The sequence below is a fragment of the Mesoplodon mirus genome (assembly GCF_964341445.2).
Source record: "Mesoplodon mirus genome assembly, chromosome: 19".
NCBI classification, from domain to species: Eukaryota; Metazoa; Chordata; class Mammalia; order Artiodactyla; family Ziphiidae; genus Mesoplodon; species Mesoplodon mirus.
The window spans coordinates 60,054,648-60,302,652 of NC_138995.1; the positions used below are offsets into that span (position 1 = coordinate 60,054,648).

At 41.7% G+C, this 248,005-nt stretch overlaps 4 protein-coding genes and 3 pseudogenes across 27 annotated transcripts in view; 6 read left to right on the forward strand and 1 right to left on the reverse strand.

Moving 5' to 3' along the window:
- Positions 1-28,650: 28,650 nt before the first annotated feature.
- On the forward strand, positions 28,651-170,782 carry LOC309795446 (zinc finger protein 350-like). Of its 11 annotated transcripts, XM_082607810.1 has the most exons (16): positions 28,651-28,942; positions 29,407-29,519; positions 31,265-31,465; positions 92,328-92,454; positions 92,728-92,823; positions 93,133-94,820; positions 104,886-105,067; positions 105,400-105,609; positions 108,385-108,511; positions 108,792-108,887; positions 135,729-135,821; positions 160,519-160,707; positions 162,144-162,270; positions 164,085-164,177; positions 167,112-169,086; positions 170,565-170,782. In XM_082607810.1, exons 8-12 carry the CDS (start codon positions 105,595-105,597, stop codon positions 160,602-160,604), a joined length of 417 nt encoding a protein of 138 aa, XP_082463936.1. In that variant the 5' UTR covers positions 28,651-28,942; positions 29,407-29,519; positions 31,265-31,465; positions 92,328-92,454; positions 92,728-92,823; positions 93,133-94,820; positions 104,886-105,067; positions 105,400-105,594; the 3' UTR covers positions 160,605-160,707; positions 162,144-162,270; positions 164,085-164,177; positions 167,112-169,086; positions 170,565-170,782. The 11 variants fall into 11 exon arrangements, 10 of the variants coding, with proteins under 10 accessions (XP_082463936.1, XP_082463929.1, XP_082463932.1 ...); XM_082607803.1 differs by lacking the exons at positions 135,729-135,821; positions 160,519-160,707; positions 162,144-162,270; ... (1 more) ...; positions 167,112-169,086; positions 170,565-170,782 and adding an exon at positions 112,846-119,362; XM_082607806.1 differs by lacking the exons at positions 92,328-92,454; positions 92,728-92,823; positions 93,133-94,820; ... (8 more) ...; positions 167,112-169,086; positions 170,565-170,782 and adding exons at positions 34,059-34,185; positions 34,467-34,559; positions 41,939-45,977; ... (2 more) ...; positions 51,883-51,978; positions 52,281-52,703.
- Positions 58,253-74,889, forward strand: LOC309795449 (uncharacterized protein). 2 transcript variants are annotated; one of them, XM_082607814.1, is made up of 6 exons: positions 58,253-58,459; positions 59,170-59,230; positions 59,677-59,864; positions 64,870-64,996; positions 66,710-66,805; positions 71,159-74,889. In XM_082607814.1, the coding sequence occupies exons 3-6, from the start codon at positions 59,850-59,852 to the stop codon at positions 72,877-72,879; spliced, it is 1,959 nt and encodes a 652-aa protein (XP_082463940.1). In that variant the 5' UTR covers positions 58,253-58,459; positions 59,170-59,230; positions 59,677-59,849; the 3' UTR covers positions 72,880-74,889. The 2 variants fall into 2 exon arrangements, with proteins under 2 accessions (XP_082463940.1, XP_082463941.1); XM_082607815.1 differs by lacking the exon at positions 59,170-59,230.
- A 1,490-nt stretch (positions 170,783-172,272) lies between the features above and the next one.
- On the forward strand, positions 172,273-184,142 carry LOC309795633 (zinc finger protein 350-like). Of its 5 annotated transcripts, none has more exons than XM_082608168.1 (6): positions 172,273-172,337; positions 172,426-172,545; positions 177,305-177,493; positions 178,015-178,141; positions 178,418-178,510; positions 180,942-183,522. In XM_082608168.1, exons 3-6 carry the CDS (start codon positions 177,479-177,481, stop codon positions 182,288-182,290), a joined length of 1,584 nt encoding a protein of 527 aa, XP_082464294.1. In that variant the 5' UTR covers positions 172,273-172,337; positions 172,426-172,545; positions 177,305-177,478; the 3' UTR covers positions 182,291-183,522. The 5 variants fall into 5 exon arrangements, 4 of the variants coding, with proteins under 4 accessions (XP_082464294.1, XP_082464295.1, XP_082464296.1 ...); XM_082608169.1 differs by having other exon boundaries at positions 172,279-172,317; XR_014292293.1 differs by adding an exon at positions 183,543-184,142 and having other exon boundaries at positions 172,283-172,545; positions 180,942-182,758.
- Positions 184,143-188,144: 4,002 nt separating this feature from the next.
- LOC309795635 (zinc finger protein 350-like) lies at positions 188,145-211,523 on the forward strand. 6 transcript variants are annotated; one of them, XM_082608174.1, is made up of 6 exons: positions 188,145-189,359; positions 190,825-190,890; positions 193,689-193,875; positions 202,027-202,153; positions 202,891-202,986; positions 206,930-211,523. In XM_082608174.1, exons 3-6 carry the CDS (start codon positions 193,861-193,863, stop codon positions 208,270-208,272), a joined length of 1,581 nt encoding a protein of 526 aa, XP_082464300.1. In that variant the 5' UTR covers positions 188,145-189,359; positions 190,825-190,890; positions 193,689-193,860; the 3' UTR covers positions 208,273-211,523. The 6 variants fall into 6 exon arrangements, with proteins under 6 accessions (XP_082464300.1, XP_082464304.1, XP_082464305.1 ...); XM_082608178.1 differs by having other exon boundaries at positions 206,933-211,523; XM_082608179.1 differs by having other exon boundaries at positions 202,046-202,153.
- LOC309795636 (translation machinery-associated protein 16-like) lies at positions 199,270-201,684 on the reverse strand (annotated as a pseudogene). Its single transcript has 2 exons — positions 200,482-201,684; positions 199,270-200,271 (listed from the first exon to the last, which is right to left on the reverse strand). The product of its transcript is annotated as a translation machinery-associated protein 16-like (transcript).
- An 18,168-nt stretch (positions 211,524-229,691) lies between the features above and the next one.
- On the forward strand, positions 229,692-231,577 carry LOC309794819 (vomeronasal type-1 receptor 4-like; annotated as a pseudogene). Its single transcript has 2 exons — positions 229,692-229,758; positions 230,889-231,577. The product of its transcript is annotated as a vomeronasal type-1 receptor 4-like (transcript).
- Positions 231,578-246,663: 15,086 nt separating this feature from the next.
- Positions 246,664-248,005, forward strand: part of LOC309794820 (vomeronasal type-1 receptor 4-like) — a 9,094-nt pseudogene continuing 7,752 nt past the window's right edge. The window contains exons 1-2 of the transcript in view: positions 246,664-246,671; positions 247,539-248,005. The exon at positions 247,539-248,005 is cut by the window's right edge and continues 44 nt beyond it. The product of the transcript in view is annotated as a vomeronasal type-1 receptor 4-like (transcript). The remainder of the gene's footprint in view (positions 246,672-247,538) is intronic.

Below are 248,005 nucleotides of genomic sequence, written 5' to 3' on the forward strand. Positions count from 1 at the left end.
ATACTCCTTTGTAGTGGGTTGAATGGTGCCCCCCCCCAAAGATATGTTCACATCTTAACCCCATGAACATGTGAATGTGATCTGATTTGGTAAAAGGGTCTTTGCAAATGTAATTATACAGATCTCAAGATGAGAACATCCAGGATTATCCAGGTAGGCCCTAAAATCTAATGAGTGTCCTTATACCAGACACACTGAGAAGAAACAGGGAAGATGAGACCATGTGAAGACAGAGGCAGGCATCAGTTATGCTGCCACAAGCCAAGGAATGCCTGGAGAATCTGGCAGAAAAGGAGAAGGAAGTGAATGGACATTTGCAGGTATGCTGGAGATCCCTAAGATGACGCCCAGATTCAGTGATTCCTTAGGACTCCCAAGATTTAGCACATAACTGATTCATTACCATGAAAGTATACAAGGCAAAATCAGCAAAGGGAAAAGGTGTGGCAAAGTCTGGGGGAAAACAAGGCACAAGCTTCCAAGAGTCCTGTCTCCATGAAGTCACAGAGGATATGCTCACTTCCCCAGCAACAAGTTGTGATAACTCATGTGAAATGTGTTAGCTTATTAGAGACTCGGTGCTCATGGCTTTTATGGGGGGGCTATTCCTAGTACATACCAAAATTCCAGAATCCCAGAGGAAGACAGGTGTTCAAGACAAACCATACTGTTTGAAAGAAGAGTCTTGGCACAGTGAGCCACTCCTGCTAGGGAAGAGTGGGAACCCTCCCAAAATCTAAGTTCCCAGATGCCAGGGATGGCATCTTATCAGCAGGCCTTTCCAAGGAGAACAGTCTCAGGTCAGCTATGTCAACTCTTTGCACAGCAAGGAACCAAGAGTGTCTGCTACAATATATTAATACATTAGAAAAGTCACATGACCGCCAAAATCAATGCTGAGAAAAATATTTCATAAAAATCCAACATCTATTTCAAATTTGAGCCCTGGGTGGGTTAGGAATTCATTATTGCCTTAGCATGAAAAAACAAAACACGACCTATAGTTTTTAAAAAAAATACATACAGGGCTTCCCTGGTGGCGCAGTGGTTGAGAGTCCACCTGCCGATGCAGGGGACGTGGGTTCATGCCCGGTCCAGGAGGATCCCACATGCCGCGGAGCGGCTAGGCCTGTGAGCCATGGCCGCTGAGCCTGCGCGTCTGGAGCCTGTGCTCCGCAACGGGAGAGGCCACAACAGTGAGAGGCCTGCGTACCGCAAAAAAAAAAAAACCCATACGATATACTACCATCTTCATCTGTTTCTAAAACACAAAACAAGAGTATGTGTTGTTTGTAGATACATACACATCTAGTAAAAGTATGAAAATATGCATAATATATAACAAGATAGCAGTTATCCATGGGAAGAGAAGGGGGGAAATAGAAGATGATGTGACTTAAGTTGTATCTGTATATCTTTCAAAAAGAAAAAGAACTGGAGCTTCCCTGGTGGCACAGTGGTTGAGAGTCCACCTGCCGATGCAGGGGACACGGGTTCGTGCCCCAGTCCAGGAAGATCCCACATGCCACGGAGCGGCTGGGCCCGTGAGCCATGGCCGCTGAGCCTGTGCTTCCGGAGCCTGTGCTCTGCATCAGGAGAGGCCACAACAGTGAGAGGCCCGTGTACCACAAAAAAAAAAAAAAAAAAAAAAAAAAAAAAGAAAAAGAACCATAATAAAAAAACAAAACTGAATAAATCCCACATATGTCCAGCTGAAAGCCAGAGATAAAAGCACTCACTAAGAGGACGGGTAGGTTTCTGTGTGTGTGTGTGCGTGTGTGTTTGCACACTTGTGCACGTGCTAGTGCAACAATACCATTATTTTTCACCACTGTTCTGGAAACACTCCCAATGCAGTCTGATAAAAGAATCAAGTAAGAATTACTAACATTAAAAAAAAAGAATTACGGGCTTCCCTGGTGGCGCAGTGGTTGAGGGTCCGCCTGCCGATGCAGGGGACATGGCTTCGTGCCCTAGTCCGGGAAGATCTCACATGCCGTGGAGTGGCTGGGCCCGTGAGCCATGGCCACTGGGCCTGCACGTCCAGAGCCTGTGCTCCGCAATGGGAGAGGCCATGGAGGTCAATTTTAATGAACACCAAAAATAAGAGTATTAAGTTAACTGACCAGTTATACAATCTATATGTAAATATTGACAGCATCGTTGAGTGACATTAGCAAAAATGGTGGAGTAGAGACCTCCAAGGGATTCCTCAGGAGCACTAAAAAAACTGACAAAAACTGTCAGAATCAACCTTACTGGAACTCTGGAAGATAGTCACTGGTTTACAGAAACAAAGTGAACACCTGACCAGGAGAAAGGCCACTGAAACAGGAGACTTTTTATGGCATTCTAAATTAGCCTTGCCCCCACAGCCATTGTGGCAGAGCGGCAGCCTGTATTCCTGGTGTGGATGGATACCTGGACCTGTAGGGAGTAAAGTAAATCTTGTCCCCAAGGAATTGTTTTGACCTATTTGTGGGTTCCCTAAAGGACTGACACAAGAGGCCTGCATACAATAGACACACGGAGAAGAACACGAGCTTTCACCTCTGTCTGGTACTTAGGCTCAGCAGAAGCAGGAAAAGAAGCCTAAGGCACTGTTATAAATGGCCTGGCTAAGTTTGAAGGAGTGCCCCAAACAGAGCCAATATGCAAAGAACTTAAAATCACTTTCTTTTCTTTTTTAAACTCAAAGAGTTCTACAGTGAGACACATAAAGTTCAAACTATCAAAAGCCAAAGACAGAGAATCTTCAAAGCAGCAAGAACCAACTGTCATATGTAATGGATATGAAATAAGATGAACAGCTGATTTCTATCAGAAACCACAGAGATCAGAAGGCAGTGGCTTCCTGGGACTTCCCTGGTGGTAAAGTGGTTAAGAATCCACTTGTCAATGCAGGGGACACAGGTTTGAGCCCTGATCCGGGAAGATCCCACATACCGTGGAGCAACTAAGTGCATGCACCACAACTACTGAGCCTGCCCTCCAGAGCCCACGTGCCACAACTACTGAGCCTGCATGCCACAACTACTGAAGCCCGCACACCTAGAGCCTGTGCTCCACAACAAGAGAAGCCACTGCAATGAGAAGCCCACACACTGCAACGAAGAGTAGCCCCCTCTCACCCCAACTAGAGAAAGCCAAAAATAAATAAATAAATTTATAAAAAGAAAAGAAAGAAAAGAAAAAGGCAGTGCCTTCTTAAATCAAACTGCCAAAAGAAAAACGTAGGAGGTAAAACTATTAAACTCTTAGATGAAAACCTAGGCATAAATCGACCTGACCTCAAATTTGACAACAGAGCGTTAGATATGACACCAAAAAATACAAAGAACAAAACAAAATAAGACTTTGTCGAAAACATTTTTTAAATTTATTTTATTTATTTATTTTTGGCTGCATTGAGTCTCCATTGCTGCATGTGGGCTTTCTCTAGTTGTGGCGAGCGGGGGCTACTCTTTGTTGTGGTGAACTGGCTTCTCATTGCGGTGGCTTCTCTTGTTGGGGAGCACGGGCTCTAGGTGCACGGGCTTCAGTGGTTGTGGCTCGCGGCCTCAGAGCGCAGGCTCAGTAGTTGTGGCGCACGGGCTGAGTTGCTCCGCGGCATGTGGGATCTTCCCAGACCAGGGCTGGAACCCGTGTCCCCTGCATTGGCAGGCGGATTCTTAACCACTGCACCACCAGGGAAGCCTTCATCAAAATTTAAAAGTAGTCTGTATAAGACGCTACCAAGAGAGTCAAAAGGAAACCCACAGAATGGGAGAAAATATTTGCAAATAATATAACTGATTAAGGGTCTAGTGAGTAGAATATATAAAGAACAATTACAGTTCAATAACAGAAAGACAATGTAAACAGTGAACAAAAAGACTTGAATAGACATTTCTCCAAAGAACGTATAAAGATGGCACATAAAAAGATGTTCCTCGGGCTTCCCTGGTGGCGCAATGGTTGGGAATCCGCCTGCCAATGCAGGGGATGCGGGTTCGTGCCCCAGTTCGGGAAGATCCCACATGCCGCGGAGTGGCTGGGCCCGTGAGCCAGGGCCGCTGAGCCTGCGCGTCTGGAGCCTGTGCTCCGCAGAGGGAGAGGGCACAACGGTGAGAGGCCCGCGCAAAAAAAAAAAAAAAAGTTCCTTGTCATTTGTCATTAGGGAAACAAATCAGAATCACAATGAGATACCACTTTACCACTTCATACCCATCAGCATGGCCATAAAAATAAATAAATAAAATAATAAGTGTTAGCAAGGATGTGGAGAATTAGAATCCTCATACATTGCTGGAGGCAATGTAAAATGGTGCAGCCTCTGTGGAGTACGGTTTGGCGGTTACCCAAAAAGTTAAATACAGAATTACTACATGACTTAGCAATTCTGCTCTTAGGTATATGCCCAGTAGAACTGAAAGCAGGTATTAAAACTTGTACTCAAATTTCGGAGCTGCTCTACTCATGATAGCCAAAAGGTGGAAACAACCCAAATTCTATCAACAGATGAATGAATAAACAAAATCCATAAAGTGAAATATTAGCCATAAAGAGGAATAAAGTACTCATAGATGCTACAACATGAACCTTGAAAACAGTATGCTATCTGAAAGAAGTCAGAAATAACAGGCAACATATTATATGATTCCATTAATATGAAATGTCCAGAATAGGCAAATCCATAGAGACAGAAAGGCATTTAGTGTTTGCCAGGGACTGGCGGGGGAGACAGGAATGGGAAGTGAGTACTTAATGGATCCATAGTTTCCATCTGGAATGATAAAACACTTCTACAACTAGATAGTGGTGATGTTTGTACAATGTTGTGACTGTACTTAATGTCACTGAATTATACACTTTAAAATGGTTAAAATGATAAATCTTATGTTAAGTGTGTTTTACCACAAAAAGAAATTGATAGAATTATATAAAAGAAAATTGATGTCTGTTACATGGCAGAACATTTTAGTGGAATATTTTAACACTGTATACTGAAAATTTCAAAATAGTTATCACTGGTAACCAAAAATTTTACTTCTAGAAATTTCTGCAAAGGAAATAATGGCATAAGCATGCAAAGATACATATTCTTATAAATGTGTGTATATATATACATAAATGTATACATAATATATTTATATTTATGTATGTATACATAAATGTATACATATACATAAAGTATTATATAGATGCAGTGATAGAGGATTAACTGATTAGTATAAACTTTCAATGGAATACTGTGCAGCTATTTTAAAACATTCTATATGTAGTGAAAAAAATATGTAACTCAAAGTTATATGTAGCATAAATGTTTTTCTGCCATAATACAAAATGTGTAAAACATATGTCTGAAGAAAAATGCACAACCTAAAAGTTGAGACTTATGTGTTATTCAAGGGCCTTACGGGGACTGCAGCCTGGGAAGCAACCTCTCAGTAGCTGAGGAACTGCTGAGGTAAGGTAAGAAGGACCCAGGACATATACCTAAGTTTTTGCTGAAAAAGAAATATGTAGTTGAATGTGAAAAGATAACTGCTAATCACAAAAAAACCATATCTCAAGTTAATGATTTTAGTGGTTTTCTATGTATGGGAAGATGCAAGAGTCTGGGCTCGTTGAAATTATTCCTTAGATATGCATCTTAACAATCTAGGGCCAGTATCCTGTTTTTCCCCATCCTGAATTCTCCTCTGGGGGCACCATGGTTGGGGTGGGGGCGTGCTGATGCAGTGGCTGATGGCGGGCAACATTCCTTGTTTACTGGAATGGCAGGTGACATTTTTGTGTGCATATATTTATACAGACATACCAAAAAATACCGATACCAAAAAGTTAAGGTGCTTATATCTAGATATTATTATATAGGTCATTTTATTTTCTTAATTATCTTTTCACAAGTATGTAAAATATGTGTAATAGAATATAAAATTATTGTTGCCTAATTATTACTGTAAGTTTATGGTCTTTTAAGTTTTCATTACAAAAAAATGAGTAAATGACATGAGTGATAAATTTTACAAAGTATGAAAGTACAAACAGAAAAATAGCAGCTGTTTATTTCTACCATGTATGTGCCACTAACCATCACAATTTTATATATTTTAATTCCCTTAATTCTCAGCAAACTTGAGAGAGGGACTAAACTTTTATTTGCACAAATGAAGAACAAGACTCAGGTTCAGTAACTAAGTAAGTGTTCTGGACCCAATTCCAAACTGTGGTGGAGGGAAGGGGGTCCCGCCCCATACCACGAAGCAATTCTCCTGACACCAGCTGGGTATCCTACTTCAGTTCAGTTCTGACACTGTCTGCCCAGAGACAGCATCAGATCCCACAGGTTAAGGGTTCAGTCCCACAAGACTGCCCTCCCACCTCCCGGCCACCCACCCACCATCACATAAGATGCCATTCCCAAGTCCAGATTATTACCTGTACTTCTGACCAACTGGCTGTAAATCACAGGTTCCCATGATCTTCTCCTCAGGTTCAATTAATTTGCTAGAGTGGCTCAAGAACTCAAATATTTTACATACTAGATTACCGGTTTATTATAAAAGAATGTAACTCAGGAACAACCTGATGGAAGAGATGCAGTGGGGAAGGCATGAGGAAAGGGTGTGGAGCTTCCATGCCCTCTCCAGGAGAGCCACTCTCCCAGTAGCCCCACGAGTTCACTAACCGGAAGCTCTCTGAATCCCTTCCTTTTAGGTTTTTACAAAGGCTTCATTATATAGGCATGATTGAGTAACTGGCTGGCCATTGGTGGTTGATTCAATCTCCAGCCCTTTCTCCTCCCAAGAGGTCAGGGAGTGAGACAAAGTTCCAACCCTCTAATCACATGGTTGGCAGTACAGACAACTAGCCCCATCCTTAGATGCATTCCAAAAGTCACTTCATTAACGTAACAAGAGACACCTTAATCACTTTGAAAAGTCCAAAGGTTTTAGGAGCTCTGTGCCAGAAACGGGACAAAGACCAAATATTTCTTATTGAAAATCACACTATCACAGTTATTCACCCAAGTCATCAGTAAGAGCAAGAATCCAGATTTTTAAAAGCCAGATTCATTTCATTCGCAAATCCATACATTTGTCACTGGGACAATATTATTTGGAAATGCTCAGATCATTCACTTGGAAAATATAAAGGAATTAAGCTATTGGTAGAACTGTAGTTGATAGAAATGCTTAAGTATTTAGGGGAAAGTATACTGATGTCTGCAGTTTACTTTGAAATGCACCAAATTAAAAAAAAAAAAAAGAAACAGGGATTTCCCTGGTGGTTCAGTGGGTAAGACTCCGAGCTTCCACTGCAGGGAGCGCGGGTTCCATGCCTGGTCGGGGAACTAAGATCCCGCCTGCCGCCCGGCGCGGCCAGAAAAATAAATAAATAAAAATAATCCAAAAAAAAGAAAGAAAACAAGATGAATTAATGAATGGAGGGGTGGATAGATAACTGACAGAGCAAATATAGTAAAATGTTAATGGTACAATCTAAGTGGTGGGCATAGTACATGTGCACTGTAAAATTCATTCAACTTTGCTATGTTTGGAATTTTTCATAATAAGATGTTGAGTTCTTAATTTCATAATGAACTGTTGAGTTGGAAAAAGCTATTAGTAATCATAAAATTTCAGTGTAGTAACCAAAAAAAGTAATAATATTTTTAAAAATTATTTTACTATGTTAAAGAAATTGAAAGGAGATAAAAATTAGAAGGAAAAAAAAAAGACCCTAGTTTCAATTGCAACAAAGGCAAAAAAACAGGAGGGAGATGTGGGTCAGGGAAACAAACCCTCGGGTAAATACCAAATCCTAATGTAATCCTAAGTAATAACTAAGAGAATTTGTATAATGGAAATGTTTAGAATATGAAATTAACTTTTTTAAAAGAGGCAAATTACATCTGTGTTTCCATAGTTTATCTGAATTATGAAAATTAAGAGAAAAAAAGACAAAAATTGAAATATACTAACATTTGAATAAGAGTAGGGAAACAGAATTTGAGGGACCAGAAGGGTTATTTTACTGGTGTCAAAAAGAATCTGAAAAGAAATATCCAAGTAAACTCTCAGTAAGGAGGAAAGAAACCTCATCTTAAATAGGAAGTTTACCACGTTAGATTTGCTTAATGCTTGATCTCTCTAAATTTCGTATCTGTGGGGACGAAAGGAGAAGGTGATGTAGGACCCTAAGGAGACTTCTAAAGCTGTCCTTGGAGAGGAAAGTGGGCTTCAAGGACTGAAGGGAATTGTAGCGTTCATCTGGTCTATCTCACCCCTGGCTACTCCGTCACTGAGCGCCAAATGAATTCAAACACCACTTACACTGACAAATACCAACCCCCCTCCCGTTCCCAATTACTGAGCCCTACTAACAAAGTGAACTGCAAAGACCCCAAACTCTGACCTCAGGACTCTGAGTCTTTGATTTCGATGGACCTTTAATGCACGACCACGAGAGCTCCCCCATGCCCGACAGCAAAGGCATCCCAACTTCAGACCCAGGGTGCCAGACCACCAGCTCTCCCCGCGGACTCTGCGGCTCCTACCTACACGGACGCCCACAGATCCTCTCTCACCCCTTAACCTATCCCACGGAGAGAGTCACACACTGACCTGATTTCCTCTTGATCCCACTCCGATCTCCTAGCGGCTACACTTGTGAATCCTTTCATTTCAAGTTCTCTAAAGCCAGCTTCGGCACCGGACTACGGCGGCCGATGAGGGACTGAAACTTTTCTACGCAGCACGGACAATTAGACTTCCGGCTTCTCCTTGGAGGGTAATGTGTCCGCGCCCTCTGCGCCTCGCCTCCCTGGGGGCAGCCATCTTTGAGTATTTATCATGCAGAACAGAGATGGCTGTTTCTGCGCCACGAACCCGGAAGGCTCGAGACCAGTAAAAGGCCCCTGAACTGTTCCCTCACCTGATACTTCATCCCCTGTGCGGCGAGGCTGGAAGAGTTGCGAACAACACTGCACAAGCTGCATAGAGTTTCAGAGGCTCAAGCTTATACAAGGCAAACATGGCGCGGGCGCCGTCCACTTCAGCGGTCAAGAAAGAAACGGCCCAATGAGCGCGGCCATGTCAGAGGAATTTCAGGTGTCCGTACAGCGGAGAACACGCCTCCTCTCCCCCCAAAGTGAACAGGGGGATGGCCCGCCAAACTTGGGTAATAGAAGGGCCCATGACCAGTCCCTGCATCTCAGCTTGTGAGGTTAGACTTAGCAGGTGAGTGCGGGTCAAAGTGTGAATTCATTGTCGAGGTTGTCTTTTGTTTCAGGCCAGTTCGGAAAACACCAAGCGTTGAAATTTGAAATTGTGGTCTATGAAATAAGTGGATACAAAAGCTACTGTGATTCTGTCAGAGCATCAGCAATGCAGTGCCAGTATTTTTTGAAGAAATTGTTGTTGAACACAAGTTCGTGTGCTAAGCAAACCAAAATGTTGGACTTTGGAGCAGAGAGAGGTTTATTGCAGGGCCAAGGACGGAGAATGCGTGGCTCGTGCTCAAAAAACCCGAGCTCCCTGATGGTTTTGGGGGAAGGGTTTTTAAAGGCAAAATTTGGGGTGATTGGTGGTGAGATAACAGGGCGGTGTCCAGGAATCTTTTGCTCTTCTTGGTCAGGCTTGGAACTGTCATGGCACTGGTGGGTGTGTCATTTAGCATGTTAAGGTATTACAGTGAGTGTATAATGAGGCTGAAGGTCTATGGGAAGTCAAATCTTGGGCCTAGCAAGTTCTAACCAGTTTATATCGTATCCCCAATGGCGGTGTCATTCTTTCAATGGCTGTGCCCTACCCACTTCCCTCCTGTTTCACTAAGGCAGAGACAAATCAACTATTCCTTGCAAACTTTTAAGACATATAAGTCGGTCAACGGTAACTTTACAGCTATGTCCCCAAAAGCTATTAAAACTATCCTATCAGGAAAGAATTGCTATAATTTTTTTTTAAGTTGAAAGAAATAAAATCTGAGAACCAGCCCTTCACAAATTGGCCTGCTTCCAATTAAAAGTGAAGTTTAGTGTCTTTTCATGTTAATTGGCTATCAGAATCACCTCTTCTATGGATATTTGCCTATTGATTTTTACTCTGTTGTCATTTTCTTATTGATTTGTTGACCTAAAGACACACAACATAAGAGTTGTGAGTTCTAAGGTTCTTGCTGAGGATCATAGCCCGGGAGGCAGCCACTCAGTTAGTATAAGCATATAGGTTAGGGGGTCCTTGGGGACAGAGAACCAGGAATGGCTTTCTTGACATGAGAGGACCCGTTTTGGCCTAAGCCATTTTGTCATCTAAGCCTAGCCATAATTCTTGCCCTTGAACAGGTCTCAGTAATCAATGATCTTAAGGGAACAAAGGAATGCAGGAACAGAGAAAAGGCAGTAGTGCAGGGATAAAGCAGAGTCCTAGTTCCTCCTCAAGGGATATACATAATAATGTATCTTTGAGTTGCACAGGAACTAAGGCCCTCACTTAGGTAGAGGAGAGAATGATGATCTTGACTCTCCTGACTTCAGTCAACTAAAGTTTGGACACTGTCAACTTTTGCCCCAGTTTTATGCTGAATTCTCCTCTGCTCAAGCCCCTTCTTGAATATGCATGTACCCTTAGCTTAAAACTTCCCCAGTTTTGCTGTTCCTGGGAGACACTGCTTTGGAAAAGATCCCTGGTGTTCTTCTTACTTACTGCAAGTAATAAATCCTTCCTTCTCCTCATCTTTGGCTTGGTTGTGCCTGTTGGCTCGACAGTCACCAAGAGGTGAACCCAGTTTTGTGGTGACATTAGCTCTGAGGAAATCGCTCTGAAGAGGTAGGGGAGAAGCCCTTTTATATATGATTTTTGGCTAGGAACTACATGCAGTCAGGCATACATCTTGGTAAAAGATTTACTGCTAATCATAAAGAAAAAAATGTCTCACGTTAATCTTTTTAGGGCTTATCTCTGTATGGGAAGATGTGAGAATCCAGTGTCATTAAAATTCTTCCTGAGATATTCATCTAACTACCTATGGGGCTTGCCTATTCATGTACATTCTAAGCCCAGAGTGCCTCATTCTGTTTTCTATTTAAATTCCTCTCAGAGTGCACTATTGATCAGCAACTGCAGTGGATTACAACTTAACCCTTGTCAAACTGGATGTTGAGACTCTTTGTCTTAGTGATCCTAATTTTTCTGCATCCCCAGATTCATAAGAGCTCTTTCTACGGTCTAGGTTTTCGTCTTTTTCAGTTAAGTGTTGCGATATATGCTTCCAGTCTGCAGCTTGTTCTTACTGTTGTTGATGTCTGTGTTTTATTTTAATGTAAACTGTTATGCTTGAAAAGGAAACCAAATCTTGTAAAGTTAAAATCAAGCTCGTTGTAACTTGAGTTTAATCCCCATTTCAGAAAAGAATTTGAGACTTTGCAGTTACATTCTAGAAAGGGATTAATAAAAACATATCTAAAGTTTGGCTTATGCTCTTTCAAAAGGAAGTACACTTGTGCAGTATGGGAGAAGTAGGAGACCATTTTATTTGACCATAGGAACAAAACACATTATCCAATCGAGCAATACCAGGACTCAAGCTAATATTTAATTTTATCTTCTGATACCGAGGACTTTCTCTCAAACTGTTTAGAACTCAAAGGGGGTATAAAACCTGTGAACAGTCATCATCTTCAAACCCTAAATATGTGGCTGGTTTAGAAGAAAGAAAATTATAAAGATGATGACTTCTACTGTATTTCATCCAATCTAAGATAACTTCTGTTGTATGATACACTACTATTTTATGTGCCAAGTTCTCCATTTAAATATGTCAAGCCCATGTATACACTAATGTGTATAAAATTGACGACTGGGCTTCCCTGGTGGCGCAGTGGTTGAGAGTCCACCTGCCGATTCAGGGGACGCGGGTTCGTGCCCCGGTCCGGGAAGATCCCACATGCCGCAGAGCGGCTGGGCCCGTGAGCCATGGCCGCTGAGCCTGTGCATCCGGAGCCTGTGCTCCGCAACGGGAGAGGCCACAACAGTGAGAGGCCCGTGTACCGCAAAAAAAAAAAAAAAAAAAAAAATGTTGACTAATAAGAACCTGCAGTATAAAAAAACAAACAACAAGAAAGAAAAACAACTAATACTAAGCTTTCTTTGGGTTATTTGTATGGAAATATGTTAATATAAATGTTTCAAACATTACATGAAATTTCTAAAAATCTTATATGTTCTGGTATAATGTTATAAGTCATAATTCTAGTTATTACTTTAAAATGTATATCTCAGAAATAACTAAATTTCCTTGTCAATTGCATTATTATGAACTTTCATCAAATCTTTAACCATGGTCATTTTTAAGTCTTTTGTCATTTACAGACAGTTCTGGGTGTACTCTGATGCTTTTGCAAAAATGTTCCTATAAAGGGGTTTCATCTTCAAGGAATTCATGGAAAAGACTCTGACAAGTACAGGTTTCTGGTAACTGACTATACTGCTGAACTGAATGAATAAGCATTTTCAGAACTCTAATGGAAAACTGATGAATTCATAAAAGTGCTAACAAAAGATCAAGATGAAGAAAAAATTAATTTCATGGGACTGAGTGAACTGATGAGGATGATTATAATTTTTGTGACTTTCTGTTTGAATAAAAATTTTTAAAAAATCCCACAAGGACTCAGAGGCAAAAAATATACAAATCAATTTTCACTGCAAAGTAAAGGAGCTGTTACAGTGGAGGATTCCTGGACTGAATGTCAATATTATGACATAGTGTGAGTGTGCTTCGTGTTTGGTAATTGCAGTCATTGTTGCTTTTGTTGTGGTCATCCATTTGCAATGCTTGGTGTCAGTTTATTTATCTCTTGTAAAAATAAAATACAGTGTGTGTGTGAGTTGTGGAGAAAAAAAAAGATTCAGTTTGGGTTTTTCAAAATATCTTCTATGTTTCTACTTAACTTTTTAAATTTATGGATTACAGTTGTAACTCTTTTAATGTCCTTGTCTATTAATGCTAACATTTGTGTCAACTCTGATAGATTTTTCTTCTCAGTTTAGATCATAGTTTCCTGTTTTTTGTAGGCTTGGTAATCTTTGATTGGATTCTAGAAATTTTGAATTTTATTTTGTGGGTTCTGGGTATGCAGTATGTAATTTGTGGAGGTATACTGGCAAAAGAATCAGTGAAACCATCAAAACTTAAATATCATTTACATGCAGAATTTAGTAACATTTGCGTTCATCAAGAATATGTGTAATTTGCACATGATGGTGATAAGAAGGAAAAATTAGCATATTTTTTCAGCTTAGTTGCCATCAAACATAGTGAACTCTAAAGTGTACAAAACTGTGGATCATTACACTGTCAAAAATATGGTTTGGAGTTAAAGTTTTTCATAGGAGTATCTTCTGATGGTTCAACTGCAATGACAAAAATATTCTGCAGAAGTTACTCAGATTGTATGAATTTATATATTATATGTATATTTATTTTTCAGATAAACATGTTGACATCACACTGTAAAAAAAAAATAGCCAGTGGCCAATGATTTAATCAGTCATGCCTATGTAACAAAGCCTCCAAATGAATGGGATTTGGAGAGCTTCTGGGTTGGTGATCATGTGGAGGTTCAGGAAGTGTCACATTTTAGGCAGAGCATGGAAGCTCTGCCCCCTTTCCCCATACTTTGTCCTATGCCTCTCTTGTATCTAGCTGTTCCTGAGTTATACCCTTTTATAATAGACCAATAATCCAGTAAGTGAAATGTTTCTGTGGGTTCTGTGAGCCTCTCTAGCAAATTATTGAATCTGTGGAGGGAGTCATCGAAACCTCCAATTTGTAACCTGTTGGTGAGGAGCACAGGACTTGCTATCCTCTGAAGTGGAGAGGAGGACAGCCATATAAGACTGAGCCCTTAACCTATGGAATCTGATGCTATCTCTGGGTAGATAGGTCAGAATTGATTTGAATTGTAGGACAGCTGGGGTCTAACAATTTCTTAGTGGCATAGGGAAACCCCCTCCCGCTCTGCAACACATCAGAATTGGTAACCAGAAAAATAGCAGGTGAGACTTTTGTCCACAAATGGCCTTGTATCATTTAGGATCTGGTGTTTCAGAATTGTCCCTCCAGGTTACATATTTTCTATTTCTATATATTTCTATAAATATGTTCCTATATATATACTATAAAATTTAAGATGTGTAAAATATTAATACAAAAATTCCTTAAAGAAACCTAAATAAAATAATGTAATTGTAAAAAAAAAAATCAATGTTGTGGCCTCAGCCCCATTCACACTTTGATGTAGTTTATAATGGAAAAAGCAGCAGTAAAATTAAAAATGTTAACTTCCAAAATAAATAAATAAATAAATATGTCAAGCCTTCAACTGTATGCTGTATTTTAACTTCAGAGTTATTAATACGTGGGGAAAATTTTCCATCTTAGAATCGATGAAAAAAGTTTCACTCAAGAGAGACTCAAAAATTTCCAGGCCCACTTATTAATACCAGCATACAGTGGGGCGTGGTAGAGGTGGTGAGATATTCAGGTTTAAGATTTTTTTACTTTTTATTTTTGGCTGAGTTGAGTCTTTGTTGCTGCATGCAGGCTTTCTCTCGTTGGGGCGTGCGGGGGCTACTCTTCGTTGAGGTGCGCAGGCTTCTCATTACAGTGGCTTCTCTTGTTGCGGAGCATGGTCTCTAGGCGCGCAGGCTTCAGTAGTTGTGGCACATGGGCTCAGTAGTTGTGGCTTGTGGGCTCTAGAGCGCAGGCTCAGTAGTTGTGGCGCACGGGCTTAGTTGCTCCGCGGCATGTGGGATCTTCCCGGGCCAGAGCTCGAACCCATGTCCCTTGCATTGGCAGACGGATTCTTAACCACTATGCCACCAGGGAAGCCCTTAAGATTTTTTTACTAAAATAATGAACCATGTAGTTCAGTTACAATTTATGTAGAATTGTAATGATACAAAGACTCAATGCAGATATTCTATGGTAAAGTTTTATGACATTTAAGCACGTGGACTAGGGAGTCACAACTGTTAGGCTAACACACGCAATTCCCAAATACAAACAATCATTTTATAATAAAAATAGGTACAAAACACTTACATATTCTCACATGGTTCTGATACAACTTTTGCTTTGTTTTCTGACTGCTGTATTTATTTACATATTTAATACTTTCTATAGTGCTGTTTATTATGTCACAGTTACAGAAAATTAATTCCCTCATAAAATGATACCCATGAAAGCATGATTCCAAGATTCTTTAAAGTATAGACTTTTCCCCTGAATGTCAATTCTCTGATACCAATGTAGCTGAATTTCATACCAACAACATCCCCACGATTAAAACATACGCAGAAGTTCCTATTTATTCTCTCTGGGCTACATTCAATTGACATTCATCGGGAAAGGTATTTCCTCCTGTCTGGCATTCTATGCAGTACCGCTCTCTGATAAGTAATAAGTTGTGATTCTGAAAAGAAAACAGGTCCACACCTGCTGCAGTCTTAAGGTTTCACTCCTATGTAAACTCTGGAGTGTAAGGAGCTATTTCCTTTCAATGACAACTTTTGGATATCTACTTTCTTCACAATTTCTCTCTATGAGTTTTCTGATGTAAAATGAGGCTGAACTTGTGGGAGAAAGTTTTCCAACACTCACTGCATCCATAAGGTTTCTCACCTGTGTGAGTTCTTTGATGTATAATAAGATGTGACCTCTGGGCAAAAGATTTCTGACATTCACTGCATTCATGGGGTTTTTCTCCTGTATGTGTTTTCTGATGTAAAACAAGGCTAAACTTGATAGGGAAAGTTTTCCCACATTCACTGCATCCATAGGGTTTCTCTCCTGTATGGATTCTCTTATGAATGATGAGGCTAAACTTGTGACAGAAAGCTTTCCCACATTCATGGCATTCATAAGGTTTCTCTCCCGAGTGAATTCTCTGATGAATAAGGAGATATGACTTCCGGCTGAAAGCTTTGTGGCATTCACTGCACTCATAAGGTTTCTCTCCGGTGTGAGACCTCTGATGAATAGTGAGATGTGACTTTTGGGTGAAAGCTTTCTGACACTGACTGCATTCATAGGGTTTCTCACCTGTATGAGTTCTTTGGTGTAGGATGAGACTAAATTTGATGGAGAATGTTTTTCCACATTCACTGCATCCGTAGGGCTTCTCTCCTGTGTGAGTTCTCAAGTGAGTATTGAGGAGTGACTTTACACTAAAGCCTTTTCCACAGTCACTGCAATTATATGGTTTCTCTCCTGTGTGAGTTCTCTGATGTCTAATGAGCTCAGATCTCTGGATGAAGGCTTTCCCACATTCACTGCATCCATAAGGTTTTTCCCCTGTATGTGTTTTTTGATGTAAAATGAGGCTAAACTTAAGGGGAAATGTTTTCCCACACTCACTGCAACCATAGGGTTTCTCTCCTGTGTGAGATCTCTGATGAATAATGAGCTGTGACTTATTGCTGAAGCTTTTCTGACATTCTTCACATCTGTAGGGTTTCTCTTCTGTGTGAGTTCTTTGATGTAAAGTGAGTTGTGACTTATCGCTGAAGCCTTTCTGACATACGTGACACTCAAACCGTTTCCCTCTTGCGTGAGTTCTCTGATGTTTATTAAGGCATGACTTATCAGTAAAGGCTTTCCCGCGTTTGTTGTACTCATAGTGTTTCTCTCCTGTATGGGTTCTCTGGTGTAGAATGAGATGGGACTTCCGCCTGAAGGCTTTCTGACATCTACTGCATCCAAAGGATTTCTCTCCTGTGTGTGTTCTCTGATGCTTAATGAGGTCCGACTTCTGAGAAAAGGCTTTCCCACAGTCACTGCAGTTATAGTGTTTCTCTGCTGCTTGAGTTTTCCAATATTTAATAAGCTGTGACTTATGGCTGAAAACTTTCATATGTTCATTATATTCATTGTATTTTTGTCCAGTATGAATTTTCTCATGCTTAGTGTAAAGAAATAATTTGTCATATTGATTAAATCCAACTTCATTTCTTGCATAGCTCTTATTCTGAGTAATACACTCTAGATTAGGTTTCAAATGTTTCCCAAGCATGTCAAGTGTATGAGATCTTTGTGCTAAGGAGATATCAAGGTTTAAGCTCAGAGAAAATATTTTTCCAAATGCATCATCTTTGTGGTAACTCTCCATAGTTTCTAGGTTGCCATGGTTTCCTTTGGGCCCGTCTCTATGATTATCAACTTGCCAGGTGTCTTCTAGAAACAGAGCAATGAATCCATAATGACCATGTAATAGAAGGAGTAGAATCTCAGCAAAGGCCAAAGAGAGAAGAGGAAAGGAGACTGTGGGTATATACCCAAAGTCTGTGACATTTATAAGCAAAAGGTGATAAAGAAAATGAAAAAGAAAAAAGAAAAGAAGGAATAAACTGCAAGAGGCATGAGAGATACACAGAATGGGAAGAAGGGAGAATTTATGAATGCTTGAGTATATAAGAAGAGAGCTATAACCATGGATTAGGGAGGTAGAGACAGGAGAAGGCAGGTAAACTGAGGATAACAGGGAGAAAGATTATTTAGGAGAGCAAGTTCCAAGATGGACTAGAGAGGGATCTGATCAGAATATCTAAAACAAGGAAATGTGCTTTTTAAAACCAGGCAAAAGAAAACTAATATGGAGAGATTAGAAAGTGGAGTCATGGCGCTTTCACTGCCGAGGGCCCGGGTTCGATCCCTGGTCAGGGAACTAAGATCCCGTAAGCTGCGCAGTGCAGCCGAAAAAAAAAGTGGAGTCAATGTTAATGTATATGGGAGCTCACGTCAGCTGTTCTGAGTCACATTCAGAGCTTAAAATTTTCAGGATTTCTCCAGACATTTCAGAGGTACCTCCCTCTTTCTGGCCAACTAGGATTTTAACTTCCTTTTATCCCACAGGGCTGTTTTTTTACTCACCTGGATGAATCTGACTCTGGCTTTCCTCCTCTGTTATCCATGGTGTTTCTTGTTCCAACTGGTAGAATGCATCTGCTTTGGTAACTTGATACCCTACTCAAGGGGAATTACAGAGGACCCATGGACCCAAATACAAGCCCTCTGTAAACTGGGAAAGGTTACATTTAAGGGGCTTAACAAATTGCATCTTTGCCAAGTAAAGGACTTTTGCTTTGAAAGTGAGAGAAAAATACTGTTAGAGGCCACAAGGTACTGAAATCTATGATGTATGAAACTCCAGTCTAAAAAAGTAAGGCAGTTGTAAGCCTCCACCCCTTTCATCCCTGAAAAAGAAAAGGCAATCCGTTGCCTACATTACCCAGGGAACTCTCTCCTTACCCACTGATACTAAGTTGATATAATTTTCCAACATCACATCTTGATACAGGTTCTTCTGAACATGGTCCAGTAGCTGCCACTCCTCCCAGGTGAAAACCACAGCCACATCCTTGAATGACAGTGAGCCCTGTAATAGAACATTCCTATTCATCCTAAAGGGGTCATCACTGGTTCACACTAGGAAGATAAGTAGGAATTTCTTATTACTTTTCCCATGGTAAGCTATTTGACTGCTTTCTATGTAACTAGTTTTTCATTATACTTTGTAGGAAAACCAATTTTTTACTTAAAATATCCTATCTTTGTGCTTCCATCCAATCATTCACTGACTCACATGTTCATCCATTCACAAAAAAAGGAGTAGAATAGAGAACATGCTTAAGTCCTTTAATCTAGAAACCACAAAACCTGTGTGTATACACCTATATGTCAGACAGTATATCAGGCATTCCTTTGTAAATAAGACTCACTTCTACCCTGAAGGAACACACTAGCTTGCAAAGAGAGAAATGTAAGTGCACAAAAGAACAATAGATTTATACATGTCAAATAAGTATATATAAATATATACCATGTGGGCATCAATGGGGAGGAGAAAAATTATAAAGGGTGAACTTCACAGAGGTGAATCTGGAACTAATTCTTATGAGATCAAGTCTATGTTTTATGGCAACTTGCAGAGGGAAGAGGTGGCATGGCATTCCAGAAAGAAGGAACACGAATGATAGCACAATGAACCCATGGGCATTCAAAACACTGAAAATACATTTCCTCCTAAGTTGTGAAATTCAGTGACTGAATTTAGAGCAGGTGGTGCACTCAAAACATTTTACACTTATTATTATTTGTTAGTTATATGCTGATAATGGAGAGACTTCCAGGTGGTGCACTCAAAACAGTTTTCACTTATTATTATTTGTTAGTTATATGCTGATAATGGAGAGACTTCCAAATAAGTGGTTAAGTGTATATATGTTAAAAGAAAGTATATAAACTGTAACCTTAATTATCACAATATGTATATTTAGGTACTGTGTAGTAAAGCAGACCTGGGTTGCCCAAGCCCTGTACATTCCAAAGAAAGGCCTGTCCTTGATTTGCTCCTGGGAGATAACTTTGAACCCCTGAAATATCCAGCCTGATGAATGTTTTTATATTCCTGAGGTCTCGGGCTACACTATATCAGTGCTCTTTGTTTTTTTTGTTTTGATATATAGTTGATTTACAGTGCTGTGTCAGTTTCAGGTGTACAGCAAAGTAATTCAGTTAAAAATATATATGTATGTGTGTACATATATACACATATATATTCTTTTTTAGATTCTTTTCCATTATAGGTTATTACAAGTTATTGAATATAGTTCTCTGTGGTATACAGTAGGTCCTTGTTGGTTATCTATTTTCTATATAGTAGTGTGTATATTTTAACCCTAAACTCCTAATTTATCCCTGCCCCCCCTTTTTCCCCTTTGGTAACCCTAAATTTCTTTTCTATGTCTGTGAGTCTTTCTGTTTTGTAAGTAAGTTCACTTGTATCGTATTTTAAAAATTCCAAACCTGGAAGCTCCTGCCTCTGTGTATCTTTTGCCTTTGCTGATTTTAATCTGCATCTTTTCACTTTAATAATCCATAACTGTGAGTATAACTGCTTTCTTGAGTCCAGTGAGTTCTTCTAGAGAATCATTGAGCTTGAGGGTGAGCCAGGGACCTCAACTCAAACTCATATGAATTCACATTTACATATGTAACTAGTGACATGGGAAGTCAGAATAATACACATAAACGTTTTTGGATTATTTATCTTGGTGGTAGAGAAAAAGGACTGATGGAGGACATAAGGGTTTAGCTCTATAAACTTCTAGACTATTTGAAACTTTGACACTGAGAATATTTTAAGCTTCACTAATATTGGATATTTTTAAAAGAAAGAGGTTAAGTATTAACTATGAACTGAGAGTTACACTACATTTTTGGGTGTGAAGAGATCATGATGGGAATATTCTAAGACTTTGCTAGTAAAGGTAACTTGGAACTGTTTGTTAATTAATATAGACAGGGATTTCTTTTTTGTTTGTTTGTTTGTTTGTTTTTGCGGTACGCGGGCCTCTCACTGTTGTGGCCTCTCCCATTGCGGAGCACAGGCTCTGGACACGCGGGCCCAGCGGCCATGGCTCACGGGCCTAGCCGCTCTGTGGCATGTGGGATCTTCCTGGACAGGGGCACGAACCTGCGTCCCCTGCATCGGCAGGTGGACTCTCAACCACTGTGCCACCAGGGAAGCCCTAGACTGGGATTTCTTAACCTTGGCACTATTGACATTAGGGGTTGGATAACCCTCTGCTATAGAGACTTTTTTTTTTTTTTTTTTTTTTTGTGGAGGCTTTGTGCATTGTAGGATGTTTAGCAGTGTCCCTGGCCTCTATCTACTAGATCCCATTAATATCCCTCCCCAGTCATGACAATCAAAAATGTCTCCAGACATTCTCAAATGTGCCCTGGGGGGACAAAATCATCCCCAGATGGGAACCACTGATTTAAATTAAAAAACTGAATTTTGAGGACTGTTAGTGGAAGACCATTTGATAGTCGCAGAATCCATCCATTCTTCTTGATAATCTAGGTTTCACCCTGGGCCACCAGGAGGCCATGGATTTGGGCTACACTGTTTTGAAACCCTGAAGCACCCTGATCACTCTGATTTTGGCTTTGGCAGGACACCACTGGCTTATCTGAGGACTGCTGAGAATTAACCAAATGAAACTTACCACTTTATCAGTGGCTTGCACTGAAGACACTGAGCACTATATGATCAAAATAATGACCCATCAAAGAAATTTCTTCCTACTTAAGGGACATGAACTATTTCACTTTCCTAGAAGAGATTTCTCCTTAAGGCAAAACAAATCACCAACAATTTTTTCATTATGGCCATGTGGTAAATTATATTTCCCAAAGAAGGCCACAATAGTTTATCTCCCATTCCAAAAAACCTTCTGCAAACCTTCTGCCACTCCCATCAAGAGGGGGAGCCTATTCCCTTCCCCTTGAATCTAGCTGGTCTTAGTGACTTGCTCTTAACCAATAGACTGTAACAGAATGACAATGCTAACTTCCAAGGGTAAGGCAGAAGAGGCAGTGTAGCTTCAGTCTGTTTCTCGCAGGATACAGCATCATACTGTGAGAAGTCCAAGCCACATGGAGAGACCATGCATAAGTGCTCTGGTCAAAAGCCTCAGCTAAGCCTAGCTTTTGAGTCATGTGATCCTGGAAAACAGACATGGGAATGAAGAAGCCTCCAGATGATTCCAGTCTCCAACTTTTTGAGTCTTCCCAGCTAAAGTTCCAGACATCATGGTGTGTAAGACAAGCTGTACAGTAAAGGATTAGCACAGAAAGTCTGGATTGTCCATATCCTGCACATGCCAAAGAAAGGTCTGGCTCTTGCCAGTTTATGGGAAGTAACCTCTGAGCCCTTGAAATATCTTTGTTTACACGGGAGCATTGGGCCACACCAAATAGTCTATTGCTATCAATGTGATTTATGGTGGAGGCCTTGGGCCACACTGTAGCAACTTAACTTCTGAAAGGGCTGGACACTAAGGTCAGACATTCATGTGGTCAGCCTTGCCTATGTAACCAACCTCATATAAAAAGCCTAGACACTAATTAGCAATACCCAATATGTGTTGTTACAAATCATTGCTGGGAAAATAAAACATTGTCCAAATGACTCCATCTGAGAGGGAACAACTGGAAGCTTCTGCCTGGTGTCTCCTGGACCTGGTCTTGTGCACCTTCCTCTGTTGCTGATTTTAATCTGTATCCTTTTGTTGTAATAATCCATAACTGTGAGTATAACTGCATTGCTGAGTACTGTTGAGTTCTTCTAGTAAATCACTGAACCTGAGGATGGTCTTTGTAACCCAGAAACATAAAGCCATCACCATAGGGTCCTGTCTCACTTTCTGACCCACTGAATCCATGAGGATGATCAAAATAAACGTTTACCACTAGTCTTTGGGGTGGCTTGTTAGGCAGCAATAGATAACTGGAACAGAAGATATTAGAGACAAGTTTGTGCTCAATTTTACTAAATATTTAGAGCCTCACAGGCTATAATCTATGTTCTAACTTTAAACACTTTGTATAAACATATGACTTACATATTCTCATTGCGTCCTTACTGTGAAGTTGATCTTTTGTCTCAGTACTTTTTCCTGAATTCTGACATTTATCTTTTCATGCTGATCTGGTATAGTGTAGTCTTCGTAAATATTGAATAAACATATATTTTAAATATATGTATTTAACCTCCTAAAATCCACTGGAAAGCCAAATGGAAAATAAATATACAAAAAAAAAAAAACCTCACCTGGGACTTGGACATTTTCTGGAGCCTTTAGGAACAGCCAGCAACTCTAATATCTGCTCTATTGTTGATTCTGGCCTCTTCCCTGAAGCTCCAGTACAGAGTCTCTGGTGAAGGATGTAATGTTGATTTTGGTACCTTCAGTTCCTTCCTTCATTGGAACTACTTCATCCCAGGAAGCCAAGACCTGGGGGATTACAGAAATTCACTGCTGCAATAAACTATAACTGGGAGCATAATATTTCTCTGAGTTTGTGAGTCCTTATTTGTATGTGTGTGTGTATTTTAGATATACACACACATATAAAAATCTAAAATTTATGTTTTCTTCAGGTGGTAGGTTAACGTGATAAAGAAAAAAGTAACATATTATTTGATGGTTTATTTTACAACAAACATTAACTATTTTATAATAAAGAAACACCACCAACAAAGCTATCTTCATTAAATTATGTAATTGTGCTAAAACTATTCAAAACTAGATCTACATTTAGAGAAGGACCATTATATAAAGAATTTTTTTAAAAAAAGAAAAATTTTAAAGCCTAAAATCCAGAGAAATGGTATATATATACTGGAATACTGCTTGCTAAAACGTGTCTTGGGTACTTACTGTGTGCTAGGTACTCTAAGTATATGAATAGTTAGTACTGATTTTTTTCTTTAAACAAATGGGAAAAGAATAACAGGTTGAGAAATGCCCAAGTTCACACAGTAAGTGGCAGAATATGGAGAAAAACCTAGGTCTGCCGAAATCCAAAGTCCCTATTCTTTTCTCTGAGTTAAACTTAACTGTAGCTGACTGCTTACCTGGAAAACCTATAAGAATCAATTTAAACACATTAGTAATAATAAGAGTTCAGTAAGGAAATGAAAAAGAACAATTTTTTAATCATTTACTTTTTTTTTTTTTTTTTTTTTTTTCTTTTTGCGGTATGCGGGCCTCTCACTGTTGTGGCCTCTCCCGTTGCGGAGCACAGGCTCCGGATGCGCAGGCCCAGCGGCCATGGCTCACGGGCCCAGCCGCTCCGCGGCATATGGGATCCTCCCAGACCGGGGCACGAACCCGCATCCCCTGCATCGGCAGGCGGACTCTCAACCACTGCGCCACCAGGGAGGCCCTAATCATTTACTTTTATACCTATAAAATAAAAATAAAAGTTCAAGGAAGCGACTTGCCTGGTGGTCCAGCGGTTGACTCCACGCTCCCAATGCAGGGGGACCGGGTTCAATCCCTGGTCAGGGAACTAGATCCTGCATGCTGCAACTAAGAGCTTGCATGCCGCAACTTAAAAAGATCCCGCACGCCGCAGCTAAGACCTGGCACAGCCAAATAAATAAATAAATATTTTTTAAAAAAAGTTAAAGGGAAAGAGAAGCTATTTGCAACGGCAGCAAACATAGATAAGATCTAGGAATAAACTTAACGAGCACTGTCCAGACCTATATGAATATCTTAAAGTCATGTCTATCCAAATTATTGCAAAGATTTAATATCACTTCAGTCAACATTGCAACGAGATCCACATTATAGACTACTGTGCAGCTATCAATAAGACTTTGTACCAAAAGTCAGTAATCTGGAACAATTTTATCGTATAAGGCTAACTTTCTTTTTTGAAGGTTAAGTTTCTTTAAAAAGGCAAGTTATAAGCCATTTATGCATTGTTATCACATCTTTGTAATAAAATGAGTCACAGAAAAGTTTGGAAAAGGAAACATATCAAAATGTTAACAACGTGTATTTCTGGCTATCAAGATTTTGGATGTGGGAATGTCCTCTCATGCATCAGAAGGTCCAAAAAGGGAGGATCCCAGAGAAATACGCGGTAAATTTGAAAACTAGAGGGCCAGATACCACATGTTTCGTAAAAGCATTTTACCTTAGATTTTATTTAGATCTTGGTCATTACAAAGCACTGTGGAGACAGTGAGAGGATGAGGTGATTTAGAGCAGCGGTCCCCAACCTTTTTGGCACGAGGGACCGGTTTCCTGGTAGACAATTTTTCCACGGAAGGGGGGTGTGGTTCAGGCGGTAATGCGAGCGATGGGGAGCAGCCGATGAAGCTTCGCTCGCTTGCCCGCCTCTCATCTCCTGCTGTGAGGCCCCGGGGGTTGGAGACCCCTGATTTAGAGGACAGAGGATGTTGGAAAGCAGGTTCTGAAGAAGGCACTAATGTAGTCTATGAGAAGTCAATGGGCTTTAAAACCCCAAAAGCCCTGTAAAATGCAGAGACTGCTCAAGCTTCAACTCCCATAAATCTCTCAGGTAACAATGCCTAACGACATCATACCCAAAATATGGGCCACATGGCTACTTCATAGTTCATGACTTCTAACAGATTATCATTAGCCTATCCAGACCCAAACACCCAGATCCCCATGACTCTCAGTGACCACTGGAGACCCTCAAAGACAAGAAACAAAGCTGCCCCAAGCACTAACCTCCCCACAAGGCCACCCCATTCACTGGCCTTGGGGTGATTTGGGGAAGGATACCCCAATCACCGACCCCCTCCCCTAAGTACATCGCAAACACTCACTAAGCCAAGGACATCAAACACGTTGAACTGCCAACCAAGTATGTCACAATCACTGACCTCCCCTCATGGACACTCCCATTAGTGAACCTTCCCAAAGACGTCCCAATCACTGACTTATGTACCAAACATTCCCTAGTCACTGACCCTCCTGGGATGCTCCAATCGCTGACATCCCTCTAAGGCTGTCCTAAGAACTGATCTTCCCCCAGAAGACCTTTTCAGGCTCTGACACACTCAAAGACACCCCAATTCCTGACTTCCTTCAAGGAATACCCGATCACTGACCTGTCATTCACCCCCAATCAACCTTCCCCCGAAAGATGCCCCAATCACAGACTTGTCCCCTAAGTGCATCCCAATCACTAGCCCACACCCTAAATCATGCCGAACACTGATTTGCCTCCAAGACCGCCCAGTCACTGACCTCTCCTATAAATGATAACCCCAAGCCATCCCAATCTTTCTGCATGCTACTCCAATACTCTGACCATCCCCAGGGCTGCCCCATTTCCGACCATCCTGCTCCCTCAGTAACGGAATGCATCCCCTGCCCTACAAGGTCTTGCTCCCCGCACAGACTCCCCGTATCCCTCCCCTACCTCCACAAAGCTCAACCTGATTCTGCTCCCAGAACGCGAAACTGAGACCCCTTAATAGATCCTTCGCGCGCCAGCTGGGTGGGTACAAATAGGCACAGTCCATTACTTTCTTCAGATTCACAAACCCGGCTGTTCCACCTCGCAGGTCAAGTTTATCCTCTGTAGCACCCGAATCTGCAGGCTGCCAACCATCACCCCGGGGCGTCCTTCCACCGACCAAGAGTCCGTTTAGCTTTCGCGTCTTTTAGACAAAGACACTATGACAGAGTATGGCGGCGCCCTGTTAGCTGATTTATGTGGGTCCCGCCATCTTGGAAAACCAGCCGTACAACCACTTTTCCTGCCCCACAAAACTTGCCTGCGTTATGTCCATCGCTAGCGTCGCAAAGGGTAATACGCATGCTCTAGCCCATCTCCACCGGATTCAGGTCTCTTCCCGGTAAGGCGCCCCAAGCCCAAAGATGTCTGCCTCCGCTTTGCAACTGGTACCTTACGAAGCTACATAACATCAGAGCGGGCGCAGCCATGCTGAAAAAGGTGCTCAAATCCGTAAGGGAAAAGGAGTCTTCCTTTAGGGAGTTGGGAGCAGGTGGAGCGACTTCCAGGAATGCTTCTGAAGAAGGGTTTAGGGTCTGGAGAAGCCAAGGTGGTAGAGGAAGGTAGCATGCCTCACTGTGGGCACAGAGTAAACAAATTTAGTTGAAGGAAAAGATCTTCTTCAGCCAAAATTGGTGGTGGAAGTTTGGTGACACCTCCAGGGTGAAAGGTGAGAGGGCTGTAGAGAGGGTGGAGCTAATAGTGAGGGAGGGGTTATGTTTCTGACTGAGGTGGAAGGTGGTGAAATTTCTGGTGGAAGACCAGAAATTATTGGTAGAAATTTCTGTGCAGGCTTTCTGTCAATTCAGATGTTTTCATATACTTTTTCTCATGAAGAAATTATTAGAATTGGAATTGTTGAGTCAAAGAGAAGGAAAATTTTTAATTGGATAGATTTTTCCAGATTGTTGTCCAAACATGTTTTGTTAGTGAATACACTTTACTGGCTGCTATCCAGCTTCTTCCAAGAACTCCAACTGAAAAGTAAAGTAATAGTTTTTATTAAGTGTATACACATTTGGGACATGTTCACGCATAATAATGGCATTATCTTGCTTAATATTCTGAAAGCCATTGATGGTGGACATAAATATTACCCTCATTTTATATATGGGGGAAAAGGGCTAATTCTATCAGAGTGCCTATTTTCTAACCACCTCATCAACTTTTTAATTTTGCCCAACCTAAGGGCGACTAAAAATATTATTTTTACTTCTTATTTTATTAATTGTTTATTTACTGGTATTATTTTTTCTGTTTTAGGTTGGTTATCTTTTTCTTAATCATATTGTGGATATTTATAACTATCAATTCAACTTCCATTCTCCCCATGTCTAAGCAACCACTAATTTACTATCTGTCTCTATAGATTTACCTATTCTGGACATAAGTTCAGTCATATCATATGTAGTCTTTGTAACTGGCTTCTTTCACTTAGCATAATGCTTTCAAGGTTCATCCATGTTGTAGCATGTGTCAGTACTTCATTCCTTTTTATATCTGAATAGTATTCTGTTGTATGGATGTAGCACATTTTATTTTTCCCTTCATCAGTTGATGGATATTTGAGTTGTTTCCACTTTTGGCTATTATAAATGATGCTGCTGTAAACATTCGTGTACAAGTTCTTGTGTGGACATATGCTTTTACTTCTCTTGGATATAAACCTGGAGTGAAGTTGCTGGATCATATGGTAAATATGTTTACTGTTTGGGGAACTGTAAGACTGTTTTCCAAAGGAGCTACACAAAAGGAATACCAACTAAAGGAAAACTGTTTCTTCTGCCCTAGGGTACTTCTCACAACAAACGTTTGGTGGAGTCCAGCCTACCAACTTCATTTTAAATGAGGTTTCTGTTTATTAATTTTCACATGATGATAATGGAGTTTTCATTTGGGGGTACTGTCTGTGGTATCCTGAAGGATGCTTCAAACACCTCTCCCTACAAACAGAAACAGCCCTCTTCACACAAGCATTTCCTTTTTCCCATTCTTCCAATAGAGTTATATCTTAATTATGATTGGATCAGATTTAGTGTTTACATTATGATGACTATGTAAATACTACATATAGTTCAGCCACTAGTATACTATGATTACGTTCCCTTACTTGTACAACTTTTTATTCTCCCTGGAGTTGTCTCATTTACTCCTTACAGAATTTCTGGCCTTTTGGTTCTCAGAAAGCTCCGCACTTGTTATTGGCTCCACCGCTGGCAGAAGGGAAGCGGGGTGTCACGTGTGAAAAACCCCACCCCCGGATTCCCTCTTCCCATTGGCTCATGACTACTCTCCTCCCCTTTACTGGGCGGTAACCATGTTCCACCCCCAAATGTATGCTAGGTTTCTGCCAGTTGCTGGGTTTTTTTTACTTTCTTTGACGGCGTTATGCTGTCCCCATTACCGCGAGTGCTTCTCCAGACTCTTTTCTGTCCTCAGTCATCCTCTCACCGTCCACACTGAGCCAGAAGCGTCCTCGGGGTATTTGCCTTTCGTCTTATACGTTTTCTCCTTTTCCTTTGGCTGTTTGTTGGTTTTTGTACGTACACCTAACTTCTAAGATGGCTGGGCCCACTGTGTCGTTTCCCAATCTTCGTGCAAAGTGGATTACTTTTCCCCCCAGCCCGCTGAGGCGGACGTATCCTACCCCGTTTCCCTTGTGTGAGCTCGAGTTTCTGAAAATCCGTGCAGTTTGCGGCGCAGGGTTTAAGTGGGGGTACTTTGGATGGCTTTTATCCGTTCCGTGCCTTCCCTGACTACTTGGGCCAAAACTGCCACTTCGCATTCTGTACGGCGACTCCTGAAAGGTGGCGGCCCCGGGATCCGTGGCGAGATGGGCGCAGACATTATCTCCGTGCCTGCTCCGCACAAATGCTGCAAGGCCCTCGTCGGCCGCCGTAGTCCGGCGCGGAGGCTGGGCGAAGGCGCCGCAGTAAAAGAATTCACGGAAGTGCGGATTCTAGGAGGTCGCGGTGGGATCAGGAGAAAATCGGGACCGTGTGTGGATCTCTGCGTGGAATAGGATGAGGGAAACGAGGTGTCTGGGGGCGTCCGGGTGGGGTGGAGCCGTGGGGTCCGTAGAGGGAGAGGAAGCAAGTGGGAGTCGGTGACTGGGGTATTTATGATTGGGGTGACGGAGGCAGTCCTGAAGGATTCTGGTGTTAGTGATTATAGGCCAGTCGAAATCTAGGATTGAAAGTCCGTAATCAGAGTTTTGTGTCTGTCTGCAGTGCTCTGTGATTGAGGACTGCTGTAGGGAATGATTTTTGTCAATGAAAGCGGTGTCTGGTTTGGAGTCGGGATTTAGTAGCGGGCTCAATGACAGGGGCGGGGGTCTCATGGTCAGCGAACCTGGGTATCTAGTCCAGGTTTCGGGATTATTCCGAGTGTATGTGACCAGTGGTTGCGGTGGGTGGTCCAGGTGTGTCAGTCGTTGAGAGGTTTGTGAGAGCTGAAGCTGGTCGGTGGGTGGTTGTTTTCAAACGTGACTTTCTCCTTCAGTTCCTCAAGTCCAAGGCCTCGTTTGCCAATCGCCTTTGGCTTTCCACATCTTCTCTCGACCCCGTAGAAATGAAAGCGTTGTTGGAGATCGAGGATTAAGCACACCTGAAGTGGTAAGGTTTCTACTAAAGATGAGGATTTTGCCCTTCCTGCAAGTTTACTGTGTGTGTGCATACACACACTTGTAAATATTTCTATTCAGAGTTGTTCTAGCACAAGTAAAATAACATCTCTATTACCCCAATTCTGTTCTCCAACGATAACGTTTGTTAAATTTTCCGTATAGTTCCTTTTAGTCTTCATTGTTCTATGCTTGATTTTCACAATTCCAATAAACTGCCGAAATTTTACTATAATTTGCCTCATCATTTAATTTTCTATCATAAACATTACTAATAAATATATCATAAAATTTTTTTCTGTAAGAATTGTTTTTTAAAAATTTCTAACAGACAAACCTGTGCCATTAATGACTGGAATCACTCAATATGTGCATTCATTTAGATAGAATTTATCTTTTTTTTTTTTTTTTTTTTTTTTGCGGTACGCGGGTCTCTAACTGTTGTGGCCTCTCCCGTTGCGGAGCACAGGCTCCGGACGCGCAGGCTCAGCGGTCATGGCTCACGGGCCTAGTCGTTCCGCAGCATGTGGGATCTTCCCAGACCGGGGCACGAACCAGTGTCCCCTGCATCAGCAGGCAGACTCTCAACCACTGCGCCACCAGGGAAGCCCTAGATAGAATTTAAATGCTTAAATACTCATTTATCACTTCTGAGAACAGGTTATGATTCTGCATTTACATAAGGGTGTGGTTCCCTGTCCCTTATCTCCACCATGATTTTGAATTTTTTTGCCATTGTGAGTGGTGTCTTTCTACTTTCGATCTTTTTATTCACTTTTAATTTACTATTACACAGAAGAGTAATTACGTTGAAAAGATTTGTTTCTGCTCACCCTACTGATCTCATTATTACAAGCTTTCCCATCTCCCATGATTTTATTATGAAAAATTTCAAACATATAGCAAGGTTTAAAGAACTATACATTTGAATTCCTGCATGCCTGCCATGTGGATTTTATCATCATGATTTTATTGAGTTTCCTTTATCGTATATGTATCCGTATATCACTCCTCTAATCATCATCAATCCACCTTTTTACATTTTTGAGGGTATGTTTTATTGTAAGTTGCAGATATTTATACATTTTCCCGTAAATATTTTAGTAAGCATATAATTAGAGTTCTACTCATAGCTTTTTTCTAATAACAGCTTTTTTTATTCATACACCGTACAATTCATCCACTTACAGCATACAATTCAGTGGTTTTTATTGTAATCACATTCCTTGAACTCATTTTATATAATGCATGTTTTTATACTTTTACTAAATGTGTATATAGCCACAAATAGTAATCTTGTTCTATGTGCTTTAATTTTTTCTCTTGGTTTTCCTTTGTTTGTTTCTTTCATATAATGACGATTAGTGAAGATGGTTCAATGACTTTGAACAGGTCCATGAGCACACATGGTTTCCAAGGAATAGCTGTCCAGGTCCTCACCTTTTATATGTTCTCCTTCCAAAAACTGGTCTGTGATAATTCCCCTGCCGCGGGGGCATCGTGTTGTGCTGGTTCTCCTTTCCCATCTCCCCTTTCACAGTCACCCCATTTCCACTTCACAGAAGGAAGAAATAGTACCCACACATTCACAATCTTCTATTTTATTGCTCCAGGGTGTATTAGCCTCTGGGACCCCAAATAAAGGAACAGATGGCTTTGAAATCAGGTGGGTGACAGTGGCAGTGACAACATCTGGGCCCAGAGGAAATTTACACTCTAAGTGAATTTATTTTTCAGCTCACAGGTCGTGGCTCCTGGAGCAAGATACATCACGTGACGTGAGAAGGTTTCACGACCTGGATATCATCATTTGTGGGGACATCACTGCCTGGAGACTAAGATTTCTAACCAGAAGTTTAGGGCAGTTCAAGAAGAGGCTCAGGAGACATCCTAGCTTTGGCCATTTCCCAATAACAGATGAAAATGATCAAGGACCAGGTGATTTTTGGTTTGTCTTATTCTTTCCTTCATTCTGTAATTGATTTCTGGGGGGGACTTTAAAATGCAATTGAATTCAATAGAAATAACAAATTGGAAAACTAGAATTTGTGCAGAAATAAATTTAGATTTAAATTCAACATCAAGGCAAAGTAGCATCAGGAATATATTGTTTGTGGGACCTACACTAAATGACTGATGTTGGAATATCTTCTGTGATTGGAGTATCCAGTGGGTTACATGCACTGTCGACTCATGTCTAATATCTCTGACAGTCGTCACAGCCAGAGACTCCTGATGATGATGGGATAGGCATTGACTCTGAGGAGAAAACTGACCAGTTCCTCAGAGGATGTCACTGTATATTTCATGGCACTCAGGTCTCGAGACTTTTTAAATGGTTCATCCTAGAGGTGATATGGCAGACAGTGTCCTTAACTACAACCTTCTCATAAATGAAAAGCTGGTTCTTCAGAGACCCCTTTGGAAATAGACCAAGAAAACTCAGCGGGCACAGTGCTTCATGGGACCATAGCAAGTTGACCCGTGGACCCAACCTTGTAACAGTCAGGGTTAGCTTGGGAGTAAAACCTAGACGACATAAGAAAATGGAAGGGTTGCATGACTTTCCAAGGTCCCCTACGAACAGGTGACCGAACAGGTGTTTGAGTATAGATTTGGCGGGAGGGAGTTGAAAGTATCTGTGTCTGGTAAAGTTGTTGCGATCTCAGAGGGTTTGCTTTAGAACGTCCCGCTATTAAACATAGAAAACAAACTTAGGGTTACCAAAGGGGAAAGGGGCAAGGGGAGATGAATTAGGAATTTGGGATTAACAGATACACACTACTATATATAAAATAGATGAACAATAAGGACCCACTCTGTAGCACAGGGAACTATATTCAATATCTTATAATAACCTATAACGGAAAAGAATCTGCAAAAGAATAGACATATTCAATATGTGTATGTATAACTGAATCACTTTGCTGTACATCTGAGACATTGTAAATCAATGATACTTAAGTTAAAAAGAAAAAAACTTCCAGCTCTTGAAGGTGGTCCACTTCCCTTCCCTGTGTTCAAAGCCACATCCTACCGCCTCATCTTTCATTACCTTTAGAGAATTTCATAATACAAATACGCTTGAATACATTTGTAAAGCTCCAGTGCTGACAAAGTACATCTAGTGAAAAAGTAAGAGTCCTCTTCATATGCTTCTTTCCTAATCCCCCAGTGTCGCTTAACAAATGTGCAGGAGTGTGTACTTCCAGTCACTGAGCTGTGTGTACATCTGTGTCTATATGGATGTTTGCGGGTGGATCTAACTCAGCTCTTAGGTCTTTGGGTAGTGCCTTTCCATTACTGTATTTACTCTTTCATAAACTGAATTGGGGAATGTGAGACCTCACTTTATCCTCTATATTTATTATTCTCTCTTTTATATTCTCCATCATTTTGTCCTTGTGCTGCATGTTGAGTAATTTCTTCAGATCTGCCTTCCTGTTTATTATCTCTTGAATGTATCTGATATGCTGTGAACCTGACTGGAAATGTAAATATAAATAATGTACCTATGTATATATGTACTTGTGTGTTTTTTGAAGGATGCTATTTATTTTCTTACTTTGAATAATGTTCTTTACTAGTCTTTCATTCTTTTAATATGTTTTAGAAAGGTGTTTTTATTTTTCCTAACATATAAAACATACTTAATACGTTGTATCTTTTTTTTTTTTTTTTTTGGCGGTACACGGGGCCTCTCACTGTTGCGGCCTCTCCCGTTGCGGAGCACAGGCTCCGGACGCGCAGGCTCAGCGGCCATGGCTCACGGGCCCAGCCACTCCGCGGCATGTGGGATCTTCCCGGACGGGGGCACGAACCCGTGTCCCCTGCATCGGCAGGCGGACTCTCAACCACTGCGCCACCAGGGAAGCCCCCCGTTGTATCTTTTAATTGTATCTTTTAATCTGGAGTTTCTTCATGGTTGATTCTGATAATGGTTATGAAGATTCCTGGTGAATGTACGAATATGTTTTGTTTGTCCTGATGTCATTAGAATATACTTAATACCTGGCAAATGTGTACTCGCTACAAAAAAAAAAAAATATATATATATATATATATATATATATATACAGCAAATGTTAAAAATATATATTGTATGTTTCTAGTTTAGCAAGAGGATTAATGACTACTTATTACAGAAACTTCTGATTTGCTGAATGATGGTTGACTGTACAATTACAGAATATTTTGTAATACATAAGTTAGAACATGGATAGATTTTGCTTCTATGACAATGTAGTTTTAAAAAATCAGGGCATTCCCTGGTGGTCCAGTGGTTAGGACTTGGCACTTTCACTGCCAGGGTTGAATCCCTGGGTTCAATCCCTGATCAGGGAACTAAGATCCCCAAGCCTCGCAGCACAGCCAAATTTTTTTAAAAATTAAAAAATAAAATAAAAATCAAAGCACCTCCATATATAGATGTAGCCTAAATGGTGAAAAAGAGCAGAACAACTTCCTTCACTTGCCTTCCATTTCAGTAACGAGAGAAACACTCATATTAAACAGGACCGTGTTGTTACAGGGATCGCTGACACTGGAGGATGTGGCCGTGGACTTCACGTGGGAGGAGTGGCAGCTCCTGGCCCCTGCTCAGAAGGACCTGTACCGGGACGTGATGCTGGAGAACTATAGCAACCTGCTGTCCATTGGTGAGAACAGCTCCCCTTGGTCCCTCAGGGAGTCCCCAGTCAGTGGCCTCTCTTTCTTCAGCTTCTGAAAGTTTTGCAGTGTCCATGTTGCCCTGAAGTAGTAGATGAGTCTCAGTTCCTCCTCTGGTCCCAGACTAGAGTATAACGTGCCCTCTCCTGAGAGACGAGCCTTTCCTTTGCTGAGCCACAAATTGCATAGTTCGTAAAATGTAACATTCTTCCATGTTGGCAGACCACAGCCCAATTCAAGAGTCTGTCTCTCTGTCGTTTCCCATGAACAGGGTATCAAGCCAGCAAGCCAGATGCTCTCTCCAGATTGGAACGAGGAGAACCGTGGCCAGTAGAAAATGAAATCCACAGTCGAATCTGTCCAGGTGAGTAAGAGAACCAGCACTGGGCGGCCAAGGGAGTCATATTCTAATCATTCAGAGATGTCACAGCTGTGTGTGTCTAAGGACATGGAAGCATAGCCTCCACCGAAGAGCTCTTTTTGTTTTAGCAGTGTCGAGGAACGTATCTCTTCTTGGATTTGATCCTTATTTATTTCACCTGGGTCTTGATTTTTTTTTTTCCTCTAAGTTTCTTCTTAGAATTCTCAAATCTTCCCATCATTCTTCCCCCAGCACTATATCACTACCTGTTCCTTCTACTTGTCTTGCTATGAAATTCAACCTTCCACACCTCTCTCTAAAGAGAGGTGTTTTGATTTCAGCGCTGTCTTCTGGCAACTGCACCTTCTTGCCCCTTTGGATAATAAATGATTTCCATTCCTAACGTTCACACCATCTTTGATTGGAGGTTAGGATTTCAACGTATAAATTGTGGGGGGAACATAAACGTTCAGTCTCTAGTACCTTCTGTTTCTTTCTTCATATATCCTGGCTGTGCTGGAAAAACCTCAATCCTCCTCTTGTGTTTCTTCTTTCTTCTGACACCAGCAATTCTCTGTGACACCAGCTAAGTGTCCTACAGTTTAACTCAATTCTGACACACTCTGCCTGGAGAAAGCATGAGATCCCACAGGTTAAGGGCTCCATCACACAAGACCACCCCGACCTACACTTCAGATGCCAAACACAAGTCCAGGTTGTTACCTGTGCTTCTGGCCAACTGGCTGTAGCCCGGAGCTTCCCAAGACTCCCTCCTCCTCAGATTCAATTCATTTGCTAGAGTGGCACACAGAACTCAGAGAAACATTTTACTTACTAGATCACCAGTTTGTTATGAAAGGATTTAAGTCAGGAACAGCCAGGTGGAAGAGATGCACAGGGTATGGGGAAGGAACGTGGAGCTTCCATGCCCTCTCTGGGTGTGATGCTCTCCCAACACCTCCTTGTGTTCAGCCACCTGTAGGCTCTCTGAACCCTGTAATTTTTAAAGGAGGCCTTATCGCCCTGGGCATGACTGATCATTAACTTCATTTCCAGCCCTTCCAGCAAATGCAGCCATGTGTGAGGGGGCTAAGTTGTGCTCTTGGCAGCTAGGAATTTAGCTTAGGCCCCCTCATCTTACATCCTTTAGGAAAAGGAATGTCTCTGGTAAGATGCCTTTAAGCAGCTATATGAGTGATGTGAGTAGGTCCCTTGGGTGAATTGCATTCCATGAAGACAAAATAGCAAGGTCAGAAGCCTGAGGCAGGAGCAGGTTTTAGGAATCTGGAGGAAGCCTGTATGAGTACAGTGGAGTGAACGACAGGGACAGTGGATGGAGAAAATATGGAGATGATGGCAGTAAGGCAGTAGGTGGAGTTTGGAGTAGACAGGTCATGTAGGACCTTTCAGGGCCACTTCAAGGACTTGATTTTTTTGTGTGTTTTTTTAAGATTTTTTTGATGTGGATCATTTTTAAAGTCTTTATTGAATTTGTTACAATATCGCTCCTGTTTTATGTTTTGGTTTTTTGGCCACGAGGCATGTGTGATGTTAGCTCACCGACCAGGGATTGAACCCACACGCCCTGCATTGGAAGGCGAAGTCTTAAAGCACTGGACTGCCAGGGAAGTCCATGATTTTTTTTTTAATTAATTAATTTTTTTGGCTGCACCGCACAGCTTGCAAGATCTCAGTTCCCCAACCAGGGATTGAACCTGGGCCACAGCAGTGAGAGCCCCGAATCCTAACCAGCAGGCCACCAGGGAACTCCCAAGGACTTGCTGTTTTAAAAACAATCAGATGAGAAAACAGTAGGGCATAATATAATTTATATTTAAAATGATCATTTTGTGGGACTTCCCTGGTGGTCCAGTGGTTAAGACTCCATAGTTCCACTGCAGGGGGTGCAGGTTTGATCCTTGGTCGGGGAACTAAGATCCCACATGTGGCGTGGTGCGGCCAAAAAAAAAAAAAAAAAAATGATCACTTCGATATGGGAAAAGAATCTGAAAGAGAATATATATATATATATATATATATATAACTGAATCACTTTGCTGTACACCTGAAACTAACACAACATTGTAAATCAACTATACCCCCAATATAAAATAAAAAATTTTTTAAATAAAATAAAATGATCACTTTGGCTACTTTGTAGAAGGGAAGTTGAAGCCTGAAATCCAGTCAGTGGAGCCCATTGCTGTAGTATAAGACAGAATGCTTATAGAGGGGGTGAGGGTCATTGAGCTTGGAAATATATTTATAAAGGAGAGAAGGCATTTCCTATTGAAGTAGATAATGGGTTGAAAGAAAAATACAACTGAAGGATGACGCTAAGTTTCTTGGCATGAGTCTGGGAAAGAGTGGAGTCGCCATTTCTGAGATGAAGAAGGTGTATGGAGAAGGAGATGTGAGTTGAGAAATCAGGAGTTTTGTTTTGGACACTGTAATTTAGACGTGTTTATTCACATCACCTTGGATGCAAATGCTCTGTTGCATTTGGATCTACCCGAGGAATTCAGGGAGAGTTTAGGACTAGAGTTAGAAATGTGGATGATAATTCAAAAAGAGACATGTACCAAAATGTTCATAGCAGCCCTATTTACAATAGCCCGGAGATGGAAACAACCTAAGTGTCCATCATCGGATGAATGGATAAAGAAGATGTGGCACATATATACAATGGAATATTACTCAGCCATAAAAAGAAATGAAATTGAGCTATTTGTAATGAGGTGGATAGACCTAGAGTCTGTCATACAGAGTGAAGTAAGTCAGAAAGAGAAAGACAAATACTGTATGCTAACACATATCTATGGAATTTAAGAAAAAAAAATGTCATGAAGAACATAGGGGTAAGACAGGAATAAAGACACAGACCTACTAGAGAATGGACTTGAGGATATGGGGAGGGGGAAGGGTAAGCTGTGACAAAGTGAAAGAGCGGCATGGACATATATACACTACCAAACGTAAGGTAGATAGCTAGTGGGAAGCAGCCGCATAGCACAGGGAGATCAGCTCGGTGCCTTGTGACCGCCTGGAGGGGTGGGATAGGGAGGGTGGGAGGGAGACGCAAAAGGGAGGGGATATGGAAACATATGTATATGTATAACTGATTAAATTTGTTATAAGGCAAAAAATTAAAAAAAAAAAAACCCCAAAAAAAAAAAAAAAGAAATGTGGATGGATTGAGATCTCCTATGGGATGCGTACAGATTAAGAAGAGACTTGGATTAAAAAAAAAAATTGTGGGCGCTATACTCAATGTTTTGTAATAACCTATAAGGGAAAATAATCTGAAAAAGAATATGTATATATAGGGCTTCCCTGGTGGCGCAGTGATTGAGAGTCCGCCTGCCAATGCAGGGAACATGGGTTCGTGCCCGGGTCCAGGAAGATCCCACATGCCGCGGAGTGGCTGGGCCCGTGAGCCATGGCCGCTGAGCCTGCGCGTCCAGAGCCTGTGCTCCGCAACGGGAGAGGCCACAGCAGTGAGAGGCCTGCGTACCGCAAAAAAAAAAAAAAAAGTATATATATAAAAATAAGGAGGATTCATATAGATAAATATATTTATATAAGTAAATTTATATAAATATAACTAAATATATTTACAGAAATGAACTTATATAAATTATAAATATACTTATAGAAATTATATAAATATGTAAATAAATATATAGAAATAAGTTATAGAAATATATTTATAGAAGTAAATTTCTATAAATATATAAATAAATATAGAAATCCTATACTAAGGATTTATTTATATAAAACTGAACCCCTTTGCTGTACACCTGAAACTAGCACAATGTTGGAAATCAACTATACTTCATTACAAAAATAATAAAAAATTAAAATTGAAAAATAAAAAGATAGTAGAATTGAAAAAAATTGCTATATGTATACAAATATCAAATCATTATGTTGTACACCTGAAACTAATATAATGTCGTATGTCAATTATACCTTGATTTGAAAAAAAAGAAAGGAAGAAAGATTCCTCTGAGTAGAGATTACGTACAAGCAAGGTAGAATTTTTAAAAAAAAGAAGAGCCTTGGACCACTAGCAGTCAGGAAGATGAGGATTTGTGAAATGCATGGTTTCCTAATACATGTACTAGGACCTCTTATTTTCAGAGTGTGTATTTTTGGTAGATTTGGGGTGGACCGCCTGGACTAGTCTATACGTAATGTTGTAAGCAGGCCCTCTTGAGCCTACTTGGTGAACCACAGCCTTAATGTGTGCTAGAGGAGATTAGTGAGAAATAAAGCAGTACATTCTAGGAGTAAGATTTTAGTAACAAACAGAGGATAAATCTGCAGGTAATATGTGGAAGTTCCTCTTTTGAATGCAGCATCTTTGCTATAGTTCAGGGCTATGTGAACTAAATTGTCTAAATGAACAGTAAAGATGGGGACTACTTTAGAAATGTAGGGGAAACAGAGCTTACAATGACATAGAATGATAGCGTGATATATAGGAGGAATATCTGGGACTTGAGTAAAGATGAGGAAGGGCAAGTAATGACGGTGTGAAGTTGGAAATGTGCAAGGCCTTGAGGAAACTTTCAAAAGATTGGCCTGAAGCCACTTGAAGGCCAGTTTTAGAAGGTATTGGTAGAGGAATGAGTAGAGTGTGGACATGGATAAATGGAGTAAAAGTTGGTCATGTAACTTGTATTTCCAGGCTGTTCTGGACTTTGTTAGTATAGTTGACCCTTGAACAGTACGAGTTTGAACTGCATGGGTCCACTTATATGCGGATTTTTTTCAGTGACTACATACTGCAGTATTACACCATCCAAGGTTGGTTGAATCCTCAGATGCACAACCTTGGATACAGGGGGCCGACTATAAAGTTATACTTGGATTTTTGACCACATGGAGGGTCTGTACCCTTATCCCCTGCCTTGTTCAACCGTCACCTGTAATTGGGGTATAGTGGTGGCATTGTGACTTTGATCTGTATTATCCTTGGATATGTAGTCTATCTTTTGAACTGGGTAGCAGCAGTGTGAGCTATAGTTAAGTACATCCAGTAGTTCTAAGACAAATGGCAGGCAAAACTGTCAAGAGTCTTGGTCCAGGATCAGCAGTGTGATCCTTTAGGACCCCTTAAATGGTAGAAACCAAGATGGGTATGCAGACTTTTGAAAGAAAATTCTATTAGTGGCAGGATGTCGGTTTAGGGATCACTACAGTGAAATGGGAACAATTTAAATGTTCCATATATACAAGTACAAAGGGTGAATGAAAAAGGTGCCAGTTCCCTAGTATGATATTGTAATATAAGATATATATGTACTTGGTCTTTGTCCCTGGTTTCTGGCATAGAACTCCTAAAAGTCTTGTAGTTTCCTGAGTATAGGATCACTTATTTCCTTTATTAGTATTGGTATAGTCAATGTTTGGTGCTCCTCCATGCGCTTTTTAAAACCCAAAGTCTTAATGTTTTAATAATTGTAAACTTGGTCACATGCCTTCATCTATTGATACTTTCGGTCTACACATTTTTCCATCCTGTCCTGTATCCTTATATATATAATATTTATATACAAATGATTCCCACATTGTTATCTCCTTTCCCACATGGTTAAGACTTTTCTCAGGATCTTCATAGCCAATTGAATTCTTCATGTCTGTTTTGGATATCCAAAACCCACCTGGAGGTTGGTATGCTTTGAAATGCACACTTGATTTCCCCACATTGTGAACCTCAGTAATAGTCCCCATCTCATTAAAAACCACTACTCACCTATCCAGTGGCCTAGGTCACATAATTAGGAATAATACTTGATTCCTTGCATTTAAGGATTTATGTATGTGTAAATGTGTCCCACAGCATTTGGAAAAAAATATCCCTCTGTCTTCTGTGGTCCAGTGCTCATAATAACTTGATTTTATTTTACTATCAGCATAATTTATAAGGTTACAATTACAAAGCAGCCAAATCTCTATTTGCTCATTTTGAATGCTCTAACCTCATTTATGCCCTGTTTTTACCTCTTATTTTCTTTGTTTACATTATTGTATTTTACCCTTGTCCAAGTGATAACAAACATATATTGGAGTTTCTTTTTTTTTTTTTTAGTTGAAGTATAGTTGATTTACACTGTTGTGTTCATTTCTGCTGTACAGCAACGTGATTCAGTTATACATATATATATATACACACATTCTTTTTCATATTCTTTTCCATTATGGTTTATAACAGGATATTGAATATACTTCCCTGTGTTATACAATAGGACCTTGTTGTTTATCCATCCTATATATAATAGTTTGCATCTGCTAATCCCAAACTCCCAATCCATCCCTCCGCCACCTGCCTCCCTTTTGGCAACCACAGGTCTGTTCTCTATGTCTGTGAGTCTGTTTCTGTTTCATAGATAAGTTCATTTGTGTCATATTTTAGATTCCACATATAAGTGATATCATATGGTATTTGTCTTTCTCTTTCTGACTTACTTCACTTAGTATGATGATCTCTGGGTCCATCCATGTTGCTGCAAATGGCATTATTTCATTCTTTTTTATGGCTGAGTAGTATTCCATTGTATACATGTACCACATCTTGTTTATTCATTCATCTGTCAATGGACATTTAGGTTGTTTCCATGTCTTGGCTATTCTGAACAGTGCTGCTATGAACACGGGGTGCATATACCTTTTTGAATTATAGTTTTGTCTGGATATATGCCTGGGAGTGGGATTGCTGGATCATATGGCAACTCTATTTTAAGGAACCTGCATACTGTTTTCCAGGGTGGCTGCACCAATTTACGTTCCCACCAACGGTGTAGGAGGGTTCCCTTTTCTACTTGGAGTTTCTTTAGATATATTTTTTTAATGCTTTTCTATTTTTTTTAAATTAACTTATTTTATTTATTTATTTTTGGCTGCACTGCATCTTTGTTGCTTCACACGGGCTTTCTCTAGTTGTGATGAGCAGGGGCTACTCTTCGTTGGGGTGTGCGGGCTTCTCCTTGCAGTGACTTCTCTTGTTGCGGAGCATGGGCTCTAGAGTGCAGGCTCAGTAGTTGTGGCACATAGGCTCAGTAGTTGTGGCCCACGGGCTCTAGAGCACAGGCTCAGTAGTTGTGGCTTGCAGGCTCTAGCATGCAGGATCAGTAGTTGTGGCACACGGGCTTAGTTGCTTCACAGCATGTGGGATCTTCCTGGACCAGTGCTCGAACCTGTGTCCCCTGCATTGGCAGGCGGATTCTTAACCACTGCTCCACCAGGGAAGCCCTGGAGTTTCTTTAAACTGAAGTCATAGTGTTGTCCATAAAGATCCAGCCTACACAAAGGCGTTTGTTAAGTAGTTTCACTCTGTACCAAGCTATGGGAAGATTCATTCTTCTCTTCTTTCCTAGAAATGAGGAAAGATGACTGTCTTCTGCAGGAGGACTTGCAAAATCAAAGATGTCCAAAAAGAATGGAACGACGTCACGAACGTAATGCACTTGGAAACATTGTTCATCAGAGCAAAAGTAACTTTCCTTTAAGGCAAAATCATGATATGTTGGACTTTCATGGGAAAACACTGAAATCAAATTTAAGTTTAGTTAACCAGAACAGAAGCTATGAAGTAAAGAACCCTCTTGGAGATGGGGAATCCTTCCTCCATGCAAAGCATGAGCAATTTCATAGTGAAATGAAATTTACTGAATGTGGAAGTTCTATGAGCACCAATTCACAGTTCATTAAGCATCTAGGAACTCAGAAGATAAATAAACCCCACTTATGTACTGAATGTGGGAAAGATTTCATCAAGAAGTCCCGCCTCATTGATCATCAGAGAGTGCACACAGGAGAAAAACCTCATGGATGCAGTATATGTGGGAAAGCCTTCTCCAGAAAGTCCAGGCTCACTGAACACCAAAAAACCCATATAGGAGAGAAACGGTATACATGCACTGAATGTGACAAAGCCTTCCCCAAGAAATCACGGCTGCTTATTCATCAGAAAACTCATACAGGAGAAAAACCCTACGTATGCGAGGAATGTGGAAAAGGCTTCATCAAGAAGTCTCGGCTCATTAATCATCAGAGAGTTCATACAGGAGAGAAACCTCATGGGTGCAGTCTATGCGACAAAGCATTCTCCAGGAAGTCCCGGCTCATCGAACATCAGAGAACTCATACGGGAGAAAAACCATATGAATGCACTGAATGTGACAAAGCCTTCCGCTGGAAATCACAGCTTAACGCACACCAGAAAACTCATACAGGAGAGAAATCATATATATGCAGTGATTGTGGAAAAGGCTTCATTCAGAAGGGCAATCTCATTGTACATCAGCGAACTCACACTGGAGAGAAACCCTATATGTGCAATGAATGTGGAAAAGGCTTCATCCAGAAGGGCAATCTCCTCATACATCAACGAACTCACACTGGAGAGAAACCCTATGTATGCACTGAATGTGGGAAAGGCTTCAGCCAGAAAACATGCCTCATCTCACATCAGAGATTTCACACTGGAAAGACTCCCTTTGTATGTACCGAATGTGGAAAATCGTGTTCACACAAGTCTGGCCTCATTAACCATCAGAGAATTCACACAGGAGAGAAACCCTACACGTGCAGTGACTGTGGGAAAGCCTTCAGGGATAAGTCGTGCCTCAATAGACATCGGAGAACTCATACAGGAGAGAGACCCTATGGATGCACTGACTGTGGGAAAGCCTTCTCCCACTTGTCATGCCTCGTGTACCACAAGGGGATGCTGCATGCAAGAGAGAAACGTGGAGATTCAGTCAAGTTGGAAAATCCTTTCTCAGAGAGTCCCAGCTTATCACGTTCAAGTGATATCGTACAGGGGAACAACCCTGTTAATGTGGTGAGCGTGCACACTCCTTCTGTGGCAGCTCAGACTCCATTCCACAGTGATGGGTTCCTAGCAGATAGGAATGTAGTAGCCCTTGTGGGACAGCCAGGTGCCACAGGTGCAGTGTCAGCAGATAATAGCATTTGCACGGAAGAAAAACCTAATGGATGCAGTGAGTGTGGTAGCACCTTCAGTGATCAATTACGTCATATTTTACATCACAGAAAACACACAGAAATAAACTGTGATACAGTGAAAGTGGAAAACCCTTGAATAAAACCTTCTAGGTCATCCTGTGGCTGGCGAGTGTATACTGAGACAAACAGTATAAACACAGAGACTGGGAAAGCCTTTTGTGGAAAGATAGACCCTATCAGGGCTTCATAGGTCACATACTGTCAGTGAGGACATAGTTGGTAGAAATTTAATGACTGTGGAAAAGTCCTTCCCCAGAAATAAGACTTCAGTTGGTATCAGAGAGTTTACACAGGAGAGAAACTGTTGGACCTTTGAAGGCAGTAACTGTGGCAGGGTTGTCAGTGGTACATTCTGCCTCATTGGTTGGCAGGGGAAATCGTGTAGAAATAAAAATCTGAACACACCAACTATGGAATGCCTTTGGCAAAATATCAGAAAATGCATGAAGCAGATAAGCCCTGTGAAAGTGAATCTTTTAGAGATTTCTGTCACAATCCTAACATAATCATATATAAGATTATATACATAGTGTACATTTTAGGACAGTATACCTTGAATCAAATGCCTAATTGATACGTCAGTGACGCTTTAAATCAAAGGAGGGTGTCTGTGTTGCACATCATTGATTAAAGTTATAATGCAGTTACCCCCCTTGTTTGGGGGACATGGGTCTTCTTTTCCCACCCAGGATCATTATACGGTTGACTCTTGGATTTCTTCAGTTCTAAATTTATTCAGTTTGTTATTTCAGTCTACCAAAAGTCCTTCAGAAGGAAACTGATTACATTTAATCTGATAATGTAACATAGCATGTTTGGATATGCTTAACTTTATAAATCTCACCTGGAGGAACAAAGCTCAAAATTCATGAATAACCTATCAGCCAAGCTCTTGCCCTAGAAGATAGTTCCCATCCTGTACACACACCACTCAGAAAAACTTTAACAACTGTTTCCTTGACCTGGTCCTGTCCTAGGACCTATAGATGATGTCAGTGATGAACTTAAGAGAAAGTCCTTGCCGCCTTTGAGCTGGAAATTTTTTTAAAGCTAGGTTTCATGCCTATAGCAATTTTACCCTCTGGCAAAGATAATCAAAGGATGTGTACACCTACATTAGTTGAAAAGGACATATAGTATAAGGAACAAAGTATCCTGATAATTTTCTGTTTAAGGGACATATCAGAGGGGGAAAGGGAAAGGATTTACTTAATTTTACATAGAAAAAGATATGGATACTTTTTAAAATTTTTCACATCCACCTAGATTATAAATTCCTTGACAGTATATAGATAATTGTATATTCCCCAGCACATAGCAAAATAGGAAGTGAATTACATGTAGATTTGAAAAATGAATGAAGGCAAATGAATGACCTCATGGACTAACCAATCAAATTTATTTTTGTCACTGAAGGAAAGGAGCTACTGGCAAGCAGTTCTCAGGCTCAGTATTATTCCAAGAAACATTTGTTTCTTGAATAGAGGCTCCTGTCAGACTATAAAAAGGGCAGATCAAAGAAGGACTAGGATCCATAGAATAAGCCCAATTAATGGAAGAAAATAACGTCACTAAAAATGGAGGACTGGGGAGTTCCCTGGCGTCCCAGTGTTTAGGAATCGGCAGTTTCTACTGTGGTGGCCCTGGTTTGATCCCTGGTCAGGGAACTAAGATTCCACAAGCTATGCGGCACGGCCAAATAATAAAATTAATGAAAATGGAGGTTGGTACATGAGACAGGTGATGGTGAGATCCCTTTGAATGTTTTGGAGAACAAGCCTTACATTTGTCCACAGGCTTATCACCTTTTAGAGTTGCCGCCATTTCAAAGATCTAAGCTCCTTTGTAGCTCAACGAATTGAGACGTGATTTAGCCTCATCATTCCTTCTCTACTGGGACTGGGGCCCTTGTCCTTTATTTCTCTTCCTAGGGTTCTTTTCCCTTGATCCAATAATGATGTATCCAGCTTAAAAACAGTGAGTCCTGCTTATAAGGAAGAAAAAAAAAAGTGGAAATTTGCCATGGAGTGGCTGTCCCATAATTGAATTTCCAAACTCTGGGTGTGTGAGTAACTCATGACAACAAATATATTTCTGAGCATCGGCACTGTTGTAGACACAGGATATGCTGGTGAACAAAACATGCAAAGTAGTGGCCCTTCACAGGATGGATTCAGGACAGATGCTCCTCAGCAAACCATCAGAAATGGATTCTTCTTCAACTCGGAGTGCAGCTCCCTTCCACTTCTTGTGAATTGCACATCCTATCATGGCAGTCATGGCGTCTTTCCCAGTGAAATCGTCCATCTGGGTTCCCGAATGGGCTGCCCAGGCCTGCCCTGAGGACCAGGTGCTGAACTCACCTTTCAGAGGCTGGCATTCCAGGTAAATGAAAACGTTAATGGGATAGGGAATTCCTGGTCACCCTCTTTAAGAAGGCCATACCAGCGTCTATCCTCTACTTGTCTACCCCTCGCGTTCATAAAAACTATAGCTAACAGTTATTAAGTGTGCTGTTTGCCCAACAGTCACCATATCATTTATTTAGCACTCTCCAGTACTCCATCTTTGTGTATTTTAGGCAAACATTTGTATACATTTGAAGGCTAATTCCTTTCTCCTTAGTACAGGTAACCACCTACTGTACACAGTTGTATGTGTCTGTCAAATGAGTGTTCCAACATCAGGGTTTGGAGTCTTAGTGGGTTGCTCTACCTTGTGTGTCTCAATGTTGGAGAACTGGGGTCGGTGGTGGTTGTGTTAGTTGGCTGGGGTTGTCATAACAAAGTACCACAGACATTTTTTTCTCGCAGTTCTGGAGGCTGGAAGTCTGAGATCACAGTGTCAGCAGGGTTGATTTCTTCCAAGGTCTCTCGGCTTGAAGATGGCCATCTTCTCCTCGTGTCTTCACATTATACCAGTTATATTGGATTAGGACCCACCGTAATAACTTCACTTAAACTTAATTACCTCTTTGAAGACCTTATCTCCAAATACAGTCACATTCTGAGGTACTGGAGGTTATGACTTTAACATACGGATTTGTGGGGAACACAGTTAAGCCCATAACAGTGTTATTTGTCAGTGAATGCCATTCAAGTTTATATTGGGCTAACTGATGGATCTGTCTGGTCGTCAGTGAATGGTAGTGTCTTTTCCAGGTTTGGCAGTTAACAAAGGGTCATATGGTCAGTATCTGGGGAGGCCCACGTGTGTCTGTGTTGAGAAGCTGGAGCTTTGGAGGCCCAGGATCCCTGGGCCACTGGGACAGACAATGAATGTTACTTTCTCTTCAGTCCTTCAAGTGAGTCCCTCTTTAGGGAAATACATAGGCACTATACACACAAACACATGTATTTTCTGTAAAAGTAGTTGCTCCCTTGGGGACAAAGATAAGAAATAGCCACTATAGGGAAGAGGAAAGATTCCGTTTATGGAAAGTGCTTTAGGCTGAAAAATGAAGTAGAAGCTCTTCAGCTGTTCCTTCCTCAGTGGAGGACCATGGATGCTCGTTGGAAGAGTTGATTTTTGAAGGAATATACCCTGGATGCCTCTAAGAAGCTTCATTCACTCATTTCTGCCCCTGAGTAGCACTGCATTTGGGCTGTGCACGTTTTCCTTTAATGGTGTTGCAAAGAGTCAGATATGAAGGTCCTGGGTCCTCAACCTCAAGTCCTGATATTTGAGATACAGGATGGGAGGTGAGGGGCCCTGTGATCTGGGAGGATGCAGGAAAGTCACAGAAGCTCATCATCAGAAAATAATTTGTGGCCATGTTTGATGGAAGATGAGATCAAGATGATCCAGGAAGTTGGTGACTTACCCCAGAAATCTTTCACCCAGGCTCCAGGGTTTGGGCTGTAGAAAGCCGTGGAAGTGCTAGCTTCAGTTCTGCTGCTCTTGGGGCAAGCATGGAGCCTGAGGTTTGTGTGTTTCTATCTTTTAAAAAAATTTTCATTGAGATATAGTTGATAAACAGTATTATGTAAGTTTCGAGTGTGCAGCATAGTGATTCACAATTTTTAAAGGTCAACTCCATTTATAGTTATTATAAAATATTGGCTCTATTCCCTGTGTTATACAATATATCCTTGTAGCTTATTTATTTTATACATAGTAGTTTGTACCTCTTAATCTCCTACCCCATCTTGCTCCTCCCCACTTCCCTCTCCCCACCGGTAACCACTAGTTTGGTCTCTGTATCTGTGAGTCTGCTGCTTTTTTGTTATATTCGCTAGTTTTATTTCTTAGATTCCACATATAAGTGATATACAGTATTTGTCTTTCTCTGACTTATTTCACTTAGCATAACACCCTCAAAGTCCATGCATGTTTTTGCAAATGGCAAAATTTCATTCTTTTTTATGGCTGAGTAGTATTCTATCATATATATATACACCAGATCTTCTTTATCCATTCATCTGTTGATGGACACTTAGTTTCCTTCCATATCTTGGCTATTGTAAATAGTGCTGCTGTGAACATAGGGGTACATGTATCCTTTTGAATTAATGAGTTCATTTTTTAGATATATACCCAGGAATGAAATTACTGTTTCATATGGTAGTTCTATTATTAGTTTCTTTTTTTTAAATTGAAGTATAGTTGATTTACAATGTTGTGTTAGTTTCAGTCATACAGCAAAGTGATTCAGTTCCATATAGGAACTTTTCCATTATAGGTTATTACAAGATATTGAATATAGTTCCCTGTGCTATACAGTAGATCCTTGTTGTTTATCTGTTTTATATGTAGTAGTGTGTATCTGTTAATCCCAAACTCCTAATTTATTCCTTCCTCTCTCCCCGCTGTTTTTAGTTTTTTGAGAAACCTCCATACTGTTTTCCACAGTGGCTGAACCAATTTGTGTGTGTTTCTATCTTTGTGGAAGAAAGTGGTTTCATGTACCACAGTGTTATAAGGGATGGTTTCAGAAGTTCAGGTTTTGCCTCTGTGACTACGTGGCCATCCTCCAAGGGAGCTCTGGGTAGTAAACTCCTTTAAGGAAGTAACAAGGAGAGCTAAGTTTTATTCTGAGGGTATCTGGTAAGGGAATACAACCATTGTTAAGGTCATGTGCTTGGAGAAAGGCAGACCTGGGTGCAGATTGTAGTTCTAACACATAGAGTATGTTCCTGAGCGAGATATTTAATCCCAAAGCCTTAAAGAGAAATACATATATTTGGTCACTGTCTCTGGTTCCTGACACAGAGGTCATGAAACCCTTGTAATTTCCTGAGCGATGGGGGTGATAGGAGCATCTTACACAGAGCTGTTAAATCCCTTGGAATTTCCTGGGTGATAGGAGTGTCTTTTGTTCTAATAAAGTGACCCTGGGTGGGCTCCTGAATGGGGCTGATCACCAGAAAGGCCAAATCATGATTAGAAGCGTGGAACTCTCCACCCCATCCCTTATACTATGGGGAAGGGAGCGGGACTAGAGATTGAGTTAATAATCAATTATTCATTTAAATATATATATATATATGTACATATATATGTAGTCATTTATCTTTAAAATGTATCCATGAGTCAAGTGGGTCATTTTTTTAAAAAGTAAAGGCAGTATATATACATATATATATATATATATATATTTTGGCGGTACGCGGGCCTCTCACTGCTGTGGCCTCTCCCGTTGCGGAGCACAGGCTCCGGACACGCAGGCTCAGCGGCCATGGCTCACGGGCCCAGCCGCTCCGCGGCCTGTGGGATCTTCCTGGACGAGGGCACGAACCCGTGTCCCCTGCAATGGCAGGCGGACTCTCAACCACTGTGCCACCAAGGAAGCCCAAGGCAGTATATTTTTAATAATATATTTAATGATATATATATGTTTATCAAATGAGGAAGTTCCCTTTTGTTTGGGGGGGTCCCCAAGACCCCCCTCAGGTTTGATAATTTGCTAGAAGAACTCACAGAACTCAGAAACCTTGTTATCCTCAAGGTTACACTTATTACAGAAGGGATAGAGACTAAAATCAGCAAGGGAAAAAGGAAAAGCCACACCCACAATGTGATTTAAGGTGGGGGCTGTGGATCCCATGGTGTCAGTGGACCTCTGCAGAGATTGGAGACTGAAGTGAAGCACGTGGGTGTCCTACCAGGCTGATGTGACCCAGCCCCAGTTAAGCCTCTGGACATCGGGGCTCAGGGAGCTCCCCTGGTTGGTGGTACTCCCTGCCGGCTGTCACACATTTATGCCAAGAAAGTAATGCTCACTATTACGTATAAAATAGATAACCAACAAGGGCCTATGGTAAAGCACAGGGAACTATACTCAATATTTTGTAATAACCTAAAAGGGAAAAGAATCTGAAAAAGAATATATATGTAAATATATATATATGAATGTATAACTGAATCACTTTGCTGTACACCTGAAACTATCACAACATTGTAAATCAACTATACTTCCATTTAAAAATCAGTAAAGGGAAAAAAAAGTCACACTGCCCATGACTCCATCGTGGGAGGGCAGCTGGAAGCTCCATGTTGGCAACTTCCCTGGGCTCTGCCCTTCAGGCCTCTTCCCTTGGCTGATGTTCATCTGTATCCTTTAACTGTAATGAACCCTCACTTTCAGCAGAACAGCTTTCAGTGAGTTCTGAGCCCCCTTGCAGTATTCCTCTTATGGAATATTGTCCCTAACAGCAGTAGCTCTGTGCTGCCTTTTGGATAATTTCTAGCTCACTAATTATCCCTCCAAGGCCTATACATAAGCTTTTAACTTGTGTGGACACATAATACAGGCGTATATGTTTCTTTACTTTTTCTCTCAAATCTGCCTAATTTTCTCTTTATAGTTTCCTGTTCTTTTTTTTTTTTTTTCCCAAGCATTTTGACTTCATTATTGGGACTTCCCTGGCGGTCCAGTGGTTAAGACTTCACCTTCCAACGCAGGGGGTACAGGTTCAATCCCTGGTCAGGGAGCTAAGATCCCACATGCCTAGGGGCCTAAAAACCAAAACATAAAAGAACAGAAGCAATATTATAACAAATTCAAGGAAGACTTTAAAAATGGTTCACATAAAAAAATGGATTTTAACTTTATTATTAACTGTTGATTCTCTGGGCCAAGAATAGTGCTTGGCACACACTAGATGCTCCATAAATACCTTTGAATGAATATACAGTCAATATTTCTATGGGGTTTAGAGGTTTCTTATTTAATTCTTATTTTTCAAGGGAAGGATCATTTTAATCCCTATTTTATAAATGAAGAAAATGAGGTTTAAAAGCATTCATATGTGTAGGGCTTAAGGCCCCCTATAGTTTCCTGTTCTGTAGACTTTGTTTGTTTGTTTGTTTTTGGCTGTGCTGCGCAACTTGCAGGATCTTAGTTCCCCAACCAAGGATAGAACCTGGGCCCTCAGCAGTGAAAACTCAGTGTTCTAACCACTGGACCACCAGGGAATTCCCTAAAATACTTTATTCTTTATAACATTTTAAACACATTTATTAAACATGTCATCTCTTGTAATTCTGGCATCTCTTGTCTCTACATGGTGAATTCTGATCCACCAAGTCAGGGAAGGCCCTTGGTGAATGTAATAATATGTTTTATTAATCTTGATATCACCCCCATGTGTATAGTGTTTGGCAAATAAGTACATATATGTAGAGTTATGTATATATAGTTCTTGGTTAGCAAGAGGATATTACGGCTACTCATTATAGAAATTTCTCATTTGTTGAATAAATAGAATTATGAATGTATAATTGCAGAATATCCCAATAGGGTTTTCCTTCTACTACAAGGTGTTTTTTTAAAAACTACTTGTATTAATGCAGCCTATTTGGTGAAAATAACAGAATAACTTCCTTTACATGCCTTCTTCCTTACATCAATAGAAGGGAAACACTTTATATTAAACAGGACCGTGTTGTGACAGGAATCCCTGACATATGACGACATGGCTATGAAGTTCACGTGGGAGGAGTGGCAGCTCCTGGACCCTGATCAGAAGGACCTGTACCCAGATGTGATGCTGGAGAACCATAGCAACCTGATGTCTTGTGGGTGAGGACGTGTCCCCTGTGTCCCTCAGAGAATCTTCAGTCAGTGGCCATTTTTCTCAGCTGCTTAATGCTTCAGTATCTGCAATGCTCTCAAGGAGTAGATTCTCAGATCCTTCTCTGCTCCAGACAAGTGTATAATGTTCCCTCTCCTGAGAGAAAAGCCTCTCCTTTGCAGATGTGAAAACTTCCCTCAAAGGTAGCTTTCTCCCATCTTGACATCCCAGCCCAATTTGATGTGTCTGAGTCTTCTGTCGTTTCCCGTGGACAGGGTGTCAAGCCTGCAGACCAGATGCATCCTCCAAGTTGGAACGAGGGGAAGAACCATGGCCAATAGAAGATGAAAACCGCAGTTGAACCTGTTCAGGTGTGTAGCTGATAACCAGCAAGATGGGCGGCCAGGGAAGTCATATTCTAGTCAGTAAGAGAAAGTCCCATGGCTGTGAGAGTGTTTGAGGATGTCTAAATAACTGCACCTCGTATCTATCTTCCCATATGAGAGCTTTTTCTTCACAGGTGTTTAAAGGGAAATAGACCCCCATTTCTTCCTCTGAGATCTGATCCCAGTGGTCCCTGTTTATTTTACATACATCTTGATTTTCTTTGTTGTTTACCTACTTTTCTTCTTAGGTTTCTTACATCTTCTCCTTTTTTTGTCCTCTGTCACAGCATCTCTGCCTATTTCTTCCACCTACCTTGCTACAAGATTCTACCTTCCAGCTCTTACTCCAAAGATCTTTGAAGGGACCTCCCTGGTGGCGCAGTGGTTAAGAATCCTCCTGCCAGTGAAGGGGACACGGGTTCGAGCCCTGGTCCAGGAAGATCCCACATGCCACAGAGCAACTAAGCCCGTGTGCCACAACTGCTGAGCCCACGGCCGGAACTACTGAAGCCTGCGTACCTAGAGCCCATGCTCAGCAACAAGAGAAGGCACCACAATGAAAGGCCTGCGTACCGCAATGAAGAGTAGCCCCTGCTCGCCACAACTAGAGAAAGCCCACACACAGCAACGAAGACCCACTGCAGCCAAAAATAAATAAATTTATTTTTTAAAAAAAGAAAAATTATCTTTGAATTCAGCGGTCTTCTAACTAGTGCATCTTCCTGCTTCGTTGGGAAATAGTGATTTCCCTTCCTGACATTTAACCCCACGTTAAATGCTGTACCCACACCATAACCTGATCTCTGTGTGTTTATATGGTTTCTTAGCTTCTTGCTATAGATTAAATGTTGGGGTCCCCCCAATCATGTGCTGAAACCCTAACCACAAGGTGATGGTATTAGGAGGTGGGGCCTTTGAGAGGTGATTAGGTCATGAGGACCCAGAGAGAGCTCTTGTCCCTTATCCCATGTGAGGTGGTGGCTAGAAGGCGCTGTCTATGAGGAAGCAGGCCCTCACCAGGCACCAAATCTACTAGCGTCTTGATCATGGACTTCTTAGCCTCTGGAACCAGGAGAAGTAAATTTCTGTCCTTTCTAAACCACCCAGTCTATGGTATTCTGTTATAGCAGCTTGAATGGACTAAGACTTCTCTTTGCCCCAGTCTGGAATTCTCCAGAGGTTCTGTTTTCTTTATTCCCTCTCCCACAATTTGAACTCATCCGGAAGCCGAGTCTCACTCTATCATATACCCTGATTTCTTCCACCTCTCTCCATCTCCTTTGCTCCTTCAGACCACTTCTCATAGTTTGTAGCTTCTTCCTTTTTTTCTTTGCTTGTTTTTTAAATTAATTTATGGAAGTATAGTTAATTTACAGTGTTGTATTACTTTCAAGTGTTCAGCAAAGTGATTCCGTTACACACACACACACACATATATTCTTTTTCAGGTTCTTTTCCATTATAGGTTATTACAAGATGTTGAGTATAATTCTCTGTGCTGTACGGTAGGTCCTTGTTGTTTATTTTATACATAGTAGTATGTATATGTTAACCCCAAACTTCTAATTTACCTCTCCCCTGGCTTTTCCCTTTGTAACCATAAGTTTGTTTTCTATGTCTGTGAGTCTATTTGTGTTTTGTAAATAAGTTCATTTGTATCATTTTTTTAGATTCCTCATATAACTGATATGATATCTGTCTCTGACTTGCTTCACTTAATATGATAATCTCTAGGTCCATCCATTTATTATTTATTTACTTATTATTTCATTTTTGTTAACCAGGATGTCAACACAACTGAGAAGAAAGAGTATGTTCGTGTGTCCCCAACACCAGCACTATGGCCAGTACGTAATAGGCATTTAACAAGGATTTGCTGAATGAAAGAAGGCAGCCCTTGTAATTTTTTTTTAAATATTTATTTATTTGGCTGTGCTGGGTCTTAGTTGTGGCACATGGGATCTTCATTGCCGAGTGTGCGATCTTTTAGTTGCAGCATGCAGGCTCTTAGTTACGGCATGCAGGATGTAGTTCCCTGACCAGGGATCCAACCCTGGCCCCCTGCATTGGGAGCACAGAGTCTTAACTACTGGACCGCCAGGGAAGTCCCAACCCTTGTAATTTTGGATCAGGTTTTCCTACCACCTCTATTTTCTTTTCTAACGGTGCCTTTCTTGTTTTTTTTTTTAGTACCTTTGCACATTTTGCAAGGCAGTATTTAGAAAGCAGCCAGATCTACATTTATTCATTGTGAATTACCTCAACTTGTTTGTACACTGCTTTTGCGACTTGATTTCTGTGTATTGTGGTTTTCCCAATGTCTAAGAAAGGAACATTTTTTTAATTTTATTGAAGTCTAGTTGATTTACAATGTTGTGTTAATTTCTGCTGTACAGCAAAGTGATTCAGTTATACATATATATGCATTCTTTTTCATATTCTTTTTTTTTTTTTTTTTTTTTTTTTGCGGTATGCGGGCCTCTCACTGCCGTGGCCTCCCCCGTTGCGGAGCACAGGCTCCGGACGCGCAGGCCCAGCGGCCATGGCTCACGGGCCCAGCCGCTCCGCGGCATATGGGATCCTCCCAGACCGGGGCACGAACCCGTATCCCCTGCATCGGCAGGCGGACTCTCAACCACTGCGCCACCAGGGAGGCCCTCATATTCTTTTATATTATGGCTTATCACAGGATTATAAGGAACATTATTAAAGATTCTTTTGTACTGACAACCAACACTAAAGAGCTGATCCACACCTAAGCATTCACGTTCTCATCTTTTCTAGAAGTCAAGCAAGTTGATGATCAACTGCGGGAACACTTGCATAACCAAAGATGCCTAAAGCGGATGAACAATGCCATGAACATCATGCCTTTGAAAATACTGTTCATCCAGCCCAAAAGCATTTTCCTTTAAGACAAAATCATGGAAATTCTGCAAATTTAAATGTAGTAAAAGCAGAACAGAAGCTATGAAATAACCCTGTGGAGTGTAACAGAGATGGGAAATCCTTTCTCTTTATAAAGCATGAGCAAATTCATACTAAAATTGCCTGAAACTGGAAAACTCAGCAGCACTAAGGCTCAATTCATTAAGCATCAGAGAGATCGCAGAGTTGAGAAATCCCATGTATGCAGTGAATATGGGGAATCCTTCATCAGGAAGTCTCAGCTCACTAAACATCAGAGAATTCACCTGGGAGAGAGACCCCCATGGATGCAGCATACGTGGGAAAGCACATACCACAAAGTCCAGGCTCACCGAACACCAGAAAATCCATACAGGAGAGAAACCTTACGTAAATGCTAAATGTGGCAAAGCCTTCCTCATTGAATCACGTCTCATTTTACCTCAGAAAACTCAGACTGGAAAGAAACCCTCTATATGTAGATTGTGGAAATGGTTTCATCCCGAAGGTCAGTTTCATTGTACATTGGAACAAAGTATAGGAGATGAAAAGAGGTAAGATCCCCTTGGGATGTACTCGAGAAGAAACCTTGTATTTACTTGTTCACAGGCCTATCACCTTTGAGAGTTACCATCACTTCAAAGATTCCATCCCCTCTGTGACCTGTTCAATTAGACAAGTGATTTTCCTTATCTTTTTCATTCCTTCTTACTCTTATGAGCGGAGCTCTTATCCCCTCTTCTTATCCAGAGACTTTCCCTTGATCTATTAAACATACCCTGTTGGGCTTCCCTGGTGGCGCAGTGGTTGAGAGTCCGCCTGCCGATGCAGGGGACACGGGTTCGTGCCCCAGTCTGGGAAGGTCCCACATGCCGCGGAGCGGCTGGGCCCGTGAGCCATGGCCGCTGAGCCTGCGCGTCCAGAGCCTGTGCTCCGCAACGGGAGAGGCCACGACAGTGAGAGGCCCGCGTACCACAAAAAAAAAAAAAAAAAAAAAAAAAAAAAAAAAAAACATATCCTGCTAAAAAACCTTGAGTCCTGCTTAAAGAACAAGAAATGAGGGCCTCCCTGGTGGCGCAGTGGTTGAGAGTCCGCCTGCCGGTGCAGGGGATACGGGTTCGTGCCCCGGTCTGGGAGGATCCCATATGCCGCGGAGCGGCTGGGCCCGTGAGCCATGGCCGCTGGGCCTGTGCGTCCGGAGCCTGTGCTCCGCGACGGGAGAGGCCACAGCAGTGAGAGGCCCGCGTACGGCAAAAAAAAAAAGAACAAGAAATGAAAATTTGCTATGCAGTAGCTATCCTACATTTCCATCACAAACCCTGGATTATCGGGTAAATTTACTCCAACATAATTTTTTTTTCCTGCGGTACGCGGGCCTCTCACTGTTGTGGCCTCTCCCGTTGCGGAGCACAGCCTCCGGACGCGCAGGCGTCCCAACATAATATTTTTAAGCACCTAAACTTGCCCATCTAATATTTATTCAAACCTGTAATGTAGTCTTTAGATAATTGAGAACAGGAAAATTTCAAGATTGATTTGCGTTTTACAAGGATCACCTTGCCTGTTCTATGAAGATGAGATCATATGGGTCAAGGATATAATCAGGGACAATTCTAGTATCTCAGGTGAGAGATTGGGCCAGCATGGTAATGATGGTCCAGTGAGAGAAAATGAAACTGACTTCCTGCTTTGACCTTTCGTTATATGACTTTTATCAGGTGCTTTCTGAGACTTACAAGGTCCTATGGGGTTGAACGTAATTGAAGAAAGTAGGTGAACCTTGCATCTGTGCCACAGCCTGTGTTCTCAAGATCTGTTTCCCCAGGGTGAATGAGCGTTCTAGCTCAGGGCTGGGGTGAGAGGAGGAAGAGAATATGAGCTGGAGCAGGGCTAGAAATGGGTAGCAGGCCTGTAAATGGCTGGCAAAGACTTCTTGGTGACCTGATGAAGATGCATAGGACTGTGGGAAAACCAGTTCTTTGAGGTCATTTTATCTTTTGCACACAAATGTTCATAGAAGTTCCACTGGCAGTATCCAAAAAACTGGAAACAATGCAAAGGTCCACCAACTGGTGAATGATTAAATTTTGGAATATCCAACAATGAATACTAAAGCAACAAAAAAGGAACTATTGATACTTTAAAAATGATGTGGGCTTCCCTGGTGGTGCAGTGGTTGAGAGTCCGCCTGCCGATGCAGGGGACACGGGTTCGTGCCCCGGTCCGGGAAGATCCCACATGCCGCGGAGCCGCTGGGCCCGTGAGCCGTGGCCGCTGAGCCTGCGCGTCCAGAGGCTGTGCTCCGCAACGGGAGAGGCCACAGCAGTGAGAGGCCCGCGTACCGCAAATAAATAAATAAATAATAATAATAATAATAATGAATTTCAGGACTTCCCTGGTGGCACAGTGGATAAGACGCCGCCCTCCCAATACAAGGGGCCTGGGTTCCATCCCTGGTCAGGGAACTAGATCCCACATGCATGTCACAACTAAGAGTTTGCATGCCACAACTAAGGAGCCTGTGAGCCGCAACCAAATAAATAAATATAGTTTTTAAAAATGATGAATTTCAAAACAGTCGTGCTATGTGAAAGAAGCCAGCACAGACACTACTAATTTTATGAAAACAACGCAGACTAATCTGTAGTGACAGAAGGCGGTCCATTGCTGCCCAGGATGGGCTGGGTGAGGAGCACGGTTGGGAAGAGGATCACACCGTCCACCGTTTCCGTTCACTTTGTGATCGCTGCATCCCCCGTACTGTCACTTTTCCAAACCTTGGTCTTCCCCAAACACTTCCATCTGCCAGTTCCACGCCGAGCTCCACAGACTGCATTTGCCCCGCAGTACGGACACCGAATCTCCTCTAAGATGGCCGCGTCCACGGTGCTCCTGCCCAACGGCGCAAACCCGAAACGGCTACAGCGCGCCGCCAGGTTGTTTTGTTTTTTTTTTTTTTTTTTTTTGTCCAAGCACGCTTAAGTTTTCATACGGCCTCTAAATCCTTTCGCAATTAAACCAGTTATCGAGGTGTCCAGAAGCAATTTTAATTTCCCACGGAGCCGAGACGTCAGCCTAACAGCCGCTCAGAATGTACTCCTGCGCCCTTTCGGTCTTCATGGGCTCCGGCCTTTGAAAAATTTGCGCCGTTCACCGTCCACAAGCGGGCCCTGTCCACTCAAACGAATTTACCGCCACGTCATGTTTGCTTTGTATGAGCTCGAGCCTCTTAAAATCTCCCCATTTTCCTTTGAGGTACCAGGAAACAGGAGAGTTTTCAGCCGTGGTCTCTCAGCAGCCGTCACGCCTTCTGTACGTCAGGTGTGCAAAGATGGCGACCCCACGGCGCCGAGTCGGTGGTGGCGGCGCGGACGTATTACCTCATAAGGAAAAGCCGGAAGCCCCCAGTCCGTTCACCATAGAAACGCGGTAGAAATGCCCCTGACCGTTGTCGGTTGGTCTCGGGAGAGGGGGCTGGGCGAGGGGACCAGAAGTAAAAGGAGTTTGGGGGATAAAGTTAGGCCCTGAAGAGGTCGCTGCAGGTTCAGGAGAGAACCAGGTGGGTATGTGGGTCTGGCTGTAGAAAAGGCGGGGATGGGGGCGGTCTGTCGGCCTTTAGGTGGGCTGTGGCTCCTTTGAGTCTGGGAAGGTAGCGCAAGGGCGGATGGTGGTTTGGTTTTGTTTTTGCAGTGAGCATAGAGGAGTCAGTACAATGTCTATGATCGGGGTGTCTTTGGGGTCAATCATGGGGGGCTCTGGTGGTCAGCGATTAAAGGTCTGAACAGATCAACTACCGAGAGTCCTGAGGTCAGGGTTTAAGGTCTTCGGGGGTGATTGACAACTGGCGGCGTGGGGTTCGTCAATGAATGCGGAGACCTGTTTGGGTTCTCGGATAATTTGGGGCTCAAAGGTCGAGGAACCGTTAAGGGAGGTCAGTGTACGTGTGTATCTGACCTGGTTTGGTATTAATCCGGTGGGGTAATGGGCACTGTCTTTCGTGCAGGGATGTGTGATAGCAGAAGGCTCGGAGGCTCAGGAGCCCTGGTGGGTGCGTGGGTTGAGCCCGACTTTGGCTGCTGGGACAGACTTGGTGAACGTTAACATTCCCTGAAAGCTTCAGGTCCAAGTCCCTGCCCCACCACAAATTTTCTAATCCCTTTTGGCTCCCTACAGCACCCCTTCCTTTTGAACCCAAAGAAATGAAAGTTTGGGGGAAAAACAATTCAGCATATTTCAATTTAAGTTTTGTTTTTATCATTCCTCCTGCAGGTTGACTGCATATTTCATTTCAGGTTCTATATGTGAACATTTAAAGGCTGCTCCTGTCCCAGTATTTATATTTTTGAATTGTTTTTTAAATTTGTACTTATGGCTCATATTCCTTTTCTCTCTCTTCTTTTTTTGATGTGTTCATTGTCCCTCATATTAAAATGTGTATGTAAACAGGGGATATGAAGAGTTTTAAAGAGGCTTGAGGGCCTCAAAGTTTAAAGGAAGAATTTACAGTTTCTCACTGCCCAAATGGCCTCATTTCTATAATTGTCTGAAAATTACCTGCCACTGGAATATAGTACTGTGCTGATTCTCCTTTGCCACTTTCCCTTTCAAATTCATGCTACTTCCATATATTCAGGGAGTTAGGTTTCATTGGCCCAAGGTGTGAAATTCTCTGGGGAATCAAATGAAGAGACAGAAATACTGGGGACCACGTGTTAAGGTGAGCGCACAGGAAGAAGGAATACAATTCCAGAAGTAATTTTGCTTTTCAACCCACAGGTGCTAACAAGAGACAAGATATGAATGAAGAAAGAGGAGTTTCCAGGACCTAGATATTGTTATTTCTGGGGATACTTTGGCGACTGTTATATCTAACTAGAAATTTTGGTATATCCAGAAGAGACAAAGACAGAGCCTCTGCGTTGCCAGCTATTTTCAGAGAACAGAAGAATATGATCCAGGCCCAGGTGACTCATGTCTTGTTTTATTCTCTCCTTTATTCCTTAATGGATTTGTAGAGGCCTGTAAAAAAAAAAATCAGTTCAGTATCTAGAGAGAAATAAAATTTGAAGATAAACTCCAACGCCATGGCAAAGTAGGATCAAGAACATAGTGTTTATATGATTCTTAGTAAATGACTAGTGTTGGAACATAATGTGTAACTGTTACTGACTCTGTGTGTGCACCTGTAGATGTGTGCCTATTTGTAAATGCATGTGGGTTCATGTACATATCTGTGTACATAAATACGTCTGTTATGTTTTGTGCATCAGTGGAATTATACTCTAAAGAACATCCCTTTGGCCTGAGATAGTATAATTTAAGCATCTAATAGAATAATGACTGCAATTGTTTTGTGAATATTAGCTGTATAAAATTCCATTTGTCTATAATGGTACTCAAAGAAATGAGTCAAACTATGTAAAGCATTTAGATGAGTGTCTGTTACCAAAAGTCGGGTCTGGCTGCTCACTGCTTGAAAGCCAATAACTCTAGAGGCAAGGTTGGTGCAAAGGAAAGTTTGTTTTGTTCCAGAGGCTGGCAACTGGGTAAGAGGGTGGACTCGTGTCCAGGGGCCAACTCCCCACTGCCAGTCAGTGGGCCAGAGCTTTTAAAGGGGAGTTTCAGGGCTGTATAGGCAGAGGGAGGGGGCTACATGCAGAAACAGCATAGTCAGCTCTGGCTGTCATCTTGAAATTGGTCATGCCATGGTCTGATCAGCGTCATCTTGATTGTGTTGAGTACAGTTAATCTTTAGTTCCACGGTTGGTTTGTTCCCGTTTCCTTGAAGCCAGTTCTTGGAATTTTGGCAGCTTACGTGATGGCTACAGTCTGGTCATCATGTAGTTAACTTCTTCCAACTGGTGAGGGTTTCAGTATCTACAAAACAGCTCAAAGGATATGGCTCAGAATATTATCTGTAGCCCTGGAAGAGGAACTAAATGTCCTTGACTTTGTTTAATGACTAAACTATTATTATTTGGTCTTGTTGGACTGTTTTCCTTTGTGTCTGCATTTTCTCACTTCTCTGATTAAATTTATTCTTTAAAGTTTTTCTGCAGACAAAAGGCAGGCTGAGGACATGGTGGTGTGTGGTGTGTGTGTGTGTGTCTATCCGTCCTAGGGAGGCCCCATAGGGTCCTGCTCCTTTTCATGCCTGCTACATAGTAAGTGATGTGTGAGATCATCCATGCCTTAAATCTTTGCCAGTACTTCATAATAGGACATTATCAAATTGTATAATTTCATCAATCTGAATGGTCCAATGTTTATTCTTTTACCTTATTTTGCATTTACCTCATCATAGGTAAGGTTGAAATCCATCTTGTATATTTATTGGCCAGTTGGATTCTTCTTCTCTTGTTATATGCCTGTCCTTATCACTTTTACATTAACAAAATGACTTTTTTTCTTACTGATTAATAGGAGTCATGCCTATCCACTACATATTGATTCTTTCTTTTGTTTATAAAAATTATTTTCCCAGCTTGTCACTTTTCTTTCAGCTTTATCCATGGTAACTTTTTCAATGCGGACATTTTAATTTTTCCTCTTATAAAGTTTGCTACTTATTTTCTTTTATGGTTTTTGGTTTGTGACATGAACATAATTCATATGTGTCTCTATTCCTTTCACAGATTCTTTTGTTTTATGGCTAGGACTCTAAACAGGAGAAAAACTATTTTTGAGTGTGAAATTAGGTAGGAACCTAAGTTTTCGCTTTTCCAAATGGATCTACATCTCACGTGAAAAAATTCAGAAGGTGGTAAGATCAGCAGTGTTAAGAATTTTCCACCTCTTTTAAAAAAGAAAAAGAAAAGAATTTGCTTAACCAGGTAACTCTCTTCTCTATGATGTAATCTCTGCAAGAACACAGGGATAGATGATCTCATCAGATTTCCCCTCATCTGGCAGCTCAGTTGACAAGCAGGTCTCATTTCATTCCCTGGTGACATTTGGGCCTAGGCTGCATGGCCACAGGATCAGGACATTGAAGACATTCCACACTGCTGAACTGTTGTTATCCAGAGCACTTCTAACACCAGATGCAGGGGTATGTTCCTCACACCTGATTCTGCGACTCTCCAGACACCAACTGGGTGTCCTACAATTCAACTCAATCCTGTCGCTAACTACCTGGAGTTAGCGTCAGATCCCACAAGGTAATAGCTCAGTCCCACAAGACTGCCCCCACTTTAGGTGCCTGTCAAGAGTCCCAGACTGTTACCTAAGCTTCTGATGACAAGCTCTAAATCCGGGGGTACCCACAACCCCCTGCTCAGGTTTGGTAATTCACTAGAATGACTCACAGAACTCAGGAAAGCTCTTTACGTACATTCACTGGCTTATTCTAAAGGCTACAACTCAGGAATAGCCAGATGGAAGAGATGCATAGTGCGAGGTATGGGGGAAGGGGCGTGGAAGTTCCTCCCTGGGAGCACCACCCCGCCAGCACCTCTATGTGTTCACCAACCCGGAAGCTCTCTGAACCTGATGTTTTAGGGGTTTTTATGGTGGTTTTCTGATGTAGGCACAAATTGATTAAATCACTGGCTATTGGGGACTAAACTCAACCCTCAATGCCAGTTCCCTCCCTGGAGGTTAGGGGTCTTTCTGGGGACCAGGCACCAGTCATCTCATGAGCACACAAAAGATACTCTTATCACCCTAGAGAGCCCACGGTTTTTTGGAACTGTGTTCCAGGAACCAGGGGCAAAGGCCAAATATATATTCATCACAACATTTTTCTGGCTTCTGTTGTTTTCATTTCATCAATTTTGTCTTTCTTTTGATGGTAATGAGTCTTTTCTTTTTTCTTTCTTTCTTTTTTTTAATCATTTCCTCATCACTTCTTTTTTAAAATTTATTAAATTTATTTATTTTTGGCTGCATCGGGTCTTTGTTGCTAAACGTGGGCTTTCTCTAGTTGCAGCGAGTGGGGGCTACTCTTCGTTGCGGTACGCGGGCTTCTCATTGCAGTGGCTTCTCTTGTTGTGGAGCACGGGCTCTAGGCGTGCAGGCTTCAGTAGGTGTAGCACGTGGGCTCAGTAGTTGTGGCTCGAGGGCTCTAGAGCTCAGGCTCAGTAGTTGTGGCACACGGGCTTAGTTGCTCCACAGCATGTGGGATCTTCCTGGACCAGGGTTTGAACCAGTGTCCCCTGCATTAGCAGGCGGATTCTTCACCACTGTGCCACCAGGGAAGCCCAAGTCTTTTCTTTCTGGTTGGTTTCCGAATCTGACTTTTGCAAGTGATGGTCTATAGTTTCAGTCTCACTCATCTAGAAGCAGATTTCCTGCTTGGCTTTGCTGGCTGGCTAAGTCTGAGTTACAGGATGTTTAATCAGTTCTAAAATTTTCTTAATTCCTGAGATCTTCATATCACTTCTCTGTTTCTCTATAATCTCTTTCAAAAACTATGTAGAGGCCTATGTTAGACCTCACTGTATTCTCCATATTTAGTAAACTCTCCTTTATATTTTCTATCTCTTTCTGTGTCTGCTTCATCTTTAGTTATTTTTTAAATGCATTTTCCAGTTCACTCGTTATATTTTCAGTGTATCTAATATGATGTTAGCCTTTTGTGAAATAATAAGAAATATACACATTGGTCTCTGCCCCTAGTTCCTGACATAGAGCTCCTAAAAACCTTATAAATAGGGGTGCTCTGAGAATCTTCTGGTCTTTGACCCCAATTCCTAGCACAGAGCCCCTAAAATCCTTGTAATTTCCTAAATAATAAGAGTACTACGAGCTCCCATACAACTTCACTTATATGTGGAATCTAAAATATAACACAAGTGAACTTCTCTACAAAACAGAAACAGAGTCACAGGCATAGAGAACAGACTTATGGTTTCCAAAGGGGGACTGGGGGTGATGGAGGGATGGAGTAGGAGTGTGGGATTAGCAGATGCAAACTATTCTATTTAGAATGGATAAACAACAAGGTCCTACTGTGTAGCACAGGGAACTATATTCAGTATCCTGTGATAAACCATAATGGAAAAGAATATGCAAAAGTATATATATATAACTGAATCACTTTGCTGTACAGCAGAAATTAACACGACATTGTAAACCAACTATATTTCAATAAAATTTTTTTAAAAAGAGTACTAAGAGCATATTTTGTTGTAAAATTTGGTCTTTGATCCTGGTTTCTGATACAGAGTTCCTAAATCCCTTGGAATTTCCTGGGTGATAGGAGTGCCTTTCTTTCTAATGAGGCAACACTTGAAGGGCTCCTGAATGGGACCTGGTTACCAGAAAGACCAAGCCATGATCAGAAGCTTGGAAACTTCTATTCCATTCCCCATTATCCACAGAAGAGGGAGGGGCTAGAAATAGAGTTAATGATCAATCACTCCTACGTAATGAAGCCTCCATAAAAATCCCAAAGGTATGGGGTTTAGAGAGCTTCTGGGCTGGTGAACACATGGAGGTGCTGGAGGGGCACCAGGAGAGGGCACGGAAGCTCCAAACTCCTTTCCACATACCTTGCCTTGAACAGCTCTTGCATCTGGATGAAATCTGTATCCTTTATCATATGCTTTTATAATAAACTGGTGAGCAGTAAGTAAACTATTTTCCCAAGCTCTCTGGGCTGCTCCAGCAAATTAATCAAACCCAAGGAGGGGCTCACTGGAACCTCCAATCTATAGCTGGTTAGTCAGGAGCACAGGTGGCAACCTAGACTTGCATTTGGCATCTGGAGTGGGGTGGAGGTGGGGTCTCATGGAACTGGGCTCTTACCCTGTGGCATGTGATGCTTTCTTCAGGTCAATCATGTCAGAATTGAATTGTAGGACATACAGCTGGTGTCAGAGAATTGCTTGGCGATGTGTTTAAAAAAATGTACACATCGGAATTGGTGTCAAAATCATAGAAATATGAGCAGGACAGCTTCCTTTATATTCCTTATGAGTCAGTCAAAGAAAAACACTCGCATTAAACAGGACTCTGTTATTACAGGAAACCCTGTCATTCAAGGATGTGGCCGTGGACTTCACGTGGGAGGAGTGGCAGCTCCTGGCCCCTCCTCAGAAGGACCTGTACCGGGATGTGATGCTGGAGAACTATAGCAACCTGCTGTCCGTGGGTGAGGATGGCTCCCCTGGGTCCCTCAAAGGGTCTCCAGTCAGTGGGGTTTCCTTCCTCAGCTGCTTACACTTGGAAGTCACTGCAGTGCCCTAATGGCAGATTCTCAGTGCCTCCTCTGGCTCCTGATACAAGGGTGTATACAATGTGCCATGAGGTGTTGTGACTATCAACACTGCTGACACCAAATGTGTGGGGTTCTTCTATCCCCAAAACCAATTCTCCTCTCCAGGTATGGGCTGGGTGTCCCGAAACTCAATCCTTTTCTGACACTGACCACCCAGAGTCAGCCTCAGAGCCCACAGGCTTACGGACTCAGTCCCGCAGGAGTGCCCTCACTTCAGACACTAGTCGAACGTACTGGGTACCCAGGGTACCCACACTTCTGTCCGACTTGACCTTAAATTGGGCATTCCCACTCCCCACCCCTCAGGTTTGGTAATTTGCTAGAACGGCTCACAGAACTCAGGAAAGCACTTTACTTACCATTACCAGTTTATTATAAAGGATAATAGCCAAATGGAAGAGATGCCCAGGGTGAGGTGCGGGGGAAGGAGTGTGGGCCTTCCATGCCCGCTCCAAGTGTGTCACCTTGATGTGATCACCAACCCGGAAGCTCCCCCAACCTGGTTTCTTAGGAGTTTTTGTGATGATTTCATTGTGTAAGCGTGATTTCTTAAGTCATTTACCATGGGTGATTAACTCAATCTCCAGCCCCTTCCCTCCGCATGGAGGGGTTAGGGAGTTAGGGTTGAAATTTCCAACCTTCTACTCACGCCTTGGTCTTTCTGGCAGCCAGCCTCCACCCTGAAGCTCTCTAGGGATCCCCAGCCACCAGTCATTTCATTAGCACACAGAAGACACCCATCACTCTGGACACCAAAGATGCTAGAAGTTCTTGTGTCAGGAACTGGAACTTAAACCAAATGATGTAACAGAAGAGGTTCCTGACAGCCCATCACATAGGAACTTACAAGGGCTTTATTTTATTTTTATTATTTATTTATTTTAAAATTTTATTTATTTTTGTTTGTGTTGGGTCTTTGTTGCTGCATGCGGGCTTTTCTCTAGTTGCGGCAAGCGGGGGCTACTCTTCGTTGCGGTGCGTGGGTTTCTCATTGCGGTGGCTTCTCTTATTTTGGAACACGGGCTCTAGGCACGTGGGCTTAGTAGTTGCTGCACGTGGGCTCTAGGGCACATGGGCTTCAGTAGTTGTGGCTTGCGGGCTCAGTGGTTGTGGCTCGTGGGCTCTAGAGCGCAGTCTCAGTAGTTGTGGCACGTGGGCTTAGTTGCTCCACAGCATGTGAGATCTTCCAGGACCAGGGCTCGAACCCGTGTTCCCTGCATTGGCAGGTGGATTCTTAACCACTGTGCCACAAGGGAAGTCCCTATTTTTATTTTTTGGTTGTGCCACACGCCATCTTAGTTCCCTGACCAGGGATCAAACCCATGCCCCCTGCAGTGAAAGAACAGAGTCTTAGCCACTGGACCACCAGGGAAGTCCCCACAAGGGCTTTAGAAGCTCTGTGCCAGTAACTGGGGGCGGAGACCAAATATATATTATTATATCACAATATCCCATGAGTCTCTCCTGAGTGAAAAGCCTCTGCTTGGCAGATGTGAAAACCGGTCCCTCAAATATAACATTCTCCCATCCCCACAGACCCCAGCCCAGTTCAGTGAGTCTCAGTTTTCTATCGTTTCCCATGAACAGGGTATCGGGTCAGCAAGCCAGATGCACTGTCCAAGTTAGAACGAGGGGAAGAACCGTGGATGATAGAAGATGAAATCCACAGTCAAACCTGTCCAGGTGAGTGAGGATCAGCTGGGTAACTACAGACATCATAGTCAGTCAGTGTGAGAAGGCTGGGAGGGCATCTGAGGATACCGTGCCTCCGTGTATCTCTTTCCCCATAAAAGAACTTTTAGGTCTTGAGAGGTAAATATACCCATTTTTTCTCTTCTGAGATCTGTTCCTTGCTGATTTTATTTTACATCTTGATTTTTGTTTGTTTGCCTCGTTTTCTTCTTCCTTGGATTCTGTAACCCTCTTCTTTGAACCCTGTCACAAATCCCTTCCACCTCCCTGGCTATGAAATTCCAGGCCTTGCTCTAAGGAGAGATCTTTGAATTCATCACTGTTTTCTGACTACCGCACTCTCCTGCCCCACTGAGAAAGACAGACTTCCCTTCCTGACATCCAACTGCACCTTGTATTTTGCGCCCTCACAGTAACCTAGTCTATGACTGTGCATCAAGCCAGCTCCTTAGTTTCTCCACTGTACTACCCCCCCACACACCATTCTGAGGTTCTTCAAAGGTATTGCTTTCCATTTTCTCAAAAATTTCCTTCAGTCTCATGAATTAAGCTCTATCTGTTTTCTGGCTGAGACTCCAAATTGCTATCTCCCTTACTGTTGTCTATACTTTGAGTTCTAGATGTTCTAGATCTTTTACTGGCCTAAGATTTCTGAGTTCCTGCATGAGGAATAGGAATCATCTTCTCTCCACAAAAAAGCCCTTTCCACCATCCTATTTTAATGTTAGATTCTCTTTTAATATTGCACATCTTACCCTGTCCATGCTGGTATTATCTTGAATGTTATTCTCTGCCTATGGAGTTCTCATCTTAGAGGTCTCTGCTGTTGACTGTTTTAACTAGAAAAGACTGTTTTACATCTACATCAGTGCTGCCTAAGTCGCAGCTTATGTCTCCTTCAGTTTACTTCCTTCATACATTTGCTATTTCTGATTTTCCTTTGGCTCATCTTAGGTGTTAGCACTGTATTCATTTCCCTAAATCATTTGTTTTTCCCATTATATTGTTTTTTTAACAGCTTTACTGAGATAATTCACATATGCTACAATTTGCCAACTTAAAGCATACAATTCATTGTTTTGTAGTATATTAAGAGAGTTATGTAACCATTATCAACAGCAACTTTGGAAGATTTTCATCACTTTATAAAAGTTTCGTCCTAAGCCTTCAGCCCTAGGCAAGCACTAATCTCCTTTCTATCTCTGTAGATTTGCCTGTTCTGGATATTTAATATAAATAGAATCATAATCTATGTGGTCTATTGTGAAAGACTTCTTTCATTTATCATAATGTTTTTGAAATTCTTCCATAGAAGTTCTAACATGTATCTGTAATTCATTCCTTTTTATTGCCAAATAATATTCCATTGTATGGATATACCACATTTTATTTACTCATTTATCTATTGATGGACATTTGGGTGGTATCCACTTTTTGGCTTTTTTGAATTATGCTGCTATGAACATTCATGTACAACTTTTTGTGAACATATGTTTTCATTTTTCTTTGGTATATATCTAGCAGTGGAATTCTTGGGTCATATGGACTCTTGGAAGGGTCCAAATGTGGTGCTTCCAGACTCATGGTCGGCATTATGTCCTCCCAGCCATGATGTGTGATAATACACAGAGTATTGCCAGCCAAAGGCTCAGCCTTTGGTATCCAGAGTTTTCATTGGGATTCAATCACATATTTCCCACATGGAAATATGTCTTTCACCCCTCCAGAAGTCAGGCTAATACCTATAGTCTCCATTTCCTCCAAAGCTTGTAACTGATACGGTGTGGCCCAAAGCCCATGTCGTAAATCACATTGTTAGAATGTCTGGTGGCCAAAGCCACCAGGCAAACAAAGACACTCCTATCAGGGAGGACATTCCAGGGGCCTAGAGATCACCTCCCAATAGCCAAGGGCAAGGGCCAGACCTCTCTTTGGGTGAGGTTCAGTCTTCACTGAAGGTAACTGTACAAATAAACAGTAAAGGGATTACTTTAGAAAAACAGAGGAAATAGAGCTTATAGTAATACAGTCAGAGTGGGAATGACAGCATGATATGTACAAGGTGTGTCTACGTTTTGAATTAGGAAGATGATGCCACGAGTTAGGAGTGAAGGCATGAAATAAGAAATGTGCAAGCCCACGGGATTGACTATCAACAGAGTGGCCTGAAGTCAGGCAAATGAAAGCCAGTGTTAGAAGGTCTCTTCAGGAGGAGGAGTGGAGTGGAAACAGGAATCCATGGAATATTCACGGTGATGTACACTTTTCTTGCCAGGATGACTGTTTGGATTTGCTATGTGAGTAACTGAGGTAGCATAGTGGAGGGTTGGTAGGTTTTGTATTTTTATAGCTCTAGGCTGTCTTACCATTTACCTGGGTGGCAGAAGGATAGCAATAATAAGAAACAGTCAGATGTTCTTAAAAAAAAAAAAACCTGAAGGTAAAGCTGACACAACCTGGTCTTAAAGGAGGAAGTTGGTCCTTTGGTACAACCTGTTGCCAACCTAGATGCAAGTGTAGAGTTACTGAAGTAGATGCTGCTGGTGGCAAGTGAAGAGTTTATTAGGGACGTTGACATGGGGAAAATTTGGATACGACCTCTCTACTGAATGCAGAAAGTGACTGAAAAAGGCAACAGTTTCCATATTCCATTAGCTTCGGAAGATGACTACATGGTACACGGCCAGTTGCAAAATTTCCTAACAGTCATTGTTGCCCTGTTTCACTATGAATGGAACATAGGATAACGTGACACAGATAGACTAAAGGTTAGAGTTTTGATTATACGAGTTATCCACTAATATGTTTGATGTTTTTGGAAAGTTAGTTTGATGGTGGTCTACAGAAGCAAATTTAGGAACAGGATTACAACGCAAGAGATTATCTCAGTTTACAGTCCTTTACAGTTACTTGCCAGGTTACAAATACGTTTATTCTATACACCTCAGTATGCATATTTCCCTGATTTCTATAGTCAGAATTTGGATCCTCTAAGTGGGCTTAAAGAATCCCCAAACTCCTGAGTGTTGGAATGTCTAAGACGTTGGTTCTGTACCATCATCATCTTTCATTCTACATGTCCTCCCAATACATCCAGTCCTCTTTTCTTGAATAGTATGCACATATTATTTCCACATTGTTTCCTCCACTTATACCTCCACTTGGCTTCTTGATTTCTGTACTACACATCTAATATCATCTCAAGGTTCCACAATGCACACTTTTTTTTCCTACATGTGGATTTCAGTAATCTTCTTCCTCATCACAACTGGAGATGCTTTTACCAAACCATTGGCTCAGGCCATACAGTTAGCAGAGTAATCCTGGGTGCCTCACTTTCAAAGACCACTCTCCGCACTGGCCCCATCAGTTAACCTTGCTTTTTCTTTCTTTCTTTCTTTCTTTTTTTTTTAACATTTAAAAAATTTTCTGGCTGTGCGGCATGCAGGATCTTAGTTCCCCTACCAGGGATGGAATCCACACCCCCTGCAGTGGAAGCACTGGAAGTCTGGAGTCTTAACCACTGGACCGCCCCAGGGAAGCCCCAACTTTGCCTTTTCTTTATGCAAGTATTCAACATATCCTCATTTCCTCCGCTTGCCACCATCTCCATTGCTCCTTCAAACCACATTTAGCAATCTCCAACTCCCTACTTTTTTTCTTTCCTTCTTTTTCATTTGGGTTTCCCCAACAGGAATTATGAGAAGTGAAAGTAAGTAAGGCATATTTTATATATCCCAAACGCCAACACAGTGCCTTGCACATGGGAGCCATTCAATAAATAGTTTTGGAGTGAACAAATGCAACCCTCATCATTTTGGATCAGTTGTCTCTTCCACCTCTGTGGTCTTGTGTCTTTTCAAGTTCTGTTCCTCCATACCCTCTCATTTGCTGCTAACAGTGACTTGCTTGGCCATTCTCTGGTGGTCCAGTGGTTAAGACTCCGTGCTTTCACTGCTGTGGGCTTGGGTTCGATCCCTACTCAGGGAGCCAAGATCCTGCAAGCCGCACAGTGAGGCCAAAAGAAAAAAAAAAAAGACTTGCATGTATTTTACTACCTCTGCATGTTTTTCAATTTCCTATTTAGAGAGAAGCCACGTCTACATAGATTGTCAACTGCCTAACCTTATTGGTACATTAACTGCTTTTTTCCTTTTGGTTTGTTTATATTACTGTGTTTTTACCATGTGTAAGAAATAAGGAACATTTATACGTGGTGTTTCTTTTACACTGTTATCATAGGGTTGCCACTAAAGTGCCATTTTTTTAAAAAACCAAGGAATTTTTAAAACAATTTTATTCCAAACAATAATAAAAAGGGCTCATTGTTCTCTTCTTTCCTAGAAACTGGCAACGTTGGTAATCATCTGCAGGGTGACTGGGAAAATCAAAGAATGCTGAAAGGTATAGAACAATACCAGGAACATAATGCATTTGGAAATCCTGTTCCTCAAAGCAAAAGTCATTTCTCTTTCAGGCAAAATCATGATATGTTTGAGTTCTATATAAAAACTTTGAAATCACATTTAAGTTTAGTCAGCCAGGGCCAAAGCTATGAAATTAAGAACTCTACTAAATGTAACGGAGATGGGAAATCATTTCTGCATGGTAAGCATGAAGAATTTCATTCTCCAGTTCAATGCCCTGTAAGTGCAAAATCCATCAGTAGTAAGTCCCAAGTCATTAAGCACCAAGGAACTCACAACGCAGAGAAAGCCCACATATGCAGTGAATGTGGGAAAGCCTTTGTTAAGAAGTCTCAGCTCACTGACCATCAGAGAGTTCATACAGGAGAGAAACCTTATGGATGCAGTATGTGTGCAAAAGTATTCTCCCGAAAGTCCAGGCTCAATGAACATCAGAGAATTCACAAGAGAGAGAAATCCTTTATATGTGGTGATTGTGGAAAAGTCTTCACCATGAAGAGCCGTCTGATCGAACACCAGCGAACTCACACTGGAGAGAAACCTTACATATGCAGTGACTGTGGAAAAGGCTTCCCAGGGAAGCGTAATCTCATTGTACATCAGCGAAATCATACTGGAGAGAAATGCTACGTATGTAGTGAATGCGGAAAAGGCTTCACTGGGAAGAGCATGCTTACTATACACCAGCGAACTCATACCGGAGAGAAACCCTACATCTGCAGTGAATGTGGGAAAGGCTTTACCACAAAGCACTATGTCATCATACACCAACGAAACCATACAGGAGAGAAACCCTACATATGCAATGAATGTGGGAAAGGTTTCACCATGAAGAGTCGTCTGATTGAACATCAGCGAACTCATACAGGAGAGAAGCCGTATGTGTGCAATGAATGTGGAAAAGGCTTTCCCAGGAAGAATAATCTGATTGTACATCAGAGAAATCATACAGTAGAGAAATCCTTCGTATGTGGTGAATGTGGAAAAGGCTTCACCGTGAAGAGCATGCTCATCATACATCAACGAACTCACACTGGAGAGAAACCCTACATCTGCAGTGAATGTGGGAAAGGCTTCCCGTTGAAGAGTCGGCTTGTTGTGCATCAGCGAATGCATACGGGTGAGAAACCTTATAGATGCAGCGAATGTGGGAAAGGCTTCATCGTGAATAGTGGACTGATGTTACATCAGCGAACTCACACTGGAGAGAAGCCCTATATATGCAATAAATGTGGAAAAGGGTTTGCCTTTAAGAGCAATCTTGTGGTACATCAGCGAACTCATACTGGAGAGAAACCCTTTACATGCAATGAGTGTGGAAAAGGCTTCACGATGAAACGCTATCTCATTGTACACCAGCAAATTCATATGGGAGAGAAGTCCTATATATGCAGTGAATGTGGAAAAGGTTTTGTCATGGAAACAGAGCTCATTTTACATCAGCAAATTCATACTGGAGAGAAACCTTATGCCTGCAATGAATGTGGCAGAGGCTTCACTGTGAAAAGCCGTCTAGTCATTCATCAGCGAACTCATACAGGAGAGAAACCTTTTGTATGCAGTGAATGTGGAAAAGGCTTCTCCTCAAAGAGGAATCTCATTGTACATCAGAGAACTCATAATGGAAACAAATCTTAACAAAGCAATGAATATAGTCACACCTACAGGAAGAAAATATGCCTTGTCCAACATCAGAGGGTTTCACACAGGATAAACTACCTTTATATGTACTGACTCTGGAAAATTCTATTCATAATTGGTATTGGTCTCATTACCCACCAGAAAATTTACACAGGAGACAAACTGTATGTATGCAATTAATGTGAGAAAGCCTTCAACACAAATTCTGCACCCGTTTTACATCAGAAAACTCATAAAAGAGAGAGACTCTGTGGATTCAGCAATTGGGGGTAACCTTTCATTTGTCAAGCCTTGTTAATACACACGAGAAATGTATAGGTCAAGGTACATAATCCTTTGCAGTGACTCTGAACTCATTATATACAAGTGAACTTGTTCAGGGTACAAACCATGATAGTTCAGTGAACTCATTAAACATCAGTGTGCTCTACTTGACTATCGTCAGTGTAGATTAGACTGTTGCTAGATTTCACCCTTGGAAAACTATGGAATGTGCATAGGAGTGAAATTTAATGAATGCAGAGAATGTGCTAGTGCCTTCAGTGATAAGTTACCTCACACTATATGTCTAAATTAACATGTAGGAAAAAGCTCTGATACATACAATGCAGAAAAGGCTTCAGGAAACATTTCTAGGTAATTATATGTCTGAAAAGTATATACTAAGATAAATCTTATGAATGGAGAGACTAGGAGAGCCTTCTGTGGGAATAAAAACCCTATCTCATCAGTGATCATAACAGATCACCAGTGAGCTCATTCATAGTAGCAATTTGATGATCGTAGAAATAAAACCTCAATAGTTGCCGCATATGCATGCTGGAGAAAAATTTTCACATGACAATGAATATGGCAGGATTTCGGTGATACATTCTGCCTCATTGCTTCTCATGAATTCATACAGAAATAGAATAGTTTATGAACCCACTAATGTGGAGTAACTTTAGCAAAATATCAGAGAATACTGAAGGAAAGAAGCCTCATGAAAATGATGTATACTTGAGTTTTCTCTCAGAAATCTAAACTTATTGTACACCTGATGTCCATTTTGGGACACAATACCTTGAACCATATTATCAATAATTCCATAATTTTAAAGTGGGCTCTTCTGAACACAAGCCCACCTTGTGTTTAGGGTTTTAATGTTATATACATTAAATTTTAATGTTATATACAATGCAGGAGTGTTCTGTGCCCACCTCATATCATTATATGATTCGCTCTTGCATTTCTTAGGCTCTAAATTCATCTCTTTCAGTCTATGTATTTCAAAAGGAAAAGGAATATATTCATATATGTAATTCAACATGTTTGGATGTATTTATCCAAGTTTATAAGTAGCATTAAGTAGTTTACAAAAACACCTTAAAAATGATTTTTCTAAAATTTGTTTTGAAGTAGTTTTAGACTTACAAGAAATTACAAAATATACAAAGTTCCCAAATACCCTTACTCAGCTTCTTCAGTGATATTATCTTACATAACCATAATACATCATCAAAACCAATAAAATGACATTGGTACAATACTGTTAAGTAAACTATAGACTTTATTTGGATTTCAATAGTTTTTGCATGCACTAATTTGTATGAGTTTTGTTTTGTTTTTTGATGTATAGAGTTCTAAGAAATTTTATCTCATATATAGACTTCTGTAAACCCTACCACAGTCAAGATGCAGCATTGTACCAACACAACATCCTCCTGCTACACTCTCCCCCAACCCTGACCCATGGTGACCACTGATCACACTCCATCACTCCAACTTTGTTATTTTAAGAATGCTATTAAAATGGAATCATACAGTGTGATTCCTTTGAGATAGGCTTTATTTCCCTCAGCAAATTGCCCTTAAGATCCATCCAATTTGTTGGGTGTATAAATAGTTTTACTTTTTTTACTGACGAGTAATCTTTTGTATGGCTGTACCATGGGTTTGTTTATCTGTTCGCTGTTGACGGATGTCTGGGTTGTTTCCGGTGTTTCACTGTTTTGAATAAAAATCTATGAACATCTGTGTACCCAATTTTATGTGAACATAAGAATTTGTTTCTTTGGGATAAATACCCGGGGGTCATATGTATTTGTTACGCTTGTGTTTAACTTTGTAAAAAACTGCCAACTTTTCCAGAGTGGCTGTACTAATTTATATTCCCACCAGCAGTGTATGAATGCTCCGGCTGTTTCATGTCTTTTCTAGCACTTGGCACTGTCATATTTGATTCCAGCCATCCTATCAGGGGTGTGGTAGTATATAATGATGGCCTTACTTTACAATTCCCTAACAGCAAATGATATTCGACACTTATATACAAATTGAGAACCATATCAGGTAAACTTGTCATGTTTGCTTTCAACCATCCAACATAATTTTTAAAACTCAAAAGGAGAATAGCCTATTATATTTGATGATATAGTCACCCTTTCCTTTCCTTTTTCTTCATTCCTGATGTCACATATGTTTCATATGTTTCCTTCTGTTATTTCTTTTTTGTCAGTCTCCTTTATCAATTCTTTTTGAGAAGGTCTACTGGCAACAAATTCTTAGTTTTCCTAGCAGTAGGGCTCCTCTTCTCTTGTCTCTATCCAGAGTTATTTCTTTGATATAGTAAGGATATTTAGTTCAGTTTACAAATGGCAAGTCCTGCTTTTGGGGAGGCGGGGGGAGAAAAAGGACATCTGCCAGACAGGACTGTGGCAGTATTCAATCTGTGTTGAATACTATACCAATTCTATGTTGAGTAATTCATTCCTTTAAAAATATTTTTTGAGCAACTAGACTGTGCCAGGCACTATTTTTGTCACTGGAGACACATCAGTGAACAAAACAGGCAAAGCCATGGCCTTCATGGAACATACAGTCTAATGAAGGCGACTGAGTAAAATAAATACACATCAGAATTTCAGTTCTGTTACATGCTGTGGAGAAATATTAAGCCTAGTATATAGGCTGTAATGGAGGAGCTATTTTAGAAAGGGTTTCCAAGGAAGGCTATTCTGCACAAATGTAATTTGAAACAATACCTAAGTGTACTGAGGGGAGCCAGCCAGCATAATATTTATGAGCCAAGAACACTCCAGATCTGTTTCCAAGTGTTTTCTCTGGGATTCCTGCCTCACACCACGACCTACGCCAGAACCTGTGGGACTGGGACCCAGGGCTCTGGGTTTATAAAATGAGCTTTCTGATCTATATTTATTTATTTACTTGATCTATATTTAAATTTGAACATCTCTGCCCTGATTCCTGGGTTAGTGCTCCCACCCCCACCCCCACACTGTCACAGGATAGATTCTGGGCAGATATTCTACAGCAAAGAATTAGACATGAGGGCCCCAGCAACCAGGCCCTCAGACGCTAGTATCTTGTCCTTCTGTGAACCTACACATGCTACCATGGCAAGGTCCGAGCAGCTCATTCCTGAAACTGATCAGTCAGGATCCCAGAATGAGCTGCCCAGGCTGCTCTGAGTTCTCTGGACCACATGTGTAACTCTACTTTCAGAGCTTGACATCTCAGGTGAATGCGGCTAAAATTTAATCCCTGAAGGGAATGTAATATTATTAAGAAATTATGAAAACCATTCTTAATGCATAGAAATTAGAAAACATATATAAACAATACAGAAATTTTAAATCACCCATATTGTACCTAAGAGCCAAACACTGTTAACAATATATTCTCCAAATTTCAAATGCATGTAAGTATATTTTTACAAAAGAAAAATGAGACTAGTCTCTTTATATTTACTATATTATGAACATCTACATCATTCAGTATTCTTCTAAAACTTTTCTAAAATCGACATTTTTATAATACTAAAGTAATACATAATTATTATACAAAGATGTTAACAATGGAGAATTGCAAAAATTGGGAATGTGAAAACTTCTGATATGCTCTACCCGTAAGCAAAAACCCTAAAGTAATCCAAGCTAAATATTTTATTTAACTAATCGCAATTTTCAAAAAGACAAACACTTATGGTTTGTTCCCATAAAAGGATCATAATATATGTCCTATCCTGCAGATGCGTTTTATCTTCTGAAGAATATTTACCTTTCCTTATTTATACTGACAATCTTTCATTGTTATATACTGTTATGTTTAGTGGATGTTCCATAATTTACCAAAGGATTCATCTATCATTGTACATTTAGGTTTTTCTTTTTTATTACAAAAGCCTCTGTGGTTAATATTAAGAAAACTTTCACCAAATAAATTGTTGGAATATAATTGCTGGGTCAAAGAGAATGAAAAATTTAAATTGGATCCAGGTTGCCTTCTAATAGTCCTCTTTAACTTAAATCCTCTACAATTAAACCTCCAACACCTGCATAAAAACAATATTTTAAAGTGTGCTTTTTAAAAAATTTGTGAGCTATGCCAAGTATGATAATTGCATTACCTCATAATTCTATATTCTCAAATGTCCCAATCTCACCATTTATTTTTGGAAGGAAACATGTAGTTCACTCATTTGCACCTTCACTTCATCCCCTTACCCACTAGAGGTTGCTATGTATAGATCCCATGCAGGTATTAGCATTTTTATCGAACTCTGCCTTATTGGCTACGCCTATACAAAGGCTGTCTTAATTCCTGCTAAACTACAAAGGCCATACCCACTCCACACACAAACGCTCTCTCCGCAAACTTAAGATATTAAGTGACCACTGCTTTTGTCAATTCCGTGGCCCCCGCCTCTCCAGCGATGTCTCGGCTTCTACCTTTTTTAATCTTCCCAAGCAGCCGGGGGTCTAAGCGCTTTTCAGCCATAGGGACACCTGCCTTCTTCTAAGATGGCCGCGCCCATGGCGCTCCAGAGTAACGAATCAGCTCTAAAGTGCACGAAGGGCGCCGCCATCTTTCTTTGTTCCTCAGCCGGCTGAACGCGCCATGTTGGCCTTGGATAGGCATCGGTCTCTGAAATCTTACGCAGTTAGCACAGCATTGTTGACCATCCCTCGCAACCGGCCGGTATTGATAAAAGCATTGAGGAGGCCAGGAATGACTTCGATGTCTTCCTACAGCCGTTATGGCCCCCGCCCGTCGGAAACGCCGAGGTGGGCGGGGCCATGTTACGTCATAGAGCGGAGCGCGCGGTCGGAATTCGGAAATCCGGCAGCGCTCCAAGGTCCTTGCCAGATTGCCTGGTCCTAGCCGGTCTGCGTCCCTAGGGACCGCTCAGGAGGGCATCCGAATAGCAGGTGAGCTCAGCCTTTTGTCGCTGCCAGTGGTGTCTGGAGGGGTTTGGGATCAGGTGAGTCGGGTTGTGGGCTTGGATTCACAGCCTCTTGGGTCTGTGAAACGTGAGCTCGTGTGAAGGACCTTAATTGGGATTTTATTTAGAATCATTCCCAGAGACGTCAGGACGTTAGTGATGGGGCTTTGGGCAGTCAGTGATTAAGAGTCTGAAGAAATCATCGACCGAAAGTCCGACTCTGTCAGAGTTTGGAGTCCACTTGGATCACTCTGCTTGTGGGACTCAGGGGTTGAGAGCTGTGATGGAAAGTTTGTATCGGTGAACGCGGTGTCTCTTCCGGGTTCGCGATTTAACCTGGAACTCAGTGTTAGAGAGGCCCGGGTTAGGGAGATGTCCCTGTTGGTTTCTTGGGCATGTTTGGAGTTTAGACTGGCATTTAATATAGGACTCAGTCATAGAGACGCCTGGTGGGGGCTCTCAGTATTTGAGGAGGTTCAGGGTCAAACCTGGAACGCCAGAAACAGACTTGAAGGCTGCATTTCCCCAGTTAATCCAAGCACAGTTCACTCCTTCTAGTCTGTCCTCACGGACCTTACTAACAACTTTGTCTCCCCACATCACCACTCTTCTCGCTGTCCTCACAAAATTCAATGTGGTTCGGAGTGATCTAGTGCTAAGTTTACCATTTTTAATGAAATTTAATGTAGTTTTCGTTCTTCTTGTCTCCAAGTTTACTATACTTCTTTTGGATATTTCCGTTTAGGGTCATTCTTATTCAAGTAAAAGCATTTCCTTTACTCTATATTCTGTTCTGCAGTGAGAACTTTTTTTTTAATGCTAGGGTTTTTTTTTACATTTGGGATAATCTGTATAAACATAAGGACAGTTGATTGTATCACTTAATTTCTCCAATCTCAACATATTTTCATTTGAGATATTTATGCTTTTTAAAAATAGTTTCAGGGACTTCCCTGGTGGCGCAGTGGTTAAGAATCCGCCTGCCAACGCAGGGAACATGGGTTCAAGCCCTGGTCCGGGAAGATCCCACATGCCGCGGAGCAACTAACCCCCTGCGCCACAACTACTGAGCCTGTGCTCTAGAGCCAGAGAGCTGCAACTACTGAGCCTGCATGCCACAACCACTGAAGCCCTGGTGCCTAGAGCCCGTGCTCTGCAACAAGAGAACCATTGCAATGAGAAGCCCTCGCACCACACCCCACTCGCTGCAACTAGAGAAAGCCCGCACCGCAACGAAAACCCAGTACAGCCAAAAATTAATTAATTAATTAAAAAAAAATAAAAATTGTTTCAATAGTATCAACACAGGTTGGTGAACCAGTGGTATGGTGTCAGGAATCAAATGTATTAATTAATGTAAGTAGTATTGACATACAGTATTTAAAAGTATTCAATTATAGTTTCAGTAACCCATTTTGACTTTCTGATTACTTTCTGATTCTACCACTCCACTTAAAAATTTATGGTACCTTTTTTGTTTTGTCCCAGAGATTTCTGGCTACCTTTATTTCTTGGTAAACTCTTTTCCTTGACCTTTTTTTGCAATTTCAGTTGGTGGGGTTTTTTGTTTTGTTTTTTCGTACTGTAGAAAAGGAAGTCTTTTTTTTTTGGCTGTGTTGGATCTTCGTTGCTGCGGGTGGGCTTTCTCTAGTTGCAGCGAGTGGGGGCCACTCTTCGTTGCAGTGCGCCGGCTTCTCGTTGCGGTGGCTTCTCCTGTTGCAGAGCATGGGCTCTAGGCACGTGGGCTTCAGTAGTTGTGGCTCGCGGGCTCAGTAATTGTGGCTTGCGAGCTTAGTTGCTCCTCGACACGTAGGATCTTCACGGACCAGGTCTCGAACCCGTGTCCCCTGCATTGGCAGAAGGACCCCCAATCACTGTGCTACCAGGGAGGTCCTGAAAAGAAAGTCTTTTCTGTTGTAGTTGTATTTACTATAAAATTCACCAAGTATAAGCATACATTTCAGTAATTGTAACTGAGTTTCTAGGGTTGTGCAACCGTCAGCGCAATCCAACTTTAAAGCATTTCCATCACCCCAGAAAGTTGTCTTCATCCTCTGTGCACTCAGTTTCCACCCCTACCCGGAGCCACACACAACCACTGATCATCTTCCTGCCTCTATTGATTTGCAATTTCTGGACATTTCATAGAAACAGAATCATAAAATATGTAGTCTTCTGGGACTGTCTTTTTTCATTTAACATAATATATTTGAGGTCTATCTATATTATAAGTATCAGTAAGTTTTCCTTTTTTTCCCCCAAGTGATTTATTGAGGCAAAATTGATAGACAACAAGCTGCACATATTTAAATCGTACAGATTAGTAAGTTTGACATACATACTCATGAAACTATCACCACAATGAAGATAGTGAACATACCCATCACCTAAGAAGTTTCTTTGTGTCCCTTTTTAATCCATCCTTCTTATATTCCCCACACCTCCCCAAGCAACCACAAATCTATTTTTCATTACTATAGGTTAGTTTTTATAGTTTTTAAAAGTTTTGTATGAATGGAATCATACAGTGTACACTCATTTTTATTCTGACTTGTTTCACTCAACATTACTATTTTGAGATTCATCCTTGTGTGTATCCATAGTTTCTTTTCATTGCTTTGTATTCCATTGTAGGAACATTAGTTCATTCTATAGAGTTTATTAATTCACCTTTTTAAAAAAATTATTTATTTATTTATTTGGCTGAGCCAGGTCTTAGTTGTGGCACGCGAGATCTTTGTTGCCGTATGCGGGATCTTCGTTGCAGCATATGGGGTATTTAGTTGCGGCATGTGGGATCTAGTTCCCCGACCAGGGATCAGACCCAGGCCTCCTGCAATGGAAGTGCAGCCTCTCAACCACTGGACCACCAGGGAAGTCTCTAATTCACCTGTTGGTGGGTAATTGTGTTTCCAGTTTTTAGCTCTTACGAATAAAGCTTCTGTGAACACTCATGTTCAAGTCTATAGTTACATGTGTTTTTCTTTCTCCTGTGTAAATCACTAGTATTTGAATGGCTAAATCATGTGGTAGGTGTATGTTTAACTTTTAAACAAACTGTTAAACTGTTCCCCAAAGTGGTTGTACTTTATATCTAGGAGAAGCAGATGGATGGCTGTTGGGTGGCTCCACATTTTGCATCGTCTTTCTTTTTTTTTTTAATTTATTTATTTATGGCTGTGTTGTGTCTTCATTGCTACTCACGGGCTTTCTCTAGTTGTGGTGAGTGGGGGCCACTCTTCACTGCGGTGCGTGGGCTTCTCAGTGCAGTGACTTCTCTTGTTGCAGAGCATGGGCTCTAGGCCTGCGGGCTTCAGTAGTTGTGGCACATGGGCTTAGTTGCTCAGCGGCATGTGGGATCTTCCTGGACCAGGGCTCGAACCCATGTCCCCAGCATTGGCAGGTGGATTCTTAACCACTGTGCCACCAGGGAAGCCCTCGTCTTTCTTTTTAATTGTAGGCATTCTCATAGGTGTGGAGTAGTATCTTGTGGTTTTAATTTCTATTTACCTAATCATGATTAATGATATTGAGCATTTTTTCACGTGCTTAGTTGCCATCCATATATCTTCCTTGGTGAAGTATCTGTTCAAGTCTTTTGCAGTTTTCTGTTGTCTTTTCTTGTTGATTTTTGAGAATTCTTTTTATGTTCTAGCTACAAATCCTTCCTTTACCAGTTACATGCTTTACAAAGACTTTCTCCCAGTCTTTGACTTGCCTTTCAACATTCTCTTAACAGTATGTTTTGAAGAGCAGAAGGATTTAGTTTTTATGAAGTCCAGTGTATGAACTTTTTTTAAACAAATAATCCTTTTGGTGTCGTACCTAAGAATCTTTGCCTAACTACAAGATCAGAGGAGTTTTGCCAATTTTTTCTTCTGGAAGTTTCAGATTTTTTTTTTAGGTTTTTCATTTAGGTTTATTATCCATCTTGAGTTATGTATATGGTGCAATGTGTGGATCCAAGTTCTTGTTTTAATTCTTTTTTCTTTTGATATTCATATCTACTTGTTCCAGCAACATTTGTTGAAAAGGCTTTCTTTTCTCCACTGTATTGCCTTTGTGCCTTTGTAAAATGTCAGTTGGCTATATGTATATATATGTGGGTCTTAATCTTATTCTGGACTCTATTCTGTTTCATTCATTTGTTTATGTTGACATGAATACCACCCTGTCTTGATTACTGTAGCTTGATATAAATTCTTAGAATCAGGTAGTGTCAACCCACCAACTTTGTTCTTTTCCACAGTTGTTTTGGCTATTCTAGACCTTTTGCACTGCTATCTGAATTTAAGGATCAGGCTGTCAAGTCGCTACAGAAAAACTTTCCTGGGATTATGAGTGGGATTTTATGACTCTATAGACTAATTGTGGAGACTGGTCTGTTTGGTTTATTTCAGAAAATGATTCTTTTTCTAACAAGCTACATCTCTCCATTTATTAAAGTCTTTACAGATTTCTCAGTGATATAGTTTTCAGAATGTCTTTTACATTTTTTAGTAATTTTCCCCATAAGTATTTCACATTTTTAAAATTGTATTATAGATAGTATTGTATTTTTTAAAACTAAATGGCCTTGTAGAATGAATTAGGAAATATTCTCTTCTCTTCAATTCTATTCCTGAATGATCCACTGGATGTGTATAATGAATTTTGTTTGTCAAATCCTAGTTTGAGACTTTGATGAATAATGTTGCTACATATATTCAGGTGCAAATAGGACATGTTTTCATTTGTTTGTTGAATTCCTCTGAATGGAATGGCTGGTTCCTAAGATAAGTGTGTGTTTTACAAAGTTTCAGAAGTGCCTGTACCAGTTTACTATTATTGTATGAGAGTTCCAGTTTCTCCACATTCTCATCAACATTTGGAATTATTAGTCTTTTTAATTATATCTAGTTGGCATGTACTAGAATTTCACCATCATCTTAATTTCCCTAATGACAAATAATGTTGATCATCTTTTCATGTGTTTATAGACATTCATATGTCTTCTTTAGTGTAATGTCTATTCAAGTCTTTTCCCATTTCTAAATGGGTTGTCTTCTTAACAAATTGAGTTTTTTGAATTCTTTATATATTCTGCATAGAAGTACTTTACCAGATATATGATTTGCAAATTTTTCTCCCCATTTGTAGCTTACCTTTTCCTTTAGCTTTATAATGTTTTTTGATGTGCAAAATGTAATACAAGTCCAGTTTTCTTCTTTTATTGTTTGCTGGTTTTGTGACATGTCTTCTCTGCCTAACCCAAGGTCATGAGAAATGTCTCATATGTTTTCTGAAAGATTATGTGTGCATGTATAGATATAGATAGATAAGGATATGACTTTATTTTTTTTAAGAGCAGTTTTAGATTCACAGCAACACTGAGTGGGAACTGCATAGAGATACCATATACCCCTCTTCCCTGACATGTGTAACCTTTCCCCACTGTCAACATCCTGCACCAGAGTGCTGAATTTGTTATAGTCAATTTACATATTGACACATTATTACCCAAAGTGAATAATTTGCATTAGGGTTCACTCTTGTGTTGTATGTTCTTTGGGTCTCGACAAATGTAAAATGACATGTATCCACCATTTAGTATCATACAGAACAGTTGCACTGCTCTAAAAATCCTCTGGATTCTGCCTGTTCATCTTGCCCTCCCTCCAACTCCTGGCAACCACTGATCTTTTTACTGTCTCCTTAGATTTGCCTTTTTCAGAATGTCATATAGTTGGAATTGTATAACATATAGCCTTTTTAGATGGGCTTCTTTCACTTAATAATATGCATTTTAGGTTCCTCCTTGTCTTTTCATAGTTTGATAGCTCATTTCTTTTTAGTGCTGAATAATATTCATGCATTATCTGGATAGATGGAGCTGCTATAAATACCTGTGATCAGGTTTCTGTGTGGACATAAATTTTCAACTGACTTTGGTCAATAGCAAGGAATGTGATTTTGGATCATGTGTTAAGAGTATAGTTTTTGGTGGGTTTTTTTTGGCTGCGTTGGGTCTTCGTTGCTGCACGCGGGCTTTCTCTAGTTGCAGCGAGCGGGGGCTACTCTTCATTGCAGTGCGCGGGCTTCTCATTGCATTGGCTTCTCTTGTTGCAGTACGCAGACCCTAGAGTGCACAGGCTTCAGTAGTTGTGGCACGTGAGCTCAATAGTTGTGGCTAGTGGGCTCTAGAGCACAGGCTCAGTAGTTGTGGCTCACGGGATTAGTTGTTCTGTGGCATGAGGGATCTTCCCAGAGTAGGGACCGAACCCATGTCCCCTGCATTGGCAGGTGGATTCTTAACCGCTGAACCACCAGGGAAGTCCCAAGAGTGTATATAGTTTTGTAAGAAACTGCCAAACTGTCTTCCAGAGTAGCTGCACCGTTTTGCCTTCCCATCAGCAATAAATTAGAATTCCTGTTGCTTCATATCCTCTTCAGCATTTGGTGTAGTCATTGTTTTGAATTTTGGTTATTCTAATAGGTGGGTGATGGTATCTCATTGTTTTTTAAATTTGTTATTTACTAATTACATATGATGTAATTTCCTAATTACACATCTTTTCATTTGCTTATTTGCTATCTGTATATCTTCTTTGGTAAGGTGTCAGTTCAGGTCTTTTGCCCATTTTTCAATGGGGTTGTGTTTTCTTATTGTTGAGTTTTTTTTTTTTTTCCTTTTTGCGGTATGCGGGCCTCTCACTGTTGTGGCCTCTCCCGTTGCGGAGCACAGGCCCCGGATGCGCAGGCCCAGCGGCCATGGCTCACGGGCCCAGCCGCTCCGCGGCATATGGGATCCTCCCAGACCGGGGCACGAACCCGTATCCCCTGCATCGGCAGGCGGACTCTCAACCACTGCGCCACCAGGGAGGCCCTATTGTTGAGTTTTTAAGAGTTCTTTGTATATTTTGGATAACAGTCCTTTATCAGATATGTCTTTTGCAAATATTTTCTCCCAGCCTGTGCCTTGTCTTCTCAATTTCTTGAGGTAGTTTATGTTTTTAGCTATTACATTTAAATTTATTATCCATTTTAATTTAATTGGAAACGGATATTCAGTTGTTCCAGTATATTTGTTGGAAAGACCATCTTTTTCCTCATTGCTTTGTCTTGCACCTTTGTTGAAAATCAGCTGACCATACTTGCATTTATTTCTCAATTCTCAATTCTGTTGCACTGACTTATGTATCTATCATTATGTCAATACAGTACCTATTTTATTACTATGGGTTTAAAATAAATTTTGAAATAGATTAGTATAAGCACTCACCAACTTTATAATTCTGTTTTACAATTGGTCTAGCTATTCTAGATTCTTTACCTTTTAATGCAAATTTTAGTAGCAGCTTCTCCATATTTATAAAATTCCTGGTGTACCTTTGATAGTGATTGCACTGAATCTGGGGAGAATTGCCATCACCATATTGAATCTTCCAATCTACAGGCTTGGAGTGTCTCTCCATTTATTTATATCTCTTTAAATTTGTCTCAGAAGTGTTTTATAGTTTTCAATATACAAGTCTTGCATTAGTTTTAATTTATTCTTAAGTATTTTTGTTCTTTTTGATGCTATTGTGTGTGGAATTGCTTCCTTAATTTTCTTATTGGCTGGATCATTGCTAGTATAGAGATATGCAATTTACTTTAATATATTGTTACTGTATCCTGTAACCTTGCTAAACCTATTTACTAGTTCTAATACTTTTTTTGCATGTATTTCTTAGGATTTTCTATATACAAAATCATATTGTCTATGAATAAGAACAGTTGCACTCTATATTTCCAATACAGATACCTTTAAGTTTTTAAAATGTATTTATTTGTTTATTACCTATTGAACTGGCTGGAACCTTTAGTATAGTAATGGATAAAATGGGTTAAGGCAGCTATCCTTGCATTGTTCTCAATTCTAGGAGAAAAACATTCAGAATTTTACCATTAAGTGTGATGTTGGTTTTGGTTTTTCATAGCTTCCCTTTATTAGTTTGAGTAACTTCCTTTCTGTTTCTAGTTTTTTGAAAGTTTTAATCATGAGTGGGTATTAAATGTGGTCACATACCTTTTCTGTATCCTTTGAGAAGAACATGTGGGTTTTGTCCTTTATTGTATTAATTTGGAGTAGTACATTACTTTATTTTCCCATGATAAACCAACCTGCCATTCCTGGGATAAATCCCCCTTAGTTGTTGTCTATAATCCTTTTTATATTATGCTGCATGTGTTTTGCTAATACATTGTTAACAATTTTTCACCTATATTCATGAAGGAGATTGCGCTGTAGTTTTTTTTTTTCTGTGATGTCTTTGTCTTGCTTTGGTATCTTAGTAATCCTGGGTTTATACAGTGAAGCCAGTTGAGAGTAGGCTTTTTTTGTGTGTGATGATTTTTAATTACTGATTCAATTTCTTTACTTGTTACATAGGTATTAAAATTTTTTTTTAATCTTATTTCAGTTTTGTTTCTTTCTAGGCATTTGTGCATTTCATCTAAGCCACATATATATATATATATATATATATATATATATATATATACACACACACACACACAACATTTTATACAATTTTTAAAGGTTACACTCCATTTACAGTTATTACAAAATATTGACCATATTCCCCATGTCGTATACCTTGTAACCTACCTTTGTTTTGAATTTATTGACAGTTTTATACCCTAGTATATGGTCTTTCCTGGAGAATGTTCCATGTGCTTTTGAAAAAATATATATTTTATTGCTGTTGAGTGTAGTGTTAAATAAATGTCACTTAAGTTGATTGATTATATTGTTCAAGTCTGCTATATCCTTGCTGGTTTTATTTTTGTTTTTGTTTTATCATTACTGACAACCAGGGAGAGCTCACCTAACTCTCAGTGTCCAGCGTTTTTACTGGGGCTCAGTGAACATAGACATGATTTACTGAACTTAGTCTCCAGCCCCTCTAGAGGTCAAGCTGATACCATGTGGTCCAAGGGCCCTCACCATAAATTACATCATTAGCATAGACTATCTTGTATGGCCCAAGCCTCCCAGGTAAGCAAAGCCGTTCTTATTGGGTGGGGCATTCCAAGGGCTTATAGGTTCCCTCTTAGGAACTGAGGGCAAAGCCAAACCTCTGTTGGGCAAGATTAATCCTTTCATATACAAAGAGAAATAGACAATCTTAATGATTTGCTTAGTACGGTGGTCTTCAAAGTGAGGTGTGGGGACTTCCCTGGCTGCCCAGTGGTTGGGACTTTGCCTTCCAATGAGGGGGGTGCAGGTTTGATCCCTGGTTGGGGAGCTAGGATCCCACATGCCTCGTGGCCAAAAAACCAAAACATAAAAACAGAAGCAGGGACTTCCCCAGTGGTGCAGTGGTTAAGAATCTGCCTGCCAATGCAGGGGACAAGGGTTCGATCCCTGGTCTGGGAAGATCCTACATGCTGCGGAGCAACTAAGCCTGTGTGCCACAACCAGTGAGCCTGTACTCTAGAGCCTGCGAGCCACAACTACTGAAGCCCACACACCCAGAGCCCATGCTCCGCAACAGGAGAAGCCACCGCAATGAGAAGCCTGCACACTGCAACGAAGAGTAGCCCCCACTCGCCACAACTAGAGAAAGCCCTCGCACAGCAACAAAGGCCCAACGCAGCTAAAAATAAATAAATTTATTTTTTAAAAAAAGAAGAAACAATATTGTAAAAAATACAATAAAGACTTTAAAGAAAATGGTCCACATTAAAAAAAACTTAATTAAAAAAATACTTAAAGAAAAAAAAACTGTGGTGTGTGTACCTACTGAGCATATACTTTTGAATTGGTACCTGGGCACACATACTTTTTAAAGGCACAATGTCCAGATCCTTGGAAACTTCCATGTGGCCTCTTCTGTAAACTTGATCTGCTTGAGCTTTCACCCGTGGCATCATGTCCTGCTGATTCTGCTTTCCCTCCGTCCCTTTAATAGTCATGCCATTTCTTCTTCACAAAAGAACGGCATACATTTCACACATTCGAAACCTTGTTTTATTGCCCCAGAGTATGGAAGCCTCTGGGGCACCAAATAAAGGAACAGTTGGAAATATTGGGGTCCCTTATTTAAGGAGTAGTGACAGCGTCTGGGCCCAGAGGGAATGTACACTCAAAGTCAATTTGCTTTTCAGCCCACAGGTCCTGGCTCCCCAGGAGAAAGAGTGATCAAGTGAAGGAATGAGGGGGGAAAGAGGAGATTCTTGGAGTTGAATATCATCATTTCTGAGGACATCTTTAACTGGACACCAAGATTTCTGTCTCTAAGAATTACATGGCAGATGCAGAAGAAACAGAAGACAGAATCCATGTTACTCACTATTTCCTGAGCATAGACGAAGATGATCAAGGTCCAGGTGATTTTTGGTTTGTTATATCTTTCTTTTGTTGTCTAATGGATTTGTGGTGACCTGAAAAAAAATCAGTTCAACTAAAAGAAGTATAAATTGGGGATAATGGGGTTCTGGGGAGAAATTAACTTAGACTCTGAATTCAAAATCAGGACAAAGTGGGATCAGGAATATATCGTTCATAGGGGTCACATCAAGTGACTAATATTGGAAGATAATGTGTGACTGTGGTGGGCCCTGTGGGTTACATCAGCTGTCACTTTGCATTATCTCTGGCAGACGTCACAACCAGAGAAACACGAAAAGCTCCTTGGTATGTGTTGACTGAGGAAAAAGCAGACCAGCTTCTTGAGGGATTCAATGGTTTATGTCACTTAGGTGAATGGAATGATACTCCTAGAAACATTGATAACTCTTAGGGGCTCCCCACTAGCCAGAGTACCACTGGCCTGGTACCAGTTGAGCATCTAAAAGAAAGATGAGTGCAGCTGACTGAAGAACATTACCTATATAGCTATATAAAATTCAATGAGTTTATAGTCATACTCAAAAAAGCCAGTTACGGGGCTTCCCTGGTGGCGCAGTGGTTGAGAGTCCGCCTGCCGATGCAGGGGACACGGACTCGTGCCCTGGTCTGGGAAGATCCCACGTGCCGCGGAGCTGCTGGGCCCGTGAGCCATGGCCACTGAGCCTGCGCGTCCGGAGCCTGTGCTCCACAACGGGAGAGGCCACAACAGTGAGAGGCCCACATACTGCAAAAAAAAAAAAAAAAAAAAAAAAAAAAAAAAGCCAGTTACAAGATAAATAAGTACTAGGGATGTAATGTACAACATGGTGACTATAGCTAACACTGCTATATGATATATAGGAAAGTTGTTAAGAGTAAATCCTAAGACTTCTCATCACAGGGAGAAAATCTTTTTCCTTTTTTTCTTTTCTTTTTATTGTATCTACATGAGAGAAGATGGATGTTAGCTGAACCTATTGTGGTAGTCATTTTGCAATATATGTAAATCATACCATCAGGCTATACATCTAAAACTTATACAGTGATATATGTCAATTATTTCTCAATAAAACTGGAATAAAAAAACATTGGAGTTTGATAGAAATCAAATATTTGACCTTTGAAATGATGAAGTAACATAATCAAACCTATGTTTTGGGGAACAGTGGTGGAGATTCACTCTGAGTTTAAGAAACAGATTCAGTGTGAAATAATTCAAGCTTCACAGATAACAGATCAATACTCCTTGACCATGAATTACACTCATATATGAACCACCTCTGCAGGGTGAGCCACCATTGTCATTTTTAAGACATCCTCCAGCCTGTTTTCAGTGTACTGGAATTCTTTACATTTTGGTGTCTACAGGCCACCTTTCTTCTCTTTTACGTAATGCAATGAACACCAAATTATATATGTGTGATAATTTAATAATTCATGTGTCAGTGAATATTTAGATATGCTTGTTATTACCAACCATGTGACATTAAACATTCTTGTTAATGGCTTTTTGTGAAATTGTATCTGTATTGCTTCAGAGTGGCCACAATCCCTTCCTCAGGTTTGATAATTTGCTCAAAAACTCACAGAACTCAGGAAACCACTTTTCTTAATTTACAGATTTATTTACTTACATTTACATGATACAACTCAGGAACAGTCAAATGGAAGAGATGCATAGAGCAAGGTATGGGGGTGTATCACCCTTCCAGTACCTCAGTGTGTTCACCAACTTGGAAAGTTGCCAAACCTGTAGTTTTGGGGGTTTTTTGAAGGTTTTATTACTTAGGCATGGTTGATTAAATCATTGGCCATTGGTGATTGAACTCAGTCTCCAGCCCTTCTCCCCTCTCTGGAGGTTTCATCACATGGTTTGTTCCTCTAGCAGCCAGCCCCCATCCTGAAGCTGTCTGGGTGCCCTCCCCCTACCTGTCATGTCATTAGCATACAAAAAACACTTATCATCGGTGTGGAGATTCTTAGTGTTTGAGGAGCTAGGTTACCAGGAACCAGGGACAAAGACCAAATGTTTATTTTTGTATCATATCATTGCTGAGTACTTTGTTTCACAGTCTATCATGTGGCTGCAATCAAGGTGTAAGCCCTAGGATGGCGTCTGATCTGAAGGCTCAAGTGGGGAAGGATGTACTTCTAAGCTCACTTACATGGTTGTTGGCAGAATTCATTTCCAGAACTCAAATGAGATCCTCAGTTTCTACCTGTCTGCTCATGTAAGACCACTGAGTTCCTTGTCACGTGGGCCCCACTAACATGCCATCTTGTTTCATCAAAGTCATCAAAGGACAGATTCTATTTGCAAGCTGGAAATCATATATAGCCTAATTTAAAAGGGGTATCTCATCACTTTTGCTCTATTTTTTTTTTTTTTTTTTTTTTTCTTTTTGCGGTATGCGGGCCTCTCACTGCTGTGGCCTCTCCCGTTGCGGAGCACAGGCTCCGGACGCGCAGGCCCAGCGGCCATGGCTCACGGGCCCAGCCGCTCTGCGGCATATGGGATCCTCCCAGACCGGGGCACGAACCCGTATCCCCTGCATCGGCAGGCGGACTCTCAACCACTGCGCCACCAGGGAGGCCCTATTTTTTTTTTTTTTTTTTTAGAAACAATTCAGCCCATGCTCAAGGGAAGGGTACCTCACAGGGGCATGAATACCTAGTATGTAATAAGGAATTTGGCTGACTTTTATCTCTGATTCCTGGGAGGTAACCGCTAAACCCTTGGAATTACCCATGTGATAAGAGTGTCTTTGTTTTTCATCTTGGACCACTGGGACCACACTTTATAGTTTATGCTATGAGGTGACTCATGTGGGCCCTAGATGATTTGTGCTAATGAGATAACTCAAGATGAGGGCTGTCCATGCCAAAAAGACCAACCATGTGATTAGAGACTTGTGGCTTTCAGCCATATGTAACCAGTCTAGCCTCCAGGAAGGGGGAAGGACCTGTGTTCAGCCATGTGGTCAGTGATTCAATAAATTATGCATATATAATGAAGCTTCAATAAAATCTCTGGACACTGAAGTTCAGGCGAGCTTCCTTGGTTGGTAGTACTCCTGAGGACTGTCACACAATGTGACTGGGAGAAGATAATGCTGTCCAGGACTCCATGATGAGAGTCATGTGTTTCAATACCAAGTGGCCTTCATGTCTGACCTTCCTGGCACAAAAATCAGAACTTTGAAGATAATATTCCATTTTTTTTCTGAGTTCTATTGTTTCTGTTGTAGGTAGTCTGTCTTTTGTCTCTGGATGCTTTTATAGTTTCCCTTCATATTTTGTGTATTATAGTTTTAGTCTGATGTGCTTATGTATAGACTTCATGCTTGGAATTTGTCGGGATTCCTGAGTCTGAAGTTCAGAGTGTTTAATCAGTCTTGAAAATTTCACCTTTAGATCTTTGGATACTGCTTCTCCATTACTATATTTTCTCTTTGTTTTTGTTTTCAAATCTTCCTAATCAACTTTAACGGTCTTTTTTGTGTGTGTGTGCTGTGGATGTATCTTGTATAGTTTCTGGGGTTTTTTTACATTTATTAAAAACACTCTTGTAAATTCTGGATGTGGAGGCTGTTCATGGTTGATTCTCATATTGGCTGTGAAGTTTCATGGTAATGTAGGAATGCTTTATTTGTCCTGATACTGTTTGCATATTTTTAGTATGCAAATGGAAATAGGTGCTAAAATAGATAGATAGAAAGATAGGATTTTGCTTCTACTGAAATGTATTTGAGAAAAGTATATAGATGCAGGCTATACAGTGAAAATTAGAACAACTTCTCTCATGCTTCTTCCATATTGATAAAAAGAATTCCCATCATATTAAACTGGACTCTATTATTACAGGAATTGCTGACACTGGAGGATGTGGCTGTGGAGTTCAACTGGGAGGAGTGGCAGCTCCTGGATGCTGCCCAGAAAGACCTATACCGGGATGTGATGTTGGAGAACTTTAACAATTTGGTGTCACTGGGTAAGGACAGCTCCCTGTGTCACTTAGAGGTGCCAGTCACTGGCCTTTTCTCCATCACCTGATGAAAGCTTTGCAGTCACTGTGGTCTTCCAAAGAGTTAGATTTTCAGTCCCCTGTCTGGCCCCAACCAAAAGGGTATAATCTCCTGTATGCTGAAGGAGAACTTTTACTTTGCATACAAGAAATTTTGTCTCTAAAATGCAGTATTTTCCCATTTTGACATACTGTACCCCAGTCCCTGTATCTAAGTCTTCTATCATTTCTCATGAACAGGGTATCAAGCTACCAAACCAGATACACTCTCCAAGTTGGAACATGGAAAAGAACCATGCATAATAGAAAACGAAATCCAGAATAGAACCCGTCCAGGTGAGTGAGGGAGAACCAGCAAGGGGAGTGGTCAGGGAGGTCATATTCTAGTCATTAAGAGAAGGAGTCACAGCTGTGTGGGTGACTGAGGCCCCCACAACAGCTGCTCCACATATTCATCTCCCCAGATGAGCACTCTTTCTTTGTGGGTATTTAGCTTTAAATATATTCCTTGTCTCTTCTTGGATCTGATATTTATTTCCTCTTACATCTTTATAATTTTGTACTGGGATCATATGGTAGACAATAAAGATCCAGTCCCCCCCACTATATATCATCTTTTAAGCACTTTCATTCCATTTTTCCTAGGAATCGGGAAAGTTGACAGTCCTCTGCCAGAGCACTCTCAAGACCAAAGATTTCCAAAGAGCCTGCCACAATGCAGTGAACAGAATGCATTCAGAAAGAGTGTTCATCTGAGCAAAACACGTTTAGCCCTAATACAAAATCATACGTTTGACTTATGTAAAAAAACTTGGAAATCAAGCTTAAGTTTAGTTAACCAGAAGACAAGATATGAAATAAAGAACACTGTGGAGTTTAATGGAGATAAGAAATTCTTTCTACGTGGTGATCGTGAACAGTTGTATTCTGGAATTGAATTTCCTGAAAGTATAAAACACATCATTGCTAAGTTCCAAATCCTTAAGCATCAGAGGATGCACAAAATAGAGAAATCCCAGGCCTGCATTGAAAGTGAGAAAACATGCATCAGGAAATCTCAGCTTATTTCTCATGAGAGCATTCATATAGGAGACAAACTCCATCAGTGTGATCTGTGTGAGAAATCCTTCTCCAGAAATGTCACGTTCACTAAACATCAGAAAACTCAAACACGAGACAAACCCCATTTAACCAGTGGATGCAGAAAAGTCTCTACTGTGAAGAGCAGTCCCACTGTACATCAGCAAACCCAAACAGGAGAGAAATCCTATATGTGCAGTGAGTGTGGAAAAGGCTTCACAGTGAGGCGCTATCTGATTGCACATCAGCGAACTCACAGTGGAGAGAAACCTTATGTGTGCAGTGAATGTGGAAAAGGCTTCACTGTGAAGAGCAATCTCATTGTGCATCAGCGCACTCACACAGGGGAGAAACCCTATGTATGCAGTGAGTGTGCGAAAGGCTTCACCATGAAGCGCTATCTTGTTGTACACCAGCGAACTCATACTGGAGAGAAACCATATTTGTGCAGTGAATGTGGGAAAGGCTTCACCGTGAAGAGTAATCTCATCGTACATCAGCGATGTCATACAGGGGAGAAATCTTACATATGCAGTGAATGTGGGAAAGGCTTCACTGTGAAACGCACTCTCATTATACATCAGCGAACTCACACGGGAGAGAAATCTTACCTTTGTAACGAATGCGGGAAAGGCTTCACCACAAAGCGCACTCTTGTTATACATCAGCGAACTCACACGGGAGAGAAACCCTATGAATGCAATGAGTGTGGAAAAGCCTTCAGCCAGAAGATATGCCTCATACAACATGAGAGGTGTCATACAGGAAAGACGCCCTTCGTATGTACTGAGTGTGGAAAATCCTATTCCCACAAGTATGGTCTCATTACCCATCAGAGAATTCACACAGGAGAGAAACCCTATGAGTGCAATGAATGTGGAAAAGCCTTCACCACGAAGTCAGTACTCAATGTACATCAAAGAACTCACACAGGAGAAAGACCATATGGATGCAGTGATTGTGAGAAAGCCTTCTCCCACCTGTCAAACCTTGTTAAACATAAGAAAATGCACATAAGAGAAATGAGTAGATTCGGTCAAGTTGGAAATTCCTTTAACAGAGAGTCACAGCTCGTTACTTACGATTGAACAAGAGCCCTGTTAACGCAGTGACTGGGGAAATGCCTTCTATGGCAGCTAAGACTTTGTTTAAACACCAGTGTTTCTAGCAGAGCAGAACGTAATCATGGTACTGCCTGTTATCAGATGTGTGCCCTGAGGAGATGAAAGGATTTTGCACAGGAGATAAACCTGGTGAATATAGTGAATGTGGTAGTGCCTTTAGTGATCCTTACCTCACATTTTCTGTCAATGAAAACATGTTGGAAAAACTCTGATACATTCAGTGTGGAGATGCCTTGGGCAAAACTTTCTGACTTCATTATATGTCTGAAAAGTATATAATCTATATTCTCCGACAAATTCTGTGAATGAAGAGACTAGGAAAGTCTTCAGAGGGAAAACAGACTTTATTATCAGGGATCTTCATTGATCATCAGTGAGCTCATTGTTCATAGAAATATGATTTAAAAAAAAAAGAAGGAGATACAATGACCACAGGAATGTCTTTCCCCCAGAAAGAAGACCTCAATGAGTGTCAGAGTTCACACTGGAGAAAAACTTTTTAAGAGGGTAGTATATATGGCAGGATTTCAGTGATACATTATGCCTCATCATTTGTCAGGAAATCATATAGAAATTAAAACCTTTATGAACATGCTAAAGGTAGAGCATCTCTAGTTAAATATCAGAGGACTTAAAAAGGACTTAAAAAGGAATGAAGTTCTGTGAAAATGATAAATGTTTGAGTGCTTTTTTTACAAATCTAACCTCATCATATATCAGATCATGCACCTGAATCTCCTTTCTGGCCTTGTCAGTAATTCCATAGTTTTAAAAAGAAGTCTGCTTTTCTCGTCACTGATTTTTATTGTTATATACGATGGAAGAGTGTTCTATGTCTACCCTCATATGTGATTAGCTCCTACTTTTCTTCAGCTATAAACATAATTGTAAATTTAGCATACTGAACTTCTTTAAAAGGAAACGGAATATGAACACATACTTGCACTTGCTTAACTAAGTTTATAAATATAACCAAATAGTTTACAAAACCACCTTCAAAGTTATTTTTTTATTTTTTTTATTATTATTATTTTTTTTGCGGTACGCGGGCCTCTCACTGTTGTGGCCTCTCCCGTTGCAGAGCACAGGCTTCGGACGCCCAGGCTCAGCAGCCATGGCTCACGGGCCCAGCCGCTCCGCGGCACGTGGGATCCTCCCGGACCGGGGCACGAACCCATGTCCCCTGCATCGGCAGGCAGACTCTCAACCACTGCACCACCAGGGAAGCCCCAAAGTTATTTTTTTTTTTTTTTTTTTTTCTTTTTGCGGTAGGCGGGCCTCTCACTGTTGTGGCCTCTCCCGTTGCGGAGCACAGGCTCCGGACGCGCAGGCCCAGCGGCCATGGCTCACGGGCCCAGCCGCTCCGCGGCATATGGGATCCTCCCAGACCGGGGCACGAACCCGCATCCCCTGCATCGGCAGGCGGACTCTCAACCACTGCGCCACCAGGGAGGCCCCCCAAAGTTATTTTTATAAAATTTATAATTTGAAATCATTTTAACTTATAAGAAAATGCAAAAGTAGTCCAGAGAATTCCCTAGTATCCTTTCTGCAACTTCTTCCAGTAAAAACATTTTATGTAACCATATTTTATTATTGAACCCAGGAAAATGACATTGGTAGTATACTGTTAACTCCTAACCTTTGGAGTTTAGATTTCACTAGATTTTACATGAGTTTTTTAATCATTTTTTGTAATTCTAAGGTGCTTTATTACATAGATAGATTTCATTGTAACCGTCATCCCCAGGACGTACAACTGTTTTATCAACACAGACACCCTCATGCTACCTTTTTATGCTCACATCCTCTATCCAAACCTACCTCTGGCAACCACTTGTCTGTTTTCCATCAATATAATTTTGTCATTTGTGAATGTTATCAAAATAATTTTTATAACGATTTTATATAAATAAGTTGTATTTATTTATACACATTTACAATTTCTTATTAGTGAGGAACATGTAAGCTTTTTGGGTTTTTTTTTTTTTGTCCCTCAGCAAATTGCCATTAAGACTTATTTGAGTTGTATTGTTTTATTTTTATTAGTGAGTAGTATATATACTGGATGTATTAGTTTATCAGTTCACTCTTCAGAGAAGTTTGTTTCCTGGTTTCAACTGTTATAGGGAAAGATGCTGTAAATCGGCATCCAGGGTTTTGTGTGAACATAAATTTTCATTCCTCTATAATAAATATTCAGGTGTGTGCTTATTAGGACATATGGTAAGTTGTGTTAGCTTTAAAAGAAACTACCAAACTCTCTTCCAGAGTGGCTATATCATTCGATATTCTCACCAGCAGTGTATGAAATCCACTTGTTCCACATCCTCTCCAGCACTTGGTATTTTCAGTATGTTTTATTTTAGCTACTCTACTAGCAATAGATGAGAGATTCAATTGCTCTTCATCCTCGCCAGCACTTGGTATTGTCCTATCTTACATTACTCATTCTATTAGGTTTGTGGTCGTATCTGATCTTGAGCTTAACCTGCATTTCCCTCGTGGCTAACAACCCTGTTATTGTTATTATCATTATCATCATCATTTTTTGACTTATAACTGGAAATTTGTACCTTTTGACCACCTTCATCATTTCCACCGTCCCACCCCCTTCCAACCTCTGGCAACCACAATCTGTTCTTTATTATCTACAAGTTTGGGGGGTTCTGGATTCTACAAATAAGAGAGATCATACAATATTCGTCTTTCTTGGCCTGACGTATTTCACTTAGCAAAATGCCCTCAATGTCGCAAATGGCAAGATTTCCTTCTTTTTATGGTTGGATAATATTCCATTGCATAAATACCACATTTTCTTTATCCATTCATCTGTCAATAGACATTTAGGCTTTCCATGTCATGGCTATTGTAAATAGTGCTGCTGTGAACATTTAGGATGCACGTTATCTTTTAAAATTAGAGTTTTTTTAAAAAATTAGAGTTTTCATTTTTTCCTGGATATATATACCCAGGAGTAGACTTGGTGAATCATGTGGTACTTCTATTTTTAATTTTTTGAGGAAACTGTATACTGTTTTTCATAGTAGCTGTACCAATAACAATCTTCATTCTTTTTATGTCTGCATAGTGTTCATAAAGAGACATCCCATGATTTATTTAACCCATCACCTACTAATGTACATTCATATTGGTATTAGTTACCTTTGACTGCATTACAAATCTACCTCTCTAAAACTTATTGTCTAAAGACAACAAACATTAATTATAATAAATATTAATTCTGTTATGTGGGTTGACGGTTGGACTGTCTGGTGTGTGCTGTCCTGACTGGGGGCTACGTGATCTAGTTGGCTTTTTTGATGTATCTGAACCTCCCCTGGAATGGTTGAGGCCACTTTTCACATAGTCTCTCATCCCAAGGCTAACCTGGGGTCTATTACAATGTGTCAGAAGAGCTCCAAGAGACAAACATGAACATGCCTCAGTGGGCAAGTCTATTTCTATCCTCGGTGCCAAGCTTGCTATTATCCCATTGGACACATTGGTCACAGTCACTGTGCAGGAGCACTATCCAGAGGTATGAATGCAAGGTGCAATAAGAAGTTTTTGTAACAATCACAAGATTATTTATTTCCTTAAAATTGTCAAAATTGATGTCATGAATATCCTTGTACATGTTTGTTCTCACAAAAATAATTTCTACTGAGTTTCAATTCTTAAAATTGGTGGCTCTAAGACAAAAGTTTAAATTGGGTAATTGCAAGTTGTACTCCAAAAACATTTTATTAATTTTTATACTCTAGACTCAATCCTGCCCCCCTAAAAAACATACCAAACGTCTAACACCTAAAATTTATTGGTGTGCATTTTTTGAACTAGAACTATGACAAGCTTGATAATAACATCAATTCATTCAAAGCTGTATGTGGTGGACACCTCTGTTATCTACTGTGCAGATGAAAGATGAAACCCAATAGAATGAATATTATTCATCATTCACTCTTCATGAATTTGAATATTATTAAGACTGGCATTTTAAAAATTATTTGCGATTTTTAAAAATAAGTGGCCAGTATATTATTTAGCTATTAAAAATTTTAGGTTGGCCTGGGCTTCCCCAGTGGCGCAGTGGTTAAGAATCCGCCTGCCAGTGCAGGGAAGATGGGTTCAAGCCCTGGTCCTGGAAGATCCCAAATGCCGCAGAGCAGCTAAGCCCATGCGCCACAGCTACTGGGCCTGCGCTCTAGAGCCCGCCAGCCACAGCTACCAAGCCCACGCGCGGCAACTACTGAAGTCCGCACGCTTAGAGCCTGTGCTTCGCAACAAGAGGAGCCACTGCAATGAGAAGCCCGCGCACCGCAATGAAGAGCAGCCCCCACTCGCCACAAGTAGAAGAAAGCCTGCGCACAGCAACGAAGACCCAACGCAGCCAAAAATTAAAAAATAATTTAAAAAGTAAAAAAAAATTTTAGGTTGGTCATCTTTTTCTTATTCCTTTTAAAATCTCTTTATAACAAATCCTAGTGAGGAATCAGAGAAAGTGGATCTCATATATCGATGGTGGGAATGTAAAATGATCCATTGAGTCTGGAGTAGTTTAGACACTTCTGTTTCAATACACTCATATCACACACACACACACACACACACGGCATTTCCTTTCCTTTTCCTCCATTCTTCCAACGGGTTTAGTTGGAACCACAGTTACGGTGTTACATTACTATGACTTTGTAACGCTATTTGCAACTGACTCACGTAGTGTAACATGATTACTCTCTTTTTTTTACACAACCTTTTATTCTCCTTTAAGTCATATTTCCCTAATTTTTGACCCTTGGTCTTCTGGGCCCTGCCTTTGTCTTTGGACCCCAAAGGGAAAGCTTCCCCGCTCTGTCATAGGTACCGCCCTTCACATTGGGCCCGCCTTCACTGGCCTTTCCCCCATACATACGAACAGCTTTAGCACGTTCCAGCTGTTTTTATTTCCTAACCTATGGCCGCCATCCCTGTAACGTCAGAGCTTCTCCAAGTCCTGTGCCGTTCAAAAGTCCCTTCAGGCCAACTTCTCTAGAAACTTGGCCCAGATATCCTCTACCGGACGGTTCGCCTTTTCCCAAACGCGAGTTGTGCTGTACGGATTCCTCCACTTCCTGTAAGATGGTTGCGCCCACTGGGCCGTTTCCTAACTTTCGTACAAAGTGGATCATTGTCACTGCCATTTTAATTTTCTTGCCAGCTCGCAGAAAGGGATTTACCCCCATGCCTCTCTTGTTCGGTGCAAGCTCGAGCTAATGCGCATATGTCCGTTTTTATTAAGGGTTCAGGTGCCCCAAAATTAACAGCTTCGGTGACCTTCCGTCTTCCCAGAGTTCCCCGCGCACGAGCGCAAAACGGGGCTCTTCGCTCTTCAGACGCCCGATCCCCAAACATGGCCGCGCCCACGGGGCCACGCTAGAGGGCGCGGCCAAGTTACCTCTGAAGAGAAGTCGGAAATTCAGTTGTCTTTTTGCGGCAAAAACGTTTCAGACCCTCGATGGCTACCGTACCGCGGTGATGAGGGAAGCGAGGAAGTTCCGCGAAGTAAGTTCAGCCGTGGATGGGTCGCGGTCGTCCCTGGCGGAAGTCAAGTTAGTGGCTGGGTCTCTTCGTGTACAGTGGGGAGTCAGGGCCTGTCAGCGTCCGCGTTGGGTGATGCGTGTGGAATACAAGCGGGAGGACAGCGTGAATGGGTGTTCTTTTCCAGGGGAGCCCTAAAGGGTGGGTAACAGTGTGTGTGTGGTCGGGGTACTTCTGGCTTCAATCAGGAGGTTCTCTTATGGTTAGTGGTTAAAGATAACTAGAGGTCAGCGATTTAGTCGCCAGGGCACGTGTGGGGGTCTTTGCCGTTTACTCTCTGTAGGGCTCAGTGATTGCGAACTGGAGGGTGGTGTTTGTCAGTGAATGCTGTTTATGGTTCGGGTTTTGTTTGGGGCTAAAAGATGAAGTATCTGTTTCGGGGTTAATGGACGGGAGTCTCTGAGATTAACCCGGGTGGTGATAGTAGTCGTTTGGGGTACAGATGCGTGTATGGGCTGATACTTTGGAGGCCCGAGTACTTTGGCCGCTGCGTGTGTTGAGCTCCAACCGCGGCCTCTGTAACAGATGTGATGGATGTGTTGACGTTACCCTTACCGACCTTTAGGTCGGTCCCTTCTTCACCACTAGTTTTAAAATCCTCTTTGGCACCCAACATCACCCCTTACTCTTAAACTCTCAGAAATGGAGGTCTTTGGCGAGATGAATGATCCAGAGATCCACCAGATGAATATCTAATAGCAGTATGTTTTACGATATTTAAGATGCAGCTTTTATCCTTTGTCCTGCAAGACTCCTGCACATTCCTCTTGGATAGTTCTTTTCAGATTCTGTCTAAAACCAGTAACATAACATCTCTGTCACCGTGAGTTCTGTTCCCAAAGGACAATGCTTGTAAAATTTTAGTGTATTTCAGTTTGAGGCGTTTATATTATGTCCTTAATATTCATAATTCAGATAAATTGTGTAAATGGTACTATGATTTTCTCTTTCACTTTATTTCATGGAATATAGATTTACAAATTATTTTAAATGCGTGAACTGGTGGTATTATAAGTAGGTTTATATTCAGTGATTGCATACATCTATATAGAGGTGAAATATTTAAAATACTTAGGTGTCATTTTTTGGAACATTTTATGATTATGCATTTACCTATGGATTTGTTCCCTTGCCTTTCACCTCCAGCCTAGACTACTTATTTTTATTGCAATTGTAAACGTATTATTATTTGCTAACTCCCGTTTCCTTATAATTTTTTACAACATAAAAGAGCAGTTGACTTTATTTATTTATTTTTGGCTGATTTAAAAAAAAACTGAAGTATAGTTGATTTACAATATCGTGTTTCACGTGTGCAGCACATTGATTCAGTTATACATGTATATATAGATATCTTTTTCAGATTCTTTCCCTTCTAGGTTATTACAAAATATTGAATATAGCTCCCTGTGCTATACAGTAGGTCCTTGTTGGTTACATATAGTAGTGTGTGTATGTTAATCCCATCCTCCTAATTTATCCTCTCCCCACGCCCCCCAGCAACTAACTTTTGGTTTTTTTTTTTGCGGTACGCGGGCCTCTCACTGTTGTGGCCTCTCCCGTTGCGGAGCACAGGCTCCGGACGCGCAGGCTCAGCGGCCGTGGCTCACGGGCCCAGCCACTCCGCGGCATGTGGGATCCTCCAGGGCCGGGGCACGAACCCGTGTCCCCTGAAATGGCAGGCGGACTCTCAACCACTGCGCCACCAGGGCAGCCCTAGGCTTTAGTATTAATAGTACTAGATTTGCTCTACCAGTTAGTTACCTAACCGTCTGTTCATCCTTCTGTTCATGTGTCAGTCTCTTGTTGTTGTTGGTTTTGGTATATTTCCAAGTAAGTTGCAGACCTCTACCATTACTTTAAATACTTATTCAATCACATGATTAATTAAAGTTCTACTAACAGCCTTTTACTTGTTTCCTTTCTTTATGTAATGAACAGACATCTTATTTACAAATAATTTTGGCCTGGTGTGGAGTGAAAATTAATTTCGGAAAGACATGAACCTGGTTTTTCAATCCAAATTCTGCCTCTTGCTCATTGTGCAGTTTGTGTGACCTCTTGTCTGTTTCCGTCTTAGAAAAAAAGAAAAGAAAAGAAAAGCAATTAAAATCTCTCCCTTAGAGTTATTTTGAAGATTCAGTGAAGTAAAATACCTTAAATAATGAACTGTGATGGCAGATGCATATAGCATATCTGAGTAAAAAAGCTGCTAATTTCCCCATATTTGTGGCTTTGTGTTTTGTAAAATTTGTATTTATAACTCATTTTCTCTGTCCCTGGTTTCCTCCTTGTTTTCCCTCTCTATTTTTTTGGAAAGAAAAATTCAAAAGCCATGAACTTATATTAATGACCATGCTACAGCAATTTTATTTAAAGTGTAGAATGCTGATAGTTCTCTGATATATTTTTTTTCTTCTTTTTTGGCTGCATCAGGTCTTAGTTGCAGCGCAGGCTCTTCGTTGCAGCGTGCAGGCTTCTCTCTAGTTGTGGCCTGCGGGTTTTCTCTAGTTGTGGTGTGCAGGCTCCAGGGCGCATGGGCTCTGCAGTTTGTGGCACGCGGACTCTAGTTGAGGCGCAGGAGCTCAGTAGTTGTGGCGCGTGGGTTTAGTTGCTCCGTGGCATGTGGGATCTTAGTTCCCTGATCAGGGATTGAATCCGCATCCCCTGCATTGGAAGGCGGAATCTTTACCACCGGACCACCAGAGAAGTCCCCTCTCTGATTTTTAAAATATACATGCTCTTATGAAAAATATAGTGAAGAAAGTAAAAATGACCTGTCAAATATCACACCTTTGCCAATATTTCCCTTTCAGAGATTCTTAGAAATGGATTTTTAGGTTACCAGTTGATAGTTTCATTGATCATTTTCGCTTGAATGTTAAATTATTCCCAGGAAACGTTCTTTTTAAACAGACACTTGACCTGTGTGTGCTTTAGAATCATATAGAATTTTTCCATTTTAATTTTGTAACCAGCCTCCTGACTAAACAGATGTATAGACATATTAGGCAAATACAATTTGCCTCTCCTTATATTCAGAACTCACCTTTTATTATTATTTTTTCAAACCGCATTGCAGTGGGTAATGTATCCAAACTCAGATTCTCAACCCTGCTATTATAGTGTAAAAACAGCCTAAGACAATAGTCAACAGATGCGTCTGGCTGTGTTCCCATAAACCTTGATTTGTAAAAAACAGGTGGTCCAGGCCCTGGAGAGTCTGTTACTGACTCTTGATTTAGATGATCATATGGCTTTTCTGCTCCAATTCAGGGTTGGACACCTGGAGCCCATGGATTAACTCTGGCCCAGTGCCTGTTTTTGTTAATAAAGTTTTATTGGAACCTAGCACACCTGTTTTTTTTGTTTTTTAAATACGGCTGTTGTTTGGTCACATTGCATGGCATGTGGAACTTCCCCAACCAGGGATGGAACCCGTGCCCCCTGCAGTGGAAGCATGGACTCTTAACCACTGGACCACCAGGGAAGTCCAAAAGTATGACTGCTTTTGAGCTACAGTGGTAGAGTTGAGTAATTGCCACAGAAGCCATGTACATTACATTTTCTGTCTCTTTTAACATAGAAATTATGTATGTTTTTAAAAGTTATTAGTTTTATTCTGACACCAGAGATTACAAATAATATACAGCCTTTATTTGTCAAAGTATTACTGTAATTAGTACTTTTATACTCCATACAGAGATCTTAGAACACTCATTCATTTACTCACCTCATAATTTATATGCTATCATGGTAAATTTTAACTCTATTTTTTTAAATTTTATTTTATTTATTTATTTATTTTTGGCTGCATTGAGTCTTCATTGCTACACACGGGCTTTCTCTAGTGGCGGCGAGTGGGGGCTACTCTTCCTTGCGGTGCGTGGGCTTCTCACTGCGGTGGCTTCTCTTGTTGCGCAGCACAGGCTCTAGGCGCGTGAGCTCAGTAGTTGTGGCACACAGGCTCAGTAGTTGTGGCTCGCGGGCTCTACAGAGTGGGCTCAGTAGTTGTGGTGCACAGGCTTAGTTGCTCCACGGCATGTGGGATCTTCCCGGACCAGGGCTCAAACCTGTGTCCCCTGCATTGGCAGGTGGATTCTTAAGCACTGCACCACCAGGGAAGTGGTGGTTAACTCTCTATATTTTTAAAACCTCCTGAGATATGATCATTTTCCCAGCTGGTACTAATTTAGACTTAACTGCTTATTTACCAGTTCAGTTCCTTTTCATTCCTTGGTCCTCTGCTTACATTGGAGGACCCTTTCCTTTTGCTTGAAGAACATGTGCATTTGCTGTATTACAGGTCTTCTGATGAAGAATTCTCTCTGGTTTTGCCTGAAAAAAATTTTTTTAATTGAAGTACAGTTGATTTACAACGTTTTGTTAGTTTCAGGTGTACAGCAAAGTGATTCAGTTGTACGTACATATATATCTATTTTTTTTCAGATTCTTTTCTCCTACAGTTTATTACAAAATATTGAATATAGTTCCCTGTGCTATACAGTAGGTCCTTGTTGGTTATCTGTTTTATATATAGTTGTGTGTATGATAATCCCAAGCTCCTCTAATTTATCCTTCTCCCCCCGACCCCTGAAAATGTTTTTATTTCAGTTCTATTCCTAAAGGATTTTTGGCCGAGTATCCTTTATAGGTTTATGCTTATAATACTCTTATCGAGGATCAAGAAGTGGATGGTAATGAGAAATTACATGACGGTGCTTCTTATTTGCTTAACATGATGTTCTTCAAATTTGAGTGTGTGAACCCTGGGATGTAAAAAGACTTTTGAAGAGGTACGTGGAGGCACGTGGTTTAAAAGAAGAAAAATGTGTATATCCTGTGTGTCCTCTTTCCTAGAGTTGATCTGCCTGTGGATTTCCCTGCCAGTGGGGCGTTGTGCTGTGCTGGTTCTCCTTCCCACATCCCCTTTCACAGTCTTACTGCTTCCACTTTACAAGAGTCCAAACATTCGGACTGTTGTGTTTTATTGGCCCAGATGTAAAAGCTTCGTAATAGAAGGCGCAATCTCGATCTTTGGGGGCCTTAATTTAAGATGAGTGGCCAGCAACACTGTCAGCATCTGGGCCGAAAGAGAATGTGCCACTCAGAGCAATTTGCTCTTCAGCCCACAGGTGCTGGCTCCCCAGGAACAAGAGGGATGAACGGAAAGAAGGAGGAAAAGATTCTGAGACTTCAGTACTGTCCGTTCTGGAGACATCCTTGATTGGAGACTGAGATTTTTGAACAGAAATTTAGAGCCGATCCAGAAGAGCTAAAGACAGCATCCCAGTTTGCAGCCATTTCCCAAAGTCAGAAGAAAATGATTCAGGCCCAGGTGACTTTTGGTTTCTTTTATTCTTTCTTTATTCCCCAGTGGCTTTGCCTGTAAAAATCAGTGCAGTTAAGTAGAAAAGTTTAAATGGATCCTAGCAGGATCTGGAGAAATCTTGCTAAAGTTAGATCAGGAATATATTATTCATAGGACTCATATTCCGTGACTCACGTTGGGATATAATATATGAATGTGCAAAATCCTGTGAGTTATATTAGCTGTCCATTTGTGTCTAACGTCTCTGACAGCCATCACAAGAGAGTCATACGTTACACGATAGGCAGTACTACGAACTGTTTCTACTCCCAGCGCTCCTGGCACCAAACGTGTGGGTCTTTCCAGACCAACAGTCACTCCTCCAACTCTCTAGATACCAGCTGAGCGTCTGCAATTTAATTCAATTCCGACATTAACTACTGCACTTACTGTCAGTCTCCACGGCTTTAAGGACTCAATCCCACAGGACTGCCCTCACTTTGGATGCCAAGTATTGGCTGCCCACAGTACCCATACTTCTGACTTGGCTGCAAATCGGGGGTTCCCGAAATCCCTTCCTCAGTTTCGATAATTTACTACAACGGTTCACATAACTCAGGAAAAGACTTTGCTTACCCATACTGGTTCATTATGAAGGATACAGCTTGGGAAGAGCCAAATGGAAAGATACTTAGGCAAGATATGAGGGAAGGGACAAGGACCTTCCATGCCCTCTCTAGGAGTGTCACACCCCCAGCACCTAGATGTGTTCACCATCCCGGAAATGCTCTGAGCCCTGTAGTTTAGGGGGTTTTTATGGAGGTCTCATTGGGTAGGTGTGGTAGATGAAATCAATGGCCATGGTTGATTGGCTCAGTTTCCAGTCCCTCCCCCCTCCCTGGAGGGCTAGAAGTGGGGCTGAAAGTTCCAACCCTCTAATCACAAGGTTGGTTCCCTGGGCAATGAACCCCCATCCTGAAACTCTCTAGGGGTCCACCAAGACTCACCTTGCTAGCATAAACTCAGGTATGTTTGAGAGGGACTTGTTATAAATAACACAGAATGCCTCTTACCTCTATTACTTAAAAAACTCCAAGGGTTTAGGAGCAATTGTGTTAGAAACTGGGGCTGAAGACCAAATATATGTTTCTTATTATATCACATATCATAGGGATCAACTGTGAGGAAAAAGCAGACCAGTTCCTTGAGGGATGTTAATGTTTCATGGCATACGGGTCTCAAGTTCACATAGGACTTTGACGGTTCTCCATAGAGGTGATGTGTTGGGTCCTTAACTGCAGTCCTTGACTGTCCTTACTTCTTTTTTTTTTTTAATAAATTTATTTATTTTTGTTTATTTATTTTTGGCTGTGTTGGGTCTTCGTTGCCATACACAGGCTTTCTCTAGTTGCAGTGAGCGGGGGCTACTCTTTATTGCGGTGCACGTTCTTCTCACTGCAGTGGCTTCCCTTGTTGTGGGGCACGGGCTCTAGGGCTTCAGTAGTTGTGGCATGCGGGCTCAGTAGTTGTGGCTTGCGGGCTGTAGAGCACAGGCTCAGTAGTTGTGGCACATGGGCTTAGTTGCTCCACAGCATGTGAGATCTTCCTGGACCAGGGATCGAATGCGTGTCCCCTGCATTGGCAGGCATATTCTTAACCACTGTGCTACCGGGGAAGCCCCTGTCCTTACTTCTTATAATTGTAAAAACATGTTTCCTACAGCTGTTTCCTCATTTCATCTAATATGGTATTAACCCCGCCTAATGATATACACACATATGTGCATTGTCTCTGTCCATATATATATATATATATATATATATATATTCTTTAAAGAATAGTTTTCTTATAAATTTGATCATCTAATAATCTTTTTTTTGGACTTTTTATTCTTTTTTTGTTTTTTAATTTTTTTATTGAAGTATAGTTGATTTACAATGTTCTGTTAGTTTCTGGTATATAGCAAAATAATTCAGTTATATGTATTCATATTCTTTTTCATTATGGTTTATTACAGGATATTGAATAAAGTTCCTGATCATCTAATAATCTTTTATGCTTTATACATGTTTTGTACAGTTTTTTTTTTCTTCTTTTCTTTCTTTCTTTTTTTTTGGGGGGGCCACGTGGCTTGAGGGATCTTAGTTCCCCAACCAGGGATTGAACTCGGGCCACCACAGTGAAAGCACTGAGTCCTAACCACTGGACCACCAGGGGATTTCCTGTACAATTTCTCTTATTTTGTTTAGTATATTGACCACTGAAATTAGTATGTATTGTTTTCATCTACTTGTAAGTAGCATATAGTTTGATATTAGTGAATGCTTGTGAGAGAGCAGAAAATATGTATTGGTCTCTGCCCCCTGTTCCTGGCACAGAGCTCCTAAAACCCTTGTGATTCCCTAAGTGATAAGAACACTAGGACATCTCCTGTTCTAATATTGGTCTTTGACCTCTGTTCCTGACACAGGGCTCCTGAAACTCTTGTCATTTCCTGGGTGACAGGAGTGACTTTGTTCTACTGAGGTGACTCTGAGTGAGCTCCTGGATGAGTGCTGGTAACTGGAAAGACCAAGCCATGATGAGAAGCTTGGCATTTTTAACCCTGCCTTACGCATCTATTCCATCTGGAAGACGGTACCATAACATAGTATTTTACTAGGATTCTTATTTTATCACAGCGTAAGAAGGAAAAAACCCACCAATTTCCTATATGGCAAAAGTGAGCAGAATAATTTCCTTTACGTTTTTCCATGTCACCCAAAGAACATCACTTGGCCAAATGTGACTGTGTTATGACAGGAATCCCTGACGTATGACGACGTGACTATGAAGTTCACGTGGGAGGAGTGGCAGCTCCTGGACCCTGATCAGAAGGACCTGTACCGGGATGTGATGCTGGAGAACTATAGCAACTTGGTGTCCGTGGGTGAGGACAGCTCCCCTGGGTCCCTCAGAGGGTGCCTGTCAGTGAACGTTCCATTCTCAGCCTCTTAACTCTTCAGACTAACGGCATTCCTCTGCGATGGTCAAGTCTCAGATCCTTCTCTTGCCCCAGACTAGAGGGTATAATCGCCCTTCTCCTGAGAGAAAAGCCTTGAGGTTACAGATGTGAAACCTGTTTATTCCCTCCATGTACCATTATCCCTTCCTGCCGTATCCCAGCACAGTTCGATATGTCTAAGTCTTCTATCATTTTTCATGAACAGGGTATCAAGCCAGCAAACCAGATGCTGTCTCCAGATTGGAACGAGGAGAACAACTGTGGCCAGTAGAAGATGACAGCCACGGTCGAATCTGTCCAGGTGAGTGGGTGAGACCCAGCAAGGTGAGCAGCCAAGGAAGTCGTACTCTGGTCAGGAGAGAAGGCGTCAGAGCTGTGATAGTGTCTGAGGAAACATAAGCAGCCCTGCCATGTACCTCTCTTCCGGTGTAAGAACTCTTTTTCTTTGTGGAAATTAAGAGGAAAATATATCCCTTTGTTTTCTTCTGAGATCTGATCCCTGCTTATTTCTAAACCATGAGTGTTGGTTTTTTTTAATTGTCTTTATTATTTATTTATTTATTTAATTTCAGTTTTAAATTTTTGGTTGCGTCGGGTCTTAGTTGCGGCACGCAGGATATTCATTGTGGCGCACGGGCTCTTCGTTTTGGTGCGCAGGCTTCTCTCTAGTTGTGGTGTGTGGGTTTTCTCTTCTCTAGTTGTGGTGCGCAGGCTCCAGGGCATGTGCACTCCGTAATTGTGGCATGTGGGCTCCAGAGCGAGCGGGCTCTGTAGTTTGCAGCACGCGGGCCCTAGTTGAGGTGCGCGAGCTTAGTAGCTGTGGCACTCGGGCTTAGTTGCCCCATGGAACGTGAGATCTTAGTTCCCTGACCAGGGATCAAACCTGCTTCCCCTGCAATATAAGGTGGATTCTTTACCACTGGACCACTGGGGAAGTCCCTGATCCCCGCTTATTTCATATGCATCTTATTTTTGTTTGTTTGCGTAGTTTTCTTCTTCCTTGGATTTTCAAATCTTCCTCTCCTTCGTCTACCATCACAAGATCTCTGTCTGTGTTACTACCTCTCTTGCTATGAAATCCCACTTTCCAGGCCTCTCTGGAAAGAGAACTTTGAGTTCATCATACTCTTCTTACCACTGTACCTTCTTCCTGCCGTATGAGGAAATAGCGATTTCCCACCATAACATGCAACCCCACCTTGGATGCTGTGTCCCCATGATAACCTGGTTTCTGCTGTGCATTTGTGTGGTTCTTTGGTCCCCACTCCCTTCTAGGGTTTTCCATACTTTCATTTCCATTTTCTTCTCAGTTCTCATAAGTCTTAAAAGTTTCTTCCATTCCCATGAGTTAAGCTCTTTCTGTTCTCTGAAAGAGACGCCTGCAAATTGACTTCTCTCTTAATATTGTCTAATGTACAATTTCTTTCTATGTATTTTATTCTTCGTCATAGCAGCTGGCCTGTGACTTCCTATTTTTTGTGTGAGAACAGAAATCTTCTCTCCATCCTTTTAAAAATTGAGGTTCTCTTTACATTTAAAAGAGGTTCTACACGTTTAAAAGAAAAACATGTCTTAGTGTAAAAATTGCTGTAAGGAAAATTAAAGCAGCTAATGGAAGAGTGGGTGTTGGGGCTTGGAACTGCCCTTTTGGAATGGGAGTGGCTCTCTGATAAGGTGCCTTTGAGCACATAGATGAGGGATATGAGTAATCTTCCTGGGTGAGGAGTTTTCCAAATGTGAGACAGTGGGAAGTTGAAAGACCTGAATCTGGAATGTGTTTGAGGAACTTCGGGGAAACTTACATGGGTAGAAGGGAGTGAGCAAGAGGGAAAATGACTGGAGTTGAGGGTAACAGGGTAGTGGCCAGGGGTTTTGGTACATAGGTCACAAACTGCCTATCAAGGGCATTCAAGACCTTGATTCTTTTCTGAATAAGTTGAGAAAAAAGGGGATTTTGAGTAGAGGAGTGGCATTATACAATTTTTAAAGTGGATCACTTTGCCTACTTTATAGAAGGTAGACATTATTGGGGAGGGGAATGTACTTTTATACTCGTGGTTACAATGTGTGACAATAAAATAATACAGATTAACGTCATCAAAGATCAAATGTGCATGGGAAAGACTCCAGGAGAGGCTGCACACAAGCTTCCTGGTTGTCCTCTACCGGTGGAGTCACGTGAACAGTGCTGAATTTTCCCAGCACTGATGTTTGAATGTTTGACAACATGTGTGAAATGTTGCCAACCAGGGAAGCTCACCCAAGCCTGGTGCCTCTAGACCCCAGAATCAGAATGTTACAGTGTTGTCCAAAGCCTCAGGCATACAAAAATGGGCATCTACCACAAATCACATTGTTAGCATAAACTCTATGATATGTCCTAAGATCTCATACCTAAAAAGACATTCTCATCAGGTGGGATATTCCAGGGACCCAGAGGTATCCTCTGAGGGCCAGTCCTTTCTTTGAAGTGTTCAGGGATGGAGTAACTGCATATCATCGTTCCCTTTTTGTGTAGGACCATAAGAGAGTATGTTCCAAGTAGAGTATTAGTTGGGAGTGTTGGTTACAGAAGATTTTATCTATATTTCATGTTAGTGTTAGTGCTTTGCTCGAGTTAGGTAAATGGTGGTCTGCAGAATGAAGAAGAGGGCAAGTTGTTGGAATATGATAAACCTCAATGGTTTGTCACATTTATCTTGAAATCAGATGCTAAGGAGACATTCTTACTTGCCATTGTATTTGTTCTATACACCTGGGTCCACAAGTTTGCACCTGATCACAATTGTCAATGTTTGGTTCTCTTCAATGGACTTGACTGAATTTTCAAACTCTACATGGTGAAATGGCTAAAGCCTTGGCCCTGTGCCTTGAGCTTTTATTATACATGTTTCCGAACATAGTCTTATCCAGTACTCTGTCTTTGAATACTCTGTTTTTTTTTTTAATTTATTTTATATTGGGGTACAATCGATTTACAATGTTGTGTTAGTTTCAGGTGTACAACAAAGTGAATCAGTTATATATATATATATATATATATATTCATATATCTGTTCTTCTTCAATAATCTGTCTGTTGACGATATCCACATTGCTATTTTCAGATAAGGCCTTTGCAAACATTTATATATTCAACCCATTTCTTCATGTTTTGTACTCAGACAAGCAATAACCTCCTTAAGTTTTGTTTCACAATGCATGCTAGATTTTCCTCTCATTCTGGACTTCAGTAAAATTCTGCACGTTATTAAGAGGCATTCCACCTACCCAGTGGCTGAAACCACATAATTCTTGGAATAATCCTTGAGTCTTAACCTCTTCCGTGCTTCTCCCATTAAGTCCATTAGTGAACCTTGTCTTTTCTTTGAACATATCCTGATTTCCTCCACCTCTTACATATTCATTGCTCCTTTAACCGTGATTCACAGACTGCAATTGCCTTCTTTGTTCCTTTGCTTCAGTTGTCTATGCCCAGAATTAAACCTGGGTGTCCTACAAATTTAACTCATTTCTGATACTATCTACGTGGAAATAGTGTCAAATCCTACAAGTTAAGGGTTCAGCCCCACAAGATTGTCCCCATGTCAGATGTCAGTTGCAACTCCAGATTGTTACCTGTGCTTCTGACCAACTGGCTATAAATTGAAGGTTCTCAGAACCCTCTTCTTGGGTTCAATTAATTTGCCTGGGTGGCTCACAGAACTCAAAGAAACATTTACTTATGTTTACCAGTTTACTATAAAGGATACAGATGAATAGCCAGAGGAAGAGGTACATAGGGCAAGGTCTGAAGGATTCCTGACAGAAGCAGAAGCTTCTGTCCCCATGGAACTGGGGAGCACCACCCTCCTCGCACATGGATGTGTCACCCATCCAAAGGTTGAGCAAATCTTGTTAAGAGTTTTTATAGACTTTTAATCCCTAGGCCCTCTCTCCGTTCCCAGGGTGGAGCTGAAAGTTCCAACCTTCTAATCACTTAGTCTTTCTGGTGATCAGTCCCATCCTGAGGTTATGTAGGAACGCTATGCTAAGTCACCTCATTAGCATAAACTCAGTATTGAAAGATACTCCTGTCACTTAGGAAATTACAAGGCTTTAGGAGCTCTGTGGAAGAAGACCAAATATATTTCTTGTTATATCACACATAGAATTGTCACTAAATAGTTACTTCACATGAAGGCATTTTTTGAAACAGTTTTCTTCCAAATTAAGATTATGAGGGATTGCGGAATGATTCCTTGTTCTCTTCTTTCCTAGAAATCAGGAAAGTTGATGACCTTCTGCAGCATCACTTGCCAAATCACAGCATTCAAAATACTGTGGAACAATGCTGCGAACATAATACACTTGCAAATATTGTTAATCAGAGCAAAAGTCATTTCCTGTTAAAGCAAAATTGTGATATGTTTGACTTAACTGAAAAACTTTTAAATTCAAATTTAAGTTTTGAAAACCAGAAGAGAAGCTGTAACTTAGAGAACTCTGCTGATTTTAATGGAGATGGGAAATCCCTTCTCCATGCTAACCACGAGCAATCTTTTACTGAAATTAAATTTCCTGTAAGTGCAAAACCCATCAGCAATAACTCCCTGTCCACTAAGCAACAGAGAACTCACAACATAGAGGAAGCCCATGTATGCAGTGAGTGTGGGAAAGCCTTCTTCAAGATGTCTCAGCTCTTTGATCATCAGAGAGTTCATACTAGAGAAAAACCTCATGGATGCAGTGTGTGTGGGAAAGCCTACTCCAGAAAATCCAGGCTCACTGAACATCAGAGAACTCATACGGGACTGAAACATTATGAATGCACTGAATGTGATAAAACCTTCTTCAAGAAATCGCAGTTCAACATACATCAGAAGAGTCATATGGGAGAGAAACCTTACACGTGTAGTGAATGTGGGAAAGCATTCACCACAAAGTGTCGGCTCATTTATCATCAGCGAACTCATACGGGAGAGAAGCCCCATGGATGCAGTCTGTGTGGAAAAGCCTTCTCTACAAAGTTCAGTCTCACTACACATCGGAAAACTCATACAGGAGAGAAACCTTACATATGCAGTGAATGTGGAAAAGGCTTCATCGAGAAGAGGCGTCTTATTGCACACCATCGAACTCATACAGGTGAGAAACCCTTTATATGCAATGTATGTGGGAAAAGTTTCACCTTGAAGAACAGTCTTATCACTCATCAGCAAACGCACAGAGAAGAGAAACTGTATATGTGCAGTGAATGTGGGAAAGGCTTTTCAATGAAGCACTGCCTCATTGTACATCAGCGAACTCATACTGGAGAGAAACCCTATACGTGCAATGAGTGTGGAAAAGGCTTCACCTTGAAGAGCCCTCTCATCAGACATCAGCGGACTCATACAGGGGAGAAACCCTATGTATGTAATGTGTGTGGAAAAGGCTTCACCATGAAGAGTGATCTTATTGTACATCAGCGAACTCATACTGCAGAGAAACCCTTTGTATGCAGTGACTGTGGGAAAGGCTTCACTGTGAAGAGCCGCCTGATTGTACACCAGCGAACTCATACAGGGGAGAAACCCTACGTGTGCAGTGAATGCGGAAAAGGCTTTCCAGCCAAGATCCGGCTGATAGGACATCAGCGAATTCATACAGGAGAGAAACCATATGTATGCAGTGAATGTGGTAAAGGCTTCACAGAGAAGAGTCATCTCAACGTACACCAGCGCACTCACACAGGAGAGAAACCTTATGTATGCAGTGAATGTGGCAAAGGCTTAACTGGGAAAAGCATGCTCATTGCACATCTGCGAACTCATACTGGAGAGAAACCATATATATGCAATGAATGTGGCAAGGGCTTCACCATGAAGAGTACTCTGGGTACACATCAGCAAACTCACACTGGAGAGAAACCATACAAATGCAACGAGTGTGGTAAAGCCTTTAGGAAGAAAACATGCCTCATACAACATCAGAGAGTTCACTCAGGAAAAACTTCCTTTGCGTGTACTGAATGTGGAAAATTCTCTTTGCGCAAAAATGATCTCATTACCCATCAGAGAATTCACACAGGAGAGAAGCCATATGAATGCAGTGAATGTGGGAAAACCTTCACCACAAAGTCAGGGCTCAATGTTCATCAAAGAAAACATACAGGAGAGAGGCCCTATGGATGCAGCGAGTGTGGGAAAGCTTTTGCCCACTTGTCAATCCTTGTTAAACATAAGAGAATTCACAGGTAGTCACTCTGGGGAAGCCTGTTGCCAGTTGTACTCAAGATAATAGTATGCAGAGAAGAATCACAGTGCAAAGAATGTGGTGTTATCTTTAGTGATCAATTACCTCATATTTTATGTTGATGAAAAAATTTACAAGACAACTCAAGACACAATCAGCCATGGTGAAAATGTTTTAGGACATTTTATTGTCTAAAAAGTGTATACTAAGGGCTTCCCTGGTGGCGCACTGGTTAAGAGTCCACCCGCCAATGCAGGGAACACGGGTTCGAGCCCTGCTCCGGGAGGATCCCACATGCCGCAGCACAACTAAGCCCGTGCACCACAACTACTGAGCCTGCACTCTAGAGCCCGCGTGCCACAACTACTGAAGCCCGCATGCCTAGAGCCCGTGCTCCACAACAAGAGAAGCCACCGCAATGAGAAGCCCGTGCACTGCAACGAAGAGCAGCCTCCAGTCTCTGCAGCTAGAGAAAGCCCACGCACAGCAACGAAGATCCAACGCAGCCAAAAATAAATGAATTTTTTAAAAAAAGGGTATACTGAGATAAAGCCTAAGAATGTGAAAGACTAGGAAAGACTCCATTGGTAATAGACTCTATCTTATGTGGTCATCATAGATCATGAGTGAATGAATATTTCTAATTGGTAGAAATATAATTGTGGGAAAGCCTTTGCCCAGAAGTAACACCTCAACAGATGTCAGTTAGCACTAGAGAAGTACTTTCCTGTGGTGATGAATATGGCAGGGTTTGCAGTAATAAATATTGCCTCATCATTTGCCAGGAAATATGTGCAATAACACATTCAGTATGGTGGCCTTTAACAAAATATCAGACAACTTAATGAAGGAAAGAAGCCTTGGAGAAATGATGAATGAGAACATTGTGTTACAGGTCTAAACTTAAGGGGTAATACACCTCACAAACAACGGGAAAGGATACCTTCAGCCGTATTTCTAGATGCCTTGTCATTGATCTTATAAATTTTACATAGTGGCAGTTACTCTCATCATGGATTAAGTTTTAATATATATGGTGCAGGAGTGTTCAATTAATTAATTTTTGCATTTCTTTGGTTCCAAGTTTAAGTGTTATTTCAGAATATTTGAAGTACTTCAAAATGAAACAATATTTTCATTTCATAAGTGTAAGTCAACATATTTGGTGTGTTTAACCAAGTTTATAAGTAGCAGCAGGGGGGTTATAAAATTAATATAAATGTGATGTTTTTATAACTTTTAATTTTGAAGTAAGTTTAGAATCACAAAAACTGAAATATTCCAGAGATTTCCTAAATCACCTCAGTCCACTATTCCCAAAGGTAAAACCTTATATAACCACACAGTTTACTATCAAATAGAGGAAAGTGAAGTTGTTACAGTGCTGTTAACTACAGGGTCTATTTCTATTGCACCAGTTTTAACATGGTTTTTAAATACCGCCTTAAACTTTATCACATATGTAGGTTCCTGTAACCAACACCCCAGTAAACATTCAGAATGCTTTGTCAACACAAACTCCCTCATGCCACGTCCTCATTGTCACATCCTTCCCCCGACACTAATCCTATAATTTTGTCATTTATAGCATATTAGAAAAATAGAATCGTTTAGGATGTATCCTTTTGAGGTTGACTATTTGAGCTTGTCAAATTGTAGAAAATAGACATATTGGTCTCTGCCCCCGGTTTCTGGCACAGAGCTTCTGAAACCCTTGTAAATTCCTGCATGATAAGAGCATGTGGAGCATCTCTTGTTCTATTGATGGGACTCTGGGTGGGCTCATGAATGGCTGCTGGATGGGTGCTGGTCACCGAAAAAGACCTGGGATTTTCAGCCCACTTCCCATCCTCCGGAGAGGGGAGAGGGGCTAGAAATGGAGTTACTAATTGATCATGCCTGACGTGAGGAAGCTTCCATAAAATCCCAACAATAGTAGGGGCTATGGAGAGCTTCCAGAAGAGTGAACACATTTAAGTAGAGGGAGTGTTAACACACCCCCAGCTCTATGGGGACAGAAGCTCCTGTGCTTAGAACACTCCCAGATCTCACTCTGTTTCTCCTCAGCTTGTTGTTCATTTCTGTCCTTTATCATGTCCTTTAATAAACTAGTAAACACAGATAAGTGTTTCCCTGAGTTCTGTGAGATTAATCAAACTCTAGCAGATTAATCAAACCCAACAAGGGGCTCATGCAAACCTCCAGTTTGGAGCCAAGTCAGACAAGTTGTAGGTAACTTGGGGACCAGCTATTTGCGATTAGTATCTGAGGTGGGGTGGGAGCAGTTGTGGGACTGAGCCCTTAACTGGTGGGATCTGGCACTATCTCCAAGTAGACAGTGTTAGAATTGAGTTAAAATGTAGGACCCAGCTGATAGGAATTGCTTGGTGTGTGGGAAACCCACACATTCGGTGACCAGAAGTGTTGAAAGTGTGTGTGTGGCAACAGGGTGAGAGTAAAGGAGAAAGACAGGAGGAAGTCTGAACTGTAGCTTTTCCCAATACAGACTTCAAGTAAATTCAGCCTCAGATCCAACTAGGAACTGCGGGCAGCTTCTCTGCCACAGAATATCAGACTGTAATAGAGGCGGGGCAGGTGCGTAGCTGTTAGTGCATGACCGGCAGCCGTCCCACTCAGCCATAGACTGGCATCGCAGTGGGCCCCTTCTCCTTCCCTTCCTCTGTGGAAGGGGAGCCCACATTCAGACTGAGGGAAGATGGTTTTTTTGAGATACTGGTCTGCCATCTCGGTCGGCTGGCTTTCCGATTAAAGTCGTTACTCCTCGCCTCAACAAGTCATCTTCCGATTTACTGGCCTTAGCTGCGGCAAGCAGAGCAAGTTTGGGCTCCGTCCGTAATAAGACTCCAGGCGAACTGGTAGTACCCAAGGTGTTCCTGCCTAACTGCACAAGGTCACCATCGTCTTGCCACTTTTGCCCAAAGTGATGACTAGAATGCATCTCACACCACGTTGGCCTTGGATTGGTTCTGGCCTCTGAAAACTTAAATGAGCTCTGTGACTGAGACTATCTCTTGCAAAGAGAGGAAGGCACTGGGGTGCCCAGAAGACATTTCCATGTCTTCTCACCCAGCAGTCTTAGCAGCTTTTATGGCCACTGCTGTTGGAAGCGCCAGAACCTCTACGAGGTCACAGTGCTGTGTGTCCTCATAGAACCTGTGCAAGTCTTCTGAAACTGAACAAGAGCCCTCGGTGTCCCTAGCAACAGCCAAGGAGGCATTGCGGGGAGAGTGCATCAAAATCAGAAATGGTTTTGGACCAGGTTCAGCCTTTGGCAGCTACTGGAGGAATCTTCAGAGACTCAATATCTGCTGAGCCTGATTCTGGGCAAGGATCCCCAGTGAGGGGCCTATGGGGTCAGTGAAGAGGGAATGTGTGTGTCAGTGACCGTATTTGGGGTTTTATTTGGCTTCAGTCACTGAGGAATCTGGGCGTTAGTGATGGGGCCTTTGATTGAGGCTTAACCTGTAGAGATTCATGATTGAATGTCTTGTTGGTCAGTGATTAGGGTCTATATGTTAGGTCTGCAAGACTCGGTAATTGAAAACTGGATGGAAGGTGTGAAACCAATGAGCACTGCTTCTCCCCTAGGTTAGCAATTTAACATCCAGCTCATGATCAGGAGAAGCCTGGAATTGGGGGAGGAGTGTCAATGGGCAAGAATGTCTGTGGTAAATTTCAGATTGAATTTGAGGTCAGTGTTGTGCAGGGAGTGCAGAGTTCGTCTGTGTTTGAGAGCACAGGAGTCGGGAAGTTTTGAGACCCATAGTCCCAGGCTAGTGGGTGTTTACAGACTTGACCTTTGGATGCTGGAAACATTTCTTTTCAGGTTTTCCAGTCCAAGTCCTTTCTCAAGGTTCTTATTAAAAATTTGTCTCCTACATACACTCTTATCATTGTCTGCACAAAAATCAGAATAATTCACCGTGGTCAAGTGGTGTGTATAGGAATAAAGACAGGCTTTTTGTTCATCTTACTGCAAAGTTTAGTCTTGGATATTTCCTTTCAGATTTCTTTGACACAAGTAAGAACAACCATTTTCCTGAGTTCTCCTCAGTGAGAGCCATCTCATTAAAAAGATTTTTTTTCAGGCTACCTTTCTAAAACTTGGGATCATCTGTACGAACATACATTCAAGAATCTGCCTATCGTCTAACATGGCTGTATTTCTTTTGCATTGTCTCTGGCAAATAATCGAAATTCCTGTTACTCCACCTTATCACCAGCATTTCATATTTTCAGTTTTTGGATTTCAGCAGGTCTAATACCTGGGTATTTGTATCACACTGCTGCTTTTTAAAAATTATTATTATTATTATTCACATTGCTGTTTTAATTTGCATCTCCCTAAGAACAAGTGATGCAGACCATCTTTTCATATGCTTGTTTGCCATCTGTTATCTTCAATCAAGTGTCTGTTCAAGGTTTGCCTATTTTTGAAATAGGAGTTTCTTGTTGACTTTTCAGAATTCTTTCCATGTTCTGGATACAAGTCCTTTACAAGTCCTTTACCAAGTATAGGACTTATAGGATGAATGTGTTGAGATTCTTTTTTTTTTTTTTTCTGAACAAAGTGTAAAGGTTTTTTTTTTTATTATGTGTAACATAGGCAAAATTATTTAAGTCAATACATTTTTAAGGAATTTCACATGTTCTGATTCTTTCCACTGCCAATCACCTTAGTTCCTCCAAAGTCATAATCTTCAAGATAAGATAGCCCTTTCAAAAAGACGTTTTGCTCAATCCACAGCTGTCAAGTCAGTCAGCCCACAATTCTTTAAGTTGGGCTTCTTTGATCTCCAGTGGAATACAGAAACACTTCAAAATTCCCCACCTGTAATTTTGGGATCCAATTTCCTCAAGCAATTTACTTTAGAACCATGTTTAGGGTCAGGAGATGGATCTGCCTGCTTCTGAATTTGACACCCTCTAAAAATGTATTAAGTTCAAATCATATTCACTCCTAAGCTATCACACCCTAGAACAGTACAGATCATTGGGATATGCCAATACCTTTTTTTTTTTTTTTTTTTGCGGTATGTGGGCCTCTCACTGTTGTGGCCGCTCCTGTTGTGGAGCACAGGCTCCGGATGCGCAGGCCCAGTGGCCATGGCTCATGGGCCCAGCCGCTCCGCAGCACGTGGGATCTTCCCGGACCGGGGCACGAACCTGTGTCCCCTGCATCGGCAGGCGGACTCCCAACCACTGTGCCACCAGGGAAGCCCCTGTGCCACCAGGGAAGCCCACCAATACCTTTTTAAAATCCTGACACTGTGTTCTCAAGATAAAAGCCTAAAAAAAGGAGCCATCTTTGTTTCATGTCAACATTAGCGTATGAAATCGATATAGCTGATAATTTAAAAACCTAATATATGAGGGAAATTATCAGCTCTATAGTCCTGGAAGCAATCTTTATGTTTATCAATACACCCCCATCACTTGAATCTGTTTTAGGTATCATGTTCCTTCTTGCCTGTATCAAAACTCATACTAAACAATGAGTTCTGGGTTGCAAAAGAGGATTTTTGCACCTGTCTATAAGGAGAGTCTTTTGAGATTTTTTTCTTTGTTTTTGTTTGTTTTTTGCCTGTGGACTTCCAAGTGTTCCAGCAGCATCTGCTGAAAAAGTCTGTCTTTCTCCATTGAATAACCTTTGTATGTCTGTCAAACGCTTGAGTATACTTGACTCATGTGGGTCTTTTTCTGGGATCTTTGCTCTGTTCCATTGATCTATGTGTTTGTCCTTTCACCAATACTACTAAAGATTTATAAGTCTTGAAATCTCTTGGTGTGAGCCCTATATGATGTTTTTTTTTTTTTTTTTTTTTTTTTTTTTGTGGTACGTGGGCCTCTCACTGTTGTGGCCTCTCCCGTTGCGGAGCACAGGCTCCAGACGCGCAGGCTCAGCGGCCATAGCTCACGGGCCCAGCCGCTCTGCGGCATGTGAGATCTTCCCGGACCGGGGCACGAACCCGTGTCCCCTGCATCGGCAGGCGGACTCTCAACCACTGCGCCACCAGGGAAGCCCATGATGGTTCTTTTTGGTCAGAAGTTGTTTTGCTATTTTCAGTGGAGAAACCTTGGCAAATATTACCTTTGCCTGTAGATCAGTGTTGTCATTTTGATATTCTATACCCATAAATATGTGGTGTCTTTTCCAAAATGCATAAATCCCTGTTTAATGAGGAAAACAGACCAACCTAAAAGAAGGTCAATATACAAAATACCTGATCAGTACTCCTCAAAATAATTGAGGACATGAAAAAAAGACTGAGGATTGGTCATGGAACAGAGGAATTCAAGGAAATATGATGTCTAAAGGCAGCATTCTTCCCTGGGTTGAATCCTAAGACAGAAAAAGGACAGTAGTGGAAAAATTTGTGAAATCCAAATAGAATCTGTAATTTAGTTGAGTGTCATACCAATGTTAATTTCTAAGTTTGACAAATGTACCATGGTTACATAAAATATTCGCATGAGAGGAAGTCAAATGAAGGTACATGTGCACTCTTTGTAGTACTTTGTCACTTTTGTGTAAATCTAAAATTTCCCCAAAATAAAAAGTTTATTTAAAATAGGTATAATTGGGCTTCCCTGGTGGCGCAGTGGTTGAGAGTCCGCCTGTGGATGCAGGGGATGTGGGTTCGTGCCCTGGTCCGGGAAGATCCCACATGCCGTGGAGCGGCTAGGCCCGTGAGCCATAGCCGCTGGGCCTGCGTTTCTGGAGCCTGTGCTCCGCAACGGGAGAGGCCACAACAGTGAGAGGCCCACGTACCACAAAAAAATAAAATAAAATAAAATAAAATAGGTATAATCTACGTCAGTTATATCTCGGTAAGGCTATAAAAAAAAAAAAGATGTAATCAAATTTTGTCACTTACTTTCTCATTATAAACATTTCCATATTATAAAATGTTTTGTATATCTCTATATAATTAATATTAAGTGACTGTAATAAGATCATGGGTGAACTAGTAGGATGGTAACTTGAGTCACATATAAAAGGTATGCATTAAAGTGGGGTATACTTGAAAAACAACATTCAACTATGTTCACTTTTTATTATGATCCTCTCATTATTCAAATTCTTACATTCTCACTGCAAGATTTGTTATACTGTTTTTCTTATAAGTCCCAGACATCTCCATTTACTTTTAATCCTAGATAGTTTATAATTTTGCAATTATATTTGATGTCTTTAAAAAAATCCATATGCTATAAATTTTGTACACAACAGAAATTCATTTTAACAGCTTTATGGTCATAATTTACATATAACATTTACCAGTAGTAAGTGTACAACTCAATGACATTTAGCAAGTTCATAGAGTTGTGCCATTATCACCACGATGCAATATTTAGAAATTTTCATAACCCGCAAGAAGTAACTGGATAGTTGTTTTGTTATTAAGTTTTGAGAACTCTTGATATATTCTGAATACAAGTCCTTTATCAATAGATGTTAAATGTGTCAATATTTTCTCCCAGTCTCTGGCTCCACTCAATACTTTATTAAAGCTGTGCTTAGAAATACAAAAGTTTTTAATTTTAATAAAGTCCAATTTATTATTTTTCCTTTTATGGCTCATTCTTTGTCTTGTCACAGAACTCTTTGGCTAACTTAGCCTTCTCTTCGCTTCTCTAAGTTTCATACTTCTACCTCTTAAATTTAGGTCTGTGATCTATTTCGAGTTAATTTTGTATATGGTTAGAATTATGGGTCTTAATTTATGTTTTTGCAAATAGGTATACAATTATTCCAGCATCATTTGCTGAAACAGCTAACCCCATGGAATTATCTTAGTGTCTTGACCAAATAGATATTGACCTTAATACTTTTGGACTCCATTCTGGTTGTGCCTTTCTCATTGGCTCCAGACCTTTACTGGCCTCATTTTTAAAGTGGCCTTTCCCCGAGGCTCCAATCCCAATCAAAACTTAGGCTTCATCCCTGCCGCTCTTTTCCTCTTGAACGTGATGGCCGGTGCCAGTTTCTCGAAACCTTATTCTGTCCTTAAAAGCCGCTTCCTGCAAGAAATGTTCCTCCAAAGTTTTGGGGGGGATGTCCGATTACCGGATGTATTGCCGTTTCTCTTTCCAGGAGTTCGTTCTCTGCTGCTATACCGACACCTGAACCCTTGGTCCTTTTCGAAACCCGCCCCCCTCCTTTTTTAATAAAGGCCGCGGCAATGTTACTTGTCTCCCCAGTGCGTCGAACGCCGTTTAGGTAGCTCCATATTTGCCTCGCAAACCTCGAGTCTCTGAAAATCTGCTAATTTTCTGAAGAGTTGAAGTGACACGTAATGAAATAATTTCAGTGGCTTCTCACCTCCCGGGCCATCCAAGGCTTCCGACCCCAAACCCGCTTGTACGTCAGGTGTCCCAACATGGCCGCCCCGTGGGGCCGTGGAGAGCTGGGCGCGGACATATTGCCTTTCAAGGTAATTCCAGAAATCCAGTCCGCGTTTCTTCAAACGCTTCAGACCGTCTTCGGCCGCCGTAGACCGACGAAAAATCTGGGCGACAGGGGCAGAAGTAGCAGCGGTTCGTGGAAGTGTTACGTTTTAGGCTCTGCTTGTGGACTGGAGAAAATCGGGTCAGTGTGTGCATTTGTCCCTTTAAGTTTTGTGGTTTTGTCCCATAAGAGGTTTGTCCCTGTGGACGTGTCGTCCACAGGGTGGAATGGTGTAGTGTGGACTTAACGGAATTATTGAGGGTCTGGTGGGAAGCACTGAGGTGGAGGTATTTGAGAGGAACCAGGAGCGTTTGTGACGCGCGTACCTGTCGTTGGGGTACCTTGGGAGCTGTTCGTTAAAACGATTAAGAATCTGTAGAGGGAATTCCCTGGCGGATTCGGCGCTTTCACTGTAGTAGCCCGGGTTCATTCCCTGGTCAGGGAACTAAGGATCCCGCAAGCCACGCGGCGCGCCCCCCAACCCCCACCAAAAAAAAAAAAAAAAATCTGGGTCTTCCCTGGTGGCGCAGTGGTTGAGAGTCCGCCTGCCGATGCAGGGGAGACGGGTTCGTGCCCCGGTCCGGGAAGGTCCCACATGCCGCGGAGCGGCTGGGCCCGTGAGCCATGGCCGCTGAGCCTGCGCATCCGGAGCCTGTGCTCCGCAACAGAAGGGGCCACAAGAGTGAGAGGCCTGCGTACCGGGAAAAAAAAAAAAAAAAATCTGTAGAGATCAACGATCGTGACCGGCCCGGCCTGATATGGGGGTCTTTGCGGCTCACTCTGTTTCTAAAGGATGCAGGTGGTATTTACGATGGTAAGAGATTCAGATTCGGGAATTAATATGGCGCTCAGAGATGATGGGGCCTGGCTGGCTGGTCATCATATGAGGGTGTCTGGCCCAGGTTTCGGATTAATAAGGAAGTGTGTAGTCAGTGTCTGTGCTACAGAGAGTCTTGTGAGGGCTGAGGCTTTGGTCCCCTAGGACGCCTGGCTGGTGGTTGCGTTGAGATTCCAACCTAGTACGCTGGGAAGGAAGGTGGTACAGCCCGGGACGGTAGTGTAGTTCTAAACCTTCTGCTTTTTAGGCTTTTATCTGCAGACCGAGGGACTTAACCCAGCCTCGTCTATGTGTTGTGTATCGCGGATCGCTGTTTTCGCACTGCAAAGGCAAAATTCAGTCCTTGTGACAGATCTTAACCCTCAAGGCAGAAATGTATAGTATCTATCCCTTTGTCACCGACCAGGGCTCTTGGCCTCCTTGGTCCATAGAAATTGATCAAAGCCCAGATAAGAAATTCAGGCCAGGCTTTATTGGGGCCCTGCTGCAGCAGAGGGGAGCGAGAACAAGTAAGAGGTTCCCTTGCTTGTTCGCTCTCTGAGGTGGGGTTGGGTGGGGGGACATCTGGTTCCTTATATGGGGTGAGGGTAGGGGTATGTCCAGGGGTTGGGCCGGAGGGACGGCTTAGATGGTTTGCCCACGCTTTAGGTGGTGTTGTGTGCAAGTGGCGTGGCAGTACCCTGCTTTCGCTCCGGATCCCCTGCTTTTGCTCTCGGCTCTTCAGAAGTGGCGGTTGGGTTCCTTGATGTCTTTGTATCTTCTTGTCCAGAATTTGCCCCCTCTGCGCATGCACAAAGTTACTTTTAGTCCCTTATAGTTTCTTTGTATTTTGTTGCAGGAGGAGAGGTGTGTCCACATGCAAGCACTGCAGCAAAGGGTTCCAGGTCCCAGCCTGTCTCACCTTTGCAGAAGATGTTTGTCAAGGCTTGCTCTCACCAGCGGCAGCGGACACTTGCTTTTTTGTCTGACATGCGTTCACACTTTCTTCTCTGCTAACAGAATCGCCGTTTTGTTTAGCTATCCATCCTTCTGCATGGGTGACCCATATCCCAATACTGCTTGGTCTTAGTTAATCCTGGTGGTTCCAGTTCCCGTTGCCAGTGATTGAATTAGTACGAAATGAGCTTAGGTACGTGGTGCAGTTCTAGCCAGCAATATATGTGAAAATCTGCTTGTGGGTTTCTGAGGGAAAATTTTTTTTTTTTTTTCGGTATGTAGGCCTCTCACTGTTGTGGCCTCTCCCGTTGCGGAGCACAGGCTCCGGACGCACAGGCCCAGCGGCCATGGCTCACGAGCCCAGCCGCTCCGGGGCATGTGGGATCCTCCCAGACCGGGGCACGAACCCGTGTCCCCTGCATCATCAGGCGGACTCTCAACCACCGCGCCACCAGGGAAGCCCGGGAAAATTTTTAAGTAAGTATTATAATTCTTTGAATCTCTCTTTCCATGTCAAGGATGATATTGTCTGAATATAACCTTAATTTTCTGTCCAGTTTCTAATGTTTATAATTCATTCCTTTTTTTTAATTAGAAAAAAAAATTTTTTGGCTGCCACCGCATGGCGTGCAGGAAACTTAGTTTCCCCACCAGGGATTGATCCTGTGCCCCCTGCAGTGGAAGCCTGGAGTCCTAACCACTGGACTTCCAGGGAATTCCCTTGCTGTATATGTTTCAAGGCTATATTGTTAGGTACCTAGAAATGGCAAATTTCTTAAAATGTGGTGAATGGAACCTCTTACTAGTAAGCTTTGTTTGTCTTTCTCTGTAGTAATTTTTGGGCTTTCTGGTGCATTTTGTCAGAGAATATAGATTATCTGCGGTTACTCTTTCCATGGTTTATCTTTTTCTAACCTTTTATTCTCCAGCTTTCCATATCACTACGTTTCAGGCATGTCACCTAGAGTAGCATGTTCTTGGGTTTTATTTTATTTTATTATTATTATTTTTTTGGCCACACTGGACAGCATGTAGGATCTTAGTTCCCCGACTAGGGATCAAACCCAGGCCCCCTGTATTGGAAGTGTGGAGTCTTAACCACTGGACTGCCGGCGAAGTCCTGGGTTTTAAGTTTTAATCCAGTCTGACAGTTTCGAGGCATTTGTATTTGATGTAATTAACTGGAATCTTTGTTCTGTTTATACTGAATATAATTCATTAAAAATTTTTTTTATTGGAGTATAGTTGATTTAATATACTTAACATAATTCTTAGTGTTTTGTTTTAAAACAGTCATATAAGTGCACGGTATTTGCCCCACTTGTTCTCTATTCCTTACTCTCTTTTTTGCCATGTTTTGAATGAATTTCTTCTTATTCTGTTTCCCCCTTCTGTTAGGATGGAAATTATATACTTTAAGACAATTGTTAGTTTTCATCATGACACTAGAGATTACATACAGCATGGAAGCTTTCTTTGTCAAATTCTTATGTTAGTACTTTTACACTCTTCTCTAACAATACAAGTGTCTTAGAGCATCTCAACTTAATTTACCACTTTCCAATTTATTTACAATATTGTGTACTTTTAAAAAATGTATCTTAAACCGCCTAAGGTATTATCATCATTGCTTAATAAGAGAATGCTTCTGGTTTGCCCAGTACATTGGTTTTCAAACTGGAGTGTGTGTACTCACAGGGTGTATAAAAACGCTTGAGGAGGTTCCTGAGCGCACACGGTTTAAAGGAAAGCAGTGCCCAGCGCCTCTCCTCCCATACGGTCCCTTTTGTATAATTGAGCTGCCTGAGATTCTCCTGCTCCTGAGGCCTGCTGCTGGGATAGATCTCGTTTCCCTCATCTTCTTTTTTTTTTTTAATCTTAGACTATTTTTTTAAATTAATTAATTAATTTTGGCTGTATTGGGTCTTCATTGCTGCACGCGGGCATTCTCTAACTGCAGTGAGCGGGGGCTACTCTTCATTGAGGTGCACGGGCTTCTCATTGCGGTGGCTCCCCTTGTTGCGGAGCACGGGGTCTAGGTGCGCAGGCTTCAGTAGTTGTGGCACGTGGGCTCAGTAGTTGTGGCTCGCAGGCTCTAGAGCGCAGGCTCAGTAGTTGTGGTGCACGGGCTTAGTTGCTCTGTGGCATGTGGGATCTTCCTGGACCAGGGCTTGAACCCATGTCCCTTGCATTGGCAGGTGGATTCTTAACCACTGCGCCACCAGGGAAGTCCCCCTTATCTCCTTTGACAGTCGCTTCAACTTCACGGAATAAAGGAATACCCCCACCACAGTCAGAATCTTAGCCTTTTTGGCCAGAGGAAATAAGTCGGCTGGGGTAAAAAAGGGACACTCAACAATGCTGTGGGCATTGGGTTAAGGTGAGCGCCCAGCAGCAACGTAAGCATCTGGGCCCAGAGGAAATGTACCCTTAGCTTGAATTTTCTCATCAACCCACAGGTCCTGACTCCCCAGGAGCAAAAGAATCAGTAGAAGGAGGAGGAAGTTACAGGATTTGGTATCAGCATTACTGGGGACGTGCTTGATTGAAGACAGAACGGAATTTAGAGCAGATCCAGAAGACACAGCGACAGAGCCTCCTTGTTGCCAGCTGTTTTTAGAGAATGGAAGAAAATGATCCAGGCCCAGGTGACTTTTGGTTTGTTTTATTCTTTTCTTTGTTCCCGAATGGGTTTGTTAGTTGTCTGAGTCATTCTAGGTAATTATTGCATGTAAGGGTGTCTTGGGGACCCTGGATGTCTTTGTAGCCTGCTTCTGAAGTGAGGGTGATCCCAGAAATTGCATCCGGTGTCTGAAGCGAGGGCAGTTCTATGAGGACTGTTTCCTCAGGCTTTGCAGTATGTCTGACTCTTGGTTTCCATGTTCATATCTGGATTCTTAATCTACCTTTTTTCTTATATTGCTTTTATTTTTGTTCATTACACAACTGACTTAAGGATATATTTAAAGGATGAAATCATAACAAAGTACACATATCAAAAAATAAGTTTCTTCTTCATACACTTTAAACATGCTTATTAAACATTTAGTTTCTTATAATTCTGGCTTCTTGAGTCACTTCCCAGAAGATTCTGGTTGCCTGGCTGTAAAGATTTAGTCATCCCAATTCCATTCACTTATGTGTTAGTCATATATATATATGAATGTGGTGTTTCTAGGTTAACAAGAAGGTTTAACTTCTATACATTACAGAACGTCTAATGATAAATGGATGGATGACTGACTGCACAGTTATATTTAGTTGGATCCTTGTATTTTATTCGGCTTTTGCTTATTCCCTGTGCATTAAAAACAAACAACCCGGGGCTTCCCTGGTGGCGCAGTGGTTAAGAATCCGCCTGCCAATGCAGGGGACACGGGTTCATTCCCTGGTCTGGGAAGATCCCACATGCCGCGGAGCAGCTAAGCCCGTGCGCCACAGCTACTGAGCCCGCGTGACACAACTGCTGAGACCCTTATGCCTGGAGCCCATGCTCTGCAACAGGAGAGGCCACCGCAATGAGAACCCCGCGCACCGCAATGAAGAATAACCCCTGCTCGCCGCAACTATAGGAAGCCCGTGCACAGCAGTGAAGACCCAACGCAGCCAATCGATCAATCAATAAACAACAACAAAAACAACCCCCTAGATATATAGATCCAGCCTATAAAGTAGAAATGAGAAGAAAAACTTTTAACATTTCTTCCATATCATCAAAAGGACATCACTTCATTAAACACCACTGTTACTATAGGAAACCCTGACGTTTGATGATGTGACTGTGGACTTCACGTGGGAGGAGTGGCAGCTCCTGACCCCTCCTCAGAAGGACCTGTACCAAGAGGTGATGCTGGAGAACTATAGCAACCTGCTGTCTGTGGGTGAGGACGGCTACCCTGTGCCCTTCAGAGGGTCCCCAGTCAGTGGCATTTCCTTTCTCGGCTTCTGAAAGCTCTGGAGTGTCTATGATGCTCTGAAGCAGTAGATTTTCAGTCCCCTCTCTGGCCCATGAGAAGTGGGTATTCTCCCTTCTCCTGAGAGAACAGCATTTACTCTGTAGGTCGTGAAATTGTTTTGTCCTCAGCTGTAGTGTTCTGTCTTCACAGACCCCAAGCCCAATTCACTGGGTCTAAATATTCTATCATTTCCGGTGAATAGGTTATCAAGCCAGAAAGCCAGACATACTCTCCAAGTTGGATCAAGGAGAACCATGGACGATGGAAGATGAAATCCACTGTCGAACCCATTCAGGTGAGTGAGAGACCAGCAAGGTGACAGGCATGGAAATCACACTGTAGTTGGTCAGCGAAGAGTCACAGCTGTGAGGGGGTTGGACGCTGGGTAAGCAGTGCCTCTGTGCATCTCTCTCCTGATGTCAGACCTCTTTTTCTTTGTAGCAGTTTAGAGAAAAATATATCCCTTCTTAGGGAAGACTCTGTCTTTTCCGGGATCTGTTTCTTCTTTATTTTACCCCCATCTTGATTTTTGTTTGCATAGTTTTCTTTTCCCTAGGATTCTTATATCTTTTCATTCTTCTTCATATACTTCCACCTCCTTTGCTATGAAATTCCATCTTCCAAGGCCTGTCTCCAAAGAGAAAAATTTGAATTCCTCACTGTGTTCTAGATGCTGCACCTTTCTGTCTCACTGGTAATGTTGATTTCCTTTGTCACATTCACCCCATGTTGGCTGCCGGCCCCAAAAGTAAACTGGTCTTCGCTGTACCTTATTCCTGCTCTGAGGTTCTCCAAAGATTTTTTTTCCATTTTGACAGATGATCTTCTAACCTTCAAAGTTTTCTTCATTGTAATAAGCTAAGCTCCTTAGGGTCACTGGAGAAGACCCCCAAATTGATCTCTCCCCAGTGTGATCCACCACAGACTTGAGACCTATATAATTTACTCATCTTGATGGCAGCTCTCCTGAGTTCTCAATAACTGCCAGGACCCAGGATCATCTTCCCTCCCAGAAAACCACTCTGAGTTTACATTCTCCCTTACTCTTATGCATCCTCCATCCTGGCCATTCAGGTATTACCTCATATGTTCCCCATCTGCAGAGCTCTCTTATGTAAATGCGTCTGCTGTTTATGATGAATTTTTAACTAGAAACGTTATCTTGACATCCTACGTTCTCAGTTCCAGTCTCAACCTGATCATAACTCTTCCTTACTTCAAATTAATTCCTTTGTGTATTTATTAGTTTTGAACTTTCTTCTCGTTGATTGTAGACCTTACCGTCTTCATTTCCCTAAAATTTTCATTTTTCTTTCCATTGTATTCTGATGACATTTATCCCAGTTAATCAAATTACTTGGCAGTTAAAGTTCTTCCTCTGTCCATGATCTCCATGATATGACATCATCACGCTCACAAAGAGATAGATTTCCACCCTCTTTCTTAAATTCTCCCTAATGTGTTCCATACATGTGATTGATATTTTGATTCATTCCTCTACATTTTTTTTTTTTCGGTACGCGGGCCTCTCACTGTTGTGGCCTTTCCCGCTGTGGAGCACAGGCTCCGGACGCGCAGGCTCAGTGGCCATGGCTCACGGGCCCAGCCGCTCCGCGGCATGTGGGATCCTCCCGGACCGGGGCACGAACCCGTGTCCCCTGCATCGGCAGGCGGACTCTCAACCACTGCGCCACCAGGGAAGCTCTCCTCTACATTTTTTTGATAGCCTGTTGTATGCTGGAAGATAAGACCAGTGGAAAAAAGTATACATATAGATCACAAGTTTTTAGTCTATGAGAAAGGAGCCAAGAAATTAATCAAGTGTTTTGGGGGCTGGTGGTATAGGATAAAAAAAAATAAAAATAAATAGATAATATATCTAGGGGGTGAAAAGTGCTGTGATAAAGATTAAGTAACATAAATTATTAGAGAAATGCAAATCAGAACTACAGTTAGGTACCACTTCACACTGGTCAGAATGGCCATCATGAAAAAGTCTACAGGGGGGCTTCCCTGGTGGCGCAGTGGTTGAGAGTCCGCCTGCCGATGCAGGGGACACGGGTTCGTGCCCCGGTCTGAGAAGATCCCACATGCCGCGGAGCAGCTGGGCCCATGAGCCATGGCCGCTGAGCCTGCGCGTCTGGAGCCTGTGCTCCACAACGGGAGAGGCCACAACAGTGAGAGGCCCGCATACCACATAAAAAAAAAAAAAAAGAAAAAAGTCTACAGGGAATTCCCTGGCGGTCCAGTGATTAGGACTCTGTGGTCTCACCGCCAAGGCCCCGGGTTCAGTCCCTGGCCAGGGAACTAAGAACTCACAAGCCTTGTGGGGTGGCCAAAGCAAAAAAAGAAAAAAAGTCTACAAATAACAAATGCTGGAGGAGGTGTGGAGAAAAGGGAACCCTTCTACACTGTTGGTGGGAGTGTAAATTGGTGCAGCCACTATGGAGAACAGTATGGAGGTTCCTCAAAAAACTAAAAACAGAGTCACCATATGATACAGCAATCCCACTCCTGGGCATATATCCAGACAAAACTATAATTCAAAAAGATACATGCACTCCTATGTTCATAGCAGCACTGTTCACAATAGCTAGCTAAATGTCCATTGAGAGACGAATGAATAAACAAGATGTGGTACATATACACAGTGGAATACTACTCAGCCACAAAAGAAGAATGAAATAATGCTATTGGCAGCAATGTGGATGGACCTAGAGATTATCATACTAAGCAAAGTAAGTCAAAGAGAAAGACAAATACCATAGGATATCACTTATAGATGAAATCTAAAATACAACACAAATCAGCATATCTACAAAGCAGAAACCAACTCACAGACATAGAGAACAGATTTGTGGTTGCCAAGGGGGAGGAGCGGTGGGGGAGGGATGGAATGTGAGGCTGGGGTTAGCATATGTAAGCTATTACATGTGAAATGGGTAAACAACAAGGTCCTACTGTGTAGCACAGAGAACTATATTCAATATCTGTGATAAACCATAATGCGAAAGAGCATGAATAAGAATATATACGTATATCTGAATCACTTTGCTATACAAAAGAAATAAGCACAGGATTGTATATCAACTATACTTCAGTAAAACTTAAAGAAACAAAACTTTAGTCAGCATAACAGACGGGTAGGTGCTGGGGCTCCTCTTTAGGCTGGGAACACCTCTCAGGTAAGGTGCCTCTGAGCCAAGAAATGCGGGAAGTTAGTAGCCTGCCGGGTTAGGAGTTTTCCAAGTAGAGAGGCTAGTGGGTTTAAAAGGCTGAGCCACGAATGAGTTTGAGAAACATGAAGGAGGCTGTGTGGACAGCAGAGTGTGCTTTCTGGAAAGTGATGGGTATAAGGCCAAAGAAGCGGTAGCAGTGGGGGCGGGGGGGCGGGGGTAAGATTGGTCACGTATTCCATTTCAAGGAAGCGTGATTTTACCCCCTAATAAGATGAGAAAACACGAGGAGAGGACTTCCCTGGTGCTACAGTGGTTAAGAATCCGCCTGCCAATGCAGGGGACACAGGTTCGAGCTCTGGTCCAGGAAGATCCCACATGCCACGGAGCAGCTAAACCCGTGCGCCACAACCACTGAGCCTGCGCTCTAGAGCCCTCAAGCCACAACTACTGACGCCCACACACCTAGAGCCCATGCTCCACAAGAGAAGCCACCTTAGTGAGAAGCCCACGCACCGCAAGGAAGAATAGCCCCTGCTCGCCACAACTAGAGAAGAGCTGCGTGCAGCAACAAAGACCCAATGCACCCAAAAATAAATAAATTAATTGATTAATTAAAAAAAGAAAACACAAGGAGTTCTTGAGTACTGGAATAACATGAAATAATTTACATTTTTCAAGGAATCCTTTTGGCTTCTGTGTAGAAAGCAGACAGTAGTGGGCAGGGCGGCAAACAGGAAAGCCTCGTAGGAGGCTATTGCAAAAAACGTGACTGTGAAAATGGTTGGCTGCAGCTTGTGTGGAGGGTTCAGTATTGGTGAGGTTCTGGATATGCTGCTTGTAGAGGGCAAGTGAGATTTGACATTACGTAAATACAGGCTGGGAGAGGAAAAAATGGATGAAGATTGTTGGTAAGGTTGTTACTGAACGCAAGACCGTGTGCCTGAAGCACAGTGAGGTCAAATACTGAAACGTCGGAGTTGGGAGCAGAGAAGGGTTTATTGCCGGACGGTGCCAGGAGTCAGTTGGCTCATGCCTTAAGAAGTCTGGAACTCCTTGAAGGCTTTCAGCAAAGCCCTTTTAAAGGCAGGGTGAGGGAGGGACGTGGTTAGTTGTTGCACACTTCTTGGTGGTGTTGGATTCTTTGTTCTTGCAGCTGTCATGTAGGTCAGGTCATGGTCAGGTCACCATATTTTTGTAAACCTTCAACAAGACATGTTATTCTCTGTTCAGGTCAGGTCACGGACGTTCTTGTATATTTCAAGCTATAGGCAGCATTCTTTTACAAAATGTACACAGCCAGCATGACTAAGTACAGGCAACAGAGCACAAAGGTTAAAGTGAGGTTAAAGTAAAAGGAACAGATCTGATATGGAGTCAGATTTGTTCTTCCCTATTACAAAAGCAGACCACTTCCTCAAGGGATGTTAATGTTTCATGGCACATGGGTCTCAGGTTCACATGGGTCTCAAGTTCACATAGGACTTTGATGGTTCTCCGTAGAGGTGATGTGGTGAGTGAGGTCCTTAACTGCAGTCCTTAACTGTCCTTCTCATAAATGTAAAAACATGTTTCCTACAGCTGTTTCTTCATTTTATCTAATATGATATTAATCCTGCCTAATCTATACACATGCATATGCATCAGTCTGTGTCCATATGCTTTAAAGAATAATTTCTTTATAGATTTGATCATCTAATAACCTATTGTGCTCTATACATGTTTTATACAGTTTCTTTTGTTTCATTTAGTATATTAACTACTGAAATCAGCATGTATTGTCTTGTGATTCTGGCATCTGGAATCTCTTCATTACTGGTTTTGGTATTGGCTCAACTGCTACTGGTGAATTTAGGAATCTGTATTATTCATATACTTATAAGAATCACAGAGTTCAGTATTAGTAAATAGAGGCTTATGAGGTCATAGAAAATGTGTATTGGTCTCTGCCCCCTGTTCCTGGCACAGAGCTCCTCAAACCCTTGTGATTCCCTAAGTGATTAGAACGCTAGGAACATCTCTTGTTCTAATATTGGTCTTTGACCTCTGTTCCTGACACAGGACTCATGAAACTCTTGTCATTTCCTGGGTGACAGGAGTGACTTTGTTCTACCAAGGTGACTCTGAGTGGGCTCCTGGATGAGGGCTGGTCACCAGAATGACCAAGCCATGATGAGAAGCTTGTCCTTTTTATCCCCACCCCCTGTTCTCTTGAGAAGGGGGAAGAGTTGAAAATGGAGTTAATGATTGATCATGCTTACATGATGAAGACTCCATGAAATCCCCAAACTGTGATGTTCAGAGAACTTCTGGGTTGGTGAACATGTGGACGTGCCCTAAGATGGTGTGGAAGCACGGCACCCCTTCCCACATATCCTTCCCTACACATCTCTTCCATCTAGATAGTCACCCATATCCTTTATCATAGCCTTTAATAAAGTGGTAAACATAAGTGTTCTCCAGAGTTCTGTGAGCCCCTCTAGCAAGTGAATTGAACCCGAGGAGGGGGTTATTGGAACCTCTGATCTATAGCTGGCTGGTCAGAAGCACAGGTGACAACCTGGATTTGTGATTGGTGTCTGAAGTGGAGGTCGTGAAGCCTTACGGGACTGAGCCCATAACCTGTGGGATCTGATGCTATCTCTGGTAGATAGTGTCAGAATTCATTTAAATTATAGGATACCCAGCTGGTAGGGCAGAGAATTGTTTGTTCTGGGGGAAAAGTCTCCGCACATTTGGTGACCAGAAGGGACAGAAACGAAGTGTTCTGTGTGGGTAAGAAAGGAGAGTTGCAGGGACGAAGCACACAGTGGAGAAGAACTGGGTTTTTCACTACACAGGAAGGAGACGAAACTGGGTTTTTCCTTTACAAATGCTCACATATATAGAGATTGCACATGTTCTTACATCAGCTAGATGAATTAACGGTACATTACCAAAACTTCTTTGAATTTTCAACTTCAGTTGAATGAATGGAAGACTGCACAGTAATGTAATATTTTACTAGGATTCTTACTCTATCACACCGTGTGAAGGAAAAAAACCCACTAATTTCCCATATGGCAGAAGTGAGCAGAATAATTTCCTTTACATTTTTCCATATTACCCAAAGAACATCACTTAGACCATGTTATGACAGGAATCCCTGACATGACGACATGGCTATGAAGTTCACATGGGAGGAGTGGCAGCTCCTGGACCCTGATCAGAAGGACCTGTACCGGGATGTGATGCTGGAGAACTATAGCAACTTGGTGTCCGTGGGTGAGGATGGCTCCCCTGAGTCCCTCAGAGGGTGCCCGTCAGTGGCCGTTCTTAACATTCTCAGCCTCTTAACTCTTCAGAGTAACTGCATTCCTCTGCAATGGTCGGATCTCAGATCCTTCTCTGGCCCCAGACTAGAGGGTATAATAGCCCCTCTCCTGAGAGAAAAGCCTTGAGGTTACAGATGTGAAACCTGTTTATTCCTTCCATGTACCATTATCCCTTCCTGCCATATCCCATCCCAGTTCGATATGTCTAAGTCTTCTATCATTTTTCATGAACAGGGTATCAAGCCAGCAAACCAGATGCTGTCTCCACATTGGAACGAGGAGAACTGTGGCCAGTAGAAGATGACAGCCATGGTCGAATCTGTCCAGGTGAGTGGGTGAGACCCAGCAAGGTGGGCAGCCAGGGAAGTTGTACTCTGGTCAGGAGAGAAGGCGTCAGAGCTGTGATAGTGTCTGAGGAAACATAAGAAGCCCTACCACGTACCTCTCTTCCAGTGTAAGAACTCTTTTTCCTTGTAGAAGTTAAGAGGAAAATATATCGCTTTGTTCTCTTTTGAGATCTGATCCCTGTTTATTTCACATGCATCTAGTTTTTGTTTGCATAGTTTTCCTCTTCCTAGGATTTTCAAATCTTCCTCTTCCTCATTCACCATCACAGGATCTCTGTGTTACCACTTGTCTTGCTGTGAAATTCCACTTTCCAGGCCTCTGGAAAAGAGCGAACTTTGAATTCATCACTCTTCTTAATACTGTACCTTCTTCCTGCGCAGCTAGGAAATAATGATTTCCCACCATAACATCCAACCCCACCTTGGATGCTAAAAAAGATGTTTTCACCGTGCTACATGTTAGAACTATGTCATAACTTCTGTCTGCTTCAAATAACTTCCTTCATAGTTTTGCTAATTCAGATTCTCCTGTAGTTCTTAGACGTTATCATTGTATTTATTTTCCTAAAACTTCTGTTCTCGGTTTATATTTTTTAACAGTTTTATTTAGATTTAATTCATAAAATATCAAACAATTTATCCATTTAAGTTATATAATTCAGTGGTGTTTTATTATATTCACATAGTTGTGCAACCATCACCACCATCAGTTTTGGAGTATTTTATATGTATATATCCTTCTAGTAGCCTTTATTATTATAGCTTTGCAGTAAGCTTTGAAATTGGAAAATGTAAATCCTCCAACTTTTTCAAGTCTATTTTGAGTATTGTGGAGCCTCTGAATTTCCATCTGAATTTTAGAATCAGCTTGTGAAATTCTGCAGAAAAAACAATTTGCCTGGGATTTTGATAGGGATTATATTGAACTGTATGTCAATTTGGGGAGTCATTCCATCTTAACCATATTTAGCCTTCTGTTCCATGATCATTGAATCTTTTTAAATCTAATTAGGCCTTTAATGTCTTCCAAAATGTTTTTTTAACTTTCAGAATATAAGTTTTGTATTTCCATTCTTAAATTTATTCCTAAATAAATTGGTATTCTTTTATATATTATAGTAAACAGAATTGTTTCTTGATTGCATTTTTAGATTATTCATTGCTACAATGTAGAAATACAATTGATTAATTTCCCGTCATATTCTGATGACACTTAGTTCCAGTTAACCCTGTTTCCTGCCATATGTGATTACACTTTCTCTTTCAATGATCCCGTGATATGATATCATCTTGATTATAAAGAGTAAAGAGGGGCCTCCCTGGTGGCGCAGTGGTTGAGAGTCCGCCTGCCGATGCAGGGGATACGGGTTCGTGCCCCGGTCTGGGAGGATCCCATATGCCGCGGAGCGGCTGGGCCTGCGCGTCCGGAGCCTGTGCTCCGCAGCGGGAGAGGCCACAGCAGTGAGAGGCCCGCATACCGCAAAAAGAAAAAAAATTAAAAAAATAAAAAAAATAAAGAGTAAAGAGTTTTTGTCCTCTTCTTTTTTTTTTTTTTTTTTTTTTGGTTGTGTTGGTTTGTAGCTGCAGTATGCAGGACTTTCCTTAAGGCATGTGGATCTTTCATTGCGGCACATGGCTTCTCTCTAGTTGTGGCGTGCGGGTTTTCTCCTCTCTGGTTGTGGCACATGGGCTCCAGAGCGTGTGGGCTCTGTAGTTTGTGGCACGTGCGCTCTCTAGTTGTGGCGCGTGGGCTTAGTTGCATGTGGGATCTTAGTTCCACGACTGTGGATCAAACCCGTGTCCCGTGTATTGGAAGGTGGATTCTTTACGACTGGACCACCAGGGAAGTCCCCTAAGTATTCTTAATATGTTCCATACATATGATTGCCTTCTGCAATTGATGTGCTAGCTTTACTCCTTTAAAACTTGCATTTCGAGAGCCTAATAGCGTAATAGTTTTGAAGCTAATAGCAATACAAAACAGGAATAATATATATATCTTGTCCCTTCACATGGAGTACATTCTCAATTGAAATACTCTATAATGAATAATAAACAAATGCGTAACTAACATGTCTTGGTGTAAAAATTGCTGTAAGGAAAATTAAAGCAGCTAATGGAAGAGTGGGTGTTGGGGCTTGGAACTGCCCTTTTGGAATGGGAGTGGCTCTCTGATAAGGTGCCTTTGAGCACATAGATGAGAGATATGAGTAATCTTCCTGGGTGAGGAGTTTTCCAAATGTGAGACTGTGGGAAGTTGAAAGACCTGAATCTGGAATGTGTTTGAGGAACTTCAGGGAAACTTACATGGGTAGGAGGGAGTGAGCAAGAGGGAAAATGACTGGAGTTAAGGGTAACAGGGTAGTGGCTGGGGGTTTTGGTACATAGGTCACAAACTGCCTATCAAGGGCATTCAAGACCTTGATTCTTTTCTGAATAAGTTGAGAAAACAGGGGATTTTGAGTAGAGGAGTGGCATTATACAATTTTTAAAGTGGATCACTTTGCCTACTTTATAGAAGGTAGACATTATTGGGGAGGGGAATGTACTTTTATACTCTTGGTTACAATGTGTGACAATAAAATAATACAGATTAAAGTCATCAAAGATCAAATGTGCATGGGAAAGACTCCGGGAGAGGCTGCACACAAGGTTCCCGGTTGTCCTCTACCAGTGAGTCATGTGAACAGTGCTGAATTTTCCCAGCACTGATGTTTGAATGTTTGACAACATGTGTGAAGTGTTTCCAAGCAGGGAAGCTCACCCAAGCCTGGTGCCTCTAGACCCCAGAATCAGAATGTTAGTGTTTTCCAAAGCCTCAGGCATACAAAAAACGGGCATCTACCACAAATCACATTGTTAGTATAAACTGTATGGTATGGCTTCAGACCTCATGTCTAAAAAGACACTCTTACCAGGCAGGATATCAGGGACTCAGAGGTTATCTTCCAGTCATCAGTCATGGCCCCTCCTTTCTTTGCAAGATGCAGGGATGGAGTAACTGCATACCAACGTTCCCTTTTTACATAGGAACATAGGGTATGTTCCAGCTAGACTATTAGTTGGAATCTTGGTTACAGAAGCTTTCTTCTAAATTTGACGTTAGTTGGGATTAGCAGATGCAAACTGTTTTATATAGAATTGAATAAACAATACAGTACTATTGTATAGCACAGGGAATTATATTCAGTATCCTGTAGTAAACCATAATGGATAAGAATATAAATATATATATTTATGTATGTATATATGAATGACTTTGCTGTACACCAGAAACTAACACAATATTTTAAATCAGCCACACTTCAATAAGAGAAATTCTAAAAAATTCAAATTAGTGCTTTGGTAGAGTTAGGTGAATGGTGGTCTACAGAATGAAGAAGGATGGCAAGAGGTTAGACTATGATAACCAGTCTTTCAATAGTCTGTCACACTTACCTTGAAATCAGATGCTGAGGATCCACTTCTCACTCATCATTGTATTTTGTTCTATATACCTGGATCTTCAGGGGACCTGTGATCACAATACTCAATGTTTGGTTCTCTTAGGTGGGCTTAATTGAATTCCAGACTCTACATGTTGGAATGGCTAAAGCCTTGGCCCTGTGCCTTCACCTTTATTCTACATGATTCTAAACACAGTCTCCTCCAGTTCTCTATCTTTGAATAATCTATGTTGATGATATCCACATTGCTATTTTCAGATAAAACCTTTTTAAAGATTTATATATTCAACCTGTTCATGTTTGTATAGTACTCGGGTATGTAATAGTCATCTTTTTTTTTAATTAATTAATTTATTTTTGGCTGCGTTGGGTCTTCGTTGCTGTGTGTGGGCTTTCTGTAGTTGCGGCAAACGGAGTCCACTCTTGGCTGCGGTACACAGGCCTCTCCTGTTGCGGAGCACAGACTCTAGGTGCACGCTTCAGTAGTTATGGCACACGGGCTTAGTTGCTCTGTGGCATTGGGATCTTCCCGGACCGGGACTTGAACCCATGTTCCCTGCATTGGCAGACGGATTCTTAACCACTGCACCACCAGGGAAGTCCCTGTAATAGTCATCTTAAACTTTGTTTCACAATGCATGCTAGATTTTCCTCTCATTCTGGACTTCAGTGATATTCCTCACGTTATTAAGAGGCATTCCACCTACCCAGTGACTGAAACCACATAATTCTTGGAATAATCCTTGAGTCTTAACCTCTTCCGTGCTTCTCGCATTAACTCCATCAGTGAACCTTGTCTTTTCTTTGAACATATCCTGATTTCCTCCACCTCTTACATATTCATTGCTCCTTTAACCATGATTCACAGACTGCAATTGCCTTCTTTATTCCTTTGCTTCAGTGGTCTGTACATAGAATTAAACCTGGGTGTCCTAAATTTTCTTTTAATTATTTATTTTTTTTAATTAGTTTCTGCTTTATAACAAAGTGAATCAGTCATACATATACATCTGTTCCCACATCCCTTCCCTCCTGCGTCTCCCTCCCTCCCACCCTCCCCATCCCACCCCTCCAGGCGGTCACAAAGCACCGAGCCGATCTCCCTGTGCTATGCGGCTGCTTCCCACTATCTATCTACCTTACGTTTGGTACTGTATATATGTCCATGCCTCTCTTTCGCTTTGTCACAGCTTACCCTTCCCCCTCCCCATATCCTCAAGTCCATTCTCAAGTAGGTCTGTGTCTTTATTCCTGTTTTACCCCTAGGTTCTTCATGACATTTTTTTTTCTTAAATTCCATATATATTTGTTAGCATACGGTATTTGTCTTTCTCTTTCTGACTTACTTCACTCTATATGACAGACTCTAGGTCTATCCACCTCATTACAAATAGCTCAGTTTCATTTCTTTTTATGGCTGAGTAATATTCCATTGTATATATGTGCCACATCTTCTTTATCCATTCATCCGATGATGGACACTTAGGTTGTTTCCATCTCCGGGCTATTGTAAATAGGGCTGCTATGAACATTTTGGTCCATGTCTCTCTCTCTTTTTTTTTTTTTTTTTTTTTTAATAACTTTTTTTTTCCCCCAAATGTATTTATTTATTTATGGCTGTGTTGGGTCTTCGTTTCTGTGCATGGGCTTTCTCTAGTTGTGGCAAGCGGGGATCACTCTTCATCGCGGTGCGCAGGCCTCTCACTATCGGGGCCTCTGTTGCTGCGGAGCACAGGCTCCAGACGCGCAGGCTCAGTAATCGTGGCTCACGGGCCCAGGCGCCCCGCGGCATGCGGGATCCTCCCAGACCAGGGCTCGAACCCGGTCCCCTAGCACCGGCAGGCAGACTCTCAACCACTGCGCCACCAGGGAAGCCCCCATGTCTCTTTTTGAATTATGGTTTTCTCAGGGTATATGCCTAGTAGTGGGATTGCTGGATCATAGGGTAGTTCTATTTTTAGTTTTTTAAGGAACCTCCATACTGTTCTCCATAGTGGCTGTACCAATTCACATTCCCACCAGCAGTGCAAGAGTGTTCCCTTTTCTCCACACCCTCTCCAGTATTTATTGTTTCTAGATTTCTTGATGATGGCCATTCTGACTGGTGTGTGATGATATCTCATTGTAGTTTTGATTTGCATTTCTCTAATGATTAATGATGTTGAGCATTCTTTCATGTGTTTGTTGGCAGTCTGTATATCTTCTTTGGAGAAATGCCTATTTAAGTCTTCTGCCCATTTTTGGATTGGGTTGTTTGTTTTTTTGCTGTTGAGCTGCATGAGCTGCTTATAAATTTTGGAGATTAATCCTTTGTCAGTTGCTTCATTTGCAAATATTTTCTCCCATTCTGAGGGTTGTCTTTTGGTCTTGTTTATGGTTTCCTTTGCTGTGCAAAAGCTTTTAAGCTTCATTAGGTCCCATTTGTTTATCTTTGTTTTTATTTCCATTTCTCTAGGAGGTGGGTCCAAAAGGATCTTGCTGTGATTTATGTCATAGAGTGTTCTGCCTATGTTTTCCTCTAAGGGGTGTCCTAAATTTTGACTCATTTCTGATACTATCTATGTGGAAATAGTGTCAGATTCTACAAGTAAAGTGTTCAGTCCCACATGGTTGTTCCCATGTCAGATGTCAATTGCAAGTCCAGATTACTACCTGTGCTTCTGACCAACTGGCTGTAAGTTGGAGGTTCCCATGACCCGCTTCTTGGGTTCAATTAACTTCCAAGGGTGGCTCTGAGAACTGAGAAACATTTACTTATGTTTATAACCAAGTGAAGAGGTACAGGAACCAAAATGAAGAGGTACAAGAAGGCAAGGTCTGAAGGATTCTTGAATGCGGGAGCTTCTGTCCCCAGAACCGGGGTGCACCACCCTCCTGGCACATGGATGTGTTCACCCATCCAAAGGTTAATCAAATTTTGTTAAGAGTTCTTATAGAGCTTTAATATCTAGGCCCTCTCTCCTTTCCCAGAGGCCGGTGGGTGGAGCTCAAAGTTCCAACCTTCTAATCACTTAGTCTTTCTGGTGGCCAGTACCATCCTGAGGTTATGTAGGAACTCTATGCTAAGTCACCTCATTAGCATCCTAATCACTTAGGAAATTATAAGGCTTTAGGAGCTCTGTGGAGGAAGACCAAATATATATTTTTTTATACCACACATAGAATTGTCACTAAATAGTTACTTCACATGAAGGCTTTTTTTTTTTTTTTTTTTTTTTTTTTTGCAGTACGCGGGCCTCTCACTGTTGTGGCCTCTCCCGTTGCGGAGCACAGGCTCCGGACGCACAGGCTCAGCAGCCATGGCTCACGGGCCTAGCCGCTCCACGGCATGTGGGATCCTCCCGGACCGGGGCATGAACCCATGTCCCTTGCATCGGCAGGCGGACTCTCAACCACTGCGCCACTGGGGAAGCCCCTGAAGGCATTTTTTGAAACAGTTTTCTTCCAAATTAAGATTATGAGAGATTGTGGAATGATTCCTTGTTCTCTTCTTTCCTAGAAATCAGGAAAGTTGATGACCTTCTGCAGCATCACTTGCCAAATCACAGCATTCAAAATACTGTGGAACAATGCTGCGAACATAATACATTTGCAAATGTTGTTAATCAGAGCGAAAGTCATTTCCTGTTAAAGCAAAATTGTGATATGTTTGACTTAACTGAAAAACCTTTAAAATCAAATATAAGTTTTGAAAACCAGAAGAGAAGCTGTAACTTAAAGAACTCTGCTGAGTTTAATGGAGATGGGAAATCCCTTCTCCATGCTAACCACGAGCAATCTTTTACTGAAATTAAATTTCCTGAAAGTGCAAAACCCATCAGCAATAACTCCCTGTCCACTAAACAACAGAGAACTCACAACATAGAGGAAGCCCATGTATGCAGTGAGTGTGGGAAAGCCTTCTTCAAGATGTCTCAGCTCTTTGATCATCAGAGAGTTCATGCTAGAGAAAAACCTCATGGATGCAGTCTGTGTGGGAAAGCCTACTCCAGAAAATCCAGGCTCACTGAACATCAGAGAACTCATATGGGACTGAAACATTATGAATGCACTGAATGCAATAAAACCTTCTTCAAGAAATCACAGTTCAATAAACATCAGAAAAGTCATATGGGAGAGAAACTTTACACGTGTAGTGAATGTGGGAAAGCATTCACCACAAAGTGTCGGCTCATTTATCATCAGCGAACTCATACGGGAGAGAAGCCCCATGGATGCAGTCTGTGTGGAAAAGCCTTCTCTACAAAGTTCAGTCTCACTACACATCAGAAAACTCATACAGGAGAGAAACCTTACATATGCAATGAATGTGGAAAAGGCTTCATCGAGAAGAGGCGTCTTATTGCACACCATCGAACTCATACTGGTGAGAAACCCTTTGTATGCAGTGAATGTGGGAAAAGTTTCACCTTGAAGAAGAGTCTTATTCCACATCAGCGAACTCATACTGGAGAGAAACCCTATACATGCAATGATTGTGGAAAAGGCTTCACCTTGAAGAACCCTCTCATCAGACATCAGCGAACTCATACAGGAGAGAAACCCTATGTATGTAGTGTATGCGGAAAAGGCTTCACCATGAAGGGTGATCTCGTTGTACATCAGCGAACTCATATTGCAGAGAAACCATTTATATGCAGTGACTGTGGGAAAGGCTTCACTGTGAAGAGCCAACTCATTGTACATGAGCGAACTCATACCGGAGAGAAACCCTATGTGTGCAGTGAATGCGGAAAAGGCTTTCCAGCCAAGGCCCGGCTGATTGGACATCAGCGAACACACACAGGAGAGAAACCCTATATATGCAGTGATTGTGGAAAAGGCTTCATTCAGAAGGGCAATCTCATTGTACATCAGCGAACTCACACAGGAGAGAAACCCTATGTATGCAATGAATGTGGCAAAGGCTTATCCGCGAAAAGGAAGCTCGTCGCACATCTGCGAACTCATACTGGAGAGAAACCATATATATGCAGTGAATGTGGCAAGGGCTTCACTGTGAAGAGTACTCTTGGTACACATCAGCAAACTCACACTGGAGAGAAACCGTACAAATGCAACGAGTGTGGTAAAGCCTTTAAGAAGAAGACATGCCTCATACAGCATGAGAGATTTTACTCAGGAAAGACTTCTTTGCATGTACTGAATGTAGAAAATTCTCTTTGTGCAAAAATGATCTCATTACCCGTCAGAGAATTCACACAGGAGAGAAGCCATATGAATGCAGTGAATGTGGGAAAACCTTCACCACAAAGTCAGAGCTCAGTGTTCACCAAAGAAAACATACAGGAGAGAGACCCTATGGATGCAGTGAGTGTGGGAAAGCTTTTGCCCACTTGTCAATCCTTGATAAACATAAGAGGATTCACAGGTAGTCACTTTGGGGAAGCCTGCTGCCGGTTGTAGACCCTCAAGATAATAGTATGCAGAGAAGAATCACAATGCAAAGAATGTGGTATTATCTTTAGTGATAAATTACCTCATATTTTATATTGATGAAAAAATTTACAAAACTACTCAGATACAATCAGCCTTGGTGAAAATATTTTAGGACATTCTATGTCTAAAAAGTATATACTGAGATAAAGCCTATGAGTGTGAAAGACTAGGAAAGACTTCAGTGGAAATAAACCCTATCATATGTGATCATCATAGATCATGAATGAATGAATATTTCTAATTGGTAGAAGTATAATTGTGGGAAAGCCTTTGCCCAGAAGTAATACCTCAACAGATGTCAGTTATCACTAGAGAAATACTTTCCTGTGGCAATGAATATGGCAGGGTTTGCAGTAGTAAATATTGCTTCATCATTTGCCAGGAAATCCATGCAGAAACACATTCTATATGGTGGACGTTAACAAAATATCAGACAAGTTAAGGAAAGAAAGAAGCCTTGGGGAAATGATGAATGAGAGCATTCGGTTACAAGTTTTAACTTAAGGGATACTACACCTCACAAGCAACTGAAGGATACCTTCAGCCACATTTCTAGTTGCCTTGTCATTGATCTTATAAATTTTACATAGGGGCAGTTACTCTCAACATGGATTGAATTTTCATTATTTAACTTTTGGTTCCAAGTTTGTAATTTGAGAAGATTTGAAGTACTTCAAAATTAAAATTTACTTTCATAAGTATAACAACAGATTTGGATGTGTTTAACCAAGTTTGTAAGTACCATCAGGGGGTTTATAAAATTAATAGAAATGTGATGTTTTTATAACTTTTAATTTTGAAGTAAGTTTAGAAACACAAAAACAAATATTCCAGAGATTTCCTAAATGCCCTTCAGCCCACTACTCCCAAAGGTAAAATCTTATAATAACCACACAGTTCACCGTGTGGTTATATAAGGTCAAATAGAGGAAAGTGAAATTGTTACAGTGCTGTTAACTACAGGGTTTATTTCGATTGCACCAGTTTTTTTTTTTTTTTTTTTTTTTTGCTGTACGCGGGCCTCTCACTGCTGTGGCCTCTCCCGTTGCGGAGCACAGGCTCCGGACACACAGGCTCCGCGGCCAGGGCTCGCGGGCCCAGCCGCTGCGCGGCATGTGGGATCCTCCGGGATAGGGGCACGAACCCGTGTCCCCTGCATCGGCAGGCGGACTCTCAACCACTGCGCCACCAGGGAAGCCCCCACCAGTTTTAACATGTAGTAGTTTTTGTTTGGTTTTTATATATCGCCTTAAGAAACTTCACCACATATGTAGGTTCCTGTAACCAACACCCCAGTAAAAATTCAGAATGCTTTGTCAACACAAACTCCCTCATGCCACGTCCTCATAGTCACATCCTTTCCCCGACACTAACCCTTGGCATCACAGATCTTTTTGTATCCATAATTTTGTCATTTATAGAATATTAGAAGAATAGGGCTTCCCTGGTGGCGCAGTGGTTGAGAGTCCGCCTGCCGACGCAGGGGACACGGGTTCGTGCCCCAGTCCGGGAAGATTCCACATGCCGCAGAGCGGCTGGGCCCGTGAGCCATGGCCGCTGAGCCTGCGCGTCCAGAGCCTGTGCTCCGCAACGGGAGAGGCCACAACCGTGAGAGGCCCGCGTACTGCAAAAAAAAAAAAAAAAAAGAATCATTTAGGATGTATCCTTTTGAGGTTGACTGTTTGACCTTGTGAAATTGTAGAAATAGACATATTGGTCTCTGCCCCTGGTTTCTGGCACAGAGCTTCTGAAACCCTTGTAAATTTCTACATGATAAGAGCGTGTGGAGCATCTCTTACTCTATTGATGTGATTCTGGGTGGGTTCCTGGATGGGGGTTGGTCACCAGAGAGACCCAGCCATGATTAGAAGCTTGGCATTTTCAGCCCACTCCCCATCTTCCATAGAAGGGAGAGGGGCTAGAAATGGAGTTACTAATTAATCATGCCTATGTAAGTAAGTCTCCATAAAATCCCAGTAGTAGGTATTTTGGAGAGCTTCTACATGGGTGAACACATTCAGGTATGGGGAGAGTAACACACCGCAGCACAGGGACAGAAGCTCCTGTGCTTGGGGCCCTCCCACACCTCGCCCTATTTTTGTCTTCATTTGGCTGTTCATCTGTATCCTTTATCATATCCTTTAATAAACTGATAAACGCAAGTGTTTTCCTGAGTTCTGTGAGCCATTTAGCAAAACTAATTGAACCCAAAGAAGAGGTTTTGGGACTCTCCGGTTTGTAGCCAAGTCAGACAAGTTGTAGGTAACTTGGGCACCTGCTACGTGTGATTGGCATCTGAAGTGAGGTGGAAGCAGTCTTATGGGACTGAGCCCTTAACCTGTGGGATCTGACACTATCTCCGAGTAGACAGTGTTAGAACTGAGTTACACTTAAGGACCCAGTTGGTGTAGTGAAGAACTGCTTGGTGTGGTTAAACGCCCCACCCCCGATAGTTGGTGACAGACGTGTCAGAAGTGTTGCACGTGTGGCAGTGGCATGAGTAAAAGAAATACAACCATGGATTTTTCCACTGTAGACCTCCAGTGAATTCAACCTTGGATCCACCCAGAAGCGCTCTGCACATCCTTTCTGCCACAAGAATATCCGAGTTCATGCAACTGCCCATACCTAAGGTATTCCTGCCTAAGGGTTCAAGGGCACCATCAGTTTGCTGGTTTTGCCCAAACTGATGACTAAAATGCATCTCATACCACGTTGGCCTTGGATAGGTGCCGGCCTCTGGAAATTTAATTTAGCTCTATGCCTGTGACCATCTCTTGCAAAGACAGGAAGGCAGTGGGGTGCCCATAAGACATTTCTGTGTCTTCCCACCCAGCAAAGTGATAGCAGCCATTAAAGCTGCTCCCATCCTAAATGCCAAAACCTCTGTGAGGTCATGGAGCCATGCGATGTCATAGGACCTGTGCACGGCGAGAACTCGGACTTCTGAAGCTAACCCAGAGCCCTCGCCAGACACACTCCTCCCAGGCGCTTGGCTTCCCTAGCAACAGCTACAGAAGCACTGCAGGGAGAACACATCACAATCAGAAGTGGTTTTGGACCGGGTTCAGCCTTTGGCAGCTTCCAGAGTAGTCTTCAGAGGCTCAAGATATGCTAAGCCTGATTCTGGGCGAGGATCCCCAGTGAGGGGCCTTTGGGGTCGGTGAAGAGGGAATGCGTGTCAATGACTGTGTTTGGGGTCTATTTGGGTTGAGTCACTGAGGAATCTGGGCGTTAGTGATGGAGCCTTAAATTAAGGCTTAATCTGAAGCATTTAATGATTGAAGGTCCTATTGGTCAGGGTTTAGGGTCTATATGTTAGGTCTGCAAGATTCGGTAATTGAAAACTGTATGGAAGGTGTGAAACCAATGAGCACTGCTTCTCCCCTAGGTTAGCAATTTAATATCCAGCTCATGATCTGGAGAAGCCTGGAATTGGGGGAGGAGTGTCAATGGGCAAGAGTGTCTTTGGTAAATTTCAGATTGAATTTGAGGTCAGTGTTGTTTAGGGAGTACAGAGTTTGTCTGTGTTTGAGAGCACAGGAGTCGGGAAGTTTTGAGACCCATAGTCCCAGGCTAGTGGGTGTTTAGAGGCTCAACCTTTGGATCCTTCCCCAAGGTTCCTATTAAAAATTTGTCTCCTATATACACTCCTCATTGTCCCCACAAAAATCAGAATAATGCACCGTGGTCAAGTGGTGTGTATAGGAATAAAGACAGGATATTTGTTCATTTTACTGCAAAATTTACTCTTGGATATTTCCTTTCAGATTTCTTTGACACAAGTAAGAACAACCATTTTCCTAAATTCTACTCCTCAATGAGAGCCATTTCATTGAAAAAATATTTATTTCAGACTACCGTTCTAAAACTTGGGATCATCTGTATAAACATACATTCAAGAATCTCCCAATCTGCTAGGCTGTATTTTTTGCATTGTGTCTTGCAAATAATAAAAGTTCGCGTTATTTCATCTTATAACCAGTATTTCATATTTTCAGTTTTTTGAATTTCAGCAAGTCTGATAGTTGGGTACTTGTATCATATAGCTGTTTTAATTTGCATCTCCCTAATAACAAATGATGTAGACCATTTTTTCATATGCTTGTTTGCCATCTGTTATATCTTTGATCAAGTGTCTGTTCAGTCTTTGCCCATTTTTAAAATTGGGGTTTCTTATTGTGGACTTTTTAAAAAATAAATTTATTTATTTATTTTGAATTTATTTTTGGCTGGGTTGGGTCTTTGTTGCTGCACGCAGGCTTTCTCTAGTTGAGATGAGCAGGGGCTACTCTTCGTTGCGGTGCGTGGGGTTCTCACTGCAGTGGCTTTTTTTGTTGTGGGGCATGGGCTCTAGGCATGCAGACTTCAGGAGTTGTGGCTCGTGGGCTCAGGAGTTGTGGCTCGTGGTCTCTAGAGCACAGGCTCGGTAGTTGTGGTGCATGGATTTAGTTACTCCGCGGCATGTGGGATCTTCCTGGACCAGGGCTCAAACCCGTGTCCCTCCATTGGCAGGCGGATGCTTAACCACTGCACCACCAGGGAAGTCCCTTATTGCTGACTTTTAAGAATTCTTTCTGTGTTCTGGGTATTAGTCCTTTACCAGTATAGGACTTATGGGATGAAAGTGTTGAGATTCTTTTGAGATCCTTTTTTTTTTTTTTTTTTTTGCCAATGGACCACTAAGTGTTCCAGCATCATTTGCTGAAAAGTCTATTTTATTTTTAAATTTATTTTTGGCTGAGTCAGGTCTTAGTTGTGGCGCGTGGGCTTTTCATTGTGGGGCACGGGCTCTGTAGTTTGAAGCACGCCGGCTCTCTAGTTGAGGCATGTGGGCTTAGTTGCCCTGCAGCATGTGGTATCTTAGTTCCCCAACCAGGGATCAAACCCATGTCTGCTGCTTGGAAGGCGGGTTCTTAAGCACTGGACCACCAGGGAAGTCCCTGAAAAGTCTATCTTTCTCTCCTTTGAATAACCTTTGTACCTCTGTCAAACACTTGAATATACTTGACTTATGTGGGTCTTTTTCTGGGATCTCTGTTCTGTTCCATTGATCTATGTTTTTGTACTTTCACCAATACTATTAAAGGTCTGTAAGTCTTGAAATCTGTTGATATTAGCTCCATATGATGGTTCTTTTTGGTTAGAAATTGTTTTGCTATTTTCAGTGGAGATAACTGGCAAATATTACCTTCACCCGTAGAACAATTTTGTCACTTTGATATTCTATACCCCTAGATATGATGTTATTAGAATGGGACTTCAATTCAGAGGTGTCTTTTCCAAAATGCCTAACCCCTGTTTAATGAGGAAAAGAAGGTCAATATACAAAATACCTGGGACTTCGCTGGTGGTGCAGTGGTTGGGAATCCACCTGCCAATGCAGGGTATATGGGTTCAATCCCTGGTCCAGGAAGACCCCACATGCCACAAAGCAACTAAGCCCGTGCGCCACAACTACTGAGCCTGCGCTCTAGAGCCTGTGAGCCACAACTACTGAGCTCATGAGCCACAACTACTGAGCCCACGTGCCACAACTACTAAAAAAGCCTATGGCGCAACTACTGAGTCAGTGTGCCGCAACTACTGAAGCCCGCGTGCCTAGAGCCTGTGCTCTGCAATAAGAGAAGCCACCACAATGAGAAGCCTGCCCCCCGCAACCAAGAGTAGCCCCCGCTCGCCATAACTAGAGAAAGCCCACACACACCAGTGAAGACCCAACGCAGCCAAAAAAAAAAAAAAAAACCTGACCAGTACTCCTCAAAATAATTGAGGACATGAAAAAGAAACGACCGAGGAATGGTCATGGAGCAGAGGAATTCAAAGAAACCTGGTGTCTAAAGGCAGCATTCTTCCCTGGTTTGAATCCCGAGACAGAAAAAGGACAGTAGTGGAAAAATTTGTGAAATCCAAATAGAATCTGTAATTTACTTGAGTGTCATACCAATGTTAATATCTCAATTTGACAAATGTACCATGGTTATATAAAATATTCACATGAGAGGAAGTCAAATGAAGGTATATGTGCACTCTTTGTAGTACTTTGTGACTTTTGTGTAAATCTAATATTTTCTCCAAATAAAAGTTTATTTAAAATAGGTATAATCGGGACTTCCTTGGTGGTCCAGTCGTAAAGAATCCACCTTCCAATGCAGGGGACATGGGTTCAATTCCTGGTAGGGGAACTAAGATCCCACATGCCACGGGGCAACTAAGCCCACGTGCCACAACTAGAGAGAGAAAACCCACATGCCACAACTAGAGAGAAGCCTGCGCGCCACAACAAAAGGTCCCGTGTGCCTCAACAAAGATCCTGCATGGCACAGCTAAGACCCGATGCAACCCCCCCAAAAAAATTTAAAGAAAATAAATATTTAAAAAATAAAATAGGGGCCTCCCTGGTGGCGCAGTGGTTGAGAGTCCGCCTGCCGATGCAGGGGATACGGGTTCGTGCCCCGGTCTGGGAGGATCCCATATGCCGCGGAGCGGCTGGGCCCGTGAGCCATGGCCGCTGAGCCTGTGCGTCCAGAGCCTGTGCTCCGCAACGGGAGAGGCCACAACAGTGAGAGGCCCGCGTACAGCAAAAAAAAAAATAAATAAAAAATAAAAAATAAAATAAAATAAAATAGGTATAATCTATGTCAATGATATCTCAACAAAGCTGTAAAAAATAGGTTTGATCTAGGGACTTCCCTTGCAGTCCAGTGGTTAAGACTCTGTCCTTCCAATACAGGGGTTTGGGGTTTGCTCCCTGGTCCAGCGCCCCAGCCAATAAATTAAAAAAAAAAATAGGTTTGATCTAGTTTCATCACAATCTCTTATTATACACATTTCCATATTATAAAATGTTCTTGTATATATATAATATGTGGCTGTAATAATATCACAGGTGCAATAATATGGCTGTAATAGTATCATAGTGGGATGGTAACTGGAGTCACATATAAAAGTTATGCATTAAAGTGGGTATACTTGAAAAATGTAACTGATTCAGTTATGTTCAGTTTATACTATGATCCTCTCATCATCCAGATTCTTGTATTATCACTCCAAGATTTGTTGTACTGTTTTTCTTGTATGTCCCAGATATCTCCATTTATTTTTAAGCCAGGTAGCTTATAATTTTGAAATTGTAGTTGTTGTGTTTTAAAAAATATTCACACCCTATAAATTTTGTAGTATAGAACAGCAATTCATTTTAACAGCTTTATGGTCATAATTTACATATAACATTTACCAGTAGTAAGGGTATATAATACCATGACATTTAGCAAGTTTATAGAGTTGTGCCATCACCATGATCCAATATTTAGAAATTTTCGTAACCCCAAAAAATAAACTGGGTATAATGAGAATCTACCGTATAGCACAGGGAACTCTACTCAATGCTCTGTGGTGACCTAAATGAGAAGGAAATCCAAAAAACAGGGGATATATGTATACATATAGCTGATTCACCTTGCTGTACAGTGTAAACTAACATGATACTGTAAAGCAACTATACTCCAATAAAAATTAAAATAAGATAAAATTCTATATAAAAAGAAAAGTAACTGGATAGTTGATTTGTTGAGTTTTGAGAACTCTTTATTCTGAATATGTCCTTTTATCGCATGTTAAATGTGTCAATATTTTCTCCCAATCTCTGGCTCCACTCATTACTTAAAGTTGTGCTGAAAAATACAAAAGTTTTTCATTTTAATTAAGTCCAATTTATTATTTTTTCTTTTATGTCTCAACCTTTATTGTCTTGCTGCAGAACTCTTTGGCTAACTTAAACTTAGGTTCGTGGAGATTGTCTCCTAAGTTTCATACCTTTACCTCTTATATTTAGGTCTGTGATCTATTTCCAGTTAATTTTTGTGTATGCTTAGAGTTATGGGTCTTAAGTTATTTTTCTGCAAATAGGTATACAATTATCCCAGCCTCTTTTGTTGAGAAGACTTACCCCATGGAAGTTTCTTAGTGTCTTGACCAAATAGCTATTGATCTTAACACTTTTGGACTCTCAATTGTGGTTGTGCCTTTCTCATTGGCTCCAGACCTTTACTGGCCTCATTTTTAGTGGCCTTTCCCCGAGGCTCTAATCCCAGTCAAAATTTAGGCTTCATCCCAGCAGCTCTTTTTTTCTGGACCTGATGGCCTGTTCCACACTGTGCTGGTTTTTCGAAGTCGTATTCTGTCCTAAAAGCCAATTCCTGCAAGAAATGTTCCTCCAAAGCTTTCTAAGGATGTCCGATTACTGGATGTATTGCCGTTTCTCTTTCCGGGAATTCGTTCTCTGCTGCTATACCGACAGCGGAACTCTTGGTCCATTTGGAAACCCGCCCCCCTACTTTTTTAATACAAGGTGTAAAATAAAGGCCGCGGCAATATTACTTTCCTGCCCAGTCCGTCGAAAGCAGTTTAAGTAGCTCCATATTTGCCTCGCAGACCTCGCGTCTCTGAAAATCTGCGAATTTTCTGAAGAGTCGAAGTGACAGGAAATGAGATATCATCAGTGGCTTCTCACCTTCCGGACCATCCAGGGCTCCCGGCCCCCAACCCGCCCCTTGGCCTTCTGTACGTCAGGTGTCCCAACATGGCCGCCCCGTGGGGCCGCGGAGAGCTGGGCGCAGACATATTGCCTCTCCGGGAAATACCGGAATCCGCTCATCCGCCTTTCTTGAAACGCCTCAGACCGTCTTCGGCCGCCGTAGGCAAGCGAAAAATCTGGGCGACGGGTCCAGAAGTAGAAGCGGTTCGCGGAAGGTTACGTTTAGACTCTCCTTGTGGGCTGGGGGAAATCGGGTCTGTGTGCATTTGCCCCTTGAAGTTTTGTGTGTGTGTGTGTGTTTTCTCATGAGAGGTGTGTCTATGACAGCGTGACGTGACTCCTACAGGGTGGAAATGGTGTAGTGTGGACTCACGGAATTATTGGAGGGTCTGGTGGGAAACGCCAAGGTGGAGGTATTTGGGAGGAACCAGCAGAGTCTGGCACGTCTATCTGTGGTTGGGTTACTTTGGTGGGGAGTCGTTAAAACGTTAAGAATCTGTAGAGATCAGCGACCGTGTCCTGGCTGGCAAGGTATGGGGGTCTTTGCGGATCGTTCTGTAAAGGATGCAGGTGGTATTTACGATGGTAACAGCTTCAGGTTTGGGAATTAATATGGGGCTCAGTGATGTTGAGGCCAGGGTGGACGGTCATCATGTGGGGATGTCTGGTCCAGGTTTCGGATTAATAAAGAAGTGTGTAGTGTCTGTGGTACAAAGAGGCTTGTGAGGGCTGAAGCTTTGGACGCCTGGCTGGTGGTTCCGTTGAGGTTCCAGCCTCCACCGCTGGGAAGGAAGGTGGTGCAGCCCAGGACAGGAGTTCGAAACCTTCTGCTTTTTAGGCTTTTATCCAGGGGGATGAGTAACTGCAGACCGAGGGATTAATCCAGCCACACCCATCTGTTACGTATCGTCTATGGCTGCTTTCTGAATGAGAAGGCAGAATTGAAACGTTGTGACAGACCTTAACCTTCAAAGTAGAAATGTATAGTATCTATCACTTTGCAGAAAATGTTTGCCAACGCCTGCACTCACCACTTAATGTGTAGCAGTGGACACTGTTGCTTTTTTGCCTGACAAACATTCCCTCCTCCTTTGCTAATAGAATCTCTGTTTTTAGTTATCCATCCTTCTGGTAGGGTGACCCATATGCCAGTACTGGTTGGTCTTAGTTAATCATGGTGGTTTCAGTTCCCGTTTCTAGTGATCAATTAGTATGAAATGAGCTTAGGTATATAGTGCAGTTCTAGCCAGCAGTATATGTGAAAATCTGCTTGGGATTTATGGGGGGAACGTTTTGTCTTTTACATAAGTAATTCCTTGGTCTCTTTTTCCACGTCGATGATGATGATGTCTGAATATAACCTCAATTTTCTGTCTAGTTTCTAATGTTTATAATTCATTCTTATCTCAATGCATTGTCTCTACTCTCCAGTACAAAGGAGGAAAGTGAATGGGGTGGTAGTGGACATCTGTGTCCTGTTGCCTACACTAAAATTCACCTGCTAGATAGTCTGGAGTTAACATGTTTCCAGGATGGAAGGATCATAAAATTATGAGTTCATCCAGGATTTCAAGCTTAATGAAATAAAAATATTCATTTTATTCTTTCAGGGCAAAAAAAATGTCTATTTTATCTGAGTTATGTCCCCTATTAATTCCTTATATTTTTTTATTTGCACCAGGTTTCTTTCTATCTCACTACAAATGGATATGTGTTGTTGATCTTTTTAAAGAACAGGCTTTTTCAGAAAGTTTAATTTATTGAAGTATAATTGATTTACAATGTTGTGTTAATTTCTGCTGTACAGCAAAGTGATTCAGTGATACATATATATACATTCTTTTTCATATTCTTTTCCATTATGGTTTATCACAGGATATTGAATATAGTCCCCTGTGCTATACAGCAGCACCTTGTTGTTTATTCATTCTATGTATAATAGTTTGCATTTGCTAATCCCAGACTCCCAATCCATCCCTCTCCTAGTCCCCCTCCTCTAGGGCAACCACAAATCTGTTCTCTGTGTAAAGAACAGGCTTTTTCAACTCTTCCATTTATATATTTTTTAATACTTATTTATTTTGGTTGCACTGGGTCTTAGTTGCAGCAGATGGTCTCCTTAGTTGTGGCTCACGGGCCCCTTAGTTGTGGCGTGTGGGCTCCTTAGTTGCGGCTCACCAGCTCCTTAGTTGCAGCTCGCTGGCTCCTTAGTTGTGGCATGCAAACTCTTAGCTGCAGCATGCATGTGGGATCTAGTTCCCTGAACAGGGATGGAACCCAGGCCCCCTGCATTGGGAGCACAGAATCTTAACCACTGCGCCACCAGGGAAGTCCTCACTTATTTGTTAATTTAAAAGATCTACAAGTTAATCAGTATAAAATTATTGCCCAGCTTGAGAAACAAAACACTGCCAGCACCCCAGTGGTGTTCTGTGAGCCACTTCCCAATTATATTACATCTTTGTACTCAAAGGTAATTACCATCCGGTTCGAGATACCAAGCAGTTTAAGTCTTTTCTTTATAGTTGTATCATAAAAAAAATTAATCATTCCTAATCATTATATTTTATTTAGTTGTGCCTATTTTTAACTACATGTCAGTGTTACTATACAGCTTTTTTTAACTGTCAGTCTTCTTTTACTCAATATTTTAAAGAATTATTCATGCTTTTGCACAGAGGTTTTTAGGGGCTTTTGTTTTGTTTTGTTTTTTGTTTATGTTTGGGTTTTTTTTTCCCTCTGTAACAAGGGTCAGGCAAACATATTGTATGAATATCTATACAGTAAACATTTTAGGAGTTGCAGGACACAGAAGGTCTCTCACATTGCTTTTTGGTTTTGTTTTACAGTCCTTTGAAAATGTAGAAAGTATTCTTAGCTTGCAAGCTTGGTAAAGGTTGTTTTTTAATAACATTCCATAGTTTGAATATATGTCCGTTTTTTCTACTATTAATTAAGCTTGTAATGCTTGCAGTTTGGGTTGTTATGAATAATGTTGCTGTGAAAATTCTTGTACATATCTTCTGGTTCAAATGTGTCCTTATTTTAGTGGGGGATAGATATATAACTTAGATGTATACTCAGAGTGAGATTTCTGTGTCTTAGGATGTGTATAACTTCAGCCTAAATGGATGATCCAAAATGTTTTCCAAAGTCGCTGTCCAGTTCCTCCAGTGGAAGGAATATATAATTTGCATTATGGTGTGCTTCATTTTTTTTTTTGAACGAGAACTCTTTTTAAAAAATATTTATTTACTTATTTGGCTGCTCTGGGTCTTAGTTGCAGCATGTAGGATCTAGTTCCCTGACCAGGGATCGAACCCGGGCCCCCTGCATTGGGAGTGCGGAGTCTTAGCCAGTGCACCACCAGGGAAGTCCCTATGGTGTGCTTCATATATAGCTTGTTTAAAATATCTTTCCATACCCTAATATCATTGAGAGATTCTCCTATATTATCGCATAAAGTTTTTTATTAATTTGCCTCTCCCACTGAAATTGACAGTTCTCCCCACAAATGATTTTTGTGTATATTGTGAGATGGGGTTCAACATTGTTCTCTGAATCCCCCAACCGCCAGCATGAATATCTGATTGTCCCAGCACCATTTTTAAAAAGAGACATCCTTACCCTCTTTGTAATGCTACTTTTGTTATCAAGTCTCTATATATGCATGTCTGTTTATAAGCATTTGATTTTGTTCCATTTGTCTATCATTGTACTAATATTGTACTGTCATAACTAAAGTAACTTTAAGTCCTCATAATTGATAGATGGATATAGTTATCAGCTTAGGATTTTGACTGAGGTTTCATTGGATTTATATATATATATATATATGGGAAACATGACATCTTTATTTTTATTTTTTATTTTTTAAAAAGTTTTATTGGAGTACAGTTGATTTACAATGTTGTATTAGTTTCAGGAGTACAACAAAGTGATTTAGTTATACATATACATATATTCATCCTTTTTCAGATTCTTTTCCCATATAGGTTGTCACAGAATACTGAGTTGAGTTCCCTGTGCTATACAGTAGGTCCTTGTTGGTTATCTATTTTATATATAGTAGTGTGTGTATGTTAATCCCAAGCTCCTAATTTATCCCTCTCCTCTACGTTTTTCCTTTGGTAACCATAAATTTGTTTTCAAAATCTGTGAGTGTGTTTCTGTTTTGTAAATAAGTTCATTTGTATCATTTTTTAAAAATTAGATTCCACATATGAGTGATATAATATGGTATTTGTCTTTCTCTGTCTGCCTTACTTCACTTAGTATGGTAATCTCTAAGTCCATCCATGTTGCTGCAAGTGGCATTATTTCCTTCTTTTTCATGGCTCAGTACTATTCCATTGTATCTAGGTACCACATCTTTATGTGTGCCATTGTCAATGGACATTTGGGTTGCTTCCATGTCTTGGCTGTTGTAAATAGTGCTGCAGTGAACACTGGGGTGCGTGTATCTTTTTGTATTATGGTTTTTTCTGGATATATGCCCAGGAGTGGGATTGCTGAGTGACATGGTTGTTCTCTTAAAAAATCTAAAAAGAACATATTGTTGTTCTCCATAGTGGTTGTACCAATTTACATTACCACCAACAGTGTAGGAGGGTTCCCTTTTCACCACACTCTCTCCAGCTTTTATTGTTTGTAGAATTTTTGATGATGGCCATTCTGACCAGTGTGAGGTGATACCTGATTGTAGTTTTGATTTACATTTCTCTGATAACTAGTGATGTTGAGCATCTTTTCATGTGCTTTTTGGCCAGCTGTATGTCTTCTTTGGAGAAATGTCTATTTAGATCTTCTGCTCATTTTTTAAAAATACATTGATTTTTTAAACTAATTTATTTATTTATTTATTTTTGGTCGCATTGGGTCTTCATTGCCGCGCCCGGGCTTTCTCTGGTTGCAGTGAGCGGTGCAGTGAGCAGTGGCTACTCTTTGTTGTGGTGCACGGGCTTCTGATTGCGGTGGCTTCTCTTCTTGTGGAGCACAGGCTCTAGGTGCGTGGGCTTCAGTAGTTGTGACACACAGGCTCAGTAGTTGTGGTGCACGGGCTTAGTTGCTCCGCCACACGTGGAATCTTCCCAGACCAGGGATCAAACCTGTGTCCCCTAAACTGGCAGGTGGATTCTTAACCACTGCACCGCCAGCGAAGTCCCATTCTGCCCTTTTTTTTTTTTTTTTTGCGGTACGCGGGCCTCTCACTGTTGTGGCCTTTCCCGTTGCGGAGCACAGGCTCCGGACGCGCAGGCTCAGCAGCCATGGCTCACGGACCTAGCTGCTGCACGGCATGTGGGATCTTCCTGGACCGGGGCACGAACGCGTGTCCCCTGCATCGGCAGGCGGACTCAACCACTGTGCCACTTGGGAAGCCCCTGCCCATTTTTTGATTGGGTTGTTTGGGGGCTTTTTTTGACATAGAGCTGCATGAGCTGTTTGTATATTTTGGAGATTAATCCCTTGTTGGTCACTTGGTTTGCAAATATTTTCTCCCATTCTGTGGATTGTCTTTCCTTTTTGTTTATGGCTTCCTTTGCTGTGCAGAAACTTTTAAGTCTTATTAGGTCCCATTTGTTTATTTTTGTTTTTATTTTCATTACTCTAGGAGGTGGATCAAAAAAGATATTGCTGCAATTTATGACAGAGTGTGCTGCCTGTATTTTCCTCTAAGAGTTTTATAGTGTCCGGCCTTACATTTAGGTCTTTGATCCATTTTGAGTTCATTTTTGGGTATGGTGTTAGAGAATGTTCTAATTTCATTCTTCGACATGTAGTATCTAGTTTTCCCAGCACCACTTATTGAAAGACTGTCTTTTCTCCATTATATATTCTTGCCTCCTTTGTCATAGATTAATTGACCATAGGTGCGTGGGTTGACATGACGTCTTTAAAATGCTTGGTTTTCTGAATCGTATTCATAGTTCATCATTCCATTTATTTAAGTCTGTTAAAATTTCTGTCAGTATTCCTACTTATATATTTTTATATTCTTCAAATGATTTTGTTTATAAATTTTGTTTGTTGGTGACCTATTTGTTCTGTCAGTTAATGGGATAGGCATGTTAAGTCTTCAACCGTTAGTCTGGATTTATTTCTTCTTGGTTTCTTGGGTCCATTTTTGCTGTATATATTTCAAAGCAATATTATTAGGTGCATAGAAATTGCAAATTTCTATAATGTGCTGAATTAAACCTCTTACTAGCAAGCATTTCTCTTTCTCTGTAGTAATTTTTGGGCTTTCTGGCCCATTTTGTCTGAGAATACACCAGAGTGTCTGTAGTTACTGTTTCCATGGTTTATCTTTTTCTAACCTTTTATTCTCTAGCTTTCCATATTATTATGTTTCATACATGTCACCTAGAGTAGCATGTTTTTGAGTTTTGTGTAATTAACTAGATTCCTTGTTCTATTTATACTGAATATAATTCTTAGTATTACTGTTTTGTTTTAAAATAGTCATCTAATTGTACTGTATTTGCCCCACTAGTTTTCTATTCCTTCTTCTCTTTTTTTGCCTTGTTTTGAATGAATTTCTTCTCATTCTGTTTCCCCCTTCCATTAGGATGGAAATTATGTACTTTGAGACAATTGTCAGTTTTCACCGTGACACTAGAAATTACATACAGCATGGAAGCTTTCTTTGTCAAATGTTTACGTTGATTAGTACTTTTACACTCTTCTCTGACAGGGGCCTTAAGCATCTCAACTTTATTTACCAGTTTCCAATTTATTTACAATATTGTGTACTTTTAAAAAATGTATCTTAAACCGCCTAAGGTATTATCATCATTGCTTAATAAGAGAATGCTTCTGGTTTGCCCAGTACATTGGTTTTCAAACTGAAGTGTGTGTACTCACAGGGTGTATAAAAACGCTTGAGGAGGTTCCTGAGCGCACACGGTTTAAAGGAAAGCAGTGCCCAGCGCCTCTCCTCCCATACGGTCCCTTTTGTATAATTGAGCTGCCTGAGAGTCTTCTGCTCCTGAGGCCTGCTGCTGGGATGAATCTCGTTTCCCTCATCCCCTCTGACAGTCACCCCACTTCAACTTCACGGAATAAAGGAATACCCCCACCACAGTCAGAAGCTTAGGTTTTTTGGACAGAGGAATAAAGTCTTCTGGGACTGCAGTCTTCTGGGGCCACTCAGCAATGCTGTGGGCATTGGGTTAAGGTGAGCGCCCAGCAGCAGCGTAAGCATCTGGGTCCAGAGGAAATGTACCCTCAGCTTGAATTTTCTCCTCAACCCACAGATCCTGACTCCCCAGGAGCAAAAGAATCAGTAGAAGGAGGAAGAAGTTACAGGATTTGGTCTCAGCATTACTGGGGACGTGCTTGATTGAAGACAGAACGGAATTTAGAGCAGATCCAGAAGACACAGCGACAGAGCCTCCCTGTTGCCAGCTGTTTTTAGAGAACGGAAGAAAATGATCCAGGCCCAGGTGACTTCTGGTTTGTTTTATTCTTTTCTTTGTTCCCGAATGGGTTTGTTAGTTGTCTGAGTCATTCTAGGTAATTATTGCATGTAAGGGTGTCTTGGGGACCCTGGGTGAGTTTGTAGCCTGCTTCTGAAGTGAGGGTGATCCAGGGGACCCGAGAAATTGCAGCCGGTGTCTGAAGCAAGGGCAGTTCTATGGGGACTGTTTTCTCAGGCTTTGCAGTATGTCTGACTCTTGATTTCCATGTTCGAATCCGAATTCTTTCTTTTTAATTAATTAATTTATTTATTTTTGGCTGCGTTGGGTCTTCATTGCTGCACGTGGGCTTCTCATTGTGGTGGCTTCTCTTGTTGTGGAGCGCGGGCTCTAGGTGCATGGGCTTCAGTAGTTGTGGCACGCGGGCTCAGTAGTTGTGGCTCACGGGCTCTAGAGTGCAGGCTCAGTAGTTGTGGCACAGGGGCTTAGCTGCTCCGCAGCATGTGGGATCTTCCCGGACCAGGGCTCGAACCTGTGTTCCCTGCATTGACAGGCAGATTCTTAACCACTGTGCCACCAGGGAAGTCCCCAAATCCAAATTCTTAATCTACCATTTTCTTTTCTTTTCTTTCTTTTTTTTCCCCACACCACATGGCTTGCATATCTTAGTTCCCTGACCAGGGTTGGAACTGGTACCCCCTGCAGTGGAAGTGTGGAGTCCTAACTACTGGACTGCCAGGGAATTCCTGGCAATTTATTTCCTGGCAAAATAAATATATTGCATTTATTTTTGTTCATTACACATCTGACTTAAGAATATATTTAAAGGCTGAAATCATAACAAAGTACACATATCAAAAAATAAGTTTCTTCTTCATACACTTTAAACATGCTTATTAAACATTTAGTTTCTTATAATTCTGGCATCTTGAGTCGCTTCCCAGAAGATTCTGATTGACTGGCTCTAAAGACACAGTCATCCCGATTCCACAGGCATATATGTTTGTCCCATACATATATATACACATATATATATATATGTGTGTATATATATGTATGAATGTGGTGTTTTCTAGGTTAACAAGAAGATTTAACTTCTACCTATTATAGAAAGGTCTATGAGGGACTTCACTGGCGGTCCAGTGGTTAAGACTCTGTGCTTCCACTGTAGGGGGCACAGGTTCCATCCTTGGTCGGAGAACTAAGATCCCGCAAGCCACGCGATGCCGCCAAAAAAAAAAGGAAATGGCTAATGATAAATGGATGGATGACTGACTACACAATTACAGTTAGTTGAATCCTAGTATTTTGTTAGGCTTTTGCTTCTTCCATGTGTCTTAAAAACAAACAACCCCCTAGATATACAGATCTAGCCTATAAAGTGGAAATGAGAAGACAAACTTTAACCTTTCTTCCATATCATCAAAAAAAGGTCAGTTCATTAAACACCACTGTTATTACAGGAAACCCTGACATTTGAGGATGTGGCAGTGGACTTCACGTGGGAGGAGTGGCAGCTCCTGGCCCCTCCTCAGAAGGACCTGTATCGGGAGGTGATGCTGGAGAACTATAGCAACCTGCTGTCCGTGGGTGAGGACGGCTCCCCTGGGTCCCTGAGAGGGTCCCCAGTCAGTGGGGTTTCCTTTCTCAGTTTCTGAAAGCTTTGGATTGTCTGTGATGCTCTGAAGCAGTAGATTCTCAGTGCCGTCTCTGGCCCAAGAGAAGTGGGTATATTCTCCTTTCTCTTGAGAGAAACGCCTTTATTTTGTAGCTGTGTATAATGTTGTGATTTATATTAAGAAATATATATATTCATCCCCAATTCTGGCACAGAGCTCCTAAAATCCTAAAATCCATGGAATTTCCTAAGTTATAAGAGGGTAAAGGAGAAATGGGTGTCTTTTGTTATTAATATAAGGGACTCTTACCACGGCATGTGAGTTTATGTAAATGAGGTTTTGGGAAGGCCACTCCTCGATAACCTAAGATTGGGGGCTGGTCACTGAGCTCACCACCCATGATTTAAAGGGTTGCAACTTTCAGTCCCACCTCCACCCCACCTCTGGGGAGAACAAAGGGGCTGGAGATTAAATCATAATCACCAAAGCCCGATGTTTTGTTTTGGTTTTTTTTGACAGTTAGAACATAGTTTAATAAGTCCTTGGGCAGAGGAGTTTGATTCTTCTCTGCACACCTGTATATGCCTACTGCAAACAACAGTGCTTTAAAAATGATTAACACAATGACCACAGCTTGTACCATTTTAACTACAATAATGAATAATTTCCATATCTGCTACAACATATAAAGAGTTTCTACTAAACAATCGGTCATTTATAATTAAAAATTCAGCAACAACTGTGAGGGTCTCTTGTCACACCCATCTTCTATGCATTTACCATTTTCCAGCTCTCTCCCCCATTAGGTCAGTGGTTCTCAACTGGGGCCAGTTTGGCTCCCAGGGGACATTTGACAATGTCTGGAAATATTTCAAAGCCTCATGATTTAATCCGTCATGGCTATATAGTGAAGCCTCCATGAAACCCCACAGGGACAGCCTCGGAGAACTTTCAGATTGGTGGCCACTTGGCAGTGCCAGGGGAGGGGTGCCCCCAGAGAGAGCATGGAAGCTCTGTGGCCTTTCCCACACGCCTTGTACTGTATTCTCTTTCATCTGGCTATTCCTGAGTTGTATCCTTTTATTTTTTTATTGATTTGTTTTTAATTTTTATTTATTTTTTTAATTGGAGTAGAATTGCTTTACAATGTTGTGTTAGTTTCTGCTGTACAGTGAAGTGAATCAGCACTGTGTATACCTATATCCCTTCCCTCTTGGACCTCCCTCCCCCTCTCCCCCACCACATCTAGGTCATCACAGAGCACCGAGCTGAGCTCCCTGTGCATCCTTTTATAATAAACTGGTGACCTAGTAAGGAAACTGTCTTCTTGAGTTCTTTCTGCTGCTCTAGTGAATTAATCGAACCTGAGAAAGGGAGTCATGGGAACCTCTGATCTATTCATAGTTGATCAGAAGCCCAGGAAACAGCCCGAATTTACAGTTGGTGCCAGAAATGCAGGAGCGGAGCCGAAGTCCTAGGGGAGTGTACCCCTAACCTGTATTATCTGACCCTATCACCAGGTAGATCGTGTCAGAATTGAATTAAATCGGAGGACACCCCGTCAGTGTCAGTTGGTGTTGCAGAATTCCTTGATGTGTGGAAAACCCACATATCTGGTGTCAGAAGTGAAGTAGAAGGATTGACAGGAGAGGAGACTCACAGAGGGGTGTGTTTTTCCTTCAAAACGTGAAAACTGTATTGTCCTCAGAAGTAGGATTCTGCAGTTTTCACGGACCCCACGCGCCATTCACTGGGTCTAAATCTTGTATCATTTTCCATGAATAGGTTTTCAAGCCAGCAAACCAAATCTACTGTCCAAGTTAGGTCAAGGAGAACCATGGATGATGGAAGATGAAATCCACTGTCAAACCCGTTCAGGTGAGTGAGAGACCAGCAAGGTGACAGGCTGTGGAAATCCCTTTGCCAGACCTCTTTTTCTTTGTAGGAGTTTAGAGAAAAATGTATCCCTTCTTAGGGAAGACTCTATCTTTTCTGGGATTTGTTTCTTCTTTATTTTACCCCCATCTTGATTTTTGTTTGCATAGTTTTCTTTTTCCTAGGGTTCGCATATCTTTTTTTTTAATAAATTTATTTATTTTTTGGCTGCACTGGATCTTCATTGCTGCATGCAGGGTTTCTCTTGTTGCGGCGAGTGGGGGCTACTCTTCGTTGCTTCAAGCAGGGTTTCTCTAGTTGCGGCGAGTGGGGACTACTCTTTGTTGCAGTGCATGTGCTTCTCATTTCAGTGGCTTCTCTTGTTGTGGAGCACGGGCTCTAGGCACGTGGGCTTCAGTAGTTGTGGCACACGGACTCAGTAGTTGTGGTGCACGGGCTCTAGAGCACAGGCTCAGTAGTTGTGGTGCATGGTCTTAGTTGCTCTGTGGCATGTGGGATCTTCTCGGACTGGGGCTCGAACCCGTGTTCCCTGCATTGGCAGGCGGATTCTTAACCAATGCACCACCGGGGAAGTCCCCGGATTCTCATATCTTTTCCTTCTTATTCATACACTTCCACCTCCTTTTCTATGACATTCCACCTTCCAAGGCCTCTCTCCAAAGAGAAAACTTTGAATTCCTCAATGTCTTCTGGTTACTGCACCTTTCTGCCCCACTGGTAATGTTGATTTCCTTCCTCACATCCACCCCATCTTGGATGCCGAGCCCCAAAGTAAACTGGTCTTCACTGTGCCTTGTCCCCACTCTGAGGTTCTCCAAAGGTTTTGTTTTCCATTTTACTCAATGATCTCCTAACCTTCCAAGTTTTCTTCATTCTAACAAGCTAATAAACTCCTTTGGTTCCCTGGAGAAGACTCCCAAATTGATCTCTCCCCAGTGTGCTCCACCACAGACTTGGCTTCTGTATAATTTACTCATCTCAATGGCAGCTCTCCTGGGTTTCCAATAACTGCAAGGACCTAAGATAATCTTCCCTCCCAGGAAACCCTAGAGGTTTAGGTTCTCCCTTATTCCTATGCATCCTCCATCCTGGCCATTCAGGCATTACCTCACATGTTCCCCACCAGCAGAGCTCTCTTCTGTTAAGGGCTCTGCTGTTCATGATGAATTTTTAACTAGAAATGTTATTTTAACATCCTGTGTTCTCAGTTCCAGCCTCAACCCAATCATAACTCTTGCCTACTTTGAATTATTAATTCCTTTGTGTATTTACTGATTTTGAACTTTCTTCTCATTGATTGTAGACATTACTATTGTCTTCATTTCCCTAAAATTTTCATTTTTCTTCCCACTGGATCCTGATGACATTTAGTCTCTGCTAACCACATTACCTGGCAGTTAAAATTCTTCTTTCCATGATCTCCATGATATGATATCATCTTGCTCAGAAAGAGATAGATTTCCATCTTCTTTCCTAAATTCTCCCCAACGTGTTCCATACATGTAATTGCTTCTTTGATTCATTCCTCTATTTTTCAAAATCTTTTTTCTTTTTTTTTTTCATTCCTCTATATTTTCTGATAGCCTAGTGCATGCTGGAAGGTAAGAACAGTGGAAAAAAGTATACAAATGATCACGAGTTTTTAGTCTATGAGAAAGGAGTTAAGGAATTGATAACAATAAACAATTAAATAATATACCTAGGAGGTGAAAAGTGCTGTGATAAAACTTTAGTCAGCATTATGGAAGAGTAGGTGCTGGGGATCCTCTTTTAGGCAGGGAACACCTCCCAGGTAAGGTGCCTCTGAGCCAAGAAATGTGGGAAGTTAGTGGGCTGCCGGGTTAGGAGTTTTCCCAATAGAGCGGCTAGCAAACTTAAAAGGCCACACCACGAATGAGTTTGAGAGACATTAAGGAGCCCGTGTGGACAGAGCAGAGTGTGCTTTCAGGAATGTGATGGGAATAAGCCGAAGAGGCGGTAGCAGTGGGGGTGGGCGGGGGCGGGGGGTGGTGGGTAAGGTTGGTCATGTACTCAACTTCAAGGAATCGAGATTTCACTCCTAATAAGATGAGGAAACACGAGGAGTTCTTGAGGACTGGAATGACATGAAATAATTTACATTTTTCAAGGAATCCCTTTGGCTTCTGTGTAGAAAGCAGACCATAGCGGGCAGGGGGCAAGCAGGAAAGCCTTGTAGGAGGCTACTGCAAAAAACATGGTGACAGGGAGAATGGTTGGCTGCAGCATGGGTGGAGGGGTGAGTGTTGGTTGGATTCTGGATATGCTGCTTATAGAGGGCAAATGAGAGTTGACATTTAAATAAATACGGGCTGAGTGGAAAAAATGGATGAAGGTTGATGGTAAGGTTTTGGGGTCAAACTTACTTTCAGGGACGTAAAGCAGCATGACTACATCATGAGTGCTTGGACTTGGCCCTGTGCTTTAGGAATAAGAAGTCTTGATTTTTTTAAAAATTGAAGTATGGTTGATTTGTATTCATTTCTTTTTAAAATTAATTTATTTAACTTTTTAATTTTAATTTTTATTTTTGGCTGTGTTGGGTCTTGGTTGCTGTGCGCGGGCTTTCTTTATTGCGGCGAGCAGGGGCTACTCTTCATTGTGGTGCGCGGGCTTCTCATTGCAGTGGCTTCTCTTGCTGTAGAGCATGGGCTATAGGCGCACAGCCTTCAGCAGTTGTGGCCCGTGGGCTCAGCAGTTGTGGCTCACAGGCTCCAGAGCGCAGGCTTGGTAGTTGTGGCGCACGGGCTTAGCTGCTCCGCGGCATATGGGATCTTCCCAGACCAGGAATTGAACCTGTGTCCCCTGCATTGGCAGGAGGATTCTTAACCACTGCACCACCAGGGAAGCCCCACATCAAGGTATTTTTAAGAAATTCATTGTTCTTCTCTTTCCTAGAAATCTGGAAAGTTGATGATCACCTGCTGGAGCACTCACAAAATGAGAGCATGGAGAAGAGACTAGAACAATGGCATGAACAGAACCCACTGGAATATTTTGTTCATCAGAGCAGAACTCATTTTCTGTTCAGGCAAAATCATGATGTGTTTGACTTACATGGAAAAAGTATGAAATCAGATTTAACTTTACTTCCCCAGAGCAGGAGCTATGAAATAAAGAGCCCTGCTGAGTTTACTGGTGATGGGAAATCCTGTCTCCATGCTGACAATGAACAATTTCATACTGAAATTAAATTTCCCGAAAGCCAAAAACTCATCAGCTCTAAGTCCCAATTCAGCAAGCATCAGAAAACCCAAAAAATAGAGAAGCCTCATGTATGTGGTGAATGTGGGAAAGCTTTCATCAAAAAGTCTTGGCTCACTGATCACCAGATAATTCATACAGGAGAGAAGCCCCATCGATGTAACATGTGTGGGAAAGCATTCTCTAGAAAGTTCATGCTCACTGAACACCAGAGAACACATACAGGAGAGAAACCTTATGAATGCACTGAATGTGGCAAAGCCTTCCTCAAGAAATCACGGCTCAATATACATCAGAAAACCCATACCGGAGAGAAACCGTATATATGCAGTGACTGTGGGAAAGGCTTCATCCAGAAGGGAAATCTCATTGTACATCAGCGAATTCACACAGGCGAGAAACCTTACATATGCAATGAATGTGGAAAAGGCTTCATCCAGAAGACTTGCCTCATTGCACATCAGAGATTTCACACAGGAAAGACTCCTTTTGTGTGCAGTGAATGTGGAAAATCCTGTTCCCAGAAGTCAGGTCTCATTAAACATCAAAGAATTCACACAGGAGAGAAACCCTTTGAATGCAGTGAATGTGGGAAAGCCTTCACTACAAAGCAAAAGCTCATTGTTCATCAAAGAACTCATACAGGAGAGAGACCCTATATCTGCAATGAGTGTGGGAAAGCTTTTGCCTACATGTCTTGCCTTGTTAAACATAAGATAATACACACAAGAGAGAAACGTGGAGATTCAGCCACGGTGGAAAATCATCCCTCAGAGAGTCACAGCTCCTCACAGACTAGTGATGTTATGCAGGAGAAAACCCCTGTAAATTCAGTGACTATGCAGGTGCCTTCAGTGGCCCCTCAGACATCAGTAAACATAAGTGAACTCCTAGCAAATAGGAATGTAGTCATAGTGGGACAACCTGTGGCCAGATGTGCACCCACAGGAGATAACAGAGGTTTTGCACAGGAGAGAACCCTTATGAATGCATTGAATGTAGTTGTGCCTTCAGTGGTCAATTACATCTTATTTTATGTCACAGAAAACCAGTAGGAAAAAAAACTCAGAGACATACTATGTGAAAAAGATAAATTATTGAGCAAAATATTCTAGCTTATATGGTGGCTGAAAAAGTATATACTGAGAGAAATTGTATAAATGCTGAGACTGGGAACGCATGATGTACTCATCCAATTAGATACGTGCATTGATACAGAGGCATAATCTGATGTTAACCCAAACACATACACATCAATTGCTCTGTTGTGTCAGTCGAATGAATGAAGGAAGCCTGAGTTCAACTAAGTGGAGAAAATAGTTGAAGTTTTTAAACATATAATTTGGATGTGGAAGGTTGCTATGAACAAAAAACCACAACAGGGCTAATATTGGATTGGTGGGATACTGGGCGTGTATATATCAATTCAGTTTCTGGAAGGCCAAGGTGAAGCATTAATTGAAAACTGGGATGTCTGTCTTAAACTCTGAGAAATGTACATTATGCAAATAGATTGAGCCAGTTTAATTGAGTCTCAGATTGAGTCATTTTGTTCATTTACTGAGTACTTGTCAATTACTTCCTTTTTACTGGGTCCTGTTCTAGGAGCTGAGGATACAGTGGTGACCAAACCAGAAAAAGCCCATGGTCTCCTGGAGAGAGCTTTGAGGTAACTGGATTATCTTTAAGTGGTACCTTTACACACCAGGTAATCTAGTAAGAGGATGTAAATAGGTACACAAGGTGAAATAGACATTTTCTTAGTCCCTTCTGGTTACTATAAGAGAATACCATAGCCTGGGTAGCTTATAAAAACAAATTTATTTCTCACAGTTCTGGAAGCTACAAAGTCCCAGATTAAGGTGCCAGCAGATTCAGTATCTAATGAGGGTTCCTGGTTCATAGAAGACAGTCATCCCACTGTATCCTCACATAGGGGAAAGGGCAAAGGAGCTGTCTGGGATGTCTTTTATAAAGGCACTAATCCAGTCATGAGGGCTCCACCCTCTTGAACCAGTCACCTCTCAAAGGCCCCACTTCTTAATACCATCATATTTTGGTTTTTGTTTTTAATATTTTAATTTTATTGGAGTATAGTTGATTTACAATGCTGTGTTAGTTTCAGGTGTACAGCAAAGTGATTCAGTTATACATATACGTATATTCATTCTTTTTTAGATTCTTTTCTCCTATAGGTTGTCACAGAATATTGAGTAGAGTTCCCTGTGCTATACAATAGGTCCTTGTTGGTTATCTGTCTTATTTATAGTAGTGTGTGTATGTTCATCCCAAGCTCCTGATTTATCCCTCCCCCCCCCCGACATTTCCCCTTTGAATACCATCATATTTTGGATTAGGCCTCCAAATATGAATTTTGGGAGGCATAAACATTCAGTCCATAGCAGATATGGAGTATTGGTTCAAGGGGTTATGATAATTTCTCGTTTAAGTTGTATATTATTTTGAGGGATGGCAAGGGCTGCTCTTAACGGACTTTAAGCACTTCAGGATACAAGTTATTTTTTTGATGCCTGAGTCTTATCCCCCCAGTAAATTAAAAATCCCTTGATTTTGCTATTTAAATGTTAAAGTTTTAACAACAGTCTGTTCCTCAGTTGCACTAAACCACATTTCAGGTGGTCACAATGTGACTAGTGGGTACCACATTGGACAGCACAGACAATGAGCAAAACTTTGTAGCTGACTATGTGGCCAAAAAGTATATACTGAGAGAAATCTGTCATCATTTCCATCATCCTAGAAAGTTATACTGGAGAGCCCTGGTTTACGTGATGTTATATTTCCCAGCACAGGAAAATAAAAACCAAGTATCTGTTGATTTGGAAAGTGAATGAATGAGCTAGTGGACTAATCAGAGTGTTCTGTCATTGAAGGGCATGAGCCATTGGAGGGCAGTCCTAAAGAACACAGCTGTTTGCCCCAAATTGTATGTGATTAGAGACCCAATAACAATATAAACTGGGCAAAGCAAAAACGAAAAAGGATCCTCAGAATACATAGAATAGAAAGGATAGGAATCTTAGTCTCTAAGAATGGAGGAGAAAATAGGAGATGGGAGGTGACATTCTTTTTTTTTTTTTTTTGCGCTACATGGGCCTCTCACTGTTGTGGCCTCTCCCGTTGCAGAGCACAGGCTCCGGACGCGCGGGCTCAGCGGCCATGGCTCACGGGCCCAGCCGCTCCGCGGCATGTGGGATCTTCCCGGACCGGGGCACGAACCCGTGTCCCCTGCATCGGCAGGCGGACTCTCAACCACTCTGCCACCAGGGAAGCCCGGGAGATGACATTCTTAAAGGATGTTGTGGAGAAGAACCTTTGTCCACAGGACTATCACTCTTGAAAGCTGCCACCATTAAAAAAATTCCAGCTGCACTGTTACCTGCTGAATTGAGATGTGTTTTCATTATTCTTTCTCCCTCTTCTGGGAGTGGGGCTCTTGGCCTCTCACTAGCCGGGGTACTTTTCCTTAATTTCCTAACTATCCTGTAGTTATCCTAACTATTCAAGTTATAAATAGTTGGGTCTTGTTAATAGGAAAGGAAATGGAAATTTGCCATGTTGTGGCCATCTCAGAATTCAATCTGAAATGCTGCGTTATTGGGTAATTCCCTCCTTCAGACGTATTTTAAAGCACCAACACTGTGTGAGACGCTGTATTCCACACTGAAGATACATCAATGAACAACACAGGCAAGGGAACGGCCTTAATGGACCTTACAATATAATGACGGAGAGAGTCAATGAATTGTATGTCAGCAAGTGATAAGCCCTATGAAGAAAAATAGAGCCTAGTAATGGTAATTTATAGTAATGTATTGGTAATAATGGGGGAGGCCCTCCCCCCAAGCTTTTCTGGATATAATTTGAGCCAAGACTGACGTACTGAGGGGAGTCACCCATCACAGTATTGGTAACCAGAGAACATTCCAGGACTGTTTCTAATGATTGTATATGACAGGCTTCCTGCCTCAGATTCTCTGAGAAACTTAATGCAAATTTCCCAGCCAAATCTGCGACCTCCTAAACTAGAACCTCTGAGGCTGGAATCCAGGACTGCATTTTTAACAATGGCCTTATGCACACCTAATTTTGACATTCTTTGCCCTAAATCTTGGATTACTGTCCTCATCACCACCCGCAGGTTGTGCTCTTCCCAGCGACTCCAGACCTTGAATGGCCTCACTGCTAGTGGCCTTTTCCTAAGTGCCCACCGCCCCCGCCGCCCCCATCACAACTTAGATTAGCCCCAGCCGCTCTTTTCTCTCGTTACTAGCCAGCGCCGTACTGTACCAGCTTCTGGGAATCTTTTTCTGTTCTTAAAAACAGCTTTCTACAAACTATTTTCCGGTCAGAAGCTTTCCGTGGCGTCCGTAATTACCGGAGGTTATTATCTTTTCCCTTTCTAGGAGTGCGTTCTCCGCTGTCATGCTGACAACTCCTACTTGTCCGTTTGGAAACTTTTTTTTTTTTGTTTTTAATACAAAGTAGATAATACACGCCGCGGCCGTATTACTTGTCTGCCTAGCCTGCTGAAAGCAACTTAGCCTGCATCATTTTTGCCTCGCGAAGCTTGGGACTGAAGATTTACCTATTTTCTGCAGGAGTCGAAGTACCAGGAAATTGGATAATTTCACTGGCTTCTCATCTTCCCGGCCATCCCTGGCTCCTGGTACCCAACCAAACCCGCCCCTTGACTTTCTGTACGTCAGGTGTCCCAACATGGCCGCCCCCGGGGGCCGCGGAGAGCTGGGCGCAGACATATTGCCTCTCTAGGAAATCCCGGAAATCCGATCGTCCTCGTTTCCTCAAACATCGCATATCCACTTCGTCTGCCGTAGACGGAGCCGGACCGGTCTAGACGTCAAAGCAGTTCACAGAAGTACGACGTTTAGGCTCCTTGTAGGTTGGGGAAATCAGCTTAGTGTGTGGTTTTGTCCCTGGATTTTTTTTTTTTTGTCGTGACAGTGGTGGTTTTGTTTCGCCCAAGGGTGACGCGTGGACTTGGTGCAATCTGGACCCATGAGATTTTTGCCGGAGGGCAGAGGAGGAGGGTGGAAGTGCGGAGGTGGATGTATTTAACGCGAACCAGGAGAGTACCTGCTTTGAGGTATTTGAAGGGAACCGGACGCGGGTTTTGTCTATGGTTTATGTTGGGGGGTGTCCTGGGAGTCAGTACGATTAGATTCTGTAGAGATCATTGCTCTTCCAGCTGTCAGGGCTTGCGGTTCTGCAGATCACTCCGCTTGCAGGGCGTACGAGTGGCATTGACGATGATCGCAGTGTCGGGTTCAGGCTGGGGATTTAATTTGGGGCTCAGTGGTGTTGGGGCCTGGCTGGATGGTCATCATATGAGGGTGTCTGGCCCAGGTTTCGGATTAATAAGGAAGTGTGTCGTCAGTGTCTGTGGTACAGAGAGTCTGTGAGGGCTGAGGCTTTGGACGCCGAGGACCCCTGGCTGTAGTTTTTGGGTTGAGGTTCCAACTTCGGCTGCTGGGACAGAAGACGGTACAGCCCAGGGCAGTAGTTCGAAACCATCTGGTTTTCAGCTTTTTGGTGTGTGGGTTTTTTCTTTTTTAGTATACTTTATTGAAATATAGTTGATTTACAATGTTGTGTTAATTTCTACTGTACAGCAAAGTGATTCAGTTATACATATATGTACATCCCTTTTCGCATTCTTTTCCATTATGGTTTATCACAGGATATTGAACATCCCTGTGCTATACAGTAGGGCCTTGTTGTTTAACCTGGCCTTTTAGCTTTTAATCAAGGAGTTGATTACAGACTGAGGGACTAAACCAGCAATTTCAATCTGTTTTGTATCGTCTCTGATGCTTTCGCACAGCAAAGGCAGAATATAGTCGTGATGACAGAGACATTTTGGCCTGCAAATGTGAAAATCTGTGTCTGTTCTCTTTGCAGAAAATGTTTGCCAACACCTGCAGTCACCTCCTAATATTGATATATTGTAACGGCACCGTTACTTGCTTCCCTGACATACATGAACACTTTGTTCTTTGCTAACAGAATCTCCATTTTGTTTAAATATCTATCCCTGTGGCATGGTGACCTATATCCCAGTTTACTAGTAAGTCCCGGTTGGTCTTAGTCAGTCATGTGGTTCGAGTTCCCATTGCTAGTGATTGAATTAGTACTAAGAAATGAGCTTAGGTATATGGGGCATTTCTAGCCAACTGTGTATGTAAAAATCTGCTTTGGGGTTTCTGGGGGAGCATTTTCTCTTTTAAATAAGTAATGCCTTGAATCCCTTTTTTTCGTGTTGATAATGATACTGATGAAAAATTTCTGCCCTATTTTCTAATGTTACCTTATTCTTATTTCAATGCATTGGCTCAACTCTGCAATACAAAATTGAAAGGTGGGGTGGTAATGGACATTTTTGTCTTGTTGCTTACTTATAAATTCACTTGCTATATTGTCTGAAGTCAACATGTTTTCAAGAGGGTAAATCTAGTATTTCAAATTTAATGACATGAAGGTATTCATAGTATTCTTTCAGGCAAAAAAAATCTGTATTTTATCTGAGTCATAACTTCCATTAATTCCTTTTTCTTTTTCTTTTCTTTCTTTTTTTTTTTTTTTTGCCCACGTGTAGCATGTGGGATCTTAGTTCCCCGACCAGGGATCAAACCCGTGCCCCCTGCAGTGGAAGTGCAGAGTCTTAACCACTGGACCACCACGGAAGTCCCTCCCATTAATTCCTTCTGTCCTTTATTTCCACTTTCTGTTTTGACTCTAAATATTTATATATTATTGGTCTTTTCAAACAACAGGCTTTTAGTATTTTTGAGAGCTTCCATTTCTTTGTTAAATTAAAAGTTCTACAAGTGAGTCAGTATAAAAGGAATATATACATATAGGGACTTCCCTGGCGGTCCAGTGGTTAAGACTCTGCGCTTCTACTGCAGGGGGTGAGGGTTCAATCCCTGGTCATGGAACTAAGATCTCACATGCCACAGCATGGCCAAAAAAAAAAAAAAAGGAATATATACATATATACAGACATTACCTACAACGAAAACAGAGCATTGCCAGCACCCCAGTGGTGTTCTGTGAACCTCTTCCCAATTATATTACATCCTCACACCCGAAGGTGAATACCATCTTCTCTATTAGCAAGCACCTTCAGGCTTTTCTTTATGGTGTTATAACATAATCATTCATTCCTCATCATTATAGTTTATTTAGTTTTGCGTATTGTCAACTGTGTTTCAATGTAATTATACATCATGCATTTTTAAAACCATTTTTAAAAACTGAAGTGTAGTTGATTTACAGTGTGTGTTAGCTTCAGGTGTACAGCAAAGTGATTCAGTTATACAGATATACAATCTTTTTCAGATTCTTTTCCATTATAGGTTATAATAAGACATTGAGTATAATTCCCTGTGCTATGCAGTAGGTCCTTGTTTGTCTCTTTTATACACAGTAGTGTGTACATGTTCATCCCAAACTAATTTATCTACCCACCCCCCATCCCCTCTGGTAACCATAAGTTTGTTTTCTATGTCTGTTAGTCTATTTCTGTTTTGTAAATAAGTTCATTTATATCAGTTTTTTAGATTCTACATATAAGTGATATCATATGATAGTTGTCTTTTTCTGACTTACTTCACTTAATATGATAATCTCTAAGTCCATCCATGTTGCTGCAGATGGCGTTATTTCCTTCTTTTTTATGGCTGAGTAATATTCCATTGTATATATACATACCACATCTTCTTTATCCATTCATCTTTTTTTTTTTTTTTGTGGTACGCGGGCCTCTCACTGTTGTGGCCTCTCCCATTGAGGAGCACAGGCTCCAGACACGCAGGTTCAGTGGCCGTGGCTCACGGGCCTAGCCGCTCCACAGCATGTGGGATCTTCCCGGACCGGGGCACGAACCCGTGTCCCCTGCATTGGCAGGCGGACTCTCAACCACTGCGCCACCAGGGGAGCCCTCCATTCATCTATTGATGGACTCTTGGGTTGCATCCATGTCTTGGCTATTGTAAATAGTGCTGCTATGAACATTGGGGTGCATATATCTTTTCAAATTAGAGTTTTCTCCACATCATGCATTTTTTATGTCAGGCTCAGTATTTCTGAGAATCATTCACGTTTTTGCACATAGGTGTACTTTTTTTTTTCCTCTGTAACAAGGGTCAGGCAAATATATTATATAAATATCCACACAATAAATATTTTAGGATTTGTAAGCCACAGTTCTCTCATATATATTTCTTTATTTTTGTTTTACAGTCCTTTAAAAACAAAAAAGTCATTCTTAGCTTGAAAGCTGTGCAAAGACTGTAATTTTCCCACAACATTCCATTGTTTGAATAGTTGGTTTTTCCTAGTATTTATTAAACGTGTGTTGTTTGCATTTTGGTTTGTTATGAGCAGTGGTGCTATGGAAATTACTGAGCGTGTCCGCTGGTTCAAATATGCCCATATTTTTGGAGGGATGTATTTCTTAGATGTATTCTCAGAGTGAAATTGCTTCTGGCTTGAACATGTGGAGATGCAGGGAGAGTGACACTCCTATAAGGGTCACTCCTTGCCCTTACACACATACCCTGCCCTAGGCATCTCTTCCATCTGGCTGTTCCTGAGTTACATCCTTTTATAATAAGTAAATATAATAACTAAAATGTTTCTCTGAGTTCTGTGAACCGTTCTGGAAAATTTTTGTTTTTCATTTTGTGTTTCGTTTTTTTTTCTAGGCCATGCCACGCGGCATGTGGGATCTTAGTTCCCCAACCAGGGATCAAATCCATGCCCCCTGCAGTGGAAGCATGGAGTCCTAACCACTGGACCACCAGGGAATTCCCTGCTCTAGCAAATTAATCAACCCAAGGAGGGGGGTCATTGGAACCTGCCATCTGTGGCTGGTTGCTTAGAAGTACACGTGACAACCTGGATTTGTGTTTGCACATGAAGTAGGAGGTAGAAGCCAGTGTCATAGGACTGAGCCTTCAGTCGGTGGGATATGATATGATCTCCAGGTACATAGCAACAGAATTGAGTTGAACTGTAGGACACCCAGCCGATGTTGTAACATTGCTTGGTGGTGTGTTCAAAAAACACACATATTCAAATTGGTGTCAGAATCGTACCTTCTTCTGGATGAGTTTCTTATTATTACATTTCCCTCTTCTGGTAGCACTGCAAATTATGTGCTTTAAGAAAATTATTAGTGTTCATTATGACACTAGAGATTACACATCACATGTAATTATTCTTTATCAAATTCTTACGTTAATTAGTACTTCTGCACTTTCCTCTGACAATACAGTCATCTTAGAGCACCTCAACTTCATTTACCACCTTCTAATTTATGTACTTTTATTTTGTATTTTAGTTTTTTATGTATTTAAAACCTCCTAAGATATTACCATTATTGCTTACAGGACATTGCTTCTGGTTTGCCCAGTACATTGGTTTTTAAACTGAAGTGTGTGTACTCACAGGGTGTATAAAAACGTTTGAAGAGGTTCCTGAGCGCACACGGTTTAAAGGAAAACAGTGCCCAGCGCCTCTCCTCCCATATGGTCTGTTTTGTATAACTGAGCTGCCTGAGATTCTCCTGCTCCTGAGGGCTGCTGCTGGGATGGATCTTGTTTCCCTCATCTCCTTTGACAGTCACCCCACTTCAACTTCATGGAATAAAGGAATACCCCCACCACTGTTAGAAGCTTAAGCTTTTTGGGCAAAGGAATAAAGTCTTCCGGGGCAACAATCTTCTGGGGACACTTAGCAATGCTGTGGGCATTGGGTTAAGGTGAGCGCCCAGGAGCAGCGTTAGCATCTGGGCCCAGAGGAAATGTACCCTCAGCTTGAATTTTCTCCTCAACCCACAGGTCCTGACTCTCCAGGAGCAAAAGAATCAGTAGAAGGAGGAAGAAGTTACACGGTTTGGTATTTGCATTTCTTGGGACATGCTTGATTGAAGACAGAACAGAATTTAGAGCAGATCCAGAAGACACAGCGACAGAGCCTCCTTGTTGCCAGCTGTTTTCAGAAAACAGAAGAAAATGATCCAGGCCCAGGTGACTTTTGTTCTGTTTTATTCTTTCCTTTGTTCCCTGATGGATTTGTAGAGGCCTGTAAAAAATCACTTCCATTATTCTGTAAAGTATAAATATGTGTATCTTTTGTCTGTCATTCATATATCTTTTCTGGGATCTGTTTCTTCTTTATTTTACCCCCATCTTGATTTTTGTTTGCATAGTTTTCTTTTCCCTTTCTTTTCTCATATATATATATATATATATATATATATATATATATACACACACACACATATATGAGAATGTGGTGTTTCTAGCTTAACAAGAAGATTTAACTTCTACACATTATAAAAACTTCTAATTGGATAAATGGATGGGTGGCTGACTACACAATTAGAGAATATTTTATTAGACATTTGCTTCTTCAATGGTTTATTAAAATAAAAACCCTGCTAGATATCTCGATGCAGCCTATAAAGTGGAAATGAGCAGAAAAACTTTAACATTTCTTCCATATCATCAAAAGGACATCACTTCATTAAACACCACTGTTATTACAGGAAACCCTGACATTTGACGATGTGGCCGTGGACTTCACGTGGGAGGAGTGGCAGCTCCTGGCCCCTCCTCAGAAGGACCTGTACCGGGACGTGATGCTGGAGAACTATAGCAACCTGCTATCTGTAGGTGAGGACGGCTCCCCTGGGTCCCTTAGAGGGTCCCCAATAAGTGGCCTTTCCTTTCTCAGCTTCTGAAAGCTCTGGAGTGTCTGTGATGCTCTGAAGCAATAGATTCTTAGCCCCTTACCCAGATACATGGGTATATTCTCCCTTCTCCTGAGAGAAAAGCCTTTACCTTGTAGGTTGTAACATTGTTTGGTCCTCAAATGTAACACTCTGCTGTCTTCACAGATCCCAAGCCCAATTCAGTGGGTCTAAATCTGTTGTCATTTCCCACGAATAGGTTTTCAAGCCAGCAAACCAGACATACTCTCCAAGTTGGATCAAGGAGAACCATGGACAGTGGAAGATGAAATCCACTGTCGAACCCATTCAGGTGAGTGAGAGACCAGCAAGGTGACAGGCGTGAAAATCACACTGTAGTTTGTCAGAGAAGAGTCACAGCTGTGAGGGAGTTGGACGCTGGGTAAGCAGTGCCTCCGTGCATCTCTCTCCCGATGTCAGACCTCTTTTTCTTTGTAGGAGTTTAGAGAAAAATATATCCCTTCTTAGGGAAGACTCTTGTCTTTTATGGGATCTGTTTCTTCTTTATTTTACCCCCATCTTGATTTTTGTTTGCATAGTTTTCTTTTTCCTAGGATTCTCATATCTTTTCCTTCTTCTTCATACACTTCCACCTCCTTTTCTATGAAATTCCACCTTCCAAGGCCTCTCTCCAAAGAGAAAATTTGAATTCCTCACTGTCTTCTGACTACTGCACCTTTCTGCTCTACTGGTAATGTTGATTTCTTTTGTCACATGCACCCCATCTTGGATGCCGGGCCCCAAAGTAGACTGGTCTTCACTGTGCCTTATTCCCACTCTGAGGTTCTCCAAAGGTTTTGTTTTCCATTTTCTCCAATGATCTCTTAACCTTCAAAGTTTTCTTCATCATAATAAGCTAAGCTCCTTAGGGTCACTGGAGAAGACTCCCAAATTGATCTCTCCCCAGTGTGATCCACCACAGACTTGGCTTCTATATAACTTATCTCGATGGCAGCTCTCCTGAGTTCCCAGTAACTGCAAGGACCTAAGATCATCTTCCCTCCCAGGAAACCCTAGAAGTTTAGGTTTTGCCTTACTCCTGTGCGTCCTCCATCCTGGCCACTCAGACATTACCTCAAATGTCCCCCACCTGCAGAGCTCTTTTCTGTAAAGGCCTCTGCTGTTCATGATGAATTTTTAACTAGGAAAGTTATTTTAACATCCTACATTCTCAGTTCCAGCCTCAACCAGACCATAACTCTTGCCTACTTCAAATTAATTCCTTTGTATATTTACTGATTTTGAACTTTCTTCTCGTTCATTTTAGACCTTACCATTGTATTCACTTCCTGAAAGCTTTCATTTCTTTCCCCTCATCTTCTGATAACATTAAGTCCCAGGTAGGGACTTCCCTGGCAGTCCAGTGGTTAAGACTCCATGCTTCCAGTGCAGGGCACGTGGGTTTAGTCCCTGTTCGAGGAGCTAAGATCCCATGCGCCATGTGGCACAGCCAAAAAAAAAAGTCCCAGGTAACCATGTTACCTGTCACATGACATAAAAATTCTTCTTTTAGTGATCACCATGACATATCATCTTGTTCACACAGAGATTTCCATCTTCTTTCCTAAACTTCCCAGTCTGTTCCATACATGTGATTGCTTCCTTGATTCATTCCTCTATGAATTATTTTTTGACAGTCTAGTGTAAGCTGGAAGGTAACAGCAGTTGAAGAAACAAGTAGACCAAGAGCTTTCATTCTAAGAGGACGAAACATCAATTTAATCAAAATTTAAAATAAATAATATGTCTAAGGGGTGAAAAGTGCCGTGATGGAATTAAGTTGCATAATGGATCTCTCTGAGGTGTGCATTGTAAGTTAGATGTGCTTGAAGTTCTCTGCTGCGTCATTTTCTTTCTTTCTTTTTTTTTTTTCTTCTTGTCTTCTAGTTTTTTCTTTCTTTCTTTTTCTGCTGTGTCATATTCTTTTTTTTTTTTTTTTTTTTTTTTTTTTTTTTGCGGTACGTGGGCCTCGCGCTGTTGTGGCCTCTCCCGTTGCGGAGCACAGGCTCTGGACGCGCAGGCTCAACGGCCATGGCTCACGGGCCCAGCCGCTCCGCGGCATGTGGGATCTTCCCGGATCGGGGCACGAACCCGTGTCCCCTGCATCGGCAGGCGGGCTCTCAACCACTGCGCCACCAGGGAAGCCCTGCTGTGTCATATTCTTCATTCCCCTCATGCAGACCACAACAATGGATCCATGGGGAGGCCTGTCTTCCTCCAAAATGAGCCCTGGTTTCCTCCACCTCTCTTCCTCTCCATTGTTCCTTCCCACCGGGCTTTCCAACTGCAGCTGTTTTCCTTGTGTCTATCTCTGCCCTGTAAAGTGGTTTTACCCACCTACAGTATAGGCTCCGTGAACACGAGGAGTATGTTTGCGAATCCCCAACACTAGCACCGTTCCTGGTACACAGTGGTGATCAGTAAGGATCTGTGGAATGAATGAGTCCATCCCTCCCCAATTTGAATGAGGTGGCCGTGCAACCTGTGGTCTCCTGCTCACAGGAAATTGCTCGTATTTTACAGTATTTAGAAAGTAACCAAATCTGTATTTATTCATTATGACTGTTTTTTTCCAATGTATAAAGACCATTAAACATGGAGTTTTATTAACATTCATACCATAGGGTCATCACTAAAAAGACACCTCACATCAAAGTATTTTAAAAGATACCTTTATTCCAAATCTGGAAGATGGAGGAGTTCATTCTTCTTTTCTTTCCTAGAAGTCGGGAAAGTTGATGATCACCTGCTGGAGCACTTACAAAATGAGAGCATGGAGAAGAGACTAGAACAATGGCACAAACAGAACCCATTGGAATATTCTGATCATCGGAGCAGAACTCATTTTCTGTTCAGGCAAAATCATGGTATGTTTAACTTACATGGAAAAAGTATGAAATCAAATTTAACTTTACTTTCCGAGAGCAGAAGCTATGAAATAAAGAGCCCTGCTGAGTTTACTGGAGAAGTCAGATCCTGTCTCCATGGTGACAGTGAACAATTTCATACTGAAATTAAATTCCCCGAAAGCCAAAAACTCATCAGTACTAAGTCCCAATTCATCAAGCATCAGAAGACTCAGAAAATAAAGAAATCTCATGTATGTGGTGAATGTGGGAAAGCTTTCATCAAAAAGTCTTGGCTCACTGATCACCAGAATCTTCATACAGGAGAGAAACCCCATCGATGTAATCTATGTGGGAAAGCCTTCTTCAGAAAGTTCAAGCTCACTGAACATCAGAGAACGCATACAGGAGAGAAACCTTATGAATGCACTGAATGTGGCAAAGCCTTCCTCAAGAAATCAGGGCTCAGTGTCCATCAGAAAACCCATACCGGGGAGAAACCATTTATATGCAGCGAATGCGGAAAGGGCTTCATCCAGAAGGGAAATCTTATGGTGCATCAGCGGATTCACACAGGCGAGAAACCTTATATATGCAATGAATGTGGAAAAGGCTTCAGCCAAAAGACGTGCCTCACAGCACACCAGAGATTTCACACAGGAACGACTCCCTTTGTGTGCGGGGAATGTGGAAAAACCCTTTCACAGAAGACAGGTCTCATTAAACACCAAAGGACTCACACAGGAGAGAAACCCTTTGAATGCAGCGATTGTGGGAAAGGCTTTATCGAGAAGCCGCAGCTCGTTATCCATCAGAGAATCCATACAGGGGAGAAACCCTATAGATGTAGTGAATGTGGAAAATCATTCAGAGGGAAGTCAGTCCTCAATAAACATCAGAAAACTCATTCAGTCAAGGTGGAAAATCCTCCCTCAGAGGGTCACAGGTCCTCACAGAGCAGTGTTGTCCTCCAAGAGAAAAACCTTAATACAGTGACAATGCAAGTATCTTCTGTGGTCCCTCAGACATCAGTCAACATCAGTGGGCTCCTAGCAAACAGGAATGTAGTCATAGTGGGACAGCCTGTGGCCAGATGTGCACCCGCAGGAGAAAGCAGAGGGTTGGCACAGGAGAGAACCCTTATGAATGCAGTGAATGTGGTTGTGCCTTCAGTGGTCAATTATATTTTATTTTATGTCACAGAAAACCAGCAGGGAAAAAATTAAGACATTCTCTGAGGAAAAGCGTTGAGCAAAAATCTCTAGTTCATATGGTGGCTGAAAAGTATACACTGAGAGGGCTTCCCTGGTGGTGCAGTGGTTCAGAGTCCGCCTGCTGATGCAGGGGACATGGGTTCGTGCCCCGGTCTGGGAAGATCCCACATGCCACGGAGTGGCTGGGCCCGTGAGCCATGGCCGCTGAGCCTGTGCATCCGGAGCCTGTGCTCCGCAACGGGAGAGGCCACAGCAGTGAGAGGCCCGCGTACAGCAAAAGAAGAGAAAAAAAAAAGTATACACTGAGAGAAACTGTATAAATGCTGAGACTGGGAACACATGACCTACTCATCCAATATCATAAATGCCTTGATACAGAGGCATAATCTGGTTAACCCAAACACAAACGTCAGTTGCTCTGTTGTGTCAATTAAATAAATGAAGGAAGCCTGAGTTCAACTAAGTGGAGGAAATAAGGAGGTGAATTTTTTAAACATATAATTTGTTTCTGGAAGGTTGCTATGGAGGAAAAATCACAAGAGGGCTAATATTGGATTGGTGGGATATGGGGCGTGTATATATCAATTCAGTTTCCCCAGGCCAAGGTGAATGATGAATCTGAAACTGGAATGTCTTCCTTAAACTTTCAGAAGTTTATATTATGCAGAGGGACTAATGAAACAACAGCCTTAGACTGAGTCAGTTTGGTCTTTCACAGAGTATTTGTCAAATACATCCTTGGTATATGGTTCTGTTCCAAAAGCTGAGGATATTGTGGTGATCTGAACAGAGAAAGCTCATGGTCCCCTGGATAGACCATTGAGGTAGTCGGATTATCTTTAAGTGGCATCTCTACTCTCAAGCTAATTTAGTGAGAGCATGTAAGTATCCATAATAAGTGAAATGGACCTGGAGTAATTGGCTCAATGGAATATGACAATTTATTGTTGAAGGAGCATATCATTTGGGAGATTGGGGAAGGAGTTAATAATGGTATTTAAGCACCATAGAACACAAATAAGTTTTTTTTAATTTATTTTATTGAAGTATAGTTTATGTACAATGTTAATTTCTGCTGTACAGCAAAGTGACTCAGTTATATATATGTATATATATTCTTTTTCATATTTTTTTCATTATGGTTTATCAGAGAATAATGAGTATAGTCCCCTGTGCTATACAGTAGGACCTCGTTGTTTCAAGTAAGTTATTTTTTATTTTTATTTATGTATTTGGCCATGTCACACGGCTTGTGGGATCTTAGTTCCCTGAACAGGGATTGAACCAGGGCCCTCAGCAGTGAAAGTGCAGAGTCCTAACCACTGGATCACCACGGAATTCCCCAAGTAAGTTATTTTTTTTAAATGCCTATTTGTTATCTCCATGAGGAAATTATAAATTCCTTAATTTTAGTGGCTTTCTTTAAATTTTAATGTTTAAAAAAAATTGAAAACGAATAAGATGAATCTTCAGTTACACTAGCCACATTTCAAGTGCTCAACAGTCATGTGACTCATGGCAATAGAATTGGACAGCACAGACAGCAAAATGGTGAGACAATGGGAAGATGCTCTACCGTCATTTCCATTGTACCAGAAAGTTATATTGGAGAATGCTGGTTTCCACGATTTTCGGTTTCCCAGCACAGAGGGGGGAAAAATAATTCTTATCAGCTCTAGATTTGGAAAGTGAATGAATAAACTAATGGGCTAATCAAAATGTATTCTGTCTGTCACTCAAGGGAAAGGCAGTTCTAAAGACCAAAATTGACACCCCAAACTGAGGTTAGAGAGACTTAACTGATTATAAAGGGACAAAGCAGAAAAGGAGAATGATTCCTAGAATAAATAGAACAAATGCAAAATGAGAGCCTTAGTCTTTAAGAATGGTGGAGTGTATAGGGAGTGGGGGGAGGTGAGATCTTCTTGGAATGTCTTAGAAATGAATCCTGAGATTTGTCCACAGGCTAACACCTGTGAAGAGTTGCCATTTAAAGATCCTGGCTCCTCTGTGACCTGCTGAGTTGAGACAGATGTCTTCTATCTCCCTCATTCCTTCCCGCTGTCCTCAAAGTGGGGTCTTTGCTTTCTCCTTTATCCAGAGTTCTTTCCCATGATCCCATGAGGATATAAGATCCCAATTACAAACAGTCCTACTCATAAAAGACATGGAAATTTGCCATGCTGTGGCCCACTCAGAATTCAACGAAAATCCTGGGTCTGGGTAATTTACTCCTCCAGAAACGTTTTAAAGCACCATCACTGTGCAAATCACTGTTTTACACAGTGAGAAAACGTCAGTGAGCAAAACAGGCAAAGGAACAGCCTTTATCGTGGACCATATAATCTAGTAAAGGAGAGAGATGGTGAGAGAGATTACAAAATGTCAGGAAGTGATAAATCCTATGAGGAGAAATGAAGTCTAATAACAGATAGTAATTTATAGTAATCTGTAGGTAGTAATGAGGGAGATTTCCCCCTCCCCAAGGAAAGGCTTTTTTGGATATAATTTGAGCCAAAACCGAAGTACTGAGGGGAATCACCCTTCAGAATATTTGTAACCAGAGAACATTCCAGGACTGTTTGTAATAATTGTCTATGACAAACTTCCTGCCTCAGATTCTCTGAGAAACTTAATGCAATTCCTGAGTCACACCCCACACCTCCTAAACCGAACCTCTGGGGCTGGAGTCCCGGACTCTGCGTTTTTAACAAGGGCCTGATGCACACCTAATTTTGAACATATTTGTCCTAACTCCCGGGCTACGGTCCCCATCACCACCCTCACATTATAATGGGATGGATTCAGGACAGAGAGTCTCCAGCACAGAACCAGTCACGAGGGCTCCAGCAACCTGACCCTCAGCTCCCCTCCACTTCCTGCCCTGTGACTCTCCACTTCCAGCCAAGGCATGGTCAGGCGGGCTCACTCCTGGAACTGATCAGCTGGGGCCTGGGATGGGCTGGCTGGGCTGCCCTGAGCTCTGAGGGCCACGTGCTGAGCTTACCTTTCAGAACTTGGCATCCCCAGGTAAAGAAGGCCCAGTGCAGGCCTAAGCCTGCTTCCACACCCAGGATCCTTATGATTTCAATAAAGATCACCCTTCACCTCAAACAGTGGTTAGGAGTGGGCAATGAAGTCATACTGCCTGATTTTTTTTTTTTTTTTTTTTTTTTTTTTTGCGGTATGCGGGCCTCTCACTGTTGTGGCCTCTCCCGTTGCGGAGCACAGGCTCCGGACGCGCAGGCTCAGCAGCCATGGCTCACGGGCCCAGCCGCTCTGCGGCATGTGGGATCTTCCCGGACCGGGGTATGAACCCGTGTCCCCTGCATCAGCAGGTGGACTCTCAACCACTGCGCCAGCAGGGAAGCCCTGATTTTTTTTTAAATAAATTTATTTATTTTTGACTGCATTGGGTCTTTGTTGCTGTGCCCGGGCTTTCTCTAGTTGCGGCGATCGGGGGCTACTCTTCGTTGTGGTGTGCGAGCTTCTTATTGTGGTGGCTTCTCTGGTTGCGGGGCACAGGCTCCAGGCATGCAGGCTCAGTAGTTGTGGCTCACAGGCTCTAGAGTGCAGGCTCAGTAGTTGTGGCGCACGGGCTTCACTGCTCCGTGGCATGTGGGATCTTCCCGGACCAGGACTTGAACCTGTGTTCCCTGCATTGGCAGGCGGATTCTTAACCACTGCACCACCAGGGAAGTCCCATACTGCCTGATTTGAATCCTGCCGTGCCAGCCCTGAGCTGTGTGCCTCTGAGCAAGTTGCTCAACTCACCTCAGTTTATCTTTAATATCTGCCTGGGTAGGTTTATTGTGAGAAGTAGATGTAGTTAAAATAGTGCCTGCCAAATGCAATTAATAACAGTATTATCATTAGTCCTAGTGAGGGAGGACTTTCCTTTCTTTCCTCCTATCTTCTGGGTCCCTCCTTCATTCTTCATCATCTTCAACAATCACTTCTTCAGTGAAGCTTTCCCTCACTCGGCCAGGTTCCCCAATTTCTGGCCCTCCATAGAACTATGTTCCTCTCCTTATAAGCCCTTTATAGACTTGCAGTTTTATTTTTCCTGGATTTAGATGTGTATTCCCCATCAAGATTGGATTGAAATTGTTTGAATAGGTCACAGAGTCATGTGGTTCAAAACTTAAAACTAGGGGCTTCCCTGGTGGCGCAGTGGTTGAGAGTCCACCTGCCGATGCAGGGGACACGGGTTCGTGCCCCGGTCCGGGAAGATCCCACATGCCACGGAGCAGCTGGGCCCGTGAGCCATGGCCGCTGAACCTGCACGTCCAGAGCCTGTGCTTCACAACGGGAGAGGCCACAACAGTGAGAGGCCCTCGTACCGAAAAAAAAAAAAAAAACTTAAAACTATATAAAAAGGTGCATTTATGAGTCTCACTTTTACCCTGTTCTGTTTGTTTTCCCTTGACCTTCTGGCTCCCACAGTTAAGTTTTATTGTGTCTCCCTCCAGTGTGGGTTTTTTTTTTTTTTTTTTTTGGCAGTACAAGCAAGTAGATACTACTTTTTGTCCCTTTTCTTTTCAAAAAGCAGCACATATATACATTCTCTTGCACCTTTGCTGTATTTAATTTTCACTGAGCAGCATAGAACCTTGACGAAGAGAATACTGTATCTTGCAAGCCAAATTCAGTTATTCATTTAATAGTCCGTTATTGAAAACTTCTGTTCAAATTTTTGTTCTGAGCACTGTGGATACAAAAATATTTCAGAGTTTCTGTCTGAGGAACTCATAGTACATTTTGGAGGGCAGTCAAATTAGCATATTATGATGGTCTAGAAAGATAAATGATCTTCAGTCATCCCTTGTATAGACATGTTTTCTCTATTGGATGCCTTTTATACTTCCTATCGGTAGCACCACAATACAGCTGCAATTTTATATTTAATAATAACTGTATTATTGTTTTTGAGACTGACCTGGAAGGTGTCCGAGAATGCTATCCAAAGAAGTGACATCTAAGATGACTCATGAAAGAACAGCCATAGTAACTAATATTCTCTCATTGCTTCCTGTGTGCCAAGGACTTCAATGGAGGGAAAGTATTTGTAAATTCCTGGTAGCATATGAGACCACAGGGCATTGGGAAGTGGAAGGCAGGGAGTAATGGAAGATGATAATGGAGAATCCGTTTGATGTTTGCTTGTATACAGTCTTAAAAGAATTCTCTTGAGATCTTGCTTTAGTCTGTAAGCAGTATACTAATTCAGAGCTTCATGGAGCGTATGGTAATAAACATGGTGTGGTACGGAAAAAAAGAGGTGGCTGGAGAGACACCTTCTAAGAGGGGACTAGTTCAGTGGCAAATTCAGTAGTAATTCAGATAAATGGACTAAAGCAATGAGGGCGAGTACAGGGAGTGATTCAGAAGTTATTTCTGAGACAGCATAACAGGAATTGGTGGCCAGTGTGACAACGACATATAAGTTTTGTTTTGGCTTCATCCTCTGACCTTTTCACAGCAACCTCCAGTAACCTACAATCCAGGTAACACATCTCTATTCTTAATTTATTGCATAATAGTGACTGCTAGATGAGAAACAGAATAAGGGAAAATTCAGTCTGGAAGGGAGAAGGACTTCCATTTTAGAGTTGTGTAGTTTGAGGAGCTGTGAGACTGGAGCAGGCAGTATGTTTTGATGCTGTGTTAATAAAATCTTTTGAGTTTAGTGGGTACTTAGTGAAGAGTCCATCTCCAAGCCCAAACCCCAAATATAATCAAAATTGTAAGTTTTACTTAATCCATTCAAAAATTTGAAATGCATATGTTTATTAATGTTTGCCATATGAGGATCATATTATAAATACTGTTCTGGAGGTCAGTATTTCATCCCTTTGAAGTCACTTAAAAAATACTGGTAATTCTATAATTGGCTTTTTAATGGCGATAAACCGTTCTGTTGAAGGAATGTGTTTAATTTACCAAACTATTCGCCTGCTGATTGTACATTCCAGTTATTCCTAGTTTTTAAAAAATTTACCAAAATTTCTGTGGTTAATATAAAAAGTTTTTAACAAAGATTCTTAGCATTGGAATTTATACATCAACGAGAATGAAAAATTTAAATTGTATAGATAATTCTAATAAATTACCCTCTAGAATGTATAGATAATATCCTCTACTACCCCTTTGCCTGCATAAAATAATGGCTAATATTTCTTAATCATATTTCAAATGAGTTCCCATCATTTGGGAATGATGCCAAACAATATAACAGCACAGCTCACCATTTAATTACTCTGAAATGCCCTTCGTTTTTTAAGGAAACATTTGCATACATTTGAAGCCTCACCCCTCACCCTTCCCTACCAGAGGCAGCCACATTCCCAGGCCCCTATGGGCATCGGTGTTCACAGAGCCCCGCTCTCAGCATCGGCCCCGCCCCTTCAACGGGTCTCAGAGCAGCCGTACTCATTCCCATCCCCGCTTTCCCTCTTTCCCAAATTTCACCAGGACTCGAAGTTTCCGTCTTTTGTCCAGGACCTGACCGCCGCCTTTAAAACGTGTCTCAACTCCTACAAACTTCGTTGACCGTCCCAAGTTTCCTCCTAACACTAGCTCCTCGAGTCTCTGCCGAACGGAACTGCACTTCCTGTAAGATGGCCGCCCCCTTGGTGCTCCTCCGTCGTGGCTCACGGGCGCCGCCATCTCTCTCGTTTTGCCCAAAAGACAAAATAGACTCCAGCTCGCGCCGCCATGGCCTTGGATAGGGTCCAGCCCCTAAAAAATTATTCAGCCTAGTGCTTCTGACCGACAACGAAGAGGGAAAGGGAAGGTGGTGTCCAAAAGTGATTTCAATTCTTCCCGCTCTGAGCCGAAGCCTCCATCATGACCGTTTCCTCCCCGATCGTTGAGATGGGCGTGGCCACGTTACGTCATAGAGCTCGTCGTGGGGCCCGAACTCCAAAACGCCGAAAGGCTCTGAGGTCGGGCCGGCCGGAGGCGTCCCTAGCGACAGCCAGAGAGAGGATTTGGGCGCGACAGCGGGGGAGTGGGAATCATTTTGGAAGTGAATTCAGCCTTTGGCAGCTGGCGGGAACCTTGAGAATCTCAGCAGCAGGTGGGTCGGGGTCTGCACGTGGGTCCGGAGTGAGAGGCCTGTGAGGCCAGTGAAAGGCCTTCTGGGGGTGTCTTTAGGTTCAGTCACTGGGGAGCCTTGGCTTCAGTAATAGGCCCTTTGGCGGTCAGTGTTATTAAGTGTATGAATAGAGAAACGACCAAGGCTCTGACAGGGTTTTTGTCGATGTGGGTATTTTGAAACCCAGCCCTCCTAAAATGGAGTTCCCCCGTTGACCTTATATATTTAACCTCTCTATCCCAAACTTTATTCTTTTTCTTGTCTCACCTTTGTCCCCTCAGGATTGAAGAGTATCAAAGAAAGGGGGGGATTGAAACTGAGCAGGACCCTGCAGTACCTCTTGGGTACAAAAGCCCCTCTGTGTCACCCCCTTTCTAGTTTGTAGAAAAAGGCTTTGGTCTCTTGGGGTTTCCCTGAGTTCCAAAGATCAGACTAATTAGGGAAGTGAGGGAATATAGAAACAGGAAAAAGCAGACACGAAACAATAGTTCACAGAGTCCTAGTTCCTCCTCAAAGGATGTGCATAATGATCTGACGCATACCTTTAAGTTTTCTGCAGAAACTAAGACACACCTTCCAGGGTGGAGGGTGGTGACTACTTGCTGAGCATAAGCATGTAGACCTCAGACTGGTTGGAACCAGAAAGTTGATTAAGGTTCCTGAAACACTCTGTTACCTCACCAACAACCAAGCAGAAGAAAGTCATCCCTCACCTGCATCCCTCACCACAAATGTTGCCTTTAAAAACCCTTCCCTGAAAGCCATCAGGGAGTTGAGGCTTTCGAGCCTGAGCTGCCAGTTCTTGCTGGGCCCTGTAGTAAACGCTGGACTTTCCTTCACACCAACGCGGTGTCAGTAAATTGGCTTTGCTGCTCAGCGGGTGAGCTGACTCAAGTTTGGTTTGGTAGCAATTTCTGCTCGTGAAGCTCAGTGATTAAGACCTGGAGTGGTAGGTGTAGATCAGTGAATTCGATGTCTCATGCAGGTCTGCGATTCACTGTGGGGCTCAGATGTGGAGAATCCTGGGATGGGGAACGGGTGCTAATGAATGGGGGTTTCTGGTTCAGATTTCAGATTTAACTTGGAGTCATTTTTTGTTGTTGTTGTTTTGTGGGGGAGGCTAGTGTATGTGGAAGGGCATGAGGCTGGCGCTTTGGAGACCTAGGGTCCCTGGAGAGTAGGTAGGTTGAGGTTCAGATGGCGATTCCTGGGCACAGACTTGATGATAGATTCATTCAGCTGATCCAAATCCAGTTTGCTCCTTCGAGTCCATACCTTCATCAAGGCACTAATTAAAAACTCTTGTCTTGCCACATAAACACTCTTGTCATTGTCTTCCCAACCAAAAATGTAGTTAGATACGATCTAGTGATGTGTTATAGAAGATACGTTTTATTCTTCTTCCCTCCAACTTTACTCCACAGTTTTCTTGGATATTTCCTTTCAGGTTCATGCGACACAAGTGAAAACATCTCTGTTAACCGAAACGCTGATCTCCAGTGCAAACCATTGTGTATGTTTAATATTTTTTTGTTAACCTTTGCATTTGGAATGACCTGTATAACAGATATAATTTGGTTTTATCACTTCATTTCTCATTATAAACACTTCCATAGTAGAAAACAATTACAGATTTTCTTAATGGCTGCAGTAGTGTCACATCAGGTGGGTGACCCAGTGACAAGGTTACTAGAGTCACATTCAATGTACGTATACATTAATTTGGATAGGCTTGACTTATATATCTATACTTTTCTGCAACGTGTGATGATTCTATGCTTATCCAGCTTCTCTCATCCACCCACAGGATTTGTTGCCATTTACTACTGAATCATTCAGAGTGTTCATTTATATTGCCTTTTTAGTTTGAAGGTTTTTCTTGTGTTTTTTTCCTGGATATGCAGGGTTTTGTTTCTATTTTGATTAATGTGTTGAATTTCTCATTACTGTTGATTTCTAGTTTTGTTGTATTGTGGTCAAGGAATAAGCCTCTTTGATATTGACTTGTGAAACTTATGAAGATTTCTTTCTATGGCCTACTTTGCTCTGTAAAGCTTTATTTTTTTACATTTACACATAGGTGTATTTCTGGAAAGGCAGGTGACCCTTCTAGGGCAACATGAGTGATTCCATACAGTGAATGGGTACAATGCCAAGAAATCATCAGCAGGGACATGAGGGCTCATGGACAAGGAGTCATGAAATTTGGATGTGGCCAAGATGTTGCATTCATGTTCTCCTCCCCCATGAGGTTTTATAGCTATAGTTTTATAGTCCTAGATAGTCCTATAAATAGTTTTATACCGTTTCTCTTGTCTAGATCTCTAGTCCTGGTGCCTAAAGTGATTCTAGGCTGGAGACTGAGGGGGACTGCATGTACTCAGAGGTCAAAGAACAGTTGCAGTAGGGGCAGGGCAGTGTTGGTGGGTTTGGGGGTTTAGAAAAGCTACTGGGAAATTATCTTAGAAAAATTTCTGGCCAGAAGAAGTGGAAACAAAAACTCACAGTAATCCCACTGAATCAATGACCTTATAATGTGAGTCTTTCTGACTCCTTGTCTCTCTGATTTGCTGCTTTGGAGTGAGTATTGGAACTTGCTCCTTTTCCATTTCTCTGTTTGTGGAAGAAGGTTGCTGTTTGTGTGTATGCATTGAGTGTTCTAAGAGCTGTTTCAGAAGTCCAGTTTATGCATTGTGGTTATGTGCTACCTTCTGGTGTGATATTAAACTGCCTGAAAAGTAGTAAACTTTTCAGGCAGTTCTACAGAGAACTAAACTTTTGGAGGTTGTCTGGTTAAGAAGGTACAATGGTTAAGGTGATGAGCTTTGGAGAGAAAAGGCCTGGGCTTGAATTCTAGCCCTGCCTCTTAGAAAGTATGTGACTCTGGACAAGATACTTTGTCTCTAGGTTTTAAGCCTTGACTTCCTTTGTTCTAGTGATTTGATACTTCTAGATTGGTGGTTGAGGATTAAATAAGAAAGTGCTTAGGATTTGCTTAACACATTACTCTTCATAATGTTTGCTCTGCCTTGAGGTCTAGATGTTGTGGTTTTTTAAACAAAAGAAAACTCTTAAGTATTGGGATTTGATGTTAGAGGACGCCTATATTAGTTTTTTGGTTTTTTTTTTTTTTGCTGTACGCGGGCCTCTCACTGTCGTGGCCTCTCCCGTTGCGGAGCACAGGCTCCGGACGCGCAGGCTCAGCGGCCATGGCTCACGGGCCCAGCCACTCCGCAGCATGTGGGATCTTCCTGGACTGGGGCACGAACCCGTGTCCCCTGAATCAGTAGGTGGACTCTCAACCACTGAGCCACCAGGGAAGCTCAGTTTTTTTTTTATATATATATAAATTTATTTTTGGCTGCATTGGGTCTTTGCTGCTGCGCGAGGGCTTTCTCTACTTGCGGTGAGCGGGGGCTACTCTTCGTTGCAGTGTGTGAGCTTCTCATTGCGGTGTCTCTTCTTGTTGCAGAGCACAGGCTCTAGTCATGTGGGCTCAGTAGTTGTAGCTCATGGGCTGTAGAGCACAGGGTCAGTAGTTGTGGCACATGGGCTTAGTTGCTCCGCGGCATGTGGGATCTTTCCAGACCAGGGCTTGAACCCATGTCCCCTGTGTTGGCAGGCGGATTCTTAACCACTGCGCCGCCAGGGAAGCCCCCATATTAGTTTTCTGTTAGTCCTGTGATAAAGTAACATCAATTAGTGGCTTAAACAACACAAGTCTATTATCTTACAGTTCTATAGGTTAGAAGTTCAGCATGGATCTTACGGGGCTAAAATCAAGGTCTCAGCAGGAGTGTGTTATTTTCTAGAGGCTCTAGGGGGAGAATCTGTTTGTCTTTTCCAGCTTCTAGAGGCTGCCCACACTCCTTGGCTCCTGTTTTCCTTTCCCGCCATCTCCAAAGCCAACAATGGTGTGTAGAGTTCTTGTCACATCACATCTCTCTCTCTGGTCTCTTTTGCTTTCTTCCATGTATAAGGATCCTTGTGATTACATTGGGCCTACCTGAATAATCCAGGAAATCTATTTTTAGGTCATCTGATTAGCAACTGTAATTTCATTAGCAACCTCAATTCCCCTTTGCCTTGTGATGCAACATATTCACAGCTTCCAGGGATTAGAACGTGGATATCTTTGTGAGGGCCATGGTTCCGCCTACTGCAGCACCTTTACTGCAGGACGCCACCGCAATAAATAAATAAACTTATATATAAAAAAAAACTAATATAGGCGTCCTCTAACATCACATCCCAGCCGACAAGGTGTATGGCTGAGGGGAATGTACGAATTAAAGCGAATTTGCTTTTGAGTCCTTAGAATCAAGTGAAGTAAGGAGAAGGAAGTTCCAGAACCAGGGAGGCGTCACTTCTGGGGATGCCATTAATTTGGGATGTGAGAGCTATGACCAGAATTTGAGTGACAATCTAGAAAAGTAAAAAAAGAAGAATCCCAGTTCCAGTCATTTTCTAAGAACAGAAGAAAATGACCAAGGTCCAGGTGAGTTTTACGTATTTATTTATTCCCTCCTTTTCTGTTGTATTTGTAGAGGCTTATAAAAATTGACTTGATTAATTGGAAAATGACACATTGATAAGAGCCTGAATCTGAAGACAAATAAATATCAACCATAATGTTGATGTCACGGTAAACTAGGAATGGTGGGGATGCAGGTCAGAGATTCTGCTCAGAATTTTGAAGTCAGAATATTAATAAAAAACTGTAAGACCTGAGGGGTCATTTGTGTTGAGCTACCAGATTATCTCCAATAATTTTGGTAGCCAGTGCCAGCAAGAGAAACACAAAACATTACATGATTCGTGGTTTTGTACAGAGAAAGTAGATCATTTCCTCAGAAAAGTAAGTATTTCCTGGTACTGAAGTTTTAATAAATTTCTTGATGACTTTTCCTGCAGGGCGCAGTGGCCTCAATGGCAGCCTTCTGGTATATGCAAGAAGAGGTTCCCATTTCTCTGTTTCATGTGTGTGTGTTTTTACACTTTCTTATGGGGGCATAACATACATATAGTAAAGTGAATTTTTACACAGTTGTACACCTGTTGTTGTTTCTTATAGGGTTCCTTCAGTACCCTTCTGGTATTCTGGCTTGCTTCAGATATAAAGACCTAGATTTATCTAGACAAAAGGATGGTTTAAATGGCCTCTCAAGCCATTTTTGCTGAATTGGATTCCGGGTACAGACCTACCAGCAGGGTTTACAATCACATTCTCCGCTAAAGACTTGGGATGGAGGGATCCATGATGTTGTCTTTGTCACTGCATCCCAGTCTTAGAAATGTAGTATGCTTCCCGAATTATTCATTGTCAGTTTTCCTCTACTTCCTTGTATTAGTTTCCTGTGGGTGCCATAATACATCACCGCAAAGTAGGAGGCTAGAACGACAGAAGTGTGTGCCCTCACAGTTCTGGAGCCCAGAAGTCTGAAATCAGGTTGTAAGTGAGGCTGTGCTCCCTCCAGAGCTCAAGGAGAAATCTGTCCCTCACCTCGTCCAGCTTCTGGTGGCTGTCTGCGTTCTGAGGCTTGTGGCCTTATCATTCCAATCTCTGTCTGTCTTCACGTTAGCTCCCCCTCTTCTGTTTATCTGTCTCCTTCTGTCTGTCTCTTATAAAAACACTTGTCATTGGGTTTAGGGCCCACCCAGACTATCTGGGACTATCTTCTCATTTTAAGATCCTTAATTACTATACCTGCAAAGACCCTTTATCGAGACAAGGTAAAATTTACAGGTTGGGGATTAGGAAGTGGACATATCTTTTAGGAGGCCACCATCCAACCTGCTACCTTCCACTTTTATCATCTTTTGTTATCAAATGAGTCATATACAAATCATTTGTTTGTGAAATATACAGAAAGAATATGGAAATAAATAGAGCAAAAAAAGAAAGTGGCCCTGTCAAACCCTTCTCTACTCATCACTTAGGAGAGAAATAATTCTGTTTTTATTAACACTTATATGCACATAGGTATACATTATGTACACTTATGTGCATATACACATATTTTTTGTGAAAATATTTTTGCATTACTGAGATCATAATAAACACATTACTTGCTTTATTCCTATAGCAACCTGCCCTGGAGAGCGTTCCATTCAAGTATTTATGTATCTATTTCATTGCATTTAGGTTTGCATGATATTTCCTAGCATGTATATGCCTTAATTTATGTACTCTGTTTATATAAAGGTACTTTTTTTATTTGGCCCGCCATGCAGCATGTGGGATCTTCGTTCCCTGCAGTGGAAGCATGGAGTCTTAACCACTGGATTGCCAGGGAAGTCCCTAAAAGTACATTTTAGCCATAAAATTTCTTCACAATACACATTCTGAATATGTGTGAAATTTTTTTTAGGTTAGATTCCTAAAAGGGAAATCTATGAGTCACATGGCACCTGGACTTAAATTTTTCATGATTGCTACAAAATTGCCCTTTTTTAAAGTCTTCAGCACTTCCTCTCAGAGTTTATGAAAGTCTCTGTTTTTCCCACATTCTTGCTATTATTTAATATTGTATCAGTTTTTAAATCTTACAAATCTGAAATATAAAAGCTATATCATTTTTTGAAGGTTGTAGAGCCTAGTGTTTAGTTTTTTTATTAATTTATTTTATTTTGTTATTTTATTTTATTTATTTATTGTTTCTGGCTGCATTGGGTCTTCATTGCTGCACGTGGGCTTTTCTCTGGTTGTGGCGAGCAGGGGCTACTCTTCGTTGTGGTTCGCGTGCTTCTCATTGCGGTGGCTTCTTGTTGTGGAGCACGGGCTCTAGGCGCGCGGGCTTCAGTAGTTGTGGCACGTGGGCTCAGTAGTTGTGACTTGTGGGCTCTAGAGCACTGGCTCAGTATTTGTGGTGCATGGGCTTAACTGCTCCGTGGCATGTGGGATCTTCCTGGACCAGGGCTTGAACCCGTGTCCCCTGCACTGGCGGGCAGATTCTCAATGACTGCACCACCACGTGAAGCCCGTCGTGTTTAGTTTAAGAGCACAAATTCTGTGGTCAGATTCACTCATTCATATCTTGCCTTGGTCTATAATTACCTGCTTGATCTTATTCTGGTTATTTAATCTCTCTGCAGTCCTTTCTTCATCTGAAAAATGGGAATTATTATAGAATTTACATGAAAGGATTATTCTGAAGATTAAATAGGTTAATATATATCAGACTTTTTTAACCTCAGCACTATTGACTTTTTTGGCCGAACAACAAATTCTTTGTTGAGGGGATACCACAGGATTATAGAATATTTAGCAGTTTCCCTGGTCAGTACCCACTGGATGTCAGTAGCACCCTCCCACCCCCAAGTTGTGATAACCTAAAATGTCATATGTCTGCTGTTGTAAAGTAATTGTTGGCCGGTTGAGAACCACTGATCTATGTATATATGTATATACATATGTAGGACATATCTTAGAACATTGCCTGCTATTTAATAAGGGCTATCAGAATTAGTTTTTCTATTATTTTTACTTGCATTATTATCAGTGACTTTGAACATATTTTTTTTTTTTCTTTTCTTTTTGCGGTATGCGGGCCTCTCACCGCTGTGGCCTCCCCCGTCGCGGCGGAGCACAGGCTCCGGACGCGCAGGCCCAGCGGCCATGGCTCACGGGCCCAGCCGCTCCGCGGCACATGGGATCCCCCCAGACCGGGGCACGAACCCGTATCCCCTGCATCGGCAGGCGGACTCCCAACCACTTGCGCCACCAGGGAGGCCCTGAACATATTTTAATGTATTTATTAACTGTTTGTATTCTGTGAATTGCCTAATCAAATCCTTTGTGCTGATTTTGTTTTTTCTGATCTCTAAAAAAAAAATAGGTTTCAGGGATATTAATCTTTATCTTTTTTTTGCAAGACATTTTCTAGTTGGTATTGTTAGAGTGCTAGTTCACGTGAGTAGTAAACTACTCATGTCTACATATTGATCTACCACAGTCTGTCTTCAAGTCATATCACACCCCTTCATTCATAGGATAAGAACCTTAAAAGGCTGCTCTGGAAGCCTTTGTGCTATTGTTGTCCTACATTTTACTTCTTTGTACTTTAGAAATCCCGCACTACATTATTATCATTGCTCTAAACAATCAGTTATCTTCTAAAGGCATATAAAAAATAAGATTTTATATTACTCATAGGTTTTTCGTTTCTGCAGCCCTTCATTCATTTGGGTAGATCTAGATTTCTATCTGAAGGACATCCTTTAACATTTTTGCTAGTACATGTATGCTGCTGCTGACTTGCTTTCGCTTTTGCATGCCTGAAGAAGGTTTCATTTTGCCTTCAGTTTTGAAATATATTTTCACTGGGAATTCAAGGTTGACAGTTTTCTTCTTTCGATTCTGTAAAGATGTTTTTCCATTGTCTTCTGACTTGTATTGTTTACAGGAGAAGTCTCTGTTCATCTGCTCTGTTCTTGTGCATGTAATAAATCTGTTTTCTCTGGCTGTTTTAAAATGTTTCTCTTTAGGTCTTTTTTCTGTCTCATGCTGAATAGTTTCTATTGCTGTATCTTCAAGTTCACTGATCTTTTCTTCTGCAGTGTCTAGTCTGCTATTGATCATATCCAACGAGGATATTGTTCATCTCAGACATTTCTAGAGTTGGAATTGGGTCTATTTGATATCTTCCATATTACTCCATATCACGTTCATGATTTCCTCCACCGTTTTAAACATATGTATGTATAATATGTATTTTACTATCCTTATCTACTAATTTTATTATGTATGTCATTTCTGGTTTTGTTTCTGTTGATGATCTTTTCTCTTTGTATGAGTCATATTTTCTGTCTTTGCATATCTGGTAATTTTGACTGAGTACCAGGCATTATAAATTTTTCATTGTTGAGTGATAGACTTTTATTCCTTTCAATATTTTTCAGTTTTATTCTGGGATACAGTATAATTTACTATACCTATGTTTTTCAACGAGAGGGAGGCTGTGGGTACTATTAACATTTTGAGCTTGACAGTTCTTCCTGTGTAGGACTGTCATATGCTTTACAGGATATATAGCACCCTTGGTCCCTGACCATTAAGTATAGTAGGTACCTGGTCAGTGTGACAATCTGAAACAGTCTCACAAATTTTCATATCCCTCTTTGTTTTTTTTTTAATTTATTAATTTATTTATTTATTTTGGCTGCATTGGGTCTTCATTGCTGTGCAAGGGCTTCCTCTAGTTGCGGCAAGTAGGGACTACTCTTTGTTGTGGTGCACGGGCTTCTCATTGCGGTGGCTTCTCTTGTTGTGGAGCATGGGCGCTAGGCGTGTGGGGTTCAGTAGTTGTGGCTTGCGGGCTTAGTTGCTCCTCAGCATGTGAGATCTTCCTCAACCAGGGCTCATACCTGTGTCGCCTGCATGGCAGGAGGATTCTTAACCAGGGAAGTCCCATATCCCTCTTTGATATGACATCTAAAGTTGGAGCAAGACAAGGATGTCCAGTGACACCACACTCTTTGGAAATATTAGTCAAGAAAAGAGATAAAAGAGACATAAATTTGGAGAAGAGGATTTAAAATTTTCCATACAGATAATTTGGCTGCATACTTGGAAAAATCTGAGAATCACTACAAGCTTATTAGAAACAACAGGAGAAATCCATATATAATATTAAGATATACTAATAAGTATAACGTTCTTTTTTTATAGAAATAAGTTGTACTTTTAATTTTCTGAAGTAAAAAAAACTGTTAACAAGACTTAGTTGATAACGTAGTTACCTCATACAGCATTTTTTTTCCTTTAAAATACTCAAATACTCTTGCATTGCATTCTTTAGAAAATAGACCAGAAGATACTTGCATTTAACAAGTTCTGTGAAGAACATTCAACCACATCCATGTTTTTCATGATACTGGAAATACTGTTATATTATATGTCAATTTAACCTATCTCTTAGAAAAAAAACTAAGACAATTGAAATAACTAGTTTTCTAATCTTTAGTTCTGTTTCCACAAATAAAACCTATCACTTTTCACAATGAGAAAGCAAAAAATAATATACAAACCAAAAGAGCTAACCTGAAATCATTTATCCCCTTTATCAAGATAACAGGTTAAGTGCAGGAGATCAACAAAACAAGAATAGTTACTGTTTTTTTAAACCATTTAACTAACTCTGGCTCAAAGTGAATAAATAACAGCAATGTACAACCCATAAATGTATATAAATTCCGTATCACATTTTCCCTATTTTATAAGGAAAGAAAATAGTTTTAATGTGTAAGAGGAAGAATAGTAAAACATATTACTAAAAGGCAATTTTGCCATTGTTACTGCTCAAGAAGTACCACAGTAACCTTCTAGCAAACAGCCGCTGCCCATGCCCCAAAACGTGAGATTAGGTGATTCTAAGTAAGCATGAGGAAAAAAATTGCAACATTTTTTGTCCCCATTCATACTGCTCTCCCAGCCTCAGAAATTCAGATTAAATGGATTTTGCAGAGCATTTCTACCTAGTCTAACAACTTAATGTAAACAAAAAGCAACATTCATTTTTAAGTAAAAATCATAACACTGTTTTTGAAACTGAAAATGGGATTCTCATCATAGAATAAGCTAAACAGCAAATTCTTGTGTAGAGACAATTATTTACCATAACCAATTCAAGTGTAACTTGAAGTTCTCAAATTATTTATTTTCAACTCAAGTAAAGACAATTAGGCCACTGCAGTCAGCTCCTCGTCTGTGTCCGTTGATTCATCTTTCAGTTCCAGTTCTCCTAAATCTCTGACTACAGCTGTCACAGTTTTCTTCTTACACTTCTTAGGCACTGCATTATTAACACAGATTTTTCTCATTTTGATGTTTGGCAGTTTCGTCAGATCAAAATCCCATTCCCTGCATTTAAAATGTCTGGAATCTCGGGCTTCCCTGGTGGCGCAGTGGTTGAGAGTCTGCCTGCCGATGCAGGGGACACGGGTTCGTGCCCCGGTCCGGGAAGATCCCACGTGCCGCGGAGAGGCTGGGCCCGTGAGCCATGGCCACTGAGCCTGCGCGTCTGGAGCCTGTGCTCCACAACGGGAGAGGCCACAACAGTGAGAGGCCTGCGTACCACAAATAAATAAATAAATAAAATAAAATAAAGTGTCTGGAATCTCAAGGCCGCAGCCCCGGTACCGGTACCGCTGCCGTTCTCGCTCCATGGTCTGCTTGACGACCACCTCGGGAGCAGTGCTGCCTGCCCTGCCTGCCCTTGATGCTGCTGTGTAACTCAATCTGCTCCAGCTCACTGCTGAACTGATTTAAATGCCTTTCAGTTAATTCACAAGTGTCTCTCTTTGAATATTCTACGTTTTGGGGATCAAGATAATTTTGAAACCGCTGCAGTTTTTCACACATAAGGTTGAGATGCAACGCCTTTTCATTCTTCAGTTTTTCCTTTTTTTCTAGTTGGTGGGCCTCTCTTGTCATTTGAGCTGCTTTTCTACTATATGGATGGATGACTTTTTTTTCTTGTCCTACACTTTTTCCCTTTGGTGCTTTAGACATGCCGACGTCTGTGCGGCCTGGGGCCTCCAGACCTCCGACTCCACGCTGCGGGACCTCAGGGTCTGCGGCGGCAGCAGCTCACGAGGCAACTCCCGGTATAACATTCTTGATTGGAAGTTGTTTCACTTGGCACTTTGAAAATACTATTTCATTCTTTTTCAGGCTTCCATCACTGCTGTTGAGAACTTAGAGGCAATAAATCATATTTGTTCTTTTGTTAGGTATATGTCATTTCCCCTTGGATATTTTTGAATTTTCCCTTTGAGTTTTGGTGTTCTGCAGTTTTACCTCCATGTGTCTAGGAGTGGATCTCTTTTTCCTGATCCTGCTTGAAATTGTGGGCTTCTCTCATCCTGAGGTTGTGTGTCTTTTACCAGCTCTAAAATATCCTCTGCCCGTACATCTTTGGTTATTACCTTCCCTCAAATTTTCTGTTCCTCCCTCAGACTCAGAATAGGTGTAAATTCAACATTCTCACTCTATCCTTCATATCTCTCAACCTCGCTTTTGTATTTTCCATCACTGTCTTTTGCAGTTCAGATCTGTTGTCTAGTTCACCATTCTCGCTATGTCATATCAAGTTGGTAGTCAATCTATAAGTTGAAATTACAGTTACTGTATTTCTTGTTTTGAGAATTCATCTGTGTTTCTTCAAGTTAGCCCACTCATCTTCAAGACTCTGTTATGCCTTTGCACATATTAAACATTGTTTATATTCAGTGTCTTAACAATTACAGCATCATCAGGTTTTTCATGTTTAATTCTAGTGCTTATTGTGTCTGTTTAACTTGTGCACAGTGAGGGCTTCTTGAGAACACGAATACATGTGTTTGTTTTGATATCACCTGCATGTAATTCAGTGCACGCACATATGCACACAGATGGCAAATCTATCAAGGTTAACAAGAGGTTTTAATGACCACAGTTCAGAAAACCTTCTGAATTATTGAGGGGGTGGGTGGCTGAATCACAGCAGCAGGATATCTGTATAAGACTTTCCATTCTTCCACACTATATAATGTAAATCACCTATACAGATACAACCTACACAGTAGAAATGATTAGAGTAGATTTCTATACTTCTCTTCCAAACCATCAAATGATCACCCCAGATTAAAGAAGAATTAATTACTACAGGAATCATTATTATTTGAAGATGTAGCTGTGGAGTTCACCCGGGAGGAGTGGAGGCTACTAGACCCTGCTCAGAAGGACCTGTACCAGGATGTGATGCTAGAAAACTATAGCAACCTGCTGTCCGTGGGTAAGAACTGCTTCCCTGTGCCACTCAGGGTGCCCAATCAGCAGTCTTTCTCAGTTGTGCAGTGATATGGGGGCAGATATCTGAAGTGTGAATAATGTAAGAGAGATTGTCAAACTTTTTCTGCAAAGGGCCAGATAGTAAATACTGCAGGCTGTTCGGGCTACCTACTGTCTCTGTAATTATATTCTGGTTTTTTTAAAATAACACTTTTATTTTATTTTATTTGTTTTTTCAGCACACACATATTTTTATTTATCAATTATATAAGTATTCTAAATTTATTATATGCACTATAAAATATACTTAAAAATAGAAACATCAAAAGGATGAAACATCAGTGAGATAAATATTTTTAAATGGTTTTAATTTTTAAAATTTAATGGTACAAAACACTTTTGCTATCATGTTTTAGAAGTTTGCCTTCACTTTTCGAATACTCTGTTTTGTAAGAGCACTTTATTCTGAATTAATAATGCTTTTAAAATGTAAAAAGATGCCTTAGTTACAGCCACGGACCATAGTTTGCTGGCCCCTACGTAAGACTTGAATTTTATAAGCGACAGGTTCTCAGTCTCCTCTCAGGCCTCAGATAGAGGGAGGAGTATGTTTTCCCTACTCCAAGGGGAAAACTCTTTTCCAAGGTACAGTCACACATCTATAAAAGGTATCATTTAACAATGTTTAGATCTCACACCCAAAGATATTTTCCTAAATATTCTGTTATTTTTTGTGAATAGGGTATCAAAGTCCCAAACCAATTCAAATCTTCAAGTTGAAGCAAAGAGACAAACCATGGTTAGAAAAGGAAAATATCCACGGTCAGAACTTTCCAGGTAAGTGAATGAGAAACATCCAGATAGAAAAGAAGTAAATTCCTAGATTTGTGGAGGCCTCACACCTTTGAAATAGTGTTGAGGTGACTCATCTTCTGGTTTCTAACCTTTTGACAGTATCTAAACAGAGCCTCTGAGTATTACTCTCCTCTGTTAATATTCATTGCTTAAGCATTCAGAGGAAAATACTCCTGTGTTCTCACCCCTGGATTTGATACTGATTCATTTCATCTAGGATCTTGATTTGTTTTGCTTAGATATTTTTCTTTCTGAGGATTCTCAAATTTTTCGCTTCTTCATTGACTGCCATAGTATCACTGCTTGTTCCTTCCTCTTCCCTTGCTTTGAAAATTCAGTCTTCTACGCCTCTCTTCAAGGACAGAACTTCAAATTCACCATCGTCTTCTGACTACTGAACCTTGGGTAATGTTGATTTCCTTCCTAACATTCAGCCCCACCCAGGGTGCTGTGTTCCCATGGTAACCCGGTCTTTTCATGTGCATCTGTCTGCTTCCTTATTCTGACTGGGCAAATGTGAGCTAAAGCAAATGTAGCAAAACGTTAACTATAGAATCAAAGAGGTGGATATATGGCTGTTCACTGTGTAATTCTTTCAGTTTGTTTGTCTGTTTGAAAAATTTTATAGTAAAATGGTAAGGGAAGAGCTATAAGTATTGTAACTTTCGGAGTGAATTATGCCTCCCACATACACTGAAATAAAGGAATTCACTCCAATAAAAAAACGAAAACAGAAAATTCACAATCTTAGACCCCACCTGAAATCAAACCATAAACCTCATGCATACTTTGCTGATTTCTCTGTATATTTGCTGGATCTGGTATTTATCTTAGTTACTCTAAGTTTAATTTCCCGAGTCTAAACAATTCTAGTTATAACCCTAGTACCAACTATGGGATATTTAAATCCCTCTTGTGATCAAGGGACTGCAAGATACCATGTGATGCTTACGTAGAATTTTCTTTCCATTCCCTAAATTGAAAGTCAGCTTCATTTAAACCAGTCTCTCCAATGCCCGCCACACGTATGATTGTTTCATTGATTCATTCCCTCAACAAGTATTTTTAATGCCTAATACACACTGCTATGTAGTGTGCTTTATAGTATGTGGTATAGTACAGCAGAGAATAAAAGGGATTAAGATATTACTGTCACAGAACTTGCATTCTAAATGGGGGAGGTACACAAGAAATATACAAATTTTTCTGGTGGTAATTAGAACCATGGAGAACAATGTAGGGCGTAGTGAATGTCAAGCAATAGGAGGGCCTGATGTTTTGTACACAACGGACAGAGAATGCCTCTCTGCTCTGCTAGGGTGGCTGAGTGGAGTGAGGGATGATCCATGGGTAGGCCTGGGAAAAGTGTACCAGCAGTGGTGGTCCTGAGGCAGAGGTGTACCTGGCGTGTTTGAGGACTGTCCAGGAAGCCTGTGAGGGGAGAGCAGAGCGATCAAGAGCGGAAGTGATGCTCACGAGGTGAGAAAGGGGCCCACACGATGCAGGGCACTGCAGGCCATTTTAAGGACTTAGGGTTGTTTTTCAGAATGACAGTTATTGAATGGTTTGGGGCAGAAGAGTGACATGATCTGGCTTATGTTTTTAGGTTTTTGTTTGTTTGTTTTGGCCACGCCGCACAGCTTGCGGGTTCAATCCCCCAACCAGGGATTGAACCCAGCCCTGGCAGTGAAGGTGCTGAGTCCTAACCACTGGACTGCCAGGGAATTCCCTCTCTGGGAATTTCTATACAGGCACAGCTCATTTTATTGTGCTTTGCTTTATTGTACTTCGCGGATAGTGTGTTTTTTGCAACTGAAGGTTTCTGGGGAGTTCCTTGGTGGTCCAGTGGTTAGGACTCTGCACTTCCACCACAGGGGGCACGGGTTTGATCCCTGGTCGGGGAAGTAAGATCCCGCAAGCCTCGTGGTGCAGCCAAACCAAACCAAACAAAACAAAACAAATTGAAGGTTTGTGGCAGCCCCGTGTCAAGCAAGTCTATCAGCACCACTTTTCCCAACAGCGTTTGCTCACTTTGTGTCTGCGTCACATTTTGGTAATTCTCTCTATATTTCAGACTCTTTTATTATTATTATATTTGTTATGGTGATTTGTAATCAGTGATCTTGGATGTTACTTCTGCGACTTGCTGAAGGCTCAGATGATGGTTAACATTTTTTAGTGAGAAAGTATTTTTAAATTAAGTGTACACTGTGTACACTATGTACACTGTTTTAGACATAACGCTATTGCACACTTAATAGACTACAGTATTGTGTAAACATAACTTTTTTTTTTTTTTTTTTTTTTCGGTACGTGGGCCTCTCACTGCTGTGGCCTCTCCCGTTGCGGAGCACAGGCTCCAGACGTGCAGGCTCAGTGGCCATGGCTCACGGGCCTAGCCACTCCATGGCATGTGGGATCTTCCCAGACCGGGGCACGAACCCATATCCCCTGCATCGGCAGGCGGACTCTCAACCACTGAGCCACCAGGGAAGCCCTAAACATAACTTTTATATGCACTGGGAAACAAAAAAATTCATGTAACTAGCTTTATTACACTATTTGCTTTATCGTGGTGGTCTGGAACTGAACCTGCCTGTACAGATAATCCCAAATTTGTCCTCTAGCCAAAGTCTTCTCCAAATTCCTCTCTCCAGTTGAGTTCTTCACGTCTGCACCAAGATATCCATCTCAAAATGTTTATGTCAGAATACACACCTGAGTTTCCCACATTCAACACCTGTCTCCCTGATGTTCCTCAACAACTTAGCTGGTACGTCTAGTCATTTAAGCCAAATACCTAGGGAAAACCCTTGATTCCTCTCTTTTACTTACATTGAATTCAACACTGAATGTTGTTTTTTCCTTCTCCTAGATGTACCTTGAGTTCATCCGCTTCTCCACACGTACACTATCGTTGCTCCACACCAAGCCACCATTATCTCTTCCCTGGATTACTTCATTAACTTCCTCTCTCCTACACTCCTTCCTCTCCCATCACTATCCATGTAGCAGTCGGCATCCTCTTGGAAATATAAATCAGAACCCCCCCCACCTTCTCAAAACTTCCAGTGGTTTGCCACTAGTCTTAGCGTCAAATTCAGATTCTTCCTACCGGATCTACGGGATATGCCTTCTGTCTACCTTTTGAACTTCAACGCTTCCTTCTCCCTATATAGCTATTCCACTCAGGGCCTACTGGCTACCTTTCTATTTCTTGACCTGGCCAAAACCTTTCCTGTCTCAGGGCTTTTGCATTGCTGTTGTACTTGAATGAAAACTTGCAATTCTTTACATGAGGTTGCTTATTCTTTATTCCTGGTTTCTTGGCTCAACTTTTATTTTCTCACGGGTGTTTACCTATTTAAAGTTGACCAACTCCCACTGTTCTTTTTCATATGCTAGGAACCAGTTTTCAGTCTGAAGTTGCCTTATTTCTTTGCTTCCATTTTGTTTTCTTGTGCCTAGTGGGATGCATTTGTATTCAAGTGCTGGACAGTGAATGGTACATAGTAGACATTCAGTAAGCATTGGGGGAATGAATGGCTTATATCCTCCATCATGCTAGATCAGATGTCTCTCCAACATACTTCATCTTATGTTAACGAGACACATTTCTACTTCATCCTCTTTGCCCGTTTTGCGAGGATCTATTTGGAGAGCAGCAAAAACTTTACTAATTGAGAATTGTCTACCATTGATTCTGAATCAGCTGGGGTTTTTTTTTAAGATGTTATGGCTTTATTTCATTGTGTTTCCCCTCATATTCAAGAAGTAAATTTACACTTGATGGTTTCCTTCATATGACAGAATTGTCACAAAGAGCCAGCCCAAACCATGGCATTTTAGAAGCAGTTTTATTACCTGATTTAGAAGCAGTTTTATTACCATAACCTGATTGTGAAAGAATTAATTTTCTTTCTAGAAGTTGGAGAAATTGGTGATCATATGCAGTGGTCTTTGGAAATCCAAAACAAGCGTAAAAATATGGAAAGAGGCCGTGAACAGAGTTCATCGGGAAATGTGTTTCATCTGCGTAGAAATCTTGTTACTTTAAGGCAAAGCCATGATAAGTTTGATGTACTGAACTCTAATTTAGATTTAGTTAACCAGAATAAAAGCTGTGTAGCGAAGAATCCTGACAAGTTTAATAAATATGAGAAATTGTTTCTTCGTACTAAGCATGAAAAACGTTACACTGGAGTTAAATGCAATAAATATGGAAACACCATCTGCACCAATTCGAAATTCAGTATACATCAAACTGAAAAACGAAAGAAACATGAGTGTATTGAATGTGGTAAAACCTTCTTCAAAAAGTCTCAACTCACTGTACATCAGAGAACTCATACAGGAGAGAAACCATATAAATGCCTTAAATGTGGTAAAGCCTTCTGTAGGAAAGCAGAGCTCAATATACATATGCAAGTGGAAAGAGGAATAAAACCCCACGCATGTAGTGAGTGTGGGAAAACCTTCTCCAGGAAATCTCAGCTCCTTGTACATCAGAAAACTCATACGGGAGAGAAACCCTATACATGCAGTGAATGTGGAAGAGGCTTCATCCAGAAGGGTAATTTTCTTATACATCAGCGAATTCATACTGGAGAGAAGCCCTATGGATGCAAGGAATGTGGTAAAGCCTTCAGTCATAAGCCATGTCTCGTTGCACATCAGGTATTTCACACTGGAAATCCTCCCTATGTATGCACTGAATGTGGAAGAGCTTACTTTCAAAAGTCGAGTCTCATTAGACATCAAAGAGGTCATACAGAAGAGAAACGCTATAAATGCAACGTATGTGGGAAAGGCTACTCCACGAAGTCAATACTCAGTAGACATCAGAGAGTTCATACAGGAGAGAAACCCCATGGATGCAGCAATTGTGGGAAAGCCTTCTGCCACAAGTCCTCCCTCACTAAACATAAGAAAACTCATATGAAAGAGAAATATGTGGATTCAGTCAAGATGGAGAATGATTTTCTTGGGAACCACAGGTCATTATGCACCACAGAACCCGTACAGGAGAAAAACTCTGTTGAAACAATGACAGTGCAAGGGCCTTCTGTGGCCGTGCAGACATCATTAAATATCAGTGGGTTCCTAGCCCAAGGGAATGTAGTCCTTGTGGGACAGCCTGTTGCCAGATGTGTACCCTCAGGAAATAACAGAGAATTTGTACAGGAGAGAAACCTCATGAATGCAGTAAATGTGATAGTGCCTTCAGTTACCAATTATGTCTTACTTTATGTCACAGGAAACGTGTAGGGAAGATTTGGTACGTTGAGTGTGGAAAAGCTTGTAGATCAAAGTTTTAGCTTTTTATATAGTTGAAAACTTTCACTGAGAGAATGCTAATGAATGTAGTGATAATGGGAAGATATACCTCATTAAGTATCAGTGGCTCTAAGTAGGTTGAATTGTAACAAGCTTGACTTCAAAATCATCAGTAAATTCACATCAGAAATTTCAGGAAGGCAGTTGTATCAAGTCCCTAAGACCACCCTCACATTTGATTATTCTCTAAAAGCAGTCACTAAACTCATAAAAGCTGCTATACTTACTGTTACAGTTTATGACAGTGAAGAGTTACAAATTAAAATTAGCAAATGTAAAAGATGCATGAGGCAGACTTTAGGAGAAACCAGGTGCATCCAGTTGTCCTCCCAGTGGAGTTGTATGGACAGTGCTTAATTCTTCCAGCAATGACCTGACAACACATATGGTGTATTGCCAACCAGAGAAACTCACCTGAGCCTTAGTGCCAGGGGGTGGGAGGGGCAGTAAGGGGGTTAGTTATGGAGGCATGGAGAAACCACATGACTGACCTTAACGTCTCAAATTCCAGCCTCCTAAGGATCAAACTGATACAGAATGGCCCAGAGCCCCAGGCAAACAAAAGCAGGTGTTCACCAAAAATTATATTGCTAATGTAAACGATATGGCATGGCCGAAACCCCAGGTATACAAAGACGCTCTTGGCAGGCAGGATATTCCAAGGGCTTAGAGGTTCCTTCTCAGGTGCCAATCAAGGGTCATTCCTTTCATTGGAACGTGCAGGTTCTGAACACCCCAACCTTGCCGAGTCAGCCCCTAATTTGCACAGCAGTGAATAGGACAAGGTTTTTAGTAACATGGTTCCTCATCATGTGTCAGAAATAAGGAATGTCTATGGATACACCAAATGTGTTGAACCTTTAGCAGAATGGCAGAGATCTCACAAAGGAGATAAGCTCGTGACTGCAATGGATATTTGGAAACTTGTTAACGTAAGTCAGATTAACACCCTTAATGTGGTTTTTTTTTGTTTGTTTGTTTGTTTTTTGCGGTACACGGGCCTCTCACTCTTGTGGCCTCTCCCGTTGTGGAGCACAGGCTCCAGACGCGCAGGCTCAGTGGCCATGGCTCACAGGCCCAGCCACCCCGCGGCATGTGGGATCTTTGGACCGGGGCACAAACCCATGTCCCCTGCATCTTCAGGCGGACTCTCAACTGCTGCACCACCAGGGAAGCCCCCTTAATGTGTATTTTGATAGAGAATGTCTTGAACTCTCTCCTTGCTAGGGAATGACTCCATAACTCATTTGAAGATGGTTTATAGTCCATGTCACATTGTACCTATTATATCTAAATCTTCTATCATCTTTGCCGTATTCTTTTTTTTTTTTTTGCGGTACGCGGGCCTCTCACGTAACGGAGCACAGGCTCCAAACGCGCAGGCTCAGCGGCCATGGCTCATGGGCCTAGCCGCTCCGCGGCATGTGGGACCTTCCCCGACTGGGGCACGAACCCGTGTCCCCTGCATCGTCAGGCGGACTCTCAACCACTGCGCCACCAGGGAAGCCCGTTTGCCGTATTCTTTTAGAAGCAAGTTCCTAGGCCAGCCCACACTCAAGGGGAGAGTTGAGAATCTTTGAGGGCCTTCTTAGAGCCAGCCTACCAGAATAATGATTTTCAGGGAAAAAGACATCTTTGCCAAGAGTTGCCATGGTTTCCTGCTTAAACAGTGCTTGAACAGAGGCTGGTGCTCACCACCCCACCCCCTCAACCTGGCCGTGCAGAGCCAGCCTTCTGCCTGCTCCTCACAGCACCCTCGGACCACTCCCAAGGCGAGGGGGAGTCGTGTGACTGCTGTGACTACCACGTCCCCCTCACAGGTGCCCCAGCACTTCCACCAGGACTTGGAGGCTACAAATAACTGCCAGATCCACCTGGAGCCTCTGACGTTTACCTGTCCGTGTCTCACTGCTTTGATGGCCATGATGTGGCTTTGGAGAACTTTGCCCGTTGTTCTCTTCACCAGTCTCGTGAGGGGAGGGGACATGCTGAGAAACCGATGAAGATGCAGAACCTGCTAGGTGGCCGAATCATTGGTGTATCCTGAAACCAGAACAGGATGACTTGGAGAGTGGGCTCAAGGCAAGGCATGTGTGTTCCACTCAGAAAAGGGCATGAATCAGTCACTACTGGAACTGCACAAATTGCCTACTGCGAAAAATGACCCCTACTTGTGTGACAACCTGAATGAGCAGGTGAAATACATCAAAGAATTGGGTGACCACATAACCCACTTGTGTGTGATGAGGGCCCCCGAATCTGGCATGGCAGAGTGTCTCTGACAGGCTCACCCTGATGATGAGAGCTAAGCATCATGCTGGCTTCCCAGCGGCCCTGGGGGTGACTTCCCTGGTTACCATGACAATGCATCCATTTTGGGTTTTCCTTTACCTTTTCTGTAAGTTGTACTAAAGCATCCACCTAAGTGTTTTTCATTTGTACTAGTCCTTCAAATTTGGTACCCAGATTAAAAAAAAAATGACACACGTAAAGACCCCAAGTTATACTAGTATTCCAGTGCCATTGAGAATACCCAGTCTCATAGTGAGAGGGCCCTTGGTTGATAAGAAAATCTCACAAATGTCACCCTGTTTTTTACGTAGGAGTGATTTAGTTAGAAGTCACTGCTCCTCAGTCATTCACTTGAAACTTTGTGCTGGCTTGAACAGGACAAATGACTGGCTGGTGCAAGGAATTAGGAGCCTGGGGGATGGACCCCCCCACCCCCAGTCCCCTGCTCCCCCGCCATGGAACTCTTCCTCCAGTCTCTGAGGAGAGCACATGGCTGGCTGATGCTAGAATGCCTGAGGGCGTGGGATGAAGATGATTCTAAGACTGTGGACGAAAACTGAAAACAGCAACCAACTGTTTCCTCTGCAGCAAGAAGAGAAAGCAAACAGGAAAAAGCAAGTCCCATCTCCATTTTCCTCCTGCCTACCCATTCTCTCTAGTGGCCCATGTTGTCAGAACTTAACATGAAGCTGGCAAAAGAGAATCTGGTTTGCGCTATCACAAAGCAGACAGTGGAAGAGTAGGTTGCGAGGTGAGAGACAATAGCTAAATAATCAGGCAAGCAGCCTACTTCAATTGAGATGAGCTGTGGTGCGTGCCCCTGGCCCCTGCAATTTACAAATCTTACAGTCCACTTATAGACAAGTGCGGATTGAAAATATATTTTTGAATAAAATGAGACTTATTTAAACAGTCCTTGAATATTTGCTCTGTATAAGACAACCTGTTAGTACAGTTACTAGTCATTATTTGTGTGTGTGTGTGTGTGTGTGTGAGGGGGTTTCGTTAGTAACTTTGATGGGATTTATGACCCAAAACACCAGTATGGTTTATGCCCCTAGAATTTATAACCTGTTTTGTATGTTTTGTACATTTTTTATATTCTTATTTTAGGGATAAATACACAGTCTGAAATCATGTAAAGAGGGGAAAGGGAGGATCCTTTAAGGTGCTGGAATTACTCATTATTGACATGGAAAAAGATGAAATTAGATCCCTACCTCACATTATATATCAAGATCCATTCTCAATAGATCAAAGACCTAAATTCGAAGGGTAATATTTAAAGAACATAATCTGGGTGAGATAGTTGGATTCTGATCATTTCAAAAGCCCTCTTTCCAATGGCTTCCAACCATGACATCCTCATACTCCCAATAATTGACTCTTGGAATTGCACCAGTCATGGACCACGAGGACCTTTCCATCACTGGACTCTACAGATTATTCTTGACTGACCCCCCCCAACACACACAAAGGCCTACCAATCCTAGGCTACCAGGGGACCTTCATCTCCTGACCTTCCATTTCATCGATTCCTCAAACCTTCCCATCCACTGACTGACAGCCAGCTCCACCAGGTGGTGGATGTAACAGGAATTTCAGTCTTCAGGTCGGCAGCTGGTTTCCTCTCGGTTCCACAGTCTTCACTGGCGAGCTGGAAGTGAGTGTGGGTAAAGGACACTAATTTCAGCAGGTGGGGCTGAGTTGTGGTCATGTGAAGGTATGGAGGGGAGGGGTCGGCACTCGAGGGCATCTGGCCGGATGTTGAAGGAAGGGTGGGAGCAGTTGGGGAAAGTGCTTCCTCCCCTAGGGCTCCCCTCTGTCATTGGCTGAGGAAATCAAATCAGCTGCTTCACGGGCAACTGCTCACTGGGCAGGAGGCTCCCAGCTGATGAGTCATCTTCCTTTTTTTGACTCATTGTGTGATTTAGATGGGTCCCTTACCCTCTGAAGCTTCTTTTCATAAGCCGTGTAAACAAAGGGAGCAGGCTTGTCGGAATACAAGAGAGTTACAGGATGGAACGTAGAAAAAAGTTTATCCCCCAACTTCCACTCCACCTCTTTTGGCTTCTGATGCTGCTGGTATTTCCCAGTCTTGGAGGCAGAAAAGCCCTGCCTCTGCCAGAGGCCCCGCCCATATAGATGAGAAGGCCTGCCCTCAACACAGACCCTCCCACAGTCTCGGGGCGTTCCTCCTACCTCATCTTTCTTGGCCCAGCTCCCTTTGACACTCCTACATAGGCCATGCCACCTCTTTTCCCCTGTTCCCCATCCTCTGTACCACTGTAACCGAGCAGGGGCTTCTGTGCTCACAGCACAGAAAGCGGGTGTTTGCAGCAAAGTAATGTTTTATTTGCAGGGTGCCACGCGGGGGAGTGGGAGACAAGTTGTAAAGGGGACTAAAGAGGGTGGGATTAATCGTCGTCTTCTGACATTTCTTAAACATGGTTTCAGGAGTCAGAATATCTCTGGTTTATGATACTTCTGGCCAGGCGGTCCATGGCTCGGGGTCTTGAAGTTCGTCTTGTCCTGGAGAAACAACCTGAGTTTGTACGTTAATGATCCTGTCTACAACAGCAATTTTATTACAGTAAGGATGTTATTGACAACAACCTGACTCTGGCTGATGAGTGTTCAGCTGGCTCAGGATTGAGGTCAGAGTGGGCAAGAACGGGAATAAAGTTTTGGACAGAGATTAATCATACACTCACTAAGGGAACTCAGTTTTAGGGGGACTTGGTTTCAATCCTCACTCCTGTTTTGACTTTCCCCAAATCTTTGAGGGAACGGGGCAGTGACTGCTCTGGCTATGTCCCACCTCAATTTGGGGAGTGGAAATTTTGCATATTGAGCTGGGAACATTCCCAAGTTCCAGGTCTTGGACCCGAATCTTACATGACTAAAAAGTCCCTTGGTCCATCGTTTTGGTGCAGCAGACCCAATTAGATGTAGGAGATGGAGTGAAACCCAAACTTTAATAAACCTTGGAAAATATATCTTATTCCCTGAGGAATTCAGGAGAATAAGCCTGAAAACCAGTCTGGACCTGGCATTTCTGGGGAGATGTGTAGCCAGTTGCCTGATTTTATCGAAGTAGGTTTTAACTTCTGATGTGGTATTAACATATAACAGGAGCTATTGGCCACTACATATACAATATGATCTAAGGCAACTGTATTGCCTAGTACAATTCTAGATAAAGAATCTACTGCTTCACACCTGTCAGAATGGTTATCATGAAAAAGTCTACTAATAACAAATGTCGGAGAGGATGTGGAGAAATGGGAACCCTTGTACACTGTTGGTGGGAATGTAAATTGGTGCAGCCATTATGGGAAATAGTATGGAGGTTCCTCAAAATCTGAAAACAGAACTACCATATGATCCAGGGTATATATCCAGAAAAAAAGAAAACACTAATTTGAAATGATACATGCACCCCAATGTTCATAGCAACACTATTTACAATAGCTAAGACATGGATGCAACCCAAGTGCCATCCACAGACAAATGGATAAAGAAGATGTGGTATATATATACAATGGAATATTACTCAGCCATAAAAAGAATGAAATTCTGCCATTTGCAGCAATGTGGATGGAGCTAGAGAATATTTATGCTTAGTGAATTAAGTCAGAGAAAGACACAATATGATATCACTTACATGTGGAATCTATAAAATAATACAAATGAATGTACATGCAAAACAGAAACAGACTCACAGATATAGAAAACAAACTAGTGGTTACCAAAGGGGAGAGGGAAGAGGGGAGGGGCAAATTAGGGGTATTAATAGATACAGACTACAATGTATAAAATAGATAAGCTCAAAGGATATATTGTGTAGCACAGGGAATTATAGCCATGATTTTGTAATAACTGTAAGTGGAGTATAGTCTTTAAAAATACTGAATCACGATGCTGTACACCTGAAACTAATACAATATTGTAAATCAACTATAATTAAATTTAAAATTTTTTTCAGTGAAAAATGGTAGTTTGAGGTTTTAGCTTACATTTCTTTAATTATCAGGGCAAGTTTAAATGTTTTTCTATATATTTGTTTCAACTTACTGCTTTCTGTTTAAAAAAATTATCTTCGATTGAGTTGCCTAACTGCACTGAGACTCAGTTTCTCCATCTGCAAAGTGCAGATAATATATATAGCACACTATTGCTGTGAAATCAAATGCAGGCATACCTCATATTATTGTGCTTCACTGTACTGCACTTGGCAGAAATTGCGTTTTTTACGCATTGAAGGTTTGTGGCAACACTGTGTTGAGCAAGTCTATTGGCACCATTTTTTCAACAGCATTTGCTCATTTTGTGTCTATCGCACTTTAGTAATTCTCACAATATTTCAAACCCTCCATCAGCAGAAAGAGTACAACTTACTGAAAGCTCAGATCATGGTTACTTTTTTTTTTTTTTTTTTTTTTTTGCAGTACGCGGGCCTCTCACTGTTGTGGCCTCTCCCGTTGCGGAGCACAGGCTCCGGACGCGCAGGCTCAGAGGCCATGGCTCACGGGCCCAGCCGCTCCGCGGCATGTGGGATCTTCCCGGACCGGGGCACGAACCCCTGTCCCCTGCATCGGCAGGCGGACTCTCAACCACTGCGCCACCAGGGAAGCCCCATGGTTACATTTTTAAGCAATATTTTTAATTAAAAAATAAAAATAAAGACATGTCTATATTAATTAACCCAACAAGCTTAAGCTAACTTTAATACCAGATATTAATTTAATATTGACTATTTCCCAGATCACAAGAACCTGAAAATTCATTTGGGTTAGTTTCTTTTACATTTCTGAGAATTTATATAAGCACTTAAACTCCTTTAAGCCAATTAAATAGAGCTCATTTATAAATTAATTTTGGTAAAGGTAAAGACATATTTATAATGCACATGTTACATACATACATCCAGACAGAGATCTCATAGCTTCATTTTAAAACTTAGTCATGAATCAGGCATTATAATATAAAATTCACTACTTTATAACTAACAGTTGGAATAATTTAAATTTAAAACGCCTCTTTTCCCTTTTTTCCCCTCAATCTCAAGAATTGGAGATGGTCTAGATAAGATACGACTTCCTGAGAGCCCTGGGAAAACATTTACATCTCACAGGGAAAGAAAAGCAAGTTCTAGAAGGACTTGTTCCCTTAGGGTCAGAATTCTAAAAAAAAATGTTTTAGACGGGCAAAACCAGTTTTGGATTGTCAAATGAGGCTTGTCATGGGCATTTTTCTTCAGAGTCTAAAGAATGTGGCTACGCAGTGTTACCAAAACAACAAACAAACAAAACTTTGGCTTTAGTCATGGAACCAGAACTAAAGGTGGTCCAATTTTGTAGGATGCATCCTAAAGGGCTATTTTTAGAAACTGAACCCCCCCCATATCCGCCAATTAAAATAGTGCACCTTGTTTAACACAAATGTACACTCACATGCACACACAAGACAAAAGCCAAATCAATTCCAAAAGATTTAAAGTCAAACCAATTCCAAAAGCAACCTTAGGCTCTTTCATTAAACCCAATCCCTGCAATATGGGCAATGGGCCTAGGAGAGCACCAATATACAAGGATAAAAGTTTTAGGCTGGCACTATCGTGCGGTTGCTTACGTCTTCCAATCGAGAAAACATTCCTTTATTGCAAGCCTGAAATATTGCCTAGGGTTGCTGATGCTCGGTTGAGAAGGGAATTCCCCAGCCAGATCCCTGGGCCAAAGTGGCTGGGCAGCTGCTGGATCTTCAAAAAGAAAGTCCTGCGCTGGCAGAGGGTCAGCCGACCACAGGCACTAGCCTCAGAGGAACCTTTGGGTCGCTACATTGTAACTGAGCAAGGGCTTGTGTGCCTGAGGCGCTGAAAGCCAAACTCTGACAGCAGGTGTTTGTAGCAAAGTAATGGTTTATTTGCAGGGCGCCAAGCAAGGGAGGCGGAGATGAGTCTCAGACCCACTCTATCTTGGTCTTTGTGTTAGGGATGATATAAAGGTGAAGAACAAAGAAACTAGGATTAATCATCGTTTTGTAACATATCTGTGACATTTCTTAATCACGGTTTTGGGAGTCAGAATGTGTTTATGATTCTCTGGCCAGGTGGTCCATAGCCCGAGGGTCTTTGAGCTCATTTTGCCCTGAAGCAACAACTTGAGTTAATATGTTAATTATGATATCTACAACAGCAATTTTATTACATTAAGGATGTTATTGACAACAGCAATCTCAGTCATTTGACTCTGGTGGATTAATGTTCACAGTAGCTCAGGACTGAGGTCAGAGGGTATAAGAAAGGGAATAAAGTTCTGGACAGAGAGCTTAATCATAAAGTCAGTAGTGATACCAAGCAGGAGTGGGGCTCCTGGGCACAAAAGCCTTTCCGTGTCGCCCACTTTTTTTTTTAATTAAAAAATATTTATTTCTGGCCATGTTGGGTCTTCGTTGCTGCGCACAAGCTTCTCGTTGCGGTGGCTTCTCTTGTTGTGCAGCACGGGCTTGCGGGCTTCAGTAGTTCTGGCTTGTGGGCTCTAGAGCACAGTCTCAGTAGTCGTGGCGCACGGGCTTAGTTGCTCCGTGGGACGTGGGATCTTCCCGGACCAGGGCTCGAACCCGTGTTCCCTGCACTGGCAGGTGGATTCTTAACCTCTGCACCACCAACCGTGTCCCCCACTTCTTGATTACAGAAAATAGGCTTCATTTAGACTTCAGGACCTTCCCTTAGTTCCAAGGGACAGGTTTAAACAGATGCTAATTAGGGAAGGGAGGGGATGCAGAGACAAGGGAGGAATAGTCTAGAAACAGTAGTGCTGCCTTGGGGCAGAGTCCTGTTCCCCTTCAAGGGCTACACCTGGCAGTGTCTTTGAGCTGTTTTGCAGAGACTGAAACTCCCTCCAGGTGGGAGAAGTTAAGGCAAGCTGCTCACAGGCACGGAGGCCTCCCACCTGTTGAATTCAGGTTGCGGATATTGACTCCCACTTACCTCACCACCGACCAATCAGAAGCAGGTCCACGCCCTCTCAGAACCATTCCTATAAAACCCCTCACTACCCCCTCCACGTTGGGACTCATAGTTTTGAGGTTGTTAGCTTGTTCTGGCGCCCTTTGACTGGCAAGGCAGTAAAGCTATTTTTCTACTTCACCAGGAACTCTGTCTCCGAAGTTAATTCGGTGTCCGGGTACAGAGGCTGGATTCGGCTTCAGTAGAGGAACTCAGTTTTAGGGGGACCCAGTTTCACCACCTAAGCTCCTCCAGAACCCTGTACTTTTTCTCTAGAGCTTTCTCCAGCCAAAAGCATTCCCACGGTCTGCCCCTCGACCAGGCTTCTCTCTGCTAAGGATGAAAGTCTGTTGGACACGTACACCTCCTTCAAGAGGGCCACCACCTCCTGTGACGAGAGACTCGGTGGCCACGGCCGTTTGAAGCCTTGGTCCCACATAACTGACAGGGAAGAAGACCCAGCTGCATTGTCAAGAGTCGGCACGTGTGCCACACTTCTGATGGCACTTGGGGAGACGGACGCTCCAGAGCTGAGACGTCCGGTGGAAGAGGCTACTTCTCTGTAGAGCACAACTTGGAAAACGCCTGCTCCACAGCTGCCGCCATATTGCCCCGCAGAGCCATTCCACTCCTGCCCACCCCACGTGCAGAATCCGGGTCCCTGGAGGTGCTTCACGTGACCGGCGGCCATTGGCGGCTCACAGGTAGTACTGAGTACGCGCAACAGAGGCGCTGTGGCGTTGGCAGGCGACCTGCTTTGGAAAGGAGCCTTTGGAAACCTGTGGTGGTTCCAGCCACGTCGTGAGAAGACCCGGTAAGAGGAGAGACTTCTGTGGGGTGCAGTGCTGGATCAGTGATTAGGGTCGGTGGGGTCAGTGGCAGGAGTCTGTGAGGGTCAAGGAAGCAGGTGTATTGGGTTGAGACGCCGTTTGTTTAGTCCATAATCGGAGAGTCTGTTGACTCTGGTGATCTGAGCAGTTTTTAATTGGGCAAATCTATGGTTCAGTGACGGAGGGAATGGGGGGTCCGCTATGGCATGATGAATCTGTGGGTTCAGAATTCATGGCCTGGGGAATAAGGGCTGAAGGTTTGTGAGGTCGCTGATTGGGAAGTCTGTGAGAACTGGTAATTGGCGGAGCCTGTGTGGTCACTGATAGGACTGTCGGGTTAGTAATGGGGCTTCTTGAGGTCAGTTATGGGAGAGTCTGGGCATTAATTATGTGGAGGTTTGGGGAATCAAGGATGAGGTATTGGGGGCAGTGATGGAGTCGTTGGGGGACATTAGGAGCTTGGAGGGGGTCACTGATGGGTACAGGAGTCAATGTTTATGACTATTATTGGGGCAGGTCATGGAAGGGAGTTGGTGTCTGTGACTGGTGAGCTCATGGAAGTTGTTGATTTCGGAAGCCTGTGGAGTTAGTAACTGGGGAGGGACTCCCTGGAGATCCCTGATTTGAGTTTCCAACCTTTATTTCCAACCTTTACAACCAGATGGAGCTTCATATTGTGACATTTCCCCCAGTTCCTCAACAGCTTACCAGCCTTTCCCATCAAGCCACTCCTCAAACTCATTCTTCTCTTCACGTCCCTTTTTAAAAAAATAAATTTATCTTATTTTATTTATTTTTGGCTGCTTTGGGTCTTCGTTGCTGCATGCGGGCTTTCTCTAGTTGCGGCGAGCGGGGGCTGCTCTTTGTTTCAGTGCGTGGCCTTCTCACTGCAGTGGCTTCTCTTGTTGCAGAGCACGGGCTCTAGGCACACAGGCTTCAGTAGTTGTGGCGCGTGGGCTTCAGTAGTCGTGGCTCGTGGGCTCTAGAGCGCAGGCTCAGTAGTTGTGGCGCACGGGCTTAGTTGCTGCACAGCATGTGGGATCTTCCCGGACCAGGGCTCGAACCCATGTGCCCTGCATTGGCAGGCGGATTCTTAACCACTGTACCACCAGGGAAGTCCCTCACGTCCTCCTTTGCTTTGACCACGTCCCTACAAAAATTTAAAGTGTTTTTAAATGATCAGAGCCTAAGGAAATCTAAACTGATATTTGCTTGTATATTCGTAGAATATCACTGTGGGGATTCACAAAATTAGGAACAGAGGAACTGGGTGGTGGAAGGACCTCAGCTGTACCTTGTGAATGTTGAATCATGCGAACTATTACTTGTTTTACAAAATACTTTTAACTGGTATGCCTGGAGAGTTTGTCTGATGTTACATTAAAACTGTATGTTACTTGCTGAAGATAAGACATATATCAAACATTCAATTATCCTTTTTCAGAACATGTTTTTAGTTTTCATGTAGGCAAGTGATATCCTTCTCTTGTTTCCACCTGGTAATCGTAGAAATAATCACAGTTATTCTGATTATATTCATGCTTCTTCACCATAATTTTTCACATTTAAATATTTATTGTCATTTTACAAATATGCAATGATTGCCAATTCTATTCTTACTTCACATAAGAGACATTTAGGATAATTTTTTTTTTTTTTTGGCTGTACACGGGCCTCTCACTGCTGTGGCCTCTCCCCCTGCGGAGCACAGGCTCCGGACGCGCAGGCTCAGCGGCCATGGCTCACGGGCCCAGCCGCTCCGCGGCATGTGGGATCTTCTCGGACTGGGGCACGAACCCGTGTCCCCTGCATTGGCAGGCGGACTCTCAACCACTGCGCCACCAGGGAAGCCCTAGTATAATTTTTAATTTTATGATTTGTTTGGAATTTTTTTGGTTGCTATCTTTCTTGTTATTCCTAATTCTATTTGGGGGAATTTATCCCGCTTTTCATTGTGGTACCATATGTGGCCTTTTCTTTTAAGGCAAATATGAATAGTTGAAAACCATGTATATTTTCAGTATGTACATCTTTTATCTACTTTGATATATTGCTGACGTGAATATTAGTTTTAATATTTAGGCCATATATATAATATTTTCCTACATTATCTGTCACAAAATTACAGTGGTATTAATATCTTCTATCTCAGTGGTGTTTCTGTCAAACATCCTTGTTTTTGTCTTTTTTTTTTAAACAGCGTTTGTTTTATGTGATTTAGTTCCCTACTATTTGCTACATAAAGCAACCACACTATAACTTCTAACTCATGTTATTCTATAAATTTCTACTTTACCCCATTTAATGGCCCTCATCTTAAATTCTTTTACCTGCTACTTTTACTGTTTCTCTTCCTGATTCCGTTATCCACATTTGCCTGGTCCTGATATACTTTGTTTCTTACATTTTGTCTTCCCTGGCTGGTTTTTGGGGATGTGGGTGTCTCTGAGAACCAGCCAATCACTGGATTTTGTTTTCGTTTTATTCGTTCCAGTCAGCTTTGTCTTGTCATGGAGAGTTTTACTTTTGCCTTTGTTGCCTCAACCCTGTCCTTTGTGTCTCTCACTCCCGTTTTACTCTTTTTTAATTCTCTTTGTTTCCTTGTAGTTTAATTTGCTTTATAGTTCCTCTTAAATAGATTATGTACTTTTTAGCTTTTATGCCATGGTTTAGAAGGCACACCTTGTTTATATTTATCTACTGGAAGTTCTCTTTAAGTTTTAGAGAAATATTGTTGAATTTATGTTATCCTAATTACCAAAGTGGCTAACAGAGATAATAGGTCTATTGTTTTATTTTATTTTTTAAATTTATATATATTTTTTGGTCTATTGTTTTATATGTGATCTTTCTACTTTCTATTCTAGCTACCTCAGTTTTAAAATAGGAATAATTGGGGAGGATGAAATAATGTATATTGTTTGTTTAGCTTATTAACTTACACATCATTAGCCTATTACTAGAAATTATTTCGTGTGTGTGTGTGTGTGTGTGTGTGTGTGTTCCAATAAAGCTTTATTTACAAAAACAGGCAGCAGGCCTACCTCTTACTCCTTTTCCTCTCCACAGCTGAGGTCCTGCTTGGTATAAAATTCCATTCTTTCTGTGCCTCTGCCCAGGCTGATAACTTCATTCTCTGTATGGACTAGAGCACCTTCCTGCCTGTTAACAGTGTCCCTTTTCTTTCCTGACAACCAATCCTGTCTGGGTCCAGGTAACACCACCCTAACTAACCTACATCCTTCTGCGCTGATTCACTTTTTACTTGCCTGGTTTCTGGATCTTCATGCTCCAAGAATCTTCCAACGTTTCTGTTCTCCACTTTCTGTTCTTGACTTTTATTGTAACTCCTTCAGTAATTTGAAAGCTTAAGCTCTTGGTTCTATGCTGGTGTTTCTCAAATTGGCAAGTATTCTCACATTTGACCTCTAGCCCTGCATTTGCTTGCCTCCAGAATACCTCCTCTGTGATGTTCTTCTTTCAGTATAAATATCAGAAATGGAAATGGAAATTATCTTCTCTCCCAAATAGCTCCTTTTTTTCTTCCTCTTTTATACTAGCTGCTCCTGTAATATTTATCCTGTAGCCTGGCTATGGTTATTTTTCCTCCCTAAACTTTATTTTTCAGAATGCAAAGCTGGTACAAAGAATCCCACATATATCCCACAGCCAGTTCCCCTATTACTGACATCTGACATTAGTGCAGTATATTTCTTACCATGAATGAACCAGTATTGATACGTTATCTTTTTTTTTTTTTTTCTTGGTACACGGGCTTCTCACTGTTGTGGCCTCTCCCGTTGCGGAGCACAGGCTCCGGACGCATAGGCCCAGCGGCCATGGCTCACGGGCCCAGCCTCTCCACGGCATGTGGGATCCTCCCAGCCCGGGGCACGAACCCGTGTCCCCTGCATCGGCAGGTGGACTCTCAACCACTGCGCCACAGGGGAAGCCCTGATACATCATCTTTAACTGAAGGCCATACTGTAGTTCTTACCTAACGTCCTTTTTCTCTTCTAGGCTTGAAGTAATATTGTAGGCTAATGACTCCCAAATGTTCATTTCCAACCTAGAACTTTGTGCTCATCTCTCGTCTTATTTGAGAGACTGGTCTCTTTACATCTTCACTTGAATGTCTACAGACATCTCAATCTTGATAGGTACAAAGTAAAGCTCTTGATTCCACTCGTCTTCCCCTAGACCTGTTCCTCTCTGAGTATCCCCCAGGTTTGAAGCAGCACTGCAGTCTGCCTGGGTGCTTAAGCCAAACCCCAATCACTTGTCTTCCCCTCCGTTCTTACAAGTATTTTTTCCATTTCTCCATATGCCACATCCATTCCTGACGCAGGGCCTTTGCATGTGCTGTTCCCTGTGCCTGGAGTTTCCTTCCCCCAGGTTTGTACACTGCTGCCCCACCCTCTACCTTTTTATGGGTCTGAGCTCAAATGTTTCGCTTTCAGAGGTGATCAGTTTATCTAAAGTTGACTTCTCTCAGCTTCTCTCAATTCCATCTTCTTGTTTCTTCCATAGCATTCATCATCACCTTGGTGGTTTTCTTTTTCTGGACAATTTATTTAAAAAATTATTTTTTTTTCTTTTGTGGTACACGGGCCTCTCACTGTGTGGCCTCTCCCGTTGCGGAGCACAGGCTCCAGACGCGCAGGCTCATCGGCCATGGCTCACGGGCCTAGCCGCTCCGCGGCATGTGGGATCTTCCCGGACCGGGGCACGAACCTGTGTCCCCTGCATCGGCAGGCGGACTCTCAACCACTGCGCCACCAGGGAAGCCCTAAAAAATATTTTAAACTGTAAACAATTGAAGTGTAGTTGATTAACAATATTATTTTTGTTTCAGGTGTACATCATGATTCAGTGTTTTTACAGGTTATAGTCCATTAAAAGTTATTATAAGATAGTGGCTATAATTCCCTATGGTCTACAATATATCCTTGTTGCTTATTTATTTTATACATAACAGTTTGTATCTCTTAATCCCATACCCCTAATATGCCCCTCCCCACTCCCCACTGGTAACCACTAGTTTGTTTTCTATACCTGTGAGTCTGTTTCTGTTTTGTTATTATACATTCGTTTGTTTGTATTTTTTAGATTCACATATAAGTGATATCATACAGTATTTGTCTTTCTCTGACTTATTTCACTAAGCATAATATTCTCTAGGTCCATCCACATTGCTGCAAATGGCAGAATTTCATTCTTTTATGGCTAATATTCCATTATGTATATAATATAGATATGTAATATGTCTGTTGATAGACACTTGGGTTGCTTCCATATCTTGGCTATTGTAAATAGTGCTTCTATGAACATTGGGGTCCACGTGTCTTTCTGAATTAGTGTTTTCATTTTTTTCTGGATATATACCCAGGAGTGGAATTGCTGGATCGTATGGTAGTTCTATTTTTAGTTTTTTGAGAAACTTTATACTGTTTTCCATAGTGGCTGCACCAATTTACATTCCCAACAGTGTACAAGTGTTCACTTTTTTCTATACCCTCTCCAACATTTGTTGTTTGTAGGTTTTTTGATGATGGCCATTCTAACAGGTGTGAGGTGATATCTCGTTGTTTTGATTTGCATTTCTTTAATAATTAGCGATGTTGAGCACCTTTTCATGTGCCGGTTAGCCATTTGTATGTCTTCTTTGGAAAAATGTCTCTTCAGGTCCTCTGCCCACGTTTTGATTAGATTGTTTTTTGATATTGATTTATATGAGCTGTTTATATATTTTGGATATTAACCCCTTGTCAGTGATATCATTGGCAAATATTTTCTCCCATTCTGTAGGTTGTCTTTTGTTTTGTCAAGTTCAGACTCCACAAGACTGTCCTCAGTTCAAATGTGTCTCAAACATTGGGTGCCCGGGCTAACAACTCTTCTGTCTGACTTTGCTGTTACATCAGGGATTCCTCCACTCACCCCTCCCCCCACACACTTCAAGTTCAATAATTTGCTAGAATGCTCACAAACTCCTGAAAACATTTTCCTTAAACCACCAGTTTATTATAAAGGATACAGAGGAATGGCCAGATGAACGAGTACATTGGGTGCGTTCTGGAAGGAGCCCAAGCACAAGAGCTTCTGTCCCCATGGAGTTGGGTAACACCACCCTCCCTGCAGGTGGATGTGTTGTCCAACTCTGAAGCTCTCTGTGCCCCATTGTTCAGAGGCTTTTATGGAGGCTTCATCCTGTGGGCATCATTGATGAAATCTTTCGCAGTTGGTGAATAAGCTCAATCTCCAGCCCCTCTTCCCTCTCTGGAGCACAGGGCTAAGCCTGAAAGTTGCAACCCTCTAGTCTCCTGGTCGGTTCCTCTGGCAACCAGCTCCCACCCTGAAGCTCTCTAGGAGCCCACCAAGAGTCACCTCATTAACAGAACCTCAGACGTGGTTGAAAGGGGTTTGTTATAAATAACAAAAGAGGCTCCTTACACCTCTATCACTCAAAACATAACAAGGGTTTTAGCAGCTCTGTGTCAGAAACCAGGGACAAAGACCAGATGTATCACAGCTTCCATGACAGAAATTTGTTCTTTTATGTTGTACGTTGTATGTTTTGTGTATGTACAGTACCAGCCTTACACTTCAGCAAGCTGACTTTCCCTGGACTTCAAACTTTTCACTCCTGCTACCCTCTCCTATATCTTGGAGAAGCTTCCTTGAAATCAGCAATGCTGTGGGGAGAGGCTGCTCTGAATGCAGACCAGGTTCTGCATAGGTCTTGGTCATTGGAAACACCAACTTTGAATTATTTAAATGTCCCTTTCTGGGGGCTGAAACAGGCAGGGCAGTGTCTAGGTAATAATGTCCAAGACCCTGTTTCTCCCCTTTGGGGCATTTGATAACTCTTTACTTGCCCATCCTTCTTCATGCATGGGCTCAACACCATGGTTCAAGGGAGTTCCATCAGGGCCCATAGCAAGGTCTGGTTCTGTTATTGAACGCAAGTTCATGTGCCCAACACACAGTGAAGCCAAACAAACTGAAACGTCGGAGTTCAGAGCAGAGAAAGGTTTATTGGAGGGCCATGCAAGGAGACGTGTGGCTCATGCCCCCAAAACCCCTAACTCCTCAAAGTTTCAGCAAAGCCCTTTTAAAGGCAAGGTGAGGGAGGGGCATGGTTAGTTGTTGCAAACTTCTTGGTGTCAGAATCCCCGTAGGTTCTTGTAGCTGTCCACTGTCCACATAGGTCAGGTCAAGATGTTTCTGAAACCTCCAACAAGACAGCTTTTTATCTCTATATGAATGGACTCTTGAAGGTCAGAGTCTTGAGAATAGGCTATCTTGTATATTTCAGGCTATATGTAACATTCTTTTACAAAAAGTGCAGAGCCAGCATGACTAAGGACAGGCAACAGAGCACAAAGGTTAAAGTGAAAAAAGAACAGATCTAATATGGAGTCAGACTTGATCTTCCCTATTATGGTTCTGGGAGGGTGTTTTATATGTGAGTGGGAATTTTTATGTGTTCAGTGTGTGCATTAATGCCTGTGAGTGTGCAGCTGAAATTACATGAGCACGTGGGTGATTGTGTATTGTGTGTGTGCATATGTGTGCAAATGTGTGTGACTATGTTGGAGTGTGTGAGTACGTGTGCATGTGTGTTTGCATCTGTGTAAATGAGTTGGGGGGGATAGATTGCCCACTGTTATGGCTCTAGCAACTGACTTGACATTGGGGAATCACTGCATAGTGAACCTTGATTAAAGAGTTGACTTGTATATAGGAAAACCTGAAGAATTAATTTCAACCATAATATATATATATATTTTTTCCCTTCTCGACTCATCAGATATATATTTCTTAATTTAAGGGGTCATCATAATTCCTTAATCAAAGTTTTGCACAAAAGCAAGTGTGGAGGACTTTGACCATTTGATGGTCTTGAATTAAGTGAGTAGCATTGACTTATCTGGCAGTAACAGGAATAGTAGAATCTCCCTCTTAAACCATCTGATCCTGGTGCTGTTATTTGCAAGGGTCTCTTTTATTATTATTTTTTCCTCACCCCACCCCCAAGGGTCTCTTTTAGAACCTTCTCTCTTTCTTCTATGGATATTAGTCTGTTTCTGCTTCCTATTGTTAGTGAGGGTCAATGTCAGTAAAATTTATTTTCCTAACAATTTACAGATTCATTGATATTGAGTTGTACAAATGAGTGCAGTGATATCTAATATAGACATTGGCATCGTGTTCTTGTTATTTGTATCTCTTTTTAGATCCTTCTCAGATACTTGGACAGATTCCATTTCATTGCTCATACCTTAATTGATGGTCCAGCTTAGTGTATGAAATTAGGAAAGAACCGTCCTGGGTAGAATTTCTCAGTGAAGCAGAACCTGCATTGAGACATGTACTTGCAGCCAGTCCCTTACGTGTCAAACCTAAGTACTTCCTGCTCCCTACATAGGAGCCCTGTCTGCCTCCAGGGATCATGGAAAAGTAAGCATCGGTCACAAACACGCCAATAGTCTCTTAAGATATATTAGCTAGAAAGTGATAATTGTTCTTGGTAATTAGCAACTAGGAAAATATTTTAAAAAATAATCACAGCTCCCAAGCCTGTTCCTGCCAGTGCTGCTCCAGGTGAAATGATAATTGCAGTTCTGAGGGGAGGGGAGGTCACAGGATCACAAACTCATATCTCAGGGTGGAGCTACCCCTCTCGCATGTGTACTGATTGCTTTGACCTTCGCGTTGAGCCCACCATCCAGGCAGCAGGAAAAAGGCGGTGGGTTTTCTCTATTCATTAGGGAGGTGGAATCTATAAAGGAAGGATTTGTGCAGGAAATTGGGAAGTGAACATATTGGATAAAGGGACTCTCCCGTGTATGAACCTGGTCCAGCACCAAAACCACACAGGACGGTGGGATAAATCCTAAGGCATGAACTGAGATAGTCAAGAGAGATGGAGTCCTAGACCTTTCACCAATCCCCGATGGCTCCTAACGTAATGTATGTATTTCTCACTGACAGTGATTGTTGTGGTTTAATGCAAGTGATGATGAAATCTGATTTTTCATGTGCTTAAGGACTGTATTTCCCAATTCAGTCTGCTGTTCAGTCTACTTTACAAAAATTGCAGACATAAATTTCAGGTTTCAGAGGTGAGCCCGTAATACCTCCATACTTGTAACAAATACTGGGATGAATCTACAGGACTCAGCTGATCCTGTGCAGAAATAGTGTGTCTAGCAGCCATTGTTGGAATGTAAATGCTTTCTCTAACTCTGGCTGTATGAATTGCTTAGCAGATTTATTTATTTATTTATTTTAAAAAATCTTTATTGGAGTATAATTGCTTCACAATACTGTGTTAGTGTCTGTTGTACACCAAAGTGAATCAGCCATATGCATACATATGTCCCCATATCCCCTCCCTCTTGAGCCTCCCTCCCAGAGGATTTAATAATTGTGTCTTTATTGATTATGGAGAGAGTCTTCTCACTAAAAGTTAGGGAAGTAGCATTTAAGAAAAGTAGAACTTTGTAAGTTTCAGATACCATTTTTAGGCTCAAATGTATCCTGTGATATTTCTGCTGCTTTTAAATATTATGATACTGATCCAAAAAATGTATGGCGTTTATATATGCACAAGTTGCTCGCCTTAACATTCGATTTTGCATGTGTCTTGTATTTTCATATCTTTCACAAATCTTGCCTTTCTGCTAATACTTTTATTTGACTTGGGTATTAATAAATAGTTATGCATATGGTCTGAAATCAGTCATAATTTGTTTCTACTGTGCACTATTAATCAGGCATCAGTGTTTCCTGTCCCATAGTTCCAGTGACTTATGACGTTTGTACTTTTGTCCTGGAATGGAAGTAAATGAATCTTTTTGTTTCCATGAGCCATTCTTGCATTTATTAAACCCAAATTGTCATGGGTGGGTGCCTGCAGTTTTATACTGCAGTCGGTGCATTTACAGTTTTTTTAAGATTTTTATTTTCTTTATCTTTTTTTTTTTTTTTTTTTTTTTTGCGGTACGCCAGCCTCTCACTGATGTGGCCTCTTCCGTTGCAGAGCACAGGCTCCGGACGCGCAGGCTCAGCGGCCATGGCTCACCGGCCCAGCCGCTCCGCGGCATGTGGGATCTTCCCGGACCGGGGCACGAACCCGTGTCCCCTGCATCGGCAGGCGGACTCTCAACCACTGTGCCACAGGGAAGCCCCTCTTTATCTATTTTTTGGCTGCGTTGGGTCTTTGTTGCTATGCGCGGGCCTTTTCTAGTTGTGGTGAGCGGGGTCTACTCTTCGTTGCAGTGTGCGGGTTTCTTATTGTGGTGGCTTCTCTTGTTGTGGAGCACAGGCTCTAGGCGTGTGGGCTTCAGTAGTTGTGGCGGGTGGGCTCAGTAGTTGTGGCTTGCGGGCTCTAGAGCACAGGCTCAGTAATTGTGGCACATGGGCCGTGTCACCTGCATTGGCAGGTGGATTCTTAACCACTGCTCCACCAGGGAAGCCCCCAGTGCATTTACATTTAAGTAAGATTTCTACAGCTTTATTCAAAGTTTGTATTTGGCAATAGAATAAGTCTTAATGACAAGTTTCCATTTATTTATTAACTACATTTTTAAATAAAATATCAGCAACCTAAATTGAAACGACAAGGTGTAAAAGCAAAATTAAATTTAGATCTGGTTTATTTGAAGAACACAGGTGACTAGTATTTGAGTATATTCTGGATTAAATGCACTGTCATTGTAACCAGCCCAGTTAGGGTCAAATCCCACTATCCACCTGCTGCCAACCGGTGAGTCAATTTAGACCTTAAAAAAAAATGTCAATGCACGGACTGCAGCATAAAACTGCAGGCACCCACCCATGACAATTTGGGTTTAATAAATGCGAGAATGGCTCAATATTAGGATGGAAACACTTAACCTCTATGTGTCAGTGTTTGCCTCATCTTTATAAGGAAGATAGGTGTTTGCTTCAGGAATTTGTGAGGAATAAAGATGTTACCACATGTGTGGCTTTCATAGCAGTGAGTCATACATTGTAAGTGTTCTTTAATGGTTATACGTTCAACCCTTGGATGCCTTGACATGACAGGAAGACTATATTTCAAAGTAAGGCTATTGTTAAGTGCCGAATGTTGCATTTCAGTTGACCTGGTACATGTGGTCCATGCCTCATATTTGCATTCAGGATCTTCTAGCTCAGAAGACAAGCATCAGTCAGTGAGACCTGATAACATGGCTGCCAGGGATTTGGCAGCAGGATCGATCTTATTATTACCGACAGTATTTGGAATGCTGGGGAATTTCTCTCTCTCTCTCTCTTTTTTTTTTTTTTTTGAACATCTTTATTGGAGTATAATTGCTTTACATTATTGTGTTAGTGTCTGCTGTATAACAAAGTGAATCAGCTATACGCATACATATATCCCCATATCCCCTCCCTCTTGGGTCTCCCTCCCACCCTCCCTATCCCACCCCTCTAGGTAGTCATAAAGCACAGCTGCTTCCCACTAGCTATCTGTTTTACGTTTGGTAGTGTATATATGTTAATGCCACTCTCTCACTTCGTCCCAGCTTACTCTTCCCCCTCCCCGTGTCCTCAAGTCCATTCTCTACATCTGCGTCTTTATTCCTGTCCTGCCGCTAGGTTCTTCAGAACCTTTTTTTTAAGATTCCATATATATGTGTTAGCAGAAGGTATTTGTTTTTCTCTTTCTGACTTACTTCAGTCTGTATGACAGACTCTAGGTCTGTCCATCTAACTGCAAATAACTCAGTTTCGTTTCTTTTTATGGCTGAGTAATATTTCATTGTATATATGTGCCACATCTTCTTTATCCATTCATCTGTCAATGGACACTTAGGTTGCTTCCATGTCCTGGCTATTGTAAATAGAGCTGCAGTGAACACTGTGGTACATGTCTCTTTTTGAATTATGGTTTTCTTAGGGTATGTGCCCAGTAGTGGGATTGCTGGGTCGTATGGTAGTTCTATTTTTAGTTTTTTAAGGAACCTCCATACTGTTCTCCATAGTGGCTGTATCAAGTTACATTCCCACCAACAGTGCAAGAGGGTTCCCTTGTCTCCACACCCTCTCCAGCATTTATTGTTTGTAGATTTTTTGATGATGGCCATTCTGACCAGTGTGAGGTGATTCCTCATTGTAGTTTTGATTTGCATTTCTCTAATGATTAGTGATGTTGAGCATCCTTTCATTTGTTTGTTGGCCATCTGTATATCTTCTTTGGAGAGAATTTCTCTTTTTTACCATTATCTCTTCCCTTACTGCACTAGGTATAGGCTGAGGACCATAGGTTTGATTGTCAAGAACCTGATTGTAGCCAAAATCTTGGTTCTGTTCTCTGATGGATTTCACAATACAGTGAGAAATTATGGGTGGCACCACATGGACAGTGATTTTTGCCTGCAAAGTTTTCCCCTATGTTCGTGGAGTGGGCAGGGGTGTGTCCATTGCCACCACCTGCTTCTTGAGTATCTTCCAGGCCATCATGATCAGTCCCAGGACTTCTAGGTGGGCAGAGCTTAAAGTGAAAGCTCTCAAGTGTGTTATTGCTTCAGTTATCCTGTGCTGGATCATGAACATGCTGGTAAATATCATTTATCCCCTATATATGACTGGAATATTGAGCAACAAAAACATCACAAACAGAAGACGTTTCATTGTTTTGTTGTTCGCCATGACTGAACTGGAGACTTATTATATGCAGCATTGCTGTCCTTCCCTGATGTCTTACGTTTTGTATTCATGACCTGGGCCAGTGGCTCCACGGTTTTCCTCCTGTACAGGCATAAGCAGAGGGTCCAACACATTCATAGGATCAGCGTCTCTTCCACATCCTCCCCTGAGTCCAGAGCCACGAAAACCATCCTTCTCTTGGTGATCACCTTTGTTAATTTTAACATTCTTTCCCCCATCTGTTATATTATTTTGGGTCTTTTGAACAATCCTAGTTTGTTCCTTTTGAACGTGTCTGCAATAATCACTTTGTTTCCCAGCTATCAGCCCCTTTCTCCTCATGAGTCGTGACTCCAGAATATCCAGGCTCTGTTTTGCTGCGAAAAGGAATACAAAATCCCCTACCTTTATGAGAAAGATGTAAATTGTATGTATTTGCACTATATTCATTTGATAATTCACTCTCTTTTCTCAGAGTCTTAAGTAAAATTGCCAGTGGCTTACCAGAAGATGGTAAGCAGGACATGGGGACATCTTCTTCAAAGGAAACGATGTTACAATAGTGATTGTAGTGACGTGTTACGTAATTATCATGTAAATACTTCTGTAACGGATGTTTTGCTAGTGTTGCAGTGGAGGAATTCAGAATTTATGCAGTAATAAACACCAGGTCCTCAAGCAATCTGGATGTTATGGACAAGTATATTAGTGTGTAACTTAAAACTATCACCATAAATTTCCCAGAAATGAAGTAGACATGAAATATTAAGAAAAGTTTCGTGAAAATGGAAGAGCATGTGGCAGGTCACTACTGAAACTGAAGATAATAGCACTGGAGGGGAAATTCAGTCCTTGAGTAATGCTTTTGGAAGCTAGTCATGAGTTTTGTCCATTATACCCTTAGAATGAAGACAGTCATTGATTTGAAATACGGTGTTTTGTGGCGAGATGAGCATGTTTAAATATGTTCAGATAGAAATGGCCAGATTGAACTAAAGTAGGGCAAAGTAGAGCATAAAATTACATTTTACTGTGTTTTTTTGTTTGTTTCTTTTTGCGGTACGCGGGCCTCTCACTGCTGTGGCCTCTCCCGCGGCGGAGCACAGGCTCCGGACGCGCAGGCTCAGCGGCCATGGCTCACGGGCCCAGCCGCTCCGCGGCACATGGGATCTTCCCGGACCGGGGCACGAACCTGTGTCCCCTGCATCGGCAGGCGGACTCTCAACCACTGTGCCACCAGGGAAGCCCCATTTTACTGTGTTTTTAAACAACATCAGATGATTGTGACAATTGAAAAAGATGTGAATTGTACCTAACTGGGATCTGTAGAAGGCAGAATTTTCTCTCTTTTGTGAAGATGACTCGGACATATTGGTAAGAAAGAGGTTGACAGGTACATGCTCACGTCTCCCAAGCCATGAAATTAGTTTACAGTGGAGACTTCCATTAAATTCAGAGCACCACAGGAAGAGCCATTTGAAAGGGAAAGACATTCTGTGTATGTGGAGTTTGTGGCTACACGATTTTCAAGGAGTAAAGTAGGGTATTGCCTCAGTTTTAGGAGAGATTTTTACATGGTTTTCTCCGTATTGACATTCTGAAGCCAATGAAAGTATTGAGAATTCAACAGTTTGGAAAAGAAAGTAATTATTCTGACCCAGTGGATATACAGATTGAACCTTGTACCCCAACGAGAAACCAATATATTTAGCTCACATGAAACACTTCAATATTTACCACAAAGTGGATCATGAAGCAAGAAGAAAATGCAGACACACACCTACCTACTAATGTGTATATATGTCTGCTTGTGACCTGTGTGTATATATACAGACATATAAATATAAAGTCAATCATGTTTGTTATTTATCAATAACATTAGGAAGTTGTACTTTGAGAAAAATTTAAAGTAGCAGTAAGTACAGTAGTGAAAAATCTTAAAGTATGCATCTCTGAAGAGCATATTGCCGTGCTAGTTGTTTGTTACAATTCCATAAAATGTATGTTTCATTTTCCTACTTTAATCCTATTATTTGGCCATATCTTTTGAAAAAACATCTAATGACTCTAGTTACGAAAGTGTGATTAAGAAATTAGTCTACTTACATAATATGTTTGTGTATCAGTAGAGTTTATTTTCTTTTTTATCTGTAACTTTTTTTCCATTAATTTTTTTTGTGTGTGTGTGTGTGGTACGTGGGCCTCTCACTGTTGTAGCCTCTCCCGTCGCGGAGCACAGGCTCTGGACGTGCAGGCTCAGTGGCCATGGCTCACGGCCCAGCCGCTCCACAGCATGTGGGATCTTCCCAGACTGGGGCATGAACCCATGTCCCCTGCATCGGCAGGCGGACTCTCAACCACTGTGCCACCAGGGAAACCCTCCATTAATTTTTAAATATAATTCTACCTTATAATTGATCTTTTCTTTGAAAGCTGTGTACTTAGTATGTGTTAGCTTTTACCTAGAAATTTAGCATACTTTTAAAAGCTAATCACAGTGTCATTTTATGTAATATTGTTATCCCACCTTTACAATATAAGGACATTGAGATAGTAATCTATTCACTGTATCTCTTCTTTTTTTCCAGAAGGCTCCAAAGAGGAATTTATTTATTTACTTGTTTAATTTTTAATTTACTTTTGTTTCAACTTCTAAATTTTTAATTTAATTTAATTTAAAAAATGAAGTATATTTGATTTACAGTATGTTTGAGTACAACATAGTGATTCACAATTTTTAAAGGTTATATTCCGTTTATAGTTATTATAACATATTGGCTATATTTCCTGTGTTGTACAATATATCATTGTATCTTATTTATTTACACATAGTAGCTTGCATCTCTCAATCCCCTATTCCTGCATTGTCCCTGCTCCCTTCCCTCTCCCCACTGGTAACCACTAGTTTGTTTTCTGTATCTGCGAATCTATTTCTTCTTTGTTATATTCACTAGTTCTATTTTTTAGATTCCACAGAAAAGTGATATCGTATAGTATTTGTTTTTCTGTGTTTGACTTATTTCCCTAAGCATAATAACCTCCCTGTCCATCCATGTTGTTGCAATGGCAAAATTTTATGCTCTTTAATGGCTGAGCATTATTTCATTGTATTCAATATATATACCACCTCTTCTTTATCGATTCATCTGTTGGTAACTCAGTTTGGATCCATACCTTGGCTATTGTAAAAAATGCTGCTCTGAATGTTGGCGGGCATATTACTTTTTGAATTAGTGTTTTTGTTTTGTTTTAGATATATACTCAGGTGTGTCATTGCTGGATCATATGGTAGTGCTGTTTTGAGTGTTTTTGAAGATCTTCCATAGTGTTTTCCATAGTGGCTGCACCAATTTACATTGCCACCAACAGTGTACAAGGGTTCCCTTTTCTGTATAAACTGGCCAACATTTCTGTTTGTAAACTTTTTGATATTTATTTATTTGGTTGCACTGGGTCTTAGTTGCAGCACGCGGGCTCCTTAGTTGGGGCATGCATGTGAGATCTAGTTGCCTCACTTTGGATTGAACCCTGGTCCCCTACATTTGGGAGCATGGAGTCTTATCCACTGCACCACCAGGGAAAGTCGCTGTTTGTAAACTTTTTAATGATAGCTATTCTGACAGGTATGAAGTGATATCTCGTTGTTTTCATTTGCATTTTAAATGACTAACGATGTTGAATATCTTTTCACGTGCCTGTTATCCATTTGTATGTCTCCTTTGGAAAAATGTCTATTCTGGTCTTCCACTCATTTTTTGTTTGGGTTGTTTGTTTTTTGATATTGAGTTCATATCATTTGGATATTAAACCCTTGTCAATCATATCATTTGCAAATATTTTCTCCCATTCTGTAGGTTTTCTTTTCATTTTGTCAGTTGTTTCCTTTCCTGTGCAATAGCTTTTAGGTTTAATTAGGTGTCCTATTTGTTTATATTTGCCTGTATTTCATTTGCCTTAGAAGACAGATTCAAAAAAACATTGCTGAGATCAACTAGATTTCAACAAAGTTAAAAAAAATACTGCTGCAATTTATGTCACAGAATGTTCTTCCTATGTTCTCTTCTAGGTGGTTTTCTTATAGGTACAGTACTTATTTCCCAGAGTCACATGAAACTGGTGCTGACCAATTTCACATGCAGAATGGTACTGACACACTGATTTTGAATGTCTTACATTGTTTATATTGACAGGAGCCCCATAAAGAAAACATCTCTGTATATCCTAAATGTGTGTGTGTGTGTGTGTGTGTGTATGTATTTTTTAACCCCCTAAGATGTAGAATACATTCACTGTTGGATTTTTTTAGCCTAGACTTGGTAACAGAGCTTGTTACCACAGCATGACATTGCTGAAGATATTTTATTATTTAACATGTTTGGGTCAGAGGTCTCCAAGGCCCTCCTCAAGCTTGATGATACATAGAGGACTCCCAATACACTTTATTACAGTGAAAGGATACAGGCTAGAATCAACAAAGGGAAAAGGTGCGTGGGGTGAAGTCCACAAGAAATCAGGTGTAAGTTTCCACATGTCCCCTCCCAGTGGAGTCACAATAAGGTGTGCTTAATTCTGCCTGAAAAATACATGACAGTACGTGGGAAGTGTTGACAACCAAGGAAGCTCATCTGAGCCTTTGGTGCTGGGTTGTACTGGGGGCCATTCATGTAGCCACGCAGCACTCCTGTGACTGACATCAGCTACTCATGTTACCGACCAGGGTTCTTCGACTCCTGAATAGAAATAGAGGCCAGACAAGAAATTCTGGCAAGGTTTTATTTATTTATTTATATTTATTTTAATTTTTATTATTTTGGCAAGGTGTTATTTGGACTTGTGCTGCAGCTTGAGGGGGCCAAAACAAGTAACAGGTTCCCTTGCTTGCTCCCTGAGCGGGGCGAGCTGGTCCCTTACATGGGGTGAAGGTAGGGGTGGGTCCAGTGCTCGGGCTCGAGGCTGGCTTGGGTGGGCTGCCCACCGCCTCGGTGGCACATTGTGCAGGGCACACAGGCAGGACCCTGCTTTTGCTCCCAACTCCTCAGAAGTGGCAGTTGGCTTTTGCTCTTCTTGTATCTTGTTCATAAGTTACCCAACTCCCCATGTATGCAGTTATTTTTAGTCCTTTATAGCTTCTTTGTATTTTGTTGCTGGAGAAGATGTTTGTCCAGGTGCAAGTACTGCAGCAGAGGGTCCCAGGTCCCAGGTTTCAGGTCCCAGCCTGTCTCACTCAGATCCCAGCCCTCCAGAGCAAAAATGTGCCTTCACCATTGTTAGAGTAAACTTACCTGATCTCACTGGTCCAGTATGGCCCAATGCCTCAAGTATAAGAAAACACTCTTGGGCTTCCCTGGTGGCGCAGTGGCTGGGCGTCCGCCTGCCGATGCAGGGGACATGGGTTCGTGCCCCAGTCCGGGAAGATCCCACATGCTGCGGAGCGGCTGGGCCCGTGAGCCATGGCCGCTGAGCCTGTGCTCCGCAGCAAGAGAGGCCACAGCAGTGAGAGGCCCGCGTACCGCAAAAAAAAAAAAAAAAAAAAAAAGAAAAACTAAAAAAGAAAACACTCTTATCCAGGAGAATATCCCCAGGGCTCAGAGGTTGTCTTCCAGGAGTGAGCCAATCCTGAAGACAGCCCTTTGTTTAAAATTTGCAGGTTTTGAGCAACCCAGGTTTGTTGAGTTAACACTTTCCTGCATGGTGATAGTGGATGGTTTTGTTGGTCTTTTTCTAAATGAAGACTGGGAATTTGCTAATAAGGTGACACCAAGACAAGCAAGATAACCTGAACAGTATGGAAAGCTGCCATGAATATGATGATTTGGGAGAAATATATTGTCTAAACAAAGCTTGATTCTTTAAGAGAAAGGTGCCAGAAGTTTGACTCACAAGGGATGTTTCTTGAGGGAGGGGTACAGAGGGAATGGGAATTGGGCCAAGGTGAGTAGAACAGGGGAAAATATAGATCAAAGGGGAAGGGGGAGGCAGTGGAAGACAAGGCTGAAGTGCAGGGCATGGTGCAGGTATAGAGTTGACAGAGGGAACTAAATTCAAAGTAGGTGTAGAATGGAGGTGGGGTATGGAAGTAGAAGGGCCAGGTGACGGTGGGTAGGTGAAAATGTAGATCTCAGGGTTTGAGTGTGATGGGGTAGGTGCTAAGAGATGGATAAAGACCTAAGGAGTCATGGAGTAAAGGTCTCTGGGCCATAGTGGTGGAGAGGGATTCATGATGGAGATAAAGGCTATGGAATATCAGGGGCAGATTGGAGGTCACTAATTCGTCCCCCATTATTAATACCCTCGGTTACAGTGGAGTCACAGATCACTCATGGATCGTTTTTTACATTCAGCTCATGAGGTGAGAATCTTGCTCATACAGAATACTCCTACGAAATTTTAACATACAGTAGGAGCACAGGTAGAGTGTTGAGTGACACCGTGCATCTCTCTTTCACCCTTCCAGCGGAATCTCAGGTGTGGGGAGTGACTGGGGTGGGTCTGACACTGGTCCTGGGCCCTCAGCGTTGGCAGCGGGAAACCTGACCCCTTCCCAGTACTGTGTCTTCAACAACTTTTATGCCCCAAACTGATTTGATGAAATGCCCCTTACTTATTGTAGTATTTCTAAAATGTAATACATGCTTTATATAAGAAATAAAACATAATAAACAATAGAAAAATGTGTAGGTAATGTTTATTTCTTGTGTGAAACTGTCCTGAGAAGTAACCACTGGCAATAGTTTTATGGATATGATCACAATTAAAAATGCCTTTCACTGAAAAAAAATCCTAGTGGTGTAGGCGGATCTGCATCCCCTGGTGTTACCCCTTAGTGGTTTATATTACATGACAGGCAAAAGGGACTTTGCAGATGTACCTTAGCTTACTAGTCAACTGACTTTAAAATAGGGAGCTTATACGCATTATCTGGGTAGGCCATGTGTAGTCACATGACCCTAAAGAAGAGAAAGGCCCGTTAGATGCAGCTGAAGAGGAACAGATTGAAAACAGGAGGGGGAGTCAGTGAGCTGACGCTGGCTTTCAAGATAGAGGGAGCTGCATAGAGACTGTGAAGAATTCTGCCAAAGTCGTGAATCAGCCTGGAAGGAATTCTCCCCCAGAGGCTCCCGTTAACAGCCCAGGAGAGCGGACAACTTGATCTTGGCCTTCTGTCTTACTGACCTGTGAGAAAATGAATGAGTGTTGTTTGGGGCTGCTAATAGCATGGGAATTTGTTTCAGCAACAATAGAAAGCCAGTCCGCATAGCAACACAATAATAAGACAATAAAGTTAAGTAAAATTCCCATTTATTCTCCCACAGCTGATGCCATTTTGATCTTCAAGTGTAACAGTTTTCTTCAGTTTTATGTTTACTTTTTTTTTTTAAATGTAGTTTTAGAGTATACTTAATATTATATCTGAAATGGCATAAAAATGAATTTTTTAAAGTATTCTGTCTTGGTCAGTGTTTACACATATATTGTCACACTGGACTTATTCTCCAATTAAATTGCTCTCCTCAATCACTGATCTATGATGAAGATATTTTTAGTCCAATATAAGTAGATCTACAATATTGTCTGAAACATCACGATTTATTCAATGGAGATTATTTTTCAATTTAATTTTTATTTTTTACTTGAAGTATGGTTGATTTAAAATGTGTTAGTTTCAGGTGTACAGCAAAGTGATTCAGTTATGTATCTAGGTATATTTTTTCAGATGATTTGTCATTGTCAGTTATTACAAGATATTGAATTTAGTTCCCTGTGCCATACAGTAAATCGTTGTTGCTTATCTATTTTATGTATAATAGTTTGTCTGTTAACCCCATACTCCTAATTTATCCATCTCCCCACTCTCCCCTTTGATAATCATAAATCTGTTTTCTATGTCTGTGAGTCTTTTTGTTTTATATATAGATTCATTTGTATTATTTTTAGATTCCACATATAAGTGATATCATATAATAATTGTCTTTCTCTGTCTGACTTACTTCACTTAGTATGATATTCTGTGAGTCCATCCATGTTGCTGCAAATGGCAATAATTCACTCTTTTTTATGTCTGAGTAACGTTCCATTGTATATATGCCACATCTTAAAAAAATTTTTTTTAATTTATTTTTGGCTGTGTTGGGTGTTCATTGCTGCACATGGGCTTTCTCTAGCTGCGACAAGCAGGGGCTACTCTTTGCAGTGCGCAGGCTTCTGATTGCGGTGGCTTCTCCTGTTGGCAGAGCACAGACTCTAGGCGCGCGGGCTTCAGTAGTTGTGGCTCACAGGCTCAGTAGTTGTGGCGCACGGGCTTAGTTGCTCCACGGCATGTGGGATCTTCCTGGACCAGGGCTCGAACCCGTGTCCCCTGCATTGGCAGGCAGATTCTTAACCACTGTGCCACCGAGGAAGCCCACCACATCTTCTTAAGCCGGTCGTCTGTTGATGGAAACGGGTTGCTTCCATGTCTTGGCTGTTGCAAATAGTGCTGCTGTGTACATTGGGGTGCAGGTATCCTTTCTAATTAGAGTTTTCATTTTTTCTGGATATATGCTTATGAGTGGGATTGCTGGATCATATGGTAGCTCTATTTTTAATTTTTTAAGGCTCATCCATACTGTCTTCCATAGTGGCTGCACCAGTTTACATTCCCACCAACAGTGTTGGAGATTCCTCTTTTCTCAGTGGAGATTATTAATGAGATATCTTTGTCAAAACACAACCTGTTTATACATTTAAAGAGTTGAATGTCCGCTGTCACATCATGGGGTGTGGATAGTTGGCCATGTTGCCTTGTACACACATGGATTATCTCAGTTGTTCTGAGGGATGGGACTGCTTCACCACCATGATTCACAATCTCACTGTGGGTGCATAATTGCTAAATTGCTCGTGCAACTGGCTGTAAAATGTAATACCCTACCATCTGTGTACCCACATACTCCCACCTTTCATTTAATTATCACTTTTCATTTTGAAAAATTTAAACATGGAAATTTTAAAATATAGCAGGAAATACAGACCTACAGAACGTTGAACCTACCGCATACTCTTCATCTAGATTCACCAAACATTACTATTTTTTGCAAACATAACTGTTACCACAAGTTTTTTCACCTGTTTGTTTTTGCTGTTTCATGTGAGAATAATTTGTACACATTTTGACAATTTGCCTCTTGATATCTGAATATTTACCTCCTTATTTCGAGGTCATTCTCTTATCTGACACAATAAACCATCATACTTAACAAATCAACGCTATTGTGACACCATCATTGAATAGTTAGTCCATAAACAGATTTCCTGCAGTGAGACAGTGATGTGTTTTCTGTCTGCTTTCATAAATCTAGGATCCAGTCATGGTACGAGGATTGCATTCCATTGTCTTGATTCTTTAGTTTCTTTAATCTAGAATACTTGCAGCTCTTTTTTCCTTCAGTGATACACTTTTTTTTTTTTTTTTTTTTCGGTACACGGGCCTCTCACTGTTGTGGCCTCTCCCGTTGCGGAGCACAGGCTCCGGACGTGCAGGCTCAGCGGCCATGACTCACGGACCCAGCCGCTCTGCGGCATGTGGGATATTCCCGGACCAGGGCACGAACCTGTGTCCTCTGCATTGGCAGGCGGACTCTCAACCACTGCACCACCAGGGAAGCCCAGTGATATGCTTTTGAAGAATACACGCTCACTGTTTTGCAGAACATCCTTCAGTGTAGATTTCTCTGATCGTGTGCCTCATCTTGAGACTCAGGTTTAACATTTGAGTAAAACTTCTACACCCAGATGACGGTGGAACCTTCTTGTTACATCACCTTGGAGGCACAGATTAGGGATATTTTCTGTTATTGGTGATGGGTTCGATTATTTGGTTTTGACTGCATACTAGGTTTACTTTTTTTAAAGGTGACTTTTCCCTGTGTAAGTGATAATGATCCCTGGAGTGATACCTTGAAGTTGCCTGAACAGCTTAAATACTTTGACCAAATTATTCTAGCATCCACTGTAGATAGTTCATCTGAATGAATCATCAGATGATGATTGCAGATCATTTTTTAACATTCTCCTATCTCATATGTATATTAATTGCCATTGCTCGGTAATGAAGAGATTTTTCTTGTATCTTTTGATAGTGGATTCAAGGATTCCTTTTCATGTGAAGTGATATAATATTACTGTAATTTTCCTTTTTGGTGCTCAAATTTTCGCAGGTTTTTCCACTGGGAGATTCTTCAGCCTGGCTGTATCTTGTCAGGATTTTTTTTGTAAAAATTATTATTGAGTTAAAATACACGTAATGTGCAGTTCACCGTTCTCAGGGGTACAATTCAGTGACCTAGAGTACATTCACAGTATTGTGCAACCATTACCACTGTCTTGTTCCAGAACGTTGTCATAACCTCAAAAGGACATCTAGTTCCCTTGAGCCCTGCACTCCCCCGTTTTCTCCGTCACCCTGCCTGTCCTGTCAGACCCACCGTATTTGATCTGATACACGGTACCCTGAAAGAAAAGAGAAAATACTGTTGAGTGTTGTTCACCCAAAATTTTAGATGCTATCCTCTCTTGTAGATTCCATTGAAGGGTACTGAGGGGTATTTTATCTGAGCAAGATTTTTGCCCATGAGCTGAAATTAAAAGCCATAAGAAACGAAAACAGCTTATTGAAGAGGTATCAGCAATCCCTTGTTTATTACATCATTTTCACAACCTCCAAGATGTGGAAACAACCTAAATGTCTGGCAATGAATGACTGAATATATATTTGTAAAATATACACACAGAATGGAATATTATTCAGTCATGACAAAGAAAGAAATCCTGCCATTTGAGACAATAAGGATGGATCTTGAGGACATGCTAAGTGAGATTATTCAGACAGAGAAAGACAAACACTGTGTGATGTCATTTATATGTGGAATCTAAAGAAGCCAAACTCATAAAAACACAGTAAAGTGGTGGTTACCAGGGGTGGGAGGTGGGAGAATAGAAGAGTTGTTGTCTAAGGGGACAAAGTTGAAATTAGTAGGCAACTAGGGCCTGGAGATCCAACACACAGTATAGTGAGCATAGTCCACAATATTGTGTTTTACTCATCCAGTGTAATCATTCTAACGACCTAAAGGAAGTGATCATTATGTGATGTGATACAGGTGCTATCACTCAATGGTGATTAGATTACAATTTATAAAGACATGAAATCAACACATTGTACACCTTAACTTTACTCAATGTTATATGTCAAATATAGGTCACTGAAAAAAGGAACCAAGACTTCCCTGGTGGTGCAGTGGTTAAGAATCCACCTGCCAATGCAGGGGACATGGGTTCGAGCCCTGGTCTGGGAAGATCCCACATGCTGCTGTGCAACTAAGCCCGTGCGCCACAACTACTGAGCCTGTGCTCTAGAGCCTGCGAGCCACAACTACTGAGCCCAAGAGCCACAACTAATGAAGCCCATGTGCCTAGAACCCGTGCTCCGCAACAAGAGAAGCCACCGCAATGAGAAGCCTGCGCAATGCAACGAAGGGTAGCCCCCGCTCACTGCAACTAGAGAAAAGCCCACGCGCAGCAATGAAGAACCAACACAGCCAAAAATAAATTAAAAAAACAAAAAAGGAACCATAGATGACTGCTGTGATTTGATCATAAATGAGGGACTAGATGGAAGGCATAATCAGTTAGAGGCCTCCAGTCTCCCTCTGCCACCTACATCACTCCTGCCTCATCCATGCTCTCACCCTACCTGTCTTCCCCCTGCTACATCCTTCACCTCTACCCTGTGATGTTTAGGCCTCCACTCAACTTCCTCCTGCTCTCTGACCTCCATCCACCTCCTTTAGGTTTCCGTATTGCACTCTCTACCTCCATTCTGGGACCTTTTTGATGTCCACCCCTCCATGACCATTATTCTAGGGACCTCTGTCTAACCCTCCTCAGCTGCATCACCCCAGCAAAGTCCATCATCCATGCCCTCCTTCCTCTTGCTGTCCATCTGCGCCCAGTCCAGAGATCTCATCCCATGCCCTGTGCCTTCTGTGCCCCTGCACTCTCACTTGCCTTGGCCCTCACCTCTCATCATCACCCCCATGGACCCAGTCCACATGCTGCATCCTTTGTCCTAAGCCCTGTAATCCCTGACCCTTTGTCCTGGACTCCTCGGTTCACTCAATGCCCACTGTCCTATCCAGTTCTCTCATGCCCTGTGCCCCTTATTTCCCCTGGGCTCCATCCCCTTTCCCACACTCTATCTCACTGGGACTGTTATCTTCTACCAGGACCTGCCTACCCCATCTGAAGTCACCTTCTCCCTACACCGTGTTTTTGAAACCTATCCCACAACTGACCTTTGCTCACTTTTGCCCATTAACTTCTCATCCCCATTGGAACTTTTGTTCCCATGACTCTACACCCCTTATCCCGCAGGTCCCCATATTCCCAGTATCTTAACTTCCTCGCCCACTTTGCCCACTTATATTTTCATCCCTGGCCTTGCACTTTAATACGTAACCAACATTAAAAACTCTCTGCCTTTTTTCTCTCTGCTTTCTCTCTTCCCCTGCACTCTCTATAGCCCCCTGCCCCCAGGCTCTCTTCACCACCCCCTTACCCTTATGGCTCCTTTTCCCTGTGGCCTGTTCGTACTCCACTCTATCACATACCCTCACACAGTCACTCCCCGAAAGACTCTACGTTTCCCAGAGTGTGTCTTGACATTGGGTGGCAATGTTCACTGCACATTTTAGGTGCTGTTCATTATAGTAAATATTGTCCTTGTGATTGTTGCAGGGTTGGAAGAAATGTAAATTGTAGGAAGGCTCCCCCTTTCAGGCATCCAGAAGTTTGGAGATACAACTATTTTTCTATGTAAGATCATGTCATTCACACACACTCGTGCATGTTGACTCTGCTTTTATGAAAGAGTATAATTCTGAGTTTCTGTGTATGTGTTTATGAGTATTTGTACATGTGAGAGGGAATTTTCATGTGTTCAGTGCGTGCATTAATGCTTGTGAATGTGCAGTTGAAACTGAGGATGTGAGTGATTGTGTGTATAAGTATGTGAATGTGTGTGACTCTATGTTTGAGTGTGTGAATGACCCTGCATGTGTGTGTAATTGAATTTGTGTGGGTGTGCATGTAGGATGGGTTGTCCACCATTATGGCTCTAACAACTGACTTAACAATTGGGAACGAAATTCAACTCATATAAATATTTTTTCCTTGACCCTTCCAGAAGGTATTTCTTTTCTCTTTAACTTAAAAAAAACCACATTTATTTATTTAATTATTTATTTATGGCTGCATTGGGTCTTCGTTGCTGCGCGCAGGCTTTCTCTACTTGCGGTGAGCAGGGGCTACTCTTCGTTGAGGTGTGAGGGCTTTTCATTGCAGTGGTTTCTATTTTTGCTGAGCACGGGCTCTAGGCACACCGTCTTCAGTAGTTGTGGCTCACAGGCTCTAGAGTGCAGGCTCAGTAGTTGTGGCGCATGGGCTTAGTTGCTCCGCGGCACATGGGATCTTCCCGGCCCAGGGCTCGAACCCATGTTCCCTGCATGGGCAGGTGGATTCTTAACCACTGCACCACCAGGGAAGTCCGGGAATGTATATCTTAATTTAAAAAGCAATCACAATTCCCTAATGAAAATTTTGCACAATAGTAAGTGTAGAGGACCGTATTGACCTCTTGATGGTCTTGAATTAAGTGAGTAGCATTGGCTTATCTGACAGTTATGGGAATAGTAGAATCTCCCTGGTAAACCATCTGATGCTGGTGCTTTTATTTGCAAGGGTCTCTTCTGGAACCTTCTCTGTTTCTTCTATGGATATTATCTACTTCGGCTTCTAAAACTACTGTAGGTCAGTATCAGTGAAGTTTATTTTCCTAACAATTTACATGTTCACTGATACTGAGTTGTGCAGATAAGTGCAGTGATATCTAATGTAGAGTGTTGGCATCGTGCTTCTTGTTACTCGTATCTGTTTTGAAAACCGTCTCAGATATTTGGACAAATCTCTTTGCTGATATGTTAATTGATGGTGCAGATAGCTCCGTTGTATGAAATTAGGAAAGAACTCTCTTGGGTAGAATTCTCAGTGAAGCAGAACCTCCATTGAGACACATACTTGCAGCCAGTCTCTTACCTGTCAATCCTAAGTACTTCCTGCTCCCTACATGTGAGCCCTGTCTGCCTCCAGAGATCATGGAAAAGTAAGTGGCTTGTCACAAACCCTCCAACAGCCTCTTTAGACATATTGGCTAGAAACTTATAATTGTCCTGGTAATTCGCAACTGGGAAACTGTTTTCAAAAATAATCACAGCTCCCAAGCCTGTTCCTGCCAGTGCTGCTCCAGGTGAAGTGATAATTGCAGTTCTGAGGGGAGGTGAGGTCACAGGATCACAAACTCATATCTCAGGGTGGAGCTACCCATCTCGCACGTGTACTGATTGCTTTGACCTTCGCATTGAGCCCACCATCCAGGCAGCAGGAAGAAGTTGATGGTTTTCTCTGTATTGGTGTGAGAAGTAGGATTTGTATCAGGAATCTGGTAAGCGAACATATTGGACAAAGGGAATGTCCCGTGTATGAACCTGGTCCAGCACCAAAGCCATGCAGGAAAGTGGGATAAATCCTGAGGTGTGAACTGAGATAGTAAAGGGAGACGGGGTCCTAGACCTTCACCAATCCCTGACGGCTCCTAATGTAATGTATGTAATCCTCGCTAACTGATTTTTGTGGTTTAATCCAAGTGATAATGACATCTGATTTTTCATGTGCTTAAGGACTGTATTTCCCCAGTCCATCTGCTGTTCCAGTCTACTTTTCAGGAATCATAGACATAGTTTTTAGGTTGAGAAGTACGGCCATAGTACTCCAGACTGGTAACAAAGAGTAGGATGAATCTGTAGGAATCATCTGATCCTGTGCAAAAACAATGTGTTTAGCAGCCGTTGCTGGAATATATTATAAACGTCTTCTCTAACTACTGCTGTATGAAGTGCCGAGTAGATTTAATAATTGTGTCTCTATTGATTATGGAGAGGCTCTTCCCACGTAAAGTTAGGGAAGCAGAATTTAAGAGAAGTGGAACTTTATATGTTTCAGATACCATTTTTAGGCTCTGAAATATCTTGTGATATTTATGCTGCTTTTAAATATTATAATACCGATCAAAAAAATGTATGTCATTTATACAGTACACAAGTGACTCACCGTAACATTCGATTTTGCATGTGTCTTGTAGTTTCATATCTTTCACAAATCTTGCCATACTGCTAATATTTTTATTTGACTTAAGCATTAATAAATATATATACATATCTGAAATTAATAATAATTTTGTTTCTACCATACACTTATTTATCAGGTATCGGTGTTTCCTTTCCCATAGTTCCTGTGATTTGTGCCATTGTACTTTTGTCCGGGAACGAAAGTAAATGAGTCTTTCAGCTTCCATCCTAGTATTGAGCCATTCTTATATTTATTAAATCCACCTTGTCATGGGGGCAGGTACCTGCGGTTATGCTGCGGTCAGTACATTTACATTTAATTAAATCTCTAAAGCTTTATTCAGAGTTTGTATTTGCATATAGAATAAGTCTTTTTCAGTACGTGGAAATATGTCGCTACCAACATTTTAAAATAAAATACCACCAACATAAATTGAAATGACAAGGTGCAAAAGCAAAACCAAATTTAGATCTGGCTTATTGGACGAACACGGGTGACCAGTATTTGAGTGTATTCTGGATTAAATGCACCCCAGCCAGGGTCAAATCCCCACTAACCATCTGCCCCTAACCAGTGAGTGAATTTAGAGGAAACACTTCACCTTTCAGTGCCGACGTTTGCCTCATCTGTATAAGGAATATAATAGCGTCTGACTCATGAATTTGTGAGGAATAAAGAAGTTAACGCATGTGTGGTTTCATCCTAGTGATTAGTACATTGCAAGTGTTCTTTAGTGGATATATGTTCAACCCTTGGAAGCATTTACATGACAGGAAAACTTTAAGTAATTACTTCAAAGTAAGGATTATTGGTAAGTGGAGAATGTTGGATTTCAGTTGTCCTGGTACCTGCGGTCCACGCCTCATATTTTCATTCAGGATCCTCTAGCTCAGAAGACAACCATCAGTCACTGAGACCTGACAGCATGGCTGCAAGGGATTTGGCAGCAGGAATGGCCTTTTTTATTACAGACTATATTTGGAATCTTGGGGAATTTCTGTATTCTTTACCATTATTTCTTGCTTTATCGCACTGGGTATAGGCTGAGGACCATAGATTTTATTGTCAGGAATGTGATAACAGCCAACATCTTGGTTCTGTTTTCTACTGGATTCCACAGTGAGAAATTTTGGGTGGCACCACACGGACAGTGATTTTACTTGCAGATTTTTCCCGTATGTTCGTGCGGTGGGCAGGGGAGTGTCCATTGGCACCACCTGCCTCTTGAGCATCTTCCAGGCCATCAGATCAGTCCCCGGACCTCCAGGTGGGCAAAGCCTAAAGTGAACGCTCTCAAGTGCTTTGTTTCTCTAATTTTCCTGTGCTGGATCCTGAACATGTTGGTAAATGTCATTTATCCTAGGTACATGAGTAGAATATTGAGAAACAAGAGCATCACAAACAGAAAAAGTTTCAGACACTGTTCTGCTGTTTGTCACGACCAAACCAGAGACGTATTATATGCAGCATTGCTATCCTTCCGTGATGTCTTATGTTTTGTGCTCATGATCTTGGCCAGCGGCTCTATGGTTTTCATCCTGTACAGGCATAAGCAGAGGGTCCAAAACATTCATAGGATCAGTGTCTCCTCCGTATCCTCCCTTGAGTCCAGAGCCACCAAAACTGTCCTTCT

What these genes read in the sequence shown, in the direction of transcription:
- LOC309795446 (XM_082607801.1), top strand. Translation starts at nt 31,445, where the DNA reads ATGAAAATGATCAAGGACCAG. An exon ending in TGAAAATGATCAAGGACCAG is followed by an intron (nt 31,466 to 34,058) that starts GTGATTTTTGGT and finishes GTGTTGTTACAG; the next exon opens with GGATCGCTGACACTGGAGGA. An exon ending in TAGCAACCTGCTGTCCATTG is followed by an intron (nt 34,186 to 34,466) that starts GTGAGAACAGCT and finishes TCCCATGAACAG; the next exon opens with GGTATCAAGCCAGCAAGCCA.
- LOC309795449 (XM_082607814.1), top strand. An exon ending in TAGCAACCTGCTGTCCGTGG is followed by an intron (nt 64,997 to 66,709) that starts GTGAGGATGGCT and finishes TCCCATGAACAG; the next exon opens with GGTATCGGGTCAGCAAGCCA. An exon ending in CCACAGTCAAACCTGTCCAG is followed by an intron (nt 66,806 to 71,158) that starts GTGAGTGAGGAT and finishes CTTCTTTCCTAG; the next exon opens with AAACTGGCAACGTTGGTAAT.
- LOC309795633 (XM_082608168.1), top strand. An exon ending in TAGCAACCTGCTATCTGTAG is followed by an intron (nt 178,142 to 178,417) that starts GTGAGGACGGCT and finishes TCCCACGAATAG; the next exon opens with GTTTTCAAGCCAGCAAACCA. An exon ending in CCACTGTCGAACCCATTCAG is followed by an intron (nt 178,511 to 180,941) that starts GTGAGTGAGAGA and finishes TTTCTTTCCTAG; the next exon opens with AAGTCGGGAAAGTTGATGAT.
- LOC309795635 (XM_082608174.1), top strand. An exon ending in TAGCAACCTGCTGTCCGTGG is followed by an intron (nt 202,154 to 202,890) that starts GTAAGAACTGCT and finishes TTTTGTGAATAG; the next exon opens with GGTATCAAAGTCCCAAACCA. An exon ending in CCACGGTCAGAACTTTCCAG is followed by an intron (nt 202,987 to 206,929) that starts GTAAGTGAATGA and finishes TTTTCTTTCTAG; the next exon opens with AAGTTGGAGAAATTGGTGAT.